The sequence below is a fragment of the Equus asinus genome, chromosome 20 (genome assembly GCF_041296235.1).
Source record: "Equus asinus isolate D_3611 breed Donkey chromosome 20, EquAss-T2T_v2, whole genome shotgun sequence".
In the NCBI taxonomy this organism is placed as follows: domain Eukaryota; kingdom Metazoa; phylum Chordata; class Mammalia; order Perissodactyla; family Equidae; genus Equus; species Equus asinus.
The window spans coordinates 60,683,267-60,971,624 of NC_091809.1; the positions used below are offsets into that span (position 1 = coordinate 60,683,267).

At 37.6% G+C, this 288,358-nt stretch overlaps 1 protein-coding gene and 1 long non-coding RNA gene across 4 annotated transcripts; one reads left to right on the forward strand and one right to left on the reverse strand.

The window, feature by feature from the left end:
• The first annotated feature begins 1,691 nt into the window (after positions 1 to 1,691).
• TRPC6 (transient receptor potential cation channel subfamily C member 6) lies at positions 1,692 to 122,863 on the forward strand. 3 transcript variants are annotated; one of them, XM_014862763.3, is made up of 13 exons: positions 1,692 to 2,554; positions 77,748 to 78,522; positions 89,198 to 89,383; positions 91,386 to 91,550; positions 96,753 to 96,969; positions 103,999 to 104,232; positions 106,167 to 106,431; positions 107,650 to 107,845; positions 108,823 to 109,026; positions 110,681 to 110,755; positions 118,566 to 118,649; positions 120,147 to 120,222; positions 120,760 to 122,863. In XM_014862763.3, exons 1-13 carry the CDS (start codon positions 2,385 to 2,387, stop codon positions 120,909 to 120,911), a joined length of 2,799 nt encoding a protein of 932 aa, XP_014718249.2. In that variant the 5' UTR covers positions 1,692 to 2,384; the 3' UTR covers positions 120,912 to 122,863. The 3 variants fall into 3 exon arrangements, with proteins under 3 accessions (XP_014718249.2, XP_070346489.1, XP_070346490.1); XM_070490388.1 differs by lacking the exons at positions 108,823 to 109,026; positions 110,681 to 110,755 and having other exon boundaries at positions 1,852 to 2,554; positions 120,760 to 122,371; XM_070490389.1 differs by lacking the exons at positions 120,147 to 120,222; positions 120,760 to 122,863 and having other exon boundaries at positions 1,852 to 2,554; positions 110,681 to 110,752; positions 118,562 to 118,649.
• A 125,049-nt stretch (positions 122,864 to 247,912) lies between these two features.
• On the reverse strand, positions 247,913 to 250,747 carry LOC139041110 (uncharacterized). The gene is made up of 3 exons (XR_011495713.1): positions 250,609 to 250,747; positions 249,469 to 249,589; positions 247,913 to 248,140 (listed from the first exon to the last, which is right to left on the reverse strand). It is a non-coding gene; the product is annotated as an uncharacterized lncRNA (long non-coding RNA).
• Between the last annotated feature and the right edge of the window lie 37,611 nt (positions 250,748 to 288,358).

Here is a 288,358-nt window from a genome sequence, read left to right on the forward strand (position 1 = left end):
CTTTCAGAGTCTTCTAATCCTTTGTACACTACCTTCCCCCTCCTGGGGAAATGTCCTGGGGATTTATTGGTCCAGTACTAATTATATTTTTAATAATAAAGAAAAGCATGTTTTATCTTGCAAAATGATAAATTGATGTCACATTATAAGCAATAATTTTTTCAGTGTGAAAATTGCTACCTGAGAATGAAAAACAGTGTTAGGAGAAAAGGCACAAACAGCTTAACTAACTATAACAACAACAAAATAAATTCTGTCTCAATTTTTGTTTTTTAAGTTAAAGACTAACACTTCAACTAACACCATCAGTCTTTTCTAACTTTGATTTAGCTCATAGAATCAGAGGCAGGTCAAAAAAATTTGAATATTATTTTCCCCACTAAATGTTTCCTATACTTGATGTTCTCAATAGATTACCTTGACACTACTTAAACTAAACATTTATTAACTAATTCACTCAAGCATCAGAGCTGTTGAGTTCTTACAGATAGCAACTGCCTCAAACAAATGAATTTCAAGCAGAATACCTTATTGCTCTGTGTAATTACTAGGGAATAAGAAGAATTTTAAATCATGGCTCTACATGTTGAGAGACCAAAAAAGGAGATTCTTAAAGCAGGAATAATATACTTCAGAATGATTGAGGCTGGTTTTTCAGGGTAAATGTCCTTTTCGTGGCCAAGAATGTTTTCTTACGTTTTTTCTAGACTTCATCTATCCATCTATTCATTCATTCCATATACCTGGGCCAAATACAGAACTAGGCCCTCAGGATACAATGGTTCCCATCCTCTGAGCTTTAGTTCTTAGTGTACTGGCAAAGTAAAAAGCTCTAAATTTATAACCTGTTTCCCACTCTATCAAGTTGATTGCTTTTGCTCACACTCCCAATGTTCATTTCATTGTCCACCTGTTCATGGGAAGCAAAGGTACCTTTACTGATAGAATCTCAGACAGTCTGGCTTTCTTCCGCTCAATTACAGTGTGCTTCTGACCTTTTCACATCTGGCTCCTTGCCGTACACATCTCCACTTAACTAGCACCTGCTTGAAAAGGCCTCTCATATCTACCTAATCTTAACAGTCAGTCTGCCAGTTACTATCACATCAATCTCTTATTTTCACTGTTGCCTCTGTCTCTGATACTCTCACATTTACTTGTTTAATCTCTGTCTCCCTCTCTTCCATGAAAGCTCTGTGAAGGCAGATGGGAGCCCTATCTGGCTAGTTTGCCTCTAAATCCTAAAATAGTGCTTGGCACACAGTCGGTATTGATTAAATATTTGTTGAATGAATGAATGGATTCCTAATTGACTACTGCTTGAACTGCTACAGAGACTGATTCATCCTTGTGGAGAAGTTTTCACGTCTCACGTGTGTAAAGATTAAATCGGAATTTAAAACTAAGTCTTAAAATTAAAAACAGTTTGGAAACGTGGGAAACATCTGGCAGAGAAATAATTCCGGTATTTGCAGCGATGGAAGGAAAGTTTTTCTCTAAAGTAAGCAGGTTGTTGGCCTCTATCGGTATCATCAGAAAATGCTTGCCTATTTTTGTTGGTTTGCTCAGGAATTGGGAACATCTGGCAATGGGAACATAGAACGCTATTCATTTTAAAGTCAAGAGTTGTAATAAATTTAGGGGCTGGGAATGGGAGAAAAAAATGCCCTAAGAAAATGAAGGCAGTCTGCAGAGAGGCTCTTGTCTCCTTTAAAGAACACCTTTCCTTGGTTCTTCAAGAGTGTTACTTAAGGGACGCTTCCTAGAAAGTTCTTAATTTGTATGGTTTCTAAATAAGAGACTCTTAGGGCTAAAAAAAAGAAGAAGAAGAAGAAGTGCGTGTGCGGCTCCGCCTAGTTTAGGTTCATCCTGGCCTTGAAAGTTGTGGCTGCAGGACAGACTTTGGCTGCTGCCTCCTAGAACGTCGTTCCGATCCCTTTAAAGGTGGGATCATGACGAGGATGCGGGGGAAGAAGGCGGGAGCCGAGGGCTAGAGAGTGTCGGTTGACATAGTAACTCTTCAGCTCCGTCTCCCTTGCTCTCCGCTCTCAGGCTCCGCTGCCACCCGCCGCCCCGCCTGTGCTCGCTCGGCCAGGGAGCCCCGGCCACCTCTTCGCGGGGTCCCCTCGGCCGGACGCGCTAAAGTCAAGGTTCCTTTGGTGACCTCCCTAAGTGGTTACTTCTCCCCGGGACAGGGTGGGAGCCACTCGCGGAGCTCAAACGGCCGGGCGCCCGCAACCCCTGCCTCACCCTCGTTCCCTGGGCACTAGTCTGCCCCGGGCCAGTCCAGCGGGTGACGGGGACCCCTCCGCACCGGGTCCCCACTGGAACTGCCAACGCACCTCCCCCAGGAGCAGGACCTTGGCCAGTCGGGCGTTCCCGCCATGAACCAGAGTCCAGCGTTCGGGCCCCGGAGAGGCGGCTCTCCCCGGGTCCCGGCCGGGGCCGGCGCGCGACGCAACGAGAGCCAGGACTATCTGCTCATGGACTCGGAGCTGGGAGACGACGGCTGCCCGCAGCCTCCGCTGCCTCCCTACGGCTACTACCCGTCCTTGTAAGTGCGGGCGCCGCGGGCAGGCTGGGCGCAGGCTGCGCGGCGGGAAGCTGTGCGCCTGCAGGAGGGTATGAGCCAGGTCCGCGCGCGCGTCTGAACACGCGTGTGTCCCTCCAAGGGCCGCGCGAGCCTAGGCTGGGGCCCGAGTTTGCGGAGGGGCGCGCGTGGGTCTAGGTTTGCTCCTGATGAGCACACACAGGGATGTTTGTCCACCAGAGTGAGACCGCAGGGTACCAACATTACTACAGGTGATCAGGTGTCTGGTCAATTTCTTCACTTCGGATGTCCCCCGCGCCCTCAAAGAGACCCAGTGTTGCTGCGCCAAAGGCATGGTCTGGGCAGGGGATTGATTCAAATTTGTGACTCCGTGGCTCGGCCTACGTGGGAGAGATGACTAGAGCTCCAAGGGTCCGTGATGCTGCCTCGGTGGGCCCGGAGAACTGGAGAACCCTCGCGCCCAGGCCGTCTTACATGCTTTGCCTGCCTTAGCCCTTCAGGTGGCGCGCACAGGTCCCCCGGCTGCCAGACAGCGGGAAAGTTCGAAGGTGTGCGTGGGAGGGGGTGGACTTGCCCCCGGGACATCCTCTGCCTCGCCTCCGGGTCACCTGGTTAAGTCAGGGAAATAGAACCTCTAGGCTTCCCCCACCCGCAGCGCGAAGCTTTTTACCAAGGGGGTCCAGCGGAGATGAGCCTGTTAAGTGTGAGAGCTGGGAGACTGCATGAATCCAGGAGCAAGGGGGGTCGAGGTCGTTTGTAGTGGACTCCGAGTAACCACAGAGATTTTATTTAAGAATCTGGAGTTTGGGTGTGAGAGCGGGCAGAAGGCGGAATAAGGGAGAAGTCTCCTCTCCCCTACACGTCTGGGACCACACGTGCAGCTGGCAGATAGCATTTCTGCCACTTAGCCCCTTTACTTGATTAGGCAGTCTGGTTTCCTGACACGTCACATCCATCTACATGCTGTTTCCTCAGTAGCAGTTCTGTAAGCAGCTCTAGAGGTGGGGGGGTTTCCGCCCCCACTGGCTACTGGCAGACGTTCATGATGGATGGGTGCACCCTCTGATCCCTGATCAGGGCTGCCCAGCGTCAAGGCCTGCTGTGGTTCTCTTTCACAGTGAGAGGCGAGCCCTAGGAAATGGTGCATCTTTCCCCAAGATAAGAGGAAAAAGTTGGGACTGGTTCAATTAGTCTATATTCTGTACAATTGGAAGGCATTTACTATTACTTATCTTTTTTTAAAAAAATTAAAGTGTATTTTACATACCATAAAATTTACCCATTTAAGTTGTACAGTTCAGTGGTGTTTAATATATCCACAAAGTTGTAAAACCATCACCACTATCTAATTCCCTGACATTTTAATTACCCCCAAAAGAAATCTTGTACTTGACCTTAACTTAGAAAATATTTCTATATCTTATGGTACAGAGCTTCTCAGACTTTAATGGGCATGTGAATTACCTGGGGATCTTGTTAAAATGCAGATTCTGATTCAGTAGGGCCTAGGTACAGCCTAAGATTCTGCATTTCTAACAATCTCTGAGACGGTTTTTTGAGGCTGCTAGTCCATAGACCACATTCTGAGTAGCAAAGAGATATATGCCAAGAAAAAAAAAAAGAAAAATAAATGGATCCTGAATATTCTGAATACAGCTATTTTTGAATTTGGTTTGAGGGTCTATATGTAAGCCATAGATGGACTTTTTATTGGCATAGACTTGAGATCTACTAAGCTCGAGGGTTATATGTTTGTTAATGGTAACTGCAGCTAAATTCAGCAACTTAAGAAAGCTGTACTGCTTTTCTAAAATTAGGCCCTCCCATACACAGAATATCTTCTTTTTTATTTTTATCACCTGATCACTTGTTACTGTGTCTGTGGGAGAAATAATTTGGTTTTTAAAACTTGTGGTTATATATTAGTGGTGAGAGAGACTAAATAAATGAATAATTCCAAGTTGTCCTGAAAATTTTCCCCAATGCTTTCTTCCAATGTGGTTTACTATCTTATTGATTTGTCTAGCTCTTTACATTATCTATTATTTAGAGAATATATATTTTTTCTCTTAGGTCAGGAATCTCAGACCATTCTTTCTAGATAGACCTGAGCCGCAGAGAGATGAAGAGAAATATTTTAATGTGCTTCAATTCATAATGAGCACCCCCAGTGTCATGTCAGAGGTACTATAATAAATTTAAGAGTGAGCCATGTTTCAGAATGAGAGTTTGGTCTTGTCTGAATCTATTATTTCAAAAAGGTTCTGTAGTTACTTACCATCACTGTTTATTCTAGCAAGATTTCTATTTTTTCCAGTTGAATAATCAAGTAACTGAAAAATTTTAACCAATAAATAACAGTACTTCACACCTATGATGTCTGAGAAGGAGCTCAAGAAACTACTTCCTGCTGATGGGGAGTACAAATAAGCTCTTTTCTATGCTTTTGACTTGTGGTTTAAATTATTTCATGTATTTTCCCAGGTGTATTATTTGTTAAAGTGGCAATCACTAGTACACTCTAGCTATGAGTATTGCCATTTTCTCAAATCATTGAAATGTTTCCCTTTTATAAGATTGCAAATTTTTGCAAGTTGTCGTTTCTGTGGGATAAATTCTATGACTCTTGCTAAAAAATTCAATTTCATGGTTCACTTATGTAGAAAGGTTTTTACATATATTTGTGAGATTTTTACTACTGAAAATTATGGCAAATTATTTTGTTTGAGAGCAGGTACGTATTCTCAGGCCTTACTAGTGTAAGCAGTAACACTTTGAAAGGGTGTTTAGAAGAAAAAGACTCAAATTCTCTCTTTTTCCAATTTTTAAATGGAAATCAATTAATATGCTCAATTGTGGTCAGTTTGTAATGGTGATTAGCAAGAAATGGTTCATGTTCTGCCAGGATCCTAGGAGATATATCAGAGAGTTTCTTCATTTAGAACTTAAAAATATGTCTCCAGTTTATCACTTCTGAACATGAGGAAGAATTCAGGACACAAAAAAACAGTGTTGAGGGTTTCTGAATTCTCAAGATCTGATACATAGTCCAACAAAACTTTCTCCTTGGGAAGGCCTAATTGATTAAATAATTTTGAGTAATGAAACAGTAAACCATAAACTAAATCTTTGGCAATATATAGACTGAGATAATCTAAAAAATTTATGATTGCAAACACCTAGCAATACCAGATAAAATATTTAAGATGATTATAAAACATTATCCAATTCTGCAAAAAATAAAAGGAATTACCATGTGCCCAATGCAAAGAAGTTAAAAGCCAGAGTATAGCCTGTGAACTGATGCTTTGGTTGCCCGGGATTATGGATCTGAGTGACCAAGGAGGTTGGAGTCTGACATCCATGTGAGAGAGAGAAGCTAAGACCTTGGCCCCAGATAAGGCAGAGAGTTGAAACTGAGACATCCTTGCCCCTGCATAAAACCAGGATCCTTATTTTAATGAAAAGTTAGGCTAGAAAAATATGCTACCAGCACAGAGTGAGAACGAGAAACTTTGTTAGTAAGAGGAAAAGAAGTCTCCCTCTAAGAATTTCATTCGTTGAGCCTGCATGTCATGTGTGTTTTTGTTTTTGCTTTAGCTTTTTTACACTACCTAGCTGACCTAGAAATCATCAAGGTGAAAAATACCTCTGAGCTCCCTTGTGTTTATAAGAATGAAACACATAACTGTTCTGAAAGGATAATATCAACCAACTAGACTGCCGTGGATTTTCAAGAAAACTGTAAGCCCTGCTAAAGAAATGCTCACAATAATACATAAAAAAGCACACAAGGAAACAATCAACCAAGAATGAGAGTCAGCAGATGATGTAATCCATGAGAGAGAGTCAGCATAAGACATAACAGTAGTATTAGGTCCTTAAGAGGTTGAGATAATATAACAACATGAAAGAGAAAATAAAATGAGTATGTATAAAATCTTGGCAATATATCAGAAGAAATCAAACCCTAAGAAAAGAATATGACATAAAAAAAAACAAATAGAAAATCTGTAAATGACAATATAATTTTGAAATAAAAACTCAGTTGAAGGGTTAAATGCAGATTAGCCATAGCATAATTGATGATAATACTCAGAATGCAGAGACATAAAGAAAAAGAAAATGTCAACATTATTGAGTCATGGAGCAAGAAAGTAGGAGTTCCAGAAGGAAAATGTACAGAGAACTGGGGAGAGGCAACGTTTGAATAGTAAGGGGTGATGATTTTCCAGAAATGATGAATTCTCATGTTTATGAAGTGCAGCAATAGTGGTGTAATACAGAAAAATAAGCCCATTTAAATATATCGTATTGAAATTGCAGAACCCTATAGATGAGAGGAAATATTAAAAATGAACCAAAATACAAGGGATTTGAATAAGTAAGATTTAAAATTCAAAGCATATGCACTCAAAATCTATCTTGATACCTAGGTGATGCAATGTGTGGCTTGTGAAAACTGTGATTCTTGTTTTGCATAAAGGCATTGTTCACTGCCTAGTTAGTAATGTAATGTTTTATACAGAGCTGGTGCTCTACTGCTCATAGCAACTCTTTAAACAAAGATGGACAAGAAGGGAGTCCTGTTTAAAGGGTGACTTATCATTGAATCACACGCTTGGGAGAAACTCAAAGAGATTCTTAGTTCTATCCTTTATTTCACATGACACAAACAAAAATGACTTTTTTGTTATGAGTCATGGATCCTTTAAAAGTTTTTATTGACTTCAGGATGGTTTTGGATAAAACCCATCTCTGAACCCTAGGACCCAGACATTGAATCCTGATTTAAGAGAGGTAATCTAGTGTCAGAGAACACAGATAAATAAAACTCCCCAAATACAGCCTTCTTTTCTCCAGGCAAAATAAAATGTGTCTTCAACACATTTATGTATAGATAAGGGAATGAAAAATTTAGACTGCAGTCCAGAAAGTGTTTTCTGACATTAATTGCTGATAGGGCACACCACACTCTTGAAGAAATTTAAGACTAAAGTTAGAGTACAGACTCAGGCATATGAATCATATTAAATTTTTATATACTTGTTATCTCTCCCTCATTTTTGCCTCCATGTGTCTGATAAATAGGTGTAGTCAAACATCTGTTATGCTTTTACACTTATTTGTTCACATATCTCTTTCCCTTTGCTAGACTACAAGCCTATAGAAGTATGGCTATCCTTCATCCCTCTGCACTTAGCGTAGTGTCTAGCAAAGAGAAAGTACTAATTAATTTATTCCTTAACAAAAACATGATCATCTCCTCAAAATTTGTTCTAATAAGGGATAAACTGATTCCAGCCCCTTTCATGAAATAGCTTTTGAGTCTTCTGAGTTAGGCAAAAGGGTGGATGTCCTCATAGAAGGAGATACCCATATCTTATAGTCCAGCTGCCTGTGCACTGAGATTCACCTTCTTCAGGGAACCTCACTAATCACTGCTGCCACTACCAGGCTGCTCTCCTTTTAGCTCTCTAGCCCCAGGCTCTTTACTTCAAGTTCCCTCTGCTCACCTGGAATGAAGATATGTTTATCAACACCTATCAAATGCTCAGGGATAGCCAAAGAGAATTAACATACAGAGAAAAATTCCTGGCTGGCTATTACTGCTCTTCCAGCTCATTCATGGAGTTTCCTAAGGACTGACCCCTGTCTAGCCCCAGGGTTCATCCAACTTTCAGAAAGTATTCTTCCCTCCCCTCCTCAGACTGCCCTCAAACATCTAGCCCTGAATAGTCAGTTCTAGCCCAGACAGGTGAAGGAAAACCCTTCCTCCACTTTATCCAGTGTAAGATATGCCTTTCGAACTCCATCTCTTTTTCTAGGATCTCCTTCTTTCCTGGATCATTGACATCAGGTATATCCACTCCTTTAAGCAAAGACCCCACCACTTACCCAGAGAGGTGTGGCTTCACTCTCCCGCCCTAAAGGGGGAGTCACATCAGAATACGACCATCCAGCAGCAGCATATAAGGGATTTCCAAATAAAATCAAGGGGCTCATTTCCTTATAAGAACATATTTATCAAATGATAAAATCAATCAAAGCGAGCAAGTGTGATATCATGATTTCTTATACATACATAGTAGTTTATAATTCAGAGAGAATCCTAGTATCTATTATGTTCTTTGAAATAACATCTGCAACTATAAAGCAAGGACCTGGACTTTGGTTAAGGGTTTGCAGTTCTGAAGCTGCCTCCAGGAGAAAAACAAGTGTGAAAATCTCTGCTTCCCCTTTCTCTTTAAGGAACCAACATCTCCCCCAGCCACTGGGATTAATGGTAGTTCTCTTTTAATTGACCACTTTGGAGGTTTGTGTTCTGCATGACGGAATCACCTATTTTGTTTCCCAAACTCCTCTGACTTGAAGTAATCACCATCAGCTGATAACAAATTATTATCATGAAACATTTTTCTTAGGAGGTCGACATTGTAGGTTGTGGAGTTCTTGCCAGATGTGCTGAAATGCCTACATTTATTCTGTAACAGAATATTTGTTTACCTCTAGGAAGACATTCTATAATTTTTTTTCTCTAGACAGTTATGTTCCTTGAGTTACAAGAAGTAACTTCGTAAGGCAATTCATCTTTGCCTCTTAGAAAGTAAATTATAAAAGGAAAACATTTTCTTGAGTCCATTCTTGTTTTTCTCCCTCTTTCATAAAAAATGCTAAATATAATTGGATGCAGTTGGATAAAATTACCATTTGTGATTGCTCTTTGTTTAGGAATCTTCTGCTTGCTTTTAGTACATGAAGAAGTGCTCATCTATATGCCAAATCTCAATTAAACTTTGACATCTAAAATGTGGTATACTATTCAAAACTCTTAAGCCATTGGAATTGTTTGCATCACATTTCTTATGGAATTTCTGTTTGGAGCAGCATATAGAAGCGAATGTTACAGATACCCAAGCAACATATATGATTGCAACATAACTGTTCTCTACCTAATTCAGGTACTCAGCCAGGACAGAGAGGAGAAATGATGTTAACTGGAGTTATTTACAGTTCAGTGCAAGTTGCTGTTTCTGTAGAGGACTAATCTAAAATATTTACATATATTTGAGGAGACTCACATTTTTTGAATACCTATGCTGTAGCAGGTTCTTTTCCAGTTGTCATACAAATGTAATTTGCTCGTCAGAGCAGCCACTTGGCTATTTTTAATGTCCATTTTATAAATGACGATGCTGAAATTTAGAGATGTTAAGCAACGTTCAGACAATTACACAGCTGGTAAGTTGTCAAGTGGACAAAAACCAATGCGTCTTATATAGTGCAGGCTGAAACAACTGGACAGAAGGATTGGCAGGTCACACAAAGTCCGCTGCTCTCTCAGCACCCTATAGAATCATGCTTGTACCCAGCACAGCTGGTTACATGGTGGGGTGTGCTCTTGGAGAGCACACTTATCATTCCTTCTCTTCTCCTTTCATAGGTATTTGAGAAGACATGGTTGGCTCTGACCTCCTGAACCAAGATTCCTTGTGCCTTGCTCATTATATCTAAGTTATACTCTGGGTGTGGGGAACAGACAGGAAGAAGGATTATAAATAGCAGTAATCAATGTGTTTAACCTCCGTCTTCTCTTTCTATTGGACTCTTAACCACCTTTGAAGGTCAAGCTTTATACTCCTCTTCTTCTTTCACTAATTCACTAATCTATTTATTCATTTTTCTTTTATGTGATTATGTCCAGTAATAATAAAAATAATAGCTAGGTTTATTAGGGACTTCTATGTGCCAGGCCCTCCCCTGTAAGTATTTATAGGTGTTATAAATACCTATAAATATGCTTTATAGGTAGTAACTCATTTAACACTTATAACAAACCTATGATGTATCATGTTTATAATCCTCATTTTACTGATAAGAAAGAAAAAAATGCCACAGCAAAGAGAGGTTAAGGGGCCACCCGTTGGTGCAGCGGTTAAGTGCGCACGTTCCGCTTTGGCAGCCTGGGGTTTGCTGGTTCGGATCCCGGGTGTAGACATGGCACCACTTGGCACGCCATGCTGTGGTAGGCGTCCCACATATAAAGTAGAGGAAGATGGGCACGGATGTTAGCTCAGGGCCAGTCTTCCTCAGCAAAAAGAGGAGGATTGGCAGCAGTTAGCTCAGGGCTAATCTTTCCCCCTCCCCCAAGAAAAGAGAGGTTAAGTGACTTGGCAAAGATAACACAGCTAGTAGTTGACAGAAATGAGAAGAAAGAAAGGAAGCAGCAGAAGATTCTGTTTTATCATCTATCTTGATAAATAATGAAACTTGGTTTGGAAAACCTGCCAATTTTTGTTGCCAAAGAAAGATTATGAATGTACCAAACTAAATAATTGGTAGATTACTTACTAATTTTACCAAGTGGTCTACAAACTGATCCTAAATCTTTCAAGATTCCAAAAGATGAGGCTTTCTTTTGCTCTTCATTTCTCTCTATCATGCGGATGAAATTGCCTCGATGCTACAATGCTGTTTGTATCAGAAACACTGACCTGACTCAAATGGTAGTGTGAAACCAAAGATTTCATTGCAGGATATGCATAATCTTAAAAAGCATTTTACATGATATTTATCTGAAGGTGTATATTGCCAGAAGTCAATTACAGTGTGGATAGTCATGGTGAGATTGATTGCCTATTCAAGGGAGATTTCATGTTTCAGTTACAGCAGCTCTGGTTTACAGCACAAAGAGCATTTTGTCCGGACATGTAGTGGGTCAGCACAAAACCTTTGCACAAAACTTGGAAGAGTTCTCTTCATGGGAATTGCTAACAAAATTATCTTGAGAGTTATAATAAGAATTGGAAATAACATGATTTCTAAAGCTCTTTTTAAAATTCTTTTAGGCAGTTAAACTAATATAGATAAAACTAATTTTTATTGTTACTATATTAACCTCCTTGAAACAGAATTTTGCACTGAATAGGTTGAAGGTGGCAGTGATAGCTCTGAGAAGCCCATCCTTGGGCAGTGCAATCCTACCACGCAGGAAGATGTTTTCTGCAGGACTCCTTTTCTTGGAGGGGCATTCAGGGCCAGACACTGTAGTCCATCTTGAAGGATGCATTGATTTCTTTCAACAAATGTTTGTTTAAGCTCCTTTGATGTGACAGACATCATATTTGGGAAGCATGAACACCATATTTCATTGAGTCTAAGGTTCTATCAATTGTAACCTGCCCTGATATTTTATATACCTTCAAAAAACAAGCAAAAAAAAAAGTGTTATCAATTAAACTATACCTTAGATTTTTATTTTACACCTTTTGAAGCAGTTCTTTGTATTTAATTAGACATGGATTTGGGTCATATATAACTGTTATGCACATATGAAAAAAGAAAATCTAAACAAGATAAATTTGGCAAAGGTATTCCTAACGCTTCTTTACATTCAGAGATGAACTTTTCTGAGTCACTTTTCCACTCAGAATTTTCAGTGCCCATGTTTTTCCACACAACATTGTCCTGTGTGTGAAAAAAAACATTGGTGGTGCAGCATTTCCTTAAAGAATCCAAAGAAAGTGTGATAGACCCGAAGCTTTTGGCGCTAGCCAGTTAAACTGACTTTGCAACTATATAGAGCTAGCCTATTTGGTCTAACGTTTCTGAATGTTGCTAAACAAATCCGATTTACCACTGTTCATCATGTGTACCGTCCCCTCCCCAACACACACCCACATGTACATATACACACGTATTTATTTCTCAGGCTTGAAAGCAATGCTTCGCTATGGTTTCCAAGATTTATTTTTGAGCCACTGTCATCCATTCTGAAACTCTGGATGCCACCTCTTTTAATGCTTGTACAGGCACTGGCAATGAAAACCATGTCATGATAATGACTGACACTTGACTGGCAGCAATTGCAAGAAGACTTAGGTGATAAGACATGTTCTATTCCAGAGAAGTTAAAAGGGGAGAAATATGTGCCTTAGAGTCAATGAAATATGGTGCTTGGTGTGCTAGAGTTAGGGTAAATGCGACAGAAGATGAGACATGAAAGGTTACAAGGCAGATGATATCCTTTACGATCTGTCCAGAATTTAGGAGGTTGGTTTGAATTTTATTCTCTAGTTGACTTTAAAACACAGATAAAACCATGTCAGTCTTTTGCTTTGTTTATATTAGCTTATTTGATCCTCACAGCAAACTCTCAGGTGTGATAGGTTAAATTATTTCCACTTGTAAATGAGTAAACAGAAGATCAGAAAGATAAAGTAACTTGCCTAAGAATTTATGGCTCTCAAGCAGCTGGGCCAGTGCTTGAGCTCATAGCTGGCTGTTTTCTTGAGCTTCTGTTTGTTTGCTTTTGACCCTCACTGTCTGTACCTCTTCCCCTCCAGTGGAATGGCAGCTCCATGAGGGCAGGGATCTAGTCTGTAAACAGTGACTAGCATTTGGTAGGGACTCAGTAAATGTTTGCTGGGTGAATGAATCAACGCCTGTCTTACACAAAGTAATTTCAGTGGATTGGCCTTATCTCTAAAATTGTTTTCTCTCGGGACCTCATATGGTTTTGCTAAACTTTGCCTTTAGGGTACCATGTTTTCGTCTTAGCCTTTTCAGAAATACTACAATATTCTTGCAGCTTAGGTTAGTTAATGGATTCTGAGAGCTTTGTGGTATATACTTGATTCCTAAAATGGTGCTTGTTAAATATTTTTAAATAACCCTACAAACAAGAAAATATGAACATAAACTATTTCATTTTTTACATCATGTTGATAGAACACCCATGAGGATTTATCTTTTTTTTTATGTTACTAGAATGACAAGAGGAAGGCGCTTGAATCTTTATTTAAGTTGAAAGAATTTGTGAAAACTGAACTTCCTGAGATCAAAGCTCATTACATCCAGGAAAGTCTTAAATGCTTAAATGAAATAATCCAATTTAAAATCAAGAAAGTGAGAAAAGAATGGTTAAGTGAAAATGGTCTAAAAGTTACATATTATTGATAATGTAACTTTGATTTGGACCAAGTTGTGCTTGGGCAAACTTTACAGCCAAAGTTATTTAGTTGATTTTCATTGTAATCTATCTCCTAGAAATTAGATAAATTATTATCAAATTTTATTACAATCCCCCTTAATCCCGGAGAGGCTTAGAAATTATCTTCATCCTCCATCTTTTTTTTTTTTTCGAGGAAGATTAGCCCTCAGCTCGCATCCACCACCAATCCTCCTCTATTTTTGCTGAGGAAGATTGACCCTGTGCTAACATCTGTGCCCATCTTCCTCTACTTTATATGCGGGATTCCTGCCACAGCATGGCTTGACAAGCAGTGCATAGGTGCACGCCTATATCCAAACCAGCGAACCCCAGGCCACCAAAGTGTAGCGTATGAACTTAGCCACTGGGCTACTGGGCAGGCTCCTTCCTCCCCATTCTTATGTGCAAGAGTCTGTTATACCCTCACTAGAAAACTATAGTGAGAGATATTACTAAAGGAAGAGTGCTGCACATTAGTGATGTAAATACAGAAAATATTAGCAGCCTCTTGTCTAAATGTGTACACCAGATAATGGGGATTAAAACATGTTTTAATCAGTTCTTTGCAAATCTAGCTATATATCAGAATCATGATTTTTAAAAATATAGTTTCCCTAAGAATTATCAGAGTCCACATAAATCAGAATTTCTGGGAGTATGGCCTGGGAATAATATTAAAAAAAATTTCCCAGATGATTCTAATATATGGCCAGTTTAGGAAATCTGTTTCAGCTACTTTAGATTGACTATGAAAACCAGAGTAAGGAACTAAACCCAATTTCACTCAAGAAAACCATTACCATGTATTCATCCAGGAACAAAAACATGAGATGAAAAAATTCATTTTTCTACCTAGGACCCAATGATAAGATGTTTTCAGTTAAATTGGGAAATAGTGTATGTAATTCACCAAATTCTCGTCAAATACCTGTTATATACGTGATGCTATTCCGGGTATAGTTTATCAAGAATATGATGGGTCTATATGTTATGCTTGTTAAGATGTCAGGATTGTAATGTGTTGTTTTATGAGGAAGTATATGAGAAAAACTACCTTCTGGTTTATTTCTTAAGTAAAAACACAAGGCAATGGGGCGGGCCCAGTGGCACAACGGTTAAGTTTGCACGCTCTGTTTTGGTGGCCTGGGGTTCGCCGGTTTGGATCCTGGATGTGGACCTACATACTGCTTGTCAAGCCATGCTGTGGCAGGCGTCCTACATATAAAGTAGAGGAAGATGGCCACAGATGTTAGCTCAGGGCCAATTTCCCTCAAAATAACAACAACAAAAACCCACAGTGCAATAATTTTATATTTAAGCTAGAGGATAAAGCAATTTGTTTGAGTTTTATTTTTATCTTAATGTTGACCTCCTTTCTGATTTGGATTATCCCTAATTTCGTAAAATATGGAGGAAGCTTGTCCTTTTTCAAATCACCCAAGATGTTATGGGGTAAAATTTTCTCAAAGCATGAAAATTTTGCTATTAAATGAGCTTATTATTACTTAACTGTGTTTCTTTTTCTGAATATTATGAGGTTTTGAAAAATTTTTTTGAAATTCTGCCTGCAATGATACAGTGGAATAGATAACCTTGGCACTCATCCTATTACAAAATAACTAGATTGTGCATAAAACATATTTCTGTGTTTGTAGGAAGTAAGAGAAATCACCAATCCAACCCCTGTGTGTACACATGCAAACACAAACATACAAATCATAGGCTGCTATCAGAGCAACAGTGAACAGCGAGCTTTCTTGAAAGGCAAATTTCCTTAACTCAAGTGCTGATATCAGCATTGTGGTCAGGACATTCTGCCTTGGACCTAAGACTCCTCGATTAATTTTGATCTCCTAGGTTCTCTAGAAACTGGTAATCTTTGATTGTGAGTGTGTATTTAATTTATCTTTAATATATAAGAAAACAGCCATCATGAGTGGGAGTCAGCAGAAATAACAAGCAAGATATAAAACCCCTAAGGTCTTCAACATAAGGATTAAAGATAAGAACATAAAATGACTTTGTACGAATTATATAAAGATGGAATCTCAAAAGTGAACAAGCAAAAGTAAACTATGAAAAATAAGCAAGCACATTGAAAAAAATAACAAACAACAATACAACTTTCAGAAATAGAAAAATTACTGTTGAAATAAAAAGATCAATGGATCAGAGTTATTTTTGGAAAATTAAGTACAGATAGAAATAAAATTAGTCATCTGCAAGATAGATACTAAGAAGTTTCTCAAAATGCAACACAGAAAAATAAGGAATGTAAAATATGAGACAGGTTAAGAGATGTGGAGGCCGGAATTGGAAAGACCAGATTACATATATTAAAAGTCTCATTAGCGAAGAATAAAGAGAAAGCAATTGAGGAAATAAGTGGAAAACTAATGGCTAAGTCTTTTTCAGAGTTGATAAAAGATATGAAGCTACAGAAAGAGGAGCCAAAACACAGGATAAATAAGAGAAATAAAGAGAAATCCACACCTATATAAAAGGAACAGAAACTACATTGCACCAAATTCATTAAAAAGATCTTATAAGTAGCCAGAGAGAAAAATACAGATCACCTACCAAGGAAAGAAAATTTTCTTTCAGCAAACTTCTCAACAGCAACAATGAAAGACAGAAGATAGCAGAATAATATGTTTAAAGTCATATTAATATTTTGTATTCAGGAACACTCTCTTTCAAGAAAGAGTTTGAAATAAAGACGTTTTCAGGGGGAAAAAATCAAGAGTTTATTACCAACATACCTACATGAAAAGCATTTGTAAAGGATATACCGATGGAAACATATCCTAGGAGGATGATCTGAGATATGAAAGGAATAGGAGCAAGGAGATTGATAAATATGTGGGTAACATCAAATAACTATTCTCCAATAATATAATAATAATGTCTAATTTGTGAATTTAAAAAAGAGGACAGAAATAAAATTCTGAACAATTTCAAAACGAAAAATAGATGGTAGAAACAAGCCCATATATATCAGTTAAAATAATAAATATAAGCTGACTAAATTTCCTGGGGGAAAAAAACAGAGATTTACAGGATAGATTTTTCTTAATCCAGCTATCTTTTTAACCCAGCTATTTTTTATTTAAATATAAGACATACCTAAAATGCAAGAACATGAAAAAACTGGACATCAAGAGAGGGAAAAAGATAACACACAAAGACAATGCAAACACAAAGAGAAACTGAGTAGGTATAATAACACCAAATCAAAAAAATTCTTTAAAATAAAAATCATTAGTGGGGAAATAGAAGACCCCTACAAAATAATAAAAGGTATAACTCATCTTGAAGGCATAAAAGCTAAAAATGTGCATATTCATAAAAAAGCCTTAAAAATATAAAGCAAAGATAAAAGGAACTGTACAAGCAATATTGACAAATCTATCATTATAGTGGTAAATCTCAATTTTTGATAGGTTGAGCAAGTAAAAAAATTTTTAAATAAGGAAAACTTAACAGTTAAGTTATCTTTATTGGACACGATTTATTGGACATATAGAGCATCTGGCTGTTTAAAGAATATCCACTTTATTCACGCACATGTGAAACATTAAAATTTGTGGAGATTTGTTTCATGGTCTAGCAGACACAAATTTTAGTAAAAGAATATGTGCCTGTGGGTCACTTCATGGCTGAGCGGCCACTTTGGTGGCCCAGGGTTTTGCTGGTTTGGATCCTGGGTGTGGACATGACACCACTCACCAAGCCATGCTGAGGCAGCATCCCACATAGCACAACCAGAGGCACTCACAACTAGAACATACTACTATGTGCCAGGGGGCTTTGAGAAGAAGAAGAAGAAGAAAAAAAGAAGATTGGCAACAGATATTAGCTCAGGTGCCAATCTTTAAAAAAAAAGTAATAATATGTGCCTAATAGATTATCTGATCACAGTATGATTGAACTAGAGATGAATAACAAAAATAAACAGTTTTCATAAATTTAAAAATTATATGTATACATATACATTTCATGGATCAAAGAAGAAATCATAGAAATTTTAAAATATTTAAAATTAAATTACTATGAAAATATTACATAACAAATTGTGATAGTGGCACTGAGATTGACACTTAGCCATAAATGCTTAAGTTAGAGAAAACAAGTGTTAGAAAATAATTTTTTATTTTTGCAATGTCATTTCTTTCTTTGTGTTTATTTTTTTCTCTGCTTTCTCTTTTCATAAGCTGTACACTTAGCTAATGAATAAAGTTAACACAATACAATAGTGGAGATCAACCAATACAAAAGTTTATTCTTTTCAAAAACTGAATAAGTAGAAAAGACTGGTAAGACTCATCCAGAAAAGAGAATTCACCAATTACTAATATTAAACATGAAAAATAGATATATTTACAGGCATCTTAATTATTAAAAAAGTAATAATAAATAATGATACAGAGAACATAACAGGTATCAGACATTGGAAAGTTATGGTAATATGACCAAATTTATGCCGAAAATTTGAAAATTCAAGACACAGTGGTCAATTTTTAGAATAATAGAACTTATTGAAATTGGCTCAAAAAGATATAGAAAGTCTCAATAGTCTTATAACTATTAGAGAAATTTAATCAGTATATAAAAATCCTCTCATAAAGACAGGCCCAGAGAGTTTTATAAATAACTTTTAACAAATTTCCTAAAGAAAGATCACTTTAATCTCACAGAAACTCTTACAAGGAAACCATTGTAACCACAATACACAGTCTAAAATAGGAGTCTAAAGAGGCAAATTTATAAGACAGTGTCATCCACCAACATAAATGCAAAAATTTCAGGACAAAATATTAGTTAACCAAATCAACTCTTAGGCTATGAAATTCGTCATATCAATAACTTAAAAGAGAAAAGATATATGATCATCTTGAAAGATATAGAAAAGCATTTGATGAATTTCAATATTAATTCACTACAAAACTCAATGAAATAGGAATCTCCCCAAATCTATGAGGAAATATTTTTAATAGTGAAATATTGGACACATTCTATTTAAATTCAAAAAGAAGAGTGCCCACATCACTGCTTCTATAATCCTGTCCTAGAGCCTTAAATCACAGAAGGAAAGAAGAAGAAATAAAAATGATGTTTGTAAAGGAAGAAATTGTTATTAGTATAAGATTGTCTACATAGTAAAGCCTCAAAATTCTGTAGACAAATTATTAGAAATAATGAGAGTTTAGCAACTTGTGAATAAGATCAATATATAAAATTAAGTAAAATTCATTTATATCAGCAATTAATTGTTAGAAATCACCATACAAATAATAGTTGCAGAAAAAACAAAATTTAAGATCATTGGGAATAAATCTTGCAAAAACGTGCATGACTCTGAAGGAATAAAATTTCAAATTCTATTGAAAGACATTAAAGAATGTTCGTATAAATGCAAATATTAAAACTCGATATTTTAAAGATGTCAGTTTTCAGGGCTTTTTTCCTAATTGATCTATAAATTCAACCCCAATTTCAATAAAAATTGCAAGACTTTTTCTTTCTCGAAGGTTGGTAATTGATCCTAATAGTTACACAGATGAGCAAAGAAGTAAATTACAGCCAATGCACTAATGAAGAATCATCTGGAGGGACTTGTCTTATCAAATATCAGAATACATTGTAGGGTTATAACAGTTAAGCCAGCGTGATATTGTTGTGATAGTAGACTAATTGATTGAATCAAATTTATATGAAAGAGGTGGCTGATTGATTTTTCATTAAGTGGTACTGGGGAAATTGGATATCCATATGGAGGAAAAAAGGCAGAAATTGGATCTCTACCTTATGTTTTACACAAAAATCCATTCCAGATGAATTTTAATTTAAAAGGCAAAACATCTGCTTTTATTTTCTTCTAAATAGTTTAATGACTTTGGGATAGAAATGGATTCTTAGGACAAAAAATCACAAAACACAAATTATAAAATTGATAAATTTACTACATAAAAATTAAGAAACTCTATTTATCAAAAGATATCATAAATAGAAAAGACTAGAGACTGGAAGAAGATGCTGACAACATCTAAAATACTGACAATTTATAAATTCCTGAAAAATGGGCAAAGACACAGCTTTCTCACAGCAGCAGAAGCAGAAACAACCAATAATTACCTATCATGTTAATAATCTAGAAAATGCCAAAACAATCACAAAGAGATATCATTTGATAACCACCAAAATGACAAAAATAAATGAGCTTGGTAATCAAGTATCTGTGATGATGTAGATCAGTGGAAAACCTTATACCCAGCTGGTGGGAGTATACACCGAAGGGGTACAATTTCATTAGGAAAAAATTTGGCAAAACTTAGTAACGGTGAAGATAAGACTGTCTTATAACCCAATAGTTTCACTTCTTGGCATATACCTAAGGCAGTGGTCTTGATGACAGTCAAGTTACCCTAGAAGAATATTAAAAAATATATACCACCACACATCTTTAAGTTAACATCTGAAGTTTTTCATCATGAGTTTAAATCGTTTCAATATATGGTGAAAATTAACATCGCTTTTTAGATTATATTTCATTAAATCTAAATGCTAGCGATGTAATATTCATTACTATTAATTTAAAAACACACAAGCTCTTCTTTAATTAACATATTTTCTTACTTCTTTTTACTGAAAATCTCCATGTAACTTAACCATCATGTTACACATATTTTTTCTTGAAATCTTTTTATTGATGACCCTGTGAAAGTTTCCTGAAACAAAAGAAAACTTATATAAAATTTAAAAATTAAGAAAAATTCTTCTGAATTATTATTGCAATTAATAATTACAACAGCAACAACAATAATAGGTAACACACAGAACATTTCCTGTGTGCCAGGTACAATTCTAAGCACTTCACATATATTAACTCATTTAATGTTTACAATAATCCTAAGAGTAACTTATATGATTATCTGCATTTCACAGATGAGGAATTTGAGGCACGGGGAGATTAAGTTCCTCTCTCGGGACTTCATGCCTAGTAAGTAGTGTGTTCAGGATTGGATCCTAGACATTTTGGCTCCAGATTTCAGACTTTTTTGGATCAAAACCACATACATTTTGGTCAGTAATTGTTTATTTACTAATTATTAGAAACGCACCTCTTTAAAAGATGGATGGGGAGACTGTTGGTGCTTTGATTAAAAGAGGCTTAGTTTGAACTTTGGGACATTTATTTAATGTTCAAGAGGCTCTACATATTAGGACAATGCTACGAATGGCTGAGGGTCATGTTTTTTCTTTGTAAAGTGAGACTGTGAAATGGGAGGTGGGAAAGGAGAGCCAGTGATACTACGTGACTACAGGAGTATTCTAAGGGGAGATTTAGGAAAGAATACTCATGGATACGGAGGACTTGAAAATAGATTTCAGTAAACTATTTCTGTCCTTGTACGTCTTGCAGAGACTTGCTGTGCTCCACGGGATGGGTTCTCCGGTTTAAAGACTGTTGCCCTAGAGAAGGGCTTCTCAGAGTGTGTGCCCCAGTGTCACCTGAGAACTTGCTAGGAATCCAGATCATCAGGTCCTACCCCAGACCTACTGAATCAGAAACTCTGAGGGTGGAGTCCAGCAAACTGTTTTAACAGGCTCTCCAGGTGATTATAATGCATGCTAAAATGTGAGAGCCACTGCCCAAGAGAAATTCTTACCCATGTGCCCAGGGTGTACATACAGGAATGTTCAAAATAGCATTATTTCTAATATTGAACACTCATGAAACATTCCTAATAAGAAATTTTAGGCTACCTGTAAGTGTGCCCAGGTCAGAAAACAGATTCACAGCAGAGGATATTAGCATAGCCTGAACCACTAAATTAGCCTCACGTTAGATTCTTTATGGGGTAAGGGCAGGACAAGTTTGTCAGAATCTTGCAGAGTGTGTGTGGACATTCTCCATTTCTGTAGCTCTGCGTGGTAAACATATAACCCTGTTTTCTCCCAGGCCATCTTTTCCTCACTTTAAATGTACAAGTGGAAAATGGAGCAATAAAGGAAAAGCATTAATATGAAACTAGCTGGACCATTCCCAGGCAAAAGGTTGAAGGGGTCCAATCTGCCCTAGCCTTTGCTTTATGTGCTTTTCATACTCACCTGCCCCTCATGCTGTGCTCCACTTACCCGGTTTTGCCGGAAGCCTCAGTCTCCTCCTATCCTATAATGTTTTCCTATGTAAAATCTACTCACCCTTTGAATCTCCTTAAAATTCATTTTCCTGATGCATCAGCCCCACCTCTACCCTTGTAGGCACACGGGGACAAACACATGCACATATGCAGTAGTATCCTTGGCACTTTATACAGCATCTGGTGCAGAGGGAGCCCTCAATTGACTGCCTGACTCAACACATTCTTGTCCTTATTCTGTTCTCTTGGGTCTCTGTTATTGTTATTATTATTTTCATAATTATCAGTTTCTAATACAGTCCTATGCACTAGAACTTTCTGCAATGGTGCAAGTGTTCTCTATCTGCTCTGTCCAATATGACAGACACAGGTTTTAAGCATTTGACACGTGATTAGTACAACTGAGGAACTGAAATCTTAGTTTAATTTAATTTTAATTTTTAATTAAAATGTAAATTGCTACATGTGGCTAGGGGCTACTGTATTGGACAGTGCTGTTCTAACACTTTTACACAGATTGATTTTCCAGATTCCTGGCAAAGGAAACATTAATAAAGAACATATTGTGTGCCAGGCAATATCCTAAGCATTTTACACATATAACTCACTTAAGTCTCACTCAAATAACTCTGTGAGGAAAGGTAACAGACATGCTTGCAGTTTAAGACGACACTTTTAAAATAAAATTCTCTCCTAATGATGACTTGATGGGAAAATCAGCAGAACCTATAGGATCTTATTTGGAATTTACATTCTCTATTTAATTTGTTCCTGTTTATGTTTAAGTTTTTTTTTTTGTTTCTTTAAGTGGAAAGGAAAGATGATGGTCAATTTTAAACGTTAAAAGTTCAAAATTTGCTTTGTTAAAATAAAACTAAATGTTTATGCATAAAAAGTGGGGGGTTTTTGTTTATATAGATTTTTTATGAAGTTGTCTATGTGACCTTTCACAACCACTCAAATGGAGTATTCTGTATTTTACCATAAATATCCGGAAGGCACAGCCTATCTTTATTTTTATTATTTTGTCCCTCTGAGCCACTGCTAACGCTCAGTGCAACCCAGCACATCCTCTTCTGCCTCTCCCTCAGGCCCTGCACCTACTGCCCCCTCCCCCCCACCACCGATGTCACATATTCGTTCTCTGCAGGCTCCAACTACGCCCTGTTTGCTTTCCCCGGAAACTACACACTCCACTCACGTGGACTGTTACATGCATTTTACAGATTAGGAAATGTAAGCCAAGACATCTAAAGTAACTTTCCCGAAGTCGCATAGGTAATTGGCAGAGGCAGGATTCAAACCCAAACCATACCAATTGACTCCAGAGTCTATATTCTAAATCCTTACTCTACACCTTCTTAGATAAGGTATTTTTAATATCCACTTCCTATATCAAATTCCAAAGGGTCAGAAACAAGGACAAAGGCACTTTCCCTATTATATTTCAACTCACAACAGTGATTGGCTACCTACATATGAGTATGAATTGCATTATTTTATTATGCAAACCAGGTAGGATTTTTGGTAGGAATGTCTGCGACAAAATTTAAGTCACTTATTCTAATATTTCATGTTGTACAGAAAGAAGCGTCTTCATATAACGAAAGAGTGAAAAGGAAAGACAATAGAGAAGGAATTTTAAAACATCTGATTTGCAAAGGGGTTTACCCTGGCAACATTCTGGAACTCAGGAGGAAGTCATAAGCTTCTTGAATTTAGGGACTACCCCAAATTGATAGATACTAAATATATATCTGCTCATTCAAATCCTTGCAAGTTCCATTGAAATTGGGTGATTTCCCCCAGTTTCTTATCTTCCTCTTTGCACCTCTTTGTTTCTTCAGTTACAATCTTTGTTTTTCAATTCTTATTTTTATTTCTCTTCCCTTCTCTAACTGGCATATCCATTTTTAGGAGGATTAGAGGAGGAAGATAAATCAGAATTAGGAGCCACTCACAGTCAAAGCAGGTTTGGATTTTTAGTATTTCAAGATATTTATTTTAACATAGGTTCATTTCACTCATCCTGACAACCAAGCCCATCTTTTTGTGATGCTACAGTGTATTTTATGAGGTGTGCCCCAGGCAGTTCATTCATAACAAGAGTTAAAGGATTAAAATCTCAAAGGAATTTGCTGTTTTAAAAATTAAATTTTAGGGTCTGGCCCCGTGGCCGAGTGGTTACGTTTGCGCGCTCCGCTGCAGGCGGCCCAGTGTTTCATTGGTTCGAATCCTGGGCGCGGACATGGCACTGCTCATCAAACCACGCTGAGGCAGCGTCCCACATGCCACAACTAGAATGACCCACAACGGAGAATATACAACGATGTACCAGGGGGCTTTGGGGAGAAAAAGGAAAATAAAATCTTTAAATTTTAGGGGATATAAGGTAATCTCTAGACTTCCCCGATATTGACTTGCTTTTTCATATGTTTTCCTGAGTGGAAGAAAGAGAAGAGTGGGGCTTGTGTATAACCCAGCGTATACTATCTATATCCAGCCTAAGGGAGCTTCTCTCCCTTTTGATGTCCACCAGATCCCATGTACAGCAGAAAGATAAAAAGGATGAGAGCTGCTGTTCTCAAATGTACTCAAGAGTCTATATGAAAGTTACAAAAAAAGTTGGAGGGTGCTTCTGAGTAAATAAAAGAGTTGACATGAAGTTCATGCATACAATTTATAACAGTGATCATCCCAACCTAAATAAAAGACTTACTCTATATGCTGCTAATGAATTTGATCCTTTACCTTTAGCTTATGGTTATCAGAAGCAACAAATTGGAAGGGGGAGACAGTACTTAAGACTTCTTAATTTTCTGTCAATTACTGTCAATTTGCCTAACTGCTTTACATCAGAAAAAGATGTAACTCGAACAGAATATTACTAGTGTAGAAGGAAAAGTCCCATAACCCTCAAACCCGCTTATATCATTGATATTTTATTGGCAGTATGGTATAATGATTGATGTCTATAATGATACCCTTGACTCTTCAAAAGAAACTTAAATTGAGCATTCTGAACATAATTTAAGAAAGGAGGGATGTATGCAATGCATTTTAGAAAGATTTTAAATCCAATAATGGCTAACAAAATGTTCATGCAATAAGGCATGATAGTAAACTGTAATGTTTCTTTATGTGGGTTAGCTCGTTGACAACAATCAGATATAGTTTGAGGCCCTATTGTGGGACAGCTCAGTATACCAGCTTCTACAAACTGACTTCTTCCTTCCTTCTCCAACATCACCTCTCCTCACCCTCTTCCTGGTCTTTGTGTTCTCACAATAAACATAGCAAGGCTTTCACTGCTGTGCCTTTCTTTAAACCATTCACTCTGCCTAGATTTCCCTTGCCTCCTTTTTGTCAGGCATACCCCTTCAGAGACTCCTTCTCTGAACCCTCCTCTCCACTCCGGGGCTGGCGTTGCTTCGCTCAGAGCTCTCATCGTGTTCTGAGCTGATCTCTTTCATTGCTCTTACAATACTGTATTTCAAGGGTTCGTTTCTATGTCTGGTATATAGGACTTTCCGGTATTCAATGGCAGAGACTAGGGCTTGGTAATACACATGGTAGTTGTAGAACAGTATATCATACACAGTATCTAAAAATGTCTGATGTGTGGAAAGATGGTTGAATAAGTCAATCTTGCCAAATGAAATGCCTAGGCAAGTGAAGAAAACAAGTAAAGCCAGTTCGATGCAAAGGCAGGGGATGTTGGGGATGTAGTGACCTTAAGAGGATGCCTTATATAAAAACGACAGTCTCGGGGCTGGCCCCGTGGCCGAGTGGTTAAGTTTGCACACTCCGCTGCGGTGGCCCAGGGTTTCGCTGGTTCGGATCCTGGGCGCGGACATGGCACCCCTCATCAGGCCACGTTGAGGCGGCATCCCACATGCCACAACTAGAAGGACCTGCAACTAAAATATACAACTATGTACCATGGGGGATTAGGGGAGATAAAGCAGAAAAAAAAAAAAAAAAGATTTGCCACAGTTGTTAGCTCAGGTGGCAATCTTTAAGAAGAAAAAAAAAAAAAAGGATTGGCCACAGTTGTTAGCTCAGGTGCCAATCTTAAAAAGAAAAGGCAGTCTCCACTTAGCCCTGGTCAGTTGTTACCACTAGGCATTAGAGGCCTAAATCCTCTGATTTTTAAAGAGAAGCCAGAAGTAAGATTTTATATGTGAAATGTTCTGATTTTTAAAACACCAAATGTCCAAAAGGACGGCAGACCAGATATAACTCCCAGACTGACAATTTTTAAAGACTTAGGAAGAGTAAAGTTCAGTTTCTATGAAATCCTAAGTAGTGGTTGAGTAAAGTTTGCACACTAATATACCACTATAATGAAATCTACCACTCTATTGATCAAAAAAAAAATGTTTTCATATTTGTGTCATTCAGGTTTTAATTTTATTTTTCAACTTGTGTTGACAGATGTTACTTTTCCATGAGATGGCCAGCTGTGGCTTTAAAAAGGAACTGTATAAAGAGACAGATTGAATTGATAGTGAATGCTGTCATGCTTATGGAGAAATAAATCCCGAAAAATCACTGAATAAAAATTCTTTCAAATTATTAAGAAATTCTGTTAACTCCCTGTTAAAAAACTGTTCACCTTTACTTAGAGGCATGTCCATGATGTGCCATGATATTTAAGTTTAAAGTACTTACTCTGTTAAAATCTATAGAGATAACTTCATGGAAAACCACCCCCTATGGAATAGTTGGGATAGTGCTCCTCAAAGTTTTATAAATAAACTTTTACTTATATAAAATTTTCAACATGTTTTTTTTTGAGGAAGATTAGCCCTGCACTAACATCTGCTCCCAATCCTCCTCTTTTTGCTGAGGAAGACTGTCCCTGAGGTAACATCCATGCCCATCTTCCTCTACTTTATATGTGGGACGCCTACCACAGCATGGCTGGACAAGTGTTTCGTAGGTCCGCACCCGGGATCTGAACCAGTGAACCCGGGGCCGCCGAAGTGGAACGTGTGAATTTAACTGCTGTGCTACCAGGTTGGCCCCTAAAGTTTTCAACATTTTATATCCCTAACCACAGAGAAAAAAAAAAAGAAGACTGATTCTCATAGAACTCTGTTACAGCCTACTGTAAGCATAAGTGTTCTTTGACATCTGTTTTACATTAAAAGTTTGTGTCCTATTCCATAGTGTTCCCGTGTTTATGTGAAAAGAAATAGTTTCCCACCATTCCTTCTTTCAAAAAGTTGTGATATATTTATCCATAACTTTGTATGCAGTTAGGTCTTGCCACAGGCTCGGGGGTGGTCATACCAGGACGGGGAAAAGCCAATGATTCACATCAACGACTATGAGCAGAAAATATCAATCCAGCCATTCCCCAAAGTCAGACCATGAGCAAATACACTGAGCCCGTGGGACCCTTCCTAGACAGGAAAATGTAGTTAGGGGAGCCAAGAGGAAGCTTTTTCAAAGTAATAGAATAAAAGGAAGGTCCATTTCAGCATGGTGAAAGAGCAGGACGCCATGTGACAATGTTGAAAACAGAGGTGTTTGGAACGGAAGAAATAAGGTGGAGCCCCTATATGTTCCATGACCAGTTGACACCCAGCCTAAAGCATCCTGCCTTTGCAGAATAGGCGAAGAAGGGTGATTTCACCAAGAGTCAGTGTATCACCAAGTGAATGCACACTCCACATCCATAACAAGTTGCAGACAATGAGCTCCAAAGCCTGAACTCCCATGTTCTCTGCGCTCTCTCTGTGGCCTAGCATAGAGTTGGCCTATTGAGGGCTTAGTGAATATCATGCTGCACAGTCCTAGCACTGAAAATCATAAACTGTAGGAAACAAGAGGAAATAAACACTCATACAGCTGGAGCAATATGAACCTGTGGAATAGAATCTTTGCGGCCTGTTTTAAGACTCCAAAATACAGAAAGCAAGACAAGCTTAGGGAGGACAGTGAGGGGAGAGAGTAGGGCGCTGGTGCCCACACCCAGGAGAGGCAAAAGGGTTGGGATCTATTGAGGAAGCATCTAGCTCTGAGAGCTGGATCAGCTGCTATATCTCTGAGCCTGCAGATTAAAATAACTTTTTCTCTTTTTTTTTGAGGAAGATTAGCCTTAGGCTAACATCCACCACCAATCCTCCACTTTTTGCTAAGGAAGATTGGCCTGAGCTAACATCTGTGCCTATCTTTCTCTATTTTATATGTGGGATGCCTGACATAGCATGGCTCAGTAAGCAGTGTGTATGTCCACACCCGGGATGTGAATCGGCGAACCCCAGGCCACCAAAGTGAAGTGGGCAAACTTAACTGCTGTGCCACCAGGCCAGGCCCTAAAATAACTTTCTTTAATTTTTACTTAATAAAGACTTTTTTTGATTGGTTATATTTCATTTTTGTTTGTTTTTAATTTTTGCTCACTGTCTGGGTGAAGCAAAAAGGGATGAAGTGAGATGGATAGTTCGTCCCTTCTTGTTGCCTGGCCCTGGGCAGCCACCAGCCGAAACTGGCCAGGGCAAAAATACCTGGAGTTGTATTGTGAAGGTCAGTGTCTCTCCTTGGAGCCAGGAAGTCCACCATATTCCCAATCCGTATACATTTTATATGAAGAGTCCTGCAGGCATGGGAAACATGAAGGATTCCAGCATACTCAGGCTATTGCCTCTCTCTTAATGGGTTAATTTTCCACTGTTGTTTGACTTTTGAATAAGCTTAGATGCCTAGTTAATACACTAAGTATAGCATAAATGCAAATAAAAGTTTAAAAATATGAATATATGCAAATCAAAATTTTTTGTATAGCTTATTGAAACTGGTCTTGTAATAAAAAAAGCAGAAGTAAAAAGGGACAATTTCCACTTTCAGTTCTTCCTGTTGAAATGACACGACATACAGTCTCAACCACCCTTTCCATTGCATCTCCTGGTCTGTCTGCCTGGGATGCGGGTTCTTCCTTCCTCTTCACTTATAAAACCTCTTTGCGGCCTACCAATGTACTTTCAAATCGCCTCCCTGTATCTCGGCTCCAACTCAGACTGAGTTCAGTGTGTCTATTTCTGTATTTTCATGTGCATTCTACATACTTCTAGTATAGCATTTAAACCAAATATGAAAAGTGCTCACGTGAACGTTTCTTTCGCCGAACTCTAAACACTTACATCAGCATCTAGCACAGAGCATGTATTTCCAAAATGCTGCTTTTTTGCAAGTGTCATTTTCCTTTGTATACTTCCTATTGCTATGGGCTTGGCATCTGGAACATGATAAATGTTAAGTAAGTTTTTGTGGAGAGAATGATGTATGGGTGCATTTACTCTTCTAGAACTAACTATGGAAGCCAAAGGAGACATGGTTATAATAAAGGAGATTTCTCATGCCTATGTGGCAGAATATTTTATAATTCTTAGTGTACCTGACACAGTGTATGCTGAGCTCTCAGCAGGTGAGCTGGTTTAGTAGGGAAGAAAGCTGGAAATTATTAGGAACATGATCTAAGTGGATTCTAAGGTATTGATCAGCAGTCTAGATTAAGATGTCCAAGGGCACAGGACTAATATTACTTGGTTCAGGCTAACATCAGCATCTGAGAGCTCTGATGTGATGAGTGGGCAATGCAGTGCAGGTTAACTGGTAGTGAGATATTTGGATTCATCCTATGGTGTCATTTGAATTATTTTTTAATTCATCCAATTTGAAATAGGATACCTACTATAATAAATATTCAGGGAGGGGATTACAAACCTAGTCAGGGAGAAACAAAAGCAAAAAAAAAAAAAAAGGCTGGCAGGTGTAGGATAGGTTATAGGAAAGAGTACAGCCCAGGGGAGATTTGGTTTCTGCACCAGGCGTGTTTCAATTCTAAACTTCACAGGCTAGAGTAACTGCATTTGTCAAGACTAGCTCAGGTTCATGGTCTCGAGCACAGCTGCTGAGTCTGGCATGGAAAGAAGGGACTGACTGCCTCTTGTCGATTATGCTTCACCCTGTAGCCCTTATCTTACTTCCTGTTAATACCCTACTTCCTGAATTTCTGCTAACCCCGACTTAAGGAAGCTTCTCTTTTCACATTAACTGATGTAATTTAGTTTCTTCTCCATTTTCAGAGAAAAGAACCATTTCCCAGCCTAACACTTTCATTTCATTTCTGCCACTCAAAATAGAAAAACCACACTGGATACAGTTGGACAATATTTGTCGCTATCATTCATGTTCATGCCATAGCATTTACCCATATGTTGTTCTAGGCACTGCCCAGAACCCAGAATTAGACCTGATCTTCATTCATTAGGGTAAGATAAATACTCAATACTAATAGAAAAATAATAATGTACAAATTTTAGAGGAAATACGCAGAGTTTGAGACATTTATAATTTTAATTAGACAAATGTTTTTAAAAATTAAGTAATCTGAAAGCTAAGACTGAATTTCTTTTAGAATTTGTTGTTGGAGTATCAACCATTGATCTCTTTTTGGAGAGAAGAGGAGATATTTCAAAAGGAAAACTTGAAGTTTCTGGCTCACCTCCTTAGTTTCTGTTTTGTGCCAGAATGGATTGACTACAGTTTTATTATTTGGTCCAAATGCTTCCTGGATCATTTTGGTTCTTGATATATAAACCACTGAGACAGAAGGTGATAGAAATATTTAGAGCCAAGTAATTTTGGATGATTAGGAAATTCTGCCTCATGTGACTTTTTCATTAGTTTTTCAAATATAGGTCATTTTGTGTTTCAAATATGGGTTATGTTGATTTCTCTTTGTCGTCTATTTCCCTTGTCTTTTATAGCTGGGGGTGGCCTGCTGCACAATGGGAAATGTGCACTAAATGGCCCTGGCTTCACTTAGTTAAAGAAAATCATAACCTTCTAGGTCCTGCAAGTAATTTGTAAATTGTGTGATCTTGTTGATGTCCAGAACTATAAAGAGTCTGAGATTTTACTTTGCTGGGAAACTTACAAGATAGCCTGTCACAGTTTCATGGATACTGGTGGAAGACACAAACCTCCTGGGTCAGAGATAAAGGACAGTATATTATCTTAGCAATAACAGTAGCCAGTGTATTCTCATTTTTGGCTCAGTTCCCCAAGCCCTAATTTCTACAAGGAGACATGAATGGATGAGGTGGCACTGCCCTCACAGCGAGTCCTGTTACAGGAGAGGAGCTCTGCGTTTAGGGAGCTTAAATCGTTTGTAATGGACAATAACCATGACTGTCTTTATGCTCTGGAGGGAGACACTATCTCTTCTTCCAAGGCTGTTTGCTATAACGTCCTTGAAATTATAGTTTGGAACAAAGGATCATTGCCTTGCATACAAGATGTGTAGAAATTCTAGACCTGTCTGTGAATAATAGGATTTTAGGAGTCTTTTGGAGTCAGTAATTGGTAGAGACAGTTAGTGGAAAAGTTGATTTAAAAATTATAACTAAAGAAAAAAGTTGCAGACTTATGACTGTGGAAGTAACAAAAACCAATTTGACAAGTTTAAAAATGGTAAATCAGGTTTTTCTAAATGTTATTTCTTGGAAGAGTAATTTAGATAACATTATTTTTTAAAAAGAGAAGTCATGCCAAAAGAGAAAAATAGTTTAAATGGTTAAATCTAACATATTTTTGGCTTTCTTTTTGAGAAACTGTTTATAAAAGTATTTTTTATTAAGATTGTCACCCTAAATTGACCACAGATACAGTTTACTCTTTAATGCTTTAAAGCATGTCACGCTTAATGAATGCCAATTCATGATATTCATTTAGTCCTTTTAATTCATTTAGTAGTTTCACTGAATGTATTTACTGATTAAATGTTAAATACTCATTTCCAGGAAGTTTGAAGTTGAACATGTTTTTTGCAGAAGTATGTTGACTTGAAAATATGCTCTTATATGGAGAAAATATTTTCTGATTAATAAAGTGCAGAAGCATTTTCTCCAAGCAAACTAAACAACAGATATTGACGGCTCTGTCCTCAATACTTATGTGTTTGTAGTAATATAACTCTTCTCAATGGAAATGATCATTTTAACTTTGGTTAATGCAGCATCAAAACTAAATGTTTCGTTCTTAAATCACATGGTTCAATTTCTGCTAAATATAACAACCCAATGAAATATAGGAATCATCTCTTAACCCACAACAATATTGAGTGAACTTAATGAACATGTAATTAAGCACTTATATTATTTTTTAAATAAAAATGAAATATATCAATTTGGAATATTAAAAAGTACTGCATTTGATATGAACATGTTTTTACAAATGTAGAAAGGTTATACCACCTGCTCTGCATGTGTCACTTTTTTTACTTAATCTGCTTGTGTTTAAGATGTATCACCTTACAAAGCCTCCAAAAAACATTTATATGTAAACAATAATAGTTATTCAATTGCCCTTTGTCTGTATTTAATAGTGCTTATGACAAATATCATAAATTTTGCAATTGAAATCAATTTTATTTTTCCTTTTAGTTGTTTAAAAATGCTACACTGTTTTAGGGTTATGAAAATTATTATTATCAGTTGCACAAATATTTTCATAACAGCATTAACATAAATAAAATTAAAATTAACAAAAAATGTCAATACATCTGAACTCTAACAAATCAAGTTGTATTCCTTTCTCTTCCCTTCTTGTACTTATCCATATATATGCATGATTTTACATCATAGCATATATCTGTGGACTTTTTGAATGTAATGTAATATCATATCTGTTTTTTCACGTGTGATATGTATTCCACATAATAATTATGTTAAAAGCCACATAAAAGTCTATTGAGGAACTTTTTTATTGAGGAATTAATTGTTACATGATTAATAATTTCCTTATCGTTGGACATGTGTAAGTTGATTCTAAATATTTGTTCTTGTACAGTGTGGCCAAAAACATCTTACACATCTGTTTTTTTCCTTTAGGTTCATTTTTAGACTAAATTCTGACAACGGGACTTTCTAAAGCACAAGAACTGAATATACTTTCATGAGTCTTAGACCATATTATTAAATTACTTTCCAAAAAGACTGTTCCAGTTTCTGTGTCATCGGTAAAAAGAGAGGATATAAATTTCACTTCAGTCTCGAATACCTTTGGTGATATTCTTTATACTGCTAATTTAGTATATGAAAAATGATACCTCGTATTAGTTTTTATCTGCATTTAATTATTAGTTGATTGACTATTTTTCCAAATGTTGCTTTGCTAATTATATTTTATTTTGTGTGAATTATACTTCCACGAACTTTGACTATTTACCTATGAGGGTCATAATATTTTCCTCAAAATTTTATATAAGCTCATTTCAAAATATAGTAACTAATTCTTTGCTACCTTATTCAATGTACTGTTTTTCCCTCTGCCACTTTCTTTTTATTGAAATTATTTTATTATAAACATTTAACACTTTCTTTTCATTTTGGTCTCTTCTAGCTCATCAAAGTTTATGTTTACTAATACAAGATCAGATAAATATTGAGTGCCTTTCTATTGCCTTTTTTTTTTTTGCCATTTTGGGGTGTTTGTTTTTGTTTAGTTAACTAAATAAAACACATATAAATATTTTTTTCACATAAGTTTGCTTAGCTATATGGTATAATATGAGGTGCAAATAATATAAATAATTATTTTTCCATATAGCTGACTTATCCTCTCACAATTTTTTTTTAAAATTTTTATGTTTTCTTTTATGGTAAAATACATATAGCATAAAACTTACTGTCTTAAACATTTATATATATATTCAGTGGTGTTAAGTACATTCATGTTGTGCAACCATCACCACCATCCATCTCCAAAACTCTTTTCATCTGGCAAAGTGAATCCCTGAATCTTTTAAACAATAATTTCCATGACCCTCTCCCCCAGTCCCTAGCAACCACATTTTACTTTCTTTTTTGTGTGTGTGAGGAAGATTCGCTCTGAGTGAACATCTGTTGCCAATCTTCCTCGTTTTTTTGCTTGAGAAAGGTTAGCTCCAAACTAACATCTGTGCCAGTGTTCCTGTATTTTGTATGTGGGTTGCTGCCACAGCATGGCTTGACGAGTGGTGTAGGTCCACACTCGGGATCCGAGCCTATGAACCTGGCCCACCAAAGTAGAGTGCGCTGGACTTAACCACTATGCCCCGGGGCCAGCCCCCTTCTCTTCTTCTAAATCTCTCTTTCCTCGCATGCTCTAGCCTCTAGTAAACCACCACTCTACTCTCTGTTGCTATGAGCTCAGCAGTTTTTTAAAAATATATTCTACATATAAGTGATATCATGCATTTGGTCTTTCTGTGTCTGACTTATTTCACTTAGCATATTGCCCTTAGGGTTTATCCACAGTGCTGCTAAGGGCAGGATTTTGTTCTTTTTTAAGGCCAAATAATATTCCATTATATATATGGAATAATACTCCATATTATATATATATATATTTCTTTTTCCATTCATCTGTCGATTGACATTTAGGTTGTTTACACATTTTGACTGTTGTGAATAATGCTCCAATGAACACAGGAGTGCAGATATCTATTCAAGGTACTGATTTTATTTCCTTTGGATATGTACCCAGAGGTGGGATTGCTGGATCATATGGTAGCTCTTGTTTTAATTTTTTAAGGAAACTCCATACTGATTTCCATAATGGCTGCACCAATTTTCATTCCCATCAACAATGTACAAGGATTCCATTTTCTTCATGTCCTTGAGAACTCTTAACTTTAGATTTTTTGATAGTAGCCATCTGACAGGTGTGAGGTGATATCTTATTACAGTTTTGATTTGCGTTTCTCTGATGATTAATGATGTTGAGCATCTTTTCATATATCTGTGGACATTTGTATGTTTTCTTTGGAAAAATGACTATTCAGGTCCTTTGCCAATTTTTAAATCAGGTTGTTTTTTTGTCATTGAGTTGTAAATTTCCTTACATATTTTGGATATTAACCCCTTATCAGATACATGGTTAGTAAATATTTTCTTCCATTCCATAAGTTGCCTTTTTATTTTGTTGGTTGTTTCCTTTACTGTACAGAAAGATTTTAGTTTGATGTAGTCTCACTTGTTTATTTTTGCTTTGCTGCCTGTATTTTTGGTGTCAGATCCAAACAGATTATTGCCAAGAACAATGTCAGGGAGATTTTCCCTTGTATTTTCTTCTAGGAATTTTATGGTTTCAGGTCTTATGTTTAAGTCTTTAATCCATTTTTAGTTGATTTTTGTGTATCATGTAAGATAAGAGTCCAATCTCATTCTTTTGCGTGTGAGTATCCAATTTTCTCAGCACCGTTTATTGAAGAGACTATCCATTTTCCATTGTGTGTTCTTGGCACTTTTGTCAAAAATTAGATGACTATATATCATGGGTTTATTTCTGGGGCCTCTATTCTGTTCCTTTGATTTATGTGTCTTTTTTTTTTCTAATACCATACTGTTTTGATTGCTATAGCTCTATAATATAGGTTCAAAGCAGGAAGTGTGATGCCATCAGCTTTGTTATTCTTTCACAAGATTGCTTTGGCAATTTGGGATCTTTTACGGTTCCACACAAATTTTAGGATTTTTTTTATTTCTGAGAAAAACTGAAATTTTGATAGATTGCACTGAATCTGTAGATTACTTTGGGTAGTATGGACATTTTAACAATATTGACTCTTCTAATTCATGAACATGGGATATATTTTCATTTATTTTTGTCACCTTCAATTTCTTTGATCAATGTTTTATAGTTTTCAGTGTACAGCTCTTTTTCCTCCTTGGTTAAATTTATTCCTAAGTATTTTATTGCTTTTGGTGCTATTGCAAACAAGCTTGTTTTCTTAATTTCTTTTTCAGATAGTTTGTTGTTACTGTTTAGAAATACAACTGATTTTTGTATATTAACTTTGTATCCTGCAACTTTACTGAATTCATTTATTAGTTCTAACCAGTTTTTGGTGGAGTATTTAGAGTTTTCTATATATAAGATCATGTTTAGCTTGGATAACTAAGAAAAAAAGAGAGAAGACTCAAATAAAACCGAAAATGGAAGAGGAGATATTACAACTGATACCATAGAAATACAAAGGATCATAAGACACTACCATAAACAATTATATGCCAGCAAATTGGATAACTAGAAGAAATGGATAAATTCCTAGAACCATACAACCTACCAAGTCTAAGTCATGAAGACATAGAAAATCTGAGCTTACCAATGACAAGTAAGGGGATTGATTCAATAGTCAAAAATCTCTCAACAAAGAAAAGTACAGGACTAGATGGCTTCACTCGTGAATTCAATGGAACATTTAAAGAAGAATTGATACCAATTTTTCTCAAACTATTCCAAAAAATTAAAGATTAAAGAGCACTTCCAAACTCATATTTCGAGGCTGAATTACCCTGATACTAAAACCAGACAAAGAAAGAAAATTACTGCCCAATATCCCTGATGAACATTGATGCAAAAATCCTCAGCAAAATATTAGCAAACTGAATTCAACAGCACATTAAAAAGATCATATACCACAACAAGTGGTATTTATTCCTGGGATTCAAAGATGGTTCAGTATATGCAAATCAATAAATGTGATACATTCCATTAAAAAATGAAGGATAAAAATTATATGATCATCTTAATAGATGCAGAGAAAGCATTTGACAAAAGTCAACATGCATTCATGATAAAGCTCTCAACAAATTAGGTATTGAACAAATGTACCTCAACATAATAAGGGCCATATATGACAAGTCCGCAGTAACATCATACTCAGTGGTATAAAGCTGAAAGCTTTTTCTTTAAGATCAAGAACAAGACAAGGGTGCCCACTCTTGCCACTTCTATTCTACATAGTCTGGAAGTTCTAGCCAGAACAATCAGGCAAGAAAAAGAAATAAAAGACATTCAAATTGGAAAGGAAGAAGTAAAATACCCTGGCATAATGTCAATAAATAATTTCTTTATCTTATTATATATCCTTTTTTATCAAACTGTTTAATAAATCAGATGTATTTCTAGGCTTTGAGTTCTGTTCATCTAACATAGGTGTTTAATTTGGTGTCTTACTTGCTCTTTAATCACTTCAGGTTATTAAAGCGCACATATGTAACATTCAGTTCCTCCTAGTGGTAGACCTTTCTCCTGGTCTGAACATCACACCATCTTTTTTTAAAGGCAACTAGGTTGTCCTATAATAAAAAAATGATATTTGAGCATGAAACCAATCAGAAAATATGGAAAGGAAATAAGGGAAGATTTCAATCTCCCTGCGTAAGTCCTACCCTCAGTACTACTCCCCAGAGTTACCCCTGATATTTCCTTGCACCTCTTTTCAGAAAATGTTTATCCATGTGCAACCCTATGTATATATGTTCGTTTTACAAAGCAAAATTGGATTATTTCTTCATACTTTCCTACACCATGATTTTTTTCACTCAGTAGTATGTATATTTTATATAATCTTGCATTTTAGCAACTGTAGATTTATTCCATTCTTTCCAGTAGCTGCGTTGCATTCCATTATTTGGAAATAATTTCTAAAAAGCTTTTAATAGTTACTTGTTCTCAGTCTTCCTTTTATAAGTAATCATGATTGTTGCTGGATGCAGCATCTCCTGCAATGGAAAGAGTATGGACTTTGCCATCACACAGAATTGGAATCTCACCTTGGTTAAATGAATGTTAAATCCTTGGAAAAATGACTTAATCTTTTAAAATCTCATCTCCTCATCTGTGATATAAGGCTACTACCTATTTTCTTAGGCTGTTGGGAAGATTAAAGGAGGCAGTAAATTTTAAATACCTGGTATATAGTGCAGAAGGGAAGGGAGAAGAGAATCATATTTCAGAGAGCCTACTTTGTTGAACTTCACTTGAATTGTGGTTGGTTTCATAGAAATCCTATTTTTTGCCCCATTACTGAAATAATAGCTTCAATGTATATGGCAAGATTTCCATGTTCTGAACAGCCTTCAGGAATCTTAATGTTGTAATTGGCATCTCTTAAAGACAGTTTATATGTGAGAAGGATGCATAAATATACTTGAGTGTGGCATATTTATTGACATAATAGTTACATTTTGGTGTCAGAATTGTCCAGTAGTTTCATTTTCTTGTCTCTTAGTTTGCTGTGTAATCTTGAATATTGGAAATTAATGAGTAGGAAGAGAGAGGCAGCAGGCTATGAGCATATGGTGCCTACTGAGACCAAAGGAAATATGACTGTGTATACCTGTTCCATTCTCCATGTCCCCTCGTAGTTTATGTCTGGCCTTCGAGCAGTCTCTTTGCACACAAGTCTGAAACACTCACAGAAAGATTACCACCTGGACGTGTTAGGATTGTCTGTCTTCTGTACAAGGTTTCTGATAACTCACTGCTTTCTAAATTACAGATAGGAAGAGACATTCATAAGACTGAGCTAAAATAGAGCTTGATAGTCCCCTGGGCGTATGCTTGGCACAACCTGTAGGGATCATAAGTTCTCCTAAGTTTGAAATGAGGAAGTTTTGGGGATTTATAAATCAGGTACTAGAATCCTAAAAAATGTTCTTGGCAGCAGAGCTTTGGGTCCATGCCATTCATCTTAGGCACACTTTGGAGAACTTGAGCTGCTTTGTTATTTCCCATATCAAAAAGGAAAATTTTACAATGTTAATGTTTATGAGCAATTGGGAATCTTAGGGCCCACCTAGCTCCTACGTATAAAGATACTTTGGGCATATTGAGAACACTGGATATAGAAGGGCTTTGTGAATCTGTTTCCTTGGTGTCTTTCCACCTGGGACCACAGCCTTGAGACTCTGTCTTATTTCTCCTCTCTTATTTACTCATTCAATCACTTATTTGTTTACTTAGCATTACTTTTCTGCTCACAATTATAAACCAGTTTTTAGATCCAAGTTCCTGCCTTGAAGCCTACATTTTAAAGGGGGAAATCTGACAAATACCTAAGTTAAGCAACAAAAGTAATTTTAGAGAATGTGTTTAAGTATTACTTTAGGAAAATAAAATTGTGCAGTGGGACATAATACGCTAGAATGGAGAGGTACTTGAGCTAGCCTAACCTAACCCTAACCCTAACCCTAACCCTAACCCTAACCCTAACCTAGGCTGTGCGAGGAAGTGCTGTCTGAGGAGCAGAGAGCTAATGATGGGATTGAGGCAACTATACGTAGGTCTGGAAGGAAGTTCATTCTGGGGAAAAGAGAAAGATCCAGAAACAGCCATAGGGCTGGCATACTCCATGAACAGCAATGACAACAAACCCAGTGTCTCCAGAGCAGAGTAGAGGATAAGGAGAAGTGTGAGCCATATATCACCAGACTGCTGCTTACGTATTTCATTTTCTTTCCTGATCTGCCTTGGAAAGAATTTGACACTATTTGATTGCAATGAGAAACTATTCAAATGTGTTTGTTTGTCTTTTACCAAAATAAATATGCAGACTGATTGTATGTTGTACAAAAATACTTTGACCTCTGCAAGGGGGGCAAGAATGGATGCAGAGACCAGTTAGGGAGTTATTGTAGGAGATCAGGGAAGTGGTGATGGAGGCTTAGACCAGGATTTTTGAAGCAGACTTGATAACTATTTGATTCCAAATATATTTTGGAAGTAGAATTCGTGAAAAACTTAGTGGTATATAGATATTAGATGTAGGATAAAATCGAGATTAAGGACTACTCCAAGTTTTCTGGCCTAAGGTGGATGGAGGGGCCATTTGCTGAGTTAAGGAAGACTGAGATACAGGAAAAAATGGAATATAAGAACACTATTTTGGTCATATTAAATTTCAGATGCCTATTAAGCATCAGAAAGTAGGATCAATAAGTCTGAAACTCAAGGATGAGGCCAGATCTGGGATATTGATTTGAATTTTAAAGCCAGGTACTGGATGCGCTCTTCTAAGAAGAGAGTGGAAATAGAGAAGAGAAGGAAACAGGACAAGAGCCCATGGCATTCTAACATTTAGAGTCAGGTAGTGGAGAAGGGACTGAAAAGGAGAAGCTAGTAAGATAGAAGAAGAACAGGGGAATTTGGCATCTCAAGAGCCAAGAGACAATAAATATTTCTAGAAGGAGGAAATGCTTGTTTGTGTCATTGATGCTGGGACAAAAGTGCGATGGGAATAGATGGATTGACTGTTGAATTTCAAGATGCTAAGAGCATCAGCAAGTTTCCCAAGAGGAAAACATTGATTAATATAGGGGTTAGATAAGAGGAGGTCAGTTAAGGGAGTATCTTGTATGTGGTCATTGGATTGTGCCTTTAAATTGAAGAATTTGGATATATTAAAGAATGTAAGGATTTGTATTTCTACTAAAAATCTTTGACTATGGTTTCATATACTCAGATTTCATGTGTTTGTGAAAGAAAAGCACCATTAATGAAAAACAATTAATGTCTAAGAGTAACGATAACTGCATTTTGTTCTTATTTTTCATTGAGAACATGTCACATATATAGAAAAATAAATAAAACATAACATTTACAGTTTAAATGATAATTGTAAAATGAACTCCATGTAACCAATGCCAAGGTCAAGAAACACAACATTGCCAAAACCCACAAGACTCCCATGAACTTCTTTGCAATCCGACTTTTGTAATAACCATTTGTTTGTTTGCCACCTGCGTATTTATCCTTAAACAATGTACTGTGTTTGAACTTGATGTAAATGGATCATGCCATTTGTATTCTTTTATTTCTTGCTTAATTTGCTCACATTATAATTTTGAGTCATTAATTTGGTGTGTAGCTCTAGTTCAGTCATTTTCATTACCGTACGGTATCTCATTGTATAAATATACCATAGCTTATTTGTCCATTCTATTATTGATAGATATTTGTGTTATTTCTAGGTTTAGACTATTATAATCATGCTGCTATAAACATTCTTATATGTTTATCTTGGTGCATGTTTATTTGAGTTGCTGTAAGACTGCACTGTCAACTATAGAAAGCACTAGACAGTGGATTATTTAAATTTAAGATTAAATAAAGTTAAAAATTAAGTCCCTCAATTTTGTTAGCCATATTTAAAGTGTTTACTTGCTACATGTGATAGTATTGGACAGCACCAATTGTAGAACATTTCCATAACTCCAGAAAGTTCTATCGTACAGCCCTACTCTATGGTACATCCCTCGGAGTGGAATTCTTAGGACCTGAGATGGACATATCTTCAACCTCATCAGGTAACGCCAAACTGTTTTTCAAAGTGGTTGTAATGGTTTATATTCCATGCAACAGTACGTGAGAATCTTGCTTCTAACTCTTACACTTCCTCAGCAACACATGGCTTAGATATTATATTAGCAGTAGGGCTGCTGTAACAAAGTACCACAAACTGGGTGGCTTATACAATAGAAATTTATTGTCTCACAGTTCTGGAGGCCAGAAGTCTGAGATTAAATTGTCAGCAGGTTTGGTTCCTTTCAAGAGCTGTGAGGGAAGAATCTGTTCCAGGCTTCTCTCCTTGACTTGTGGATGGCCGCCTTCTGCCGGTATCTTTACATTGTCTTCCCTCTGTATGGGTCTGTGGGTCCAAATTTTCCTTTTTTATAAGGATACCAGTCATTTAAGATTAGAGTCCACGCTAATGACCTTATTTTAACTTGATTACCTTTTTAAAGACTATCTCCAAATAAGGCTACATTATGAGGTCCTGGGGGTTAGAACTTCAACATCTGAATTTGGAGGAGAGGGGCACAATTCAGCCCACAACAGATATTTTAGATGCCTTAATACTTGCTTTTTCGATTATAGATTTCGAATTATGTTCACTTATTCTGTGGTTTGCCTTTTACTTATTTTTTTAATAAAAATAAGTTCTTAAATTTAATGTATCTTATTTAACAAACATTTCCTTTATGACTGGTGCTTTTGTGTCTGGTTAATGAATCCTGAGATTATGAACATTTTTTTTTCTATATTGTCTTCCAAAAGCCTTATAGCTTTGTTTTTCTCATTTAGGTCATTTTTCTACCTGAGATTGTTTTTTGTTTATGTTAGGGAGGGGTAAAATTTTTTTTTCAGTAAAGAAAAACAATTTTCTCAGCATCATTTATTGAAAATTCTATTCTTTCTCCAAAAATCTGTAATTTCATCCCCGATATATAAAAAGCATCCATAAGTCTGTTTATACTACTTTATTTTGTCCTTTTGGTCTGTTTTTATACCGTTATATCAGTATTATACTTTCTTTATTACCAAAGCCTTGCAATAAGTATTATCTGATAGGGCAAGTGTTTCTAACTCGTTCTTTTTCTTCAAGAGTTTCTCAGCTATGATTGGTTCTTTGCATTTCCTAGTTTTTTATAGCTATGTTTTGTCACACTAAGTTCCCTTCTATTCCTGGTTTGATAAGAGGCTTCTTCTTTTTTTTTAAATCATAAATAGAAGTCGAATTTTATCAACAATTTTCCTGCAGCTGCACTTTACTTTTTTGAAAATCCCAAATGATGTGCTAGATGCTTTATATACATCACATCTGATCTTAAGATCAGTTTTACAAAGTAAGTATTATTACTCCCATCTTGTAAGTGAAAAAACCTAAGCTCAGAAAGGCTAAAGTAGCTTGCCCAAAATTCTAGGTACTAAGCAGAAAAGCAGGGATTCAAACTCAGGTTTCTCTGGCCACTTCATTCAGTCATTCATTAATTCATGCTTGTATTAATTCAAAAAGTTGTTATTGAGGAACCTCTCTGTTTCCTTGAATTCTTCGTAGCTGCTACTTTTATCTCCTTATCACTGGAGGCTGAGTGTAAAGAGTTCTAAAATGTGATGCTAATTCCACTACTTTTCTATTTCTTGTGTGAAGACTAGATGGCACTAGGGATGCTACAAGGACAAATGGGTTAGATAAAATTGATGCCTATGTTTAGTAGCTGATATAAAAAATAAAGTCCATCTCAGTAGAATAATGCAAATGGAGAGAGGTAGTAGTTAAGGGAAGAAAAAAATGATAAAGCCTTCCATCATCTGCTTAAACATTATTTTAAGTAATGGTGAAAAACTTCAAACATGTTAGCTAAAGTATACGAAGTGTGTTGAGACTGAATGAGGGCTGAATGAATAAAGCCAGACGAATGCTTTATCCAACTGCTTGGTTTTCATCAGGAGACTCCATGATGTGGTTAACAGAGTATTGGATTAGCACTCAAAAGGCCCAGGCACACTATTAGACACTGTCTCAAGAAAGGCGTTGTATGGATTGTAAAACAGAGGCCAATATGCCTTGCAAACATATCAATTTTGTTTTTTTTCAAAAATGGTGACAATATTATGGGTACATATAGATGACATGGGTGTCTATAAAGACTAGTTCAGGCCTATGTCTCATTAGGAAGCATAACTCTTATAGGAGTCACATAGTTAAAGCGGTAGGTGATCTTCATGAATCAAACCCAACAACTTCCTAATATGTTATTTGATAAGGCAGAGTTTTTATATAGCAGATTACTAGAGCCCCCACTCCATTCCTTGAAAAGTTCAAAAACTATCAAGTAATTTGGAGACCACTAGGCAAATATCTGCTTTCTATATTATTTTATGGCACTAAACATTGATGTGCGGAGTCTAGACAACCTAATAATTTGACTTTCCTTCAAACATTTCTCTTCTTAAATCTAAACATGTCCTTTATTGGGAATAACTGTGTATGGTTCATTGGGTGAGGTAATTTACAGCATTATTTGAACAAGGTGAATTCCCACAGCATTTTAAAGGAGCTCAGTGATTTAGTTGGCATCAAATCTAATTTTTGAAACACTTGTTGAGTTATAAATTGCATACAGTAAAATTCGCTCTTCTTAAGCATACAGTTCAATGAGTTTTGGCAAATATATACAGTCACAAAACCACAACCAAAATTAAGGTATTGAACAGTTTTGCCACCCCTAAATTTCTCGCTTATCTCTGAGCAGTCACTTCCCTCTCTTGATCCCACTCCCTGTAATCACTGACCTATTTTTTGGCCCTATAATTTTGCCTTTTCTAGAATGTCATACAAGTGGAATCACATGTGTAAGGTTTATGGCGTCTTTAGCTCAGCAGAATGTTTTTTATGTATATCCATATTATTGCATGTCTCAATAGCTCATTTTTTTTAAGTGATGAGCGGTATTTCATTGGGTGGATATACCATAATTTGTTTGTTCATTTGACAATTAATGGACATTTGAATTATTCCAGGCTTTTTGGATTGTCAGTCAAGTTGCTATGAATATTTGCATATAGATATTTGTGTAAACATACTCTGTCGTTTATCTTGGATTAGGGTTGCTGGGTCATAGGGTACATGTAAGTTTAACTTTATAAGAAACTGCCAAAGTGCTTTTGAAAGTGACTGTACTATTTTGCATTCCTAACAGCAACGTATGAATTCCAGATGCTCCACACCCTTGACAAACTTGATATTGTCAGTCCCTTTAATTATCCATTTGATGATTAATTAGGTTGAGCGTCTTTTCATGTGCTTACTGGCCATTTGTACATTTAATTTATTGAAGTATCTTTTAAATCTTTTGCCCATTTTTTTTTGGATTGCTTGTCTGATTGAGTCGTAAGAGTTCTTTATATAGTCTGGATACAAGGTCTTTCTCACATACGTGGTTCGTAAATAGTTTCTCCCTGTCTGTAGTTTGTCTTTCCATTTTCTGAGTGTCTGTCAAAGAGCAGAAGTTTTTAACTTTGATGAAGTATAGTCTGTCAATTTTTTTTAATGGTTTCATGCTATCTAAGAAATCTTTGTCTAATCTGAAGTCACAAAGATTTTCTCATATGTTTTCTTCTAAAGTTTTACTTCATGTTGAGGTCTAATGTTCATAGCATGCCAGTCTATTTAGGATCATCTTTCATTTCCCATTTTTAATCATTTATAATTGTGCATATGTCACATTCACTAAGCATAAAGTTAGTTTATATAAATCTAGCTGTAGAGACTTGTTCAAAATTTGTTAAGTACTTTATTTACTGGCCTCAATGGGAAAATATTTTTACTTTTTAGTAGACACTATTCTCTCTTTAGTTTTGTGTTTTTCTGTGTGGTGCAGTTTCTTAGGACTCATAATAAAGGGTTTAAATTTTAGATAATGAAGCACTCACTCAAGCACTCAAGGTAAAACTCATGATGCAGGCATCATTTGGTTTCTGAATATCAGCTAGTTTTCATTGCTGACTTTAGTAGTGATTATCAGCCGGTTGAAATCAGTATTTACACAAGACAAACTTGCAAAACTACCCAACAGACTAGATCTGTCCCAGTAAGAAGAGTTTTTAGATGTCATTTAAGAGCACTGTCTTCGTCAGTGGGACTGGATACAGTGACCAGTTTACAGTTTTTCAGTCATGAGGAGTTCTTTGGTACCCTATTTATGATCGATTCCAGTCTTAATTTATTACCTATTTAGATGAATGTCCAAGGCAGGGGCCCAACAGACTCTGCCCTTCTGTTTGACTTTGTCTCCCAGCTGATTGTGTCCTTGAATTACAATAGCCAAGACACTAGAGACCAAGATATTAGACACTAGAGACAATCAATAAACTAAATACAATAATGGTTCCAATTTCAATTCTTTTCAGAGTTTATCTAGGGATCTGTCTTCTTTTCCAACAGATCATCTACCAATCAGTCTACTAGTAACATTTTAGACCTGACAATTGCTGATCACAATCTGAATTTTCCAAGAATTGCCTGATATTTCCAGACAGTCCAGTCTTCCAGACACAGTATATTTTTCAAGATAATAGAAACTACATGGGTTCATAGTTGGAGGAATTCTGCTTAAGGTCCTCCCTGTAGGCCACTTGAGAACATATTGTCATTAACAATGCTAAACATAAATGTATGTTCACACACTCTGAATTTTAGTTCTTAAGTTACTCAGAATACTAATAGGATAATGCTAGTTTTTCTCCAGCACTGAGTGGCAGTTGGAAAAGGCATCCTCCAGCCTAACATCCTCCAAGGTGTTTCACAGTCTTTGGCAAAAGTAGGCATACGGGGAGCCCCTAATCAGAAATTGCTTGCACATGAAGAATTCTCTCCTCATATTCCATCCATTCAGCCTGCCCCTGGCCTAAGCTTTCTGTCTTATATAGATTACAAGAAATGTATTCACTTTTACATATGGCAACGCAGTTAAACAAAAATGAATTTAAATATTCTCCAAACATATGTGTTAAATGTGGACATTTAATACTACATAAACCTGGGGAAAAACGCATATATTAAAAAATTTTACATATATGTATACTGTGAAGAATATCACATCTTGACTTTCTTTTGTGTCTTTAAAAATAATAAAAATTAAGAAGATAACTGCTTTGAGTACGTAAATCGACTTAGTTCTCAAACTAGTCTTTAGACCCTGCATTGTTGTCTGTTTCCTCATCTGCTCTTGATCTGCTGATACCCTTTCCACCGCAGCTGGAGAGCAGAGGCCTGAGGCAGTCTTCTATGTGTGTGCCCCATGGTGTTGCCTCATTTCCACTGCTGATAATTGTTTCAGCATTCTGTAGAAAATAGAAAGTTTTACACATATGCATAGTTCAGTGCTAAGAGGAACTAAAGAAGTTTTGAATAACTTTTTCATCTTCTTATGTAACTCACTCAATTCTTTGCTATATTTTGACATAACTGGAGGCTTAAAAATGATTTAGCATTTCAAATCTATAATTAATCACAGAACAAAAATAAATGATCCCATTGAAACTTCCATGATTGACTCCAAATGACTGTTGCCTTCATCACCTGCCAATTTCTCAGTGTTGGTGCACCTAGTCTGTAATATAAAGGTGGACCTCACTTCGCAAACACCCCAAATTCATAAAATGGATAGCCTAGGAGATGATTAAATATATTTTTAAGTGACTCTTTCTACAGAGAAACTTCTTACTAAATTTCTTTACAAGAGGAGCTGCCATGGGGTAATTGAAATATGGCCTAATTTTTAAGAATAATACGTACAAGCAATTTTTCAAAAGTATGTCTAGATTAGCCACAGGATTCTGGGAAGATGGTGACATCAAAAGAAGCATAGTTTAATTTTTTTTTATTGAGATAACATTGGTGTATAACATTATATAAATTTCAGGTGTACATCATTGTATTTTGATTTCTGTGAAAACTATATCGTGTTCACCACCCAAAGTCTAATTTCCAACTCTCACCATACACATGTGCCCTTTTACCCCTTTGCCTTCCCCCTCCTCCCTTCACCTCTGGTAACCACCAGTCTAATCTCTGGCTTTGTGTTTCTTTGTTTTTGCTGTTGCTGTTGTTGTTTTACCTTCCACACATGAGTAAAATCATACTGTATTTGGCTTTCTCCATTTCTTATTTTGCTTAGCATAATGCCCTCAAGGTCCATCCATATTGTCACAAATGGCAAGATTTCATTATTTTTTTTTTAAAGATTTTATTTTTTTTCCTTTTTCTCCCCAAAGCCCCCTGGTACATAGTTGTATATTCTTCGATGTGGGTCCTTCTAGTTGTGGCATGTGGGATGCTGCCTCAGCGTGGTTTGATGAGCAGTGTCATGTCCGCGCCCAGGATTCGAACCAACGAAACACTGGGCCGCCTGCAGTGGAGCGCACGAACTTAACCGCTCGGCCACGGGGCGAGCCCCAAGATTTCATCATTTTTATGGCTGAGTAGTATTCCATTGTGTATATATATATCACATCTTCTTTATCCATTCATCCGTTGATGGGCACTTAGGTTGTTTCCAAGTCTTAGCTGTTGTGAATAATGCTGCAATGAACATAGGGGTGCATATTTTTTTAATAGTGTTTTCGTGTTCTTTGGATAAATACTCAAATCCAGTGGAATAGCTGGACAATATGGTGGTTCTATTTTTAATTTTTTGAGGAATCTCCATAATGTTTTCCATGGTGGCTGCACCAATTTACATTCCCACCAGCTATATACAAGTGTTCCCTTTTCTCCACATCTTCTCTAACACTGCTATTTCTTGTCTTTTTAAGATTAGACATTCTGATGGGCTTGAGGTGATATCTTATTGTGCTTTTTATTTTTCATTTCTCTAATAATTAGTCATGTTGAACATCTTTTCATGTGTCTGTTAGCCATCTATATATTGTGTTTGGAAAAATGTCTGTTCAGATCATCTGTCCATTTTTTAATTGGTTTTTTTCTTGTTGAGAAGTATGAGTTCTTTATACATTTTGGATATTAACCCCTTATTGAATAAATTATTTGCAAATATCTTCTCCCAATTGTTAAGTTGTCTGTTTTGTTGATGGTTTCTTTTGCTTTTCAGAAACTTTTTAGTTTGATGTATTTCCCTATGTTCATTTTTATTTTTGTTTCCATTGCCTGAAGAGACATGATATTCAAAGAGATACTACTGAGGGGGATGTTGAGGAACATACTGCCTATTTTTTCTTTTAGGAGTTTTATGGTTTCAGGTCTTATATTCAAGTCTTTAATTTATTTTGAGTTAATTTTTGTGTATGATAATAGTCTACTTTCACTTTTTTTTTGGGGGGGGGTGGTAGTGTGGCTGTCTTGTTTTCCCGACAACATTTATTGGAGACTTTCCTCTCCATTGTATAGTCTTGGCTCCTTTGTCGAAAATTTGCTGTCCATAGACGTGTGGGTTTATTTCTGGGCTCTCAGTTCTGTTCCATTGATCTGTGTTTCTGTTTTTGTGCCAGTGCCATGCTGTTTTGATTACCATAGCTTTGCAGTCTATTGTAAAATCAAGAGTGTGATACTTCCAGCTTTGTTCTTTCTTCTCAGGATGGCTTTGGCTACTCTGGGACTTTGTCGTTTTATATATTAGGATTTATATTAGGATTCATTGTTCTATTTCTGTGAAAAATGTCATTGGGACTTTGATAGGGATTTCCTTGAAACTGTAGATTGTTTTAGGTAATATGGACATTTTAACTATGTTAATTCTTCCTATCCATGAACACAGAATATCTTTCCATTTCTTTGTGTTGTCTTCTATTTCTTTCAACAATGTTTTATAGTCTACAGGTCCTTCACCTCTTTGGTTGAATTTATTCCTAGGTATTTGAAGCATAGTTTTTAAATGTCTTCAAATTCCCTCATGTAAACAACCAAGGCAGCTATTTATCAAAACCATAAACAAATGGACAACTTTCACAAAAAAATTTGTGACAAAAGTATCTCCACATATCTCAGGAATGCAGGCTGAAGGGATAAACCAGCAATAGCCACAAGGCCTGTTTGGTATCAGTGTCTGTACTGCAGAAAGCAGAGGGACACTCAGGATGGCATCTGAGAGGCAGAGAATAAGTTAGCTCACATCAGCCAATAGGTGTTTACCAGAAGGTCCATGACAATTTGAGAATCGCAGCTGAAACTGGATGGGTTTTGCTTATTCCAACAGCAGAGTGCAAGGAGCGTAAGGTAAATCCTAAACACAAAAGCAGTCTAGCTCCTATAAAATCTTAAAACTGAGCCTTTGGAGCTCATTTTTGGGACAAGATCTCACAATGAAGAGTGGAGTCAAAATTGGGCATGGTAAGGATGACAGAGGGAAAGTAAAAAGAAGGTTCAAATAAAAGTGGGTGAGCCATGAAAAGACATGGAGGAAACTTAATGCACATTATCAGGTGAAAGAAGCAAATCTGAAAAGGCTGCATACTGTGTGATTCCAGCTATATGACATTCTGGAAAAGCAAAACTATGAAGACAGTAAAAAAGATCAGTGGTTGCCAAGGTCTAGGGGCTAGAGAGAGTTGAACAGGCAGAGCACAGAGGATTTTAAGGGCCGTGAAACTACTCTGTGTGATATTATAATGATGGATACATGTCATTGTATGTTTGTCTAAACTCGTGGAATGTACAACATCAACAGTGAATCCTAATGTAAATTATGATCTTTGGGTGATAATGACGTATCAGTATAGGTTCATCTATTGTAAGAAATGTGCCACTCAGATGGGGAAAGTTGATAATAGAGGAGGCTATGCTTGAGTTGGGGCAGGGAGTATGTGGGAAATCTCTGTACCTTCCACTCAATTTTTCTGTGCAACTGAAATTTTTCCGCTTAAGCCTAGCCTTCCACTTAATTTTTCTGTGCTCTAAAATATAATGTTTATTTTAAAAAGTGGACTTGTTTGTTTTCAATTACCTCTGTAAAACATTGCCACATATTTAGTAACTTAAAACAACATAAATATATTATCTCACAGTTCTGCAGGTCAGAATTCTGGATGGTCTCAGCTGGTTCTCTGTTCTGAGTCTGAAACCAAAGTATCAGCTGTCTGGGCTCTTATTGGGAGAGTCTAGGAAGAATCCACTTCCACTTTCATTCAGGTTGATGGCAGAGGTCAGTGCTATGTGATTGTAGGACTGAGGTCTCCATTTCCTTGCCAGCTGTTCTGAGGATCATTCCCAGCTTCTAGAGTCTGCCAGCATTCTCTGGTTCATGGCCCTCTTCACCTTCAAGGCCAGCAACAGTGGCCTTCTCATGTGGGTTGAGTCTTTCTCATGTCTCAAATCTCTTTGATTTACAGTTCTGCTTCATCTCTCCTCCCTCCAGCTAGAAAAAGTACTCTGCTTTTAAGGTCTCATGTGATTAGATTGGGTTTATACAGATAATCCAGAATATCTCCCTGAATCTTAGTTTAAGGCCCAATAACCTGGATTACATCTGCAGAGTCCCTTTGGCCATATAGCGTTCATATTCACAGGTTCCAGGGATCAGGCTGCAGAAATCTTTGGGGGACATTTAGCCTACCCCACTGGGGGAGGGGCACAGAACCTGGAAATCTTGGGAAGCAAGCTGGTGTAAAAAAAGACACGAGGGAGTTCCGCGACATTAGAAAAGTTACCCTGAACTGTGCCTCCTTCTGAAAGTTCAAAAAAACTAATTTCACATAGAAACAGAAAGAGAAAAGCATGGATATAACTTTTTATTTCAAAAACAAGCTAAAAGATAAAAATATGATACAAGATGTGAAAGAACAATGTTCATCAGAATGAGAAAAATTCAGAAGAGGTAACATAACTGAGATATTAGGAATAAAAGGAAAAATTCAACAAGAGAAAGAATCAATATAACAGAGAGTGTTTTAAGAGAAATAAAGAAGGAAAAGAACAACATAGTAAATATTAAAAAATGAAGAAAAATTTAAAGGAGGATTAGAGAGAAAGTTAAAAACATTGAGAGTAGGCAATTAAGATTCAACATAAGGATAACTGAGGTCTCTGGAAAAAATTAAAAACAAAGCAAGGAAACAGGAAAAAACCCCACTAACATCAGTAACCCAAGAAAACTTTTCTAAGAATATGTATATGTTTGAAATTATATATTGAGGGCACACTGAGCTACCTAAGAATATCAATGCAGAATGACAGACATCAAGCTATAGGCTTGTAAAATTACTGTACTTTAAAGAAAAAACTAATTTGGCATCTAAGCAAAACAAGCAAGTGATTTATAAGGGAAAAAAGTTAGATTATCATCAGATTTTTTTTTTTTTACACAGCAATATTTTATGCTAGCAGAAAAGTGTATTTAAGATACTCAAGGAAAAAAATGTTAGCCTGGGATTTTATTTTCAGCAAATTGACCCTCAGATATAAAGAGTGTAGAGAAACTGTGAACAATATACAGGAACTCAGGGAAATAGTTCCCAAGTTTTTTCCTGAAGAAGCTTCTAGAGAATGTTCTCCTGACTACCAATATTACTAGAGAAACATCAACATAAAGCAATGTGGTGGCATTAAATGTATAGTTACTTATAGAATGCAGACTAAATGATGTTGAAGAAAAGAGAGTACAGTATGCAATGGCTATATGCTCAGAAAGAATATAGTTCAACTACCAAAAAATAGAGAGAATGAAAAGCATATATGCAAAAAAATATTAACTAATTCCTAGTAATTATACAGATGACAGTAGTTTTGTTATTCTGACACTGTTATGTGTGTAATGTGGGATATAGTAAATACCTATATATGGGATATTCTGTCATCCCTTGTTATCCTTGAGACACAGTATTGTTGGTGTAGATGAAAAGAGATATAAGTATAATATGAGAGGTTAAGTGAAAAGCTCTATAGTCCTGAATTTGGATTTGAATTGGAAGTATCAGTATGGTTTTATCTTAAAATATAAAATTATCTTAAAAGATTTCCTAAAGGAAGTGACACTCAATGACTGCATTATTTTATCCCAAAGTCCTTTTTCTCCAAGTGTAGAAGGCACCACTATAACTCTGGATGTTCAGTACAGAGGCTTTATCCTTTAAAATTCTGAACTTCCTCTTTATCCTTACTTAACAGTCAATCAGTCTGCAAATCCTATCAATTCTGCCTTCAAGTATTTCTCAAATCTGTCCGTTCCTCTCCATCCTAATAGCTCCATTGTCTCTCACCAGGAGTACTGCAATAGTCTCCCAACTGGTCTCCTTGCATCTATCCTTGCCACCTGCCAATCCATTCCTCACATTACAAAGTAATCTCTATAAAACAAATATGATCATACCACTCCATGTTTTAAACTCATCAACAGCTTTCCAGGGTCCTAAGAATGGCTACAAAGTCCTGATGGATATAGCCCCTGATTAACGCTTCGGCCCAAAGGGCACCATTCCTTTTCTAGCTCTGATTCTCCAGCCCTCCTGGGCTTCTTTTGGCTTCTTAGCCATGCCAGGGTCTTGAGGGCCATCGCATTAATTGTTTTCTCTTCCTATAATGCATTGTCCTCCTACTACTGCATCTTATTCTTCCTTTGGGTTTCAGCTTAAATATTACCTTCACCAGGAAGATTTTCCTGATTCCTACCCTAGACTAGAGAATATCCCCACCAAGTGCATAGCACCTTGCACTTCATAGTGACACTCTGGGCACTTGTAACTACATTTTCAGTGCCGACTTTTCCCATCAACATGGACGTTCCATGAAGAGAGAAACTTATTTCCCATATTATCCTCAGCTCCTAGCACTTAGCAAATACTGATTAAATATTTATTGAATGGACAAGAGAATGACTGTCTAAATATACAGGAATAGGACATAAAAAAAAGTCTGCCATCTTCCTTGCTCTAATCTTTGTATTTATTAAACCCAAATGTGATATCATCTATTTTTTATTCATAGGATATTTTCATATTTCACAATCATTAATCTGGCTATGAGCTTTTTTTTTTTTTTTTTGAGGAAGACTATCCCTGAGCTAACATCTGCTGCCAATCCTCCTCTTGCTGAGGAAGACTGGGCCTGAGCTAACATCCGTGCCCATCTTCCTCTACTTTATATGTGGGACGCCTGCCACAGCATGGCGTGCCAAGTGGTGCCACGTCTGCACCCAGGATCCGAACTGCGAACCCCGGGCAGCCAAGAAGCAGAATGTGCGAACTTAACCGCTGCACCGGTGGGCCAGCCTATGAACTTTTTTTAACTAAAAGTTTTTCAGGCAGCTCATTTATCTGCAAAATATTACATTCTTTCCATCCTAACTTCTAAATACAATAAAACCTGATTAACTAGTACTCCCAGTTAGTAATGCTTTTAAAAGACTAGTCAAACACAATGGGGAAAAAGTCTATTATCGAGGATTTTAATAAAATGTAAGCAAAACTACTAAGTCTTATCCCAGAGTCAGCCCAGTCTTCTACATTTTCAATACCTGAGGTGAACACAAATATTCAGAATACTGACCCTGTAGTCCTCTGAAGTCCCAAGTCTTGGGAAAAAAATGCGTTTAATTATCTTGGCGCAAAAGTGGGTAAACATCTTTTATGAAGACTTTCAATAACATAGGTCAAAGAAAAAAACAAAATAAAACAATGAATTATTTGGCTAGTAACTAAGTTAACCACAAAAATAAATTACCCAGAACATGTTACTTCTGAGCATTCTGGAGACTTTTGAACTCCTCTTTTGTGTTACTATACATTTCTTAATTGCTTTGGCACCCTACATGATTTATATGTGTTTATTTTCTCACATAAATCTTATAGCAATGTAATAATAACTTGAGCAAGGGCAATAGCACAGATTACATAAGAAGTGACGGGGAGTTGGGGCTGAGTGCAGAATCCAGACACTAGGGGGGACAGGAACTGAGGGAACTTCCTGACAGCAGAGACTTAGTACAGAAGAGCAGCCTCATGGGCTAGGTGGAATGGAAGCTCCCTGATAGCATCAGGGAATCTAGCAAGAGAGATCTATGTCAAACTCAGGTTAGCCTCAATAGTTTATGAAACAAAGTCAGAATTCCTCAAAGGTGGTGGGCGGTAGCCTGTGGGACACAAAAATGCGTTTCATCTGATTTCCAATTTTCCAAATAGCTTAACCAAATTCCACCTCGAAGGTATGATTAAAACCATAGTTTCAACCAGGACATCTAGGCTTGGCTGGGCCTGATGCTTATATAATTTTAAGGGCCCTGTTAAAAAAAACCAGAATGCAAAATTATGAATACAAACTTACTAGAGTCCCTTGGAAGGCACCTTGGAAGGCCTTGGAAGGGACCTGTGCAAGTGAAAGGCTCTGGAGCTTGAGCTTCGTAGCTTCAGGATCAATGCTCCCTGGGTTCAACTGTACAGTGTGGTTGCTTGATCTGACCTCTGACCTTGCTTTTGCTTAGCACCATAGTGATTGGTCTGATTTTTGTCGCTATCCATCCAGCTCTGCCTGTATCTTAGGGTACAGCTTGCCTCACGTCCAACCTGCAGAGCCATCTCCCTCCCAGGTCTCCCTGACCAGCCCGTCTCCACTACGGCTAAAATAGGCAGAGGGGAGATGGAGAGAACACCTAGGACATTTCTGCAATAATCTGGGTGAGAAGAGTTTGAACTGCAGTGGAACAGATGGAATGGGGAGAAGAGGAAATGAACTTGATAGATATAGGGGAGGAGAAAAGGAAAACAATAAAAACGTCAATACCAAATGACTGGAAGCAGGGGAACAGATGTGGAAAATTTGCTGATTTGGGCCTGCATATTTAGATTAGTTGAAAATGTGGCAGACAGTAAAATTGTGTTAAATACAAAAAGCCTCAAGTTGTGTTCACTTCATTCATCATACTCATGGGATTCAGGAGAAGTTATTGGCAAATAATCTTCCTTTGATACAACCAAACAGATATTCTTAGAACCAAACTTGTGAATAGAAGTATTTCTTAAAATATAGACTCTGCATATTGCCCATACACGTTGTCACAGCCTTTTGTATCTAGAAAAAGGAATGCTGAGTGCCTACCTAGATAAAAGGCAATGCATTACAGAGGTGAAGGGTGCATGCGCTGGGCCCAGACTTCCTGGTGTCAAATCCCTGCTCCACCACTTAGGAGCTGTGTGACCAAGAACAAGTCACTTATGTTCTTGTTCCTCAGTTTTCCCGTCTGTACAGTGGAGATACTAATAGTATGTACCTCATAAGGTTGTTATGAGGATTGAGTTATTATTTATAAAATAATGTTTAGAATTGCACCTGGCATGTACAGAGTAAGTGGTATCTAAGTATTTCATAAATAAATATGTTTTCTAAGATCTCTCCTAATTCTGAGATTATCCAGTTCTTTAGAACAATCTATTCTGCCCAACCTTCAGCATTGTTTCACTTCGCCTTCAGATGATTGTGCATTAAGACAAAGAATTTTTTAAGCACCGAGTATGTCAGAGGACCTAGTTAAAGACGAAAGACTGCTCGGTGCACACTCATGCTTTTACCCAGGCCATTAATGCCTTTAATGAAGCAGCAGCATCTGCCATTCCCTTAGGAGAGTGCTCCAAAGGCAGGGATCTCATGGCCAGGATGCCGCCCTGGTATTCAGCCTAGAGTTCCATTTCCTCTCTGTGGCTCCATCCTTCCTGGTAAATAGACTGCTTGTGCATTATCCTACTCCCATCATCAGAAGTATGTGGACTCCTTTAATCTTTCCTGATCTTTCTTGACTTTTTGTGAAGTTTGAAGCTTTTTCTAACCTTTTGATCTATAAACCTTTGTGTCACAAAATGAAGTCTTGTGGATCCACAAGTCTGCCATTTATAGTACACGGCCATTCCTTAGAGAATGTGCTTATTATTCCTTACTTTCCACTGAAATTCAGTTTATTTAGTAATTAAAAGGGAGAAAACAATGCCTGTCCACGGTTCATGCCTCCTGCTTGCTAATAGGGCTGTTCACTCATTAGTTGGAATTTTCTAGGATGTGTGGCTTGGAAAGAATCATTAATATTTTTGTGATTCCTAATACCAATTGGCCTGTGGTATTATTTTTATAAATCATTCTTTCGTATACACTCTTAGGTCAACGTTTCAGAAAACATCTAAGAACTTTTTCAGTCTCTCAAAATTCTGTTTGGCTCAAATAATTTTTATTGGCACATTTACTTATGAGTTCACACTCCTAAGTGTGTTTATTTTTATATTTTTATATTTATTGTATATTTTTCTAATACGCACAGGCTAAAAAAGCACCCTATTGCAGATCCTGCATCCCCATAGATTTCTATGATAACAGAAACAGGCTACATATGAAAGTTAATAGCGAAAACAAAAATAATAAAATAATGATAATAGCATTTATTGAGTGTTTAATCTGTGCCAAGTGCCAAGCTAAGCAGCTCTTTATAGTGTGTTCCTCATGTAATATGGAGGCCAACAATACTCTGAGGTAATATCTGCATTTTAAAGACAATTTTTAACCAAAGCTTTTCATAATAAGTTCATATTAGTAAATAAGATCATATTGAGTATACTGCTTTATGATCTGCATTGTGTTTGCTGGTCATATGTGGCAGACATCTTTCCATGTCAGTATCTCAGGATCTAATAGTTTGATAATACTCTGTTAGTCTGACTTTTACCTTTTCCATCACACGTACTTAAAATAATAAAAAATATAAATGTAACACAAATTTATTTATTTAAGTAGGTAAATATACATGTGGCTATAGATATGGATATACAGACAGACATAGATAAAAATATTTTATACTCCATTGCATTCCAGAAAGGATTTGGAGTGGCAGTAATTTGAACAAAGAACTGAAAACAACTTAAAGGGAGTAACTATTTAGTTACTTCATTTAAACATATATACATTTGTAAATAATTTCGTGAAGTTGGTCAACTAATAAATTTCAAGTTGTGCACTATTGTTCTTACGAAAGCTGTAAAGTGTCTGTGAAAATAGGTAAGATATCACACACACATGTACTTATCCAATACACACCCCACTTCACAAATGCATGTGGTCTCCTGTTAAGCTAATATACAGTATTGAGACTCTGTCATGAAAAGATGTGAATTGTGAAATCCATGTTTTCCCTCAATATTATAGAAGAACACTTGCTCGCAGTCCAATCATTATGGGCATAAAATGATGAAGCAAAGCCAAAAGACTTTGCTTTATAAATTTTTTAAGTGTCTTAGAGGCTTCTATCTTAATCGAATATAGTGGTTTCAGGTGTTGCTTTTCAAACTTGAGAGTAATTGGTGAAAACATATTTAACCAAAACCTAGAGGCAGTAATTCAGCGGAGCCTTGCAAAACCCAAAAACCCATTTGGCATTATCAGAGGAAGTGCAAATTTCAGAGCAAAACAAATATGTTGCATGAAGTGAAGAAAAAAAAAGAAATTATTTTTATTCCTGAAAAATTATAAATAAGTAAAATTGCTCTTATATTGCCAGCCATATTTCCTTCTCTAGTGTCAGTACTATGCTTTATAACATACTGCACAACCTGTACCTATATAATATGTTCTGAGATTGTAGCCTTTGTCATCCCTTTGGCATTTATGTGTATAGTGAATAGTATAACTCATTAGAAACATGGCCTATGGCCTAACCAGTTATACGTTTAAAAATACATTCCCTATATGGGGAGCTGAACCTATTTAGTTAAATCATCTTTTGATATTCAGAAAGTTCTAGAAAAGTTACATATAAGAACAAAGATACAATTTAGGAATAACACACCTAGAAAAGTCAACTCAGTAAAAAATGCTAGATATTGATCTTGATTTTAAAATGGGAAAGAGAAACTAAAATACGAGAAGTTTATTTTTTATCAGTTAAAAAATATATCTTACATATAAGCTTCTAAGAGCAGAAAATATACCATAGTTAACTTAATGTTCAGTGTTTAATACGATTTCATATGGAAATTAGCAGCCAAAACTTTTATGGGGATAATGGCAGTTCTCTCTCCATTGGAGGAAACAATTCCGTTATTTAGAGATGTCTGCGTTATCTCTGAGTGGTCATTATTAAAAGGAGAGGCTCATAGCAGGATAGAGAGATTCATATTTATACACTTTTATTAATGCATATATTGAATACTCTCCACGTGCCAGAAATTGTATGAGGGACTGGAAATTAGACACAATTCTTGTCCTCTTGGGACTAAAATCTACTGTGTGATGAAAATATGCCCTGCCATGAGGGTAGTGAGCACAAAGGTCTATGGAGCATAGAAGAAAAGGAGCTGCCCCCATCCTAGGGAGTCAGGGAAGTCTCTCCTGATGTGTTCCTTAGTCCCTGTTCTTGCTACCTTACTTTAGGCTGCCTTTGTCTGGAGTTCAGCTTTTCCCATAGTATGCTAACTGGTTGTCCTGCCTTCTGTCCTTTGCTCCTCCTCACTTCAAATCTGATTTAGAAGATTTCAGTGTCTCCACATCACCCTCAGGATTAAGTCCAGACATTTCATTATAACTTAAAAGGTCATTTATGACTGTGCTTCTATTTTCCTCACATCCTAATCTCTAGTTACCTTGCTACGTTTAAGCCTTGAGGCATACTAAACTACCTTGACTTCCAAGAACATGTTATGTTTCTGCTCACCTTCTGCCCTTCATTCATGTACTCCTTTCTAGAACATTCTCTTCCTCCTTACTGCACCTTTACCTGGTTAATTCCTACTCATCTTTTAAGTCTCAGAAATACAAATGTCATCCTAGTCTCTTCCCTTTTCCTTCTTTCCATTAAATCGATCATCGAATCCTGAATATTCTGACTATACATCTTGGCTGTGTGTATTTAAAATGTTTCTCCTACTTATTAAAACAAACCTGCAAAGTTGATATGCTTGTTCTTCTTTCACAGGTGGTGAAACTGAAGCTAAGAGAGATTAAGCTATTGCTCAGGAGTGCACATTTAATAAGTCACAAATCTGGGATTCAAACCAAATTCCGTCTGACTCCCAAACCAAAATGCTCTACCACACTGCCCTTCCAAGGCAAGGCAGATGCTAACGATCATTACGTGCTTGTTCCGAAAATGTTATTACTTTAAGGTGTTTAACTTCATTTTGTTTAATTGTTTCTTCCATGGTTATGCAAAAATCAGAGGCTAACGTAATTGGACACTAGTCTTTTACACATTTGCATCTCTTTAACAGCTGCTTTAGGATTTCTGCTTAAAGCAGTGGCTACTTTAAGTGAGATAATGGGACCTAATAGTTGCATATGTATTTCTAAGGGATAGAAAGTGAGAAATAGTTGGAAAGTGAATGAAGTAAGTGTTTTCATTTCATATCAAAGAAAATTATTTAAAAAGTATCACCGGCTGATCTCACTTATAAGTGGAATCTAAAAATTTGAATATGTAGAAGCAGAGAGTAGAAAGGTGGTTACCAGGGACAGGGAGGTGGGCGAAATGGGGAGATGTTGGTCAAAGAGTAGAAAGTTCCAGTTACATAGGATGAATAAGTCTAGAGAGCTAAGGTACAGCGTGATGACTATACCTACTAATACTGTACTGAATACTGGAAACTTGCTAGGGGTGTAGATTTGTAAGTTGTTCTTACCTCACAAGAAAAGAAGTACCTCTGTGGGTAAATAGATATGTTAATTAACTTGACTGTAGTAATCATTTCATTATGCGTATGTATATCAAATCATCATGCCATACACCTTAAATATATACAATTTATATTAAAAAGTAAAATAAATTCTTATCAGCCAAAAATGTCATTAAAATTCTCAATCTCTTACTTAAAAACTTAAAAATTAAATAAAAAGTATTGCAGACACACTGTAGGAAATCCTACCACCCACCCATAGATAACCATTGCTATCAAATTTTCTTGATTTTGTAGATAAAGATTGTATATATAACACTGTATACACACATATCATACTACCTGATACTCACTGTTTCGAGAAATGGGGAATATCGAAATGGAAGACCCTGTCTTGAAACAAAAACTCTTGCAGTATTGTAGAATTACCCTTGATGGTAGAATTACATTTTTACTTAAATACATTTAGATTTAAGGGATAAAAAAGGCCTAACATATATTAAAGCCTCTGTCTCTCCATATGTTGGTAAATTTACCTGAGTGGCTATGATGGGCCTGTAATCCCAAATTTGTAAAACTAAGACTACAGTGAAGACAAAAACCGATATGGATGAGAGGCTACTTTTAGATTGGAGGAATGCTAAATGAACCAATGGGAGGTAGGTAGCTGGCTATCATTGAGTAATCTTGTGTTGACTTTGGCAAAGACAAAACCTGTCCATCTTGGAGAGATACCTCCCAAATTAACAGCCATTATAATTTTAAAACTTCAAGGAAATACATGGATGAGAGAAGTAAGAGAGGAAAGAATATTTTCCTCAAATGTTGACAAAAGAGGTGCAGAAAATTTCACATGGAATATCCATTCTTGATCTTTTAATGCAACATTAGGAAAGTTTAAACAACTTTATTTTCTATTCTCATGTACATGTCTTTAATGATCATTGCAAATAGAGCAGAGTATTTGAGTTGTGATTAGGTACATTTTTATCTCAAATGTAGAACCACTGAAATGGTTTAGTCTTTTTCAATTTGTTCTCTTCAATTTCAGCCAACCATAAATATCTGTGAAATGAAATCCTGTTCAACCTAAGGGAAAATATAGAATTTTTCTTTTTTACTCTCCACTGAAGATTGAAATTGTTTTCATCACAGCGTTAGTCACCAAAGTTTAGTGTAATCCGTGTTTTATTTCTGCTGCTATTGACTTAAAATGTTTCATGAGAAAGACAAATGAACAGAAAATTCCAGGTTGTGGAAGATGGTGGCAATAGCTTCCACTCTTCTAATGCATCTTAGAAACGAAACAGAACAAGACAAGGTAAATAAAACTTCTCAGAAAGCATGCCCGTGGCATAACTTGAGTCAAAGAATGGCCAAACTTCAAAATGTAAGAAGAAAAAGAAAAAACCTACCAAATTCTGATGCAGGATCTCTCATCTTCCTGCCCTCCCCACCTTCTTCACCCTGGCCTGCTTTGGAGCAAGCAAAGACACGAAGAAAAACTACAAGGAAGAGAGAGGAAAGCTAGAGAATAGCCTCAGGTTGATCTAAAACTATTGTCAGAAGGATCAAGCCGACTCTAAGTCTGAAAAGTACTTAAAAACTTGTCCTGGTAGATCTGAGCATAAACTACACGGAAAGGATTTAAAAGGTGTATGTGGTTTCAAAGAACATTCTTCAAAATGTGTCCCCTTCTAGGAGGGAAAGGCAAAAATGCTGTGAAAATGCCTTTTGGCTAGTAGATAGTGAAAGAGAAAAAGAAGCACAAAGGAAAAAGTCTTTGTCCTGGAAGACAATAGATAACCAAAAAATTGGAAGATAAACAACCCCATCTCCTATGACCAAAATAACCAACAATCCTCTAAAGTATCTGAACTTTGCAAACTGACAGAAGAGGGTGCCATTGAACTAGGAATTTTGTACAAGGAAAAAAGGAAAAGAAAAATGTTCCAGTTGTCCTGCATCCTCACCAAAGCATGGTGTAATCAGTCTTTTAATTTAACCATTCTATGTAGTAGTATCTTACAGAGGTTATCATTTGCATTTCTTTACCGGCTAATAATATTTAGCATCTTTTCCTATGTTTGTCATCTGTATTAACTTTTGGGGAAGTATCTTTCAGATCTTTGCTTATTTTTAATTAGATTCTTTGTTTTGGGGAGGGTTCCTTTTTGCTCTCTTTTTTTGGATTCTTATTATTGAGTTCTGAAAGTTCTTTATATATTCTAGAAATAAGTCCTTTATTAGGTGGATGAATTGCAAACATTTTCTCCCAGTGTATGGCTTATCTTTTAATTCTCTTAACAAAGTCTTTCAAAAAGTGGAACTTTTTCATTTTGATGCAGCCCAATTTACCACTTTTTAAAATTCATAGGTCGTGCTACTGGTGTCATATCTAAAAATCTTTTGCTATCATCTTGTCAAATTTATAGGCATAAACTAGTCCATAATATTCTCCTATTATCACTTTAACCTCTGTAGAATCCATAATGATTTTACCTCTTTCATTCGTGGCATTGGTAATTGTGTTTTCTATTTTTTTTCTTCCAATCTGATAAAGCTTTATGGATTTTATTGGTCTCCTCAAAAAACTCTATTATATAATGTTGGCACTGAAGCTACACCTAACAATTCCTTATAAACAGTTAATCTGGGTTATATCTATGCATTCTGTCATCCATTCAACATTTACTGAGAACTTACTAGGTACACTGGCAATACATTGGGAAAAAGCCCTATGGCTTCATGGAATCTATTTTCTTCTGAGAAAGACAGACAATTAATAAGACAAATAAGTAAAACATAACTGTTAGTGATATGTGGTAAGATGAAAAAAAGAAGCAGGAATGGAGACTTTTTAAATTAGGTTATTCAGCTTAGTTTCCATCCTGAAAGCTGTTGAAAATGAAGGTAAATATTCCACTTATTTAAAACAAACAGAATCAAATATTGTATTAACTGGAATGGCCCTTAGAGATTGCTTTAAAAGCAAGGAAACTGAGGACCAGAGAAGGTAAATGATGCTTTTCTTTGAATTGAACTGGTGATAAACAGCTGGCTGATCCAACTGGCTAAGTGCCATAATAACTTCCATGGGTGGACACACTCATGGTTTGTATTACTGCTCTGGGCTTCAGCTAAGAGCTAAGGAATAGAGACACAGTCAGTCTTTAGATCTAGGCCAATTCTACTTTTCTCCGGCCATAGTCTAACAGGAATCCATTTAACACCAGCTATGGGAATACTAGAGAACAATATGTTGTTTGTTAAATTTGATCTTCATCTAAAGAAAATCCCTCTGAATAGAATCAGAAACTCATTTCCTTTAAATAACTAATTTATTTTAAGGTAATAGCATCTTGGAATGAAAATGAGTCAACAGTTCAGGGTTATAAGCAGCTATTTAACATTGGATAAGTTACTTTGGGCCTCAGTTTCCTCATGTAGAAATAGCTATATAATTAAAAGATGTTTTTTATACATTCCTTCTTCTAGAGAAACTTAAGGCAGGTACTTGAAAAGTGAGAAAGTTGAAAGAGCCAATTTCTGAGTGCCATGCTGACATTTCTAGTCTGTGGTTCTATCATTATTGCCTTGGTGGATAAAGTGGAAGTGATGCAGAAATGTATCCCATGCCTTCAGACATTTAAGTAACTCACATTCACTCAGTGACCAATGGCATTAACAAAGAATCACAGAGGAGGATGCGTGGAGGAAATATGAGCCTTGGGCAGAGTTCTCAATGTTAGACTTACTAGTACAGCAGTTTAATGCAGTTCATAAAAAATGGTTTGAGTTACACATCTAAAGGGGTTGAGTTCACTTTTACCGTGAAAAAAGAAGGCTAAGATAAGAATGACATCTCTGTGGAAAAATAGAACCTTGTTAAAAAACAAGGTTCATGGGGCTGGCCCCGTGGTCGAGTGGTTAAGTTCGCGCGCTCCACTGCAGGCGGCCCAGTGTTTCGTTGGTTCGAATCCTGGGCGCGGACATGGCACTGCTCATCAAACCACGCTGAGGCAGCGTCCCACACGCCACAACTAGAAGGACCCACAACGAAGAATATACAACTGTGTACCGGGGGCTTTGGGAAGAAAAAGGAAAAAATAAAATCTTTAAAAAAAAAAAAAAAAAAAAAAAAACAAGGTTCATGTGATACAAGAGCCTCAAGGAGTTAGTCAACTAGTTTGATTCATGTGTATCAAAGCAATGGTTTCACTCATTTACGTTTTCCTTTTCACATTACTTTAGGGAAGTCATGTGACTTTCATAGCTCAAGCTGCCTTACAAATCCCCTTTTAGGGGGCCGGCCCCATGGCCGAGTGGTTAAAGTTCCACTCACTCTGCTTTGGCAGCTGGGTTCACAGGTTCGGATCCCAGGAAGGATTGGCAATGGATGTTAGCTCAGGGCAGGTCTTCCTCACACACACACACACACACATACACAAAATCCCATTTTAAATAGAAACTCACTGGCTGTGCCCCTGACGTTGAATATAGCTGCAGAGGGAAGTAGACACATCCATCCTCAGCTCAACATTTGGCAGCTTTCCAGCTACTATGGCTAGTCACACTAGGTAGATTTCAGTGTAATTCAGTGTTTTGCTTTTGTGAAATTGGTTTTTAAAAATACAGACAAATGAGAAAATGAAGCAAAAGACCTTGGCTGATAACCTTACTTCTAAAGGCATTATGGAATGGTAGAAAAAGAATGAGTCCTCTCTCCCCTCTGAGATGATTTGCCTTGATCTACTTTGTAGCAGAGTCAAGAGCAGCAGAAGCCTGGCCAGATGCTGCAGCTCTGGTGAGCCCTGGGTTTCCCAGGACTCACTCACGGTCAGCCTCTGCCTAACCCACAGGGATCCTTGTAAACTCCCAGGGAAGCTGGAGCCAGACAATGAACCACAGACTCCGCTCTGCCTATCTTATTCTAGGAGCTTTCCTCCAATAGTGTAACAGTGGCAATAGTTGCCTTTACTTATTCTGCGGTGTTGGTACTCAATACTTTTTCCAAACTAGTCTATATTGTTTAAGATGTACAAAGAAGGAAAAGCTATAAAAATAAAGTTAGGGGAATGTTTGACACAAAAGCCAGGTAGTGTTGTTGTGGTCACTTGTTGGAGGGCAAAGGAGATAATAATTCAAAATGGGCGCAAAAAAGTCTTCAAAGTTATCAGTGATCTGAGCCTTCGATGAGGGGAGTAAATGGGGGAAGGTAAATCGTGTTAATTTTATTATTAAACTTAAAATTGTAGCTCTCCAGCATGTATGTTTCACAATAATAAAAATAACATTTAAAAATGAACCATGACGTCTGCAAACCTAAGTTTACAATCTTGCTTTACTATTTATTATAAGTGCAAACAAAGAGTTTTTTGTATATCATAACTAGTCCTAGGGATTGTAAAGTGTTCCTTTCTTTTTAGGGTATTCAATCTTAGCTTTTTTCAGCTGTATTAAAATATAATAGCAACAATGACACTTTTCCTTATGTATACCATCCCTGTTTTGGATCAATCCCCAAAACATTTCTTCATGAGTCAAGTGGAAGTAACGAAGTGAACTTCACCAACTGCGGGGAAAATGAAATAAAATGACATCGATAAAGCGACTGGCACATAGAAAAACTTTAGTAAATGTCAGTCCCCACCCTCCCACTTCTAGTCACATTAAGTTAATGTATCTGTTCATAAGAGTTTATCCAATAGTTTTATTTCTAAAGCTAGAAAAATAAGGGTAAGTGTATAGTGAACTTACAATTTACCTGACACACTCAGTATGCTCAAAATCAAACTATACCAAATGGCCATATTTCATTTTTACTGAGGGTAGATAAGTATATTTGAGTTTTTGACAAGTAAAAATGCCTTACAATACTGTAGAATAATAAAAATTAAGACTAGTTATTGAACACTCACTATTATCAAGTAGTGAATGCTTTACATTATCTTTACCTCAATGAGAAGAAGAGCACCTACTGTATAAGGTTGTCAAGAAGAGAAAATTTAGTTAAGATTTGTAAGCACTTACTATTATGCCAGAGCTGTAAGTAATATTTTCCAAATAAAATACACACAATATTATAACTCTCCCACCAACACTGTGAAATGGGAATACTATAATCCTTATTTTGGAGAAAGCCGAAGAGTCGACACGTGGCCAGGCCAGAACTTGAATCCATGTCTGGTTCTTCCAGCATCTGTGCTTTTAACAGCTGTGAATCTGAAGTATTTAATAAAAACTTATGAATTTGGGCACAGGGTGAGGAAAAAAATTGTGTAGCTTAATAATTTCTGATATTGTGATGCTAGGACTGGTATAAGGACAAAGTTATAGAACAGAGGTGAGTTTTGAAAGTCATTGAGCAACATTTATAACTTCTGATGCTGTCTAACCCTTCACGCTACATTTTGAAGGCATCGACACATTTAAAAGAGGGCATTGTGGATTATTGGGAGGTCTTAGTTATATCAAGTTAGTGTGTAAAAGTTGGTTGATTTAGTCTTGTGACTGTTTTCATATTCAGGTGTAAAATTCTTTTATTCTCACAGATCCTGATCTAAAACTGGTGTGTTATTAATTAGATTACATCACTCTGGTAGGAGAAATCCTAAATGAATAAACTGTCACTCTGTGGCAAGTGAAGCAAATGTGGTTCATCTACAGAGTGTTCTGTCTGCCTTCTCCTTAGCTGCCTGAATGACGTAGGACCATTATGAAGAGTCACCCTCGATATATACAGGATACACTTCTTTTCAAAATTTAACACTTTGATAGCAGAGATAGTTTGTGTAGTATGGCTGTTACACATTTGGTTATTGATGATAAGTAACATTCTAACTGTATAGTAAAAAATATGTTCTTGATATGGAATAAAATAGTTTGGGAAACTCCTAAAAAGCATGACAAAACAGGATGCTCTCATTCATTTTTCTTTTCATACTCTTTTCTTTCTATTAAGTAATAGGTTCATTTGCAGGTTCATAAGACATTTTGTGCCTGGCCTTTACTTGGCACTGAAGTATGAAGATGAGTTCAGCATAGAGACAGGGTAAGGGAAATGCACCACGAAGGGAGGAAGAGTAAAGAGTGGAACAGTGCTAGCAAGGCTGAAGCACAGAAGGTGCTGAAGATTAAAAAAAAAATACTAAGGCAACAGCAATGCCCTTTTAGCTATGTTGATGTACAGAGCAAGAAAAAAAACAAGGATGGTGGGGCTGACCCTGAGGCCGAGCGGTTAAGTTTGCATGCTCTGCTTCGCCAGCCCAGGGTTTCACCTGTTCAGATCCTGGGCACGGACATGGCACCGCTCATCAAGCCATGCTGAGGCAGCATCCCACATAACAAAACCAGAAGGACCTACAATGAGAATATACAACTATGTACTGGTGGGCTTTGGGGAGAAGAAGAAGAAGAAGGAGAAGAAGGCTCCACATGCCTCAGAACAAAATCTCTTGAGCTGGAAACCCAACTAGAATTCTGAAACTTGAATCTCCTAAATTAGAATCCTTAGCTCTTAGGGAGTTATCTAAATTTTCACCTTTCCTCCCTCAGGTGTAAGTCCTAAGTGCTGAACTGAGAACAGCAATGGAACCCAGACCCCAGCATCTAACCCTGAGCTCTCAACCTTCAGTTGAACTGAGGCAGGAATCAGAAATCCCTTGGCGGGGGGGTTGCGCCTGTGCATTCCAGCTGTAGTGGACGTCTTTCTGTTTTCTTTGGACTACTGACTTGTGCAAGTGTTGTTCTCTCTGCCTGGGGGGCTTCTCCTCCTTCCTCCCCTCTGCCAACTTCTTTCTCATTCTTAGAATAAGTGATATCGCTTCAGAAAAGATCTCTTTCCCAGCCTCATGAACTGAGTTGGAAACTACTTGTTATTCATTTATATAGTACATTGCACTTTCCCTTTGATAACATTCGTTGCCCTGTAATCTTTTATTCATTTCTTTCTTTTCTGCCATACCTGAAGCGTCTTTCCATGCTGTGTGCCCCATGTGCTTAGCATGGTGCCTGGATCTGTAAATATTTGAACTGGTGAATGAAGGAATGAACTGTTAAGATCATGATGGTGGATGTGAGGTTTGATAATGGTATCTAAAATCATACTCCATCGGCAAAGAAAGGCATCTCACAATTTTTATTTCTAAATAAATTACGCACTGCACCATCCAACCGTCTCTTTCTCTACATTTTTACTCTCTTATGTATGCTAGGCTCATAGAGACTTCAACCTGCTCTGGGAGCAGTTGGATGTAGCCCCTATGGGAGAGGTTGAAAGCATGCCTTAGCGGTTGTAGAAGTCCACTTCTTTAGCACTGTTATTTCAGGCAGTCAGCAGCTTCACCTTGTGCTGAACACACAATTTCAACAATCCCGAATGTTTCTATGACATCACATTACCCTCCTTCTCACCCTCAGAATCAGAGTTCTTCATTCTAAGCCTCGTATGAACAACAACTTAAAATGCAGATGGATGAATCTTAATTAAAGGCTCATTTGTTAAGATAATGGACTGCCTGAGATTGAATGTGGGTGTCCTTCCTGACAGATAGCTTATAGAAGGGAAAAATAAGCTCAGAAAGGTGAGAACTGATGATGCATCAGTGACTCATAACAAAAAAATTATCCACTTACCATTTTCTCTGTGCATATGTTTTCTTCAGTGATTTCTGAAGGAGCTCATCATGGCAAAGTCAAATCCACTTATAGAGTGTGTGCTGGGTGTTGTGGCTTGGGTATTCTGGTTCACTCTCCACCCTTTGCACACTCTTCTCTGCCTCGGGGGGATGGCATCAATGCAGATCTGTGTGGACTGCATCAATGGGGCTCCTTTGTCCCCAGGCTTTGGGTTGAGTGCAGCCCATCGAAGGCTGCTCTAGGATATCAGAGGGCAGGAGAGTGAAGTCGGGACATCAGTTCCTCTGGCACTCTCCTTTGGCTGTTACTCTCTACCAAAGGTCAGAAACTCTGTCAAGAGGCCCTTATCTTACAGTTAACTTGTTTACCTTGTGGTAACTGCTTCCTCCTCATGCACCTTCAGGCCTAACCCTACAGTGTCCTAGATCTGGGTACTTCACAGTGCCATGTTGGATTTCCCTAACTCCTGCCCACAAATTCCTAGAATCTCTTCATTAAACTCCTCAGATTACCCAACCTAAGTATGCTATCTTTTCCTGCTTGGAATCTCTTATACAGAGGTTATTTGCAGAATGGGAAAATGAGTTTTTGTAATACACAGGACTGTGATGGCTTTTGATAACAGAAACAAAGGGTTTAAACTTTTTTCTTTGATGAGATAATTGGTATATATTTTGATTATATGATACACAAATTTTTAATATTTCCAAGAGTACTCTATCAAAATAGATCAAGATAAATGCATGTGCCCAGAGCTCTACCAAAGAACATTTTAAAGAGGGAGGACATGACACATCAGATAAATTAAACCGCGAACTGGAGGCTGAAAAGAAACAATGACATTTCAGACATAGTTGTTTTATAAAAAGCCAAGTTTCTATAACTGTTCCATTATTTACTCATGTTTTCATTCTCTCACATAGTTAGGTCTTTAAATTATACAAACAAGATGTCAATTGGTAATAAAAATAAACAAAAAATAGATAACAGGGACAAGACATTTTTCAGTCACACTTTTGCTGGTTCCCAACTAAGTGACAAGTAGTTCATGCTTCTATCATTTTGCTCACTGATTAATAAGGCAGTGGTGTGATGTAGTGTGACTGATCAAACAGAAAAGTTAGTATTTGATGAAACGAGGGGAGTCCATGGGGAAAATCAAAGCTAATCGAATCAAAATAAAGAATTGCTGTCTTGAAAACTATCTGGAAGTTAAAGGGACTTGGTAATGCATTCTAAAGATAGGGGGTTATACTCTGTGTGTGGTGTCAGGAGAGGCAGAGAGCAGGAGTGATGAGAAAATATTAGTCCTGCCTTTCAGGACAAGAAAATCTCCAGTTCTGGATCAACGAGAAGTCATAAGGATGCCGTTAAAACATATGCCTTTGAACTTTTTTCATTCCCTATTGATTTTGCTGCTTATTTGAAGTGAATATAAAATATTGCATATACAGCAGGGCACACTGTGGTTCAACTTTTATTTTTCTTCCTTTTTTATTTGTAGGGTTGTACATCCTAGTGCTTTGCTGTTGGTTTAACAGGGAACAAACAGGCTTTGAACTTTATTCCTTTGACAAGAGAGATTCGTGCATTCGACAGTTATTTACAAAGTGCTTGCAATGTCCCTTTCTGCTAAGTAGTGGCGTCCAGTGGTGAATGAGGCAAAATAGTCCTTGCTCTCATGGGACGAAAGAAAACCACTCTGATTGTTTACTGCTCCCTCTACCCTAGAGGAAGGACCAGGGGCGTGTGGACAGAGATTAGGTAGACAGAGTAAAAACAGTCTCACTGTTATAATATTAGAATAACACTACTTTTATCATTCATCCTCCGAAAGTAGTCTGCAAAATTGCTAGTTGTGTTCATTGTTAATCTCTAAATATCCAAGTCCAATTTTTCCCATGGAAAATGTGCATGTCATAAACATACATTTTGGAATTTCCTGTTTTCACCTTCTAAAAGTCTGCTCTGTGGCTCTTCCATGCTGCCTGGAATAGTTACATGCTATTTACGTTTTTAATACTTCTGCTTTAATAGAATAGATACATTTAGATACTTAATATGGAGCTTAGTTTGTATAGGAGCAGTTCCATCTGCTAAAAGTGCATCATAGTTGAACAGGAAGTAGAGGAAATTACTGCACGTGCTCTGGACTCAAGCAGACAGTCCATTCAACTGAGAAGCTAATTTGTGTTGCTGGCATTTTCAATAGAGATGGATTATTCCATCTCTCACTATCTAGGGCAAAAGACACTATTTCACCAACAAAAAGAATCAGGAAAATGAGGTATGTGAATACTCCTGAACCTAATTTTCATGACCTAATCAATATTTGAGTCCCATGGGGGCAGTGGCTAGTTACACTCTTTCCTAGAACTGGTATTTATATATTGTGATAAAACAAATTTTAAAAATACAGACATGCAAATATAGGTTACTAAACACTCAACCATGCTAAATATGGCTAAGTGGATGAAGAAAAATTCTTAGTAAATATTTTTCTTAAATAGAAGAGCTGTCTTTGCAAAAGCGTGCCCTTTAGCTGGAATGAAAATATCACTTCTCTTGCCATCGTGCTTTGGGATGTTCCTCTTTCTAGTAGATGGTTTTTCCAGTTTACGTTTGCAATTAATGTGTGATTCTACAATATAGCCTTATAAAATCCATTCTCAGAGAGGTAATATAATCCAGCAACATCTAGTATCTTTCTTGAAAGGCTTCAAATGTTCGTTACTTAAAAAGTCGTTTTACACCTTTTGCTTTTGCATTTGAAAGTCAGCAATTAAGCAACACCACTTGTGACAAAATAATATCCATAGAGCCTTTTGTTGCTTCTGTAGACAGTAGTTAGGGGAGTCAAGGAGGCAGCAAAGGGTGCATTTTATTCTGTCAACAGGCAAGCCACTTTCCCTTTATCTCACTACCCAGCAAGAAGTGCTGCCTTCATTGTGCATGCAATAGTTGTCTTCCAAAAGCAATCTCAAAAGGCTCTCTGAACATTTTGTATCTGGCTTTTCTGTTGACAGACTGCTAAAGAGATGATGATAATCCAGGTTTTTTTAATAAAAACATACCTGAAATTTATATCACTGCATATGATTAATATTTGTGATCACAATGACGGAGACAGGTCACAATTTAAAACTGAAGATAACACTTTCTATGGAAATGTCTTTGCTGTTTCTTCAAAAGGATGGAAGTTATAGTTATGAAAACCATGATAGGTTAGAAGGAAACAGGACATATCTTTAGGATTAGTGGCTTGCTAAAACAGAACTTACCATTATTCAAATAAGTAGGCATTAAAATCCTAAATCATGATTTTAAAATTTTACAATTTAAGATGTCACAGCTTAGGCTTATTCTACCTCAATGTAAATTTAGAGGTGTTATATGAACAAATACAACTTTGGAAACCAGATTAAAAATTGAGATATGAGTAAAGTTATTGAATATATTTTTTTCTTTTTTTAAAGACAAAAATCATTTATATCAATTACCATTGCAATCCTTGCCTTTTAATGGGTCTTCTAATTGAATAACAGCTGAGAAATGATAAAGTTAGCATCCTTCTTGTTCATATAAACGCATGTTCCCGTGGCTGTAAAAAACAATGAAACCCAAATTTAAGCACTTTCCACGTTCATAATTTCAGTTGACCCTGGAAATAATACTGTGACATAGGCTGGAATAATTATTTCTCCCATTCTTATGGAAGAAAACAAAAAAGAAGCTTTATTCATGGTCTTTTGGTACTTGATAGTATTTTGTGTCTTTTTTTTACACATGAGAACTTTTCTTGAAAGTTCTCGCTCCCAGTACTTTCATCTCATTTTTATAAATCCCCGATCCTAGTTCTTTTCTCCTTTTTCTCCTTTAATTTTACAGGTTTTCTTTTCCAAAGCGTTATCCATGTTCAGCAGCCACCTCCTCTTTCCCTAATCATTGAACTTTCTCTTGTCTATGACAGAAACCAAAGAAAGTAATATATACAGTAGACAAGAGAGGAAGTGAAAGGCTAAGAGGTTATTAGAAGCCAGAAGCGTGACAGAGAGAAGGGAAGAAGGCTCAGAATTTTGGAAGGAAGATGATGGATGATTGTTCATGTAACAAATCTTGGTGACCTCTTATCTCTTCTACCTCATCCATCTTGTTAACTCAGAACTAATGCTGCTCTCCTAAAAACTCACTTTTAAGAATCACCTTTGGCCAAAGCCAACATCAAATTCTGGCTAATTCTTATGAGGGGAAATCACACTCTCTTAGAAAGGACATTGGAATTAATATTTATTAAAAAAAAAAAAAAGGAAGTTCTAACCAGAGCCATCAAGCAAGAAAAAGAAATAAAAGGGATCCATATTGGACAAGAATAAGCGAAACTGTCACTCTTTGCAGGCGACATTATTTTATATATAGAAAATCCTAAAGAATCCACTAAAGCACTTTGATAAATAATAAATGAATACAGTCAAGTCAGGGATACAAAATCAACATATAAAAATCGGTTGCGTTTCTATACACTAACAATGAAGTAGCACAAAGAGAAATTAAGAAAACAATCCCGTTTACAATTGCAACAAAAAGAATAAAATACCTAGGAATAAACATAACTAAAGAGGTGAAAGATCTGTACACCGAAAACTATAAAACATTGTTGAAAGAAATCAAAGAAGACACAAAGAAATGGAAAGATATTCCGTGCTCTTGGACTGGAAGAATTAACATCATTAAAATGTCCATACTTCCTAAAGCAATCTATAGATTCAACACAATCCCTATCAAAGTTCCAACAAAATTTTTCACAGATATAGAACAAGTAATCCTAAAATTTATGTGGAACAACAAAGGACCCCAAATAGCCAAAGGATTCTTGAGGAAAAAGTACAAAGCTGGAGGTATCACACTCCGTGATTTCAAAATATACTACAAAGTCATAGTCACCAAAACAGCATGGTACTGGCATAAAAACAGAGACACAGATCAATGGAACAGAATTGAGAGCCCAGAAGTAAACCCACACATCTATGGACAGCTAATATTCAACAAGGGAGCCAAGAGCATACGATGGAGAAAGGAGAGTCTCTTCAATAAACGGTGTTGGGAAAACTGGACAGCCACATGCAAAAGGATGAAAGTAGACCATTCCCTTACACCATGCACAAAAATCAACTCAAAATGGATTAAAGACTTGAGTGTAAGACCCGAAACCATGAAACTTCCAGAAGACAACCTAGGCAATACGCTCTTTGACATTGGTCTTAGCAGCATATTTTCAAGCCCCATGTCTGACTGGGCAAGGGAAACAAAAGAAAAAATGAACAAATGGGACTACATCAAACTAAAAAGCTTCTGCACAGCAAAGGAAACCATCAACAAAAAGAAAAGACAACCTAACAATTGGGAGAAGATATTTGCAAACCATAGATCAAATAAGGGGGTTAATATCCAAAATATACAAAGAATTCATACATCTCAACAACAAAAAAACCAAGAACCCAATTAGAAAATGGGCAAAAGATCTGAACAGAGATTTCTCCAAAGAAGATATACAGATGGCCAACACGCATCCGAAAAGATGCTCAACATCATTAGCTATCAGGGCAATGCGAATCAAAACTACAATGAGGTATCACCTGACTCTGGTCAGAATGGCTATAATTAACAAGACAGGAAACAACAAATGTTGGAGAGGATGTGGATAGAAGGGAACCCTTGTACACTGCTGATGGGAGTGCAAACTGGTGCAGCCACTATAGAAATCAGTATGGAATATCCTCAGAAAATTAAGAATAGATCTACCATATGATCCAGCTATCCCACTGCTGGGTATTTATCCAAAGAACTTGAAAACACAAAGGCATAAAGATACATGCACCCCTATGTTCATTGCAGCATTATACACAATAGCCAAGACTTGGAAGCAACCTAAGATCCCATCAAGGGATGAATGGATAAAGAAGATGTGGTATTTATACACGATGGACTACTACTCAGCCATAAGAAATTATGAAATCCAGCCATTTGTGACAACATGGATGGTCCTTGAGGTTATTATGCTGAGTGAAATTAGTCAGAGGGAGAAAGTCAAATACCATATGATCTCACTCATAAGTAGAAGATAAAAACAACGACAAACAAACACATAGCAATGGAGGTTGGATTGGTGGTTACCATAGGGGAAAGAGGGGAGGGCAAAAGGCGTGATTAGGCTCACATGTGAGGGGATGAGCTATAATTAGTTTTTGGGTGGTGAACATGATGTAATCTACACAGAATTCAAAATATATTACGATGTGCATCTGAAAGCTATATAATGTTATAATCCAATATTACTGCAATTTAATTAATTAATTAATTTTAAAAAAGGAAAATAATATCTATTAAGGGTTACTAGCCATTTGAGGAAAAACTCTAATGTAAAATTTAGAGAACAAAGCAAAAAACACAAAAAAGCAACTTGAGTAAATTTTCTGAAGTGTTCTGATATGTTTAGAGTCATTATCACTAATGTCTCCAAAATTAGATAAGGGAAGATAGTGTGTCTTTGAAAGCAGAAAAGGAGTTATAAAAAGAAACATTTTACAAACAAAAAGATGTTCTTGAAAATTAAAAACATAAAGCAGAAAAAAATTCCAAAGATATATTAGAGGATAAAGCTAAAGACATATCCCAGAGTATAATGCAAAATGATAAATAGCTGGAAAATAGGGAAGACAAGATAAGAAAATTAAAGGCTAATTTCAGAATGTTCAACATCCAAAAAAGAGTTCCAGAAACAACACAGAAGGAAGGAAAACAAGATTATCAGAGAAGTCAAAAATAGTTCTCAGAAAATGACACATTTTTCCTGATTAAAAGTTTACTGAGTACCCAGAACTATGGAGGAAAAGAGATTCCTTCTAATAAAAAAAATCATGTAATTTTAAGGCACCAGAGACAAAGTGAATATCCAGAACTGTATTTTTCAATAGCAACTATAAAAACTAGAATGTAACAGAACAAGGCTTTCGAAATTATTGTCAGCCTAGAATTCTCCACCCAGCCAAACTACCAGTTAAGGTTGGAGATAGCACAAAATCATTTTTAGATTTGCAAAATCTCAAGAAATTTACCTTCCATGCATGCCTTCTCAGTCAGCCAGTGGAGGATATGCAGTGCCAGAACACGAGAGTAAACCAAGAAAAACGAGGATCTAGGATACAGAAGACAGGAACCAAACACGAAAGCAAGGCAAAGCAAATCCATGGGATGACGCTAAAAGGAAGATTCAAAGACAATATATTTCATCAAGTCTAGACAGTAACCATTTCAGATGAACTCAGAAGATATTCTTCAAGAAGCTACAATTGGAAAAGCATATAATGTGTTGAATGTATTACAAGAAGATTTACGTTAAAAGAGAGGAGAGTTTTGTTGAATTGGTTGTAAGTACATAGAGCATTAAACATAGGAATAAAGAAAGAGAATTTTTTAAATTTTATTTTTTTATTGAGGTAACATTTGTTTATAACATTATATAAATTTCAGGTGCACATCATTATATTTCAATTTGTATGTAGACTACATCATGTTCACCACCCAAAAGACTAAGTATCATCCATCACCGTAGACATGCGCCTTTGTACTCCAGAAAGAGAATTTTTAACCACCAGGTTTCAGGATATAGAGAAGCTGTACCAAGACACCACGGCATACTTCTTGTCATTGCTATGACTAGCACTTGCATTGTCATAATGTAAATAGTTATCTAACAAAAGTTGTGATACAATTATATTGGACTGATAAGGGACCATGAAGCATATTTGTGTGTGTCCATGTGTGTTCAGATGTGTGTGAGAATGGTGTGAAGGTATGGTGGGAGATTGTGAAAGTGAGGTTAATCTTCAACTTAGGTAATGGGAAGTCCATAGATAATGCCAAACCTGGACAATCAGGAAATAGCAATGTTACTAAGTTATATGGATATAAGGATTTAAATTATAAAATAATCAGCTAAAATAGTTGAAATTTATTGCCTCTGAGGATCAGAAAATGGGGAAAATGAAGAATAAGGGACTGCTGAGTTCTGTAACAAGCTTATAGAGTCCTAAAATATGTACATGTATAACTTTGATAAACAAAAATGGAGTTGAAAACAAAATGATAGCTACAGAAAACAAAATGGTTATAGAAACTATTCCCTTACTGCTTAATAAAAGTTACATAGACATTATCTAAAGATCCATCTTAGAAATTATTAGTATTATAATGTATGTTTGGCCCTTGGCCTTTGACATCATTTTTTAAATTTATAAAGTTGTCTTTTTAATGAAACATCAGCCTGGTTGGTTTTGAAGAGGGCTTGGATGGCTAACGGATTCACTGTTGAAGCAAAGTCAATGAAAAACATTTGTGAATACGTCAGCATACTCTTCAAGCTTCGTGGAGAAGCATAATCTATTTCTGAGTTGCTGACATTTTGCTAGCTCCTTTGGGCATCACATTGCCATAGGCAACACTGCTCGGAAATTTAGTAACAAGACAGATAAGGCCTGGTAGGGAAAGAAATCTAAGTTCTTTAGGCTTAGTCACGTTGGAGGGGAAGATGGCTTATGGGATCTTTGGATCTATTTAAATTCTCTTCATAATGGGAAGTTTGTGACAGTCTTTAAAGAAGGATGGCTCTTAGAACATTTAGTGATAGTGGTAAGGTTTGAGCTCTTCAAGCTCAGAAAGACCTTAAGACGTAAAGTTATGAATCAATAAGGCAAAACATCCCCGTTGTAGCATTTTGATCAGAGGATGAATCACTTTCTCTTCTTATTATGGATTGAAAGCCTACATTGAAGGCTGGCCTCTTTGACCACTGTCTCCATAACAGAAGCATTTCTTCCCATTTGCCACCTTGATCACAATTTTCTCAAGTCTCCAATGATTTTTTAGAACAACACCTGGCAGAGTCCAAGCATTAATTGTTCCTGATAATGAAATCTATGCTGTGGCATCTAGTTGATCCCTCTACCAGAGAAAGCTTTCTACCTGCACCCAACCCCTGTCCCACTCTCCCAAAACACACTCTCACCTGGCTCCCATTCATCTTTCCATTTTTAGCATGTAACTTTCTCCCAGAACCTAGGTTAGATACCCTTGACATGGGTTTATCATGACGAACAGCTGATAACAAGACAATGTGCTAATGCTCAATTTCTCTCTTTAGACTATAAGATTTATAAGGGCAGAAAAATTTCTACGGTTTTTCACCATTGGTTTCTCTGGACCTTATACAGTGCCTGGCCCTGGCATAGGAGGGACTCAATAAATATGTTTTGACTTGAATGATTTTCTATTTTCTCTCCTTTTTTTTTTTTTATATTTTCACACTCTATATGGTGTGGGGGCCTGATTATAGGTCTTTCTTATGTCTATACCATCTGTGATTGAAACACATATATTAATCTCTGTGTGAGTGGCACAGAGACATTATGGGAGTTGCCAGAATTTCCACTCCAAATTGAATGGAAATCTGTGAAGTGCTTGGCTTTCTTAAAGGAAGAGTTCTTGGAATCCATTAACAAATAAATACATATTCATTTTATTTTATAATTGGTCTAGAGACAATGAGACAACATCTAATACGCTTGAGGATGCATTAGATGAATGGCAGATCATTTGGGACACTAAAATCCTCCTAATATAATTTGTTCACAATCTCTCTATTTTATTATAGCCGGGGTACAGACAACAGACTGGCCCACCGGCGGCAGACAATTCTCCGTGAGAAGGGAAGAAGGTTGGCTAATCGAGGACCAGCATACATGTTTAATGATCACTCAACAAGCTTATCTATTGAGGAGGAACGCTTTTTAGATGCAGCTGAATATGGCAACATCCCAGTGGTGAGGAAGATGTTAGAAGAATGTCTCTCACTCAACGTTAACTGTGTGGATTACATGGGCCAGAATGCCCTGCAGTTGGCAGTGGCCAATGAGCATCTGGAAATTACAGAACTTCTTCTCAAGAAAGAAAACCTCTCTCGTGTTGGGGATGCCTTGCTTCTAGCTATCAGTAAAGGTTATGTTCGGATTGTGGAAGCCATTCTCAGTCATCCAGCTTTTGCAGAAGGCAAGAGGTTAGCAACCAGCCCCAGCCAGTCTGAACTCCAGCAAGATGATTTTTATGCCTATGATGAAGATGGGACACGATTCTCCCATGATGTGACTCCAATTATTCTGGCTGCCCACTGCCAGGAATATGAAATTGTGCATACCCTCTTGCGGAAGGGTGCTCGGATTGAACGGCCCCATGATTATTTCTGCAAGTGCAGCGAATGCAACCAGAAACAGAAGCATGACTCCTTTAGTCACTCCAGATCTAGGATTAATGCCTATAAAGGCCTGGCAAGTCCCGCTTACCTGTCGTTGTCTAGTGAAGATCCAGTCATGACAGCTTTAGAACTTAGCAATGAGCTGGCAGTGCTGGCCAACATCGAGAAAGAGTTCAAGGTAGGTCTTTAACAATAAGGACTTCACCCTCCACAGCTCAAAGTCAAGGTTTATTTATAAGCTTCCAGTATGTGCTCAGCACTGTGCTAGTTACTGTGGACAGGAGATAATGTTATATGGTTTTTCAACAAGCTCTTTGTTATAATTGTACGTAGCAACAGTCATGATCACTGCCATTTCTCTAAATGATGTTCTACCATATACTAGACATTTGATATTTATTATGCCTAATGCTTATCCCAACATTGTGAAGATATTAGTTCCTTTTCAGATGGAGAGATGGAGGGATAGAAAGGTTAAGTGAGGCCCAAGATCAACAACTGGTAAATGACAGAGCTGGGATCAGAATCCAGGTAGGCTGCACTCGAAAAGCCAGATTCTTTCTCCTACAAAACACTGTTTCTATATTCAGAGCATGGTGACAGAGGCTGTTGAGAATAGAAAGATGAATAAGCTAAAGGAAGTCAGTTTAACTTGAGAGACAGATGCATACATAAATAAATATGAGATAAAGAGGAATTCAGTTACTAGATAGAGCTATAAGCCATGTGCTGTTGAAGTTCAGAGAAAGCAATATTTATTTCAGATTAGGTTTCAGGGAAGTAACTTGTAAAGTGGCATTTCAGCTGTATATGGCAGAATGAGTAGGATTTGGGGGGGGGCAGGAAATGAGGGAAAGGATATTTTAGGCCAAGATAACAGCAAAAGCAAACTCTTTGGATATGTAAGAAGTAGTCACTTAGTGGGAACTGTGAGCAGTCTTTCCATAAAAGGTATGGGGAGCCATATGTCAGATGCTGCCATTGCCTACATGGTTTGTGCTGCATTTGGAAAAGATGAAAGCTCAGATTCCTAGCCCAAGGTCATCCATACATATACCTCTAAACTCCCCCCAAAGGTTGCCCAACTTATCTTATACTGCTCATCACGGTTGCCCTGCATTATTATTGTTTATGATGTACTTTTCTCCCTCACTCAGCTATATGCTGCTTGCAATCAGGTCTGATTCATCAAGTACAGTGTTTTGCAAAGATAAATATTAGTTTTGTTTTTTCTATTCTATATGCCATGAGAGAGCTTGCCTTTACACTTCTTGGAGGTTTTAGCCCACTTTCCTGTGCAGTTTCTTGGTGCCACTGTCACTGAAAAAACACTGTTACAACCCAGTACGACACGTCATGTATCCATCTATCCTCGGTTCCTATCTATCCAGTCACGGAGGAAAAGGTAAATGGTGACTGGGACCCTCTGACTGCTCATAGGATGGAGGAAGGTACTTTTCCTCCAGCTGCCTGGCAGCTGTGAGCCCAGGACAAGCAATGAATTTTTTACAACCTTGTCTCATTCTTTCCTACTTTTTCACTTAACTCCTGGAACTCAGTGATCCAGAGAACTTTGCCATATTCAAATTAAAGCAGTCTCTTTGAAAACTGATTGTTTTTCAATTTATATTTAATTTTTATGGAATTTCACTGCTTAAGTTTCAACATTTCTGTTCCCGTTATTGAATCTTTGTTTACACACTTTTTCTAAACCACCGAAGAATTCATTCATTCACTTGTCTACATCTTTTGAGACCATGTTTTGCACCCAATACTGTATTGAGGTTGGAGGTATAGGACAAAATACAAAGACAATTCATCAGTAATCCTGCCCTCAGTTAGTTTATAACCTAATGAGTGATGAAAGACCTCTGTGCAGTAATATAATCCACGACAGGACATAACGGAGGGAGGGAATGGGCAAGTGGTTCAAAGGTGGGGAGAATCGCATCTAACCAGAATGTGAACTATTCGTTGTCCGTAAATGCATTGCAAAATGTGGAGGACCCCTTAGGATTATGAGGATTTAGAGACCAGGACGTTCCTTTGTTTGTTCACTACACATTTTTTCTGCTCACGTGGGTGTGAAGTACATGGATTGGGCGCCTTCCCTCCATTCATGCTTTCTCTACACGTTTCCACTGTCTTTAGCAGATACCTAGATCCTCAAAATGAACCTACTTTCTCATAATGCCTTCCCTCTGTGAAGGTTTAAAGGCAAAGAAAAGTCTCTCTGAAAACATAAATCTCTTTAATAGTATGTAATTCTTAATATTTTAAAAAATCATTTTCAAAAATTAGTTTACTGTTGAAAGAAGGTAGCAGTTAAAAAAACGTTTTAAAAAATATATCCTAGAACTTAAAAATCAGCAGTTTTTATAATTAGAAACCAGACTCAGAAAGTTCTTGTGTTGTACAAGGAGAAAGGGCAGTGCGTGGGTTTTTTTTTTTTTTAAGTCTTTAGCAAACACAAAACAAAAAAGCATTACACTTTCTTTCTCTCCAGACATCAAGCATTCAAACAAATATTCTATGGTTGGTCCACAGAGGCAAGAACAGCCTCCTATGAGGGTGAGTCACCATAGCCTGTGTGTATAAACTCTTAGGGAAAGCGGGTTCTCCCACCGTCCGTGGGTCCTGTGACACTCAAGCGGTTCCCAGCGTCCCAGCCTCAGTTTACAAGAGGACGGGACCTGGTAGGGCTAGAGAGCTTAACGTCTCTGGTGAGCTTTCTTGCTAGATCAGCTGCTTCTACCTTTCAAAATAGCTTCTTTTGCCTTATTTTAAAAGAATATATAGTCATTTTAGAAAATAAGAGTATAAAAATAAAGAAAATGTTAAAAATCATTCCTAGTTTTGCCACCAAGAAGTAAGCATCAATACACTGCAAACACGCCAGCACATATCTTCTAGTCCTGCTTTTAGTAGTCAAGCCCCTCAGCGTCTCAGGGAACAAAGATCACAGAGGCTGGACCAGGTCAGGCCTGCACTGCCTCACAGGGACCTGAGAGATTGTACTGGCCGCAAGGAATCCTCTCTGCTCATGGTCTTCAAATCCTTTTGCTCCCTTTCCACCTAGAGGACATTTGAAAGATTCTGTGTTCATTTGCACATTTTAAAAATGGTATCTAAAATTTTACTTTTGTAAGTTTAAATATTTTTGAGAGATCTAATTTCCCCGCAGTGTAAATATTCACATTTAAAAATAGAATTCTTAAATTGTTCCTTCAAATGTATCAAGGGGCCTCTAAGTGCTATGATTTGATGCCTACCATCACCTATTTTAAAAGTAAGTGAACAACTTCTTTTTTTTTCTTTTTCTGGTAAGGAAGACTGGCCCTGAGCTAACATCTGTTGACAAGCTTCCTCTTTTTGCTTAAGGAAGATTGCCACTGAGCTAACATCTGTGCCAATCTCCCTCTATTTTGTATGTGAGATGCCACCACAGCATGGCTTCATGAATGGTGTGTGGATCCGCACCCAGAATCCAAACCCATGAACCCCAGGCCACCAAAGCAGAGAGTGCAAACTTAACCACTGTGCCACCAGGCCAGTCCCACCCACCTCTTTAAGATTCAGAATAGCTACATCTTTCCCTTTTCTCCTTGAGCTTCTATTTCCAGTCCAATTTCCTCCACACATGTGATTCCTAAGGTAATAGCTTTTTATTGTAAAGTCTCTTATAAATCACTCTATTATATGTATTATATACAACAAATATGTGTAATATGTATATGTATATATGAAAATTTAGAATTTGTTTTACTTCCTGTCATCATAAGGCTCTAAGTATCCAAAATATTCTGCAAAGAGTTACCATTATATTTATTAGTAGGACATTTGATCAAAACTACATAAATTGAGCACTCTTGTTCAAAATAACAAAATATATGCAAATTTTAAAACAAATTTTAAATATATGTCATACAATTCCTATTGGAAATGCCTTTTTAGTGCAATCAATCATGTTCTCACTTTTGCTAGATGTTTTTTTTTTTGGTGTTATTCATTCTTTACTTTTTATTTTATGTTAACCAGATTGAGTGATGTAGGAAAATATTTACGTACTGAATAAATTGAAGAAAGTTAAAACTGAAGTAATCCTAGGTTCTTTCTCAGGTGGTACATCTTTTTTTGGTTTTTTTTTTTTTGTATCCTGCTAAAAACATTTTGGTATGGTATGTCAGCATGTTGTTTTAGTTTTTGTTAACAAGATATATATATTATTAAAGATTTTACGGAATAAAATTGAAAGAGGGTTGACTATAGTTGGAATAAGTATTTCTTGATAGGATTTGATAACTACCTTACTGAATTAACCACGCCGAATGTGAAAGAAATCACATAAAAGTTTTATCCATGTGTTTTAGCCAATATTCTGTGAAAATTTTGAGTCCTGGAAACCATTCCAAGTCATATTGAAAAGAATCATCCTTTCTAACCTTTTGTGACCTGCTCATTTGAGATGCCTTTCTTTCTAACTAATGATGAGTATTAAGAATAGTTTAAAATAACCACTTACATTTTAAATACATAAAAAAAATGATTTTTGTATTCAGTGTTCCCTACTGACACCTTCTTTGCCATTTTCTCACTGGACTCTTGTTCAAGAAGGGTGCATTCTTTGACAATTGTTGGAGAATGAAGAGGCAAAGTACATCAAACAAAAATTATCATTATTCTTATCATCACACTACACCATACACCTAAATTCGGAACATCCCAACATGAACCAGCATGTTGTATTGCCATCACTGAGCTTCATCTTCATCAGAAATACGTATTAAGACAGGGAAATTCAGGAACTCCTCAGGGTCTATGGTACCCACATTAATCATTAAAAATGGGTTCCCTATTGTCTCCTACACAAGGTAGGTGACAGTGGGGAATTGTTTTGCAAAGGGGTCAAAGATCTGTTTTCAAAGAAATCAGTTTTAGGAAAGTTGAGGATCTGGCAATTGATCCCCTTAAAGTTATCAATGTTCTAAGGCCCCTTGGAAAATCTTCACATATTTCTGTTTGAAAGCAGCTAATCTATTTTATGTCAGAAAATGAGAGCTTTCACAAAGATTTTGTGAAATCTCTTTCACAAAGAGCTCCCATATATCGTTGCTCTAAGCTCCTCCCAAATTCTCCCCTCCCATAAAATAGCCCATAGTCCACTAACAAGAGGCAGAGGAGTTGCTTATGAGTTCCTCAGGCAATTTTGGTCTTGTGCCTTCATTCTTCTACACCAAACAAATTGCATTTATTACCCATGTCACCAGGTCTGTAGTTGGTTCCATGCAGAGGTGACAACCAGACCATAGCAGAGAAATCTAACAATTAGATGGAGCCACAGGAGCAAAAAGAAAACCAGTAGCCCTGAGGAATTTCAGGTCTACAAAGAGAATGGGTAGAAACCAGATTCAAAAATTTTTCACCCATTCAAATTAAATTTTTATATTGAATTATACTCCGTAATTTTTTGCTTTGATAGCATAAGACCTCAGCCACCTTAAACCTGGGCTAAGCCTAATTTTGGCAACATACACTAAATCAATTAAAAAAAAAACCCTGAAAACCCAGAACTTTGACTGTTTTTGATACTGAGGAAGGAGAGAATAATTCCTGGCTTCTCTCCTTGACTCAAGACTAAATTAAGATAAGAAAGAAAAATCCTAAAGACTAGGAGATCAACAAGTAGATGGTTTTGTCAGCAAATGCATTCTCTTAAATTTCACATTTCTTTTTAGTATCTCAGTATGTACCTATGTCTTACATCTCTAAAGGCTTTTTTGTTAACTTACTTATATTTTAGATTGTTTGTGGTAACAAACAATGTTTCCTTTAATTAGCCGAAATCATCTCTTTTATACATTAAGGATTGTCTTCTTCTCTGTCATTCTGGATAAGTAGCTTTTCTAGAGCTTTTTTAGATCTTTCATGTCTTCCTAGGGATCTGTGCTTAGACATGCACATGGCCCTCAGATGCCTCTGCCATTGAGTTTGAGAAAGCAGAAGGTAGAGAAACTACGCCATGCTGTTTTTAAACCATTGCTATGTTCTGGTGTTCAGAATGTTAAAAAATGTCTGCCATTGTTTGAAAGAGAAATATTCTCTAAGAAATGACTGAGTTGAAAAGTAGTTTTTGTCAGCAGTAACTGTCGTCAGACCTTAGCAGGGTGACAAAGAGTACAAGCTACATACTCTGCAAGATTGAATCACCGCATCGGAAGCACAGGGCTGGGGTCGAGACCAAAGAGGAAGGAGGAAATGTACCTTTATTGAGCTTTACAAATTATTCTAAAAGCGATTTATGCTATAATTCTATGATACAGCATCATTTAAGTTCTCTATAACTAGGAGAAATTAGCTGAAGGCCAGAAAATAAAGTGACCTTTCCAAGATCATATAGTTATTAAATAGCAGAGCAAGAATTAAAATCCAGGTATGTTTCATACTGAGACATGTTCATTTCTTTACATCACTCAACAATTTTTTCTCTTTTTTGAGGAAGAATAGCCATGAGCTAACATCTGCTGCCAATCTTCCTCTTTTTTTTTAATACTTTTTTTTTATAGATTTTATTTATTTTATTTTTTTCCTTTTTCTCCCCAAAGCCCCCCGGTACATAGTTGTATATTCTTCGTTGTGGATTCTTCTAGTTGTGGCATGTGGGACGCCGCCTCAGCATGGTTTCATGAGCAGTGCCATGTCCGCGCCCAGGATTTGAACCAACAAAACACTGGGCCGCCTGCAGCGGAGCACGCGAACTTAACCACTCGGCCACGGGGCCAGCCCCCCAGTCTTCCTGCTTTTGCAGTCGGCCATGAGCCAGCATCCGTGTCCATCTTCTTCTACTTTATATGTGGGATGCCTGCCACAGCATGGCTTGACAATGGTGCATAGGTTCATACCCGGGATCCAAACTGGTGGATCCCGAAGCCGCCGAAGTGGAAACTTAACCACTGCACCACCAGGCCGGCCCTCACTCAACAAAACTTTTGATTAGCTAACATGTGCTATGCACTGAGGACTCAAAGATGAGTAAGATACAGTGCTTGTTCTGAAGGACATTTGAGTCTGTTCAAGAGAGGCAGATATGTAAACAAATAAATGCAGTCAAATGTATGATTGAGTGTGTTCTTGCCTTTGAATTTCCCATCTTAGTTTGAAATATATGGGCACAGAAAATCTCATTATGGCAGAATTTTAGGTGGAAGGCTAGTCAACAGTTAAGGAGGGAAGTTCAGTACAGCAACTGCTGACCAGTGTAGTCACTGCAGATGACAACAATCAACAGAAAAGTCAGTAGCATCTGACATATCTAGGAAAATGTTTTTCTTCAATTCTTGTTTGAAATTGTGTCTTAACTCATTTTCCCTTTTCTCTAGAGTAGTGTCCGATTAACTTTTATGTCCCTCACAACCCCACATAGTGGATGCTGTATAAATGCTTGCTAATCATCACCACATCAGCTCTGACAGAGCTCAATGATCAATGTGCCATTTGGTGACAATTATTGTGAAGAAAAGGAAGGCCTATGTGGTCCCAAGAAGCACAGATGGCTAATTCATCACTATATAGATAATAACTCTCTATACTTAACCTTAATCTTCGACTACATAATCCCATTTTACATAACTCCCATCTTAGTAAGACTATGGTATCTATCACAGAATTGGTGCACAGGATATTTTTTGAAAGAATGCACAAATGAATAACTGTTTTATTTCCAATATCTGTTCAGATGATACCCGGGAATCCCAACGTCCCTTTCTATTTGTTAGCACAACTTTGTGATGAGGGACTGAGAACATTTGGATATTGTTTATGAAATAATGAAAATAATAATAATAATTACTATTGATTCAACACTACCTTCTGCCAGGAACTTGGCATTTGTTATCTCATACATGTAATCTTCACAGCAACCCTAAAAAGTAGATCCTTATATTATCCCCATTTTACACATGAGGATTTTGAGGCTTTAAGAGATTAAGTCATTTGCCCAAAATCATGCAGCTAGTAAAATGGTTGTGCCTCATTTCAAACCGAGGTCTGCCCTTCTCTAAAGCCACACAGTTGATTGGTGAGAATTAAGGCATGTATTTTCCCCATCCATGTTAATTTCTTTGAAGCAAATTTCATTCATTATATAGAAAGAAGAGCCAGACATTACAATTACAGGCCATAACATCTCTTCTACTATGTAAAATCCAACTAAGATAACTCTTTGAAAGAATAATTTTAACAGAGACTCTTTTCTGTCTTATAACCTCTAAACTCTGTTCTATTAGCTCACTATCAGTCATCTCTTTTCAACTGAAAGGTTAATAGGTGAGCACCCACTTCTAATTTATAATGTATGGTGTGGGTGTGTGACCCAAAGACATGACCCAGAATTAAATCAACCCACCAGCTTCAGCTTCGCTTTTCCTTTCAAGAAACCAAAATCACAGTGCTGTGTCTGGCTAATGAACTATACTGCCAACATTTCATTTTAAGTGAATTTACTAGTGAATTTGAAAGAACTATGAAAGCATTTGTAAATGGACTCCAAGGTGAAAAAAAAGCACGTATTTCTGAAAGCAGAGTCTTATTCTTTCTTTTTTTTAAAAAATGTTTTGTTTTCCTTTCTACTTAAGAATATATCTTGATAATCAGCAGTGAATTGGAAACAAGGTATTAAACAGCACAAAGCTCCTGCACTTTACTTTTTCGATCCATGTAGTTTCTAGTAAAAAGCGCCACCCTACTCTTGAAGGATCATGTTCTCTTTTCAAATGTCTAATTTCACCACGAGCGTTTTAGAATTCTAGGGAGCATTGACAATTACATATTTGTCTTTAAAAGGACTAAAGATACATCTAGAATTGAGTGCTACATACAAGAGAGGCTAGGTGCATTAAATTTTGTCATAGCTCCATGGGTTCTTATGAATGTCAACAAATAGACTTTTCAGATCTTGCTTTTGATGATATAAAATAAAATAATTATGTTTTATGGAATTCTTGCTATATGCTCAGCACCATGCTATGTACTTTGCATGTGTGATCTGTTTAACACTTATTTAATTTCACTAAGCCTCAGTTTTCTCCTCTGTAAAATTAGGGTAATAATAACACTGACCTCATAGAGTGGTTTCAACCTATTTAAGATCACATGGCTGAAAAATGGAAGATATGGGATTTGCTGACAGGTATTTCTGGCTCTAAGAGCCCAGGCTCCTAACACCGTGCTCTAGTATAGTGGACCTGCACAACACATGCACTTCCACATCTCAGGGTTTGTCCCCACGACCGTAAATGACTATTTCATGAAAGGAGTAAAGCTCTTTCCTTGTGACTCCGCTTATGCTCTCTGACCAGATACCAATTTAGAAGTAGATTGAGCCCTTCTCAGCTAAGACATAATTTGTCTTATCAATTTGCTTTTATACAATCTGTTTGGACCTGCAGTTTGCAAAGTGTATCCTGTTTAGAAGTTACTAAACTGTACTGAAAGGTCATGTGGCATGACTTACAGAGAAGGAGCCAAATAGAGGCTTTATACATACCCAGTGTGAAGCTGTTTTCTGTATACAGTTCTCCCAAATTTTACCTTATTGACTGCCATCGAGAGCCAATCATATTTCTCTAACATCTTCCTCTCTTGATCTTTCCAAGGAATCTTTTCATCCTATCACACATCGGCGGCTTCAGGATGGAGGAGACAACTGACTATGAATCTATAAAGCTGGCTTTATGAGTAAACTCTACCACTGAAGCTGTGCGACCTCAGGGAGCCTTAGTTTTTTCCTATGCAAAATGGGAATAGTATTTGCCCTGCTTGCCTCCAAGTTCTTCAAGATCAAAATAGAAAAGCGTTCTATAAAGAAAGACACAAAGTGGCATAATTCTTAAAGGCAAAGGGTTTCAGGCCAAACAGAATTAGGTTTAAAATCTGATTTTGACACTTAGTAGCTGCGTGATCTTGGACACATCATTTAACCTAACAGAGTAAGAGGACTGTGAGGATTAAATGGGATAATATAATCCACTTGCAATGTGACAAACTCTGACTAATAGGTTTTCTTGATTCACGTTGGGTTATAAATAGTCTTTTTCAATGTGAGAGAAAAGAATAAGGAAATATTAGAAAGACCTGAACGGAGATGTGAATACATGCTGTCTATAAGTTTGACATGATTTTGGTATTTGAGTATGATCTGCACTCGCTAAATCTTCCCAGCATGATACTAGGTCATCAGTGATAAGTTACAATGAAAGCATTCTCATTGAATTTCTTTTCTCCAAAGAAAAGGATCTCAATTTGCAGACTTTGCATTAGCTCTCGCCTTTTGACCCTGTGCTTGGCACATAAAGTTCCTCAATAACAATTTATTAAATAGATCAGTGATATGTGTTTGCTTTTCTCTGGAACTGCTCCAAATGTCCTGTTTCTCAAACCAACACAGTTTACAAAGTCTTCTGAAGATCTATCAAATGTACATTTTGTGCCTAGCTGATGAAGTTATGAACATAAGAGAGATGCTGTACCCAAAGTAGTGGGAAAAGTTGCTTTCTTTATATTTCTCTTGAATCAATAGATGAGTTCGGCAAGAACACTACTTTTTAATAACTATGATTATGCTTTAGACAAATTTCCTTTTTTAGGATATGAAGAAAATCTTTATGGTGGTAAGATATTTCAGAGATCGCTGAGCAGAACAGCAATAAAAGCATGTTAAGAGAACTGTAAACCTAAAAATAGAATTTTTCTCTGTTTTCTCTAGAAACTATCAAGTCCCTGATAAATTCCGATGAGCAGCATAGTAAAATGAGTTACTTCTACATTATTGCTTTTTTGTTTTGCTTTGTCTTTCCTAGAATGACTACAAAAAACTGTCAGTGCAGTGCAAAGATTTTGTTGTTGGACTCCTTGATCTGTGCAGAAACACTGAAGAAGTGGAGGCCATTCTGAATGGGGATGTTGAGATACGCCACAGTGGTGGAGATCGCGGTCGTCCAAATCTCAGCCGTTTAAAACTTGCCATTAAATATGAAGTAAAAAAAGTAAGGTCAGGCGTGAAGCCCCGTTTACATTATTTCAGTTTTTATTGGTGCTAAATAAGGATGAAGGGTTGGCATAGTTAGATTAAGCTGGGTTTTCCTAATTAGCAGTTGCACTAAGCAGATTGTCTAATGAATCATAAGAGCCTAGTTGTGAGGCATATAACCTACCCTGAACACCAGTCTTTGACTTGTTTATGCATTGATTGTCACTTTCCTTTACTTAACTAATGACATAAGGACTACACTCATCCAGATTATAAAGCATTTGTTATGTGACAGAAACATCATTATTTAAGACCCAACTCCATTTTCCCATCTATTGATGTATTTCAGGTCCTTCTGCAGTACATTTGAATGTCTTCCGACTATATGTTTATTTGTGGAATATTTTTAATCTCTGTCTCCATATGATACCCATCCCCCTATCCCCACAACCATGACTCCTTTCTTAGGTTATATATCTTTAAAAAACACAGTTTTTAAAACTAGGTCTTATAATAAAAGTAATACATGCTTATGGTAAGTCTTCAAACAGTATAGACATACCCCCTTTCTATCGTCTCAATTCTTATGGAGAGTAGTTAATCACTGTTATATTTCTCTCCAAAAATTTATATCTTGGACATCTTCACATATCAGTAAATAAACATCCACTTGTTATATCATTATGTTTATTTAATGTTTACTATTTAAGGGTGTTTATTATTTTCTTTGTTTTGTTAATACAAGATGCTACAGTAAACATAGTTATTTATATAGCTTGCTTACTTGCATGAGTTTTATCTGAAGACAAAATTCCTAGGTGTGGAATTAATATGTCAAATTTTTATTTTTTAACTTCAAAACATTTACCAAGTTCCCCTTCAAAAGAGATTTGCCAGTTTACACACACACGAGCAGTGCATGGGAGGGCTTATTTCTTCTACTCACAATGGGGATTATTAAGCTTTACCATTTTGAGAAGATAACTATTGTATGCTGTTGAGTTCAACCATCCTTAAGACTCATTTGTAATTCTTTTATGTAAACTGTCCTTTATCTAACCTTTTAACATTCTTTACCAATTTTGATTTTAGGTTGTCACTTTTTATATATTAAATAAGGTTGCCCTCTGTCATATGTAGGGTTCATTTGTAAAAAGTAAATATGTGAGAATAAAAAATATTCTGAAAAGTAAAAAGGAAATTTTAATTGTAAAGTTTTCTTAATTGAAAGAGTTTGTGACACAGGAATAAAAAGAGATTTCAGTGGATTAGAATAGGCAGTCCAGAAATAAACCCATATACAAACATGGATTTAGTATAAAATAAGTTTAGCATGTTAGGTCAGTAGAGGAAAGATGATATACTTTTTTAAAAAAGTATTTAGAGGGGCCGGCCTGGTGGCGCAGTGGTTAAGTTCGCACGTTGTGCTTCGGCGGCCCGGGGTTCACCGGTTCAGATCCCAGGTATGACATGGCACCACTTGCCAAGTCATGCTGTGGTAGGCGTCCCATATATAAAGTAGAGGAAGATGGGCACGGATGTTAGCTCAGGGCCAGTCTTCCTTGGCAAAAAGAGGAGGATTGGCAGCGGATGTTAGCTCAGAGCTAATCTTCCTCAAAAAAAAAAAAAAAAGAAAGTATTTAGACATCTGGGCTAGCGGGATCTTTACATCTCTCTTGCAAGATGGAAAAACCATATAACCATCAAAGTCCTTGTATAAAACATTGGTGAATATTTTTATAACATTAAACTTCAAAAATGTTTCTATGCTTCAAAAGAAAGCCCATTACTCATAAAGGAAAACTTTGATAAATTGGAACCTCTGATTTATATAATACATATTAGAACCTCCTGCCCTCTTTCTTGATGCCTATGACTAGGTGTTTTATGTTTGTTCTTTAATTCTGACAATATTTTTCATGGGAAAGCACAGAACAGAATATCAGAACACAAGAAAATAGTTTATGCTGAACCTTTCTTTAATCAAGCTGTTAAACGTTTTGTCACTTCCCTGCTAGTTTGTAGCTCATCCAAACTGTCAACAGCAGCTTCTCTCCATCTGGTACGAGAATCTCTCCGGTTTGCGGCAGCAGACGATGGCAGTCAAGTTTCTCGTGGTCCTCGCCGTTGCCATTGGACTGCCCTTCTTGGCTCTCGTTTACTGGCTTGCTCCATGCAGCAAGGTATGTCTGTGAAGGCTGGACCTCTCTTATTTCCTAAAAGTATGGCTGGTTGTATTTATCAGGGTCAGCGAAGGAGGAAAAATTCTATTTCCAAAATGAAAATTTCAGGGAAGTCAGATTTGGGTTTAAATAATATTATTGTTTCAATATTACAAAAATAACATATATTTGCTATAGGAAATGAGAAAAAAATGGAAAGAAGAGAAAATTCAAATGTAATATCACCACTATTAATAGGTAAAAGAAAACCTAGTTACTGTGTTAGTGTATTTCCTTTTCATCTTCTCTCTAGGCATGTCCACACATATATTTTTATATATTTTAATGAAGCCATAGTATGCACTGAGCAGATATTTCAAATATCATCCTAAAAGATGAACATTTTTCTCTTCTGTTCCTCCTCGGGCGAAGTTTGAGATCAAAGTTTTCGTTTTGTATTTATTTTAGCTAATATGACCAGATAAATCTTAATTTAAATAAAGGACAATCATGGAAATACTAATGAATGCTTGTTTCGGTGAAGAATATTTATGTCAGGAACAGAGTGCGTTGTAACAGGACATCAAAGCCTGTTTTTGTAGCAAAGTCTATCTGGCCAGGCTTTGTGAAAATGATATGTTCAAATAGACCTAGCCTTTTATGAGTGTGACAGAGCAAGTGTGAAAAATATTGACCTGTCATTCTATTAACAGGCTCAGAAACTTGTCTATCCTGCATTGCCAACAATGTTTTTCTTCATTTTTCAAGCCACATTTCTGGAACTAAGTTTCAACTCTGAGAGCCAGACTGAAATAATTGTAAAGCTACGTGGCTAAAATGTCTGCTGGACCATCTATTTATGTGCTATGTAGAAATGTCAGTTGAATCACTTGCTGCTCTTAACCATGGGCTTGACTCATTTGTGAATATGTGGGTGCAAACACATATATCGCCATTACCAACATGCTGTCTTATTACTGAGACACACATTTGGTACTTTAGCCTTATAGGGACCTTTCTATGTGGCTTATGGTAGAAAGCTGCTGCAAAGCCTTTCATATGGTGGGAACTTCATAATTACTTGTAGTGATGATGATAGGAACTGGAAACTGGGCATTTTCTCATGAGGGTAAACCTATCATCATACATTTTTTTTCCTTTAGAATATATGAGGCCAAAAATTGATCTCCTATCAATGAAAGTAGTGAGATTCACTAGAATTAGAAATTTATAGCACAGATTTTCTTCTAGAAAGTTACAATTTTTATTTTTACCTTTTTCATAGGAATGACAGATTTCATTTTGAAAAATATTCTAAATTGTCTTTCCTGGAGCCTAGGCTACATCTGTGTGTGTAGTCTCTATTCTGCTTCCACTCACATTTTCTGACTCTTCAGAGATTTAAGCTGAATTAAAGGTGGGAGGGGGAGTTTCTGAATTATCCTTGTTGCCACTCTGTGATCAGTTAAATTATAATATCTTTCCTAAACTGAACAATTGTCCTTTCCCGTATCCAGTGAGTTCAAAAGCATAATGCCTTGCAGTGTTCGGTGTTTTGACAGAGACTATTTTTGGCAGTCCCTTAGAGTTACACATTTCTTAAATTTTGATTGAATCCTAATTAACCTGATTTCCTTCACTATTTCTTCTTCCCTGGCCATGTTTCTTTCTGGCATCCATTTCTTTCCATCCTTGTTTATGAACACTGAGGCAAATAATGAAATTAAAAGGACTCTGTCAAGATATTTTTTTTTCATATCTAAAATCTATTTTATTGTTATTTAGCTTTTGAAGCATGGTGATAAATCTATTTTATAATTTTTCTCTGTAGCAGTGAATATAAACATTATTTACAGGTTACAGAAATAATCTTTTTTATGGGGGAGATTGATCTAGCTATATTAATGCTTTTATTTAAAACACTATTTTAAATATTTAAAATTTTCCAACACATCCATGAAAATTGTCAGATCACCTTGCAGGCTTACACACCTTGACAGAGTCTCTGTTTCTGTTTAAGATTGGTTTTCTCTCCTCAAGTCTGCTCTCTTCTCCTTTCAGAAACGTTTTTGTCCTTACTTGTGCTCTTTTTCCACCATAACCCAAATATATTTTATGCTCATTACAATAGAAATAGGCCATGCTATGACTTCAAATTGTTTTAGTTTAAGCTACTTTCAACTTTTTCTATTTCCATTGATTTGGTAGCTTTTTGATTATCAGTAAATACTTGAAAAGAGTATGATATATAATGTTTAAAGGTATTTCTTTCAATGCTTACCCTCAATAATTTACCAAGTACATCAGTTGTTCACCATTTTCAATTAATAGGTCTTCTTTATGGTTATTTTTTAGAAATTTGTTTACATCCCAGAATATATAGGTAACAAATTTTATTAAAACGGATAGCTCCTTTTAATTTCTAAAGTCCATTGAATGGTGCCAAAATCTCCTTTAGTTTAAAGAGAAACACAACTCTCAATGATTTGTAATAAGAAATAGAGGCTATGAATATCCAAAGACACCATTTTGGTTTCCTGCCAACCAACTTTTTGTTTGTTTTTTGTTTATTTGTTTGTTTGCATGCTTTTTTTCTTTACACTAGAATGTCTAATAAGCAGCAAAACTGCCTGGTTTGATTCTCCTCTCTCCCTTCTAAATAAAATAAAATTGCAATATTACATAAGAGCCAGTAACCTACTGAAGAAGGAAGGCAAGCAGGTCAGGAGTGAGGCACAGACCAGACACCCTGCCCTGGATCACTGAACATTGATTTTAGATGTGTCCAGCTAACCACAGCCAAACTCCAGGTCCAGAGTTCTCGGACCTGTGGCCCACTCTAATGTGGGTAGCATTATTCTAACCCTGTTCTATATGCCCAAGTTTTTCTCTTCTTTTTCTCCTTCTCCATCTCCTATTTTAATCTGTGCTCTCTTGTTTTTTGGCAATTTTGTATTTTGAAGGCTGCCTCTGATTCTTTCTGGACCAAGGCAGGAAATAAAAAAGTTTTCCATGGATTTCACTACTAACAGCCATTGCCCCAATCCCAGTTTTCTACAACAGTCAAATAAATTAAGAATTTGTAAAAGGTGTTTTAAGATTTATAATAGCTTTTTCCACAAGGAAGATATTGAATCTTGTAATAAATTTTCATTAGCTGTAATACATGATTAAAATAAATAATATTTAAAACATTGTAGAATTAAAATTGTATGTGTCATACCATGAAAAAATTAAAGACTCATTAATGTTCATTTTCTAACAGTCCATATTTTTTAAAAAACATAGCTAAGGATAACAGGCAAAAGAAAATCAAACTTACTTTTTCTACCATATGTTTTAACTTTACTCCATTTGATTATTTGAGAGTTCTACTGAAACAGGATCTAAAGAAACACAAACAAAAAATACCCTTTGATTCAATCTAATAAGCATTCTTATGGAAGTCTGGTTTTTAGACATCATTTTTACAGCAGATTTAGTTCTATTTAAACAACATCTAAAAAAGCACAAACAAAAAATACTCTCTGATTCAATCTAATGAGCATCTAATGAGCATTCTTACGGAAATGTGGTTTTTAGACATCATTTTTGCAGCAGGTTTTTCCAAAGAAACTTGGGATTAGCTCTGCAATATATCTAACTACATGGATCCATTGGCTTAAAACTGGATAGATATAGATAGATAGATAGATAGATAGATAGATAGATAGATAGATAGATGGATGATAGATGGATCTAGACAGATAGATACACACACACATATCCAGATATTCTGCTTAGCCTAAGTTTCTAAATATCAAGAGAGAAGAGACTAAACTATATGATTCATTCCAGCTCTGATGTTTAAGATTTTGAAAACCACATAGACAACCATGTAGGAACAGAGAACATTGATCCATTAGAACATTTAACTTTTTTAAATCATGGAAGAACTTTCTTTGTTTGTTAGAAGAATTTATGTACATATGTACTTTAATGAAAAAATATGAAATTGTTTTGTAAACTAAATAGAAACATTAACTCTGAACCAGGAACACCTGGGTTCAAATTCCAGCTCTACCACTTATGAGCTGTGTAACCTTTAAGCAAGTTTCTGGACCTCACTTCCTCAGTTTCTTCATCTGTAAAATGGGCATTTTAGTAGTACCCACCCCTTTGGATCATTGTAATGATTACATGAGTTAACAGAGTAAAGCACTTAAAGTTCTTGGCACATATAAGTACAGGCTAAGTATCAGTGGTATTATTAATTTATGTTTTTCTATAATAAAAAACTCACTTGAAAAGCTGTTGAAAGCTATAGACCCTTTCCTAAGAAGAAATCCTGCACACAGGTACTGAGTTTTGTTTAACATTTCAGGAGATGCACAGAACCCTTTAGACACATCCTGGACACATACCATCCTCCTGCCCCAGCTAGGATTCATGTTCCTCAGACAGAAATGAATCCTGTCCTATAGATGCATGAGAGCTTTAGTTGTCTCCTTATTTCATATGAAGAATCTGATTTTCACATAATTTAGGAAATTCACTCCTTGCCACTCAGTTAATGAGGGAATGGAACTGGAACTCAAACCTAAAATATGAGACTTTAAATCCACTGTCATTCCAGGACATTGTTGAAATACATTATGGGAATGGCCTACTGTCCTGACCTTAGCTGGGAGTTTTCTTCTTGGTAGTCATGACATTTACTCCATTTACAACACCAGCAACATAGCAACATCACTTGAGGCCTGACTTGTACTCGTGTCAATGAAATATACATGAGGACAAAAAACAAGGCAAATATCAACAAAGGATCTGTACGTTGCAAAGTAAATTCAGTTTAGTATTATCACTACTGCTTCCTCAGTACTTCACGCCGGCTAAATTAGTTTGCTTTTTATGAATAATGTTGATACTGTGCTCTGCCTTTTGTCGTTATTAACAAAATGTTTTTTTGCCAGTTATATCATGTGTAGGGACTTAAATGTCATTTAATAGAAAAATTAATTTATTTAATCATCAATCAAGAACATCAGCTTATGTAGATGAGGAATGTGACAAAAATTTTTTAACAGCATAAAGAGTTATTACTCCATCATTAATTATGTCAGTATACATAATTATCTTAGGAGCACACTGGAGTACACAGATGGTTATTCTTGTGTGTATGCCTGTGTTTTGCAAAGCGGACGAAATAAAGTTATGATTTTCTTTTGGTGTGTGTTGTGGCAGATGGGGAAGATCATGCGTGGACCATTCATGAAGTTCGTAGCACACGCAGCCTCCTTCACCATTTTTCTGGGACTGCTAGTCATGAACGCAGCTGACAGATTTGAAGGCACCAAGCTCCTTCCTAATGAAACCAGCACAGATAATGCAAAACAGCTGTTCAGGATGAAAACATCCTGCTTCTCGTGGATGGAGATGCTCATTATATCCTGGGTAATAGGTAAAGACTGATTTTCCGTCATCATTTATTTTTGCAGCCTTAGCAGTTGGACTAAATGACACTGATTCCTTCAGACATCAGTTATACAAATGTATATGGCATGATACATTGCACCTCACATCATGATTTTTTTGTGTTTTTAAAGCACAGTTATCTTGGGTTCATTACTGGTGCCATAGTTTTCTCACCTGCCATGTGCTTTTTGAATTTCCAAGAAACACCCAGGAAGAAAATGAACAGGATAGTATTAATCAAACTCCGCCAGTGACAAAAAACTGCCTTTCATATTTTGGGAGGGCTGTGACTTTAGGCTTACAAACAACCACATGATTTTATGTTGAGATTTAATAGGAACTGAAGCTAATAGCAACTCATGTTTATTGAACATTTATTGTGTACTAGGACCTGTTCAAAGAACTTTACATTCATCAAATCACACAATCTCTCTGTGCTTGTTTTCTAATCTGTGACATAATAATAAATCTGCCTTGCAGCGTTATGTGAGGATTACATAATTTGCTTTAGATTTCCCAGATGGTGAGTGAAACAGAGAGAATGCAGTCTTAACTACCACACTACTTGTCTTCAGAATCAATCATACGTATGGCTTGTCATTAAATATAATGCACATGAGAAGGATATTTCAACTGGATATTTATGAAGGAGTAAATATAATAGCTATTAAGTACCTTTGTTAGGTAATGAGGATACTGAGGTGAATGAGACCCAGGTCCTGCAGTCAAGGAAGTTAAGTCCAGTGAGTAGGTCAATGAGTAAATCAATAATTAAAGCCTATGTGACAAATACTGTAACTGAGGAGCTGTTAGGATGTTATGAATGTACACAGATTGAGACCCAAATCTGCGTGAAGTGGGATGGCAAGGGGCAGAGAAGGCCTTTCTGGAATGTATTTTCAATCTGAGACTTCAAAGATAAGGAAATGCTAACCAGAACGAGTGTTTATGGGGCAGTAAGGACACTACAAGGCATGGAAACACTAAATGCAAAGGTGTGGAATTAAGACAACACTTGGCACACTTGCATGCTATGCGTTGGGCCCAGCTGGAGTGCAGGTGCATTTGTGGGTGTGAGTACAGGGAGACAAGGGTGGTGAGATGGCCAGAGGATGGTTTTCAGCTGTTGGTGATGTGATCTGGTCACATTTTAGAAACGTCACAGGGTTGTGAGGTAAAGGGTGGCTTAGAGGAGAGGTGAGTTTGGAGACTGAGAGACAATTGAAGTGATCCCTGTGAGGAGGATGAGGACCAAAGCTCAGAGGGTGGGGAAAGGACTTGAGAGCTTCTGAAAAGATACACTTCAAAGAACTTGGTGACTTACTGTACATGGAAAGGGAGACATGTGGATTCCGCCCTGGATGACTAGGTGATGTCTTCAATCTCTAAGAGGGAGAAGGGAGGAAGATCACGCTTGGGTCTGAGAATGAAAATCTGATAATGAAGTGTGGATTGTGATTGACTTTGAAGTACTTACGAGATTTCCAGTGGTAGCTGTCTAACAAACAATAGACAATACAACCCCTGAAAGAAGCCTAGGATGTGGATAAAACTTCAGCAATCTTCATTTCCCAGATGGTACTTACGGCCCTCACTATGCCTGAAATCACGTAAGGTGGGTATGTGAAGACTGTAAAGAGAAAAGGGCTCAAGGAATCTTTACACACAAACTTTAGTAGTCCCTAAGCTTGGTTCGCCACCAGTGATCTGAAGAATCAGCTACAGTCAGTTTTATACAGTCACTGATATACTTTTAAGACAGGGATGTCTTCTTGGCCTCTTCACACTGGGGCCCGATAGAGTGATCAAAGGAAATCTTATGAAGCCCTACACAAATTACCATATGATCATTTTCAATGCATACAAGGTAAATCAACAGCATTGAGAGTTATTTACAACTTCTGAATCACTTCATTTCTTGGATATGTTTCAAGGAGAAATATGGATAGTGGCTTAACATGTGAATAGCATCATTAAAGTAATGATAAGCCTTAGATAAAGAAGACAATTTTGTTTCTACTATTTATTTTCTAATTTAATTGATATTTATCTTACACTGTAAAACTATAAGAAATAAATTATATTTCACTTAGGATATTTTATTTAAAATAAGAACAAACAATCATTTGGACATTGTATTTATCTGTTTAAATTAAGTGCCTATGTGCTGTAGTGTTTTTATGTATTAGTGTATCTAAAGTACATACTACAGAGCTTGGCATGTAGGAAATGTTCAATAAATTTCATATAATTATGATTATTATTAACCTTGTCACTGAGTTCATATCTTACTTTTATATAGACATGATATTTCCTACTGAAAGATATTAAGCAAGATATGACACTTCAGTTCAAAGATTCTATTCCTGAGTTCTCTGAACTGCCTCTCTGAGTTTCTTTTAGCTCATTGAGTTTCTTCATGACAAAAATTTTGAATTCTCTATCAGTGAGATCACAATCTTCCGTGACTTTATGTTTGGTTTCTGGAGAATTGTTAGTTTCTTTTTGTGATGTCGTGTTACCATGGTGCTTGGTGAGTTGTTCCTCTGCTGGCGCATTTGTCATAGCAAACACTTTTCTTATTTAGATATAGCTTCGTTTGGTTCTAACTGTTCAACCTATTGGAGATTAGAAGCCTTTCTTTTGTTTTTCAGTAGGTGGTCTATAACACTAGTTTTTGTTTCTCTTACCTGAGTTGCCTCTGGCTATATTTGAGGATCCCCACGTTCCACCGTCCACCACCTCTGTTGGGGTGTCACAGGGTACTCTCATCCCCTCTGCCTGTGCCTCTGGATGTCACTGATGCCTTATTGTTACTGGTGTAGCTGCAGTCGCTGGCTTTGCTGCCTGAGGTACAAAGATGGCTAATGCCTCTGCAGCATCCAGGATCACCTGGGTTAGAAGCCTCACCCTCATGGTGTGGGCAGGGAATGGGATTGAGGGGAACTGCCTCTGCTGTTGCCCCTTTCCTTGTGGCCACCAGTGCCACTGTGGTTGGGAGGTCCAAGTTGTATGTGCCCTTCCACTGCTGCTACCTAGGATTGTGGGGCTCTGTCTCCGCTGCAGCTCCTCTCCCCGTGGCCGTGGGTGCTGCCAGGCTGTGAGGCTAGAGTCATGTGGGCAGCTCGGCTGCTGCCCACCAGGTTCTGTGGGGCTGAGGGTGGCTGGCTCATCTGCCACAGTTGGGAGGCCAGTATACTAGGAACCACCTTCACTGTTGCCCCAGTTCACCTGCTCTATGTGCTCTGATCCATTCACTTTCGTGTGTACCTATGTGTGGATCTCTCTGGCATCCTGGTGCATTGGGCAATGTAGTCTTCGTTGGGTTATGGATGTTTTACTCACCGTAGATTGAAGGAGAGAGACAAAGAGATCCTCACATGCCATCACAATGATGACATCACCTCTCTTTAGTTCAAAATGAAACTTTGAAAATATTAAATTTTATATAAGGAAATTAGATATAATGAATGTTCACTTTATTCTTTATCAAACAGAAGTTTTCCTTTTTCACTTAGAAAGCTAAGCCAAGAATATTATATGTTAGCATATGTTAGACTCCTGGTTCAGCTTCTGACACTGGTATTTATTTTTCTTTTTGAAGTTATTCTTGAAAGAAAGTTGCTGTACCTTCTGGAAATATTAACAAGGAGTGGCATACTTAGGTCAGATGCTGGCTGGCTTGAGGAAAAAGACTCACAATATTGGTCACAGAAAGAAAATTATCTAATTTTTAGTTGACAAAAAGTTGAAAGGCTCAGTGGTGGAATTGACATTGCAGGAGATCTTGACAAGGCTGAATGGTGAGCTCAAACCAATGAAAGCAGGTGTCGCAGGAACACAGGGAAGGGAGGCACGCTTGATGACACTTCACATGAAGAGGTCCTAAGGAGCACTTTTAACTTAATATCCAGTGTGAGCTGCTGAGGAAGCAAACACAGCTCTGAGTTGACTCATCCACAAAAGCAGTCAAGGGCTGTAATTACCCCACTGTTCTGTGCTCTGGCTAGCCCACATCTGCAGGACTGTGTGTGGCTCTGGGTGCCACATGCAGGCAATGGGCAACCTAGGGAGCAGCTCAAGGAAAGCAGCCAGAAGACTGAGTGGCCCTCCGCAGGACAGCACTGGAGGGCACTGGGGAAGCTTCCTCTGGATGGTGGGGGGTGGAGTAGAACACAGGGATTGTGGAGCCTGAAGTTTACTTATTTGTAGGACCCCATTTAGAGAAAAAGAAGATGAAACAGGGCCCTTGAAGGAGCCTGGGCAAATAAGGCATCTTGAAGCTGAAGTTTCATTAGCTTCATGGTTAACCTGCCTCTGCTGGAGAAGAGTAGATTTAATGAGCACACAGATGTTTTTGTTTTGTTTTGTTTTGTTTTAAGAAATTTGAAGGCAGAAGGAGCAGACTCATGCACTACCGCTCTAGAGGGCAGAATTAGCACCAGCGGATCCACACTGAAGGGCTACTTCCCGACAATTCAACAACGGGATGAGCAGCCTTCAGAAGCAACGGGTGCCTCATCTCCAGACGTATTCAGGGTCCTCAGGGAAATGAGGCAGGAACTCTTCCTTCAGGCAGAACAGTTCACTGTATCTCTTTTGTTTTTTAAGCTTTGGTAAGATATCGTTTTTACAAGAATTCTACTTCTTAGAGAGAGAGAGAGAGAAAGGAGGTGGAGGAGAAGTGGGAGGAAGGAGAGGAAGCTTTGGAAACAACTGGACTATACGACATGAGTTTAAATATCCCTTTCACCCCACGCTTCGGTTACTCCACGCCATCCTTGTCTCCTGTTGAGGAGGCTGGCAGGAACCCAGGGATCACAAAAAGAAGGCTGCCTTCAGATTTTTTCACCCTTGCTCGAGTTTGTGTGTGCATGTGTGAGTGTACACATGCAGGATTTCCTGTTTTAAATTTGATCCACTAAAGTGTATGTGAATTCAGTCCTAGTCTCCTCTTAACTTGGGATAATTCAAAATAAGTAATGAGGTTGTCTTTTCATAAGACCACATCCTCTGTGCTGCATTGAATGCCTGTTTTGAGAAAAGCACATAGTAAGCTGTTGGAGAGAAAGGACCATGGCATTTTCTTAATCCCTGCAGGGCTCCACAGCCATTCACATGGCAGATTCTGTCACAGAGGTTCATGACAAATGTGAGAATTCTAGGCAAGTGGTTGCTGGAGGAAGGGGGAAAGATTAATGTCAACTAGGGGACTATGAAAGGTTTCTTGGTGGAGGTAGGTTTTGGTTGGAGTTTGCTTTGTATTTCGCCAGATGGCTCTAAGGGGAGGCAGGATACCAAAGAGTAGCGTATCTTAAAGGTAATAGGGGTAAAGTAACTTCTCTTTAATAAAGTAAGATTCTTCAAATTAAGAAAGAAACTATGTGCCAATCATAGAAAATTTAAAATAGTAAGTCCTCAATAAATGTTAGTCATTATTTTTTTCCAGGCACTGGACACAGTGCTGTGCATTTTACATGTATTATTTATTAAGTTTCATAACAATCCTATGAAGTAGGTACAAACTGTCATCCCCATTTTACAAGATGATCTTTAGAAAGTTTAAATAACTTGCCAAAGATTACATAGCTAGTAAGTGGAGGAAGAAGTTCCCAAATCCGTTGCAGTCTGATTCCAAAACCTATGCTCCTAAATATTCCACTAAATTTTAGAGAGAATATGCAATATTATTAATAATTCCACCAAGAGACAATTACTATTAATAGGCTCCTGTAATTCCTTCTAGTCTTTTATTATGCTTATTTTAAACATAAAGTCATAGAATACATAACAGCTTTAACTTTTTTACTTAGCATGTTTAAATGTTTATGACAAACATTTTCCAATGTGTCCAGCTCCTCCAAGAAGCACATTTAAAGACAGGATTAAATGTACAACAATTTTATTAGGGGAAATTGAAATTTTATTAAGGGAAATTTCACAGGAGAAGAAATCAATAGGGAGCTGAGGAAGCTTGCAAGGGCTGTCAGACTGGGATGCAAGTCTGATCCTGAAGGAAGGAGGGAGGGAGGGAAAGTTGGGTAGAAGCATCCTAGCTCCCCATACAGTCTAAGGAAAGTTCTGCAAGGCTGTCAGGAAAACCTTGAGCCAAAGTCAGCCATCAGAGAAGTCCCATGTCTCCCAAGAAAGTATGCCCTCAGTCATCGGCTGGGAGCAGCCCATGGCAAGCATGGTCTTGGGGCAAAAGTGGAAATAATTTTCAGAATGTGGTAGCTAAGGCCCATAGCTAATTAAATTCCTGTTGTTGGAAGTCTGTGAGGTACATACTCCTGGCCACTACCCCATGGTAATTAAAATATCATATTAAATGGCTGCATTGGGGCCTGCCCGGTGGTGCAGTGGTTAAGTTCATATGTTCTGCTTTGGCTTCCCAGGGTTCACTGGTTTGGATCCTGGGTGTGGACATGGCACCTCTTGGCATGCCATGCCGTGGCAGGTGTCCCACATCTAAAGTGGATGAAGATGGGTGCAGATGTTAGCTCAGGGCCAGTCTTCCTCAGCAAAAAGAGGAGGATTGGCAGCAGATGTTAGCTCAGGGCTAATCTTCCTCTAAAAAAAAAAAGATTAATAAAAAAATAAAAATTGAAAAAAATTTTAAAATGGCTGCATAATACTCCATCTGTGGAAGTCCCATGGTTACTTCTATTTTGAGTGTGTGAGTGTGGGTGAATTTGTGTGTGTAGGTTATTATAAAGAATCCTACAATGAACATCTTTTAAATATATTTTTTATGTGTAGAATTAATGGATCAAAGAATGTTTGTTGTTTGAAGGTTTTTGATGAACTTTGTCAGATTGTTTTCAGATAATGCACTGATACTGCTGGACTGTGGGATTTGTGGAGACATGGGAATTATGGCTAGATGAGTGGGATGGGGCTAAATTTTGAAGAGTTTTTAATGTTAGACTGACAACTTTCAAATTTATTTTGTCTTATTTGAAGAGCTAAGGATGGAATGAAATTGAATTGATATTTTAACCTTTTTCCAATGTAGGCATGATATGGGCTGAATGTAAAGAAATTTGGACTCAAGGCCCCAAGGAATACTTGTTTGAGTTGTGGAATATGCTTGATTTTGGTATGTTAGCAATCTTTGCAGCATCATTCATTGCAAGATTCATGGCATTTTGGCATGCTTCCAAAGCCCAGAGCATCATTGATGCAAATGATACTTTGAAGGACTTGACCAAAGTCACATTGGGAGACAATGTGAAATACTACAATTTGGGTGAGTTTACAGTACACAGTCAATATAAGTTAATAAAAATGCAGAATTTTCTTATAAAAGTACATGTCAGTAGCAGTTTGGTTACTACTCAATTCTCTTAGAATTGTTGTTTAGTTTCTAGCTTCTTCAGAGTGTATGTATTTGAAGAGGCATGCTTTCTACCTCTTCCTTTGTTTTTTTTTTTTTTTTTACTGGCTAGAAACCTCTCTTAATCACAAGAATCGTCTCACTTTATCTCCTGGATCAACTGGCTAACTACCAAACTCCATGGAGAATGCCTGTCTTATGTCTTGGATTGAGTTTTTTCTTCTGGTCTGTTAAAAATAGTATACATTTGAGTATCAATTCCATTTAAGACATATAAACTATTTGAAATCCAGGGAAGTGCTGGAGTCTCTGGTGGGCCTCTGATAAATAACACCACTATTTCCCATCCAGGCTTTGAACTTGATGAGAAATAAAACAAAAAGTTAATGTGGAAGCCAGATCATCACCTCTATTGATAAAGTTCAGGGTGGATAAGATAGTTCTGAATCTATTAGCTGATGGGCTCTGTAATATTGAACCCCAGAATTAGGCAGATGTATCCTCCAATTTTCAGAAGGCAATGGACAGGGCAGTCCTCCCAAAAGAGGGGTATGGCAGCAAGTGCCTGATCCTATGAGATTCCTCCATGGAGGACCAGAGGAGAATTCTCAGAAGAAAGAGGGCAGAGCCTAACCAAGTGTGCTCAGTTATGCATCCCAATTTTGCAATCAGGTAAGCCATCCCACCTCCTCAGGAGGACAGTGACTAAAGGATGGAAAAGGTTCAGTTCCTTGCTTAGGGAAAATCCCTCCTTGCAGAATCCTGGAGTGGAGAAAATAGATTCCCTTTGAATACTTATTTCAAACCCTCTGATAAGAAATCAGTTAACATTCAATTGACATCTCTATGAGTTTACTGGCTCTATCACATAGGCATTTCTGTTTTATTATTAATTTTTAATATTTATTTTAATGTTTAATTAAAAAATTTTTAATATGCAGAATTTTAAATGGTCAAATCTATATACATGTATTTTGTACTTATATTCAAAGCACTATACAAAAGGAAATTACTTTTATCAGTTTCTTGTATCCTTTCCTAATTCCACTTCTCAACAAATAAGCAAATACAAATTTATAATCATATTTTTCTTCTTTCTTACACATTGTTTTGCACTTTTCTTCATTAATGCTTTCTTAATTGGGTTTTTGATGACCTGATATAATTATGCCAGAAGAATTCATAAATGAGTAATTGCTACATTTTTATGATAAACATAGACTTGAGTGACCAATAAAAATTACTTCAGTCAGTTTGAATAACTACAAGTATTCCACAAGCCCCAGACTACATTACAGTGTAATTATAGTTTAAGTTTAAATAATAAATGTCATCATTTATTAAGTGCCTTATTTTCTTTTATTATAGTTTAAGGTTGAATAATAAATGCTATAATTTATTTAGTGCCAAGCACTTTCTAAACTAGATGCACGGTGACTTCTTGAATTCTCACAATGGATGAAAGAGGCAGGAGCAGTATTAGCTCATTTTTAAAAATAAGAAAATAAAAAGCCAAGAGAAGTTAAGTAATTTGTACCAGTTTTTCCAGTTGAACACACACACACACACATACTGGAATTTTTGCATATACTGAGTCCACAGTTTAAGCTCCTAACCATTATGCTATACCCTTGTACCCTTATGGAAAATTACCAGCAAACCAGGAGGCTCATTTTCTTGATAAATTCCGAAGTTCAAACATATCTGAAGCTTAAAGAAGCCCTTTAAGATCAGAGACTTCCATTGGGAACTGGATTGCTAATGTAATTATATTTCTTTCCTAGAAAAGAAGTTACCTAAATAAACAACTTAAACTCACCATAACTCTTGTCTTTCCTTTTTCCTAGCCAGGATAAAGTGGGACCCTTCTGATCCTCAAATTATATCTGAAGGTCTTTATGCAATTGCTGTAGTTCTAAGTTTCTCTAGAATAGCTTATATTTTACCAGCAAATGAAAGCTTTGGGCCTCTGCAGATATCACTGGGAAGAACAGTGAAAGACATCTTCAAGTTCATGGTCATATTCATCATGGTGTTTGTGGCCTTTATGATCGGAATGTTCAACCTCTACTCCTACTACATTGGTGCAAAACAAAATGAAGCCTTCACCACGTATGTGCTCTCGGATGTTTTGATCATGGAGACTGTAGATTAAATAAATGTTAGCTTAACAATATTCGTATATGTCCCTGGGGTAAATCATGTTTGGGTAAAGACTTCATCTCCAGTTCCCCTTCAGCAAAATGAGAGGATTTTAAAATGAGTAGGAAGAACTCAAAAATGGAGGCATCTTCCTAATATTAAGCAATAATAGCTAACATTTTTAGAGACAAGTATTGCAGTAAATACCTCACGCACATCATTTTATTATCTCTATTTCACAAAAAGAGGAAATTGAAGTTCAGAAAAGTGAAATAACTTGCCAAATGTTGCATAGCTGCTACTACATGAAAAAGCCAGGATGTAACCCCTTGTCCACTGACTTCAGCACCTGTGCCCTCTGCTTCCTAGAAACTTCTGGAGCACTGGCCACGAGAACAGCTGCTTTCCTAATTCACTTCATTGGATCTTATCATTGAGAAGATCTGAGTTATAAATAGTGACAAGAGTTTTGACTTATGTTCTTCATGGACACGTTTTTTATAAAGGATGTTTGGAATAGATTACTCAAATATTAGGTCTTTAGTGTTACAATGAGAAGCATCGACTGAAGTATAACCTATTGCTATCCATATTCCTGTGATGTTCAGCATGTTAAAGAAATGAAACCATCTGAGTTAAGCAGAGGGGCTTAGCTTTAGTCAATAATTATGCCTAAAGCATTGAAATTCCTATCTAAGGCATATCACTGGTTTTGGTAACATTGACTGTGTTTATATTTTCATATTTTCCTTAAGACATGTACTATTATTATCTGTTTATTGCATATGAGTGGAAGTATAGATGGGCAGGAAACCCAAAGGATTCTAACAAAGTATATTATTTTTACTAAGTAAAATATTTAACACTTCCATTGCCAAAGCTATGAATTATTTAAATACTAACATCTGCAGTTGTCATGTTCATAGCATTTATTGAGTGCTTATTATGTCCCACATGTTGAGTTACGCGCTTCATATGCACATTATTACCTTATCCTTGCAACAATCCTGGAAATAAGTAGTTATTATACCCATATTACAGAAAAGAAAACTGAGGTTCAGGGAAGTAAAGAATTTTCTCATGAATATCTAATAATATGCAAAGACACTAAGTCAACTCAGCTCTATTATGGTACCATTGTCATTTATTTATGCACTTTATTATTTCCTTCTCTTTGTTTTTCCCCAGGGTGGAGGAGAGTTTTAAGACACTATTCTGGGCTATCTTCGGACTTTCTGAAGTGAAATCAGTGGTCATCAACTATAATCACAAATTCATTGAAAACATTGGTTATGTTCTTTATGGAGTCTATAATGTTACAATGGTCATTGTTTTGCTAAATATGTTAATTGCAATGATCAACAGTTCATTCCAGGAAATTGAGGTATAATGTCTATACATTTATATACTTTGTACCCAAAAGTTTTACCTATTCCAGGGATCAACTCAGCGATAGTGGTGAAAATATAGACTGCTTTCCTTCTGTTGTCTCACTGTTTTATATACTTGCTTGACTAGTAATCTAGAAAATTTTAATGCTTTGCTTCCAAATGCAACATCAATGAGCGTGATGGGATAGTAAGGCCTGAGGAGGAGAAATGTTGTCTGACTCATTACTGTTTTAAAAAAAACGTTATAGGGGGCCAGCCCGGTGGCGCAACAGTTAAGTTCACACGTTCCGCTTCGGCAGCCCGGGGTTCACCTGATTCGGATCCCAGGTGTGGACATGGCACTGCTTGGCAACCATGCTGTGGCAGGCATCCCACGTGTAAACTAGAGGAAGATGGGCACGGATGTTAGCTTAGGGCCTGTCTTCCTCAGCAAACAGAGAAAGATTGGCAGCAGATGTTAGCTCAGGGCTATCTTCCTCGGAAAAAAAAAAAAAACACTTTAGAATACTCTATCAGCATGAATTTATTCAAAAAAAATATTGCTTATGAATACCACTATTCTCCAAATCTTTTTTGAGTGATGTTCAAAATTGACACTTTCTCAAATTCAGAGTGATAGTATAAATTTTTATTCCAGAAATCTTGGTCTGAATTAATCAAATTAGTGTTCTGCTGCAGAAAAAAGAGTGTTTTTCAGAACGTAGGAAAATACATTTGAATCTTTCAGTGTATTTATAAACACATGCAGGTTTTGAGATCTGTAGTTCTGTAAGCCTGAGAAAATTTTAGACAGATTTAGGAGAGAGTGTGTGAATAGAACCTTAACATTTTGAAAACATCTTGGAGTGGTCTTTGGGGTCTGAGAGTGTTTGCAGGCATTATTACTTCCAACTAGCCACACAGCGTTAGAAGCACCCCAGTAATTCTGTTTATGCACTTCCCTGCTGAGCTGTCATGTGTGTTTGTATAGGATGATGCTGATGTGGAATGGAAATTCGCAAGGGCCAAACTTTGGTTTTCCTACTTTGAAGAGGGAAGAACTCTTCCTGTTCCCTTCAACCTGGTGCCAAGTCCAAAGTCCTTGTTTTATCTCTTACTGAGGCTTAAAAAGTGGATTTCTGAGCTCTTCCAGAGTCATAAAAAAGGTTTCCAGGAAGACCCAGAAATGAACAAGGTAATTTGACGTGATACTTAGAATTACATTTTTTTTTTAAAGATTTTATTTTTTCCTTTTTCTCCCCAAAGCCCCCCGGTACATAGTTGTGTATTCTTCGTTGTGGGTCCTTCTAGTTGTGGCATGTGGGACGCTGCCTCAGCGTGGTTTGATGAGCAGTGCCATGTCCGCGCCCAGGATTCGAACTAACGAAACACTGGGCCGCCTGCAGCGGACCGCGCGAACTTAACCACTCGGCCACAGGGCCAGCCCCTTAGAATTACATTTTTAAATGCCATGGCCATTATAACCACTGTACCATATGCCTTTAGAAAGCAGTCCAGGGGCCAGCCCGGTGGCGCAGGGGTTAAGTGTGCACATTCCGCTTCGGCAGCCTGGGGTTCGCAGGTTCAGATCCCAGGTGCGGCATGGCACCGCTTGGTACGCCATGCTGTGGTAGGTGTCCCATGTATAAAATAGAGGAAGATGGGCACAGATGTTAGCTCAGGGCCAGGCTTCCTCAAAAAATAAATAAATAAATAAAAAGAAGCAGTCCATGACGACATGTCCATCCATTCTGTGTCCATGCAGTCACTTAGCTGAACACAGTCCTTTGACTTGTGTCTGTTTAACAAGAGCACTTTGGACATTTACTACTTAAAAGAATATAAGAAAAACTCACAAAATATAACTAAAATGATGTATTACATTATCTGGAGTGGGTACTGAAAGGGATGTGATAGTGAATTGAGAAAGCTGGCTGTTTCATCTGAAGAGGAGGATTAAAGAGGAATAAGATGAATATCTTTAGAATTCCCACTTTTGGCTAGGGAGCACACTTGTTCTTTGCCTCTTCAAAAAAAGAAGAGAGGCAATGGGCAAAAGTTGCAAATAGTTCAATTTTGGTTCTATATAAAAATAAATTTGTAACAAGATCTGCCCAAGAAAGTGGTGAGCTGTCTTATGGAGTGAGCACCCCATCATTGCAAGTAATCAATAAACACTGGATGACCAACTTTAGAAATTTATAGAAGATCTTCTTACTCTGAGTGGGCAGTTGAGCCTAATGATTGTAAAGTTTCCTTGAACTGTATAATTCTGTTATTGAATAAACGGGAGGTATTCTAAGGGAAATATTCTAATTCCTACTGTGTTTGCCAGTTACTACTTGGGGTTCTCAAGTAAGTAATAAACTCTCTGAGCTCTAATTTCCTCAACTGTAATATGGAATAAAAAGTATATCTATATCATGAAGATAAAATCGAATAAATAGATAAATGTACTTTGAGAATTTTAAAGCCCTCTTTAAATGTAGTTATTATGATTATTTTGTGTATGAATTTTTAAAAAATATGCCATCTACAACATTCTTTCAGATGTTTAACTTACAGAACTCCAGGGGTTGAGTGGAAAATATTTCCCTCACTTTACTTAATGTTAAGTGTGTAGTTTACAGGTCTAATTAGAAGTGCAACTCGGGACAATTCAGTGGGCAAAGGAAATGTCTAAGAGCTTACTGACAGCAAGAACCAAATAAGACTCTCTTTCTCTTATTGAAACTTGCTGGAGAATTAGACCAGATGGCCAATGTGGAATAAAGGAAGAGCAAAATTGTTTTTATAATTCCAAATGTACAATTAGCAATGGTACTCATTTTGCTCTCTATCTTTAAAAGAGAAATGAAGAAAAGAAATTTGGAATTTTGGGAAGTCATGAAAATCTCTCAAAATTATCACTTGACAAAAAACAGGTAAGATCATATTTGAAAATATGAAGTCATGCATATAATCAGGCTTTTCAGAGAAGACAACTGTTTAGAAGCAATTTCAAGAAACAGGTAATACACACATTAAAGAACTTAACTATTTTAGCAATGCTCAAAGAATCTGTTACTGAGGGGTGGAAATAAGCCTGTGCCCAATTAATCAGCGAAAAGAAATACATGTATATTTAAGCTATATATTAAACATATTTTTGAGTGCTTATGGAATAGAGGAATAGTGCTGTAGAGAAGGAAAAATTAAAATGATAGAGGAATTCATCAGGGACCTGATGGAGTTATGATTACCTTAACTCTCAGCAGTTCAGGTGGAGAGTAGGCACATCCAGCAGAGCTCCTCATTGGTAATCAAGAAGCTGTCAAAAAAGGCACCTTGAAAATTCAATGGCTGTTGTAGTTGGCACAGTTCATAATGAGCAGTGTGCCCTGGAGATCCACCAGCTCCATAATTTGGAGTGGCAAAATCCCCACTGAGAAAGTGTAGCTTGCACATAGTAGGGATGCAATAAATGCTGGTTGCTAAATGAATTAATCAGGAGAAAGTCAATGTGTAGGACTTGCATTCGGTTGCAGATAATAAAAAAAAACAAATCATGGTGTTTTAAACAAGACAGCTGTTTTTTCCCCTCTCATTTATCTCTCCAGAATTAGGCAGGCCAGGACTGTTGTCAGGAGTGAGTCTCTGTGATTCTTCTGGATTTTTTGTCATAGTCAGATGCAAGAAGACAGCTTTACTGCTAGCCATCGCACCCAGCTGTCAGTCATGAAGAAAGAAGGAGGGCACAGGAAAAGTGGGGCATGCTGGCTGAATCTGCCACCACTCTCAGAAGTCCTCCCAGCAACTTCTGTTATTAGATCTCATTAGCCAGAACTATGCTACAGGGCCACCCCAGGAGACACAAATACCAAGGAAGGATGCTATTTTGTTTTGTTTTTAAACTAAGTATGTTACTTCCACCAATAAAATGGGAATGCTCTTAAGTATTGATATGGTATTGATACAGTAAGAGCATCAAATTAAGTACTCAGAAGACTGGGATCTCATCTGATCTCTGCCCCTTCAGCAATTCGTTAAACTTCTTTGAACCTCAATTTCCTCCTCTGTAAAACAGGGACGATCAAATTGTACAACCCATCACACGAGATTGTTGGGAGGATTAAACTGATGCTTTGTAAATTATAAACACTAGACAAATGTGAAGTACTTGTTATAGAGAACAGGCTTTTTTTGTTATTTGGTTCTAAATAATTCAATAAAAATTTGTCAGTGTAAGCTGAATTTTATAGTTTTCCAGTAAAAAACTTCCTGTGCTGAAAGTATGATAAATGCATAATAACAATAAATATTGGACAAGTAGAAAAATTCAAGGGGAATCAAAATGCCTTTTTTCTTTATGATAGATACTATAGTATCTGTCAAATCAAATAATTTTATTGTCTTTGTAGTTTCTCCAAAAATGTAGAAAATTAAAATTTGTTTTAATTATCTGAAAAGTGCATTTTATTTATATCTTTTAAACAAGGCCTGATCACCTTACAGTTTTCCAATAGCACATATTTTAATCCTTGATTAAAACAAACTCTTTCTAAAAAAATTTTGGTGAGGAAGATTGGCCCTGAGTAACAGCTGTTGGCAATCTTCCTCTTTTTGCTTGAGGAAGATTGTTACTGAGCTAACATCTGTGCCAATCTTCCTCTATTTTATGTGAGATGCCGCCACAACATGGCTTGACGAGCAGTGTTAGGTCCAAACCCTGGGCTGCTGAAGCAAGAGTGGGTGAACTTAACTACTACGCCACCAGGCCGGCCCATAAAACAAACTCTTTAAGCACAATACTAAGCCTGTAGTATATGACTCTAGTTGTGGATCAATAAAATGTCTATTCCAATGTCAGTTTAATCATCTAGAGACCCTTCTGTGTAATGGTTTATTGTGGCAGCCATGCAGATGTGCCACTTGTTTCTGCTTTCAAGGGATGGCCTGCAGCTTCCAGCCACAGCACCTTTGGGATTCCCCTCAGCTTTGCTGCCATGCCCATGCTCTTTCGGTCCTGGACGTTTCTTACCAGCGCAGGACCCCTCTTTGGGCAGTCTTTGCACTGGAGCTCCCCATGGGGCTGGTTGACTTTCTCAGACAATCAATCATCTTACCTTTCCCTCTTTGACAGGTGAACCAAGCCTTACAATTTGGAAGCTTTTTCTGCCTTCTCCTGATTCCACAGCTTGTTATCTTTCACAGGCATAATGCTGCATACATCTCATCTGACTTTGTCTTGGCATTTGAGTCCTAGAGGACCAAATCAACACAGTGTCTATTTTCCTTGCCGTGCAGGCTTGTGATGAACAAAAATTGAGGCATATTTCACATAGCTTGCTTTTGCTTAATATATTAACTATACTCCTGAGAAAATGCTTTTTTTTTTTTTTTTTTTGCTGAGGAGGACTAGCCCTCAGCTAACATCTGCTACCAATCTTCCCCTTTTTGCTTGAGGAAGATTTCACCTGAGCTAATATCTGTGCCAATCTTCCTCTCTTTTGTATGTGGGATGCCACCACAGCATGGCTTGATGCACAATGCATAGGTCCATGCCCGGGATCCAAACCTGTGAACCCCAGGTCACCAAAGCGGAGCACACAAAATTAACCACTACACCACTGGGCCAGCCCCAGAGAAAATGCTTTTGAAAGAAACCATTTATATTTCCAATCATTTCTGCCTGCTGTTACTGAGATGGACTCCTACTGGGACATGATTGACCCTGATACATAGAGAAAAACTCTCATGGTTCCTTCTTCCTTACTCAGTTCACATGGCTTTTGCTCACTCTTTTTCATAAAGTCTGTGTCGAAAACAACACAGGTAAATTTCTATTTCACTCAAGGCTTCTCTCTGACTCCTTGAAGGTTAAAGTGATTAGGTTGCACAAACCTTCCTTCTCATCTGCTTCCTTCACATCTGCGCCAGGTACCACAGAAATTGGTGGGATGAGCCATATAAAAATACTTTTCAAAACAAAGTAAGCAGGCCTATTTATTATCTTAGATCATAGCCTTCAACTCTGAAGGTCACTGACTTTGAAGGTTGCTAGGATTAGCTTTTCAGCTTTACAGTCTGAAAAGATAGCATAAATTAAAAGTCGATCTGCCGTACTGTATTACATGTGTAGATCTGAAAATGCCAAATAACTTCTTGAATAACTGGCCTCTTCCAGCTCCAGAACAGATCACTGTCAAGTTGATAGTTTTAGAGCAGATTTTTACACTCTATACACCAAACCAATATAGAGCACGGACATGTGATTTTATTATTTGTGGTCTCATCTGCACTGCATTGAGTGAGATGTGGAGACTTTTTTTAATCAATTACGTATCCAGGAACCATGTCTTTTCGGTTTTAATTATGTCAGAGGCTATCTTGTAATCATCTGATGAAACAGTTACATAGAGTAGTGGTCCCAATTTGTCGCTATCCCCAAGGCCATTTCTCCAGGTGATTTTGTACAAATTCTTAATCCTCTTCTCCAGGTCTATTGAGTTAAAACTTCTGGCAATGGGGCCAGGAAATGTGTATTTTAATAAGACCTTAGGAGAGTATAATGCTCATCTGGGTGTGGGAATCATTGAATATTTCCTTCCCTGAATGACTTAGTCATAAGCTTGGACACATCAGTAAAAAGCAATATTTGGCAAAGTATCTCCAGATAACTAGATTAAAACTAGCCATGAAGTAAACCTAAAGCCACATGGTAGATATTTATCCTTCTGGACAACAATAGCAGTTATTGGCGCTTGTAGAACACCTGCTGTATGTCACGCTCTGTATTCTACACACCTTATCTCTTTAACCCTCACATGAGCTCCAGGAGGTAGGTAATTTTATTTTCCCTATTTTGTACATGAGGAGCCTGAGGATAATAGAGGTGAAATGACTTGCTCAAAGTTCCATTTCAGACAAGTGACAGATCCAGATTTCAAATCCACATCTACTTGATTCCAAAGCAGGCAGTTTACAAGCACTGTACCACATGGCTTCATTTCACATCTGCATTTCCTGCTGACTGAATATATTGTCTATACGTTCTCAGTTCATTGCTTGGTTCCTGGCCTCAGGCCATGTAATGCCTGTGGGGAATGGGAGGCTCCCAGCACCGTTGCTATGTCCAACAACACAATAAATTCCAAAGACTGAGGCTTACTTGTTCCTCTTAAGGAATAACAAACAAGTTATTTAGTACTCCTCACTCTAACCCTACAATGAGCTATAATGAGGTAAGAAATGCTAATAAACTAATTATTAGGAAATGAAAAAGAGAAAACATAAAGACGGCAGGAAATGTGGTAGAAGGTATTAAAACAAAAAGGCTAAGCAATGGTTCATTCAGGATTGGAGAGTGGATATTAGCACATTAGTCAGGAACAAAGCTGATACCCAGTCCTTCCTGCCTCCACCCAATCAGCTCCCCCTTCCCACTCCCATCACATTATACACGTCAGGACGATCTATAAATACCCAAATCCCTACGGTTTAAATACTATTCATATTGCAAATTGAATTCCCTTGACTTCCCAGTCTATTTTGGTAGCTGCACATGGAAACAATTATACATTAGAATTTTCTGCCACCAAGTGGTAATAATGCTTCTTTGCAGCATCAGGTGGGTTTCTCCTTATGTACTATTCCTTTGTATTCTTCAATTTTTAGCATATATTTATTGAATATCTACTGTGCATTGATTTGAAATTTTTTCTGAAAAAAGTGTTATATTTGCATACAAATTCATATTTCAGATTTAGAGCAGAACTAGTCACATAAAAATGATCCAAATGAATTTACAACAGTTTAGTCATATATCATTTAACTATACCAGGGGTTCCTAACCAGGGAAGATTTTGCTCCCCTCTCCCAAGGTCCCCAGGGTGCAAGTATAATACCTAGAGACATTTTTGGTTGTCACACCAGAGAGAGGAACTGTTATTGGCATCTAATGGGTAGAGGCCACGGATGCTGCTCAATATTCTACAATGCACAGAAAGCTCCCCACAATAAAGAACTATCTAGCCCAAAGTGTCAAAAATGTCGTGACTGAGAAACGCTGAACTCTCTCCACTGAGTGCATGCAGGGGAGAGCTGCGTGTTGTGCTGAAGCTGTATGAACACACTATAGCTGTGGTCATTGACGCTTCAAGATCTACTCTGGAAAATTCACAATCATACGCATTCTCAGATGGACAGAATACTATTTTCTGGCTTTCGTGGCACTGTTCCCTCTTCTGTGTCATTCAGCGTGTTACTTTGCCTCATGCCTCAAAACCAATTCCCCATGTTTCAGATCTATCTTTACCATGCAGTTGAGCTGCTACAATTGGTTCATGAACCTAGACTGTACATGTCTTGTATAACGAGGTGTCCAGAAACCAAGTGCAGTCCATGAGTGACCCAGAAGCTCTTATTCCTTCACTCATTTCACCAACCAACAATTTTTGAGCAATTGTCATATGCCAGGCAATGTTGGCACTAGGGACACTGAGATGAATTAAATAGAGTCCCTCATTCTGTAGAGCCTAGAAAATGTAGACAGTAAACATGTAACCAACCAGTGAATAAAATAATTGTCAATAGTGAAGCATATTATGAAGGAAACAGAAGGCCTAGCTTGCTCAAGATCTATTTTTCATGGGATGGGCAGAGAAAGCTTCTCTGAGGAGCTTATGTTTTAAGCTAAAATCCAAAGGATGAAAGAGAACAAGTCAGGCAAAGTGCCAGGAAAAGAGGGTTTCAGGAATTGGGAGCCCCAAACAGAAAGGCCTTAAATTAGAGAACAGTGAATGAAAGAAGGCCTGTGTGACATTAATATAGTATTAAGCTTCAGTTAAAAAAGGATTATCTCTATAGGTACGATGTGTTGTGGAGCTGCCTTAATTGGGGATGACTGGCATATTGAGTATTAGAGACCACTTATTTGCTTTCAAAAGAATCCCAAAGAAGCATAAATTTCTACTTCCCTATTTCCATGAACACCATAGGATGTACTAGTGGCCTCTAATGAAAGAAGGAGACATGAAATTAATGATTTGCAACCATGACGTTGTGAGTTCATGAACAGAGAGTTAATAAATCAAAGGCATGATGCACAAAGGGAAAGCGTGATGGATCCTTTCCCTCTGATTATGGACCTGTCCTCACCCTCCATGCTGTAGCATAAACCTGGGGGATGAAAGCGAGTTTGAACCTGGTCATCACATGTAATGATGCCTTAAGGTGTAAATCATAATTTGAAAGCCAGGAATAATTATATTATAAAAATAAGTGAATAATTATATTTAAAAATTAAATACTAAAATTGTATTGTTAAAAATATATTGAAGTTTGCGTTCGTTTCATGAATTCATAAGTTAGTAGGACTTGAAGGACTATAGAGGTCAGCTAGACCACTCCCTTCATCGTCAGACGAGATTATACAAAGTTTCAGCTTCTCGCCTCGTGTTCCACAGCTAACTTGTGGCAGAGCCAGAAAGTCTTCAGGTTTCCATCGAGTGCTCTTCTTTGGTTTTTAAGGTCTATATAAATTAAAATAAAATAGACATTTTACTGACCTTTTTAGACAAGGTGAAAGAAAAAGGAAAGTAGCCACATGAAGAAGGATGCTGTCTGAACAATATTTTTAAAACTGTACATTGTTTCTATGGATATCAGCCTTGCCACATTTTTCCTATTATGACTCAGCTAGATCACAATTGTTTGAGTTCTCATTGAATCTAGCACAGCACCTTACATATAGAGGACACTCAGTACATACTTGTTCAATAGATGAATGTGTACATAGCTGTTATAATTCAGCATGTGGTCATTTAAAGTGTCAAAGCATTAAAGAATTAATTTTTGAGTTAAGGATTTTAATTGAATCTCATTGAGCTTTACTTATAGCAACTTAGATGTCATTGAGAAATGTAAATCATGGCTGTCTTTGAAGACAGTCTCAAAGTTTCTCATCCACTGGAAAACAGTTGTGCACCAAAAACACAAATTTAGAGTTGCTCTGTTTCACTCAGGTTCTCCTACTTATTTCTTTGTAAAATGATTTTTTCCCTTTAGAAAATTTCTTAAAGAACTTTTTAATCATTCTCTTAGCATAGTAGTGTGGTATGTTACCACCTTTACGGCAGATTGCTCTAATTTTTTGTTATTTGCCTGTTCAAGCAAATATATTATTTGAAAGGTGCTGCCCAAATGTAATACTATACAGATCCTGAAATTTAAATGGATTAATTAGTGCTTTCTTGGCACCTGAATTTTGTCCCACAGCCAAGTCTCATGTTGGCATTTCTTCAATCCTGAAGGCCTCCACAGGCATGGATGCTGTAGTTAATCATGCTGGCCTGTTGACCCATCCTCAGTGGACTTCTGAAATCACCACCGTTATTTTCTCAACATGTTTGCAGATCACATATCACAGATGTATCTGTGGGAAGGTTAAAGCATGACTGTCATGACAAGGTGATTGATAGCCACAGAGTCTAAGAGACTCTCAGACAACCTCCAATAGCCATTGAGAGACAGAGCACACCTAAAGTGCCTATGATTTGTCTTGGAAGGCAGAATATTAAGCAAATTGAGTTACAATGACACTATACACATAGATAAGATAATTCATGTATATCTGAGACTATCTATATAGTAACTAATAAATTTATGTTACTAATAAAGAATGTAACTAATAAACCTCATCAATTATTTAAAAGAAAAATTAAATAAGAATTTCTAATTTTTTTCAAATTACAGCTTGGGCACAGTAAACAGTCAAGTATAAGGAGTTCAGAAGATTTCCAGTTAAATAGTTTCAATAATCCTCCAAGACAGTATCAGGTAAGCAGGAACTTTTAAAGAAATAAGGTTAGCTATCTGCAACGTTTAAAATCTCAAACTATGCAATTCTTTAAATGAAAATGAACTATTATATTTTTCTCAGCATCAAAATAATGCATTAATCCAACAGATATTTATTGGGCAGTTACCATGTGCCAGGCACTTTCTTTTTTTTTTTTTGAGGAAGATTAGCCCTGAGTTAACATCCGCTGCCAATCCTTCCCTTTCTACTGAGAAATACTGGCCCTGAGTTACCATCTGTGCCCATTTTACTCCATTTTATATGTGGGACGCCTGCCACAGCATGGCTTGACAAGCGGTGCATAGGTCCGTGCTTGGAGTCCAAACCAGTGAACCCCGGGCCACCCAGGCAGAGTGCATGAATTAACCACTGAGCCACCAGGTCAGCCCCAACCAGGCACATTCTAAGTGCTGGAGACACTTAAGTAAAGAAAATAGATGAAGTCTCAGCATCATAAAGCTTTAGAGTCTACATGTTCATTTTTAAAGTCTATCCTTACAAAATATATAAAAAAGAGAGCAAATTCACCTAAAATCCCATCACTGAGAAATAAAGACTACTTACTTTGGGTGAATATTCTGCCAGATGTATGTGTATAATTTTACACATATTTTAATATTATTATACAAATATATATGTTATATGATGAGTTAGTACTTATATAACGAGTAATAGTTTTTCCACAGAACATATATTCATATTAATTTTAATGGATGTATAGTATTCCTTTGTACACATATATAATTTGTTAAAATAATCCCCTAAGGATGGACATTTATGAGTTTGTTTTTTCTATTACAGGTAGTACTACTATGAATATACTTGTCCATATATCCAATTACATCCTTAGAATGAGTACTTGAAAGTGGAATTTTACTGTCCACCATTTATCTTTGGGCTTAGTATGCTTTGGTTTAGCTGTATATCTACCCAGGGCCTCCTCCACACGTGCTGTTCCTCCTACTTTTCATGAACAGTATGCAGTAGAAGCAACATCCTCATGGTAGAAACCCAGGCACAGGAGAAGCTAGCCATTCCTAAATTACTGGCAGGTATAAAATAAAAACTGGCTACATTCTTTAGTAAGAGGGGAAAAACATAAACGAGTGTACGTTTGCTTAATTTTCCATTTCCACATGCAGTACTGCACACCTCCAGCCTGCCCAACTGAAAGGCTGGGCCTGGTCTAATACTTTTCAAATAAAACACAAGCAATGAACATCAAGGATTAAATGTTTGTTCTAAATTTATTCTTTTCTCAAGAATTAACTTTTGAGTCATTAGCCCCAGTGGTGAGAAAATGGCTTTTAAAATCTGGAGATAGCATGCATTCCCGACCAGATGAATCATCCTAATCTTTGATAGCCATCACTTCTAAAGTGCTTACTGAAGGAAGAAAGACTCAAAAACTTCTTCCAAATGAGAGACCTGTCTTGACCATAAAACTGAGATGAATTTCTCCTTTCTCTGTCCAGAAAATAATGAAGAGGCTCATTAAAAGATATGTACTAAAAGCCCAGATAGATAAGGAGAGTGATGAAGTGAACGAAGGTGAGTCAAACACAGGGACAAGTCGGTCCCTGAGCGTGAGCTGGGACGTGGGGCCTGATGCAGAGCTGAGGGAGAGCAGGAGAGATGGGCATGGGAAGGGTGAGCAGCAAGGGGAAGAGAAGACAGGGTCTCACGACCATCAAAACTGTTAAATACTCAGGAAATGGGCTATTTCTCCACAGCTAGGGGCGTGTGCCACTTGTGAGATAGGTAACTATTGTTTTTGTGGGGGGCTTAGAGGGAGGAGTAAGCAGTTGAGAAGAGTGAGGGGCTGTTGCCCTCAACCCCTGCAACATTTGCCACCAACGCGTCCCTTTAACTTCCTTTAGGAAGACTTCTGTTATAATTTTCTCTTTTCATTAACCAAAATATTTAGCTGAGAAAGTAGAAACCTCTTCCAAGGAAGTTATTTCCTTTGAAAGGATTCAAAATACAGATGTGTGTGGAATTAGGACAGATTGCAGTCTGTCCCTGAATCACTAGTTTCTGTGCATTACGTATTCATAGTTAACTGCTTCTCACTCTTGTTTTTCAAAGGGGAACTGAAGGAAATTAAGCAGGACATCTCAAGTCTCCGCTATGAACTCCTTGAAGAAAAAACTCAGAATTCAGAAGACCTAGCAGAACTTATTAGAAAACTTGGGGAGAAATTATCAATGGAACCAAATCAGGAGGAAAGCAATAGATAATGCAAAGACTTCCTTTAAAATCCATATTTATTTGTCCACTTGAAGCCATATTATTTTTTGATTTATTTTTTTAAGTGCCAATACGACCACCTTTTACACAAGAAAAAGTTCAAAGATGATTGGGTCATCCTATCATCTGGAACCCTAATATTTAATATTTTTGGTGATTAAATTTCATTGTTCAGCTAAAGATTTCAGATTATGATGAACATTATGCCCAGTTGTTGGTGCTTGTTTTATAAACTGCTTTCTTGAGCATAACTATTGTCATGATGTGGTTGTCATGTAATGTCTGCCTGGAAATCATCTCAGTTGGCAGGGGCAGACGCACCATACTATGGTATTTCTCCTGATGTGATTTCAGGGACCTTCTTGCCTGCTCTGTGGATCCCCTGATGGTGACTTCCAGCCCTAAAATCTAGAGAAAAATAATCTATGGCCATTTATAGAATGCTGTTTAATCATTTACCCTGCTCAGCTCCCTCCTCTCCCACCTGCCCCAGGATACAATTGGTAATGTCTGTGCAAAGTGGAATTAAATCTTTCCTAAATTTTCTGGTTCATCTCTTTGAAAATGCTACACTTAACAGTGAAAAAGTGCTTCCTCCACTGAATCCTGGAAACATGGTTCAGTTGTGTGTGGGGGTGTGTGTGTGCACACGCACCTGCACATAGGAGCGTGAAATGCTTTCCCTGTTTTCTTTTGAAGCCAGTATTGACACTCAGAAGCTCTTTGTTATATTTTTTTTTATTGTGACTGAAAAATCGTTGACCAAATAAGAACCCTTTCTTGGAGAAGTATCAAAGCCACAAATAATTGTGGCTGTTTGGTTCAGTTATAGCATAATTTTATGCCATCTCTGAAGGCATTTACAGGTGAATTCCCACATTTGGCATCGAATGTAAAGGAAAAAAAGTGCTGAGGGAACTTGCAACTACTTCTCCGTTATTCTCAGTATGTTCTACCACCCTCTCAAAATACATATAACAAGAATTTGCATGATGAGCATTCGTCAGGAGGTTGTCATGACTTACTGATGATGTGAGGCACGACCCGAAACAGCTGAAACAGAGAAATGAAGGCTCATCTGTTCAACTACTCAAAGACTATGAACATTTCAATGATACTGGCTGTTAAGTGGAAGTGCCACTTTAAGTTCAATAAAGAGAGGCTTCAAAAGCAAATTTTAAACTTCATCCTAAAGATAAAATGGTCACAGAAAATCTGGTTAGCCCCAGCTTTGATGTAATTTAAATCCGAGGACTTTTATGTAACCAGATCAGAAAATATAGCTGAAATTGTATATTCAGTGATTTCATATTCGTGGGTATTATTTATTGAGAAGTTAGTTAGTGATACAGAAAAGGTCTGTTTTCAAGTGTTTTGTGACATTTGAATGAAAAGTTGTAAAAATCAACCTCATACCAAATGCACCATCACAAATTAAAATAACTAACATCCACTTAGTTTGTGTGCTGTGCCGTGCAAGAGGTTGGCCTCTGTGCCATGGAGGGCTCTATGACAGCCAAAGGGCTTGACTCCAGAAGACTCTAGAAAAGATATTCACATTCCTCAGTGTCTTTTAAGGTGGGTTGACTTGACAAGACATAAGTTCTGGGAAATGCAACAGGCACGACTGGGTTCCTCAGTAAAAGGCATTACTATCAAGTGCCACCTGTTATTGTTCAAAGTTAATATGTCTTGAAGTGCGCAGATTTTCCTTAAAGTGCAGGTGAATTAGCACCTCTTCTAATTTCCTTTAAATTGGAAGATGAAAAGAGAAATCAACTGTACTTTAAGAAAGGTTTACAAAATTCCAACAAGAGCTTAAAGGCATATTGTCAGAGGATGGTCATAAGCATGACCATCTTTCATAAGGTTCAAGGCCACTGGCTTTAAATCCTGTATTCATGTCAGCTTAACTTTTTAAAATAAAGTGACTAATAAGTTGAAATGTATATCCAAACTGCACTCTCCCTCTCTCTCTCTCTGTCATATTTCCCCTCTCAGATTTGGTGCTTTCTGGAGGTTTGGGTACCATAAAGACAACACAATGGTGACGTCTGACACTGACCACACAGCTGCTCCCCGGGGGCCAAGCCCTGTCCACTCCTCATGGCAGACCCACCACTAGTGAACATAAGCAAGTCCCTGTTTTTATACATCAACGCCTAGTTTTGCTCTCTGCTGTTCTCATTACTCTGAAACTGAGAAATAGCACAAATTCAATATGATTTTACTGGACATATAAATGAATCACCAGAAAATACTATCTGCTCAGAACTCTGCCAGGGATTGAAAGGAATAGCAAATGGGTGTCTGACCTCCAGGAGCTTGCAATCAAGTAAAGAAATGGGATTTAATACAAGTTTGAGAAGCATTTGCTGAGCACCTGCTGTGTGCCAGGCACTGTGATAAATGCTTTCCATGAGTTATCGAATTTAACCTAGCTTAATGCTTACAACAACTGTATGAGGTAGATACTATTATTATCATCATTTTAGAAATGAGATAATTGAGGCTTTTAGAGGCTAAATAACTTGCACATAGAGTGTCTGAGCCAGGAACAAAACCAGGGCCTTCCTCCCAGCAAAGGCCTCACACTTACGCATGGGCTAGACCCACTATACCAGAGTGTGGTTGTCTCAAAGTGAAACTTACATTTCAGTCTCTAGGTGAGGAGAGATGGGCTGTACCTGAAAACCCTCAGTTCCATTACATACCCAGTCCAGAGGCAGGCAATAGCCCTCATCAATAAAGAGATTTGGCTTCAAAAGTTTTGTAGATTTAAAAAAGAATAAAAGATGGGGCTGAATATTAAGAAGTGGGGACAGTGTGAGAAGGCCAAGAGCTGAGCATGAGTACAGGACACCATAGGAGGTCTTCAGAGAGAAATACTAAATTCAAGGGCTGTGACTTGGTGACTTTATTTGGGCAGTCCATCCCATCCATCCAGGACTATTTCACTATGAAAGAATCTTATCACCATGTGAATAATAAAAACAAGCCAAACGTTCAATTAAAATGGAGAGAGTATAAGGCAGTATTTGCCAACCCGGCTAACTGACCAACGAGTCCCCTAAGAAAATCACTGTCAAGACCAATTTCCCACTTCAGGCCAAGGAAGAGATGTTTCTCCAAGTGGCACATTTAAGTATGGGCTGCGTCTGATCTGATTCTAACAAGCAGATCCAGCCTCCTTCTTCACTCTGAAATCTTCTCTCATCACGGTGAACCAGGCAGGATTCAAAAGAGTCATGCCCATCACCCCTGTAGCTCTGTTGAATGGTGCTGGATACAAGTTCCTATGCTGTAGTCAGAATCTCTGCCCTTGCATGCAGCATGTGCAGGTTGAGTCACTGGAGAACCAGAAAAGGATATAAATTCCTGACTCAGACCTCCGTGTTGCACTCAGGACACTTATCTAATTAGCTTTCCAAGTGAGGAAGTTAATCAAAGGCTGTGTAGGAGTTCAGCCTAGCATCCTATCACAGATGGTAGTTGAAAATTCAGCTAAACATCTGTTAGTGTACAAAACATTGACTCCACGTAGCCTGTGTCTTGACTTTTATATGTGATTAGCTGAGGTGAGAGATACACCGTGAACTCTCTAAAAGATGTGGGTAATTAAGGCAAATAAATATTTTTCTTGAATCATTAGAACAATTGCTTGAATTTTCTTCTTTACTCTGTGTTTACGGCTGCAGTCATAAAAATTCCTGTAGACACTTTTTAAAACGTTTCCCCAGGATAAATTTGATAACACCTATTCACAAGTCACAAAAGTTTTCATTTTGCGGTAAATTTTTTTTTGTACATCTGAGTAAATAGCTAGAGACACTTACCAACTATGACAGTTTTTTAGAAATATATCAGTGCCATTTAATGGATAATCAATTTATCTAGTATAAGTGGATCATAGGATATTGATTCATGTTTTTCAAACTCTCAGGAAAATGGCATATCAAATAGCCATCTTATCCAATGATATGGAGATCACATATTCATAATAGTCATAATACTCCGTAAGTATAATGTTATCTAAGACTTTGAAGTAAAAAACAGGAGACAAATTGGTATGCACAGAATCTAAGAATTTTTCAACTTTGTTTATTTTTCTAATGCCCACCCTGCAAGCCATAGGTTTTTGTCATTGTCCACTGATAAACTGCAGGAACAGTCTGTAAAAGGTAGAAGATAGGCATGTCTGCTAGGAAATGCAACAGAACATTATGAATTTTTGTCTAAATCATCAGAGAAAACCTTGGTGATGACGTTCAGGAAGCGAGTCTTGAACTTCACTGCCCTGAGTTTTTGTCCTCATCATTGTCCATGAAAATGGACTCTCATATCACCATAAGAGCACTCTCAGAATCAGGTAAGTTTCCTTATTATCATGTCTCAGACTAAAAGAACTCTGGCAATCCTCTCCTTTTGCCTTAACCTTTTCAGTATTCTGTGACTCAGCCATCTGACATTTACCCTTCACTCTTTTTCAAAAAATGGACTTTCCCTCGGAATAATTGGAAAAGGTCAAATTTTACTGTTACTTTATACAGGTTTCCTCCGATATATGAAAGTAGAGTGTTCCTAGGACATTTTTCATAAGACGAAATGGCGTACAGGGAAGAAACAATTAGCATTAATTTATGTGGGGAATTTTTTTGAGCATTCCTACACCCAAAAAATAACTTAACAAAATAAATGGAGATGAAGCACAGATATTCACAGACACAGTTCAAGGCTGTGGCGGCTTGATGCTGGCGTGCTGAGTGTAGGTCTCGGGGAAGGAGCTCGCTGGGTGGCGCCACTCTCGCTGTGCCGGGCGCTCACTGTCTCTGTAGAGGCTCGCCAGGGAACAAACGTGGAACGCTATTTTTGCTTTTTACCTTTTTTTCTGTAAAAGTGAAAATCCTCTTTAGATTTCTTTTGGTTAGCAAAAACAGGTAGTAATGTAGGTCTTTCATAAAAGCGAAGTGGAGTAAAGAGAACTTTTGGATAGGGAAAATCTGTATTCAAAAGATACTAACGTCATAACGTTGCTACTATTTGTTAATATGTGGGAGAATATATACACACATATATACATATACATAGTTTGTCATGATATATAATGTATAACCGTATAACACATATATAGTGTGTGAATGTAATATATATATGATCAGACATTTTTCAAAGCATGGTTAGGATCCCAGAAAAAAAATTTTGCTTACAAATATGAATTTTGTTTTTATTTCTTTTCTCGTTTGTAATTTTTTTCTTTCTGTCTTTTGAATACAACTTTTTTCTAGTCTCTATACATTATCTACCTCTTCTACTGAGTTCTTTTCAGTCTAGTTGTTCAGAGTATAGGATCTGGAGCCAGAATATGCGGGTTTGAATCCCAACTCTGACAATTACCACCTGTGCATGCTTCACTAAGTTTCTTAACCTTTCTGGGCCTCATTATCCCGGTTCTACAGATAAAAAAAACTAACATCATTTCCTGCATAGAGTTTTTGTGAGGATGAAATGAATTAATACATCATAGGCTCAGAAAATATTACTTGGCACATATAAGCATCGGGTTAATGTTAGCAATTGTAGAGAAAGGATGTGGTTCTCAAACTGCCTTTTCTACCCTGTCTGAAACCACCTCCTCTTAAGCCTCATAAAATCCAATGAAATTTAGGTTTCAACTCATGTTTCTCTGATCAGCTGATACATAGTGTCTGGAGCCTTGTGCTAAGAAGGATTCTGAGGCCCCTTAGGATACCCTACAGGAAAAAATGACAAAGACAATTAACTATGCTTGCCATGGACATAGAAAGTTGGCCCTCTTGCTGCGTATTTGTCATCCTTGATAAAAATGAATCATGTTGGAACAATACTTGGGAAAATTTCAAGGCGCATTGCTTTTGATTGTAATAATTTTGTATCATTTTATAGTAGTATCATAAGATGGCTTAGGGCAGGTACCATATTACGTCACAGTCATAAAACTTTTATTTAAAGTCTATTATATTTGTTGCGATGTACGGGGTGCTATTGCCAGTAGCAGTACTAAAAACAGAATACAAATAGTCATTTATAAGCAACAGACCTAATTAATGCAAGCTAGTTCCATGAGGCCTATTTTAATTTATGCATCCTAGAGAGCCATGCAGTGTTTGAGAAGAAATTCTTCAACATCCACAAAAGGGAAAATGAAGCCTGGACTCGTTCGTTTTAGGTTTAGTTTACCTGCTATGGTTCGTGGTTTCACTGTAATTCTCAGAGGACATACCAAAGCCAGGTAAGAAAATCTTGGCATTGTCCAGTCATTGGGTAGTTCCTGACTGATTTCCATTTCCCTCTTGGAGGGTTAGCAACTTGATTCATGCACTTCATACTTTTGTTTAATAAGAAAGTTACCCTTTGGCTCAAGATGAAATAGGAAGGAAGGAATTAATTGCACGCCAACTTTTTCTTGTTAATTCCTTTACGGGTCTAGCCTATCTTGTTGCCTCACAGACATGATCCGTTTATCTTTCATGACTGACTAATAGGATACAGTTAACCCTTGGCTGGTGTCATTAGTTCATTCGGCACTTAGCCTCACTAATGAGGAGGAGGCAAACAGACCATCTCAGTTTGTGCCTCTGACCGATATTGCCCATTCTGGACCTCATTACTTTTCCTCACAGATCCCCAGTTCAGTCAGGGCTGACCCTGGGGTACATTTCAGCTTTTCTCTCTTAAACCAATGACATCTGGCTGATGGTTTAAGAGCTCAGGGAGACTTTATAAAGAAAACTTTGGTGTGAGGAGCAGTTAAGGCCCTTTATAGCCTTTTGAATGGCCATCCCTCAGGACGAATCAGGAAGTCCTGAAATATTGTCTGTGGTTGATAAAAGCATTTAATAAGTCGCAGGATCTGTACATTTTTAAAAAACTTTCTCCTCTGAGCAATCTGGGCTGAGGTTGTGACATTAAGGGAGAATAATGATTTTTGCCGCAATTCACTAATGCCCAGTGTCAGAGAGAGAATCTAGGCATTCACTGTAACCCCTCTGCAGCTGACTGGAACCGAGGAGACAATCGGCATCGCCCCAGTCATCCTGCTCCTCCAAGCAGGGGCCAGGCCTGCAGCCTGCTAGGATTTTACAATATGTCATGAAAATTGCAAAAATATTAATGCCAAAAGCAGTATCAGAAAATTAAAATAATGCAGTATTTGGTGTGTTTTGACCTGTGCTTTACAAGAGATATCAATATCACTTTTATTCCAATGACTTTTATGGATCTGCGTGCCCGGTGGAGCTCCTGGGACTTTGTGGGTGCTCAGCAATATGTGGTTTATTCAATCATTTCACTTAAAATTCAAACAATAATAAAGACACAGTTTCTGCCATCAAAGAGTTCTTTAGTCAGACAAGGAGCCTGTTAAATGCTGTGAAAATCCCCAGGAAGAGCATTAAAGTAGGGGGGAGGGGCACGTGTACTTCAGGCCAACGAGGCTTCTGATTGGAAGTAACACACATTCCGAAGAAGCCTGTGCTTAGGCTGAAGCATTGCTACTTTCATCCCCTGGGGACAAGGGTGTCAGAAAAATATCTGCTGCTTGGCATGTTGCTTGTCTTCATGTACCCTGTCTTAAATAGAATTCTCCAGAAGGAGCCCTGGAATGAGAATGTGCAAGTGATTTATGAAGAAAGTGCTCCCGGTCCTAGGAGAAACTGCTGAATAGCTGGAGGAAGCAGGACAGGGAAAGAGAAAGCCCAACAACTGTGCAAAATCCTGCTAAGGACACTTCAGAATGATCCATCGGAGGAATTCTGAAGTGCCACCTCTGAGCTGGACTTTCATGCCCTTTGCCCATCAGTCCTTGGCCGAGGGCTGACCCAGGGGAATGCAAACCCCCAGTCACTTTCAGCAAAGGCTCCTGTAGCCCGAAGGCAGCCGGTGCAGCACTTAGAAGCAAAAGCACATTGACATTGGGGAGGGATGTGCTGTAAAGGGGTCGGCTGGCATCTGGAGAAGCACCGACAGTACCTACTCCACACCCAGTGGACAGTGCCAAGGACAATGTTCCTTGTCACCACAGGTTACATCAGAATTCTAAAATACTATTTGCTTTTTCACGTAATTTGGAAATTTGAGAAATAGTATCTGTTTTTGAGTCTGCAGAGGAGATGGATGGGATCCTTTGCAAATCAAGGAGCTTCTGGGTCATTTGGGGTTAAGCCAGGTGATGTCTGTGCCCTCCAGAAACAGGGCTATTTCCACAGGTGGCTGCGCACTCCATTAAACCAAATGATGTATTTTGAGAATTACACATACATCCTGGACCAACATACCTCATGCAGCAGCAGGCCCTTCAAATTGCCCACCTATTGCCATTCTTTTTAGTGGAGGTGTAATGTGTTCCTTTGAAATGTAACTTTAATAAGGGTAATACATTAACCAATTATGAACATTAACCTGAATGAATTTATCCAGACCTCTAAAGAATGAGACCCAGAAGTGGTAACTTTAGATGAGGGTGGGTCTAAGAAAAAACCCAGAATATGAGACCACTCAATTAGGCCAATTCACAACCAATAACACCATAGCAGTATCCCTGGCCTAAGGCACAGCATAAATGTAATAGATAGCTGTGGGGCATGCGAGAGCCAATGGCAGCCTTAATAAAATGCATTGAGGAACGCCAATGACTAATTTTCCCTCCCATGGCCTAGTTCCCAAGACTCATGATCCTATCGCCACCAAAAAAAGACTTCCCACGACCCTTAGAGACCCATAAGCCAAGGATTTATTTCACAGGCCCTTTCAGAGTTCCTAGCATGTACTGGATGCTCAAAAAATATTTGCTGAATGAGTATATTTGTTGGATGAATTCTGTATTTGGTGCCACTTGCTCCCCCAGTAGGACTTCCGACCACATCCTCAGTGAAGAAAAACAGAACAGGCCACAGGCAGAGAAAACTCCTGAGGGAGACTATTTCAAGACTTGCTGGCCAGATGGGTGTCTCAGTAACCTCCAGACTCAGTCAGCATGGAAGCCTAGTGAAGGACATGATCTCTGATGCCTGGAGGAGCCATCTCTGCCTGCCTACTGTAGGATCCACCCACAGACTGACAGAGAGAACACACAAATCTGACTTGACTTGGGCTCTTTTTTTTTCCTACTTTGTGAGGACTTTATTCTGGTCCCAGCCTTCTGGGTATCACCTTTCATCCACACTGGAAGAGAGATTAGAGATGAGAAGAGGTCTGCCTGGGTGACACTGGGTAATTGGAATTGCTAGGGAGAAAGAAGCAGCAGGAAGCAGCCTTTATTTCTGCTACCTCAGTTTCCTTTATTATAAGTGGGTGGGGGGAGTAATCTTTGCTGTACACGTGACATCCTGACATTATGGGGAGGTGCAAAAAAATGGTATCTCTAAAGTTTTTTAAAATTGCTCCACACAAACCCATATAACATTGACATATAACATTACATTAGTTTCAGGCTTATAATATAATGATTTGATATATGTATATATTGTGAACTGATCACCACCCATCACCATACAGAGTTACACATTTTTTTTCTTGTGATAAGAATTTTTAAGATCTACTCTTTTAGCAACTTTCAAATATACAATACAGTATTGTTAACTATAGTCACCAGGCTGTACATTACATCCGACTGGGCTCTTTCTGTTCCCATTATGTCTGGCTGCCAGCCAAACTACATGGTGTTCTATCTGGACCTGGGAGGTCACACTGACACAGTTCAGGCAGGCTGGTGATGGCGCCTGCGAGGAACCAGGTGAGAAGGGCCCCAGCCTGCTGGCGCTGATGCTATGTGGCAATGTGGTTCAGAGAAATGTACACAGCTTCAGACATAGAACCCAAGGGAACGCCCCCGCTGCCACTTACCACCTCCCATGTGAGTTTGGACAAACTGAATCTTTCTGAGTTTCATTTTCCTCTGTTGTTTAAAATTGCCTCTCTGAGGGGGTCAATGTGAGGATGAAATAAGAACACGTACAAGAAGCACTCGGCCTTTGAGGGTCTTATAATTGAGCATCTCTTTCAGAAATTGGGTGACACAATCCTTGGACATCTTCTGCCTCGCGTCTGCCCCAGACACTCAGTTTTGAGATGCCATCTGTGCCTGTAAGGTAATCCCAGGACAAGCCTGAGGATGTCCATGTGGGCCAATAAAGACCAGGCTGAAACGTGAGCTGACGTTTGCCAGGGAGTTGCCGGAAGGGAGTGGTCCAGAGCCACATCAAGGTACACACACCCTAATCTTGTCTATAGCCCTTGGGTAAACTGTATCCTAAGCTTTGCCTCCAAACTTCACACATATGTTGCCTTTAAGATATGGCTGCTATCTCCAATGGGGACGCAGCTTCATCCGGGACTTTATTTTTGATGTCCTCAGGGTCTCGATGGCATGGCTTCATCATTGGCACCCTCGCTCTTATGCCTATTCCTCAAAGTCAGCTGGGTTACCACCTTACAGACTGGAAGGGCTCTATTGCTGAGTCTGAAATACATTGGCACTCCCAACCCCACTGGGTTAGAACCCCACCTTGACACGTCTGAGTGAGCCCTTGTGCTCAGGATTTATGACTCCAGGAGTTTCTGTGCCCCACCAGTGACTAGTGCTGAGAACAGAAAGTCCAACATTTTTTGTTTGTTATGTAACAACTATGCCCTAAGTCTTAATGTGTGCCAGGCATTGTCCTGGGTGATGAAGACCACAGAGAAAACCTTGCCCCCTCATGGAACTTGCATTCAGGAGGAAGAAATTAGACTATAAACAAAATAAATAAGTAAAGGATATAGTGTGTTAAAAGGTGAGATGTGCTATGAAGAAAAATCAAGAAGAGGTGAGGGAGCAGTCATTTTAAATTGAGTGGCCAGAAAAGGCCTCATGAGAAAAGAACTGAAGGAGGTAAGGGAGGGGGAGCTATGCACATCTGTGAGGAGAACACTCTAGGCAGAGAGAATCTGCGTACAAAGATGCTGGGGCAGGGGCATGCCTGGTGTGTCTGAGAAAGAGCATGGAGGAGAGTGGGATTGGAGTGGAGCGAGGGACGGGGAAAGCAAGAGGAAATGAGATCAGACAAGAAACAAGCTGGCCACTCCTGGGGGGCCTTGCAGGCCACCGAAGGCCAGAGCTTTGACTCTGAGTGGAATCAGAAGCCATAGCAGGACGTTGAAGTCAGTGAAAGCAGCACTGTTCTCTAGTTATCTGTCTGGGGCCTGCATCATATCCTCATTTCTAGAAGCTGAGCTCTGTCTTTCTTCATCTCCTGTTGCTATCATCACCTGAATGGCAGTTTGGTGTGGAGATGAGGGGAGCATCAGAACTGAGTGGGTCAAAGACCCACATGCTGATGCTCTATGCAGACCTTTGCTCTTGACTTACCTGCAGGAACTGAACTGGATCAAACACGCCCCTGTTTACCCTCTGACCACAGCCCCTCCTCATCCCTGCAAGCTTCTAGCTGACTCTTTCTTTCTCCTCTTTCCCTGCATCCTTTCCCCATAATTTCCTTGACATGGACTGTTTTGCCCCTAACATGACATGAAACTGGCACCAGCCCCAAGGTTCTCTACTAGATGCTACTAGATGCTAGTGACAGACATTAAGCTGCCTGATGATTAGCAGGAAGATTCTGTGCCTCTGTCTCTGCCCATTTCCATCAAGAAATGATAATAAAAGCAGCATAGTGCTTGCCTCAGGAATTAAGAGCCGAGTAGAATTGATTCAAAAAAAAGAGAGAGAGAAAAATAAAAAATCTCGTCTTTTTTCTTCTTGAAATTGACTGACCTGAGCCAACATTTCAGGGCAAACCAAATACGCTTTGAAGCAAGCCAGGGCCAGTATAAGTCGTATTCCCAGAGTCATTCTCTAATGCGGAGAAGGGGCGATGAGTGTGGTCCTTCCGTTGGCTGGCTGGCTCCAAGGAGCACTGTGTGTTCCAGCTTCTAGAGCAGACTGCCAGGCTTCCCAGCACGCTGTGACACAGGCCAGCTCGCAGGCTTTTATGTGGTCACTGGTAGGCTCTAATAACCCTGCTTATAACCTTAGCGTTTGAGATGGGGTGCTGAAGACTGTCTGAAGAGTGCCTGCTGTTACGGCCTTGACTTGTGCAAGGGCCACACACAAGCTTTTCCATCACATTATCTTCCTGAAAAATGAGTGGAACCATGCTGTGATATCTGGGTTTTGCAAATAAATGGTGTTCAAATATAACCTGAAGCACATCGAAAATTATGAAGATTTCTTAAGGATAATATCTTCATTTTATCATTTTAAATTTTTAACATTTAAAAATCCTTATTACCTGCAGAAGATTTAGCAATATTGCTCAGCAATAGTTGTCATCTATAAAACACACGCAAATGCAGATGTCGTGCTAGGTCTCTATCTGCATTATCACGTAATCTTCACAACAGCCCTATGAAATTGATATTATTGGTTTATCAGAGATGAGAACATTCAAGCTCAGTCAGATCAAATAGTTTGCCCAAAGCCAGACAGCTAAGATGTGGCAGAATCAGGAATTAAATACAAGTCTGTTTGAAAATCACCATACAGTGGAAGGTGTTGGAGTTAAATGCCATTGCTGCGGTCGCTTTTGTGGATGGAGGGTGGTTTGTACATGTTGAATGGTGTTGCACAGGATATCGAATAGTGTTGCGCAAATGGAAGAACATATTTTCAGCTCCCACCCCACACACTATCACAGCCTGTTGAGAACACTGGCTCCTCATGGGAGTTGTGACGGCAGAGGTCTGCAGAATCCCAGGTCACCGAGAGAGCCCCCGCTGTGCACTGCCATGTGCAGAGTTAACAAAGACCACATACTTATTTTGGTTGGTTCCAAAGCTCCCAAAACATGAAGCTAACATATAAAGCATGGTCTGTTCAGATGAGACTCCTAGTTTTGCTGCCAGTCCAATCTGAATTGTCTTCCATTCCCCTATCATATGGGTTAAAACAAACCCCAGCTCCTCAATTAGAAGAACTTGGAACCTGAGATCTACAACTGATCAAAGATAGACACACAAAGTTCTGATAAGTGTATAGAGTGAGTTTTGTTTAATTCTCCATACAGAGCATTTGATTCAATACTTGATAAGGATGGCTAAAAGATTTGTTAAGAACCACTGTGCCCCTCTGGTTATTTTCATGTTTTGGATCCATTTAACTATTAAAGTAGAATTTCTGATTCCCAGATTAAGAAAAAATAGGTGAGCAGTCCCCTGGGAGAACACTTTGCTTAAGGTGTACCATCTTTCTCTAGGTATATTTCATGTGATATCTTACATGTGCTTATTTTAATCCTCACAGCAGTCCCCATATTGAGGTTTAGAGAAAAGAGGGAGCAACCAATATTCTTGCTAGAGACCAGGATTCTAATCCCAACTCTTTTAATGCCAAGGCCAGTACTTTATGCATGCATTTTACATGATAAAAGAAGAGACTATCTCTAAGAGGAAAGGTGTTGAAGCAATCATCAGAGTCAGATCAAGTTGATCTTGTCCATCCATAGTGAAGTTAGGTAAAGAACAAATTGTCTTTCAAGGATAGCAACCTAGAGCATCTTGACAAAAGTCAGCCACTAGAGGGTACCATTGCCCCTCTCTGCACATGAGGTAATACAATCCTAGGATGCTTGCCCAGCTTGCCTAAAGGAAGAGGTGCAGGAGAGAGTTCCCCAAATTTCTGAGGAGAGATATATACATTTGGATATACGGCCTCTGCATCTGCTTTCCATGAAATCCAGGAGATTAGTAAGAAAATGTCCCTTTAAGCAAACAGGGAGCTGAGCTTTATGGATACAGATAACTTGACATTTTTTTTTTTTTAAAGATTTTATTTTTTTTCCTTTTTCTCCCCAAAGCCCCCCAGTACATAGTTGTATATTCTTCATTGTGGGTCCTTCTAGTTGTGGCATGTAGGACGCTGCCTCAACGTGGTTTGATGAGCAGTGCCACGTCTGCACCCAGGATTCGAACCAATGAAACACTGGGCCACCTGCAGCGGAGCACGCAAACTTAACCACTCAGCCACGGGGCCAGGCCCGAGAACTTGACATTTTTGAAATTGTCTTTGAAGGACTTTTTTTAACTCACTAGAAAATATTTTTAAATGACTAAATGAGACCCAGGAGGAAAATAATAGCTTATTTTGTCTTTCCTGGAATAACTGTAATTTCCTCTTTCAGGCAGAAAGGATTAGTCTGTGAATAATCAGCTTTTTCCAGTACTGTCAGGAGAGTCCTAGAGCTTAAACTTTGCTAGAGAATGATCTCTAACCCCATTGTCCAACTACCACCACCACCAGTTCTAAATTCTCATTCAGCCACCGTAGGAGTGAAAGAGTGGACAATACAGGGACTTCTGTCCACAGTGAGCCTTTGATAACTGCTGGTTGAATGAATGAATGAATGAGTGAAATCTCTGCTTAAATACCCCCAACAGTCACAAGGTGATCACCACCTTCCCCAGCATCCCTTCTGGCCACGGTCCTAAGCTGTCCCGCCTCTGTGTATCGGTAGAGATCACGGTGAAGATCAAGCATAGATGACGTTTGGATTAGTTCTTTTCCTGGCAGTGGTTACAGACACAGCCTTACGCTCATGGTAGATGCTTCATAAATACCTGATGAATTGAGTAAGTAGGAGCTGGCTCTAATTAAGAGTAATAGATGAAACTGAGCCCTGGAAAATTGAGCATGGAACTGTTTAAGTGGGAGAGATTAATGATAAAATCTGCTCGTGTGTGTAATCGCCTCCCATCAGTAGCAGTGGCTGTCCCCCACCTTAATTAACTTTGAAAAAGAAATAGTTAGGCCCAGAGGCCTTCTTCAGGGATGCAATGAGAGGATGAGAGAGGCAGGGGAGCAAAGCAAAGATGCCCTAATGGGTTTTCCACATCTAGGTTGATTGACTGTTGAGAAAAGAAAGAACAGCTTGTTCTAGTCTGGGGAGCATGAGCGCTGTAATTTGTGACAGCTATAGGTCATGTATCTATTTTTCTGTCTGACAAGGATGAGGAGCAGCTGGTGGCTGGTACAAACCCAGACTGGCTTGTTCAGGCTGTGAACTATGGAGACAGAGCCTCAGTTTACAGTCTGAGCTGCAAAGGCAGTAGGGTGTGTGGTTAATGCTTGTATGTCTGCACAAACTTAACTGAAGTTAACAGATATCTGGCTGCAGGTGGGAAAATGAAGCTTAATTATTCTAAGAACTCTGTCCTTAATTTCCTTCTGAGTATGAAAAGAAAGTAGGTTTTACACCTCTCTCTCTCTCTCCTCTCCACTCCCACTGCGGACACCTTCAATTCAATTAAGTCTAAAGAACGTCAATGGAGCTTTTATGAAACCCCGGGCCCTGTGCTAGGCACTGAGGAAGTGAGAGCCGTACAGCCTGCCACCTGTGCCTCCAGGAGTAGTTCAATACAGAGGCAGAAAAGTCACCAAATGGGGTGGTAATTGTGATAATAGATCTACAAGATGCAGTACAGAGAAGGGAGTGACTTACTCTATTGCTGTAGAACAAGGAGAATTGTAGAAAACTCCACAGTTCGTGGAAATGAGAACACCATACTAAGGAATGCAAATGGCTTTCCAGCACATCATCCTAATTTTTCCCTCCTGTAAATTAATTAGAAAAGGGCTGATGGGTGAAAGGACTGTCTCATCTACATAGGTATAGATTCCTTCCTGCATGCCCCCTGTGATGCCAAGGGCTAAGCCTCCTTGTTCTGGCTGTCTGCCTTGGAGCTGCTCTACTCTTGTCCCCGGGGAGGGTGCCAATAGGGTCTGTGTTCCCAACTTCATTTCACTATTATTCTCTCCTACAAAATTGTCCGTGATCTTCATTTTATTTCCTTTTGACATAAAAAAGATCCTGGAAAATGTATTCAGCTAGTGTTCCTGTCTTTTGAAGGCCAGAAGTGCCAGTGTCTCCCTTAGGAAAAGGGCATTGTCAAAGCTCCACGTAGTTAAGCAACAAGGTGAATGCATGTCATTCATTTGGATACTTAGGATGGTCAAATACACAGGGTTTCCTGACATCTTCCAGTTGTTCTTAACATGCTCGTTAAATCTGTCCTCATTTTCCCCTAATCCCTTCTTAACTACACTTTCCACAACCCTCATTTTACAGGCCCTCCGCTGCCTGTTATTCCTCAACAAACAGGCCTCCTCGTATAAACTGTCAAATGACAAAACTAAAACAATTTAGTAACAAGTATGATGTCTGTTATTCAAGGGAAAACAATCCATGGACTGGGGGAGTAAGAATCCCATGGCGGGGGAGGAAAGCAGCGAGCACTCCTCCTAAGGGGTTTTGGGCAAGAGCGAGTTTTATGCACTGTTGAAAGAGGCAACGCCAAAACAGGGCACAATCGGCCAGGAGGTGGAGGATTTCCTGACAAGGCAGCAGGTCCTGTTTTCCACAGTCAAGTGAGCCAGCTACAGCTGAGTTGCAGGACTGTGATTGGCGTTGGTTAGGCTTCCTTGACAGCTGTTTCCCGTAAGTGCAGGCTCTTAGGTTTAGATTTGGGATGTGGGCTGGGCCACTGGGGCAGCCTCCATTTTGTGGGTCCTGATATATGAATTAACTTTATCAACACCTGGCACTTCTCCAGAAAAAAAGAAAAACTGGCAAGGGGAAAGAGGAAAGTCCTAATGTCCTATCACTGTAGGAGTGGCAACGTCGTGCACTTCTAGGTCACTGATGCAGAATGAGCAATGTAGGGATTGAAAAGAAGTCTGTGTCTGCAAAAATCTCATATTCTTGGAATAAATCCATGCCCTCAAATCTTTAGTGGAAGGAAGTGAGTAATAAATACTTAAATATAAACAAACATTGAAATAAATCCTCAATATTACATGAAGAAAATTTACGGGCGATTTTTTTAAGGAATTGCATGCAACAACTGAATATTCCACTGTGCGGCAGCAATTCGCTTTACATTCCTGGACCATCCCCTGAGGCCAGTCTCCTTGAGCCAGCCATGGGGTATTTAAAAAATGAATTATGGCCAACTGTCAGATTGAGCCTCAAGACTGTAGGAAAACCAACAACAAATTCTCCTACAAGGGTACTCCTCTCAAATCCTAGATCCCTAGGATTTGCTGTGAGTATCTGCCAAGCAGTCTTTTCCATTTGATTTAGGCTGTCATGCTCATCTATGTGGAAGTGAGTCCCTAACTCCAGAAGAGAATTGGCAGAGACATTCACTCTAAGGCAGTCCAAGTGATGTTTAGACCACAGCACATGCCAGGAAGCCTCTGAACGTATGTGCCTCCTGGAGCGGTTTGCTAAACATCGGATGGAGCTGTGCAATAGGTTTGAATATGAGCCACAGCTTAAGAGGCCTGCAAACAGAAGGGCAGTGTGGACTCATGGCTGTTACAGGGTGTCACATAAACAGGGGCAGTTTATTTAGCAAAAGCTTGGAAGTTTTAGTGTTGCCAAAAGAGATATTCAGGGGCACACAGTAATCCATTACCCTTCACTGCCAAATGAATTCAAACTGTGATCTGTTTTTCTCAGCTACCATGAGCTTTGTTTTCTGATGGGATCCAGTTGAGTCTGGGAACAAAAGAAACTAAAATAATTGACTGTACCTCACAGTCTGGATGTGGCAATGTTTAAAGTTGAAGGCAACGACTAGAGTTAAACATCCTCATGTTACCAGAGAAGCTTCCAGGACTTTAAAATCAAATTGTCCCCAGTCTTGATAGCTTTGGTTGTAGGAAGCTCCATGGAGATGGGAGAAGGGAACAGTCTTATTCCAATTGAGACTGGAACCTCATGTTGTCACTTCTCAGACAGGGAACCTCCTTTTCGCCGCTCAGCCTTGAATTGTGCACATGCCAGTCCCTGACGCAGTACTTGTGGACAGTTACCCTGCAGTAATCAGGATGAACTCCATGGCTTTTGTGGTAAATAGTTTTGACAAATGTTATATACTCTATCTCCCTCGTGAATATTCATAGTGTTCTTAGGCATCTTAAAGACTCTAAGTCCTGAAGCCAAAATGTTTTTATTTTTTTGTATTCCTTTACATATTTTCTTTTTAGTCCAGCATTTTCAAAATTTATTTAACCATTGTTGAAAGACAAACTGAGGCATATTAGAAATTTTGAGAGTTTGAGGAAAACTCCATTTGAATTGGGCAGTGCCAAACGGAAGTGGTTAGGAGTGCTCCAACAGAAGCTAGGAGAAAGACGTACAGAGAAAGTGAGGAAGCAAAAAAAAGAAATTATTTAATTGGCTGTAGCTTAAAGCCTAGTTGGCTGTTGTAATTGTTTGTCTTTGAGGCATTTATGTGTGGGCTTAGATTTTGGTTGGCTTACATGGGCACCATGGCCTTAGAGCCACCTCAGTCTAATGGCCTCCTTGTTTAATTAAGTTAATACCATGGAATCATTTTTGCAGAACAATTATTGACATTTCAAGGAATTAGTGTTTGACAATACACATTTTGGGGAAGGCAGACAAAAGGAACGTGCACCTCACACAGCATATAAACGTGGTACACAACTACTTGTAAGTAGGGTGGGGTGCTGAAGAATATGGTATAAATCTGTGCTCTCGGAGCCTCAGGGATGAAGACAGTCAATGCCGACGGCAAAGTGATTCCTTGCTTACAAGTGAGAGTGTACTTGGTCGAAGTGATTGCTACTTTCAGCTCAAATGGAAGTTGATTGGCACAGCGGGGGTTCTCACTTCTAGATATTTCCATCAAACCTCAAGTGGACTCTTCCTACCAGATCACAAAAGCCCTGGGCAGGGTGGATCCTGAAACCTTATCAGAACCACACAGCGATTCGTCCAGGGTGGGCCATATATGGGAACAGGCCTTGTGGCTCCCTGATGGACCACCTACAACGCTATTAAGAACAGAACTAAAGGGAGGGGAGACCACACAGGACTGAGATCAGCAAGCATCCTTTCGTTTTAATGATCATCAGTTAAAGCTGATTGAATGGCAACCCTGAGGATAAAAGGAGAGCCCTCTGGCCAGGAGGCCTGATTTGGAGCTCACATTCTTCAATCCCTGCTGTAGTCAGCTATAATTTATAACACTGCTGTGGAGGGGAGTAGCCTTGGGAAATAGAATTCTTAGTCTAAAAGTATAGGGGTAGCTTGGGGACAAACAACGCATTACTTGAAGTTGTTTACCAGAAGTTTGGGGAAAATATCCAGGGGAGAAAAAATCCTCAAGAGAAACAAGTCCTTATGGAGTTTTTTACTCTCTCTGGCTTTTTCTTCATGACTAACAACAAAACACTCCTCTATGTTAGTTTGAACCATCCTAAAAGCAGACTCTAGTCAGAACTAGATGCACAAGAGATATATTGGGGGAAATATCTGTAAGAATAAAGGAAATGGAAGGTGAGATGTTACCTGTGAAGAAAAGGAAAACACCGCAGTGGGTGGGAGAAGACTCCCCCTGCAACAGACTACCGCGAAGCTCTATGGAATGTTCCAGCCAGGCCATGCAGAGTTCCAGTGAAAGCTGCTTATGGAAGGGGTCCCGTTTCTCAGAAGAATGAGCCTACAGTTAGCCCCACTGTGCTCAGTCATTGGCTGGGACAGCCTCAGCACGTGTCGCCTGTCCAACTTTATTATTGGTGGCTCTGATAGAACTCAACTCACAGCAGGCAATTTGGGACACCTGGTCACTCAGCATCCCACGGTCAAGTGTTTCATACCGAGAGCTTATTCTCAAAAGCTGTGTGATTAATTCTCTGCTGTAGAAGCCACAGCCTTGCTCCAGAATGCCAAGGGCCTGAACTGTGATTCTCCCACTGGGGTTTACCACAAACTCCACACTTGTGCATCTTTTCCCACCACTAGCCAGATTGCATGGCCCCCAGAGCCAGCTGGATTCTATTGCCCAGTGGGCAGAGCTGCTTGCACTGTAGCCTGGACCTGCTGCTCTGAGGCTCTCTCAGAGCTGGTAGTCTTCTACATCACCTAGCCCATAGGCTACATCACATAGCACACCTACTGTAGAATGTGTTGCCTCTAGACCCCAAAAGGTCTACCAGGCACTGTGATTCCTTCTTTGGAGTACGAGATGCAATATACAGCAATTTGTCTTATACCTTGGAAGGGATATCCCAGTATACTCCTGGACCTGGACTCCCAAAAACGTCACTGAAATGGCAGGTCCCTGAATCTTCGTAGAGTTTATCTCCCACCCTCTTGAGTACATGTGTCTCCACTGTACCAACCACCTCTTTCTTGTCCTGTCTGGCCAACCTGTTGTCATCAATGTAATGGATCAATGTGATCAGGTCTACTAGTCAGCTGAGCTTGTGACACTCTGCAGTCTATCTCCAGGATCCATCTTGTTTGTGTAGAGGCCAGACTGGAGAATTAAATGGAGATATAATAGGAACTACTACCCTTGCATCCTGTAGGTATTTAATGGTGGCACCATCCCTCCGAGGATGAGCGACGTCAATCAGCTCCACGTCTGAAATTTGTCTTAGGCCTGGGAACTGAGAAAAGAATCTTTTTTTTTTTTTGGAGTAACTGTTCTCAGCCTGCTCTTTCTCCATTCTTCCCTTTTCTGGCTGTAGATTTTTTGTTTTATTTTGTTTTTAAAGATTGGCACCTGAGTTAACAACTTGTCAATCTTTTTTTTTCTTTTTCTCCCCAACCCCCCGCCCTCAGTAGATAGTTGTACATTTTTAGTTGTGGGTCCTTCTAAATGTGGCATGTGGGACGCTGCCTCAGCATGGCTTGATGAGTGGTGCCATGTCCACACCCAGGATTCGAACCAACAAAACCCTGGGCCACTGCAGCAGAGCACATGAAATTAACCACTCAGCCATGGGGCCGGCCCCCGGCTGTAAATTTTTATAGCACTCTTTTTGGCTGCCTTCTCATAGGAATGATATGTTCAACTAACCGTCTCTAAAACTCCCTGCAGATCAAGCCCCCTTCGTTGCCCTCTGTCCCTGCCAGTTATCATGGTAATTCTGGTCTTCTGGCTTCTGGCAGTTAAGTGCTGCCACCTATCGTTTAATACTTCAGGACTCCATCATCCCCATGGATACTAATAAGGCCAGCTCTGTCAGCTCTATGACTGCCTCTCCCACTGTCAGCCCTGGCCTGCAGAAGACAGCAAACACTAAACATTTTAGTGATTCTGCTGCACCTAAGTGCATTATTGATGGCCTTGGTGAATGGTGTGTCCTCTGGACCTTCCTGTGAAACAGAATCCTCTGCTGGGTCTTCTCACCTCATGTGATATAGCCATGCTGGCATGCACACATCCCTCATCCTCTTTATTCCTTCCTCTACTGTCTTCCAGGGTAACTTGCGTATTTGCACTTGACTCACACCGAGCCATTACTTTCTCCAGGCTTCTAACAACCACTCTAGTAGTGAGCCTGCCCCATCTTCTAGGCTAAATTCGGTGTCTTGAGAAAGTTCCCCCAAGTCAATGAATTCTTGCTTATCCACTCTTACATTCCAGCGCCATTGATCAAACACCCTCAAAATCCAATACAGGTATAGACTAGCTAGTTTTTGTAACTACTCCCTGTGTATAAGCTCTTCCTTCCCTTATCAGGCCCAGCATACCTTCAGCTGGTTATCAGTGCAGAATCCAGGAGACAAAGTAGGGGTAGCTCTTGAGGGGGGTACCTCTTGCCTTGTTAGGAAGACATTTCTGCTGCATCTTCCAGCATGGGGGAAGTGTTAGCTCTTCCTAGGGAAGGGAGCTGACTGCTACTAATTATCAGGTTTGTAGACAGGGTTAGTGTGTGTGTGCAGAGCCAATATTCTCAGGATATCCATCCAGATGCCCTCATCCCACTTTTCAGGGCCCCAAGTTTTCTCAACCTTTTCCAAGCTCTCTCAACATTTAAACATCTTGGGAGCTCTAATTTTTTTTTTTTTAAAGATTGGCACCTCAGCTAACAACTGTTCCCAATCGTTTTTTTTCTTTTTCTCCCCAAATCCCCCCAGTACATAGTTGTATATTTTAGTTGTGGGTCCTTCTAGCCGTAGCATGTGGGACGCCACCTCAGCGTGGTCTGATGAGCGGTGCCATGTCTGCACCCAGGATCCAAACCAGTGAAACCCTGGGCCACGGAAGCAGAGCGCCCACTCGGCCACGGGGTCGGCCCCATGGGAGCTCTGACTTTAGCCTTCAGATCTCCGGTTAGCTACTCAGCTGTGTCAGCTTTTACACTCCAGGAGATAAGCTCTAAAGAAGGCTTCTGGCTCTCATACTTAGCCTTTAAATGCTTGTTAAAGGCCCTCAGTCTTTGTATTATCCCTCTGCAGGGCATCAATATAGCTTAGCAGTCTCTGACCAACTCTGCTGTCCTATAGGCACTGCACTTCCATGTCTTTCAGAAGCTTCAATCATTGTACCTTTAATGATGTTCTCATCCACTGGGGAGTTTCTCCAGGTTGCTACTTATGAAATCTTGAATATTTGAGATGCCATCTTATGTCCGAGACCACCCATTCACCATATACCACACAGGATGACATTCTCATTCATCACTGGACAATGAGTAAGCCAATCCCAAATTGCCGTTTTATTGCCTTTTTCTTAAATCACCCCAGGCTCCACTTGTGTTAGTTCAATTCCTGTGAGAAGCATATGTCAAGACAGGATTCAATTTACTGGGGGAGACATCAATTAAAAGTTAAAGGGAAGACACCAGAGAAGGCAGGGAGAGACTTTAGTCCATGATACAGGTCTTAAACCTGTGAAGGCAAGGAGAAAGTAAAGGGGATTGAGTAGTAAGAGTCTCAGACTGCCACAAGATTCTAAGAAAACTTCAGCCAATTGGAAATTTTCAAGCAAATACAGCTATTAAAGGAGTCATGTGTTTTGCAGGAATAGTCCTGCATTAGCTCCCTGACTGTGCTTGTTTGTTAGCTGGGAGGAACCCATGGGAAGCATGGTCCTAGTATGCTGTGCAGAAGGGCAGCAGCTGAGGCCTCCAGTCAATTATGCTTCGTGAGCAGGAGATCTGAGTGGCACATTTTCATGGCATCACATCCTCCCTGGTACTGCGTAGCTGCCCTTAAGACCTGCTTGACATTGAAGTGGCATTCGGTAGAAGTCTGCGCACACCTTAAAGAGACCGATTCTGTAGACAACAGATTATCCCTATGACTGACTCCTACCAACTACTCTCCAAATAAAAGATGAGGGAGAGTCAAGAGGAAGAGAATGTAGGATAAAGTGGTGAAAGAAGAAGGAAACCCAAACTGACGGATGGAGTGGTGCCTCAAAAGGACAAATGCTGCCTGCCCCTACTGTGCCTTGGCATAGTTTGGGAGTTAGCACTTTAAAAAGAGAGGAAAAGGAAATGTTCCAGAGGCAGGTGGTGCTTCTTCCAGTCCCACCTAAGCTGAAAGGGCAAGAAAGAGGCCCCCTCCCTCTACTCCTCTCACCTGACTAACAAGAGGAACCGAGGAGGAGGTTAGATTAAACCCTACCAGGAGATTGGAGTTTTAAACTCAGTAGACTTTTCACAGACAAAAATGACCTGATTGATAAAGCATCTGCCCAAAATGTCATGAAGAACTCTCTTCTGAGCAGGGTAAGGAGAATCAATATTGACCACCAGCAGTGAACAGGGAAATTAAAACCATTTCAGTGTTGTATGCCACCAAACTGAGACATTCAAAGTAGCTAGTTATAAGAGTTTTAAATTTTCCTCAGGGCAATGAGGAGACATGGAATTCTTTCAAGGAAAAGGGTGGTTTGATCATAATCACATTTACAGAGATCACTGGTACAATATGGAGAACGGGTTGTGGGTGAGTATGTCTGTGTGTGTGCACGTGGCAGGAGGAGAGGGGTTTGGAAATCAAGATTTAGGGAGGCAGACCAGTCAGAGGGTGGACTAGTGTCCATGGAAATAGAGACAAGTAGATGAATTTTGAAAAGCGAATTGAAGTAAAAGTCCTCTGAAGTTAACTGGATGTTGGGAGTAGTGGGAGGGAGAGTGGTCAGAATAACTTCCACGTTTCCAGCTTGAGCAACTGAGTGGATGGCAGTGCCATCCACCTAGATGAGGAAAATCAGAAATAGTATGTTTGAGGACAAGATAATGATTTTAGTTGTAAATATACTGAATTGTGGTATTTGTGGGAAAGTCAAATGAAAGATGATGTTTGTTAAGCAGCCGTATATACTGATCTGGACTTCAGGAGAGAAGAGCAGGAGTTTGGTGGGAGATAGAGACTTTAGGATCATCAGCTTATATATAATATTTAAAACTATTGACATGGATAAGAATAACCAGGAAGAGTGAGAAAGTAAGATGTACCTGGACAGAACCCTAATGAATGCCAATATTGAAAGAGTGGACAGTGAAAAAGAAGCTGGCGAGGAAACTCTAACAAGGAGTGTGAAAGAGGAAGAACATCAGGGGATGCTCTTCCTGAGAGAAGAGATGGTTTCAAGAGGACAGAGTGAGTGCTCCGCACTTTCAGTATATGGTCACGTAGCGTCTGAATGTAAAAGCGACTTTCGACTTAACAAAAAGAAAATCATTGATGACCTTGAAAATTATAGTTTCAATGGAGCTGAAAAAGCTGGAGCCAGATTGCAGAGGGTTGATGAGTGAACGGTAAGAGAAGAACAAGTGGTAATAGCGGTAGAAAACCACAGTATAGTAGCTAGAAGGTTATTATTTTGGAGAGAGGTTATTATTCTTAACATCGGAACCACTCAAGCATATTTAAATGCTGATGAGCACAAGTTGAAGACATGGAGAGATAGGTAAAGCAGGAAAGCAGGTTACCTGTGGGAATAAGAGGATGTGCAGAAGTACAGATGGAGACTTTATCCTTAGGGAGGAAGGTGGTACCTCTTTATTTAATGGTCAAGAAAGAGGCAGGATACACATCTAGATTCCATAACTGTCTGAGTCCAATGGAAGAGTATTTAAGAAGTGACCGTCACGTGGCTTTAATTTTCACTTTAAAATTCTAGACAAGGGAAAGTTCTTATTCCCAAACCATACTGTGCCTCCTATCCTTTGACCATTATTTCCATCTTTCTCCTTTTCACAATATTTACATTGAATCCTTTATGATTTTGTATGGATTTCAAAAACACTATCCCTTTTTTCTAAGGTGACCATGTAATTTATTTTCCAAACTAAGACACTTCGGAGAGTAAAAAGAAAAAATAATTAAACCAGGCAACAGAATTTGAACTGGGTCTGCCCTGGACAAACAGGGATGTAGGGTCAATCTTACCTATATACTCACTATTTTTAAAGAACTTTTCCTAAACCTCCTGAACCAATTAAAGCATAGCTGTTCCCAGTGGATACAATTTCCTCTGAAGACCTCTTCCATGAGGGCTGCTTATTCTCTTACATTTTTTGTAAAAGAAGGTCAGAGGTGTAGCCAGCATCCTCCTAATTCCTCAGTGATGTTTTCCTGGTGTAATTCCATTACTACTGGAGGCTCATGCATCTGACTTTAGTACCTTCTCATCATCTCATCCATCACTAACCACTCCCGTGGTTAGACATTAGAACTTGGTCTTGTCTGAAATTGTTCCAACCAGAAATTTTAAGCTGAATATCCCTCTGAGACATCATTTTCACGATCTGCTCATAACCTTACAACTACTACAGCTTCTCTTCAGTACCATGGCTTGAAGTCTCAACAACAGCCCTCTCTCCATCAGACTGAGGGTTAAGAGCCCATGCAACATTCCACGAAAACTGACTAAAACCAAGGCACCACAAATTTACCAAACTAGAAATTACCTGACCCAAATGCAATACAATAAAAAATAATTCCAAAGAAAAGTGGAAAGACAAACAAAAAATTCCAGTCAATTCAATTTAAAAAATACTCTTTTAAATAGCTGTTTAAAAGAAATAAAAAACAAAATTTCAGAATATCTAAAAGATACTAATAATTAATATACTATATGTAAAAATCTACTAAGTATAACTAAACCTATGACCAGAAGAAAATTTAAAAATTGATTGTTTACATAATTTTTAGTGATGTACGTATTCAACTAAAGAAGCCAGAAAAGAGCAACAAATGAATCTATCTAATAAGAATAAAGGAAGTAATGACAACATCTTAGAAACTAATGAGTTAGAAAAGAGAAAAACAGTAGGATCCCTAATACAAGTGTGATGTGCTTTAAAGGTACACACAATAAAATAGGACACTAGCTAACCCAATCAAGATAAAAAGAAAGAAGGCACAAAGACAAAAAATTGAACACTAAAAGAAAAAATGGATTCTATCAAAAATTATTGAGTACCTTGAAAAATATACAAACAGTTTTGAATAGGTAAATGAGATGGATGAATTCATAAAGAAATATAAACTATCTCATGTTAGGTTATTTTGATAACTTTTTGATTTCTTGCAAGGCTATCGATCTGTTTAGGATTTCTAAGACTTAATTTCTCATAAAAGGCCTACATAGCCACTAGAGGGTTTTACGTAAAGGAGTGAAGTGATTAGAATCTCATTTAGAAGATCACTCCCACCCAGCATCCAGGCCATTCCTTACTCTGTAGCCAAGGAGAATGTTGGCAGATAGTTAAGAAGCTATTGCAAGACACCAAAGAAGGATGTTGGTGGCTTTGACTGCAGTAGTGACAGTGAAGTCAAAGAGATGTGCACAGATTCAAAAGATGCTGAGCAGAATCACTATGATTGATGATTCAGTAGGTGAAGGGAAGGATGGGAATTGAACACAGCAAACTGATCATATTCTTTCCTTCACTTGTCTCTTCCCCTTAATTGTCTTCATAGCCCCAGTACCTAGCACAATATTTTCTACATAATAGGTATTCTGTGAACTGTTCATTGGTTCACTCAACACATATTTACCCTCAACACTGAAGAGGTGCTGATTTATTTTCTGGGTGCTGCTACTTAGACGGTAAAGGTTATAAAAAATTATCTAGATGTAAAACTTGCTAAGGAAATAAAAAGATTTGAATAAACAGATCATAACTCTTGATTTTCATTCAAAGGCCTATGGTGAATGCATTATCAGAATTCTAAGAACTTTCATGTTGTGGGTGATGTTGGGTTGGCCATTTGCCACAGAGAAACACTATAAACTCAGACTTATGACCCTGCTCACAAAGACAGTAAAGAATATCTTTTAGTTTATCTGTACTTGATAAAAGCATAAGCCCATAGGAATGAATTTGAAATGAATTTGGGATTTTAAAAGCATATTAGAAAGTACTTAATGACTAAGCACATTAAAAATCCAGTAGACTGAGATTCTACCAGCATACGATAAAATCTCAAGTCCAATTTTGTAGGCAAAATTCCTAAATATTCAAAATGGTTTTTTTTTTTAATTTTCATAACTGAAAACCTTCTCTGCTGCCCAGACAGAGTTCCTTGACCTTCCGTGTGAGACTCCACCACAGCGCTTACACAGTACATAAAAATGATCGGATTTTCAGTCAGCCTCTCTTCATTTGAAATTAAACTTCTAAGGACAGCAAGCATGTCTTATTTATTTTTACATCCTCATGGATAGTGTTTGGCACACAACCCATGTTTATAAATATTGAATAAATGGAACTCTGTGTTCACTGCTCTACCCCCAAAATATCTTTGGATTGCCAAAAGAATGGATGAGTTGAAAAAGATATGCAGTTTGAAAATGCTTCTGTTCTTTTTACCATGAGCTACTGCTAATTTAAGACTTACTCTTTCATGATTCAGCCACCTAATTTTTTCCTTTTGTCCAGGGTTTCTCAGTCTCAGCACCATAAACACTTTGGGCTGGACAGTTCTTTGTTGTGGGGGTCTTCCCTCTGCATTATAGCTTGTTTAGCAGCATCCTTGGCCTTACCCACTAGATGCCGGTAGCATCCTCCTTGTTGTGACAATCAAAAATTTCTCCAGACATTGCCAAATGGCCCCCTTGGGGTAAAATCACCCCGGATGGAGAACCACTGCTTATGTCTGCACGAGATTTTACAGTACAAAGGGGTAAGGAAAACAAAATAAAGCAAAACAAAGCAAAATCCTTGTCTAAGACAAGCCAATCGGCATGTATAAGGTTACATGACTCAAAGTGAGAGAGCCAGAACCCAATCCTCAGCTGGGTTACGATGGGAATAAAGCCTTTTCTAAATGTTTGTGGGGAGAATTACATGGGACAAAATATGTAAGCTTGCCTGATATAGTTCTCGGCCCATATAGGCCTTGGGAAGCCCTTGTTGAATCTGAATGCTGACGTAGGGTGGCTTTGGAAAGATGTATAATTTAGGAAAAACTAACTGGTAACATAAGACATGCTGTCAGCATGTTCAGCTGCTTTAGTGGTGGTTTTCATGTTCCTGTATTTCTAATTTCCATCCTCTGGATCTTTTCTCAGATGTCCCACTCTACTTGCTTCATCAGTAACCCATACAGAAATCAGAGCTTGTCTGTCAGCGTGCCCAGGTAAACTTCCTGCATACAGTGAGGGAGAGATGCCCATGAGCGATGTAAGCATTAGCTCACAATGTCTGTGATAACATGGCGACATCAGCAGGTGAATAATGTTTTGAAAGTTCCTCTTGGAAAGAAAGACTGTCATGATAGACTTCATCTTTAGGACAATTTCCAAAGGAAGGATTATATTATTTATATCAATACAGAACATTGTTGGCAATGCAGAATGAAAGAATGAAATAGTCTATCTTTAGTGCTTGGGATTCCCTCTCTTCGTTATCTTGTGTTACCGTTTATTAACAAATAGAGGGCCGGCCAGTGGTGCAGCGGTTAAGTTTGCACATCCTGCTTATTGGCAGCCTGGGGTTCACCAGTTTGGATCCCAGGAGCAGACATAGCACCACTTGGCAAAAGCCGTGCTGTGGTAGGCATCCCACGTATAAAATAGAGGAAGATGGGCATGGATGTTAGCTCAGGGCCAGTCTTCCTCAGCAAAAAGAGGAAGATTGGCAGCAGTTAGCTCAGGGCTAATTTTCCTCAAAAAACAAACAAACAAACAAACAAATAGAATGATAGCCTAATTATTTTTAATGTAATTGTTCACTTTGGTCAAATTTTAAATTAGGCATTGTCCTATTAAATTTCATTTTGACATAAATGGAGTCACTACTACCAGAGTCAACATTTGACAAAAGTCATTACATGAAGCTGAATACATTATATCTTCTAGAATGCTTTAGCCATCTTCAGTTTTGACTTAGACTTAAAAATGCAACTAGGGAGAGGAATTAAACCTAATTCTATGTACGTCTGATGACAAATCATTGAAGAAAATACTACATTATTAAACAAAAGAAAACTGTCCTTTAAATTACGTCTTTCAAAATCTCTCTGTCTCATATCCAAATGTTTGCATTCATCAAATCCTAAACAAGGAAAAACTTTTTAAAAACCACACAAGTGTGCAACTCAGGATTTTCTAGAAATTTGCATGCAAAATCATTTCCCAAACTGGACATATAGCTTAAGTGGCAGATTCTTCCCCATTTCCTGGCCCAGGATTGAACATGAAAGGTCACCTCGTCCTGCAGAACAGGTCTCCATGGCCTTGGGTGCACTTTCATTTTGCTGAGGGTGAAAGGAAGAATAAAGAACTGTTCTCTCCTGCTTTCAGGCAGGGGCAGGTCATCTCCTGGCAGGCCTGTCGCATTCCTCCTGGTCTGGGAAGCAGCCCTCACAGAGCCCTGGAAGTCTTACCACTCTCGGACTTCTCTGTGAGCCTGAGAAGCGTTTGAGATCATATTTGAGACAGGAGCCATACATAGGCTAAAAGGCAGCTACCACTCCTGCACAAGTATCATTTGAGTGTTTAGGTCTTAACTTTCCACCACAACCCCAGCCTCCCTTTCCCCCAGCCCACCCCCTCTCGCCTTGGTCCAGGTGCCTTAAAAATGTCTCCTTCCTTCTTCAGGGCTCCCTCAGAGAACTTCCACAAGCTCGTGCTCTTGCCAGACCCACCACTGCTCCAGACACTGCTTCAGATCTGGTCCTTGCTATCTGCCAGTCCCCTTATTGCTTCTCATGGCAGCCTTGAAAAAGAAGCCAATTTCCTTTTCCTGTATGCACAAGGACCACAGTTGCCTGTGGTTGAACATTTACCCCTTTGGAAAGAAGTATTTATAAGAATCGTGGTACATACAGGGGGCTTTGCATGCTTAAGGACTATACGTTTCTTAGCAGTCAGTGAGGACTTAGTACCTTGCTTTTCTAGTCATCGGTACTGTAAGTTGTGTTTGCATTGATCTAAGTTTAAAGACAGAACCAGATACCATTCTCATTTTGAGATGTAGTTCTGGAGAAAGACTGCTGTTCCTCGTCCATGTTTTCTGCGGTAACAATAAAGATGTCTGTACCAGGCACCCTGGGAAACGGTAAGATGTTCTCTTGCTGGCAGCCGGACTGAAGCTACCTACTGCTGCAAGACTATTCACATGCAGCTGAAAGGAACTGGGAAGAACGATGAACTTGGTGACAGATTAGTAGTAATAATTAATAATCCCATAGATAATAGCTTTTTTAATCCTCGCGTAATCCTTTAAAATAGGTATAATTATTATCCCTATTTCAGCCAAACCATGAGGTGGTTAAGAAACGTGCCTTCTGTCTGACATCTAATAAATAATGGAGGCATGATTCAAATGTGGTTCTGTCTGATTCCAATGTCTGTGTTTTCCATTCCTGGGCTCTCCTGCTCCAGATTACCTAGATTCATGTAAGTCCTTCTTCTGGATCTTAGTTGTTACTTCCTCTTGCTTTGCCTCAGTCACTTCACTTGTTTAAAAGGTGTGGCAATACCTACCTCAGAGGACCTTCGTGAAAAGAGAAAGATAAAGGATGCGGAAATGAAAATACTTAGATTTTAGGATATGACACTGTTATTACAGGATGTAGTGCATTTTGAACTTAAGGTAACACTGGAGGGGAGTGACTTCTAAGAGAGGTTTTTCAAAACTAAATTTAAAAGAGAGTGTCTATTTTTGTGCTCTGATCTTTTTAGAAAATCAATTTGGCTTACATATTATTTTGGGACAGAGTTGAGTTTCAAACAAAACACCTTGACATGGGCTTTACCAGTCTGGATTAATAGTGAGTTTGTCACTCTGAACCTCGAAGAGGAAACAACAAATGTTGGGACAACATCTGGCATGCTTATCCTGGGCAGTGATACGGTAAAAACAAACTTGGAGATTTAGTCAAGGTTTGTGTTTGCAGAAAGAACTCAAACTAATGCTATTTAATAACATTTCAAGAAATTGGATACTAATGCTTTTTGAATGCTGCAGTGACTCTGCAAAACCACCAGACACTGGAAATATCAGATGACCAACTTCTAAGGGAAATGAGATGCAAAATAAAGAGTGGTCCAAAAGAAATGATGAACTCAAAGGCTGGCCGACGTGAAGATCATGTGAGTGCCATTTTATAGACACAGAAGGATTCGCCTCCCCAAAATCTGTCCTGGGCAGTTATTACAATGTTTGAGACTCTAATATTAGAGAGCGCTTCTTTGGCCTAACTATCATTTTCTTCCTGCCATTCCCTTTTAAAAGGGAAACCATCAGGGAAGGGGGCCCCAGGGTGCTACCAGCATGTGAGTGATTTCTTCAGTTTCTCAGATTATTTCACTAATAGTGTCTTGTAATGGAAATAGAAGTTGTTTCTAAGTCAAATATACCTGATTTCATTTCAAATTTCAGCCTTGCCACTTTCTAGCTTTGTGATTATAAGCAAGTTACATAAGCACTTTGTATCTCAATTTATTCCTCTATGCAACAGTAAAAATAATAACTCCATTGTAGACTATTTCATGTAATTCGTACAACATACTCAAGGGAAAGCATGTAGATCTGGGTTTGCTATATAAGAAGCACTTGGTAAATTGTTATACGCTCCACGATTATTCAATTTCAATGTCAGGAGACCAAAGAAAAATGAAAGTAGGGAGCTAGAAATGGCTATCACCTTAGGAACAGTCATGTCAGTTATACCTAAATTTAACCAACATCTGCCCCCTTGGGTTATAACTCCAGCTATGGAGAGTATTCTTGGCAGCCTTCTCACAATGGAGGGAACAGTTAGTACTTAATTAATTTCAGTACTTAGTTAATTTAGTAGTAGCAGTTAGTATTTCTAAATAATAGATCACTTTTTTTTCTGTCTAGGGCTTTATGCTATAGAGATGAATGAGGCAGAGTACCTTCCTCCAAGATTACAGTCTTGAGATAGCAATCCGTAACATTTCAGGTTTCAGACAGGCTCTACAATGTTCTTGTTGGCTTCTTTCTTCTGGACATAATAATCAGTAGGTAACATCTGATCAAACCATGTTTTCCTCCATTTTTCAGACTGAAGTCTCTCACTCAACACAGCACAAAATTCTCGAGCCTCAACAAAGGGCTTGTGCAAATGTTGAAGAGATAATGCTCTCTCCTGAAGAACATGCCGGTGACCCCTGCTGACAGCACTGCCTCCAGCTTCCCTCTACCTCCTGCTGTGATGAGGCATCCGGCCCATCCCTCTGTCAAGACAAGTCTACCAATCCTGCTCTCAATGTTCCACAGCATAGTGGCAGCCTGGCCCTTTCCAGAGCTGAGAACGGCACCACTTAACTCTCACTAAAACCAGCACAGCCTCTGTGCTTTAAGAAATTCAATCATGTTGTAGGTATGACAGAAGTAGTAGTAAACAAGACATAGCCTGTTGCACAGGTAGCTCACATTCCAGTGAAAGAAGGCCAGAGAATAAACCAGAAATCATTAGAACTTGGAACAATTTCCTTTAAGGCATTTAAATAATTAAAAGGTAGCTGAGAAAGAAAATAAAGAGAAGACATTTTCTAAATAGGGCAGTCAGGGAAAAATGACATTTCAGTCTAGAATGAGCAAGTTCTTCAAAGGGCTGGAGAAAGAGCAGTCCAGGTGGAGGAGCCAATGGGTTCAAGGCCCTGAGGAAGAAAAGAGCTTGGTGCATTTAAAGGAAACCCAAAGCGACTGTGGGTAGTCTGAGAGAATAGCATTTGGGGAAGGAGGCTGAGAGGCGGTTTGGAAATGGAAGCTAGGGGAGAGAAAAAGGCGCCGCCTAGCCTTCTTCCTCTTCTTCCTTGAACAGACTAGGTGAGGATGTCTTCACGTGAACCTCAGGTCGGGACATCTGGCTCTTGTCTCAAGGTTGGGTTTCAGAGGGGAAAGGTCTCCAGTGCCATCTGCCACATGAGTGTCCCCTGAAGATGCCAGAGGGAAGGTAGGATGAGATAAGCTGCCCTGACTCCTCGCTCAATTCCCTGAAGGAGCCCCTGCATCTCCAAGACCTGGCCTGAGCCCTTGAAGATGCTTCTGTTCAGCCCACTAGGGCTTTCACACAGCTGATACTTAACCTAGGGAAATGAGTGTTGATACTGGAAGGTTTTGGTGTTGGTCAACCATTTACCAGTATGGCTTAGAAGGAATATTGGAGTCTACTCTATTAGAGTGAGGGGATTAAGGACCATTTATGTAAACTTGTAAAGGAGACCAAGCTGCCCCTTTCCTCCTCCTGAAGTTCTTTCCTTGTGTCCATGTACCCCCAATTGCCCTATCTACTCTGCAATTGCTCTCAGCTACTGGCCCAATCTGACATTACTGGGCAATTTTCAATAATCTACAATCATCCGTCCCTAATGGCCACATTACTATCAAATCTATTTCCCCAAAAGAAAATTTTAGCTTATGGTTGATGTTGGGGTGGGAGTGGGGAAATGGATCATTCAAATACATCACACTAAGATATAACTAAATAACAATGATTCCACTTAATACCTCCGCAAAATATTTCAGTTTTTGGAGAATAGTCCAATATCTCACAAAATAATAATTCTCTGATGGTAGAATCCTAGAAAAGGTAAGTTTAATTTTGTGTATATTAAACTTAGCTGGGTTCCATCAAAGATTAAGAACTACTGATGAGATTTCAAGAACTCACCTAAGTTTCGATCCTATTTTCTCATTTCAAAATCACTGATCCAAATTTAGATAAAACATTCCTTTTGGGTAAAGATGAACTTAATGAAATAAAGTTAGTTCTTAATCTAAATGCCTAGCTTACTTCTAGGAAATAATCAGACATGCTTGTATAGCCAATGTAAAACTTCATTTTGGAAAGGTTTTTAAGCATTAGAGAATGCAGGCCTTTGATTCATTCAGGATCTGTATGATACTGCTTGAGTATTTATTCTCTGAGTCTTTTTCCTCGTTAGTAAAATGATGAAGTTGAAGTGGATATACAATTTTGTGGATTACAGTAATGTCTGATCTGCATTACTTAAGATTGCTGATATACCTATATTTTACAAGTACATTAGCTAAATCATATCGGCCTCTTTTGATACAGCGTCATTCAACAGATACTCGTCTTAATCACAGCATCCTTCTTACAGTCAGTTGAAAAAGCTGCTAATCTAAAATGTATAATCGTTCTACTAAAGGATGTCTGAACTTTATGCCAACAAGGAAACTATTATTTTTAACAGTATAGCAGGAAAAAAAATACCCCATAATATAATCATTAAATTGTTTACCAAATACAGATTTTCCAATTCTTTTATTTTTATATTTGCTTCCTATTTGAAAGACAAAACACCAGACTGGTTTCTTCCATTTTCCACAATGAGATTTTTTTATGCTACAGAGAAAAGTTGAAAACACACCCAGCAGAAGCTGGAGAGAGTTTATGCAGTGCCATGCCCACAGCCACACAGTGGCAGGGCTCCGAGGACAGTGCTAATGTAATTGGAGAATTTTTATAGAGCTGGCTGAGTAGCATGACCCAGGAGTTAAATTGAGTCAGGATTTTGACCAGATTAGATTTCTGATGACAATGAAAAAGAAGGTTGGGAACAACCCTGAAAGGAAGCAGCTCATTTCTTATATCTGCTACGTTCACCGTTTCCTTTTAACAGTTCATCAATCCAGACTTTCCTTTTAACAGTCCATCACTCCAGACTTTTCTGCTCAAGAAACTTTGCTTCATGTTGATTTGGAGCTCAATTACATCCCTTCCTGAAAGATCTATCATCCAGCCTAATCCCTAAGTAATAGTACTTGCATCTAAACACTTTTTCTTACTCCAAAGAGTATTCTTATTTTATATTTCTTTTGATTATCTGCACTAACATCCTTCCAAATTGTAGTTTTGCCATTTATCCTAAGGAAAATTATGTTCCATTTTCCCAGGGAAATCTTATCTTTCTATCTCTGAATTCTCAGAGCCTGAACATCTTTTAAGCACGTGGGACATTAATCACTATAAGGTAACTCCTTAATTCCTGAAATTTAGGCTGCTAGTCTAAGAGGCCAAAAATCAAGCTAAAAGGTAATCATTCATGCATTTTAAGTATGTACCAAATTTTTCCTGCATGAAGTTATGACACTGCTTGCTGCAATTTCTGTTTTTTATATAAAGAGTGGAATTCTCAAGCTCCCTGTAGAAATTCTACACTGAATAAAGAGGTGCTCCTAACTTAAGCTACTTACAATATTTTTAAAAAAGAAAAGACAGCTCATGCTTCCTATCATCTCTTCTGGGAACTGAGTCTGGTTAGACAGAGTTCTGGGCACTAATTTTAATCTGAAACAGCCCTAGTGGAGCCACCACTGCCTCTTTCTCCATTTAAGTACTCAAAAAGTGGATATTCCCCACCAATGCTGTTGTCGTCGTTGTTATTATTATTATTATGTACCATGTACTGTACTAAGTACTTTATAATACTTCATTTAATATCCACAGCAGACTCTTTGAGGGAGGTAGTATTTTCTTTGTGTTACAGTTAAGGAAAATGAGGCTCAGAGAGGTTAAGTAACCTGTCAGATGTCACACAGTTAAAAAGCAAGAGGGTCAAACTAAGTCAGTGATCCCCCAAAACGTATGCTTTGCATTATGTCATATGATTTCCCTCAAGGATGGTATTCCAAGGATACCTAGAAACACAGAAAAGTAAAGCCCTATTGGCTCCAGGGACCTAGAATTAAATGGATTTCACAGTTTCCCCCACGTGTCCTTAATGCCCTATTATAGTCCTGGAGCTTCTCCCATCTAACTGGAATCAATTTTCTAGTCTTAGTAAGTTTAAATCAGAGTCAAGGCAAACTTCTCAGGTCTGTTTTCATTCAGTGCAAACTGTTTGAACTCAAGATAAAATTAAGTCTGCTTTCAACAAGTTGAGTATTTGCTTCATGAATACTCTTATTTTTTGATGCACAGTTTGCTCATCTTTTTGCTGCAAGAAGCCCTATTCAAATTGGCAAAACAGTAAGGGGTATTATCTCACATAACAATAAACCCAGAAGCAACGTGGACTCCGGAGTTGGTCCCTTCACCCTCAGCTCTGTCTTCAAGTACACAGCCTCTTTACACCTTTTCCTCTCAGTAGAAAAATGGCCATAGCAGTTCCAGGAGTCACCTTCAGAAATAACAAGGTCTAGTGGAAGAAAAGAAACAATCTCTCTATACCGACCTCTCTTAAGAGCATTAAAACTTATAGAAGGAGGGTGGAAATCTCATGACTGGCTGGGCTGTAATGGGTGTTAGACAATCAAGAACATTATCAACGTCAGCTCGTAGACTGCTTCGACCCAGGAAATGATTCACACTTAACTATCACTCTCACATATATGATTTCATAACAATGCTGTTAGATGGATATTACTAGATTCCCATTTCTACAGATATAGAAACTGAAGCCAGAAAGGGTAAGTGTCCATAGTGAAATTGCTAACACAGTGAACCAGGCCTGAAGTGCATGCTCTTTCCACTAAAAAGAAATGGACATGGGTTACCAGCTGATCATAGAGATGTTCCCCTTATTTTCAGCCATGACCCCTGAATTCAAATTCTCTCTTCAACTCTAGGGCCAGAACGAACTGTCAAGGATTCAGGTGTAAGTCTCTATTTTCCTACCCTTTATTGATTAGCCAATTTCTAAAGCAGTGGGTCTCAATCTTATCTGCTCATTAAAACAAAAGCAAAACAAACAAATAAACAAAAACACTGGGGAGCTTTTAAAAAATACTGGTGCCCATGCCCTATCTCATACAAACTAAGTGAAAATCTTTGGAAATGGGATATATAATTTTTTAAAAGCTCCCCCAGGTGATAAATATGCAGCCAAGATTTGAATCATAGTCCTCAAAATAAAATTTAAGCTTCTATCATGAAACGTAAGTCGCATCATGACCTGATCTCTCCTGTCAGTGTCACCAATGAGTCTCTTACCCTTCAACCTGGTCCCCTTGAGGGTCTATACTCTAATGGTATCAACCTGTTTCTAAACTCCTGGGGGCCCCCTGCAATTTCATGATTCTGAACTTTTGCACATATCTATCTTTTTGCCTGAAATCCTCGATCAACCAATACATATGCCCCACGATAGCAACTTGATGAACTTCCATTCAGTCTTTCAGTTGTAGCTCAGATATAACATCTTCTGGAACATCTTTCTGGACCCATCTCAACAAATAAAGGTGAACTCTCTACTGTGTTTCCTCATTTTTCATTTACATGTCTGAGTGCAACACCAGAATCAGGTACTGAGTGAAAAGAAATTGAGCATCACGTCTTCTCTAAGAGGCCATGAGCTTTTTGAGGACAGAGACTGGATTTTATTATTTTGGTATGCTCAGTACTTAGTGTGATGCCTAGCACTTGGAAAACATTTAATAAATGTTTGTTGAATTAATTTCTTTTATTTTTTTCTCAATTTAAAGAAAATATTTCCTTTTAGTTATTTTATTTTCAAGAAGCATCTTCTCCTCTAGGTATTCCTCTTTTTTAAAAAGTCAGAGCAAGAGTATGTTTTTTATTTTACAATACATCTGTGTATAGTCCAAATGTTTTTCTTACCATTTATCACTCAATCGTAGCAAGAGAATGTTGCGCTAACTTACTCTCTGATAGTTTCACTAAAGCAAATGGAAAAAGTATCATTCTTTCTCTTGGAAGAAAACTCATTGTTATCACCAGTATAGTAATTTGAAAAAAGTCCCCTGCATTCCTGTCTATCACATTTCAAGTTTGGGCAGGCTAGAAATTCTGAGGTCATTTTGTATTTAATCAGTACAAGAGGGAAACAGGGCTGTGAGAGTACTGTGCAATGGTTCTGTGACAGCATAGCATTGAAAGTAACAACTGATTTGTGGCTAGTCTGAAAAGACAAGTGATTATTGCCACAGATATACATAGATTCAAAGTTTACATGGACAGCAAGTGGACTTTTTGTACTATTCTAGCCTAGCTTTCAAAAGAAGACCCTACCACACAGGGAGAAAAATCAGTATGCAATCCCAAATTGAGAGGACTTGTAAAACTGTGAATCCAGAGGGAAGAAAAATCATCCAGAATGGCAAAGGGATTAATGACAGAGAATGCATTCCTGTGAAACACAGATTTAATTATTTATAAAAGAAGATTGAAGACTTCCTTTTTGGTCACGGCAGCAATTTTTGGCTATGACACCAAAAGCATAGGCGACAAAAGCAAAAATAAACAATTAGGACTGCATCAAAATAAAAAGCTTCTACACAGCCAAAGAAACAGTGAACAAAATGAAAAGGCAACCTACAGAATGAAAATGTATGCAAATCATATATCTAATGAGGAGGTAATATCTAAAACATATAAGGAATTCATACAATAGCAAAAAAACAAATAATCCAATTTAAAAATGGGCAAAGCACTTGAATAGACATTTTTCCAAAGAAGATATACAAATGACCACAGTTACATGAAAAGGTGTTCAAATTACCACTCATCAGGGAAAGGCAAATCAAAACTACAATGAGATATCACCTAACATCTGTTAGAATGGCTATTATCAAAAAGAAAAGAGATAAAAAGTGTTGGCAAAGAGTGGAGAAAAGGGAGCTCTTGTACACTATTGGTGGGAATGTAATGCTGTGCAGCTACTATGGAGAATAGTATGGAGTTTCCTCAGAAAATTAAAAGTAGAACTACCGTATGATCCAGCAATCCCACTTCTGGGTACACATCTGAAGGGAATGAAATTAGTATCTCTAAGAAATATCTGCACTCCCATATTCTTTGCAGAAGTATTTACAACAACCAAGATATAGGAACAATATGTCTGTCAATAAATGAATGGATAAAGAAAATGTGATACACACACATACACAAACACAATGGAATAATATTCAGCCGTAATAAGAAGGAAATCTTACCATTTGCAACAACATGGAAGAACCTTAATCACTAATCCAAGTGAAATAAGCCAGACACAAAAAGACAAATTCTGTATGATCTCATTCATATATGGAATCTAAAAATGTCAAACTCACAGAACCAGAAAGTACAACAGTGGTTGCCAGGGGCTGGGAGGTGGGGAAAATGAGGAGATATTGGTAATAGGGCATGAACTTTGAGTTGTAACATGAATAAGTTCTGGGGGTCTAATATAGAGCATGGTTACTATAGTTAATAATACTTTATTTTATACTTAAAATTTGCTAAGAGAGTATATCTTGAACATTCTCACCACACACACACACAAAAGATAGCTATGCGAGGTAATGGATGTGTTAGTTAACTTAGTTATGGTAATCATTTCGCAATGTATACGTATATCAAATCATCACATTATACACTTCAAATATATACAATTTTGTCAGTTAAAAAAAAGAAAAGAATAAAACTATAACAAATGTATAAAACAAGAAAGGATGCCACCAAGTGGGATGATGTATTATTAGTCAGGTTTCTCTAGAGAAACATGACCAATAGGATGTATGATGTATGTATGTACAGACACACACACACACACACACACACACACCCCAAAACACACATTTAAGTACACAGAGAGAGATTTTTTATAAGGAATTGCCTCATGTGGCTGTAGAGCCTGGCAAGCCCAACACCTGAAGAGTAGACCAATAGGCTGGAGACCCAGGAAGAGGTGATGTTGCAGTTCAAGTTCAAAGGCAGTTTGTTGGCAGAATTCCCTCTTCTTTGGAGAATGTCAGTCTTTTTCCATCAAGGCCTTCAACTGATTGCATGAGGTCCACTCATATAATGAGGGTAATCTTTACTCATAATCTTACCTGAAAAATACCTTCACAGAAACTTCTAGAAGAATATTTAACCAAATACCTGGGTACTGTGGTGTAGCCAAGTTGACACATAAAATTAACCATCACAGATGATATTTGAGGAATTCCGAAAAAATAGTAATAATAAAAGCAATCATATTTACTCAGAAAACAGGGAATGATAGTCCCAAACATATGTGGGGAAAGAGTAAGACTGGGTTTTTTTCCAGAATCCACTTTCTTCTCCACAACAGCACCAAGAGATACAGTGAACAGAATGAAGCCCTCGGGCAATGGTTACGATGATTAACATGGTCACTATGTTCAAAGTAGTTGGACCAGTTGGCTCCTTGCCCTTCCTGACTTGAGCTGAGCAATGAGGAGCAGCAACATATAGCTCACGGGTTGCAGCTCTGCATGGACACCGGGGTGGGAGGGGCACAGAACCCCTAGATAGGTTCTGACTCTTGGAAAAGTAGGGATCACACACTCCTAGAAGTCAAGCTCAGGGACACCACGCTTAGCGGCACATCCCATTCTTTACCACAATCACATAACTAGCCCCTACCAAAAGGGAAACAGAAATTCTTAAACACAGAGATAAAATTACAATCAAAATGACCAACCATTTGAGCAAGGCATGCAAAGATCTGTAAAAGAACAGTTTCACTAAAGAACAGAATGTCAAGGGATAACATGGCATGAGATGACACTGGAGCATCAGGAAAGTAGATCATGCAGGGCTTTGTAAGCCAAGTAAACATTTTAGCTTGATCCTAAGGGAAACAGAAATCCATTAAAAGGCTTCAGCTTTGATGTAAGGTAACAAATTAAAAAACAAAACAAAGCAAACCGTATGGCTGCCTGTAGAAACTAGTTTGGCAGGACTTTCCATTTTGTTATGATAGGCTTAATAGCCAAACTAAACTTCCCACTAAAAACAACTAAAAGTGCTAGATAAAATATAAAAGTCGTCAATGAATCTGAAGGAATACATGGAACATTGAGGTCAGGAACCCAGGTAGGTAAACAACTCAAAAACCAGCTTTTGGCCCAAGTTCAGCTAAACCTGCAGAACTTGAGCTTCATTTTTCGTTCTTTTTGGATACAGGAAAAATAAAACATAGTGCAGAGCCAACCAAAGTCATGAAGAAAACAAGAGACCCTACCTTCATAAAGCTGGGACCTCAAAAGTCACAGTCTCAGTATTAGAGTGAATTAGAAATAAATTCATCACCTCCTAATCCCACTCTAGTCAAGGAAAACTTGCCTGTTTCAACCATGGCACTGAGCAAAAGGGCAGAACATCCCTGTGAAGTGTGACATAAGCTGGCTCTCTCATGGATTTGCACCTCAAATTCACATTGCCTGGGCAAAGCAAAATAGATTATGCGGTGATTTCAGTTAATGTGATCCCACATAAGTAGTGCCTCTAGCTGCCAGAGAAGTAAAGCAAATCCATAGTGAAGAAAATTGCCTTTATCCTAGGCATCAAAGAATTCAATTCTGGAATTAATCCAAATTCTTTTCCACTGGAAATTGATAAACAACTTGGCCAAGTGTAGAAAATGGAAATGAAGGGAACTACTATTTCTTGAATGCGAACGTAGCCAGCACTGTGCCATTCTACATATTGGCTCTTTTTAATTCTCATGACAGCCCTTTGAGCTGCATCTGTTAATATTCTTATTTGAGCTAAGGTTTCAAATCTACTAACTAACTCAAAGCTGGCTTATGTATAAATGAACTGAGATTTCAACTTGGGTGTTGCATCTAAAAGTGCATATTTTTTCCAGATCTTGTTTCCGACATGTTAAATTTGAGTTGTCAGAAAAACACCTAAGAAATCTGGCAAAGTGCATTATGATTTGACTATTCAAAAAAATCATCAAATAAGAGTGAAGATATATTCCAAATGAGCAACTTCATCAGCACGTTACTGAACTGCATCTGTAATCTTTTTCTCATAATTCACTTTATTTTCCATGATAAGATAGGTGTGTTTCCTTGCCCAACAATAACTATAATGCAGGTAAAAAGCAGGAACTTTGGAAATGCCATTATCACAACCTACAAGCCCTGGTTTCAATGTGTTCTGCTTGTTGATTTATGAATCACTTGTAGAAATGATTACAACTCCATGGAAGCTGAAATAAATGAATTAAATCCAATGTCCTTAAAAGTATCCCCAAATCAAAATGGCTGGTAGTCTTTTGATTATATGTTAGAGTGCTTTATCTGAGCTAACAAAAGGCTCAACAAAGAACAGTCTTTATTCTCTTAATCAAATAATCTTGAAAGATAAACCTTAGAAGAGAAAAATAAAAATTGTTCAAGAGAATTTCCTATGGATAATAACTCTACATGAATAATTGTTTCTTCCATGGACTCTTTTATGCCTGTCTAATCATACACAATGAAGAAATAAGTAAATAGAAACACATTATTCTGACATGTTAATTTTGGACAGCAAAATTGCCTAGTGTTTCCTGAAGAATATTTATCCACACATGGCTGCTTCTTCCTGGTGAAATCAGAAATATTAGGAGAGTAAAACTGAAAATGCAAAAGAGCTCAGGAAGAAGATGATTTTAAAAAGTCACTTGTAGAAAAATAAGTCAATTTTGAGAATATACAAGGTAAAGCTAAAGACATAGAAACTTCACTTCTCACAGACAACTTACAAATATTCATGGATTAAAAAAAAGTTAGTTCTGGTCCAAGATGGTGACGTAGGAGGATCCTCAACTCACCCATTCCCATGGACACACCAAATCTACAGCTACTTATGGAACAATTTACTCTAAAAAACCCAAAAACCAGCTGAGTGACCCCTACACATAGGACAAACAAAAAAAAAAACCCACATGGAAGGGGGTAGGAGAGGCTGAGATAAAATCTCACCATAAGATCCCCACCTGGCTCAGGGACCCATAACTGGGAGGTAACTCACAACCTTGAACTGCTCCCTGAGGAGCAAAAGATTTGACTCCACATCTGGCACCCTAACTTTTAAGACCTGCACCTGAGAGACGAGTCTCCAAAACATCTAGCATTGAAAGCCAACAGGGCCTGAATCCACGAGACCCACAAGGCTATAGTGAACTGAGAAACTTCCTTACGGACTCACCCACAGGGCCCACCGTGGAGGCAGCTAACTGAAAAGTGCCCAGACTTCCTGGGAAACAGGCTTATTTGCATATCTTAAAACATCAGTCTAAGGGGCAGGCATCAAATTTAGCACACACCTAGGGACCTACTGAAATACTCTAAACTCGGAGGCTGGAGGGTGCCATCTTTGCACTCTCCCTCTGTCCCACTTCAGGTCTCCAGTATCTTCTGGAAAGGAGCTTGCACACTCATCTGGCACCCTGAGTTTTTCAGCTGTGCCCAGGGGACACCTCTAGATCACCTGGCTCTGGTGTCCAGCAAGGTTTATGCTCATGGGTCCCACAGGACCGTAACAAATGGAGAAAGATTTCTAAACTGGCTACTGCCTCCAGGGCACAGCAAAAAAGCAACAGACTGAAGTACCCTGTGTTTTAGTGGTTTATTAGCTTAGCTTCACAGCTGTAGACAGGGGTACAGGCTTCTAATTAAACACACATCTAAGGGATGATTGTAATCCTCTCCAGAGAACTTGGAGGGTGGGTGCTATTTCTCACTCTCTCTCTGCCACTCTCCATAGAGCTGAGGGGCAGGCTTCTGGTTTAGCACACATCTAGAGTCCTACTAAGGTGTTCTGCAGGAACAGAGGCTGGTGGGCACCGTCTTTGCACTCTTCCTCTGCCTTGCTCCAGGTTGCTGTATCTCCTAGGGGGGGGCTTGTGCACTCATCTGACTCCCTAATTTTTCTGGTTGCTACTCAGAGAAACGCCTCTTGGTCGTCTGACTCTGGTGGCCAGTGGGATTTGCACTTGTGGGTATCACGGAACTATTATAAATGGAGAAGCTGTTCCTAATTGGCAATCCCCCTAAGCATAAAGACAGCAGACTGAAATGCACCCCTAGTCTTACTGTGAAAGAGGCCTATTAGCTTATCTTCATACCTATGGCTTAAGGGGTAAGCTTCTAATTGAACACACACCTAGGGGCTGACTACAATCTTCTCTACAGACCGAGGAGGCTGGCAGATGCCATTTTCACGCTCTGCCTCTTCCCCACTGAGGTTGTCAGTGTCTCTGAGAAAGGAGGTTGTGTACATGTCTGTTGCTGTGGCTTTTATTTTTATTTTTTGCCACCCAGAGGACACATCCCTTGATTGCCTGGCTCTGGTGGCCAGTAGGGCTTGTGTTCATGGCTTCAGTGAAATGGTAATAAGCAAAGAAACAGTCTTTAACTGGCTATCACCCTGGGGCTCAATGAAGAGGGAGCAGACAGAAATGTGCACATCTCAGTCTTCCCTTACTAGAGGTATATGTAAATACTTTCAAAGTTGCTGCTTCAGGATCTAGCTTCCAATCAGCCTGAAAGTAGGTGCTGACTGAGATTCTCCCCTTTGGAACACTGACAGGTCTTGGCACATCCTCAACTACTGGGAGTCACTAAGAATAAAGTAGCCTGCTTGGGTGATCACAAGTGTTTGAAAGACAACCAAGAGCTGGGACAGGGTTGAATGATAAGTTTCATCTCCTACATGAGGCCACTCCTTCAAGACTGAGAGAGGAGGCTGCTTTATCTAATGCATAAAAACCAACATGGAGGGGGCCAGCCCTGTGGCATAGTGCACTCCACTTTGGTGGCTGTGTTCAGATCCCAGGCACAGACCTACACTGCTGATCAGCCATGTTGTGGAGGCAACCACATACAAAGTAGAGGAAGATTGGTACAGATGTTAGCTCAGGGCTAATCTTCCTCAAGCAAAAAAGAAGAGGAAGATTGGCAATAGATATTAGCTCAGGGTGAATCTTCCTCAGGGTTAAAAGAAAAAACCCAACATAGAGAGGCAAGGAAAATGAAGAAACAAAAGAATATGTTCCAAACAAAATGACAAGATAAAACCTCAGAAAAGGATTATTGTGAAGTAAAGATAAGTGATTTACCTGATACAGAGTTCAAAATAATGGTCATAAAGATGTTCACCGAGGTCAGGAGAAGAATGGATGAACAAAGTGAGAATTTCAACAAAGAGATAGAAATTATAAGAAAGTACAAACAGAAATCACAGAGCTGAATAACACAGTAACTAAATTGAAAAATACAATAGAGGGGTTTAACAGTAGAGTAGATGAAGCAGAAGAAAAATCAGCGAACTCGAAGAGAGGGCAGTAGAACATATCCAATCAGAGCAACAAAAAGACAAAAGAATAAAAATTGAAAAATAGTGAGGCTAGCTTAAGGGCCTTATGGGACATCAAGCAGACCAACATTAGCATTATAGGGGTCTCAGAAGGAGAAGGGGGAGAGAAAACATATTTGAAGTAATAATGGCTGAAAACTTCTTTAACCTAGGGAAGGAAACAGCATTCACATCCAGGAAACCCAAAGAATTCCAAACAAGATGAACTCAAGGAGACCCACATCAAGACACATTATAATTAAAGTGTCAAAAGTTAAAGACAAGGAGAGAATCTTAAAAGAAGCCAGAGAAAAACAACTTTTTATGTACAAGGAAACTCCCATAAGACTATAAGCAGACTTTTCAGCAGAAACTTTGCAGGCCAGAAGGGAGTGGCAGGAGGTACTCCATTTGCTGAAAGCAAAAAACTGTCAACCAAAAATACTCTACTTGGCAAAGTTGTCCTTCAGAATTGAAGGATAGATAGAGACTTTTCCAGACAAGTAGAAGCTAAAAGAGTTCATCACTAGTACACCAGCCTTATGAGAAATGTTAAAGGGACTTTTTAAGCTGAAATTAGAGGACACTAATTTGTAACAGGAAAACATATAAAAATATAAATTTCACTGGTAATGGCAAATATATAGAAAAATTCACAATAATCTAATGTTGGAAAGATGGGGGATTAAGGACTTATAAAGCTAGCATGAAGGTTAAAAGATACAAGTAGTAAAAATAACTATAACTACAATAATGTGTGAATGGGTACACAAGATAGAAGATATAAATTGTGACATCAAAAACATAAAGCATGGGTAGGGGAGTAAAATTGTAGAGCTTTATAATGCATCTGAATTTCCATTATCAATTTAAAATAGATTTCTATAAATATAAGTTGTTTTATGTAAACCTCATGGTAAACACAAAGCAAACTCCTATAGCAGATACACAAAAGAGAAAGAAATATAACCATATCACTATGGAAAATCATCAAATCACAAAGGAAGAGAATAAGAGAAGAAGAAAGGAAGAGAGGAACTACAAAACAGTCATAAAACAATTAACAAAATGGAAATAAGTACATATTTATCAATAATTACTTATTTAATGTAAATGGACTAAATTTTCCAATCAAAATACATAGAGTGGCTGAAGGGGGAAAAAAAAAAAGACATACATGCACTTCCTACAAGAGACTTACTTCAGGTGTAAGGACACACACAGACTAAAATGAAGGGATGAAAAAAGATATTCCATACAAATAGAAATCTAAAGAAAGCTGTGGTAGCTATACTTCTATCATCAAAAAATTGATTTTAAGACAAAGACTTGTCATAAGAGACAGAGAAAGTCATAATATAGTGATAAAGGGGTCAATCCAAGAATAAGATATAACATCTGTAATTAATGCACCCAACATAGGACCACCTAAATACATAAAGGAAAGATTAAAAGACCTAAAAGGGGAAATAGATAGCAATACAATAACAATAGGAGACTTTAATACCCCATTTTCACCAATGGATAGATCATCCACAGAAAAGCAATAAGGAAACTTTGACCTTAAATGAGATGTTAGATCAGATGGACTTAACAGACATACAGAACATCCCATCCAAAAGCAACAAAATATACATTCTTCTCAAGCAAACATGGAACATTCTCCAAGATAGATCATGTTACACATGTCACACCACAAAACAAATTTTAATAAATTTAAGAAGACTGAAATCATATCCAGCAACTTTTCCAACCACAATGATATAAAACTAGAAATCAATTATAAGAAAATTGGAAAAACCATAAACACGTGGAGATTAAACAACATGCTACTCAACAACTAATGGGTCAAAGAGAAAATCCAAAGAGAAATAAAAAAAAAAAAACCTGATAAAAATGAAAAAGAAATACAACATGCCAAAACTTATGAGATATAGCAAAAGTAGTTCTAAGAGAGAACTCCATAGTGATAAATACCTATAGCAAGAAACAAGAAAGATCTCAAAAAAACAACCTAAATTTACACCTGGAGGAACTAGAAAAATAAGAACAATAAATCCAAAAGTAACTAGAAGGAAGGAATTAACAAAGATCAGAGCAGAAATAAACAAAATAGAGACTAAAAAGAATAGAAAAAAATCAATGAAATTAAGAGCTGTTTTTTTGAAAAGATAAACAAAATTGACAAACTTTTAGCTAGATTCTCCAATAAAAAAAGAGAGAGGACTCAAATAAATAAAATTAGAAACGGAAAGGAGATGTTATGACTGATACCACAGAAATACAAAGTATCATGAAATTATTATGAAAAATTATACACCAACAAATTGGACAGCCTAGAAGAAACAGATAAATTCCTACAAACATATAACCTTTGCAAGACTGAATCATGAAGAAACAGAATATCTGAACAGACCAATTACTAGTAAGGAGATTGAATCAGTAATCAAAAACATCCCAACAAACAAAAATTTAGGACCAGATGGTTTCACTGGAGAATTCTAACAAACATTTAAAGAATTAATACCAATCCTTCTCAAACTCTTCCAAAAAATAGAAGAGGAGAAATACTTCCAAACTCACTTTACAAGGCTAGCATTACCCTTATACTAAAACCAGACAAGGACACCACAAGAAAAGAAAATTACAGGCCAATATCCCTGATAAACACAGATGTAAATATCCTCAACAAAATATTATCAAGTAAAATTCAACAATACACTAAAAGGGTCATATACCATAATCAAGTAGGATTTATTTCTGAGATGCCAGTGTAGTTTAACATTTGTGAATCAATCAATGTGATCCACCACATTAACAAAATGAAGGATAAAAATCACATGGTCATCTCAATAGATACAGAAAAGGCACTTGAGAAAATTCAACATCCAAAAACTCACAACAAAGTGAATATAGAGGGAATACAACTCAACATAATAAAGGCCATATATGACAAGCCCACAGCTAACATCATATTCAATGGTGAAAAGCTGAAAGCTTTTTCCCTAAGATTAGGAACAAGTCAAGGGTGCCCACTCCTGCCACTTTTATTCAACATAGTGATGGAAGTCCTAGCTACACCAATTAGGCAAGAAAAAGACATAAAAGGCATCCAAATCATAAAGAAAGAAGTTTGACTCTCATTATTTGTAGATCACATGATAATCTATATAGAAAATCCCAAAGACTCCATCAAAAAGTCCTTAGAACCAATAAACAAATTCAGTAAAGTTGGAGGAAACCAAATCAATACACAAAATCTGTTGTTTCTTTACACTAATAACAAACTATCAGAAAGAGAAATTAAGAAAACAATCCCATTTACAATTGCATTCAAAGAATAAAATACCAAGGAATAAATTTAACTGAGGAGATGAAAGACCTGTACCTAGAAAATTATAATACATGGAGGAAAGAAATTGAAAACACAAATAAATGAAAACGTAGCCCATGTTCATGAATGGGAAGAATTACTATTGTTAAAATGTTCATACTATCCAAAGCAATCTACAGATTCAATGCAATCCTTATCAAAATACCAACAGCATTTTTCACAGAAATAGAACACATCATCCTAAAATTTGTAGAGTACAACAAAAGACCCCAAATAGCCAAAGCAATCTTGAGAAAGAAGAACAAAGCTGAAGGCATCACGCTTCTTGATTTCAAATATATTACAAAGCTATAGTAATCAAAACGGTATGGTATTGGCATAAAAACAGACACATAGACCAATGAAATTTAACAGAGATCCAAGAAACAAATCCATGCATATATAGTCAATTAATTTAAGACAAAAGAGCCAGGATAGTCAATGAGGAAAGGACAGTCTCTTTAATAAATGATGATGGAGAAACTGGATAGCCACATGCAAAAGAATGAAACTGGACCACTATCTTACACCCTATACAAAAATTAACTCAAAATAGAGTAAAGAGCTGAAACCAGAGGATTCCTAGAAGAAAATACAGGCAGCAAGCTCCTTGACATCAGTCTTGGTGATGACTTTTTGGATTTGACCCCCAAAGCAAAGGCAATAAAAGCAAAAATAAACAAATGCGACTAAATCAAACTAAAAGGCTTCTGTACAACAAAAGAAACAATCAAAAAAATGAAAAGGCAACCTATTGAATGGGAGAAAATATTTGCAAATCACGTATCTGATAAGGGGTTAATATCCAAAAGACATGAAAAACTTGCAACTCAATAACAAAAAATAAAAACAAATAATCTGATTAAAAAATTAGCAGAGGATCTGAATAGACATTTTTCCAAGGAAGACATACACATGGCCAACAGGTACATGACAAGATGCTCAACATACCTAATCATCAAGGAAACGCAAATCAAAACCACAATGAGATATCACCTCATATCTGTTAGAATGGCTATTACCAAAAAGACAAGAAATAACAAGTGTTGGCAAAGATGTGGAGAAAAGGGAACCCTTGTGCACTGTTAGTGAGAATGTAAATTGGTGTAGCCACTATGGAAAATAGTATGGAGGTTCCTAAAAACTTAAAAATAGAACTAAGTTGACCCAGCAACTCCACTTCTTCTGGGTATTTATCTGAAGGAAATGAAAACATTAACTTGAAAAAATACATGCACCCCCTATGTTCATTGCAGCATTATTTACAATAGCCAAGACATGGAAGCAACCTAAGCGTCCATCATATATACACATATATATATACAATGGATTATTATTCAGCCATAAAAAAGGAAATTTTGCCATTTGAGACAACATGGATGGACCATGAGGGCATTATACACACACATAGACACATCAATTTTGCTTCACCTGCAACATTTCCATCTCAGCTGCTGTGACCCCATAATTTTAGTTACTGAGGTCATAAACTTTGGAAGTATCATTGGCTCATGTCCCACAGAAAATTTAACAAGGAAACCTAGTTGACTCTACCTTCAAAATACATCCAGAATTTGACCACTTCTCACCATGTTTCCTGCCACCACCCTAGTCCGAGCTCCTATCATCCTTCACTTGAATTTTTGCAATAGCCTCCAAACATAACAGACAGAGTGAGCCTTTTAAAAAGTAAGCCAAATCATGTCATTTCCAGGCTTAAAACCTTCCAAATGCTCTCCAAACCCATCTATAATCTATCCATCAGCCTGCCTGTGCCCCACAGGGCAGACTTTGGAAAGTAAGAAATATTAAATGACTTGCCTAAAGTCACAGAGCCTATAGTTATAAAGATGAGACTGGAACCCAACTCAATGCAATAAGATGAGAATGGTAAGTTTCAGCTTCTCCAGTCACATTTAAACACTGACAATTTATTCAATTTAAGTTATAGTGGAGAAAATGTGGGAGAGGACTGTTTTCCCTACGAAAATAAAAGTTGGTCAAAGGTAATGATTAGCTCTCATAATTCTAGAATCTTTCCAGAATCTTTCTTAAATGAATGAACTGTTCCTCCTCAAAATGACCAACTGTGTAGTACAATGAGTGACTTTCAGAGTGTATCCTCTATTCTGGGTAATGGATGCTATCCACTAATATCCATCACCATCAGGACTCTATTTCCACTGTGCCGTACCCAGCAAGTTATTAAGAAAATCTTCTGATGGTACATACATTTTATAAACAAGATGTACTTAATAATTATATATATAATGAAAGATGAAAGTATTAGTTCAATAATATCTTTATACTCCTCAGGCCCTATTTGTACCTTTTCCCACAAATTGAGGAGGTAAGTACAAATTGAGTAGGTGAGTTTGTAAGGTAAATATCTGTTGCCCTTGGCGTTATTCCAACTCTGCTCATCAGTCTGCTTGATTCTGGAGAGGGGGATTCAGTTGATATTCATTATTCTTATACGCAATTTTTTTCTTTTTTTTTTTTTTTTTGCTGAGGAACATTGGACCTGAGCTAATGTCTGTTGCCAATCTTCCTCTTTTTGCTTGAGGATGATTCACCTGAGCCAACATTTGTGCCAATCTTCCTCTATTTTGTATGTGCGTCATCACCACAGCACGGCCACCAGTGAGCGGGGTAGCTTCGTGCCTGGGAACCAAACCCAGGCTGCTGAAGTATAGTGCACCAAACTTAACCACTAGGTAACAAGGCCAACCCTAGGCAATATTTTTATTAGCACCCCTTACCAACATGATACCCTAGTAGCGGCAAAAGATAGATGTTAATAGACCAAAATAATAAATATTGCGTTATATATTTACATGTTAACCCCAAGAACTCTATATCAAAAAATAACGCTCTTTTCAAACAATCATTTTTTTAAAGGTATTTTAAAAAGTAATATAATAAGTACTATTTTGAGTTAAATTCTCTGAGTTAAAAGTCTCTTGAATGCTTTGTGTCATGTCATGCCAGAAAGCTACGTTTATAAATCACTCATTCTTTCTCATTTCCTAGATGGGTCAAAAAGGGAATCAAACAATTGTCTCTAAGACATGGAACAATGCTGGCACCAAGCCCCATGATTCCACTCCCCAGCATAGAGATGCATGAGGCCATTTGTGAAATTTTGTCAAACAACCCAGGAATGGAGAGAGGTGGAACCAGAGTCCCTAAAAGCTTTCCCGGCTCTAATTTCCTTGATTGGAAGTAGCATCAAAATTGCTCCCCATTTCCCACAGTGAAAAATACTACTTTGAAATAGTTCTTAAAAGGTTATACTATGGGACAGTGTCTGTGAAACAAAGATATCCCAGGTTGTCTCCATTCCTGACAACCACTTTCATTCAAGAGAGTAGTTTGTTTTTCATTTTGCTTAAGAAATTTGGTCAGAAATTGGAAAATGGAATATTCTCAACTGAGACCTCCTTTCATCTTCTGAAATGTAAGACAGAAAACAAAATCAACAAAAAACTTTCAATAACATGGGGACAGTGCCTGGGGAGATTACTTAAATGCAGGGCACACTGTTTCCTGGTAGCTTGAATGAGACCTGCCTCAGAGAAAAGGGCCTGAGGAACAAACTTAGTCACTGTTGATCCACTCCTCTTATGGTCTTTTAAGGACATAGAGGAAGAACCAAAATAGCTATGGACTAAGATCCAAAGGACTTGACGTTTATCACCAAATCTGCCACCCACTAGCTGTGGGACTTTGAGTAAGTCATTTGACCTCTCTAAGCCTCAGTTTACTTGTATGTTAAATGAGAATGTTAAAGTCAAATGATCATATAGGGTTCTTTTTCATTTTAAAATTAGAAAACTCTACTCCTGCACTCCAAGAAAGTGTTTACTCTGAACATCATGTCATCGCTTACCCACAACCAGCACACACATCCAAGTGTTCTCCACATTGAAAATCCTCACACTATTGGATAAACTGTAAAACCATTTCCCCTTCTGAGGCCAGAGTGATCATTTCACAGCAGAAGTCTGATCATGTCACTCTCTTGCTTAAAATGTGTCATAATTCAAATAGCTAACACTTATTGAGCGCTTACTATGTTGCAGACACTTTTCTAAGTGCTTTCTGTGGTTTAAGTTGTTCAATTCTTTCAAAAACCTTATAAGGGAGGTTTTATTATTATTATTATCCCATTTTACAGATAAGGAAACTGAGGAACGGAGTTCACAATCCTAAACACTCTACTTTGCTCCCTCTTCTCATAGGATAATAGAAAATGCATTGTTCCATTACCCTTAGGATAAAGCTCAATTCCTAACAAAGCTGGAAGAGCCCTTCAGGGACTGAGTCCAAGCTTAACAGCCTTATTGCTGGCCATGTCTCTTTCCCAATGCTCTGCTGCAACTGTAGCAAACTCCCGGCAGCTCTTCTAAAATGCAGCCTGGAGCTGACGGGGAGAGCTTGCTGTTTCCTCTGCCTCTACCATTCCTCTCTGCCTGGATAACAAAAATGCCATAGTTTCCTCCAGGAAACTGACGAGATTAGATGCCCCTCCTCTCATGCTTCTATATATTCCTGTACTCCTTCTATTGCAGCATGCCTTACAGGACAGTAAAATCACCCATTTACCTTTATGTTTTCCCCTATTGTAAGCTTTTTGAGGATGAAAACTATGCATTCCTAGAGTCGAACACGTTTATACTCATTTATACTTAATATTTATTGAATTAATGAAAGAAGGAAGCATGGTTTGCTTTTTTCCTCTTCCCATCTCATATTCTTAATACTGTCATGTTAATTCTGAGAAAATATAGTGAATTCCACAGTGCTCTGAATCAGTTTTTTTCTCTTTTTCCCCTCATTAAAACTTATCCATTCTACAATCTCTTCTATCAGCATCTGGATCTACTTGATCATTTGTCTAACAGTGGCTCACATTTCTCTGCCAGCTTCCCAAAGTAGTGACTTCAGGCAGTCTAGGAATTCAGGTAGATGAGCTATTTCTGACCAAGTCATACCACCAAAGAGCCTGCCTGCTTTATCAGCACATGAGCCCCTGTTGCAGCATTATGACACTTTTGACTTTCAGAAATCTATGGACTGTGATGTTCTGCCAATTAGTGTGATCACTGTTAGTCCTGGAGAGAATGTAAGAAAATATCTCTAATTCAGAAAAAGGTTACTTTACTAATTATAAATATTTACCTGATATTTCCAGATTTTGGAAAATACTTCCAAGATTAGTATGTTTTGCTTAACTCTCAAATTTGTACATGGGTGTTTTTATAAAGACATTAACTTTGACAATTCCACCCAGAGCAAACTACATGAAAAAGACTTGGTATCAGAAAACTAAATTCTTTCTCCCCATGGGAGAAAGTATAAAAACTGTTGGACGGAAAATTCTTCACTTCACAGTTGGTATGATGCCCGTTTAAAAGCCAGGGCTTCTTGACACTTCACACCTCTACTGCTGACTGCCTTACACAGTTTCTTGGATTTAAGGTTTGAGGTTTCTGGATTGTAAACATAGGAAGAGAAAAGAATGTGACTTCAGTAGCCAATAATGTTTGTTGTAAATTTGAATCATTTTAAGGCCCCCAAGCCTTCAAATATAGTTTGCAAGGGACTGAAGAAACCAGGTTACCAATAAAGGAACAGGAAGCAGCATATTGCTAGTCTGGAGAATTCTCTGCACGCCAGGCAAGCACAGATTGATTCTGTGTGGAGCAATAATATAAGCAAATCCTTGTGGACTGGGTGGCATTAAATCTGCTTCTAAGATATCTAGCTTTGGCCTGGGCATCCAAAGTTTAGTCCTGCAGGGAATGGTAATTAATTTGGCAGCATCAAGAGTATAAGAATTATTGTAGAAACTATTGCTTGCAACAAACAAACAAGCTTTTTTGCCCATGCCACATTAACACAGACAAGATCAACCTGTAAATTCTGTGGAATTATCGCCTTTGGCATTTAGATGACTTTGACTTTTAGGACTTTGCAAGTAGCTTAACTCTAAAAGCTATGGGGGGAAGTCTGAATAAGAGTCTCCTGCCTGGTCATATCTCATCTGATCCTTCTTAGAAGTGAATTCTTAGTGCACCGACGAATTTCCTCTCTTGTGTTCCTTCATCCTGGGAAATAGTAGTAAACTGTTATCAATAATAACACTTGGCACTTTACATTGAACATTTACATGCATTGTCTTGGTCCTATCAATACCCCTGATGTCAAGTAGGGTGGTTGTTACCACCCCAGTTGAGGAAATAAGGAGACTGACTACCAAAAAAGTCAAATGACTTATCTAAATTCATAAAGCTAAAGGATAGTGAAGCTAAAATGATAATCCTGGCTTTCTGTCTCTAGAACTAGAGATTGTTCCACTAGCCCTTATTGTCTCTCTTTTTTCACTTATGAGAACCTAACGTATGTAATTATCTATGGTAACAAGCACATGTTGGGTTTTCAACAGATATTTGTGAAATGAACCACTTACTATTATAAGGAGGGAGGAAGAAACTTCCTATATATCTGGAAAAGAGAAAGATACCTAACACAGAGAACCTCATTTAATCCTCATAGCTACTCCATGAAGCAGTATTATTACCACCTCCAACTTACAGGTGAGAAAACTTAATTTTTTAGATGCTTAAGTATGTAACTTACCAAGATATTATTATGAGCCAGGAGTAGTGTAAATTGCTTTACATAATTGTCCCATTTAATCTTCACAACAATTTTACATGGCAGGTAGTATCACAATTTTTCCCATTTTACAGAAAACTGAAGCTTAGAGAAGTTAAGCAATTTGCCCTGGGTCAGCCGGAGAACTGAGTTAGATTCAAACTCCAGGATTCTGGTGCTTTCCCATTCCCAGGCCTGGGTCTCCTCTGCTGATCAAGCCCAGGCTCACAAGGCCTGCAAGGAGAGCTGCAGTAAGGACTGAAGCTCAGACTCCATGCCTGTTTCATCTCCAGCATCCTGCCTCCTGGGGAGCTAGGTACACCTTGAAGGATTGAAGTATAACCATTGAACATTGTTAAAATCTTTGTTCTTCTATTAAATGTTCTATAGGAATGTTCTAGGTACTCAATATAAATTAGAAAAAATTGGTCCTGTAGTAATTCTCTAGATAAAAAGAAACGAAAAGTTCTGCTTTTTTGGAGTTGTGTTTGTTTGCTTATTTTACTGTGGTCAATATCACAAACTTGCAGAGACTCTAAATTCCCAACTAACATCAAAGTAGCTGCTGATAGACATTAAATTAATTTTTATACGTAAGCAAGAATCACCCAGACTGTGTTACTTTGTAGAGAAGACTGAGAGTGAAATTCCTACAAATGAGATTATGATCTCAAGATCCATTGGTAAATTACAAACTTGTCCCTTCCTCTAGCAGGCAGGAACACCTAAAACCGTGAGACACAAACATTTTGGAGTTGTGAAATTCTGTAGTGCAATTTTCTAGATTTCAAAACATCTGTGCCTCTCTCCTCTCAAAAACGAAATGGAAATGTGTGCAAGTTCTCTAAGCTTAGAGTGAATTTTATGTGAAGATCTTTTTGAAAATTTAAGGACAGTACCTGAGATAGTTGTACCATGTTGCAAAACAAGAATTTGGAATTCTTTTTGGTTGAGTGCTGCCCAAAAACCCCAACCATATCATTTCAATAAGAAATGAGTCATGAGAAAATTGACTTGGGGAAGTAAAGTGCCAAAAATATCATTTCTCAAGCAGACTATTCCATCAGCATTATTCAAGTAGAAGAGATGGGATATATTCATGAAAAGTATAATTTAATTCAATTCTGCAAGTATTTATTGAGTCTATTTTATGCCCAGAATATGTAGGGTCCTGTCTTTGATACAATGATGAATAATGTATGGTTTCTGTCATCTTGAAATTTACATTCTAGTGGAGAAAATGAAATACACATATACCGGAAAAGGTGGAGTGTAATATAACGGTTTAAATAACATGCTGTGAGAGTTAGGACTGAAAGAGATCAATTCCAGGGAGGAAAATCTAGAATGGATCCTTGGAGAAGAAGATATTAGAGATGTGCTTCCTATTCATTTACAAAACAACGGGGAAAATCTCGGTACACATCCGTCAGGATGCCAACTCAGTGGAATGCTTATCAGCCTTAATCTTACTTTACCATTCTGGACCATTTGCCACTTTAAGCCACTCTGTCCTTTTTCCCTAGTTTATCTCCTAGTTGTCCCTTTCTCTCTCTCTCTCTACATATATACACACAATATATATATATACAATATATTATGTATACATAATATATAATATAGTTATATATATTAATATAAATATAATATAAATATAAAATAATATATTTTATATACATATATAGTGTTTCCTACTAGTGTTCCTATGAGCTTCTCTCTTATGCCATATACTCCCCCTGGTAACAACGTTCTTCAAACTTCCACCCTAAGCTGATTCCAAACCTGTATGTCTAACCATCTATTGTATGTCTCCACTTGGTTATCTCATTGACATTTAATCTCAATATGTTCAAAACTATATTTGGTTTCTCTCAAATGCGCTCTCCTCCCAAAGTCCCTACCCCATGAATGACACTGCAGTCCACTGAGGTAGTGGGATATCCTAATCTTATCTCACGTATTCCTCTTTTCAGAAGGTCGGCAAGGCCTTCATCAGTATATTCTTTGGTTCACCCTCTTTCTGACCTCAATAACAGCTTCAATTCAGGCCTCATCGCCTGTGTCCGGCAGGAGCCTTCTTTTCGTATCCAGTTTGTCCTCATCTATCCTCTTACTGCAGGGTAAGCCTTCTAAATTTCAAATCCAACTGTCTTTACTCAGTAATTGTCCTGATGTCGTGTGAAGTAACAGAAAGATTTCTAACTCTGGTCTCCTTTCACATAAGGCTCCTGCCTATTTCTCTAGTTCAATACCCAATCAAGCCTCTTCCTTCAAAACCTGCTTCTTCAACCACTCGCCCTTACCCCCCAGATATACCAAATTACTTTCAGGGACCCAAAAAACATTGTGCTTTTTAGTTTCCTTGTGCCTACCAGCACAATTTTGCCTAGGATTTTCTTCTGTCCTTTTGCGTAGTTATTTAGTTTTCAAAATTCAGCTCAGTTATAATCGGTTCCTACTGCCCACAATTTCATTTATATGACCTTTCTCTGTTTCCATAGAAAAATGCACACTTCTTTCAAAATTATTTTTCATTTACATGCCTTCCCCTCTCACGAGACCAATTTTTTTCAACATTTTTGGGGAGCCATTTACACTTACATCTTTGAGATTCTACTAAACACTTTTGACCTACTTTCTCCAAAAATGTAGAGTCACACAAATTTTGCCTACAATTTCAAGTGACATGCAGCTATCTACCCAAGGATTCACTAATGAACCCCCAGGGATTCCAGACCAAGTGCCCCAGCTTAGACAGTAAGCACCTTGAGGATTAAAGCCATACTTTTTCCTTTAATTGACTTTCTCTTCCCAGTATCTGACACAACACCTCACATAAAGTAGTCTCTTATTATTAATAAATAAATGTTTATTAAATGAGTGAAGAGTAGGCCTTTGCCATTTCGATGTGGCAGGGGGTCGAAGGAAGGAAGGTGATCTCAAGACAGATGAAACAGCTTGATGGGTTGCAAATTCCATAAAGGAAGGGACTGGTTTTAACTGTATAGACAACGTGTAGTTAGTTCTCTTTGTCAATGGTTAAAACAGTGGCGGTAAAATTTAGGGCTCAGTTAATGATTCTAATAATGTTGAAAATATAAACTGGAGGCCTCACAAGCCTAACCATTTACCTGAAAATTATTAAAAAATTATTAAAAGGATAAGTCTAAGAATATCTCATTTTTGGCCACTCGCCCCCAACCTGCCTGCTTTCAGTGCCTCCAAAAGATAAGTGGACTAGTCTGTGTAATTAAATAATAATGGGATTAGGGATTTATCACAGTTTAAACATCATGTATAGCATGTTGCTTCATCCTAAATCTGATTCCGGGAGTGTGTGAGATTTCGTGTGGTTCACCAGGCATCGATAATTGTGGACTTGCTCTGAAAATTCATTCTTACTTCTCCAATAGATGAAGAAAACATTAGATTACAAAAACTACTATAATAGCATGTGTCAAAACAACCGAATATAGTGACATAAGAATTCAGTAAAAGAAATGCACCAAACTAGTTTTTCTCCTACCTCTAGCCCTTAGAAGATTGTCCTAAAGCTGTTCCTGCTCAGGAACAGTAAGAAATCAACATGACTTATTCCTAATCTTGAATATAAATAAACACTTCCTTTCCTTTAATAGCCTAAAATGCACTTAATAACATATACTCAAGCACACAATATTGATAGGTTGACAATCTAGACTTTAGAGTCATACAGATTGGGATTCAAACCTGTGCTCCAATAATTTTGGCTGTGGTATTTTGGACAAGGTACTTTACAGATGAGGAAATTTGGGTTTTGAGAGGTTAAATAAGGAAAATTTAATTTTAAAAAATGGTACAAAAAGAGGTCTCTACTCACAGCAACGTCCTCCTGACCACTCCCTGGAGTCAGGCTTTGATCTCCCTCAGGATAATTTATCACAACCTGTGGCTGGAGCCCTTAACACTCACAAGGCACACATCAATCAGGAGAGATTTTAGGCCTGTTCCCTTTGGCTCACCTACTAGACAAACCAGGAAAACACATCATGCAGGTCAGCTCAGCCATCTACATGATTTTAAATTTAATCCTTACATATTCTGAATACTGCCACATATCCATCCATTTTTTTACAGAATAAGGAACTTATAGCCACTAATAGTAGTTTGTCAGGGAGAGAGAGCCAGGTACACAAATCCAAAGATATCTCATGCACCTTTCGATGACAGCTTTATAGATCTAAGTGACCTGTCCATGGTAAAAACAAACAAACAAAAATTAGTAACTAGTGAATCTTAGATCAAACCCAGATTTCTCTAATTCCATGGTGGCATTTTGTATGAGTCCAATGGATAGATTGGATAACCTCATTTCATCTCATAATACTGGGAAGAGCTTCCCTCTAAAGATTAAAATGAACATCCCTCATCTAGCTCTCAGAACGGAAAGATGTATCAGCAACCTCTTAAGTACTACCTGAAACCTTTAGTCTTCTCCTGTGCCTTGGTCCAGCTGCTATCATAGCGATCAGGTCTTTATGGACCCTAAGGCATCCTGAGAGCACCTTGTCTCAGGCTGGTGCAGGTACAATGTACCTCTCACCTCTTCCCTGGGGTGGGATGCAGTGGAACCCCACATAATGTTTACATAGGCATGACCCAGAAAAACAGGGGTGTTAATGCCCTTTAAAACAAATTTTTAACCAATTAAAAATATTGTGGATAATGCTTTACCTTTCTTCCCCACCAATGGATTATTTTGAGGTACAGCTTATCTAGCTTCTTAAAGACTGTCTTTTAGGATCAAGCATTGTCATCTTGGCTCTTCTTCCCTGCTTCACTGCGTATAGTGTAAAGGGAAGCATGCATGTTACTGATAAGATTAAAGTACTTCCATATAGGTCATTCAGAAGCCACTATCACAAAGTACAGTTAGCATAAATCATGCTGTAGCGTGTCATGATGTCTATTAAATGTGAAAAAGCATGGTATTTTAATGACAAAGTCATGATAAGCAGAAATTCAGAATAAAAAAAGGGTAAAAATCCAGACTACATTGCCAGAATCATCCTTATAAATAGCCTTATTCAACCCCCTCATTTTAGAAATGAGGAGACTATAGCCAGAGAAGTTAAGCAACACCTCTCAAGTCACACAGCCAGTGGATGGCAAAGCCTGGCTGGCCCCCAAGTCTCAACACTGTGTTTCTTACATTACATGACAATACTGATCTTGACCAGTGACATCAACATTCTGTCCATTTGGCAGTTTGGGCACATAGAACAAAAAGTGAATCATCAGCCTCCCACAGCTTAATGAAAACTATCCACTAACTGCTCCAACTTGGTATCCTCTGTTCTCCCACATCTTTTTGGTTGTTCATCAGTTTACACAGCTGCTTTCATTCTAGAAAGAGGCAGCCATGATTATTGTACATATATATTCAATTTACCTAATAGTTACATATCCAAATGTAAATTATTTTGAATCAGTTCCCCAGAGCACAATACCTCTAAGTAAATGAACAAATAAAATTTTGTTTCTTGAATTGGAGAGTCAGAGGACAAGACTTCAGGCCATGTAACTACAGCAGCATTTGAACATCTGCCCAAAACAGAAGCCAGACTCCAATCCATATGGCTTTCTCCTCCTCTTTGGATTGGAATGAAAGGTTTGCTCCAAACTCATGTCAGTTTAATTCAACACACATCTGTTGAGGATCCACCATAGGCAAGGAGCTGAGCAAACGGAAACCCAGCCATCTCTTTGAGAATCTGCTCAAGTCCTTTCTCTCCCACAGAAATCTTCCCCAGATACTGCAGATCTCTCTCCCTTAGTGCCAATAGCACTTAACCAAACCACATAGAGTAACAGGAAAAATGGTGTAGCATAATCAGTATTACTCTTTTATTCTTTCAAATGAAGACTTTGAACTCTTTATTCACTGCTGTAATCCCTAGCGTCTAGCACACTGCACAGCATGTACTAGGCATTTATTAAATACTTGTTGAATTATGTGTTGAATCAATTAGTCTTGTTCCTCTCCCTGTAGGGTAACCAACTTGTCCCAGTTTGCTGTAGACTTTCTTGGTTTTGCACTAAATGTCCTAAAATATCCCTAGGTCCTGGGCAAATGGGGAAGGTTGGTAACCCTCCTGTAAGGGTTCCCAATCTGGCCAACTTGTGAAAACCACGACTTCTAAAAGTAAGTACCCTGAGACTCTGCTGGGTATGTAATCAATAGTAAATATATATTTATCCTGATTTTTCTTCCTAGACACTATCTAACTAGGACTCTTTCAAAAGAGATTGTTTTCCCAGACTATTCCCCTAAATCTACTAATACTGCCATCATATGACTAGAATTATCTTGGAGAATCTTTTCTCTGGCAAGAAGTAAACTCCTCTATCATTAAAATCTGACTCACAGAGATGCTTAAGTGACCAAGGATCAGGGCAGTTCAGAAGCAAGAGAAGAGCATAGTGACCCAGCAAGTCCCTGTGAAGGGCCATGAAGGTCTCACAAAATATCAAAGTGAAAAGAGGCAATTTCCCTTAGTTATTAGTAAGTGACTGTATCTTGTAACCCTTCTTTGATGGAGCAGAACTGGCAGTCCCATTTGTGTCCCACATCCTGAAGGTGTGGTAATAAAAACTGCAGAAGGCATTCTTTATTAGCTCAAGATTTTATATTAACTTGTTTGATTCAACTTCCCTTTTATCTTATGTCTCATAAGAAAAGTAATACAATGCATACATTCTAATTGAATTAAAAATAGGAAAGTATATAATGTAAACAATTTCAAGTACAGTCCCCACTCCACACTCAATCCTGCCTAAATCCTGCCCTCCCCAGAGGGAACCGCTGTAAATGGTTTAGTGCGTGCCATTCTTGGATTTTTCTTGTGGAATTCATGCATATATTACGTATAAACATATAATTTCTTTAGAAACAGAATCATATCTGCATTTGTTATTTCACAAAAATCTTTCAGAGAATATTTTATTATTATTAATACAGATTTACCCTATTATTGTAATAGCTTCATGACATACCATCATATGGTTGTAGTAATTTAACCTTTTCCTGTTGCTACACATAGTTTGCCTCTAAGTTTTTGCTGTTGCAATTACTGCTACATAAACACATCTGTGCATGCTTTATTGCTATATTGAAAGGTATGTGGATTTTAAATTTGATATATTCAATTAAAGGGCTTATATTGGTGTCATTTTTGGAGGGAAATTTGGCAGTATCTAGGAGAACCTAGTTCACCATATCCTTACCAACTGTAGATATTATTAATCTTAAAAAATTGCCAATATGGGAAGGAAAATATATCACATTGCCACTTTAATATTACTTTCCTTGATTATTGGTTAGATAAGTTTTACTCGTTAAGTCAACAATTCTTTTTGGAGTACTTTGAACATGCAAGGCCTCTTCTAGGTGCTCTTGTTAGGCTAACTTATGAGACGGGGATATCATGGTAAGTAAAACAGACAGGGTCCCCATTCTCATGGAACTTACGTTCTACTCCAGGGAAGCAGAAAATACACAAGTAAACAAACATATGTGTCAGGTATTTATAAATTATCTGAGTTAAAACAAAGTAAGGAAGGGAGGATAGAGAGTGACTTGAGTGGGTGATGTTTTATATAGGGTGGGTATGGAAGGATCTCTGACAAGAAGACATTAAAATAGAGATCTGAAGGAAGTGAGAGGATGAGTCATGCTGATGTCTGCAGGCGCTGGGGTTTCAAACAGAGCAAACAGCAAGTGAAAAACAATTAGGCAGAAACAAGCTTGGCATGTTCAATTTCTTGACCATTTGTTATTTCTTCTGTGAGTTACTTGTTCAACTCATTCTGTGTTCCCACAGAGTTATTACTTTTCTCATTAATTATTAGGAACTGAATATATTATGGATAGCCATCCTTCATCTTTTATTTATGGTCCAAATATTTTTCTCCCAGTTTGCTTCTTGCAAGAATTCCATGCATGGTGCTTCTTTTACTGTTCTTGTGAACAGGAGTTTCAAAGAGTTGTGTCTTGTGGAACAAGATTTTCCTGAACAAGTTACTTTCATTTTTCCCATGAAAACAGAGGTCAAAATCATTCCTATCAATTACCTTCAACTACTTTGTTTCTAACTGATTCTCTAGCTTTTTGGTATTCTTGAAGGAGCTCTTTGACTTACAGCCATGTCCTAGGGAAGCTGCAGGACTCAGGAATCACCGCCAGCTGCTGTCAGCCCTTCCAAGACATGGGTATGCTCCATGAATCTCAAAGCTATATACCAGATACAAGTTGGGTTTTTTTTTTTCCCCTCAGGTAATGAAGAAATGAGATTTGGATTGATTAACTGAGGTTCAAAGATAACCTCAGAGTGGATGTATTTCTAGGCTATCCTCTGGGTGGTTCTGGAAATGGTTTACTGAATGGGTTAGTCATAAATTCCTCCCCACTTACATATTCCTAATATTCCAAGAAAGTATATGACAAGGAAATGCAGAGTATAATGAGAAACTGATCCCTCAAACCTCTGGAGGACAGATAGTTCAGAAGCTTGGGTTTATCACAAACTTCCTAGGTGTATTCTAGATCAGGCATACATCAGCTTTGAAGTAAACTCCTAGGGCATGTTTCTCAGATCCAGCCGAACATCAGAATCACCTGTATAGCTTTTTGAAAATGCAAACTTCAAACCAAGAAATTGTACAGTCTTGCACTGCATAGTGAAATTTTGGTCAATGAAAGACCAGATGTACAACAATGGTCCCATAAGATTAGCATCATATAGCCTAGGTGTGTAGGCTGTACCATCTAGGTTTGTGTAAGTATTGTAGAGGAAGAAGAAATTTTCTTCTACCCTTCTAGGTTCTTCTGGATGGTCTAAAAATTAAATTGACATGAGACAGATTAACAGGAGAAAAACAAACAAAAATTAATAACATGTATACATGGGAGAAATCCAGGAAATCCGAGAAACTCACTAAAATGGCCAAAGCCCTCACCCTAAATACCATCCTCAGCTAAAGACAAAAGAGGATGTTGGGGGTGAGGAAAGTCAGGGACTTCAAAGGAAAGGAAGGCAATTCACATGTAGGTGAAAAGGAGCAAATGTTGTTCGGAAAACAAGTGTTTGGCCACACAGAAACAGAACACAGAAGGGAGCTCAATGAAGAGGCTTTTCTAGGTTCCTTTCTATCTGCCACCTAGTTCATGTGTTGCTAAGGTGATAGCTTGCTTTCTGAGACAGTTTTTTTTATCTGAATTCTTTTAGGTAGTTAAGGGGGGGATAGTAACAAGAAAAACTGAGTCTTTTCTTTCTTAAAAAAAATCAGCCTAGGAGCAGGCCCATGGCTGAGTGGTTAAGATCATGTGCTCTGCTTTGGAGGCTCAGGGTTTCACTGGTTCAGATCCTGGGCATGAACATGGCACCACTCATCAGGCCACGCTGAGGCAGCATCCCACATACCACAACCAGAGGCACTCACAACTAGAATCTACAACTATGTACTGGGCTTTGGGGAGAAGAATTTAAAAAAAGAAGAAGATTGGCAACAGTTGCTAGCTCAGGTACCAATCAAAAATAATAATAATAATAATCAGCCTAAAATAATCCTCATGTTAAAGAGACATTTTGGGGTGGCAAATTTCGTTCCCATTCAGTACACTCTATGATGTTGCACAATGATGAAATCGCCTAAGGACTCATTTCTCAAAACATATCCCCTCGTTAAGCGACACATGACTGTAATTCACTAGGTCTGGGGTGAGCCTGGGAAACTATTTTTAAAGCCAAATGGGCAATGCTTGTGCCCATCCATGCTCGGGAAGCCTAAATGCACAGATCAAGCTCATAACCCACTGACCATTTTGCCAATTGTCTATACACGTCCACCACATCTGTTCTATTTCCAAAACAACTTCAGAGCACTTGAATATTATGGGCTATTTAATCACCTTTGGTAAAAACATTGAGTGGTATGTTTTATAAAATCAAGTATACAGGCTTTTAGTCATTGAGTTTTGTGAAATGAAACACTAAGATTTGCCTCTCAAAGAATTAAGGGCCTCTTGTGGCAACACACCTCAAATGTGTAAGTTTCTGTGGTTTGTTCTTAAATATAGAGTATTCCAACTTGCTTTTGTTCAATTTCTTCCCACTTGTTTGTTATTTCGTCAGAAGTAGGAACTATTTCAATTTTTTTCCATCGTAACAACCAAAAGGGTCAAGAACAATATTGAAAGCAGAATGGTGCTTTATAAACATATACTATCTGACCACATGCTCCGGAAACCAGGAAACTGAGTAAATCACTATTGCTTTTTAAGAGTTGGTTGTCTAAACAGCATAATTAGGTTCTCTATGTACTATCCATAAAGGAAGATGTCTTATTAATTAACAATCATCATAAAAAGTAGTACATCACCTCTAAGGACAAATGAAAGAACTTCCTTATCTTGAGTAAAATTCTAAACCATAAAGAGGCTATCCAACTGGTGTGGTTAGAAAATAAAACACATATGGAAATTAAAATATCAGAATACATTAAAAAAGAGATTTCTTTCTGAAAGATTAAATTTGAAGGGTTGGGGGAGACATGTAGAGGATGCAGTTCCAGGCAGCTTTTTCTATTTTTATGACCCTACAAAATCATTGTAGGAGTATGTCATTCCAACCCAAAACACAAGACAGAAAAATACTCTCCTTTGCCCTAACATCCAGACAACTGTAAAACTAAGTTTATGACTCCCTCAGGAATCCATGATTCACTTTGGAAGAATCAGAGGCCAACACAAACCGTCACGTCTTCTGAGCCACACTGGGACAGAGCAGTCCACATATTCGGACCTCCATCTGAGAAACTCTGTTTTACTAAATTCATCCTGAGTCCAGTTGGATGGTTTTCTATGTTCTCCATCACCCAGCTTCTTACTTACCTCTCCAGTCTTAGTTTCTCCCCAGGCCCCACCCCTCATACTCTGCACTCCAACAAGACTGACAGAAACATCACAGCATAAACATCTTTGTTTCCTTCCCCTCTCAACTTTCTAAGAAGGAGTCTGTATTTGTATTACTGAGCTTTTGTATTACTTAGCTCTGGATACCATAGTGTGGTCAAGATAATGGAGACAAAGGAAGAAGCTAAGAAGGACTAAAATGGAAAATATGTTGGGTGGTACTGTTTATTAAGTGATAACTAGAATAAGTTTGGGCGTGATATAGGCTTGGGTCAATTTTTCTCACCGGGTGGACAACTGCACTTTCCTCTTTATCTAGTCTGCTCCAAGTCCTTCTCTACCCCTTTTCAAAATAGTGTTGTAGTGGGGGGAGGGTGCTCCATGTTGCATTTGGAAAGAACTTGAATTATGTTTACTGCTTAATGGAAAGGACTGTGTCTCAGTTACCTCTTTATTCCAAAACTCTACCGTAGTGCTTGGCAAACAGAAGATGCTCAAGAAATACTGAATACGCAAATGAGTTTTGTTTTCTGGAGCATAGTCTAGTGCCATATAAATTCATTAAAAATAAGCTTCTGAAACTGAATTTCCTGCCTATCTTTTTCATTGATAATTAATAATACTCTGCCTACTTTCTTCTAGAATCAACTTACTCTCTTCTTCTATGGTGAGTCACATCCAGATGCCTCCATAGATGATGTTCGATTTATATAGAACACCTTTCCTATCTCCTCTGTGCAGCCAAATCCCCAAGTGCATTGAAGTCCTCAGCTGATTCATGAGGCTTTCTTTCCCAGACTCTTCCAGCTCTGCTAACCCTCTTCTTCACTGGATTTCATAAAACCAAAAACCACAGAAATGTTGTCATCTCCTCTAGAGTGGAAGCTCTATCTTAGATATTGGGAAGGCAGAGACAAGTAACACAGTACCCAGAGCATAAATGGCATTCAATAAATGTTTTAAGATTTTTTAATAAGTCATTATAGTGGAGGGTAGGTGAACTAAAACTTCTTTCATCACTTCCTGTAGTCTGGAGCTAAGTTTAAGATTAGAGTAAAACAGTTTTGGCCCCAGGGCATTCACTGGCAGTTAAGGTAAGGAAATTTACAAATATTCCTAGTGCAGCGAGAAGATTAATGTATTCTTAACACTATAAGGCCAGAGTTATTTTATCCTAAGAAGGGGTCTCAACATCATGTTAATTTGAAAAATATGAGTTCCTCATATAGAATCGATGAGAATTTCAGAAGGGAAATAATTAATAGCAGTGAAGTATGTTTGATTTTAGATATTGAAGAAAAAGTACAGTTGTTGCCCCAAGTTGAAGCCATCCTACAATTTCATGCTGCTCTCTACTAGCTACAGGACTCCCTATTTCTCCTTAAAATAGCAAGCACTGAAGCTAGAACCCTGCTTCTCCTCAAAAGCATTTACATTCTGTAGTTGGCTGAAGCCCTATTTTCAGAATCTAATAGAGAAAGGAAGTAGCACATAGTACGATGAGAAATGAATGGTGCTTGCTGGGAAAAGTGGATGAGGATAGGAAAGCTGAAACGGAAGGTTAAATTAAGAAAGGCTGCATGTGAAGGAGAGTGTCTGGAGATGAAGACGTGTCCATGTGGAACACCTTTGAAGTTCTGTGTCAGGGATCACAACTCTTCAAGACTTCAAGAGGCAGAAAGGTAGGGAGTGCTGGAGTCTCCATCAGATCAATGAAGGCTTGCAGAACCCACAGACATTTAAATTTAAAAAAAGAAATTTCTGACCACAAGTTTGCAACTCACAGCCCAGGCAGTGAAACCTTGTTCTTTGTGTAACTCAGGAAAATACACTTAACCCACAAACGTGCCTCAAACCTTAAATTTCTGTGCAGCTTCAAGAAAATTGCCTAAACCCCTCAGGGAATACCATTGGAGTCCAGGTCATGTTTTGGCTGGGAAGATAGGCAAGGTGGTGCCTGGAGTAAGAACATATAACCTCACTACCTCTGCCATATGGTCAGTCAATGGGCATTAACAGCACCTTGATTGTGTATGACTGAGTGGTAAGGAAATAGCCCCCTAGAGGGAGAAACAAATATGATCTATACCTTAACTTTCCTCTTACCAGAGGGTAGCTTGAAACACACTTGGCACCAACAAAGATATTTGTTCAAGTCTCGGCTCTGCTACACACTAGCTGTGTGCCTTTGGTCAATTCATTGGACTTCTCTTACCCTCAAATTTTTAGCTACAGTGTGAACATTTGGACTGGAAGGTTTTTTCAGCTTACTTTCGGCTCTAAAAAATAACAATTTTAGAGAAATTTTAATTATTATAAAGTTGCTTTTAATGAGCAAAAATCTTGACTGGAACTTCTTTCAGTATTCTGTATAGTTTTTAAGGGTAGAAAGCGTACTAACGCATTTGCCTCATTATTATTATATTCTCGTAGTTAAACGTCTCTCACAAATGGATGACATCATTCTCCTTAAGAAGAGAACAGTACAGACTTTGTCAAAGGGCTTTACTACCTTCCAAACATATCTATGAAATGTCCTTGAATAAGCAATCTAAAAATCTTTTCAAAAAAATTGAAAATGGGCTTGTAAAATATGATTTATTCTTATTGGAGATACTCTCTGGTGATAATCACTTCCTTTTTAAGTGTTAGTAATAATAATAATAATTAAAAAATAATAATACCCAATTTCATAGAACACTTAGTATGTGGCTGCAATCTTCGACATGCCTTAAGAGATTTTAATCTTTACAGCATCCTTATAAAATACCTTATAAGATACTAAGAGTATTCCAATTTTACAGCTGAAGAAATTGAGTCATAGAGACGTCGTATAACTTACTGAAAGCCATACAGCTCGAAAGTGGTAAAGCCAGCATGCAACCAAGTGAGTCTGGCTTTGCCTAATAATCCATTCTAAACTTCTGGAAAAATCTTCCAGTTTGGTATCTAGACTATAATGTCTACTAGCACTCATGTCTTCCCAGTAACTGTTTAGTGTTTTCACAGCTCCAGAAGTCCAGCACTTCTGTTTTCTGTGATTCTTCAAGCACTTCAACCACCTTTTCCAAGATCTCTCCAGTAAGTGAAGTGTTCTCTTTTTGGGTCTCCTCTCACATGTGGTCATTTTATCCTTTCCAATTAGAAGGTCCTTGATGGGGATTCATGAAGCAAGAGGGAGAGGAAATCATGATTCTGTCTGTCATCTGAGAACACAGGCATGGTCTTCCCCTCTCTACCCTTCCCTGAACTCCAAGTACTTTACAAGTCTTTCTCATTTTCATTAGAAATTCTATAAACTCCAGTTCCATCTGGTCCCTGTCACGTTTTTGTATTTAGTGTCACTTACTTGCTTTGGATCATTCAACAAATACTTATTAAGTATCTATTACGCACCAGCCATTATAATATTCCTTGAAGGATCAAAGATGAAATGGTATAGTCCCTGCCTTTGCAGAGCTTACAGTTTCAGGAAAAAGTCACTGAGAAAATAATGGGAAGACTGCAGATAGCTTGTTTCCTATTTTACAGAGTGAATAGAGGTCCTTCTTGTCCTACTTCACACTCTCACATCCAAATTCATCCAATCCATCCTAACTTTCAGAAGAGTGCTTAACTCTCCTACCCTCTAAGCCTCATCCTTCCACCACTGGAAAGTAATATTTATATTTTTAGTGCTGTGGAGTCAATTCCAACTCCTAGAGAACCTGTGTACAGCAGAGCAGAACCCTGCCTGGTCTTTTGGCGCCATCCTTTCACCTTCAGCATTATATCAGACAACGCTCTGCTGCTATCCACAGGGTTTTCAGGGGCATTTTTTTTTTTTTCTGAAGTGGGTGGCCAGATCTTTCTTCCTAGTCTGTCTCAGTCTGGAAGCTCCACCGAACCCTGCCCACCATGGGTGACTCTGCTAGTATTTGAAATACTGGTGGCATAGCTTTCAGCATCACAGTCACATGCAGCCACCACAGTATGACAACAGACAGATGGGTGGTGTGGTTCCCTGACCAGGAGACAAAGCAGGACCACGATGGTGAGAGTGCCAAATCTTAACCACTAGACCATCAGGGCTGGCTCCAGGGCTGGATAGAAAAGTAATATACCAAAATATTAACAGGAGTTAGCTCTCTAGATGTGACATTACAGAAGATTTTCACCATCTTCTTAATAATTTTATACACTTTATTTTATTTTATTTTTACAATAAGTAGATACTCTTTAAAATGTCTAGAGCTTGTCCTGGATTAGCTAACAGTTTCTTTGTCATGCACAATTTGATGTCAAGAAGCAATGCTGAGAGAGTTGTCTCTCTTAGGGGTACATAATTCTGCCTGAGGCCAAGCTCATGCAATTCAAGTTCTCCTTGGGCTGAAATCATATCATATTGAGGATGTTTTCCAACTGGTTTAGAGCTTATTCTGCCACTTGCTGACATCTTTCCATTGGATCATTTTCTTTTATTAGTTCATATTTGTTCACATGTTTTGTGGGAACATAGCTCATAGCTTTCTTTAGAATAGATTGTATTCATAGTATCACTGACATTTTGGCCACAACAGATATGTTTCCCCTTAATTTATTTGTTTTCCTTATTACAGTCCTTTGAAAATTCTAAATTTTAGAGATGTTAGCCAAATGTTTCTAGGGTCAATGATACAGAAACAGCAAAAGGAAATCAATAAAGACACGTCAACTGCATTTTAAAGCTTAGCGATGTGACATCAGAAGTCGGGTGTTCATCTGGCCTTTCCTAGGCTAAATTTATTCCTTGATCTTTCTTTATGAGCCCTAGGGTTTGAAGGTGTGAAACCATTCTTAGGTCTACTGGTTTACCATTGGGCAATTTATACTAAAGCAACTATATTATTCTATGGTAAATTATATTAATTTATATATAAATCCCCTGGGTGATGAAATGCATTCCTATCCATCTCTCAGTCTCAATTATTATCTTTTAATGTGAGAAAGCAACATAATATTACAAAAATGTTAATTATTTCTTTTGGCTTCCACGTGCTTTTGTTGTGAAAAAGCTGACATTCCTCCCCCCGCCCCCACCCCAATCTGCTTTATCTCACACCCTCATTTTGGCAGTCTTTTCTGGGAAAATCTTCAAAGAGTTTACACCCTTATAAAAGTTGATTTTTCTATTTTAATTTTATAATAAACCAGTGTTTTTACTCAGAAAAAGAATCATAAAATACTAGAGTTAGAAGGGATTTTGCAGATCTTCTTGTCTAAACTCCTGAGGAGCTGGAGGTCCAAGAAGTTACCTGATAGAATCAAAAGTAGAAATGACTCCTTGCACAGTCCTGCGGCCACTTCACAAAACAGAGCACGCATGCAAGACTCTGAGAATCTGCCCTCAGATTCCATGTTGATTAGAAAAATAGAGCTCATTAAATGAAAGGAAAGCTAGTTTGTCTATTTTCATTTTTTATAAGTAAATTTGTGACACAGAGTCACGTATACATACATTTGCACTATATATATACGCACACACCACTATTTTTTTTTTACATAGATTTCTTCAGCTTCAATGCCAGTAAAAATGTCACACATCTGCTAATGGATCAGGAGGAGAAAATAAAAAGGAAGCTTGGGGCAGGATGTAGGAAAAGCCAAAATTATTGGAAGATATAGAAAAGCAGGAGGGAATACACTGAAGAGCAGGTTATAAAGTGAGTAGACTGTGAGATTGAAGGAGGAATGACAACTTCCAAAGCTTTCACTCTTTTCTCAGAAAATGCTATTAGATGCCATATTGCAAGGAAACAGCTTATCACAAAGTAGATTTAGGTGGAATTACTTTTTCTAGGATCCACTCATTTGATGCTCCATTTCATAGCCCGGCATGGTGAAAAATATGACCTAAATTGCTCTTCAGTATGGAATCCGGCCCTGTAAAAGCACACCTCACAAGTACACGCATGTTAAATATGTGTGTTGAAAAATGCATCACTCTTCTGTAGATCTTGACTTTAGGAGGAAGCTTTGAGAGAGGACTCAGCGAATTGTGCTAGGGATTGTGTTCCTCAGAGGTTCAAAGTAAGGATGAAATGAAGGTCTTTTACAGTTTTGTTAAAATATTTGGAAACTAAGAATATAAGCTGCCAATAATTTCTGCCATTAAAAGACCACAAAATGATGACTAGTAATCTTTTGGTCATCACCTTGCCTCTCTCCAGCCTCATTTCCTCCTACATATTTTCTTCTTCACCAATTATACAGAGGTAGCATAAACACCCCCATACTATCATCTGTATAAAATCTCTATGGTCTCACAACTCTGCCTTTTATGAACTGTATCATTACATCTGTACTTCTTAAATATTGTCTTATACTTCTTTGTATCTATATAAGAGTCAAAGAAACAAAGAAACAAGCAAACTGAAAGTTTAATAAATAAATGTCAACTTCCAAATTAATATATATCTTTCTCAGAACTTTCCTTGAGTTTATTCTCGCAAATCCAAATATTTTCTCTACATTTACGCATAAATACGAACTTCAAATTCATTATAGCTGAAACAAAATTTATGGTTTTCCTCTGTCCCCACTACCTAAATATGCTTCTTTACCTGTGTCCCCTAACCTAGTAAATGGTCCTGGATCTAACTATTTATTTATGACAGAAACGTGAAAAATCATCCTTGACTTTTTCCTCCCACTACCACAGACCAGTCTATTCTATCTCCAAGTCCTATCCCTTCAGTTCCTGAAACAGTTCTTGTATCCACACACCTCTATGCATTGCCAGCACCTTCGCACTACCGTCTCCCTCCTGGGGTCCTGCAATGTCTTCCTAACTTATTTTCTCACCCATTATTGCCAGCATCCCTACTTCTCAGTCTCATTCTTCATGCATCGATCAGAGAGATCTAGTCAAACTAAAAATTCGATGAAGGCATTCCTTTACTTAAAATCACTCTATAAATTCCTATAGCTCTTAGGACAAAATTTTTAATATTTCAAATGGCTTCTCAGCTCTTCAATGATATGTTCCCTGCTCTCATTATAAAACTCTGTCTCTTAGTTTCCACATCTATAAAATGGGAATAATAATGGCACCTACCTTGTAGGGCTATTATAAGGGTTAAATGAATAACTATTTGTAACGCACTTAAAGCTGTTCCTGGCACAGAATAAATGCTATATAAATGTTTATTAAACAAACACATCAATAAATCTCATCTTGAGCTATCCTTCTCTTATTAGATTTTCTCCACCACTTTGACTCCCTTTTAATTCTTGACTACTTCAAGCTAGTTCTCACCTTAGCAACTCTGCCCAATTCAATTTCTTTACCAGGAATTCCCATCTCCCACCTCATCCTTGTTACCTCCACTCATTCTTTAGGCTCAGTTTAAAAAGGGTAGCTTTCATTGACACCCAACCCTCCAGACTCAATTAAGTCTACCTACTGCATATTCTTATAGCACCCTCTACTTTTCCTTTATAGAACTTATCACAGTTCTAATTATTTGTATAGTTTTCTGCTTAATGTCCATGTGTGCAAGTAAACTAGAAACCCCAGAATGCCAGCACTAGAACTGTGTTTGTGTTGTTTATATTCTAACCCTAGCATTTATCACAGTATCTAGCACATGGTGGTTCCCAATAAATATTTAGTAAATGAACAAATGAATGAGTGAAGGAAGAAATAATATCCCAACTCTCTATCTATGTACACAGTTTTGTCCCCCTTGAGTTTCAGACATACCTTGGAGCAAAATGGCAGTATAGTCTTGTCAGTTTATGAAATATAGATGTACTAACGCTGACCTTTACGCACTCAGTTTGCATAGCTTTGTACAGTGTGACTATCTATTTAATGATGTCTAAGCATGAATATTAACATTCATTTTTACTTTCCTTAAAGCTCTGTCTCAAAATATGTAGCAAAAGTAGCAAATTTCCAACCCAGTGATAAATTATTTGCTTAGTCATACAGAAGAAGTTCAAATAAGGTTATTCTTTTCATAAGATGCTCTCTTGTTATCAGTCCTTTTACAATGAGTTGAATAACTCTTTCTAAAGAGGCAGGTTTGTCCCAGGATCTTCAATTGGCCAAACCCCCTTTTCACATGTCTGGTCTCAGAAAAGGAAGCAGAGGAAGTCAGCTCCACAGCCTCTAGCTGTGAGGTATGTATAAGACTGAATTCCTACAGACCAATGAGAGAAGTGTACTTTCTTTTTAACCATTTTAGAATGAAAAGAAAAATCTCTGTTTCCAAGGGAACAGTGTAGTAAAATCACAACCACTGGAGGAGTAAAACCATGCCTCTGCCTGTACCCGAAAACAAGCATCTATTCATTCTACGCTTGCTCTTATGCTCAGAACCATTTCAGCCTTCATTGGGTTGGATGGATTGGGTGACTCATGAAGGGACCAGGTGATTTACGATGGGATCAGCTTGACCGTGAGCCAAGCACTCTTCTTGTAGCAAGCTAAGGATGTAACCACTCTCATGGTAGCAGGGTGTCTTGACATTATGAGTAAATTACCTCCTCTTGGATACCAAGTGGTACCAGGAAAAAGTAATTTACCTTCTTCAGGTTACACACCCCCAGAGGATAAAGCACTCACCTAGATGAGCAAATTGCTTCCTCCTTATCATTATGACATGCCATCGTGACACTGTGCTCTTTGCCCTGGTCCGTCAGAGGGCTGGCTTTTATCATTCCTTCTTATGCTCTTCTCCCCTTCCAATGTACAATTATGGAAAGAACTCAGTGACAAAATGAAAGGTGCTGTTTCCACTGAAAATCAAAGGCCACAACTCAATGGAATAACACTGGTTTGGTTGTTCCTCAGATTTGTGTCCCTAAAACACAGATGGGACCTACACTAAAGATAAAAGTGCATTTCCAAAAGTGAAGCAGAACTGCAAGATACAAGCATGTTCAGCTAGGCTGGTTTGCAGCCACATAGAAGTGGCCTGAGAGTAAACATTCTGGAGAGTTTTTTACAACTACTGATTCCAGCTACTTACAACTACTTTACTGAATGCTACAGCACTAACTCTAAAGTTTAATTTGGCATTTAATGGCTCTGCAGCCCCTTAGTGAGAACGAAGAAATGATCTCTTTCAGGAGATGCAGGAGTTCTTTTTAGTCATGAGGGCTTCATGTTATGTCCTCAAAAACTCAATTTCATAAATTATCCTTTGTGTCTTCCAAGAGTTAATGTGACCGCCCTCCTCCCAAATGACTCACTCTCTTTTTATCCACAGAGACAGGTGTGCCATGGATTTGATTGCATCAAAAATAAGCACTAACTAAGGATAGAATATTTACAGAATTAAAGGCAGGAGAGATCAAGGTAGCTGGAGTTGGCAGAACAGAGTACTGGAGAGGAGAAAGCTACACACAGAGAACTCTAGATGTCTGCATAGCGTCCCCTTGAGCATACATCAGAGTATTAATAACCTCATGTATGTTAGACAACTACCCAAAATGTGGGGGAAACACCCCCAAAGACTTAGAAGTTACAGTGCTGAGCGCTCACACAAGGACAGCAATAATGCCTATTCCTGCAAGTCAGACTGGAAAGAAAACTCCCTAATTCATGGGGAATTGGGTAGAGTACTAGAAGTGTCTTGCCCCAGTAGAGGAGAATACTTAGGCTAGATAAATCACTGCTCTGATCCTACCTAACACATTTTGAAAGCAAGACCAAAAAGGATCAGTTTCCAAGTAACTTAACTGCATCCCAGAGTGATGGTCAAGAATATTTATAGCAATATGAAAATATCCAGTGCCCAGAAAGGTAAAAATCACACAGGCATCCAATTAAAATGAACAGGAATGCAAAGAAATAAGATGATACAAATCATGAAGAAGGGAAAAATCAATCCATCAAGGCAACAAAGAACTGAAACAGATGTTAAAAGTTGCAGACAAGGACATTAAAAGGATCATTATAAATGTATTTCATATATTCAAGAAGTTAAGTAGCAACATGAAAAATATAAAAATGACAAACAAATTTCTAGAGATGAAAACTACAGTGTCTGAAATAAAAAATATACTGAATGAGAATATTGGCAGATTGGAAATTTGCAGAGGAAGAGATGACTAATTTTGAAGATGTAGAAGTAGAAATTATCAAAAATTAAACACAAAGATAAAAAAGAATTTAAAAAATAAAATAATTATCAATGAGCTATGGGGAAAGTTCAAGCAGCCTAACATCATGTAATTGCTAGCCCTGAAAGGGAGAGAGGAGGATAAAAAATATTCAAAGAAACAATGGTCAAAAGTTTTCCATATCAGATGTAAACTATAAGAAGCTCAATGAACCCCAAGAACAAGAAATACAATAAAAACTAAACCAAGGCATATCATAATCAAATTTCTCAAAACTAGCGATAAAGAGAAAAATCTTAAAAGCAGCCAGAGATGAAAAGATTTGTTATGTACAAGGAATAGAAATATGGATGACAGTATATTTCTTGTTGGAAACAATGCAAATGAGAAGACACTGGAACAATATATCTGCAGTACAATCATGTGTCTCAAAACAATGTTTCAGTCAATGATGTACTGCATAAATGATGGTGGTCCCTTAAGTTTAGTAATTATAGCCTGGATATGTAGTAGGCTATACCATCTAGGTTTGTGTAAGTACACTCTATGCTGTTCACACAGCAATGAAATTGCCTAGTGATGCATTTTATAGAACATGTCTCCATTGTTAAGCGACACGTGACCGTAATGAAAGAAAAATTTTCAGATTAGAATTCTATACCCATCAGAAAATATCTTTCAAAAATAGAGGTAAAATAGACTCTTATTGGCATGGAAAGCCAAAACAATTTATCTACATCAGATCTACACTACAAGAAATGTTAAAGGAGACCCTTTAGGGAGAAGAAAAATGACATCAAATGAAAATATGGATCTACAGACAGAATGGAAATACAAAGGCATGGTCAGTGAAGAAGTAAATATATACTTATTCCTTAGCATTTGAATCTTTTTAAAAGATAATTGAGTGGGACTTCTACTTCTGGAAAAATGGAACAGACATTCTTTTCATAATTCCTCCCACTAATTTCAACTGAAACCCCTGGTTATTATATATAAAGCAAACATAAAAAAAACTCTGAAAGGTGGAGAAAAGGTGGCATACTGAGACCCTGAAACCCATGGAATGACATGGTGATGATTTCCTTGGCTTTTCTTTCTGCCCAATACATCCCAGACTAGGTGCTGAAGAAGCCAGCAACCTATAAATGCCAACAGGTACAGACAATAAGAGCCCCAAGAAAATCCTAGTCTTTCTAGCCAAAGGACTAGGAAAGAGTCAATACAGGAAATTAAAAACCTTAATGATGAAAGACTGAATGCTATTCCCCTAAGATCAGGAACAGACAAGAATGTCTGTTCTCACCACTCTATTCAGCATTACACTAGAGTCTACAGCCAGTGCAATAAACCAAAAAAATAAAAAAGAAAACAAAGAAAATGCATCATCAAGAATCCATCCAGAAAAGCTGAGAGACATTAAAGGAGAGATATATTGCACTCATGGGTTGAACTTGATATTGTTCATATGTCAATTCTCCCCAAATTATGTATAGATTCAATACAATCCCAACCAAAATCTCAATAGATATTTTTTTAGAAATTAGTAATCTGATTCTAAAATTCGTATGAAAATGCCCAGGACGTATTATAGTCAAAATAACTTTAAGAAAGAAGAACACTACCTGTTTTCAAGATTGATTATAAAACTTCAGTAACCAAGACACTGTGGTATTGACATAAAAATAGAGAAACAGACTTATGTAATAGAATAGAGAACCCAGAAATATACTCACACACAAGAAATGGTACTGGAACAATTGGATATCCATACATTAAAAAAATGAACTTTGATTCATAACTTCCATCAAATACAAAACTAACTCAAAATGAGGATCATAGTCCTAAATGTAAAACAAAAAACTACAAAATGTTTAGAAGAAAACATAGCAGAAAATCTTTGTGACCTTGAATTAAGCAACTATTTCTTAGATAAGTATAATTGATAAAAGAAAAAAAGGATAAATCGAACTTTAACAAAATTAAAAATCTCTATTCTTCAAAAAATATGAAGAGAAACCCCAGACTGGGAGAAACTATTTGAAAATCTTATATCTGATAAAGGACTGGGTTTAGAATACATAAAGAACCCTAAAAAGCCAAAAATAAACAACCAAATAAAGAAATGGGCAAAGATTTGAACACTTTACAAGATGTAGTAATGAAGACATAGCAATGGCAAATAAGTACACAAAAGATGTTCAATATTATTATTCATGAAATCCAAATCACAATGAGATACTCCTACAGACCTATTAGAATGGCGATAATTAAAAAGAATGATTATATACCCGCCATATGGTCTAACCTTTCCACTCCTAGGTATTTTACCCAACAGAAATGAAAACATATTTCCATGCAAATATTTGTTTATGAATGTTCACAGCAGCTTTATCTGTAGTAGCCAAACACTGGAAACAAACCAAATGTCCATCAACAGGCAAATGGATAAACCAATTGTGGTGTATCCATAAAGTAGAATGTTACTCAGCAATAAAAAAGAATAAAATATCAATACAAAGAACAACACTGAAGAATTTCAAGATAATTATGCTGAGCGAAGGAAAGCAGGAAAGAAAGAATACATACGTATGATTCCATTTACATAAAACTAAAAATGCAAACTAGTCACAGAAAGTAAAACAGTGGCTGCCTGGGGATGGAGAAGCAAGAAAGAATGAGCAAGAGGGATTGCTAAGGGTCCTTTGCGATGATGGCTCTGTGAATTATCTTGACTGTCATAGTTTCACAGATGTATATAAATGTCAAAATTCATCAAACTTGACACTTGAAATATATGCAGTTTTTTCTTTGTCCATTATTCCTCAATAAAGCTGTAAAGAATAGGTTAAGAAACAGAAAGATGATTCATGTTAATGTTGAAATGGTTGGAGGTGGATGTTAAAAGATCTGAGTTACACAAGCAATCAACATTTTGCGTACTATTTTGAGGGTTTTTGGACCTCGTGTAGCCCATCCCAATTAGAGTCCACAAACCTCAGGAGGTAAAGACCTCAGTATTAAAACGTTGCATAGGAAGTATGCCCAAAGACCATCTAAACTAACTTCCTCCCCAGTGAAGAACTCTCCTCTACAACACTTCAACTAGAGGCCTCCTGGCTTCTGTATGACCTCCAGTGCCGGGAAATCTGGGCGTGCTATGTAATCTGAAGAGCTGATAACTCTTAAGAAATGAATGCTCTTAGGAAGACCACATTATCAAGAAAACAATTGGACAGAGTAGCTAAGAAGGCAGGCTGTGGAATCCGACTGCCTGGGTTAAAATCCTCATCTCTACCTTGTTAAACTTTCCTAAACCCTAAATCACCGCAGTGAACTCTGAATGCCATCAACAAAGATTATTCAGGTCATCTAACATTTTGTTCAAAAAAAGTATGTGAAGCAGAAGGGATGAAAATAGGAACAGATATATTAAGTTTATCAGATACCATTGTTTTGAAATTAAAAAAAAAATTTCCTATACTTACTCACCGCCTCATTCTCCAACAGCGATGTAGAGTGGTTTTCCCCTCCTCTGAAAACCTGGAGACAGCCCAGCCAGACACTGGGAGGAGTTCTGCTTCTACTCCTTTGAGATTTTCCAGGCCATATAACCTTTAAAAGAAAATACTGCATTCTCTCTAAGAAAGATTGTCATGGGTAAAATGTTCTCCATATTCTTATATTTATGAATACAAAACATTTTTTTTAATAAACAATGGATAAACAGGACATTATAGACCATCTGTTCAGTGAACACAGGCTCCCATTTTATTAGGGCATGGCTGGCACGAATGCTGCAATCCTGGTGCCCTGCATACGGGGATTTTGAGCTTCGAAGGCACATAGACCTGTGTTTGAATCTCTAACTTGAAACTAGCAGTTCAATCCGGAGCAATTTAATAATCTTTTCTTCAAATGTAGAGTAGGAATAATAAAATGCCTACCCTGCACTGTTTTTATGATGATCAATTGAGAATATAAATGTAAAATACTTGTCACAGAATGCATCCCCAATAAGAGGTAGGTAGGGGCATAATAGGACCTATTAAAGACAACGGAAGCCCAGTTTTTTCCAAAGGTGGTTTTGTATTTTTTTTTTTTTTGAGGAAGATTAGCCCTGAGCTAACTGCTGCCAATCCTCCTCTTTTTTCTGAGGAAGACTGGCCCTAAGCTAACATCCATGCTCATCTTCCTCTACTTTATACGTGGGACGCCTACTACAGCATGACTTGCCAAGTGGTGCCATGTCCGCACCAGGGATGCGAACCGGGAACCCCGGGCCGCCAAAGGGAAATGTGTGCACTTAACCACTGCACCACCGGGCTGGCCCCCCAAAGGTCACTTTTAATTTAATAACCTGAAGTAAATAACATTGAATATTTTAGTGAATGAGTTTTGAAGGGACTTGAAGTGTAAATTGTCTCCAAGGATGCAGTAAGAAAATTACTTTCAATGTTTGACTCAAATTCTAGATTAAGTATCTTTGAACTGTTTTATAAAACTTGAGTAAACTTTTCTTCACAAGATCTCAGGGGGTACTGATATGTTACTTTGTGAAACCAGGCTAACTGGTTTGTGTGCCGATCTTAGATTTGCTTTTCTAGCTTTTTAAATTTTGAAGAGCATCTATAATTTCAAGATGAGTGCAAAGACGTAACTAGTACCATTTGAAATTACTTATCTGTGAGAATCAGGATCATTCTAAACTTTGAGCCAAGTGAAATACAGAAATAAACGGGTTGCTGAGACTGATATAAAATTGCAAAACTGGCATCATAATTCCCAACTCCAAATATTTGTGTTCATCAAAGAAAGTCTTTTCTTATTGATGATTCTATAACAAGCTAAACATGATTTTAAATTATATTTATAACTCTGATCTTGGAAAAATATCATTGTGTTTAGGATTTAATTGTGGGCAAAGGAAAGTATTTTTTATGAAAAAAAGTTTAGAATCACTGTTCTAAGGTATAGAAATGGGCATTACTTACTCAACAATTCACCCCTTAAGGAATTCAGCTGCTATGATAAAATGAAACGGATACATATAAATCTTAAGCCATATAACATCGTTTACAAAGTATCATTCTTTTGGATGATTTGTCAAAAGTGAGGAACTATAAAAAGAAAAAATTTAGGCTGAGAAAAAGAATCTAATGATTGAGTATAGATATATGACAGATTAGAAGCACCAGTAGGGAAATAGTTTTCATTAAAGGAAGAATTACCTTGTTCCAAAGAGGCAGAGACGCTTACGTTAATTTTCCTGGGTTTGTGGCAGTGAAGTCAAAGGCTGATGGAGATGGGGGCTAACAGCCCAATGTCCAGCAGATTAGAGCCTCAGCTACTACTTATGTTGTTACTGTTGATGATGATGATGACTATCTGTTGTCTGTCAATCAACAGTGGGACACTATGCCTATTGTCATAAAAAAGAAATAAACTTACCGATTATGGATACTCACTGAGTAGTGAAATATGGGAGAAAAGAGAAAAGGGAGGGAGGAAATTACCATCTATTGAGTGCCTGCACTTTTGGGGTTTGTCAGACTTATTTATGTGTGGAGTTTCACTAAATCCTCTTAGCAGCAGCTGATATTATCACTTCATACTGATAGGAAAGCTAAAGTTCTGAAATGTTAAAATATGTGCATTCGTACCACATATATTGCATGCCAAGTATGTAGCATTATTGTGCTTTTCTCTGAGGATATAAAGATGAAAACAAAGAAACATGATCCCTTCCTTCAAAGAATCTGCTGTCCAAATGTGAGAACCATAAATAAGTGACTTACCCAAGGTCACATAACTAGTGAGTAGAAAGAGATTTGAGTGCTGGTTTTTCTGATGGCAGCACCCATACTCTGTATTTTCTTACCACTGGGAAGCAAGGAGCTGCTTCTCCCATTAAATTCTTTCACAATGTCCAGACTGAGGATGTAGCCAACTCCAGCAGCACATTTCTCTATATTTTCTGAGCCTGGTTTTGCAGGCCTTGGCTAGGTACCTATCAGGCTGCTAAGTACAACAATAGGAAATGCTTCGAGATCTGCCATAACAAATAATTACATGGGCCGAAAATTGTAACTGGAATATATTTGGAGATAGTGACTTCCATGTTATTTTCATTTCTCTGAGCCTTCCCTTTCCTCTTCCTATATTTAAGTTTGTGGCTGTCTCTGTGATCACTGCGTTAGGGAAGGTATGTGTCAGAGAGAAAATAGAAAAACCTATAAGTTTTGTGGCTTTTATTTCTCTAAAGTGCAAAGAAAGGTGAATGCATAGGCAAAATATTTTGGAAGAGGAATGTTGCTCCCCAGCCCAACCCTTTTTGTTGACTAGAATGACACCCTCATGGGCTAGAAGATGTAGGAGGAGAGAAAGGAGCCTGCTGTGTGTCCATCCATTACCTGGCTTTCTAGCAGTATTATTGAGAGAAGATAAGACTCCAAAAAGGAAGATTTGTGCATTTGGACACACATGAAATAGGCAGCATTGCAAAAGATTTCTATTCCCCAAATGCAGTGCCGAAGCAATGGAGACTGAAGACCCTCACGAATCAGCACGATGAAACAAGAACCAGTTTTATACACACACCCCACCTAGAGGAGGTAGCCCGGGAAACTGTAGCACAGCTTTGGGAAGGGGCAAAGAGAACAAGCTGTTTCCTGTGAGCTCAGCAGGATACAGAACTCAAAGACAAACGAGTTGAGTTGTAGAGCTACGTTTCTTATACTCTTAGTTTGTACACTAATACTTATAACTCCAGGGAGTTGGGAGAATGAAGAGGAGTAGACAGAGATAGGAAGAGGACATTCCATTTATCATGGCTTCAGGAAGCATACCACAAATTGGTTCACTGATGGAGGGAAAGGTCTAACCTGCAAACCCTACCTCCCCCCACATCCACGCACATCAGGTAAAGGCCTTCTAAACCACATCTGGCTTGCCTGGTCTAAATAACAAAATCTTTACTTCCATAAAGGATGCCTACCAGATGCAAATATCTATCTAAATAAAACTTGGGGAGGTTGGTCTCTTTGTTAGAGGAATTTATAAATGTAGTAGAAAGTACTGGCTGAGCCAGACTGAATAATATATATATACACGACTTACTATATTAGTTTTAGCATAATCAATCTTATGTAGCGGCACTCTAAACCTCATACCATCTCAGTGAGTAACTGGTGAAAACCCTTTTTGCCTAGCGTGGCTAAAGAAATGTTTTCTTTTCTTCCTGTGTCACTCATATTGCTGATCTTTGTGTTCTCCTAAGCAGGGCTTTTCTGGGATGCTGATTCCTCATATTCATGGGCTTACAGCTATTGGATGAAAAGCCTTAGTTGTTCTGCAAGAAGGATTAACTCCCTCAACCACAGCTCCAAAACGTCTTATGATAATTATTACCCAATAATCACCAATAATCATTGCCTCTCTGACATGGAGGTGCTATTGCTCATATTTACCTCTCTGCTTTGAGAGGTCTGTGTTCAGCCAGTTTTCCTTATCCTGTCTCACTGGGAGAGTGGAAAGAGCATTCCACTGTCTACAAATATTGCAACAGAAAGAGAACTTTATGTTGGATCCAACTGAAAATGCATAGCAAGTCACATACAAACAACTAGAATGCTGGGGCAGGCCTGGTGGCGTAGTGGTTAAGTTTGTGTGTTTGGCTTCAGCGGCCCAGGTTTTGCAGGTTCGGATCCCAGGCGTCAACCTAGCACCACTCATCAAGCCATGCTGAGGCAGCATCCCACGTAAAATAGAGGAAGATTGGCACAGATGTTAGCTCAGTGACAATCTTCTTCAAGCAAAAAGAGGAACATTGGCAACGGATGTCAGCTCAAGGCTGATCTTCCTCACACACACACACACACAAAAATTAGAATGCCACAGTTTTGTCATAATTTTGATAAACATTCTTGCTGGCTGCAGTGCCCCAATTAGGAGATTTTACAATTTAACCATGTAGTACCCAGTATATGGACTCCAGAGTGTTAGGTAGATCATTGTTTACCATTAATTAGGTACTTACAGTTGGTGACTCAAGTAGAAAATATGCTCCAAGAAATCAATATTTATAGAGCCAAGGGCAATAAAATAGAGATATTATTATATTTTTAAATATAATATTAAATAGAAAAAAAACCCCAACCCTTGATGTCCAGCTTGTTGACAAGAAAATGGCTCTGATTCAAAGCATTTCCCAAAGGGGAACAAGCTCATAATCCAGCTGATCAGCTACAGTCTCACATACATCTATCCTATTCTACTCCTGTGACAACTCCAATTTGTCCACATGTGCTTCTTGCAAAGCCGTTTGGAGGTGCCCTTTAGCTACCACTGCCTGTTAGGAAAACACCAATATCCTCACCAGGATGCTGTCTCCAGATGCATCCATTACTTCCTACCTCATGCCATAGGTATATAATTGAGTTGTGGCAGATTGAGTGGCTGCCTGCTTCAGGGAGAGCCTTCTTCACCTGGCCCCAAAGAGCTCTGCTTGTTTCCAAAGTCATATGAAGTTGCTCTGGCTTGGTTGCATCATACTTCACCATGAGGCGATTGCATCAATGCCACCCATTCCATCTTTCAGTCTTTCTCCTCCAGCCTGTTTTTCCCACATCAAGCCTTTACTCTTTCTCCATTTATAACAACAACAAAAAGTATATGTGACAGATTCTAGGGCAGTGATAGAGATATTAGAAGGGAAGTGCCTATTACTTGTATAGGTTTGCTCCAAATACTGAATAAAGGAAAGCTACATTTTATAAGAAGCCTCTGGTTTCTTTTCATATCTATTTACCTTAGTGGGTCTCACAGGTAAAGAACTCAAGATTTCACTATTAGTTTGGAAATTATTTATTATATTGAAAGCTTGGGGGAATAAAATACTCATATCTCTGGGTCATGGGATTATGTTGATTTCTACTTTCTATTTTGTACTTTAGATTTTTGTCTGTATTTTTATAGTAACCACATGTTAACTTTTATGATCTAAAAATGTCATAATAAGAAACTGAAACTTCTCAGTCAACTATTTCTTGGAACACTGTCTTTGTAACGTGGGCAAGGACGACAATATCTGTTCTTCCTGATATAACACCCCATGGAGCTCTGAGCCATGTGTATTCCCAGTAAATATATGCACTGATTGAGTTCGAGACTTTTTCCAAAGAGAACTGCTCCTGTCCTGGGCTGTGCATACTGAGTTGTTCTATATTAGCCACTAGCATTTTCCAGAAGTCTAGAGCAGTTCCCTATCTGAAATAAGTTTTAGTAGGCATTTCTAGTATTTCTTCTGCTTGTTCTTTTCATGTTGCCTAATTTCAACTCTCCGTGCAAGAATTTTTTAAATTACTTGTCATCTCTCCTCTACATATGCTCTACTGCTGATTGTAAACTGGCACTTCTTAGAAGGACATTAGGTGAAAAGTCTCTTAACATTCCCCATGATGTATGCTAACAATTATACATGTGCAAAATGATTTTACATTTTGTTTTTCAAGTTCAAAGTGACTTCACATTCTGTCTTTGGTTGAAGTCAGTGGTTTGAGCTACAGCAGTGATGACCCACATCTCCAATAGACTAATATCATAAAGATTTCATCTCTTTAATGAAAGCAATTTGTTAAATGTATAATAAATTATGGCTTAAAATCTATGCGTTTTCTGAATTTTCTAGTAAATAAATTCACAAATCAAAAAGCATCTGTTATCTGATCACATTCTCAATTTGAGGTTTGGAAGACCTGGCTGCTGTAAACCATACCTGGGTTGAGTGCCCCTAGGCCTGCCTCCCACCTTTTCTCCACATGATTCCCAGGCTCTAGTCATTGACAGCTCCCTGAAGCACCATTTTTCTCTCACTTTCCTTGTTCTTCTCTTTTCTTGGAACACTCTCTCTTCTTTCCTCATCTGCCTGTTGAAACTTCAAGACTGAGTTCTTTCCATTACTCTCCCCTCAAATTTCATATAGTCCCCCATTATAAAATCTACCACACTTTTCTAATTTTCACATATGCCCAAACACTTGACCAGATTTTTACATAAATTAATCCTTAGAAGAGAAAGTGTCAGTTTGTATTTAAGTCCTTAAAAAAGTGTTTCATTTCTGGGTAACACTCAGTTCTTTATTTTAAATGACAAAGTATTCTTTGGTGAGGACACACTAGTTTGAAACACCTCAAATGATTCCAATTTAGAGTATTTCTAGATCATTTGATTGGGGGAAAAAGAAGAGAAAGAAATTTTACTCAGAATTAATAATGATTCCTGGGGGTAACACATTGCAATTGAAAATATTTGAAGTTACAAAAAGCCTTAAATTTACCCTTTTAAAAAAAAAATTTACCTTTTAATACCACTAGAATAGGTGGTTGTATGAAGATCTCAAATATATATCTATATAGTAAATGGGGGTGAATTGTCCCTGTCTTATATGAAAGGTTAAAATTTATATCACAGGTATAAATTACCCCCAAAATGATGTATCTCATTAATTTATAGGTACGCTTTGAAAAATTATGTTAGATGACTGAAAAAACCTCCAATGAAGATAAAAGTACAAATGTTAAATACCTATGTGGATAGTTTAAACAAAACTTGATTAATAAAATGTGAAAATCGATAAAATTCTAAATTAGCACATTATATATACATAATCTTAAACATGAATTCATAATTCATTAATAAAGTCAAATATTGTGGGCAGATATTTTGACTATTTCAATTACATTGTTAAAAGTTTATATATTCAAGTTTCATTTAGAAAATAGTCAGGGTTGTTTAAGTTCAAATATAATAGATGACTACATAACTTATTGTCCAAACAAGGATACTTCTAAGAGTGTAAGGGGAACTGTAAATAAGTAGATGAGGAAACAGGTATAAACTGCCAGTGACTCAAGCAAAACAAGACATCTGGTCATTCATAGTATATACCTTATTATTTATGCATTCTTCTACTTGAGGGTCAAGACTGTGTGTATGCATTTTTGTATCCTCTGCCTAGTAAGATATTTGCTTGTAGTAGATGGTTAAATGCTTAAACTAATGAAGGAATAACTCATACCAGTTCTATCAAAGTAGCCAAACTACCAATAGAAATGTGTTATACTGATATTTTGTCCTTTGAAGGATAAATATTTATAAATTTAAGTAGCTATTGAGAAAGGATTGATTAAAAATAACAACCAATGAGATAACAAAGTACAGGAGACTATCAGCAAATTGCCTTTTTAAGATTACATGAAACATATTTAAGGATTTAAAAAAATTACATAGTAAGACTTACAAGGAATAAAGAGCCATTCGTGCTTGGTAGGTTGATTTGGAATAGCTAAGCAAAATAACCCATGTTACTTACCTCCTCGAGCCCTACAGAATATAGATTGAAGATGTCATGGTTTCTTCAAATGATAGGAAGGATAGCGTAGACTGGAAAAAGGTAAGGGCTGGAAACATCTACAGTTCAGAATAATATGAAAATATAAGTAAGATAATTAAAACTCAGAAAATAGGAGATAGGGCCTGTAGCTACAAAAAGAGCAGAGGGTGGTTGACAAAAGAAAGATAAATAAGACAATGTTTAGAAAAGCAAAGCTTAAGTTAATGGAATGGTACTTAGTCGGCAGTTAGGAGTCATCGTTTCTTTTCAGTTTTGCTCTAAATTATATGTCTTTCTCTAGAAGCAGAAAATAGAAAGTATACTAAACATATACATATATTATATATACACGTATAATATATATGTAAAAAACAGAACATAGGTAAGTATGCTAAACAACAATTCTCTACTCCTTTAATTTCCATTCTTACAGTAAGTAAATCCACAGAGTTTCTGGTAAATCACTTTGGCATCATTACTAATCTGGTATCTCTAAAGGTTCTAGGAGGAATTTAGTTTCTCTGTGGGAGTTTTCAGCAAGTTCAATTCTTTATAAGTAATACAAATGTCAGGGCACTATTCTTAGTTTCGGCAAGTCAATATAAGAACAGGGTGCTAACTGGACTCATTGACAATCAATACAGAAACATTTGAGTTCCTAATAAAAGGGCAAAAAATCATCAGAGGCTTGGGGCTGGCCCTGTGGTGGAGTGATTAAGTTCACACATTCAGCTTCTGCAGCCCGGGGTTCGCCCGGTTTGGATTCTGGGTGCAGACCTACACATCACTCATCAAGCCATGCTGTGGCAGGCATCCCACATATAAAAAGTAGAGGAAGATGGGCATGGATGTTAGCTCAGGGCCAGTCTTCCTCAGCAAAAAGAGCAAGATTGGCAGCAGATGTTAGCTCAGAGCTAATCTTTCTGAAAAAAAAAAATCATCAGAGGCTTAAATTAACTGTAAGTTCAACTGAATTAATAAAAGTTTAGTTCAATTACTAAAATTCCTTGCAGTCAACATAATAGGTCTTTTAAAAAAATTCTACCAACTATCTTAAAATGTACAAATATAGCTTTAAAATAGAATTGAAAAACTTTTTTCTGCATTTTTGTCTTAAGAAAGCCATTGAAATTTCTTAATCCTTACCCGGGATTCTTAATATTTTTAGGTTGTGGACTCCTAGAAAGTCATAATGCTTTTTTATGGAACACTATAAAACATTGATATATTAAAAATAAAATCCTTAAACAAGAAATTTTGCAATATCTTAAATTAGATTCAACTGTGTATAGGTAAGAGCTGATTCCAAAGTAAAAAGAAAATGAAATAGTTTTAATGTAAAACATTTGAAATTCTATATATGGTATTTTTTTCCAAATTTTGATGAGATAATATTCTCTTTTACATGATAAAAATTAGTATGCCTCCTTAAACAGCAGAGGTTGGCATTATGGTGTTGGTGTTATGCATTCTAGTTAACAAGCAATCCTATTAATTAGAATTGTTAACAGGCATCTGGGAAGAAATGGGTACCCTCCATCTGAGGAGGACGGACACCAGATTAAATCATAGTATCTGCAGTTCAGAGCAGTTGTTGGAGTACAGTAGAGTCTGGTGGCTAGCAAATAAGCAGCAGGGAGAGCCGGGTGGAGGGTGTGCCAGATAAGACACGAGCAGGGAAGACCCAATTCACATCAAGGAAGAGTAAAATAAAAAAAAATTTAATGGCACTAGGATACCTGGCCAGAGAGACAAAGTCAAAGGATGAGATCAATAAATTTATGAGACTGTAAACCGAGACTTTAAGATTCTTTAGTTCAATCTCTTCTTTTTATAGAAAAGTAAACTGAGGCACAAATATCGTATCTTGACAAAGTTCTTAGAGCTAGTTAATTGCAGATGCAACCATAGAATCTAGATTTCCAGAATCCTAAACCACTATATTTCCAAGAAATTACCATGGGATAGAATATTTGCATAGATAGACATGTTTTATGGCCCAAAGGAACAAATAATTTTATCAATCAAAATTTGGGGCAAATCTTCTTAACAATATATTGTTACTTTTCTTTCTTTCTGAACTTTCTTTTACCTCTCAGGAGACACATTTTCAAATCCATAAATTCATACACACAAAATTTAAGTTTATAATATAGAGATAAGAGTATTCAGCTATTTTGGAGAAAAAAATGAACAGGAGATTAAGAAGATTTCCTACAAATAGTCACCTCAATGCTGAAGAATTCTTCTTAAACTTTGTAATTTAAAAGTCAGTCAGACACTGGGTTCCACTTCCAGCGATGATAGAGTAGCATGTAGGGGACTAACTCACACACATTTAACAATTATAAACTGTGGACAATATATAAAAAGACAAGTGTTTAAAGGCACTAGAGGGTCACCAAAAGTAAGAAAAAGAATGGACAGGGGTTAAATCTTGAAAGAGAGGAAATGCACTGGGTAAGAAATGCTTTTATTTATCTTTTCACCTGAAAGTACTATCCAGTCTGCCTGGTGTGGAACAGCTGGAACTTAAGCAGAAAGATGCAGTCTTAACGTGTTGGGAAGTAAGAGAGGATATATTTCAGGTTTGCCAGAGAGATTTGAAATGAGGGGTCACAGAAAGAAGGTTTCTATGGAGAGAGAGCTCTAAAATATGAGCAAAAATTTTGCCAAACATTTTGGCTGACCCCTGATCTTTGCATTCACAATGACCAAGAAGAAGTCAACAAATAAAAGATTGAAAGGACTAAGCAGAGATTTCAGCACTAAATGAGAGATAGAATTTAGATTGTAAGTCCAGGCAAGTAAGTTTACTGCCAGAACAAAACTGGCAATCTTTAGATGAAGGTAACAGAACCTAGAATTTCTACAATGTATCATTTACAAAGTCAAGGAGTCGATGACAAATTATTAGACATGCAAAGAAGCAGGAATATGGGACGCTTAGTCAAAAAAAAAAAAATCAGCTGATAAAAACTGAAGTCAGAGTGACCAAGGGTTTGAATTAGCAAAGAAAAGACTTTAAAATTGTCATATATATGTTCAAGAAATAGAGGAAATATGCTTATAGGAATAAACAAATGATGTATCAATACAGAAATGGAAAACATATAAAAGAACCAAATGGAAATTATAAAAATAAAAATTACAGCATCTGAAATAAAACTAGATGGAATTAATAGATGATTGTAGGTGTAATAAAAACTGGGAGAGGGCCATCCCCAGTGGCCTAGCAGTTAAGTTTGGCATGCTCCACTTTGGCAGCCCACGTTCAGTTCCCAGGCACGGAGCTACACCACTTGTCTGTCAGTGGCCATGCTGTGGTGGCAGCTCACGTACAAAAAAAGAGGAAGATTGGCAGCGGATATTTGCTCAGGCTGAATCTTCCTCAGCAAAAACACCCTAAAACACTGGGAGAAAATGTGAAAAACTTATTAATGGAAATTATCCAATCTAATGAATAGAAAAAGATTTTAAAACAACAAGTAGAGCTTCAATGACCTGAGGGATAATACAAGCCATTCTAACATGTACACAATTATATTCCCAGTAAGAAGAAAAAATATTTGAGGAAATAATGGCCAATTATTTCCCCAATTTTGGTAAAGAAAGATAAACTTACGGAGATAAAAAGTCAGCAAACCACTCTTAGTAAAATTACAAAGAAGGCAAATCAAACTCCCCCAAAACAAAAAGAGAAAATCTTGACTCCAGCTAGGAAAAAAGGACATTTTAAGGCAAATAAAATGCATTTTCAGATAAACTAGAAGTGAATTTGTCAGCAGCAGACCTGGCATATAAGAAATGTTAAAGGAAGGAAATCTACAAGAAGGAAAATGGAACACTGAATTGATAAATAAGTAAATATAAATGATTTTTTTCCTCTCATAATTATTTTAAAAGTTGTATGATTTATAAGGAAAAAGTTATCACTGTATTCTAGAGTTGATTGTGACTACAGATATACAGTCATGCACTGCATCATGACTTTTTGGTCAACAACAGATCACATATTTGAAGGTCTTCCTGTAAGATTAGTTCCATATTGCCTAGGTGTGTAGTAGGCTATACCATCCAGGTTTGTGTAGGTACACTCTATGATGTTCACACAATGACAAAATAGCCTAACCTAACAATGCATTTCTCAGAATGTATCCCTGTCATTAAGTGATGCATGACCGTATTATATACAACAAAAATACTAACAAGAATGGGGTAAAGGGTAAAAGGATCTATGTTGTTACAAGTTTCTTACATTTTGAGAGAAGTAGTACAATATTAATCTTAAGTAGAATGTGATGAGCTAAAAGTGCATATTGTAATCCCTAGGGCAACCATTAAAAAAGTAATACAAAGAAGCACAGCTCAAAAGTCATTGGAAAAGTAAAAATGTAGTTGTTCTTGTTACATGTCATCAAGTTAGCTCCAACTCCTGGTGACCCCATGAATGAGTGATGTCCACAATGTCCTGTCCTAAACAGCACTAATGAGCTCCTGTAGATTCATGCCTATGGCTTCAGTTATGGAGTCAATCCATCTCATATTTAGTCTTCCTCGTTTCCTGCAGCCTTCTACTTTTGCCAGTATTATTGTCTTTTCCCCAAAATTCTGCATTCTCATGATGTGTCCAAAGTGGCACAACCTCAGTTCTATGATTTTTGCCTCCAGTAAGAGTTCAGGCTTAATTTGCTCTAGGACCCACTTGTAAATGTAATACCAAAACCTAAAAGAAAAAGAAAAGAAATACTTGATTAACCCAAAGAAAGACGGAAAAGAGGAATAGAGGAAAGACAAACATTGAAAAATGGAATACAAATGGCAAACATATCAGGCAGAGGTTGTCATAATGGATGAAAAAACAAAAGCCAGATATATGTTATCTAAAAGAAACTTGAAATATAAGATAAAGTAAGAGGCAGAAAATAGATATACCATGCAACCAGTAAGTATAAGAAAGCTGGAGTGAGTGGCTGTATTAATACGAGCAATTTTTCAAGACAAAGAATAATATAAGAGATAAAGAGACCGATTCGTAAAGAAGACTTGGCAATCCTAAATAAGTATGTCCCCAAATAATTGAGCTTCAAATGCATGAAACAAAGCCTGAAAGAATTATAATAAGAAATAAACAAATCTCCAATCCTAGCTGGAGATTTTAACACCAGACAAAATGTCAATAAGAATATAGTAAATCTGAACACTTAAAGCCTCCTTGGCCTAATAGACATTTATGGAACATTACATCCAACAACTCCAGAATGCACACTCTTCAAGTACAGATGGTATGCTTGTCATGATAGACCATATAATGATCCATACTATGTCTTAATGATCAAGTCAAAATATTGAAATCCTATAGACTATATTCTCTGATCAAAACAAAATTAAATTAGAAATGAAAAGCAAAAAGAAATACAGAAAAGCTCCCTAAATAACACACTTTTTAAAATAACCCACCAAGCAAAGATGAAATCACAAGAGAAAATCAAATAGACATATTTATATATATATAAATAGCCAGCCCTGATGGTCTAGTGGTTAAGATTCGGCACTCTCACCACCAAGGCCCAGGTTCATTTCCCGGTCAAGGAGCCACACTACCCAACTGTTGATTGTCATACTGCGGGGGCTGTGTTGTTGTGATGCTGAAAGCTATGCCACCAGCGTTCCAAATACCAGGAGGGTCTCCCACAACGGACAGGTTTCAGCAGAGCTTCCAGGCTAAGACAGACTGGAAGAGGACCTGACCACCCACTTCTGAAAAAACTAGCCGTAAAAACCCTGTGAATAGCAGAGGAGCATTGTCTGATATAGCGCCAGAAGGTGAGAGGACAGGGCAAAAGGACCAGGCAGGGTTCTACTCTGCTCTACACAGGGTTGCTAGGAGTCAGAATTGACTTGATGGCAACAAAATATATATACATACACATACATACACATCCTGGGGATTAAATATGTATGTCATATATATAAAAATATATGACATATCATATATAATGTCAAAGGAAATAATGAAAACATATCATAGCAATATTTGTTGGTTGAAGCTAAAACAGTGATAATTAAAGGGATGCTTATACCTTAAAATGTTTGTATTATAAAATGAAAATATATTTTTTATTCAATGTTTCTGAGTTATCACCAATTAAGCTAGAAAATATGAGAAAACTAAACACAAACTAAATAGGAGAAAGGAGCAGAAATCAACAATACAGATAACAGAGAAAAAAAAGGCAAAAATTGGTTCTTTTAAAAAAATTGATAACACTGACAAATTACTAGCAAAGTTGATCAAGAAAAAAAGGAGAGAAAATAAAAATTATCAATCTTAAGAATAAAAAGTTAGCTATTACTAGAGACCCTACAGATATTAAAGAATAATGAAGGAACATTATTAAGAGCTTTATGCCAACAAATTCATCTTGTGTCAAATTCCTTTAAAAATAAAACTTACCAAAAGATTAAACATAGGCTTTGCATGTCCTATATCTATTAAAGACAGAAATTAAATTTCTATCAAGAACACTCCCATTCATAAATTTGCTGGCCTAGATGACTTTACAGGAAATTAAATCAATGATTTAAGGAACAAATAAAACAAATATTATGCAAAATGTTCCTTTCAAAAAGTCTTCCTGACTCATTTTATGAGGGCTGCATAACCCTAATACCAAATCATGATAAAGACATTACAAGACAAAAAAGTTGCAGACTTCCATGAATATAAAATCTCTCTCATGAATATAAATGGAAAAAACTCCTTAACTTATCATCAGATAGAATCCAATAACATATAAAAAATATAATACACTGTCATCAGAGAGGTAAGTTTGTTTTAACATTCAAAAATTAATTTAATTCACCATATTAGTAGAATAAAGACAAAATCTATGATCTCAAAAGATGCTCAAAAGCTTTTGACCAAATCAAAAACCATTCACGATGAGAATTCTCAGAAAACTAAAGATAGAAGGTAAATTCTTCAAACTAATCAAGGGAATTTTTGAAACTCCTACAGAGATTATCATACTTGATAGTGAAATATTTAATGTGACCTCCCTCAGATCAGGGACCATAACACATACCACTCTCACCACTTTTATTCCATATTTTTCTGAAATCTTTAGGCATTGCAATAAAAAGAAACAAAGGACATCAAAAATTAGAAAGGATAATTAGTAAAACTTTTCATTTACAGATGACTTGATTGTTTTTATAAAAAATTCTAAGGGAAACACAAAGAAATAACTTAAAGTAATAAATAAAATAAAAAATACGTGTTAAATTAAAAAAATGTGTTCAGCAAGAACACAGGCTACAAGGTTAATACACAAGAATTAACTGTATATTTACATACTAGCATCAAATAATTGAAAATGAAATTAATAAAGTGATTACATTTACAATAGTGTCAACATAACAATAGGAATAAATTTCACAAAAGACATGCAAAACATCTGCATTGAATACCGCAAAAATTTGCTGTGATAAATTTAAAAAGATCTAAGAAAATGGAGATATATATATAATGTTTATAGACTGGAAGACTCAATATGTAATGATGTCAATGTCAATTCTCACCAAATTGATATTATGTTCAATGCAATCCCAATCAAAACTGAAGCAGGGCTTTTTCTTTTAGAAATTAGCAAGCTAATTTAAAAATTTTATAGAAGTTCAAAGTACTTATACTATTCCAAACCATTTTGAAAATGTTGGCTGACTTATGCTCCTGACTTGCTGTGAAGCCACAATAGTCAAACAATGCGATAACTGGCATGAGCATCAACAAATGCCCCAACGGAACAGAAGGGAGAGTCCGAAAGTAAACCTGCACTTATACAATCAGCTGATTCCTAACAAAAGCATCAAAGTCACAATCCAATGAGGAAAGAAAAGTCTTTTCAACAAATTGCGTCAGTACAACTGGACAGTCATGTAGAAAATGATAAATCTGGACACCCTAACTCACAGTATACAAAGATTAATTTGAGATGATTCGTAGATCCAAACATAAATGCTAAAACTCTAAAACTTTTAGAAGAAAATATACGAAAACGTTTTTTGTGACACAGAAAGCAATAACTGTGAGAAAATATTGATAAATTAGATGTCATCAAAACATAAAACTCCTGTTCATCAAAGGATACTGTAAGAAAGTGAAAAATCAAACCACAGAGTTGGAAGATACATTTACAATACATATATTTGATAAAGGTGACAAAATACTGGAGTCCAGAATATACAGAGAGCTCCTATAACTCAATCATAAAAATACAAACAACGCAATAAAAAGAACAAGCCAAAAAATTTAAGAAACTCTTCAGAAAAGAAGCTATACAGATGGCCAAAAGCACACATGAAAAAGTTCCCAAAATAATTAGTCATCAGGGAACTGAAAATTAAGACCACAATGAGAATCCACTACACACCCCCCAGAATGGGTGAAACTAAAAAGAATAACAGCAGCAAATATGATGAGCAGGAAGAGAAACCAGACCCTTCGTGTGTGTTGGTAGGGATGTAAAATGTTACCGTTGAAAAGAGTCTGTTAGATTCTTATAAAACGAAACCTACACTTACCTTATGATCTATTCCCAAATTATTCACCCAAGAGAAAGAAAACATACGTTAAAAAAAAAAAAAAACTTATGCAAGAATGACCATAGCAACTTTACTAATAATGGCCACAATTTGTGAATAAGTTAGGTATCCATCAATAGGAGAATGGATAAACTACATATATTTATGCAAAGGAATATTACCCTGCAGCTAAAAATGCAAAAAACTATGGATACATGTAACTGTATAGGTGAATCTCAAAAGCATCCACTGAGTCAAAGAAGCCTTACACCAAAAGTCCATATTGTATGATTCCTCATATGACGTTCCAGAACGGGCAAACTAATCTATGGTGGCTGCTTCAGGGGTTGAGGGCAGTGTTTGAGAAAGGGTATGAGGAAACTTTCTGGGTTGATGGAAATGTTCTATATCTAAATAGATGTTTGTGTTTTAAAGGTGTATGCATTTGTCAAAACTCAGCTTATTGTCACTTAAGGTTTGTGCTTTTGATTGTATATTTATTTTAACTCCAAAAGAAAAAACTGTAAACAAATGCTATACTAAGTAATAGGGGTAAGTCTCCTGATGGCAATTTTCTTTGAAATACATCCAAAAAGAAGATGGACTAATGGATGGTTAGAGGAATGGAGAGATGAATAGACATGATATAGGACAAACAAAGTAAAATATTGATGGTGGAATTTGTGTGGTGGTTATATCGGTGTTCACCATAAAATTTTTTCAAATTTTCTGTATTTTAGCACATTTCTATAGTAAAACGTCAAGAAAGAAAGTACTCATGCATCTGTATACTTAAAATGTGTGCATTTCACTGTATATTTATCTTCATTGCAATGAGACTTCACGCCACTTATTCCTTGCACATTTGACTCTGCATCTTTATACTCCTTTGTATGTCTTTCTTCTCTCTTTTTCCTTTCCTCCTTTCCTCTCTTCGCCTCCTCTTCCTTCCTACGCTTTCTTCTCTCTCTCTCCATTCTCTCTCTTACCACTTTTTCTCCTCTATGTCACACCATCACACCACCCTCTCTCTTTAACTCCCCACCCACTCACATCCTCAAGTGAAAAATGGGACGGGGGGCGTGATCCACAAATACATTTGTCAAGTATCTTCTTTGTGATGAAAACCATGGAAAATGAATGGCCATTCTTCTTAATAAATGAACAATCTAACTGTTAAACATATATAGATAGATAGATAGAAACATGCAATTAATTTTAAATTAAAAGAATAAATCCATCAGCTGGCCTGCAGACCACATTCTGAGTTCCACTGGTTCAGTGGGCAGATGCTGTTGAGATTTCTTTCTTTATTAACTGATAAATCTTACTTCGCTAGAACAAGGACCAACACATTATAGTAAGTACTCAGTAAATATTTTTTAACCTGCATGAGTGGCAATGTACATACGTGTGTGTGTGCGCGCGCGCGTATGTGTGTATCTACACGCAGACTGTTAAACTAGTTAAGCAAGGAGGCCATTAGAGCGAGGTGGCTCTAATGCTATGGTGGCTGATGTAAGAAAACAAAAATCTAAGCCTGTAAATACCTCGAAGTTATGAAATCAAAACACTAAGGATAACCAATCACAAACAGCCAACCAGGCTTTAACTTCTAATTAATCGACTAATTTTCTTTCTTTGCTTCCCCACTTTCTCTAGATGTCGTTCCTCTGGCTCCTGTCTGCCCAACACTCCTAACCACTTCCAGTTTGGTGCTGCCCAATTGGAAAGGATTTTTGCTCAAATAAACTCTTAAAATTTTTAATATGCTTCAGTTTATCTTTTAACAGATTATATATATGTATATATGCATACGTAGAGATAGAAAGAAAGAGAGAGGGAAAAGAGAGAGAGGAAGTGAGAGAATGTGTGGAGAGGGAGAGGAGAAGGGGGAGAGGGAGGGGGGAAAGAGAGAGGCTGGAGGCCCCCCAAATAATTTTCTTCATGACTTTGCCCCAAGTCAGCTCTATCATTAACAAGTAAACAACGTTGGAAAGGATAAAAATCATTCTACCCACAGCCCTGAGTATGAGGCCAAGCCTACAATTGCAGAGGGCTCTACTCCCCTCAATGACTCTATACCCTCCCCTCCTACTTTGAAAGATTTGCTCACTGTAAACGAGGTTGTGTTATGACTTTTGTGGGCCCTGGGCACCTTTGCCTTCCTCCATAAAACATATTAAAAGTTATATTTTAAGACCATGTTGGTATAAAGACAAATATATTCCTGACTGGATTTATTATTATATGCTTATTATTTTAATTTTTTCTTCAGATTGAAAAGATATTAAAATTTCTTTCACTTTCATGGGCCACTGTAAGTATCATGGGCCCTAGGCACTGTTCCTTCTCTGCTCTATGGATAAATTGGCCTTGACTGTAAGTGTTCCCTTTAGAAGCTGTTTTGCCTTTTAAGATTTTCCTTCCCCTCCTCAACTTCCCAACCACCTCAAGTCATCTTTTCAGTGGTGACAATGTGTACTTTGAGCTCTACACCAGATTCCAAACTTTTTTTTTCATAATTTCCTAAGAAATTTTCCTTTCTTCAGCAGGCAACCGTTTAATTTCTCTCTCTGAGAGTAGAGAAGTCAGCCTGTTATACATTTTTCGTCTTCTCAAGCAAAGCCTGGCTTGATCAGAGGGCTTCTATTGAGTTGAGAGAGTGCAGTTTAATATGCTCTGGGCTTTTGAATGAGAGCAGTGCTAATATGCTCCTCATACTGTTATCTAATACAAATGAAAAGCCTGTTCTTTCTCCTGCAGTCCTGAAATGAATTTAAAAATAAATATGAGTAGTAATCTTTTCTTACATTAAAAAAGGCACATCAGGGAGTCTAGTAATTTTGGAAAATATTAACTCGTATTACCTTTTTCTAGTTGTAAGACCAAAGAACATGGAAGATGATCATTATTCCAGGAGAAGCATAGACTAAAACTGTTCAGTAATACATACCTATTTTGAGAACCTATATGTGCTGTGCTCTGTCCCGGCTACTAGGGATATATAAAATGTAAGTAAAGCATAATTTCTGCCCTTGAGGAACTTGAATTCTTCATGAAGAAATAATTATAACATAAGTAATATCAATAAAATTTGTTAATTTCTATGATAGGAAACACATAGGGAATGAGTATCATGTAAGCAAAGAATGCTTCGGGGATTATTCCCAACTATCTTTTTACTTCCTATGAGGATTATCATATATCCATATCCACAGCAATGTAACTTGAGTTACATATCTGTAGGTAGAGTATATTTCCCCATTCCACTATCAAGCTTGGCTCTCTGACTTGCCAGGGCCAATGGAATATGCGCAGAAGTGATATTGTGCCAATCACAGGCAGAAGCTTTAAAATGAACTGCTCATTTTGGCTTGGTCTCCTGCAGTTCTTCCCTTTGCAACACAAATTGCATGTCCTAGACAGGGATAAGTCCTTCTTCCTGGATCTGAGAATGAGAATATATGTGCATCCAAACACAGCGTAACCAGACAGAGCTTCCCAAAAACTGCTCTACATACCCCTGAGCAAGAAACAAATGCTTGCTGTTGTAAGCTATTGAGTTTTATTATTATTATTATCGTAGCAAAGGCTGACAATACAAATAAGTTTGTTCATCATAGTTTATCACAGATTTTGTATATGACCATCCATACATTTGAATCTTAGAAGCAGAAAATGTACTACTTGACTGGCATTAACACAGTTTACTCAGAAAGAACAAAAAAACCATAATGGTTACCATAGTTCTTTGAAAAGATCTAGAAGATCATATCATAAAAATACATGAATAAAATCTGACTTCGTGAACTTCTTGCGAAGTTTGTACACTCATTCTTTTCTGATGGGATTGTAATTGGCCCCAAGTCCTCAGGAAACTAATTACATGAACTGTAAAAATGTTTCTGTTTTGACACAACAACACCATTCCTGAAAATATGTTTTAAGGAAAAATTTTTTTTAATGAGAAAAAACGTCTCATTGAAGGGTTTCTTCCCCAAAATTATACATAATGGTAGAAAATTATAAAATCATGCACAACTATACAGAGTAATATGGATATATTAGGTAAATTATGACAAACTAGTTTTATGGAATGTTATGAAAGATTGAAGTACTTAGGAACACCATATAGGAACGGGGCAAAGGATTATGAAATAATGTTAATTGAAAAGAACAGACTAAGTTGGAATATGCAACATAATTATCACTACATAAAACATGTAAGTGTATGGACTAAAATGAAGAAGATTGGAAGACGTCCTTGTTATTCCATCACCCTAATCCAACTAATTTCAATGCTTTCTTTGTCTGAGATTGGACTAAAAAGGACAAAACCAGCCTACGACAGCAAAGAGGCAACACTCTTATGCCTGCAGTCTTCCTACAATCATTTTTGGTCTCTCATTGCCACAAAATTCTCTAAAGTTTTGGTGGCAAATCCATGTCTAATCTACAAAATTATCTTTGCTCATTCTAATCAGAAGCCTAGTCCAGAGTATTTTTGAACAACTGGAATATATATTTTAAAAGATGGAGAATCAAACTAGAAAATGATGACATATTAGACACAATTGAAGCAATTAAGAATATTTAGCCTGAAGAAGAGGATATTTAAGAAGGCAGAAGATTTTCCTTTCAGTACATGGAGATTTTAATTATTCTATGTGGAAGAACAGACCCAAATGTGAACAATGAGTAGAAATTAGAAGAAACAATCAAACTCACAAAAGGGAAAGGCTGAGGAACCGTTCCAGATTGAAATAAAACTCAGGGAAATGCAATGTTTTCTCCTGAAATGGATCCTGAACCAGCAAAAAAAAAAAAAAAAAAGGCTATTGATCCAAGTAGCAAAATTTCAGTGAGGTCTGTGGATTAGACGGTATTGTTGCATCAGTGGTTATTTCTTTTTGGACAGTTGTATGATGGCAATGTTGGAGAGGGCCCTTGTTCTTGGGAAGTACACACTGAATAATTCATGAGTGATGGCACAACATGTCTGAAACTTGTTTCCAAATGGTTCTGAAAATGGTTAATAAGATAGAGAGATGATAGCGAGAGAACAAATGCAGAAAAATGTTAAAAATTCAGGAAACCTTGGTGAAAGACACACAGATCTTGCAACTTTCATATAATTTTGAAATTATTTTAACATACATATATAAAAAATTAAACTGCAGAAAGACTCAAGAAAAATTCAATATGAGAAGCTAAACTTAAGTTCTCCCAGTTTGATAGGTGCCCCTTGCCTCTGACAGGAATAAATCAAACCTTCTCTAAAGAATAGAATCTTCATGCAGTCTCCTCAAGATCCCCAAAGATCAAGTTCACCTGATTAATTTACCAGGTACACAAATAACTAATTTATCGAGAAAGAGTTGCCAGAAATAGCATAAAACAAATTTAGAACTCTCAAGATTTTAGACATTGCGATATTCAGATGAAGAATATAAAATGAGTATATTTAATACGTTTAGAGAAATAAAACCTAGAATCCAAAACAATGAGCAAGAAATAATATGCTATCAAAGATACCCAGGCATATTTAACAATGTACCAAGAGATCCTCCAGAAACAAAAATATAATTATTGGAATTTAAAACTCAGTTGTTTGTAGGATAACTAATAAAAATTAATTAACTGCAAAATAGATCTAAAACTCAGTTACTCAGAATGTAGCCCAAAGATACAAAAATATAAAAGAATATGAAAGAGTGGTAAGCAACCTAAAAGATAGAATAAGTTCTAACACATATACAATTGCAATTCCAGAAAAGACAAAAACAAAGAATGGGAAAAAGGCAATACTGGAAAAGATAATGGCTGAGATTAAATCCACTGGCAAAAAACTGATCAAGAAGGATAAATATAAAGGAAACCATACCTAGATATACCAAAATCAAATTTCAGGGCAATGAAGAGAAGATCATAAAAGCATGCAGAGAGAAAATACAAACTTCTAAAAATAATACTTAGACCACCTTTCTCAATAACAATGACAGAAGCCAAAAATAAGAGAATAATATCTTTAAAGTGCTTAGAGAAAATAAATATTACCTATTTATTAACTACTAATAGTAAATATTAGAAGTGTGCAATTTACTAGATTCCACCACTAGGAATGTCACTTCTTGTGGTAGAAACCAAGACACAGTGCCCAGAACCCTGTTGGAAGAAGTACTTTCTGTTTAGCTGCAGAGATTGGGTCATCAGACAACTTACCAGCTGTCAGGGCCAGGATTAGATTGAGGTAAATCAGGCAGGTGGGGGCACTTGCCTCTGGTGCAAAATTTAAGGGGTCACCAAAAACTCAGTAATCACGACAAATCATTTTTTAATGAAATACTTTAAAAATCAAAATTAATGAATAAAATCCATTATAAGAAACTATAAAATTTTCAATAAAGATTGGCTATCAGTTCCTTTGGGGTCAGCCTCAGCCACAGAAGGCCCCTTTGCCCAAGGTGACGATCTTCCTGGGGCAGCCAGCATCTGGTGACTGAATGAGGTTGGGTTATAAAGGCCTGTCATTGAATCCCAAACCATAATACTGAGTGAAAAAAGCAAGCTTCAGAAAAACACAAACAGAATGATACAAATTATTTAAAATTTTAAAAATAAATAAATAATAGGCATACAAACATATACACTAAAGTTATAACAAAATGTATGCGTATAACACAAAATTCAAAACAGTGATCAGCCTTCAGTATTAGAAAAAGGACATGATTTGGAGTGGGAGACCCACAGGGGGCTTAAAAGATATTGATGTTTCTTGAGTTGAGAAGTACGTTTGTTTTAGGGTTCTTTAAATCTTTAAATATATAAATATTTTTAATGGATATAGATTCATTAAACTAAGATAGATAAGCATTATGAATGACTTCATAACTAAACGTCTAGAATGCTATGCATGATACAATCTTATTTAGATGAAAATATTTTATATGTGTAATACTAGGAAAAAATGCATGCACGAACAAATATACACAAAAAATCTGTCCTTGTTCTTTGAGCGTTTTACGGCATCTTGCTTCCCAATTTTAAATAAGCGTCATAGCATGTTTTAATGATTATTGCTTTTAATAATGGTGAATATGCTAGTATGTCTCTATAATTCTATAACCTAAAGTTATACTTCTATTGGTTAGACATAACTTGAGAAATATTTAATCAAAACCCTAAGTCCATATAGAAACTGCAGAAAAACACATTCCCTTTGTTTCCAAAGTCGTGAAGTTAAAGGTCAAAAGCTTAACATTGTCAAATAGTTTACGTGCATCAAATAGATGAGTGAAGAAAGCTAAAACATCATTCCTTTCTCTCCAACCAGTAAATGTGCTTTTGGCATAATAAGCTTCTAATCTCTATAGTGTACAAGACAATTGATTAGATACTTCTCAAGTCATACCAGCTTTTTGATTCACTCCCATTTATACATCTTGACCTGAAGTGTGGTAACTAAAGTGGATCTTGACAGTCAATTAAGCCCAAATTAAACATGACAGAGTGAATTTAAGAAGAAAACATTTCTTAGGCGTTACTATTACATAAGATTGTAGTGTTCCTTTTATTGTACTTAAACCGAGTTATGCAGGCAAGACAGCTTCTCAGACCCACTCCACGCACAGGCTTCTGTGAACATCTCAGGGAAGGAGAGGTGGGTTGGCATGGGCCAGGTGTCATTTTTATAGCTAAAGTAGGTATTATGAGTGCTGCTTATATGACATTGAAGCAATGGGTCAGGCTAGTCAACTCTGGAAAAAAGTCTCAGGTTAATGTCATTATGACCCAGTCAGCACCAGATCAATGCAAAAATACTGTAGAAAAGGCCAACACGGAAAACTCAGCAATGGCCACAGCTTTAATTAAGGATCCTCTAGTTTCTCTTTCTGGCACCTGTTTTATAGCTGGTGTTGTCTCTTTGTCAAGGCTAAGATCCTGAGTGCCATTATGCTCTCTCTCCACTCCTCCCACCATCCAAACCTTTTTTCAGACAGTTGTTCCTATGGAAAGAATCAGAGAAGTAAAGTCACACTGATATATGTGATTAAACCAATGTGTTATTTCTAATAAAAGAGTCTTTCTAGCACAAGTTTTAACACATTACATAAGAATCTATCTTGAGACTTTGTTTATTCTGTTTCAGTCCAGTAGAGGGTAAGCTTCAGAAGAGCAGAGAGCTTGTTGGTCTAATTCATTGCTACATCTCCAGCAAGCTTAAGATATAACACTACATAACTCACTCGTTAAAAGTACTCAGTGGGGGCCGGCCTGTGGCTGAGTGGTTGGGTTCACGCATCCCGCTTTGGCAGCCAGGGGTTTCACTGGTTCCAATCCTGAGTGTGGACATGGCACCGCTCATCCGGCCATGCTGAGGTGGTGTCCTACATGCTAGAGCTGGAAGGACCCACAACTGAAAATACACAACTATGTACCGGGGGCTTTGGGGAGAAAAAGGAAAAGTAAAATCTTTAAAAAAAAAAAAGGTACTCAGTAATTGTTCCTGATGCTGATGGAGATAAAGCCATCAGTGCACTTTCTAAAAGCCAGCTTAATAAGGTAGCTGTCATCCAGGAAAATGAACAATCACCCATCTTTGTCTGCACACCCACCATCCTGCGATTCTTCTCTCCTAACTGTTCATATCTCTTCTCTCCAGATTCTCATTAGCTAAAGAGTGTCAGCTTCTTGTCTGAACCAATAAAACAGAGCCAAAACCTTTCCAGCTTGTGATCTCATTTATTTCATTACATTTGTAACTCTGATTTGATTAATTTCTTCTATATGTGGGCAGAGCTTTATTTTATGGAACATATCAGTATAGTACATTAGGACATTTAGAGATTTAAAAATTGGGCCGGCCCCATGCCCGTGGCTGAGTGGTTAAGTTCACACACTCTGCTTCGGCAGCCCAGGGTTTCACCAGTTCAGCTCCTGGGTGTGGACACAACACAGCTCATCAGGCCATGCTGAGGGGGTGTCCCACACAGCACAACCAGAAGGACAAAAACTACAGTATACAACTATGTACTGGAGGGCTTTGGGGAAAAAAAGAAGGGGAAAAAAAAGATTGGCAACAGATGTTAGTTCACATGCCAATCTTAAAAAAAAAAAATTGCCAAGGCAGAGCAGACTCAAGATAGATATGGGAATCTACTGAGAAGTGCTGGCAGTTTTCACTATTTTTCATAAATTTAACACTATTGTCCAGAGTTAGAATATTTGGAATACTGAATCTACCATTTAACATTAAGGAATGCAAGTGATCTCATCAAAATCTTGAAATGCTAGCTTAACTGAAATTTTAAGCATTATTTTGAGAACATGTTCCTATTGATTAAAAAAAAAATCTACAGTTTCTCATTTTCCTTTCATTTTGAATGCAACCTATTTTCTCTTTTATTTATTTATTATTACTTTTTGTTGAAGTAACATTGGTTTATAATATTATAGAAATTACAGGTGTACGTGATTATATTTCAACTTCTGTATAGACTGCATTGTGTTCACCACCAAAATTCTAGTCGTCATATGTCACCATATACATGTGCTTTTTTACCACGTTTGCCCTCCCCCACCCCCTCCCCTTCTGGTAACTACCAATCAGTTTTCTGTATCTATATGTGTGTTTATCGCCCATCTGACTGAAATCATATGATAATTGACTTTCTCCATCTTATTTCACTTAGCATAATACCCTCAAGGTCCATCTATGTTGTCACAACTGGCAATTTCATCTTTTTTATGGCTGAGCAGTATTCCATTGTGTGTGTGTGTATGCATATACATATATATATATGTATATACCACACCTTCTTTATCCATTCATCCATTGATGGGCACTGGGATTGCTTCCAAGTTTTGCTATTGTCAGTAACGCTGCAATGAACACAGGGGAGGATACATCTTTTCAAATTAGTGTTTTTGTGTTTTTTGGATAAACACCCAGAAGTGGAATATGGTATTTCTATTTTTAATTTTTTGAAGAATCTCTATAGTGGCTACACAAATGTACATTGCAAATTTACATTTACACAGCAGTGTACAATGGTTTCCTTTTCTCCACATCCTCTCCAAAACTTATTTCTTGGCTTTTTAATAATAGCCATTCTGAAGGGCATGAGATGATATTTCATTGTAGTTTTGATTTGCGTTTCCCTAATAATTAGTAATGTTGAACATTTCATGTGCCTGTTGGCCATCTGCATATCTTCTTTGGAAAAATGTCTGTTCGAGTCCTCTGCCCATGTTCTGATTGGGATTTTTGTTGAGTTGTATGAGTTCTTTATATATTTTGGGTATTAACCTATTATCAGATATATGATTTGCAAATATCTTCTCCCAATTGGTAGGCTGTCTTTTCATTTTGTTCATGGTTTCCTTTGCCATGCAGAAGCTTTTTAGTTTGATGCAGTCCCCATTTGTCTACTTTTTCTTTTGTTCCCCTTGCCTGAGGATACATGATATTTAAAAAGATACTGCTAAAATTGATCTCAAAAAGCATTCTGCCTATCTTTTCTTCTAGGAGTTTTATGGTTTCAGGTCTTACATTCAAGTCATTAATCCATTTTGAGTTGATTTTTCTGTATGGTGTAAGATAAGGGTCTACTTTCATTCTTTTGCATGTGGCTGTCCAGTTTTCCCAACACCATTTATCAAAGAGACTTTCTTCTCTCCATTGTATGTTCTTGGGCTCTTTATAAAAAATTAGCTGTTCATAGATGTGTGGGTTTATTTCTGGGCTCTCAATTCTGTTACATTGATCTGAGTGTCTATTTATCTGCCAGCACCATGCTATTTTGATTACTATAGCTTTGTAGTATTGTTTGAAATCAGGGAGTGTGATACCTCCATCTTTGTTCTTCTTTCTCAGGAATGCTTTGGCTATTCGGGGTCTTTGTTGTTCCATATAAATTTTAGGATACTTTATTCTATTTCCATGAAAAAAGTCATTTGGATTCTGATTTGGAGTCCATTGAAGCTGTAGGTTTATCTAGGTAACGTGGACAACTTATCTAGGTTTATTCTTCCAATCCATGAACACAAAATATATTTCCATTTATTTATGTGTTCTTCAATTTTTTTCAACCATACCTTATTATTTTCAGTGTACAGGTCTTTCACCTCCTTGGTTATATTTATTCTAACCAATAAAATACCTAGGTATTTTATTCTTTTTGTTGCAATTGTAAATGGGATTCTTGACTTCTCTTTCTGCTAATTTATTGTTAGTGTATAGAAACATAACTGATTTTTGTATGTTGACTTTGTATCTTGCACCTTTACTGTATTCATTAATTATTTCCAATAGTTTTTTCGTGGATTCTTTAGGCTTTTCTATACATACAATCATGTCATCCACAAATAGTGACAGTTTTACTTCTTCCTTTCCAACCTGGATATCTTTTATTTCTTTTTCTTGCCTAATTGCTCTGGCTAGGACTTCCAATACCATCTTGGATAAGAGTGGTGAGAGTGGGTACCCTTGTCTTGTTCCTGTTCTTAGAGGGATAGCTTTCAGTTTTTCACCATTGAGTATGATGTCAGCTGTGAGTCTGTCATATATGGCCTTTGTTATGTTGAGGTACTTTCCTTCTACACCATTTTATTGAAAGGTTTTATCATAAATGGATGTTGAATTTTGTCAAATGCTTTCTCTGCATCTAGTGAGATGATCATGTGATTTTCATTCTTCACTTTGTTAATGTGGTGTATCACATCAATTGATTTGTAGATGTTGAATCATCCCTGAATCCCTGGAATAAATCCCACTTGATTGTGGTGTATGATTCTTTTAAAGCATCGTTTTATTCAATTTGCTAATTTTTCACTGAGAATTTTTATATCTCTGTTCATTAGCGATATTGGCCTATAATTTTCCTTCTTTGTGCTGTCCTTGCCTGGTTTTAGTATTAGGGTAATGTTGGCCTCATAGAATGAGTTAGGAAGCATTCCATCTTCTTCAATTCTTTGGATTAGTTTGAGGAGGATAGGTATTAAATCTTCTTTGAATGTTTGGTAGATTTCACTAGAGAAGCAGTCTGGTCCTAGATTCTTTTTGTTTTTTCTAAGGTTTTTGATTACTGTTTCAATCTCTTTACTAGTGATTGATCTATTCAGATTCTATATTTCTTCTTGATTTAGTTTTGGGAGGTTGTATGATTCTAAGAATTTATCCATTTCTTCTAGGTTATCCAATTTGTTGGCATTTAGCTTTTCATAGTATTTTCTCATAATCCTTTTTATTTCTGTGGCATCTATCATAATTTCTCCTCTTTCATTTTTTATTTTATTTATTTGAGCCTTCTCTCTTTTTTTCTTAGTGAGTCTAGCTAAGGGTTTGTCAATTGTGTTTATCTTTTCAAAGAACAAGCTCTTAGTTTCATTGATCTTTTCTATTGTCTTTTTAGTCTTTATTTTGTTTATCTCTGCTATGATTTTTATTTCCCTCCTTCTACTGACTTTGGGCTTTGTTCCTTCTTCTTTAGTTTTTTTAGGTATAGTGTTATATTGTTTATTTGAGATTTTTTTCTTGTTTCTGGAGGTAGGCCTGTATTGCTATGAAGTTCTCTCTTAGTACCACTTTTACTGCATCCCATAGATTTGGGTATGTTGTGTTCTGATTTTCAATTGTCTCCAGGTATTTTTTTATTTCTCCTTTGATTTATTCATTTATCTAATAGTTGTTCAGTATCATGTTGTTTAGTCCCCACACATTTGTGACTTTTCCAGCTTTCTTCTTGTGGTTGATTTCTAGTCTAATACCACTGTGGTTGGAAAAGATGTCTGATATGATTTAAATCTTAAATTTATTGAGACTTGTTTTGTTTCCCAACATCCCAAGTTCATCTGGTCTAAGGCTTCATTTAAGGCCAATGTTTCCTTGTTGACTCTTTCTGGATGATTTATCCATTGATGTAAGTGGGGTATTAAAGTTCTCTATATTATCATGTTACCGTCGATTTCTCCCTCTAGGTCTGTTGCTTTATATACTTTGGTGCTCCTGTGTTAGATGCATATATATTAATAAATGTTATGTCTACATGGTGGATGTACCCTTATCATTATATAATACCCATCTTTGTCTCTTGTTATCTTTTTTGGCTTGAAGTCTATTTTGTCTGAAATAAGTATGGCTACACCTGCTTTCTTTTGGTTGCCCTCTGTTTGGAGTGTCATCCTCCATCTCCTCATTTTGAGCCTATGTTTGTCTTTAGAGCTGTGATGGGTCTCCTAGTGGCAGTATATTTTTGGGTTTTATTTTTTATCTTATTTTATTTTTATTTTTTTTTTGAGGAAGATCAGTCATGAGCTAACATCTGCTGCCAATCCTCCACTTTTTTGCTGAGGAAGATTGGCCCTGAGCTAACATCCTTGCCTGTCTTCCTCTATTTTATACATGAGACACCTGCCACAACATAGGTTGATAAGCAGTGTTAGGTCCATGTCTGGGATCCAAACTGGTGAACCCTGGACCACTGAAGCAGAACGCACAAACTTAACTACTACACCATTGGTCCGGCCCCTTTGGGCTTTATTTTTTAATCCATCAAGCCACTCTATGTCTCTTGATTGGTGAAGTCAATCCATTTACATTTAGGATGATTATTGATATATGAGGACTTAATATTGCCATTTTCTTTTGTTTTCTGATTGTTTTATATTTCCATTATTTCTTTTTCCTTGTGATTCTGTCTGCTTTACTGTGATGTGTGTCTCAGTTTCTTCTTTTTTATGTTTTGTGGCTCTGCTCTGAATTTTTTGTGTGTGGTTACCATGAGGTTTGTATAAAAGATCTCATAGAAGAGATAGTGCTTTTTTTTGCTGAGATCCATCTTACTTCCATTAGCCTATACAGGTTCCATCCTTTTCCTCTTCCCCATCTATGTTTTTGTTGTCACAAATTATTCCTTTTTATATTGTGAGTTCATTACCGAATTGAAGTGGTTATAGTCATTTTTAATGATTTCTTTCCCTTTAGCCTTTATGTTATAATTAAGCGTTTACTAACCTATTTTGGTATAGAGTTACAATTTTTTGATTCTATCTGTCGATTTGTCAGACAGATGACCTTGCTTAAAGCTTTGTATACCTTTGCTTTTTGTTTCAGGTAGGATAGTTATTTTCAAGATTTTTTAAGGAAGATCTCATAGCAATGAACTTCCCCAGCCCTTGTTTGTCTAGGAAAGCCTTTATTTCTCCTTCATATTTGAAAGATAACTTTGCTGTATAGAGTATTCTTGGCTGACGGTTTTATCTTTCAATATTCTGAATATTTCATTCCACTCTCTCCTGGCCTGTAGAGTTTCTGCTGAGAAATCTGCTCACAACCTAATGTGGTTCCTCTGTAGATTAGTATTTTTTCTCTCTGGCTACCCTTACTATCATTCTTTGTCATTGACTTTTGACAGTTTTAATATAATGTGCCTTGGAGAAGGTCTTTTTGTGTTGAGATAATTAGGTGTTCTATTAGCTTCAGGTACTTGTATATCCAGTTCCTCCCCCAGGTTTGGGAAGTTTTTAGCTATTATTTCTTTAAATAAGCTCTCTCCTCCCTTCTTCCTCTCTTCTCCTGAAATACCCATTATCCTTATGTGTCTTTTCCTAATTGAGTCACATCTTGTAGAATTTCTCTATTTTTAAAAAATCTTACTTTTCTCTCTTCTTCCACCCAGATCATTTCTAGATTTCTATCTTTGAACTCACTAATTCTCTCTTCTATATAGTTTAGTCCATTTCCAATGCTTTCTACTTAATTCTTCATTTCATTTATTGTGTTCTTCAGCTCCAGAATTTCTGTTAGGTTCTTTTTTAGAGTTTCAGTCTCTTTGGTGATGTACTCCTTCTGTTCATTAATTTTTTTCCTGAGCTCATTGAACTGTCTTTCTGAGTTTTCGTGTAACTCATTGAGTTTCTTCAGGACAGTTATTTTGAATTCTCTGTCGGTTAGATCACAATCTTCCATGACTTCAAGTTTGGTTTCTGAAGAACTGTCATTTTCTTTTTGGTGATACTGTTTTATTGTATTTTTTCACGGTGCTTGATGAGTTCTTTCTCTGCTAGCATATTTGTGGTAGCAAACATCTTTCTTTTGGGTAAGGCTTTCTTTACTTTGATTCTGAGCTGCTTCTGGTTCTACTTGAGAGCCTGCATTTTCCACCCTCTGCTGTCTCTGCTAGAGGTGTTGTTAGTGCCTTCATTGTGCTATTTGTGCCTTGAGGTTGCTGGTGCTTTGCTGCTTACAATGTCGCTGCAGTTGCGGGTGTCACTTCTATGGTCACTGGGTTAGTGAGCACCTCTGCTGCCTCTGGGATTGCCTGGGTCATGGTTCCCCCACTGTGGTGTGGGGAGGGAGCTAGAGGTAGTGAGTAAGGAAGAGACTCAGAAAAGATGAGGCCAGAGATCCATTCAGGAGCCAGAACATATTGTACCTTGTAGGTTGGAGCTTTTATCGTTTTGTACCTCATAGAGTGTGGATTTTATTCCAATATAATGGAGAATCGAAGGAAGGGATTAAAATGGCCTAATCTGATTTACATTTTTAAGAAAGATCTTTCCTTGCCCCCTGTGAGTTGAATAGATTATAGGGAGACAGGACTAAAAGCAAGAAAATCAGTTATGAGACTGACAAGGTAGCTCAAGTGAGAGATGGTGTCTTGGAGTAGGATATAGTAGAGATGGAGAGAAATCAATGGATTCAAGATAAATCCTGGGAGTAGTACAATAATACTTGATGATAGGTTGGATATTTTGGAGTAAGAATAAAAGAAGAATCAATAATGATAACAATATGACAAGAGGAATGCAGATTTGGGGCTTGAGTAGCTGGATAGACAGCAGTGCTATTTACTCAAATGGTAAGGATTTCAACAGTGGTAGGTTTGGAGTGTGGTGGCAATCAAGAGTTTTATATTGGCTATGATAAGTTTGAGATGCCTATTAGCATCAGATTTCATCAAGTAGGCAGCTGGACATATAAGGCTGGAGTTCAGGAATGAGCTCTGGGCTAGAGACAAAAATATAAGGATGCAAATATGAATGACAACAAAAGCCAGATACATGAAGAGATAATCTAGGAAGAGCATAGATGGAAAAGGCTAAGACATAGAGTACTCCAACATCTACAACTCAAGCAGCATGGAATCAAGAACAATCACTGAGGTAAAAAATAAAAAGATAAAACACATCAGGACTGTGGACTGCCATGGAGACTAAAGAAAGAATTTTGAAGAAAGTGTTGAGGTTGCTGGGAGATTGAATTAGGTGAGAATGGAAAAGTAACCAATAGTTTGGCTAACACAGAATTTGCTAGTTCTCTCTAACACTAATCCACAACCTTAACAAGTTTAAGTGAGGTAGAGAGAATGTAATTCCAATCAGAATAGATTTTAGATGGGACATGGAGGAAGTAAAGCAATGACCACACACATTCTTTCAAAAATTTCTGCCCAAGAAAGGAAATAGAGAAAAAACGGTGTTAGATGGAGATAGATGTAAGATCAAGGGAGGAGATAGTAGTCATATCTGTATCCTGAGGAGATTGAGTAGAGAGACAAACAAGGGAGGATAATGACTGGAATAGAGTCCTTGAAAAGATTAGAGGAGATGGAATCCAGAGTACCAATGAAGAACAGATGTTTGATAGGAGGTGTGACGCTCCATATACTGTAAGAAAAGGGAAGGTAAACAGTTTGGGTACAGATGCAGGGAGATTGGTAGTGGGAAGATGGAGTTCAGTTGGGTTGCTTCTGTTTCTCAGTGAAATTTAATGGAAGATCGTTAGCTGAGAGTGATGGGGAAGAGGTGTGGGAAGTCTAAAGTGAGAAAAGAAACTGTGAAATAGTCATTTTAGAAACATGAAAAACAAACACATTAGGAAAGTTTAGTAAAATTATGGGCAGTATTACGTGCTCATTTGAAAACATGAATTTTAAAGGAGGCCAGTTGGCATGGTTATTTTTTTCTTCAGTTATATATTCAGCAACATTTAAGCAGGAATTAGGTAGATAGTTGGGTTCAACCAGCATTAAGCTTGCCAGACAAGGAAAGCGAAAAAAAATCACAAGTAGTTATAAGCTTTTGAAAGGGGATGATTTTAATGGTACATCATAAAATCTAAGGTTGTTTGATGAGAAATTAGAGCACGATAGATATGTGGACAGTGAGTAGTAGTAGTAACAAGGGTCAATGGATTAGTGGCAAAATAAAACACAATAAATGCTGAAATGTTAGTAGTAAAGTATACCAGGTAGAAAAATAGAAGGTGGTGGTCAGAAAGCAACATACTTGATATGGAGGCTATATTTGTGAATGAAAAAGGCAAGTGAATAATGGGAGTTGGTGGCTAATATGAGATGTAGAAAATGATCACTAGAGTGAGGAGATGAGAAAACTGAGAGGACAAAATGTTGTCAGTTAGATCACTTTCACAGACACTGAGATCACCAAAATGACGGTGGGAGTGGGAGGGAGAGGAAAATACTTAACCAGTTACAAATTAATCAATGAATGAATTGAAGGTCAATAGATGACAGCAACAAGAAGAAAAACCAGGTTGTAAACATATAATGGCACTTATTGCAAAGGTTTGTAAAAAGAATTGTTAAAAATTCTGGTGTGCATTTGGAGTCTTAAAGGTTCAAGTGGTGGGAAGATCAAGTACATGTCACTTAAGAAAGCATATTCTACATTACCAGGTACTTGCTTTTGGTCACAATGTTTAACTTACTTTAAAATTCCAAATAACATTAAAGAAGGACTTATAAGTCAGTGACCAGTTAGAAAAATAGAAAACCACATTTAGTCTTTTAAACAGAAGAATTAATACAGGAAATTGGTTACAAAAGTGTTGGAAAATTGAAGAAGCAATAGTGGGAACGTCCTATTACCCCGGATCAGTAACAGCAGGAAGCTGCTACTGTCCTTAGGGCTGAAGGAGGAAAAGAAGAAAAGAGAAAATGGTGTTACGCAGTACCCAGGAGCCCACACTCCTGCTGTTGCAGCTGGAACTACTGTCAACTCTGCTTCTGGAACCACTTCTGACACTGACCAGAAATCCAGGCATTCATACTACTGAAGACACTGCTGCCAAAAGTAGAAAACAAAGTAGAATTTCTTTCTTTCTTTTTTCAAACCTAAGCAGAACTCAGATGGCAGGCTTCCAGCATTGGAACTACAAGGGAGAGAATAAAAGCGCAACTGTGGAGTTGAGGACCAACATACGACATCCAGTACCATCCATCTCTTTCATTATCCAGTATCTGTACATGCCCTTCTACTCATATTTAAACTTCCAAACAACAACTATAACAACATCATCATGATTTTTGTCCCTCATATCAAAGAAGACGCTTTCATACTTTCTCCCAAATGGTCCTCCCCAAAAAAGTCCCATTGTCTCCATATCAATCTCTGAAGGATGCTAATCCTCTCCAATTTCAATTACAATCTGTTCTGGATATTTTATAATCTATAGACTTAATTACAATATTAATTATAACACCACTCTACATAAATGTAAAGAGAGAAGGAAAAACACATTGGTTAATAACAGAAATGGATATGTTGCAAGGAGGTAAATATCCATGGGCCTCACTTCTGTAATTGTTATGAAGACACAGCTAATATTTCCAACTTCCCTCTTCCACTATACACTGCACAGTCCCCATGCCCTCAGCAAGGGCTTTTATTGGTTTACATATAAAAGTACTAAGATGCATCCCAAAGAATCCCCTGGGTTCCAGATATAGATCTTCCTTACTTGTTGGTTTGTGATAATAAGGAGCCTCTAATGGTCAGGTTACATTAGCATATCCCTAAAGGAAGCTTTTTCCTCTGAGATACCAAGACTTAAACAAGCAGAGCATAAAGTTGTGGAGATGGGAAGCAAAAGTGTTGCAAGATATTGATGTAATAGTAAAAGAAGTGATTCCTATGTCAACTTCTTGATTCCCAGACTCAATTATTCTGGCTGTGAGGGAAACAATATCATGTATTGATTGCTGATCCCAAGCAACAAAACTTCACCAAGAGCCATCTCTCAGATGGTACCTTAATTGAGTTCCCAATATACCAGTCTGTAAGGTCAACATTAGGGCACATGGTAATGGGTATAATCCAATTACATTTCTTCTACTGTAGAACGAACTTTATGTTCAGAAGCAATATTAAATTGAATACTATGACAGTGAGTAAGCTCATGGATAGTGGTACTGGCAGAAGCATTGTGGGCCAAGAAGGCAGATTCACATCTAGATAAGTTACTATTTCAAAAAGGTCCATCACTTACCCCTCCATCATGGAAAGGTTCCAATATAATCAACCCAAATCCAAGCATCTGGTAGGTTCCTTCAAGGAACAGCCTGATAATATAGTGCCAAATCAGGGGTTAAGTGTTTGCTTCTGCTATTGGTAGGTTGGTGACTAGTAGCCAGAGCAACTTTGGTATGTAGAAGATGTTACTGAAAACATATATTACATAAACTATATATTACCATTTCTTCCATCGAGGCCACTTTGCTCATGAGCCCACTGAGCAAGCATAGGGTAGGAAAAATGGCTTACTGAGATCCACAAGATAGAATCCTCTTGTCTATCTTACTATTAAGAGCCACTCCTGCAGCAGGTGCTCTTTGATAGGCATTCACTCACATAGGCACAAGATTGTCACACTACTCATTCTGAGAGGTCCATCCACATACTTCTCCCCCAGACCTCTTTGTCACCAATACTCCATCTTCATCTTTCATAGTCCCTAAAAAGCTAGACAAGCCATCAACCTTATCTCATAAATTATATGTATCTTCATATCTCTGGCAATATCTTGGAAAGAACTTGCTGAGTAAAAGAAGTTCTGGTCACTAAAAGGACTTCCCTTCCCTACTTTCTTTCAGATCGCCTCTGAGGAGGGACGCAACATTATAACAGTTCACTTTGAACTGGTGCTGGGATATAGCACATAACCATCTGTAATCTTGGATCAAGATTTTCCTCTTTCATGAATTAATAATAAGGAATGCCCCATGAAGCCATAAATGTTGGTTGAGAAGGTGATGATAATTCCATAGCAGTGGATGTCATGGGAATTTCAGTCACCTGCACATGCAACTTACTTGTGCAATCAGAGAATGTTCAAGCCAAAACTCATATATTCTACTCTCTGTTGATAATCTATTCTTCTGTGCACATCCAATTTTATGGCGTTTTGGATGAGATAATACCCAGTTTATATTGGGTAGCTATACAGTAACATGGTTACCCATAACTTGATCCACTTGTGTCCAATGGTCATGTGGTCTTTAACAGGGTTTAATAGTAAGCTAAGAGCTATTTATCAAAAGGAGAAAGGTCATTTGCAAATGATGGCATCATTTTGCTCCAAAACCTTAGTAGCTGTGATTCTGAAATGGGAGTTTTCCAGAGGCCCAGCATCCCTATCTTCTTAAGCCTTTGGATTTAGTCAACCAACCAAGCAATTCCATGCTCATTCATCTAGAAAATATTCCCACACATATACCCAAGGTTTCTGTTGATATAATTTAGAAAAATATTGCAATTTCTTAAGTTTGTTATTATCTCCTCCTGTGTCAGACTCTGTACTTGTTCTCCTAGCACATGATAGGATCTGACTCTAATTAGGGATCTGGAGGCCATGGGGCAGAGATGATCCTTGAGGAAAATTGGCAAACCACTTCAAAGAAAGACTAGTCTCCTCAGAAAAGAAAGTGGGGCTGCTTCTATTAACTTAGGAGACTAAGGGAGATCTGAGGTTCAAGGGTTTCAGATTTTCTTGTATCTATTCAAATGTTGTTATTCCAATTCTCTTCACTCTACTCTTTCCAAAGCAATATCCTAATATTCACATAAGAGACTTGAAAAGACTGAAAAGTTAACTTACATTGTAATTATGCAATCAGGAGACAAAATTTTATGTTTTATTTATAGCTATAGCAGCCTTGAGATTATTTAAAGCCATTATAGAAACTCTTGTCTTTTGACCATGTAAGCCAAGAGTTTAGTCCTAAGCTTCCATTTTTATTTCTGAAGGTTCTCCAGTGCAGAAGCAGCCATCTCAATCCTCAGTCCTCCTTCCTACCCCAAAAGCACATCCTAAAATTACCATTTATTTGTTTTTAAGCTCAATGTTTTATATTCATTTTGAAAACTTAAATAATATTAAAGAAGAGCTTGCTTATTAAACAATGGCCAGTTACAAGCATAGACTCTATTCTAAGCATTTCAAACAAAGGGGAATTTATATAGGGAATTGGTCCCCTACTTGGTTGGAAGCACTGGAAGAGCAATGGAGGTAAGGTCATGATATTCACAGATCAGTAACACTAGAAAGGTACAACTTCCCCTGTAGCTGGCACAGAAAAAGGAAGAAGGTGGAGTTTCCCAGAGTCCAAGAGTCACTGTAATGCTGCTGCTGTTGCAAAAACTGAAAGTAAGATGGCTTCTCGCTTCTTCTTTCCTTCTAATATTACCTGAGTACCTACCTGGAACCTCACCAGAACCTAGCTGGCAAGGAAGTCTAGAAATATATTTTGCAACTTCCAGCTCCAGGAGCATAAGCATGCATGAAAATAGGAGAATAGATGTAGAAATTTTACAAATAAATGATATCAGACACAACTTGAGATTTATATGTTTAACATAAGGAAACACAGATTAAAAAAAATACTTGTTCTTACTTCAGTCAGTTTCCCCAAAAGCAAACTCTGAGATGAGAATTATATGCAAGTGATTTACTAAGAAAGTACTTCCAGGGCTAGCCCCATGGCCTAGTGGTTAAGTTTGGCATGCTCTGCTTTGGCAGCCTCAGTTCACAGGTTTGTTTCCCAGGCATAGATCTACACCACTCATCAATGGCCATGCTATGGTGGCAAACCCCATACAAAATGGAGGAAGGTTGGCATAGATGTTAGCTCAGGGCAAATATTCCTCAAGCAAAAAGAGGAAGATTGGCAACAGATGTTAGCTCAGGGAGAATCTTCCTGAGCAAAAATTAAAAAAAAAAAGAAAGAAAGTACTGGGCCTGGCACCATGGCCGAGTGGTTAAAGTTCTGTGCACTCAGCTTCAGAGGCCCTGGGTTTGCAGGTTTGGATCCTGAGTATGGACCCACTGCACTCATCAGCCATTCTCTGGAGGCATCCCACATACAAAATAGAGGGAGATTGCACAGATGTTAACTTAGGGCCAATCTTCCTCACCAAAAAAAAAAAAAAATAGAAAAGAAAGAAAGTACTTCCAGGTGAAATTGGTAAAAGAGTGGGGGAAAACAGGATAAGAAGGAAGTCAAGCAAGGATGTACTTCAGGCAGAGTCCCCCAGAGGGCAGTTTCATCCTGTTCTTGTGGGGGGACTTGGGAGTATAAATTACATGTTGCCTTGACAATAGTCAAAGAAACTGGGGCCTTCATGCTCTCTTAACAATCAGTTACTAGTTGTGGTGAAGAGTCACCTCAGATACATTTCCAGGCATTTCTCACTCTCTATTTGGAGAGTGACAAAAAACATAGAAAGGAGTCCAAGATCCAATGGGATAAAACATCACATTCTATCATTTTTCCAGCATAAGCTAGTATAGTTTTGAAACTCAAATTATCACCTATGCCGTCTTGTCTCTCAAATGTTAAGGCCTGACCTTCCTACAATCTTTAGTCCTTCACCTGCGTTTAGAACAGTCCCACTGAACATTTGCACTTGGTTATCCACTTCCTCTTCAAAGTGAAAATGTCAGCTAAATATGTAGTAGGACTCTCCATAGGGTGGAGATCCCTGGAGCAAGATTTGGAAACGAAAAGATGTTTTCCAGGGATTCCTTTCCTATTTCTTGCTCTCAGGAGATGCTTTCTTACGGAGAGTGCTGGAAAAATTGGCAGTGCATGATGCTCTGAGCTTGATCCACATCTGAAACTTGGCCCTAATTTCCTGGTAAGATTAGAAGTCAGAAAGCAACCAATTGGGCCAGCCCCAGTGGCCTAGTGGTTAAGTTTGGCATGCTCCACTTCAGCCCAGGTTCAGTTCCTGGGCGTGGACCTACATCACGCATCTGTTAGTGGCCATGCTGTGGTGGTGGCTCACATAGAAAAAGAGGAGGATTGGTAGCAGATGTTAGTTCAGGGCAAATCTTCCTCAGAAAAAAATGAAAGCAACCAACTAATGAAACAACTACAACAAAACTCCAGAAAACTGCAATTTGAAACATGCTTATAAAGCACATTTTTACAACTAAAGACATGGATGTGCTCATAGAACAGAGTAATCCTTTGTTCTTACAAAGCTATCTGAATGGTCCAATTAGCTATGAAAATTTAAAGCAGAGATTTATGGATCCATGAAGCTAGCTACCTTCCACTATAATGTAAAAGTCTGGAGACAGCTATACGTAAAAGGACATTCACAGCAACATTAAGAAGGAAAACAAACTAATTTTCTATTAATGAGTACGACTGAGTAAATTATAATGCATGCATTTGAATAATTCCATGCCATGACTAAAAATAATGACCCAGACCTAAAATTACTAATTTGGAAAGATATCCCTAAGATATAAAGTTACAAAGTGCAAATGTCAGATTTAAATGATATGATTTCAATTCCAACAAAAGGAAAAATAGGTCTGTGTACAAAGAAAGAGAAAAATAAGAAATGATATGCAGCAAATACTTAATGCCAGTTATCGCCGAGGAGGGACACTGGCAGGACCAGAGGAGGTGTGTGATCCTCTAGTGACCTTTTCTTGTTTGACAAATATGCATTAACTGTCACGTTGATGAGGATAGATTGAGAAGTAACCTGGGGAACTAAGTTCTATGTGTCCTACCGTCTACTATCTTCTTTGACACTATCTACCTGTGGATTGCCTGGACCATCTGGGCCTTCCTACTCCAGGATCCAAGGCTACTTGAGCAAGAAAAAACAGAAAGATAACCCTAACAGTATGAGAAAGATATACTGAGCCAGCCTGAGGTGGTCTCACTATCCTTTAACCCCCACAACACCTCTCTTCATGTGTATTAAGAATCCACTAAGAACTAAGCTCTTGAGGTGCCAGACCAGTGGCACAGTGTTTAAGTTTGCGTACTCTGTTTCAGTGGCCTGGGGTTCACCAGTTAAGATCTCCATCTCCAGCGCAGACCTATGCACTGCTTATCAAACCATGCCATGGCAGGCGTCCCACATATAAAAGAGAAGAAGATGAGCACAGATGTTAGCTCAGGGCAAATCTTCCTCAGCAAAAAGAGGAGGATTAGCAGTAGATGTTAGTTTAGGGCTAATCTTCCTCAAAAAAAGAAAGACGAAGAATTAAATTCTTGAGCAACATTTCAGAACTTAGAGGGAGATGCATAGCAGCTCACTGCATCCTGAAGTGATGGGTTGCCAGTGGAAAGAGATTGTAAACAGGACCCGAGACAAGGAGGCCTTCATGTATTCATCAGTTATTTATTTAGCATCTACTGTATGCCAAAACCCCATGTTCGACAGAGGTAATAAAACAGTGAACAATACAATGGCCAAGGACCTGGTCAGGTTTTTTCACTATTATGCTTCCAGCACCTAAATTAGCACCTGCCGTATGTTAAATACTATTTTGGCAGGCAGGGAGGGAGGGAGAAAAGAAACAGAATGTAATCAGACACACAAGCATTAAAAATAAACACAAGCAAATCAACTTCCATAGTGGCAGAACGAGGACTTCAGTGAACTACTTACTCAGTTACTCTAAAACAATGAAAATACAGGCAAAACAACTAAAATGAGATATTTCAGAACTCTGGCAATTAATTCAAGCCACAGGATGAAAACTGCCTATCTAAGAGAGCCTACTGAACCGTGGTAAAACGGTGGGGTCTGTGACATTTTAACTTGGGGCTATTTCTATCCAACCTTCCTCCTCAGTTCAATGGGATAGTAGCCAAAAGCTGACTGCATTGCAGACAATGGAAAGATCTGACTGTTGACAGAGCTCCATGAAAATTACCATACTCAGAGCACAGGCAATATTTTGTCCAAACTTTCAACTCTCTGAGAAATCTTTATTCTCAGAGAGTGGTGGCTATTTGATTTGACTCAGAGCTCAGCTCAGGTGCGGGAGGGGGTTCCCAGGGCATTACTGAAACAATAGCAAACTGCTGGCAACATCTAAGCTGCTAAATTGTAAATTCAGTTGGAGCAAACCAGAACCTGGCCAGGAATCCTGGAGAAACTGGTTTACCATAGGGAACTTTGAGAAGCTCCAATATCTTCATGAGGATCTAGAAGGCTGTGGACATGTGCAAATTCCCAATAAAGCTGTAAAAAATAAATATAAGTGTAATGAATGCTAATAAAAGGACAGAACAGATGCCAAAGGAGCACATAAAAGGGCCCTAATCTAGATTGGTGGGAGGGGGGGAGGTGAGGAGGGCTTGGTCAGAGAAAACCTTCTCAAGCACATAAACTATAAGGAAAACTTGGAGGATAAGTCAGTTATCTAGGTGAAATGGGGCAGGGAGGGCAGGAGTAAAGATTGTTTCATATCAATGGATAAGTATATATTTGAAGATCTGAGGACAAAATACACAACATGGTGCAATCTACCTGGAGAAGCTAAACTGAAGGAGAGAGTGGTTCCAATGGAGGCAAGAGGCAAACAGGGGCCGGGACATGCAGTCTCGTAAACTATGTTAAAAATCTTGAACATGATCCTAGGTGAAAATGAGAAATCATTGAAGCATTTTAAGCAGGAAAGTTACATGATCAAATTTGCACTTTAGAGAGATCATTCTGGCTTCTGAGTGGAACACAGATATAGACAGGCACGAATGACCAAAGGAAGATTACTTGTGAGGTTACTGTAGCATTTCAGATAAAGAGAACAAAGTGATGGAGACAGAATGAGTAAATATAAATGGATAGATTTAAAATATATTTTAAAGGTAAAATTTGTCAAAATTTGTTGATGCTTACCAAGATTCTGGCTTGAGTTGTCAGGTATATGGTAGTTTTATTTATCGAGATGGGAGACACTTAGGAGAAGGAGGTTAGATGAAACAAGAATTTAGTTTGGGACAGGCTGAGCTGGCCTTCTTATGTAACTCAGGAGTAAAGTGTGAGGCGATAGAAGGGCCTGGGGAAGACTGCTGGGGAGAATCTACATGCTTAAGGGATGACCACAGAAAGTGGAGAGGAAAAGCAAGACTGAGGAAGAATGTGCAGGAAGGAGGTGTCGACGAAAATAATCCATAACCAATCTATAAATGAAAATTTGGGCGAGTTTATTCTGAGCTGAAATCTGAGGACCATGGCCTGTGGCCTTTCTTCCCGAAGGAAGAAAGGGCACCAAAGAAGTGAGGTGTACAGAGTGGTTATATATCCCCAAGCAGGACGTTTCACATATGATTGAAATGTCCCTCCCACAATAGTCACAAGATTGCCCTGTCAGCACAGCACTTGATGGACACAGCAGGTAGTGGCTCTGCTATCTCAGAGGGCGTAGCAGGAGGCAAGTCTATTGTCTCGAGCTGGGTGGTCACAGGTGAGTGCCGCCACAACCAGTTTCTAGCCTAAGGAAAGATGCTTAATCCTTAAGGAGATGCCAACGTTGGGATGGGGAGGGAAGTTGCACCTTTATCTCAAGGGCCTTTGTTCTTGCCACAGGGAATATTTAAAGCAGATATACAATGCATGCTCAACAGCCACGGTCAGGCCCTTTTGGAAAGACAAGGTCAGGCCGACTTAGGTTTATACGAAATGGCTTCCTTATATTCTCCAATATATCCTATTGCTTGCCATTTTTATTTGTCAGAGGGAAGAATACAAGGGGAATGAGTGTCATAGAAATTGGGAGGAAATTTTCAAAAAAGGAGGAAAGGATCAACAGCGTCAAATGCAGTTGAGGTCAAGTGAGATAAAAACAAGAGTATTCTTTCTATTAGTACAAGGAAGTTGTTGTAAGTTGGGAGTGAAGTTCCCATGAAGATGTGGGAGGCGATAAAATTGGAGTGGATTGATGGAGGAGGGAATGGGGTAGAAAACAAATTAGGCAAATAGAAACAGCATAGTTGAAAACTCTTTCCAAGATTTCAACTGCTGGAGGAGAATGGAGGAGTTAAGAGAACCAGTTCCTCTGTTATTGAAATAAGGGTGACTAATGCATGTTTAAATGTTGATGCAAAAGACCAGTATAGAGAGAGAAGTTGACTAGACACAGAAATACTCAGTAGTGCAGTTTCCTTGAGAGGGCAAGCACACATATAATTCAGAGCAAAGATAAAGAAATAGATGTTATATAAGAGACACTGATACTGCCTCCTTCCTATTAGAACAGAAGTGAAGATGAATGGGTGTGGATGAGGTCTGCATGGACTTGGTGGTATAAAATTGAGGGATTTCCTGAATGGAAGCTTCTCTTTTATCTGCAAGGTGGAAGGTGGAGACTTTTAAGGAAAATAAGTATTGGCAAGGAGGGTTGGAGGTCTGAGGAAAGTGGCAAATCTTTGAAATCGTCAGTTTGAAATGAAAGAATGAGGTAACTTGAGTGAACTACAGAACTGGCAGCCTTGAGGGCCCAGAGAGGACTGGAAATTGATGTCTCATAATGTGGCATTGGTCCGCCTGTTGCGGCGGTTTTCCCAGCAACGTCCAGCTGCCCAGGTGCTCGCATGGACGTGCACGGGTGGCTAATCAGAGGTTGTGATGTTGCCACAAGGATTTAGTAAAAGCACAATATGGTAAGTAAGTGAAGAAAGTAATGTGTGAAAGAGTCTAAGCTAGATAGGAAGGAAAGTAGGGACAAGAAGAGGCTGGCGGGTAATAGAACACAGAACAACGGAACAAAGGACTGCGGGCCCCTGTAAATTCACAGGGCAGGCATGCTGTGAATAAGTGCGAGTGGGATATCTGAATTAACGTTCGCAGAGGTAGAGGGGGCAAACAAAGTTGAATTTTGGCTTGTGTAAAAAGGGAATCAAAAATTATTGTTCCATTCTTTTTTTGAAATTGAGAAACATACATTTAAATAAAACCACACTCAGATGCCATTTTTCACCTCACACTGGCAGAGATGAAAATATTTGATAATACTGTGTTAGCAACAGTATGGAGAAACAGGCATTCTTATATATACATGGCTAGTAACTGTGCAGATTAATATAATCTCTACAAAGGGCAATTTCACAAATTCAATCAAAATTACAAATATGCATACCCTTTGACGCAGCAGTTCCACTTGTAGGGATTTTAACTAAAATTAGTTTACACATGTGGAAAAAGTCAGATGTATAAAGTGATTTATTGAAACATAGTTTGTGTAAGCAATTGGTTTGGAACTGATCTAAATGTCCTTAAATAAGCAAATAGTTAAACAAATTCTGATGTAGCCATATAATAGAATTCAGAGCTCTGAATTCATAAAAAATGATATAGAAATGTTTTATCTTAATATGTAACAAATTATAACATATCATTAAATGAAGCAGGAGAATGTATACAGTATGTAATTACTTGTGTAAAAGTAAGAAGGAAAGAAAAACCATATATACACTGAAATATGTTATATTTAATTTAAAAACTATAATATATGTATAATTGAAAATACATAAAATAATATATTGAATGATACTGAAGACAACTGAAAAATTAGTTGTCTTTGGATTTTATTTTTTCCGTTTTTCTCCCCAAAGCCCCCCGGTACATAGTTGTATATTCTTCGTTGTGGGTCCTAGTTGTGGCATGTGGGATGCTGCCTCAGCCTGGTTTGATGAGCAGTGCCATGTCCACGCCCAGGATTCGAACCGACGAAACACTGGGCCACCTGCAGTGGAGCAGGCAAACTTAACCACTCGGCCACGGGGCCAGCCCCTGAAAAATTAGTTGGCTTTGGAAAGAGGAATTAAGTAGCCAGGAAACAAGGGTGGAAATTTTCTTACTGTAGCTCTTTCTATGCATTTTAAATTTAGAACTACATTATTGAATTTCTAATTCAATTAGTTAATTAATTAAAATATGTACATTTAATTATGTATTTTTTACATGTAAATGACTGGTAGTTGACCCTAGGCTTCAAATCAGAATTTGTTCCTATAAATCACCGTATGTGTGTGTATTAAACAAAAGATGGAAAACAAAGAAAATATCAAAAATTACTTTCAAAGGTATAAAAAATATGACAAGTAAAGGAAAACATATCAATTACCATAATAAGGGTAAGTGGGTTAATCTTTCTTATAATTAACAAAAATGATACTATAATAACAAACATGATATGTTGATCTTCCAAACATTGTGATTACAATATTTAAATATACTATTTTGTTTAATTCTCAAAGCAACCCTATGAAGAAAATTTTCTTTTGTCTTTTTTGCTGAGGAAGATTCACCCTGAGCTAACACGTGTTGCCAATCTTCGTCTATTTACAAACCACCACAGCATGGCCACCGATAGACAAGTGGTGTAGGTCTGCACCTGGGAACTGAACCTGGGCCACTGAAGAGGAGCATGCCAATCTTAACCACTAGGCCACCAGGGCTGGCCCCAAAATACTTTTATTATGCTTATTAATGAGATGAAAAAAATGAGAGTGAAAAGAGTTAATCAATTTGCACAAGGACACATAGCTAATAAATGAAGGACTATATCTGTCTCCAAAATCAGCAGCATATTATGACATTAAGTATAAAATTATAAACCTCTTAAAGAAAAATACACCAACACTGGGTTAAAAAATAACAATCCATATGCTACTTATAACTGCGAATACAAAATCACAAAAATGTTAAAAATAAAAGAAATTGTGAATATATATGTCAGATAAATATAAACAATTACACAAGAAGTGACCGAGGATAGTAGGTATCCTATTTTCAATGTTGAAAATAGGAAGGAAGGAAAAAAGAGAAAAGGAAGATTGGAGGAAAAGAGAAAGCGAGGTTGGAGAAAAAAGAAGGATTAATAATAGAAAAGTAGGGCTTTAACTTCTGGTAAAGGCAGTGTGAATCAACCATCTCAGTGAAGGCAACTGGAAAAAAAGAAAAAGAAATTGATCTTTAAAGTATCAAAGAGCTGGGGCTTGCCCCGTGGCCGCGTGGTTAAGTTCGCGTGTTTCGTCGGTTCGAATCCTGGGCGCGGACATGGCACTGCTCATCAAACCATGCTGAGGCAGCATCCTACATGCCACAACTAGAAGGACCCACAACTAAGAATATACAACTATGTACCAGAGGGCTTTGGGGAGAAAAAGGAAAAAAATAAAATCTTCAAAGTATCAAAGATTAACAATATTGCAAGGAATGATTTTGCTCAAATCTAGAATCTTCAAAGGAGGAAGCCCAGTTCTCTAAGCCACTTTTGCCCTGAGGGTATTTGCAAAATGGGTTTTGACAGATTTACAGGGAAGGAGTACAAAAGCCAAAGTTAGCCAAAGGTAATTAATCCCCTTCAAGTTTGCCAGTCTGATAGGACTTCCAAAGGGCTCCATCTTCGGAGTAAGGGTGAACTGAAAGTAAAACAGCTCTCATGTAGACTTGTGGCCTGGATACATAGGATCTCAATGGCACAGAGAATGACACATAAGGACCAAGAACTAGCAGAAATAAGAGACAGTTACTTGGGGGGCTGGCCTGGTGGCGCAGCAGTTAAGTGCACATGTTCTGCTTCTCAGTGGCCTAGGGTTCGCCGTTCGGATCCTGGGTGCGGACACAGCATCACTTGGCAAGCTATGCTGTGGTAGGCATCCTACATACAAAGTAGAGGACGATGGGCACGGATGTTAGCTCAGGGCCAGGCTTCCTCAGCAAAAAGAGGACTGGCAGTAGTTAGCTTGGGGCTAATCTTCCTCAAAAAAAAAAAAGAGAGAGACAGTCACTCAGGCTTCTTTCCACGTATCCAGGAGTCACCACACAAAACAGACACACATTTTAAAAAGATATTAAAAAATATTTTGCACCACCACCTCCACCTTTTGATCCAAATATCCAATGAGACAGACCCTCTTATATATATATATATATATATATATATACATATATATATGTATGTATGTATTCATTCTTCTCTTCTTCCCTACAAACACACCTTCAATTTTGCTTGCAGCAACAATTTGTCCAGCTAAAACTGTCACTTTCTAGCCCAATTTGAGATTAAGACTGGCCTTATGACCTCATTCTGGCCAATTAATGTAATTAAATGGGTAGGACTTCCAGGAAAAAATTTTTTAAGTGGTAGATTCTCATTGTACGTGTTTTTACTCTTTTCGCTTGCCTTTCCACTTACTGCTTGTTTGGAAAAACGGCCGCCATCTTGTTAAACTAAGGACAAATGCCTCATGGAAAAGATGGTGAAACAGAAAAACAGAAGGAGCTAGGTCCTGATGGCATCATTGTACCTTCATACTAGCCCCAACTGCCTACTTGGGCCTTTTGGTTACATGAAAAACAAGCAAAAACATGTATTTAAAGCCACTGTCAGTTGTTTTCCTGATACTTAAACACAAACTCTTTTTGGAACTTATATATTTCAGGTCTAGACCTCAGAGAAAACTGAATTATTATCTTGCTAGGATGTCAAGGCTGCTTTTTGAGTGGATAGAGGACTTCTGTTACTACACTCTACTGCCACTTTGACATCCACTGCGCTCAGAATACACTTCGAACTCCTCAGCCTACATTCAAAGCTCTGTGTAATCAACCATACTCCACCTGTTCAGTCATTTGGCTGGATGTTCCTTACAGTTAATCTCCCAAGTTTCCATCAAGAAAAGTTCTTCACAGGTTCTCCAAAGCCAAAGACAGTCTGACCTCCAATCTCTGTTCTCACTCCTGCAAGATTTCCCAGACTGTCTTGCTCACATCAATTCTTCCCTTTATGAACTCTCTTTGTACTTACTAGTTATATCACTTACTTTGTCAATTAGTGATATACCCTTCGACAATGTTATTTACCTCGTATGTATGTATCCTATATTTTCAACCAGATTGAATGTTTCTAGATACACCTCCTTCAACATTTAGTACAATGCAATAGGCAAGACATGTCTAACTTATTGAATAAACAAATGAAAAACTGATGAATAAATCTTTTCACATTCTTGATGATAGTGATGATGCAAGTTTCTTTTCAGAAGGCTTAACCTCCATGTTTCACATCTTGCCCATCTCTACTTACTCCAAAAGAGTATGAGGCATAACATGATGATACATCCTAGTGAGTCACCTAGGCAACCCCATAATGACATCCTTCAGAATATTGGATACTTGTTGTTTCTCATCCTCTCATCTGAAACATTCTATAAAAATAAAGAATAAGGCATTACTGTGTGGCACGTATTTTGTTTTCATCTATGTAAATTTTGTGATATTAAAATGGTTCTAGAAATTTAGATGATAAAACATATTTTTAAATTGGTTGTGTGTTACATAGATCAATTTGCTGCATCTTTCAAATAAAACAGAGAAAAAATTATTGTAATTCCTATTTCAATTTTAGATCTTTTAAATAATGTATAATTATACTCATTTACTAATGGCAATTAACATTTGTGAGGCATTTACATTTATAAGGTGCATTCACATCTATATCCTCATTTATACCACTCAGCAAGATAATGATTACCCCCATTTAATATGAAGAAACTCAAATATGTTAAGTGACTTGCAGTGAGTGCCAAAACTGGAAAATATTCACAGGTTTTTTGATTCCAAATCCATTTCATTATTCCCTGTGGGCTTCAAAGGAAGGGATTCCATTGAATGTTAAATTTAAGATCAAGAATAATAAGGTCTTTCTATGAGTTTAAGGTCTTTAGATAATCTAACCCCTTTTTGCTTTTGTTGTGAAAGAAGAAGCCATTACTATCTGGCATGGTATTTAATAGCATAAGCTCTAAGGTAGAATACCTCGGTTGGAAGCCTTATTAGCTATGGGATGCCAGGAAAGTTACTTAACCTCTCTGTGCCTAAAATTCCTAATGTGTGAAATCAGTGCAGTGATAGCACTTACGGGATTTATGTGAATTTTAAAGAGCTCACCACAATATTTGACCCATAATCAACTTCCAAAATGTTATTATTACTATTATTTTCTTAAAGATGACTATTCCTTGTATTCTGAATAATATTTATTATCTATATAGTATGCACAGTACTTGGCATATTGTCTTTGTGTCTCATTTACTTTTCCAAATAGTCAGTCCTGCAAGAAAAATATGATTATTCTCATTTTACAAATAAAGATATTGAAGTTGAGAGTGCATCAGTAGCAAGTCCAAGGTCTTGCTGCTAGATATTCTGCTTAGATTCATCTTACCTCAACCCTTGTTCTTTCCATCTCTCTCTGTTGGCCCTTTAATTGAACAGATGGACTGAATTTCACGTGATCTTTAGTTTGGTAAAGTCATAGAGATGGTGTGTACATTGTTCCCAGAGGACAAAGAGCTGCACTCCCCCAGCATGGCATCAGAGCGCCTTTGTTCTCAGCCAACACACAGAGAATCAGGCTGCATGTGCTGCCCAAGTAGAGTCCCAACAGGAAGGTCGCTGTTCACTCCAGGTTCTCTGATCATTTTATGCAACACCAATAAAGGCACTGTTTTGGGCTGTGATTCTCTTACTCTAGCTGAAAGGAAGATCAGTCTGGTAGAAAGATTGATACCAAGAGGGGAATAACGAGCTTAATCTCTTTCTCCCACAACCACCCCCATCCAATGCACATAATTCTAGGAAATCTAATGGATTCAAAAGAAGAATTTACTTAAATAAGTTTAGGTATCTTATCTTTTATTTAATAATAAAACTCTTAACTGCACTACAGAACCTGACTTGTGAAGAGGTGTGAAGAGGATAAAAGAAATGTAAACTACAGAACTGTAGAAATAAAAGCAGAAATTGTTTGGCTATTGGAACAGACTGCAGGTAGTGGGAAGTCTCTAAGGTGGGACCTTGGTTTAGGAGGTAGTGGGATTGGTTTGGAGATTAAGAGATTACAGTGGGTATAAATCTCAGTCTCTAAATGCAAGTGTGCAAGATAGGTCCCTTTCTTTATTTTCTTTTAACCAAATTAAGTCTGACCTTGAGTTCCTACCTCATTCATTTGATAATAAACTCAATTTGAGTCTTATTTGTATTTCCCATGGCTGTACTAGCATCTAAGAAGTGCCTGGTCCATGTCGTTTGGAAGGTAGAGGAATGACCTCTAGACTTTAGGCCATTATGGCTACCATGGACATTCTCATTGTCACAATGAGTGTCCAAAAGACCAGAGGGTATTTTCTCTGCACTCTATGTTTGAAACAAGAATCTTTTCCAAGGCTAGGAATCATACCACATACAGTCCACCATCCCTAGGTACATATAGGTCTATCTCCTTTCAGGTCTTGCCTCCTCAAGGTACCAACACTAAGTGGCAGGACATCCTTGCTTGCTCCACTCCAATTCATACCTATTTTCCAACTTGTTTTACAGTCTTAAAATATCTTCCCTTCTCCCTTCTAATTACCGCTTCTCCTTTCAAATTCACTCCCTTCTCCTCAAAGGCAATAATCACAATTTCTTCAATAAGCTCAAAGAAATATTGAAGACAAAGAACAATTAACAGGAAAATGTTCACTATATTATATTGAGTGAAAATCAGCATGGCACAAAACCGTAGATGTCAGATGGAAAACTTTCAATCAAAATTTGTGTACATGTGCCAGCCCTGGTGGCCTAGTGGTTATATTTGGTGTTCTCTGCTTCAGTGGCCCAGGTTCAGTTCCTAGGCATGGACCTACACCACTCATCTACCAGTGGCTATGCTGTGGTGGCGGCTCACATACAAAATAGAGGAAGATTGGCAACAGATGTTAGCTCAGGGTGAATCTTCCTCAGCAAAAAATTAAAATAAATAATAAAATAAAGTAAAATTTATGTATAAATTCATATATAAAAAATAAAGACTAGAAAAACACACCAAAATGCAAAGACTGGGAAAACATGTCAAAATGCTAACAGTAGTTATTTTCATCTTTATACAGATTTTTATAAAGCCAGAAGGCACAAAAGGAGGCCAAAAGAAGCAGCACTGGAACTCTACCTGAGGAGGTTATGGGTGTTTACAGGAGATTTTATTTGAACTGAGAACTGCAAAAGGAGGCAGCCTCAGAATCCAAGGTTCATAACATGAGCTGCAGACTAGCTTTCCAGGCAGAGCTCAGCTGGCAGCCCTTCATTCTCTCAGAGACTGTCATAGGTTTGGTTCTCTGGGAAGCAAACACCAAGATGAAATTAGACATACAAGAGATTCATTGGGGGAAACACGTGTGAAATTGAAAGAGGAGAGGGAGTGGCAGGAGTGGTGGGGACAGCCTTTCAGGCACCAGTGAAAGGAGATAGTGAAAAAGGGAGGATTGGGTAGGAGGAGCCTCAGACTGCAATGCTGTTCTGAGAATGTCTTTGGGAGCCCAAAAGCAAAGACTGTCTACGAGAGAAGTCCTGTTCTGGGCCCCATGCAACACTGGCAATAGGTAAACAGACAAGAGCATCATTTCTAGGTTTGGAATGTATTGCCGTCACAACTCAAAGAGGCCTGTCAGGTGCTGTGTTTACTTCTTTGTAATAGGGAATGCAGCCTGCCCTGGTGGTCTAGTGGTTAAGATCTGGCACCCTCATCTCCATGGCTTGGGTTCATTTCCCAGTCAGGGAACCATACCACCCACCTGTTGGTTGTCATACTGTGGGCGCTGTGTGTTACTGTGAAGCTGAAAGCTATGCTACTAATATTTCAAATGCCAGCAGGGTCACCCATAGTGGACAGGTTTCAGCAGAGCTTCCAGACTAAAACAGACTAGCAAGAAGGACCTGGCTACCCACTTCCAAAAAATACTGGCCATGAAAACCCTATGAATAGTAGTGAAGCATTGTCTGATATAGTGCTGGAAGGTGGGATGATGGCACAAAGAGGCTGGGCAGAGTGTACCCACTCTGCTGTACAGAGGGTTGCTAGGAGTGGGAATCAACTCATCAGCACCGACAAAATGGGGGATGTAAGGTGCAGTGATTTGTCTTTTATTTCAGAGAGGATGTCCTAGCATGCCCCTGTTCATGCCCCTAGAACCTTTACTGAAGTGGCCAGCCCCTGAATCTCCATGGGGTTTATCTCCCCTCAGGAGTACTTGTGTTTTACCATAGCCCCCAGCATGCCAGCTCGCTCTTGCTCATTCTGCCCAATCAGTCTGAGGTCATTAGTTTAATTAACCAATGTGATGTGTTGCAGGATGTCCAAATGGTCCAGATTTCTTCAGACTATACTATAGCCAAGAGTGGGATACTTAACATAGCCCCAGGGCAAAACTGAATGAAGTGTGAACTGTTTCCACTTCTTTTTTCAGAAAAAGAAAAAAATGCATTTGCCAAATCAAAAAAGCCACATTCCATATGTCTGAGACCTCCTTAATGTGTTACAGCAGTAATTCTATATTCAGCAGCTAAGCTGCACTTTGGGCTACTTCTTGGTTGAGCTTGCAGCAGTCTACAATCATCTCTAGGATGTGTCTGATTTCTGCAGAGACTAGACCAGCTAATTAAATGCAGATATGATAGATATCACCACCCTGCAGCCTTTAGGTCCTTGCCTGTGGCACTAATCTAGCCAACTCCTGGGATAAAATTGTTGTTTCTGATTTACTATCTTGTCCAGGACAGCAGCAGGGAGCCAGTTTCAGAGACTTCCATTTTTCTTCCCCACTATGGCAACTATTTCCCCACAGGCCAAGGACCTAATATGGTGGATACTCGAGTTGTCAAGTATTTTCATCACTATTAATTTGGAAAGTAGGAAATGCTTACCAACCCAATGTAAACTAGACTTTAGCCAAGACTCCATTTATCACCTGTCTCCTATAAGCTTCCATTCTAAAAGGGAATCTCTATCATGCTTTGGATCTCTGGGTGTCAATATACACCCAGAATCTGTGTCTGGTAGTCCTCAAAATGTCTGGGTATCTCCTTTTCCCCAGTATATAGTCACCTGAGTAAATGACTATAGACAGTGGTGTGCTGGCAACTATTTCAACAACTAGCCCTCAAGGGATGAGTAGTGGTGGGAGGGATATCCTCTTTTGTAGTGTTGGCTGATTTCCACAGTGTAAATACTCCCAATCATGGCCATCACTTTCTCCAAGTTCTAAGAGCCAGTTATAAGAGCCACTCTAGGAGTAAATTTGCTCCACCTCCCAGCATTCTTGCCAAGAAGTTAAGTCCTATGTCCTGAGAAAGTGCTTCCAATCAGTGAAGTCTTGCTTATTGTCTTATTTGTGGATCATCTGATCAAGCACTCTCAAAATCTAATCCCAGGCATTTTCTCTTGCATCCTGGTAGACATGCTAGCTTATTTTTTCAGGTCCTTTAGGACATAATCTTCCATTCCTTATCAGGCTCACTCCATCTCCAATAAGGTTATGCAGGGATTCAATCCTAAGTATAGGCCTGGCAGCCAAAGGAAGAAATGGGGGTCATCCTCTGAGGGGTCACCTATTGACTTGCAGTGGGGAGATGTCTGTACCGTCTTCCAATACTGGGGAAGTTCTAGCTTCTATTAGGGAGACATTGGCTACCTCATCAAGCCCTGGGTTTGAGGCCAAATTTCTTAGAGTGGGAGCCCTAAGATGTCCCTATTCTATATTTCAGTGGTCCCAGGTTTTCCAACCAGGGCCCTGATCTTAGCATAACAGATATTCCTGGGATGAGCATTTAAAATTCTCTGGAGCTCTGCAATTCCAAATATAAGGATCTGAGTTTGCTCCTTAGCTGTGCTCACTCTTCCACTACATGAAATTAGGGCCAATTCCTAATTGGCTCTCATACATAGTCTTTACAGTTCTTTTACTGCTCTCATTTTTTCATTATCCCTCTGCTAAGCATCAGTACAACTTATTAACAACCAGCCAACTCCCCTGTCCCTTTAGACATAGTTCCAGTCATACTTTTCAAATGCCTGAATCATCTCACCACCAAAGGCATTCCCATCCACCAGGACTTCTTACCAGATCAACATTGGTGAAAGCTTTAGCCATTGGCCTACTGCCTTGTGCCAGGGCTTATCCATGCCCCACATTCTACAGGGGATGGAGTTTCCCTTGTCAGCTGGGCAGTGAATGAGCCAGTCCTCAAGCCCCATCTTAAGATGCCTTCTTAGCCCATTGCTGATATCACTGATACAGTTCTCCAGGAAGAAGATGCCAAGGTGGAATTAGGCATGCCAGAGATTTATTGGGGAACAATTCCTGTGAAAAACAAAGGGGAGAGGTAGCAGGAGAAGGAGTAGTCAGTGAAAGTAATGATGGACTCATTCTGGGGCAAGCAGTGTAAGGACCCCTGCCCTAGCTGTGAGGGAAGTTCTTCAATAAAACCTCAGTTCTGCTTTGAGTTCTGGAAAGAACTCCCTCATCCATTGATTTCCATGGATATTGACTTGATATCTGTATCTCTGATAGGGATAGGATCTTCTTTGACTATTATCTCCTATGTCACATCTAAAATGACTATTAGGGACCATGCCTTCCTTGAGGGATATTCACCTTTAGTGCAAATTTTGAAGCCCAAAGTTTATGACTTGAACAGTCACAAACTTTTTCAGATTAGGCTGATGGTTTCTTTGGCAATATAATTTCCTCAAAAATTTGTAAGCTCCAGAAATGTTTGTTTCATTATCCATAAGTCCTTTCCTGGAGATAACACATAAGCTTATATTGTTTCATTGGACTTAGCAAATGTTTTATCACAACATCCAAGGATTCTAGATTTCAAGCTTAACTGCTAATCCAATGCCACATAGTTTGGGTTTCTCTTGTGGGAAGAATCTGACTTCAAGCTACCAATTCAAGGTAATAAGTAAGGGTGGTCTAAACAGTTAATAACAAGAGAATAAAAATAATTCAGTGGCTTAATAACTATGGAAGTTTATATGTTTCTCATGAAACTGTCTATGGAGGGTGTTTCAGGTGAACTGGCAATTGATAGTAGCCCTACCATCTTCAGCATGTCACTTCCAATGTGGCTCTGATCATCACCATTTCAAGCCCAAAGAGCATGGAGGCACACACATAGAAGTCTAAAAGAGGCGTGCATTACTTCTGTTCACATAACCTTTGGGGGAATTTAGTCACGTGAGATAATTCTAAGGCGCTTGGGGAATGAATTGCTACAATCATAGCCTAGCGTACAACTCTATTAGTATGAAAGAACGTGAGAATGTATTCTAATTGACAGCTTACTCTAACTTTTCTCATGAGTGTTAGCTTTTTCAAATTATTTCTCCTCAAACTCAACATGTCCAGAACAGAACTCATTATTTTCCCCCATATTCAGCTCTTCCTCCTGCCTTTTCCACATCTCTTAATGACATCACCATTCTTCTAGCTACCCCTTCTCAACATATTGGAGTGATTGTTGGCTCTCTCCTCTCTGTCATTACCCATATCCAACTGAGTGCCAAGAAATTATGCGTTCTCCTTGATTGCTGCCCTCCAGGTCTGTCTCCTTTCTATTTCCACACCACGAATTTAGGTCAGTCCTCTTTACTACTTACCTTAATTATGTGATGACTTTCTGAGTTGTTTGCACGGTTACAAATGTTTCTCTATTTTCCAAATAACCTGATGAAGTAATCTTTCCAAAGCATATCTCTGAAATATCACTTTTATGTTCGATGGTTCCTCAGAGTCTATACAAAATTAAACACAAATTAGCTGCTATTCAATCCAAGTAGTCTTGCCTTCCACGCCTTTGACTTTTACACCAAACTTTCCAGAAAGGATTAGCTGCCAATGCCCAAATACGTCCCCTGTTTTCTCACTTCCAAGCTTCTGCTAGCCCTATTCTGCACTTTCAAATTCACTTTCCCCTACTAGGGATAGCATAGAATTAAACATACGCTCTGGAGACCTGATTTCTTATCTCAGCCCCACCACCAGCTGGTTGACCTTGACAAGTCATTTAATATCTCTAATTCTCTGTTTCATCATTTCAAAACAAGGATAAAACACCCACTTCACAAGGTTGTTGTCAGGAATAAATACAATAACTTCAATAAAGTGCCTATGTATAATAAGTGTTCAGTTAAGTTCACTTTGTTTTCTCCTTCTCTCTACTGAAATTTTGCCTACTTCAAGTATTACTTCCTCTTTTAAGCCTATTGTATTAGTTACACTATTGTTATTCTTGTTACAGATAAAGTCCCAAGTAACAATGTGCTTATGTGCTTGGGCTTGTCCTCTTGTAGCTCTGCTCTTGCTACAAGATACCCATGTCCTGGGTAGCCCACTGGTCCAAGGTGAATAAGAGACGCATGGAGTAGATCTGACCATAATCTATAGCTTAGAACCAAGCCCAGCCTAGACGCTGGTCTAGCCAACAGACACACAAAAAAATTGTACAAAATTTGAAATGTCTGTATGAAACCCAAGTGGAGATATCCAGTGGGGATGGGATATAACAAGTTTAGAGCTAGAAGAGGGCTCTCCAATGGAAGTATAATTCTAGGAGTTTTCCATGGCTTTGGCCATGGAAGCCAAAACAAAAACGAACAAACAAAACTAAACTAAAAGGTCTCTGATTAGAGAAGGTCCAAAGTCTGGGCACTAAATTTCACGCCTGTAGTGAAGATTGGGTGAGACATGTTTATCTTGAGTTCTTACTATGCCAACCTAAAGAAGGGAATGTGTTAAATGAGGCAAAGTGTTGGATGGGAATCTGCAAATGAGAGATGGAGCTTTGAGTCAGCTGACCCAAGTTCTCAGGAAGTCCTGAGACTGTGCAGCTTTTCCTTCCTTTGGATTATGAACTTCTCTGAGAGTTTCATGAGAGCTATAAATCCTTCCCCAGAGTGAAGCAAAAACACAGTTCAGAGCATTATTCCAGAGCGTTATGTATCCTCTAAAGGACTCCAGGTTAAAAACACCTGGAAAGATTAATTATTATTATGGTTTTTTTCTCTTTCAACTTTTTTTTCCCTTTTCATCTAATCAGATTTTTCTATAAGCTATCAACTAGCGGCAATGGAGTTCATTGCAGACGGTGGGAAAGTGATCTTGGCATTAAGGTTGACTCCATTGTGGCATAAGCTTATGGCTATCTAGACTGTCTTGTTAGGTTTGGAGTAAAAAGGGAGAACTAACTGATCCTCTTCTTGTTCCTGGAAATTGATATAAAAGAGACCTAAATTCTCTTTTTTCATTTTCTTGTCTTTGTGTCTGTATGAGGTGTTAGGTTGCTATTTATAAAGCTAAGATATCTTCCGGACTCCACTTCAGAGGCCAAGTGGCATGTTACTAGTGAAAAAGAAACTGAATTTGTGTCTCCTGGATAAGGGAATTAAATGCTTATTGAGAAAAATTACATGGTAGACTTAATCCCATGGACTGGGTGACTGCCATTCCAAGTAATGATACAATAAAAAAAAAAAATACGAAAGCCTTGGTCATGGATGGTGAAAACTCTCTAGATAAAAAGCACTTTTCTCCTTCATAAAATTATGGAAATTCATGATAGGAAAGGATATTTAATCCAGTGAACTTGTTGCTTGTCAGCCTTTTACTATTATTTAAACAATGTTATTTTCCAGTTCAGTTTAAGTCTAAAATAATGGCTTTCTCAATTTTTTTTTCACTTGGAATGGGAGGCATTTACTTCTGACATTAACTTTTAAAAAGTATCTAGCATATATTTTACCTTCACCTATCTACGAAAAAAGTGGCACAATAGAGTAGAAGTGGCACTAGGTGGAAATCAGAATATCTGGGATCAAATCCTACTCCAGATAAGAGCTGTATATCTTGGAGCAAGTCCCTATACCTCTTTGATTTTTTTCTTTGAAACTGAGGACAATACTTTCCCTGCTTATCTGCTAAGGTTGTGGCAAAGTTCAAATGAGGTAAAGTATATCCAAAGCATTTTTGTCAAGTTTAAAGCTCAATTTTTAAATGAAGAAACTGATGCTTAGACGGGATGTCTTGAGTAAATACACAGCCTTGTTACCGAGCAAGGACCCTCGGCTTTGACTCAAAATTCCCTTTGGTGGAACATCTGAACTTCTTTGGTACAGGGATGAGGACTTGGATAAACTGCTTAAAGGGTGTGTGTGCAAGGGTGGGATGCAAGATGCTGCCTGCATCCCCAAGGGACCAGCTGTATTAAGATTACATGGTTGTTGAACCACTTCATAAAGAGGGAGGACACTAATAATTATAGGGCTTTTTGTTTTGCAAAGCACTGTTTACAAATTTGAGGCCAGAGGGGAGTTGCTTGACACAATAGCAGAGATATAAAAAGCAGGGAGAAGGAGAAAGAGAAATCCTAATGTTTGGTCATTAAATAAGGGACTTTGAATGAAAACAAAAATATGAAATGGACAATTGTATTAAAGCATTTGCTCTGCTCTGGGGCATGAGTTGTAAACGTTTTCTCAGTGCCACATGAATCTTTAATACAATCTCTCTTGCTCAGTGTTTCTGGGAGGAGGTTTGCTTTTGGGGTAAATACTATAAAGCTCCGAATTCTTACATCAAGGCTGAGGCAGAACCAAACCAAGGCTGCCCCCTGGAGGACAGCCAGATAAGAAAGTTCCATGAGGATTAACAGGGAGAAAAAGCTAAACACAGAGGTCCATAATTATTAGCAATTATTTTATTGTTGCAACCAGCCAGCTCCTGAGTTGACAGAGAACAACTAACAACTTAGCTTCCCAGAGAAGGGAGGAGTGGCTGTGTTACAGTGTATTGTCTTTCAATTCCTTACTATAGTTACCATGACTGCTTAGCTTTTTAAAAGCTACATGGAAAAAAAGGACACATTCAATGTGTTCTTTTTCCATCATTAAACTTCACTTTTCCTCTGTATCCTCTCTCAATCAAAATATATCTCAGCCATACATTAAAATTAACCTTATAGAAAGCATTCCCTCTCTATGTTATAATTACTTATTCATTCTAACACACCACAGCAGTAAGCACTTTTCTTTAATAAGAAAAGCAGCATGAATCTAAAGAGTCAGTTTAAAGTAAACAACGATATAGCATGTGAAAGACTCATGTTTTGAAGCTTTTGAAATTTTTGTGAATTTTATATGAAAATAAATTTGAATTCATTTTTGGTTATCCACTGCTTTATCCACAGAATATCCAGCTTTATCCACTATACATTCAGAGTTGAGGCTTGCTTTTACCTCAGTATTCCTAGCGAAAACCTTTGGCTAGATGTATCAATTGATTCATGAGGCATCTTGCAAGTATCTTTAAAAGGATAGTTATTGATAGAACACAACGCTTTCTTTTATTATGCCTACAATCCAGGAATGGAAGTTGGTGAACTTTCGGATTTTTACAGAGACTAAGGCACTACTGGGTTTAGAGGACAAGAGCTGGGAGAGTCTAAACATACTGCAACATGAGGGACAGTACTGTACAAGAAGGACTTGTCATCTCCAAACGCCAACACGCCCTCATTGAGAGACACCCCTGTATTCTACTAAGAAGTTCATAGATACATGGGAAGAGAATTACAACTTATTAATCTTTGATTCATCTTTATGAAGATTAAAACTAAAGCTTAAACCACTATGGTTGTTATGCAACCTTGCTTTACTGCTAGGTGATGAATAGGGAGTGACAGAGGACATTACCCAATTTATTGCAGCCACTCATACCATCACAGGCTTATGATACTGGTTTCCCTATCAGAGCAACCAAATATGCCAAGACTCACATCCACCTTTACTACCAAGTGAATCAGAAACTAAGGGTATTAACTGGTTGTTTTTAAAAAGTTGGTTGAGTTTCTACTTTCAACCATTAAACCATTCAACAACAGATAAAGGAAATAATTATTCTATGTTGAAAGGTTAAAGACGACATTGTAGATTTCTTGATGGCTGAGGGAAGAAAACCAAATGCTGGTAGATTTTGACAAAGATTCTTTGGTGATACCCAAGGTCAGCAGGAAAGAGTTCTTTGATTAATTATTAATGACCGCTATGGATGTAGCAGGGGCACTCACACCACATATTTGCCATTGGATATATTTAAAATGTTCCAAAATTTCTTATAGTATGCATTATATAATTTTAATTATAGTGAATCAATAAACATAATATCTATAATACTATTAGATATCATTGCATATTATATTGATAGACGTTGAATCCATTAGCAAAGTAATTTTAATTGCTCATTTAAATGCATGCCTTGGTAGTGAAAATAAAACTATAAAGGATTAATTAGGATCCAGAGAGAGAGAGAGAGAGAGATTTATATTCTTGATCAATTTAATTATTGTGGTTTGGGGAGCACGACGCCCCAGAAACAAAGAGTATTATTCTTAATCTATGATCCATGACTCCTCTTCAGGAAAAAAATTCTTTGTCCACAACATACATTTTCATTGATTCTTATCTTCTCACTATTGTAGCTGAGGCTTTAAAAGTAATCACTTTAATGTTTTTAAAGCCTGGTTTTAAAATCCAGGCTGAGTTGAAAATTTTTGGTTTACTGAATTATTTCTCGATTTCCAGGGATCTGGAAAGCTGATATTTGTGATTTTAGCAGAAACATTTCTCAGACTCCTCAAAGCCTGAAATTATACTAAGTTTTCTTACAATTTAAGTAAATGCCTAATTAGACCCAAGATCTTGATATTAAATACCATAAAGTTTCTCAATAGACCTCTCCGATACCCAGTGAACTTATTAATTCTACTGATGTTATAATAGATAATGAGGAAATACACCCAAAAGCTAATAAACAATGCATATGGGCAGTTACAATATGAAATTATGGAATCAGTTTTTAGTTCTACATTGAGATCTAGAAGTGGATTAGATACTGGAATTAAGAGATGAGTATTCTAAAATTAAACTAAATATATTTGCCATTGCAAAACTCAGCATTGTGGTTAGGCTTACTATGCCCTTATTTAGGAGTAGCCACTATTCATTGTGAGACTGGTGAACCAAGAACATCAATTACCCAGTTAGTGAGATGAAAACATAATTACTCTTATTTATTATCATTTGAGTATTGACCACATACTTACCATACCTCTGAACCACTTCTCATTTATTCTCTCCCCTTTAGAATTTATAACCTGCTTTAGCCAGTCCAATTCTGTTTTTCTAAGATAAGAACACTGGATCTTCAAGAGACGAGAAAGAGATTTTATTAGGTGATTATCATAGCATAAATTATAAGTCAGAGTCTTACTAAAAATATCTATCTAAGGATGAGCATTTTTTTTAAAAACGATGTAATATATCTTGGGATTATTTTAGAGTGGGAAAAAAATTTAATAAAGTTTCCAGAGATTCTTCTATAATTTTAAAAATTATAAAAATTCAAAGATCACATTGGGAGTGGATTTCTAACTGAAAGAGTATACAAAATGCAACTTAAGGGACTGGCCCCGGGGCCGAGTGGTTAAGTTTGCGGGCTCCGCTGCAGGCGGCCCAGTGTTTCATTGGTTCAGATCCTGGGCGCGGACATGGCACTGCTCATCAACCCACGCTGAGGCAGCGTCCCACATGCCACAACTAGAAGGACCCACAACAAAGAATATACAACTATGTACCGGGAGGCTTTGGGGAGAAAAAGGAAAAAAAAATAAAATCTAAAAAAAAAAAATGCAACTTAAAAAATTCTAACCATGAAAAAAATCCAGAATACTTTGCACTAATTTTCCAAACCTCAATTTCAACTCTGTTTTTCTGATCTGTAAAGTTAATCAGGGAATTTTGGGAAAAAAAGAAAATATAACAATTAAAATATTAGTAAGTAAGATGAACCAAATCCAAGTTATGTGTGTTTATCAAAATAGTCTTCAAATCAAATGGCAATCACATTTAATCCTGGCCTACATGGTACTTTTCAGAATGTAGTTAGGCACACTCATTTGGGCTGGTCATAATATAGATTTTCTAGTATCCAATCACTAAGCCTTTGCTAAAAAGTTTTAGCAAAATGCTACTACTGAGATGCATTTTTATAATGTCTTTCAATTTACAAAATACTTCCTCTACCTCCCTTACTTATTCCTAACAATGTCCTTGTGAGACTGTAGGAAGGATATCTCATTTTTGCACTTGAAAATTGAGAAACCATGCTGTTAAGTGATTTGACCAAGACTACAAAGGTACTATGGGGCAGTAGATGGAGATCAAAGATAGGTAACCTGCTTCTGGTTCCCATACTCTTCCCACCTCGTGGGTCTCATCTTTGGTACCTCTCATTAGCTGAGGACGCCCTGATGAGAATATTGCAGTTTTTCAGGATAATGAAACAAAGCACTGAATGGAAAGTATTCTAATTTTCAGGATTCCTATATATCTATGTGTGTGTGTGTATTTATTCATTCAGCACCCATTTAATGAGTGTCTACTGTTTGACTAGTTCTGTTCTTGATACTGAGAGTGCAGTATCAGCAGTGAACAAGAAGACACAAATCTGAGCCCTCATTTTAGTGTGGAGAGACAGCTATAAAATAAAAATAAAAGTATAAATATGTAGTAACTTTAAAAGTAGTAAGTTCTACAGAGGAAAAATATTTAAAAAGCAGAGAAGGGAAGTAGGGAGTGCCAGGAAGGTGGGTAGTTGGGAGCAGTGTGAATAAAGGAGGTAACAGCATTGAAGATATCTTAGGAATGGAGTTCAGTGCAAAGAAAACAGAAGGGCAAAGACTCCAATGCAAGAATGTACATAGAGGAGTTAAGGAATGGCCGAGCCCCCAACCCCCAGTAAAACAAGAAATAAAAGTCATAGCAACAATGGGGGCCAGGTGGAATGGGGCATTGTGTATTATTTCAAGAATTTTGGCATTTACTCTAAATAGAGAACCTCAGAAGGAAAAAAGGCCCTTTCCCACCACAGTTAGATAGAAACATATTTTAGTATTGGTTCAAAACTCTAAGATAATATTGTGCCTCTATTCTTCCACATTTCCTAAACTTTAAATAGGAAAGATGGACAAGACATTACAAACATAACCCCATTAAATTCTGAATTTTAGTGGCTCTAAATATAGTAATTTAATAACTGTATATTGTAAGAAACAAATAAACAAAAAACCCTCTCCTATTTCAGCTAAGTTTTTAGCCCATCAAAATGTTCAGATGCTCAGTCTCGACAGGAAGCAATAAATAGAATGGCTTTACTGAGACATAGGGAAAGGTTCATATGTGATGAAAGAGTACCAAAACTGAAGTCAGAAGATATGGGCTGAGTCCAAGTTCAAACATATTCATGATTCTGAGCAAATCACAAAACTTTTCTGAATCTCAATTCTTTCTGTTTTGTCTCCCTCTGAAGAGTATGATGAAGATCAAATGAGACTCTGTGTATATGTATTTGCACATGTGTGTGTTTGTGTAAGCACTATAAATCATTGTAGATATAGAATACATTATTATAAATAGTAGTAATGATACAATTCAGAAATACTCAAATGACAAGAAATTGGACTTCCATGAATACCTTAAAGTAATTGAGATTGTTTACTCTGGAAGACTCCTGCCCTCTTAAATGAGGATGTTGCCCAGAATCCCATCTAGAATTCCATCCAATCTCGTTCTCTTCTCTTATTCAGTCTACATGTTTCCCCTGAGTTCCAGAGCCATATTTCCAGAGCCATAAGCATATAACCTCAAAATTAATATTTACCTAACTAAGCTCATTATCTTTCTCCCTTGCTATCTCTCCCCACGTAGTCCATTTTCTCAGTGAATAGAACTGTCATCCATGCAATTTCTCAAGTTACAAACCCAAGAGTCTTCATGTACTCCTCCCTATCCCTCACATTCTCCATTTATTTGAGAACACTGATCCTAGGGTCAGTGCTTAACGGCTTGATTGAATTTTGGCTCTGCTACTTACTAGTAGTGAGACCTCAGCAATCACCATTTAATCTGTTTGTGGTTCAGTTTCCTTATCTGTAAAATGAGTATCAAATGTGCTACTCCACAGGGTGCTTGTGAGGATTAAATACACACACCCCACATATCTTAGAATAGTTGTATACTGGGTGCTATATAACTATTCTCTATTATAGATATTAGTAGTAGTAGTATTAAGTCTTATGGGTTCTATCTTAGGATGATCCACTGGCTTTACCTTTACTCTCTTTACCCATTACCATAACATTACTGCAGGCTTTCATCATCACCTACTTGAATGACACTTGGCCTATCTTTTTCATCAGTTTTACCACACCATAGCGGTGGATTAATTTGTCTACCTCCACTTCTGGACAATGAGCTCTTTGAGTACAGAAGCTATCTTTTACTCATTTTCATATGCTCAAAGCCTAGTATTGGGTCTAGCACATTGTGGCTACTAAACAGATATTTACTGGAAGGAAGAAGAGAGGAAAGAAGGGAGGGAAGGAGAAATGGAAAAAGAAAGAAAGAAAAGAAGGAAGAGAGGGAGGGCGAGAAGGAAAGAAAAGCAAATGAAATGATGGGGAAAGAAATGAAAAGGAAGAGTGAGAGAGGAAGGAGACATATGAGCTGGCTTTCTTTTCGACAGTTTCTCACGCTTGAGTCCCCCTTCTACAGTGCTAGGAGAGTTACCATCTTAAAAGCAAAATGTTCATGTTAAAGCATACATTAAGAAGCTCATTTGATTGCCCAATAGCATAAAAGACAAATTCATAGCATGCAATTTCTGTTTTCTAATTATCTTTCCAAACTCAACTTCTGTTACGACTTATCACTTCTTTACCTGCTTATCCCATAGTCTAGATACACTAAATTTCTTGCCATTCCCTAAACTCATCAGAAATTTCCACCTCTCAACACTATTCCCTTTTCCTGGATGATTTAGCCTCTTCTTTGTCTGGCAAACTTTTATTCATTATCCTCTAAATCCCAGCTCAAATATTTTCTCCACTGTAAAGCTTTCTTAGATTCCCTTAAGTTTAGGCTTTTCTACAGAATTTTGTCCATCCCTCTACTGTAACACTTATCTGGTTGAATAGTTTGTTTTTTTAATATATTGACGCATATAGTCTGCTGCTTCTTGGGATCAGGGATTGTGTCTTGCTCATTTTCCCAACTTCTGACACACAGGAGGCTCTCCATGGCTGATTTCTTGAGTGAATGAATGAATGAATGAATGAAGGCACTGACTTTTTCCATTTTGTTTCTATAAAAAGAAGTGTTTTTCAAATCTCAGTCTCTGGACAAGTGGGATGCTGATTTCAAAAGAATCACTGGAGAAGTGAATTAAAGGTTCTAATCATCAGAGATTCTGAATCAACAGGTCTGACATGTAGCCCCATAATCTGCACTTTAACAAGCTCCCCAGGTAAGACCACTTGTGCACATTTTTCCCTGCACAGATATGTCCAGGTAAAGGGGTCGGAGCTGAAATCTAGTTTGGAGTCCTTTCAGCTAGCCAATTTCATGTGCTTTAGGAAAAAGGAGCACAGCTTCTAATACTAAATCAAGCACTGTGGATGCTAGTGTGATCCTTCTCAGAGGATGCCGAATTTAATTAGAAATAAAGAGGAATTTGTCAATTATATGAGTGATTAACCTCCAAGAGGAGACAAAGGCAAGGTGCGGATTTTTTTTAAAAAACAACTAGGCAGTCGTTATTCGAGGATATTTTAAAACAACTGCTTGAAGATAGGGTTTAAAGAAGATATCCTTACACATTCTGGCTTCCAATATACAAGTGAATATCAATTCCAGCAAATAATTATATGTAATCTTTTGTTTAACACAATTCAGCTAAAATCCAGCTGTATCAGAACCCCAGAACTTGAATTATTACAATGATTTTGAGTTTCAGAATGGGAGTAGTATGAGAATCTGTTTAAACATTAACTAAGATCAATTAACCTTCCAGGTTTCAAGTCAATTTCTCACAATGGGATTTTCCTCTATTATTTATTTTAAACGGTTCATCAAATTATTGCTTAAAATTTATAACAGAGAAGTGCTCATAAAAGCTTCATGTATTTAGATACTTTTTGTATATCTGAACACATCAGACATCCACACCAGATATCAGGTTCCACACACCAACGCCCTTATAGACATTACTCTCTTCACCTGGCAACATTTCAGTCATCCTTAAAATCCAGCTCAAATATATAGTTGTCTTTTAAAATGGATGTGGCATTGTCTCATTGTTATTAACAAAATAAAAGCAACTCTCTGAGAGGAAGGAGAGAAGGAGGGAGAAAGAAAGAGAAAGCTGCTCTAAAAATCCTGTGGTGGGAAGCTGGACTTTGGAGCCAGACAACCTGTAGGAGTAAAATCTAGGGTCTAACATTTATTAATTGTGGGAACTATAAGAAACTCACATAATATCTCTCTGTCTTAGTTTTCTTAAATTTAAAATAGTATTAATATGGACCTCATTTTACGTGGTATGAGGATTAGACAATAAATGTGAAGGAGTAAACTATGTCATACTGGATGCAAAAATGGTTAAGAAATAGTCACTGGGAGATATTTAATGATGTTTACCAGGAAGTGTCATGGCATCCAGACTGCTCCTGAATTACGGGTAATCTATTTTCAGCTCAGACTACAATAATAAAGTTACTTTTCCCACTAAAAAAGCAACATCCCAGGTAGAATGCAGAATACAGAATTCTGATCAAGTGGAATACATAGCGCACTCACGTCAGACAGTGCTCTGTGGAACAAGCAGAAAAAGGCCATTTCTAAATAATTAATGCCAGATATGCAGATCAGGACGAAGAAAGCAAATTTTTCATACTGATAAAATGAATAAAGTTTCTAAAGTGAACTTTGAGGAAATTCAAATCTAAGAATCAGAGTTTTTTGGTAAACAAGTTTTACAACAAAACATGACTATCCCAGTACGTACAGTCAACAATTATTCAACCTGCACTTCCTGAAATCCAGCTGGTGCAAGGCTGTTATTCTAATGAGAAAGGTACTCAAGAAGCTTGTGGCAAAGGCCAGCCCAGGATGCACAGAAAAGGACTGGAAGAACCTGAATAACAAGAGCAAAATAAAAATATAAACCAGACTGGATCAGTCTATCTTAACATAAATGGATGCAACCACTTCAGTGAGGCTTAGCTTGTCTCCTGGTGATGGAAGGGAACTTGAAATTAGCATGTAACATTGTTATACATTATTTGACTTCAAATTGTCTAGTGATGGTCTCAAAGTGTTGATACAGTCCTTCTCAATCCTTTTTTTCCTTTTTCACAAAATTCAAAGCGTAAAAGTCTCTCCAATTATTGTTATATATTGCTCTCAAATCTAAATGTTCACTACTTACCCATTGCAGTAACATTTCATTGCAGTAACATGCCTATCCAGAATAGGTATACCAGCCAAGCAACGTGCAGGTAAAGAAGACAGTTTGGGGAAGAAATTTTTATATCAGCACATCTGTAAAGGTCTTTAAGGCAATTTGAGGGGAAAATGTCAAATTACCAAGGAATATTAATTAGGCTTATTGATTCACATTCTTCTCTTCTTCCATTATTATAGATCATACATTTTCCCCAAATTCCAAGGTTCTTTAGGGTGAGATAAATAATGCTTTAGCATGAAGCTTTTAATGTAGGCTGTATATAACTGACTAAAGATTAAAAAACATTTCTGCTAGAATCTAGGTCTGAAACAAGTGGGAAAGAAAACAATTTGGATGTTGCCTGTAGCATGCCTGAACTCACTCAATAGAACACCATGACCCAGGGCAGTGAAAGACAGAAATATTTTAGGCAATTTCTGTTTTAAGAAAAATCACCAGCCTGTCTGGTTTGAAGCGGTTGCTCCTCCAACCCTACTTCATACAAATAAACAGCACTGAAAAACGGAAGATCACAAGTAGGGTAGAAGAAGCCTCGAACGACTTTTAATGGAATATTATGTGCCCAAAACACAAGGGGTTTAAATTAGTAGCTTAAAACATTCCATTTGCCACACATCATAGAAAGTAAGAGTGTCTTTTTGGTTTCTCTTTGGTTACATTTCTCCAAATCCTTGACCAGCTGAATTGTTTGTTCCAGGTCATCAAACTCCTTAATAACTTAAATTCCCAAATTCAGACTTACAAAGGATATGGCTGGCTACATAGTGCTGTCAGTTCACTTTGCAGAAAAAATAATGCTACACATATACACTTGCATGTACTCACACACACACACCAACCATGCACACGCACGATTCCTTCAGAAGCACAGATTAAGAACATATTACCACAAGAGTAAGTATAAAGAGGAATTTTAATATGTAAAATAGCATATGACAATTATGCCAAAGCCTGATTTGACTTTCAAAGTTTAAATTCTTCACAATCTTTCCCAGATGAAGCCAAGTTGTCTCATCTGCCCTCAGATCTCTGGCTTTAGATGAAATCACATAGGGAGCCTTTCTCAATACAGGCTCTAAAGAAAAATCAGTTCTATAACATATGGATTGTTGTTACATGGAGGGGAAAAGAGCTTCATAGTCAAACTGGGTAACGCTCAGTCAAATAAAGCTAAACGGGTTTTCATTTTTGGTTTGCTAATTGGTAGGGTTTCTTACAAATGGTAATGTGTATTGTTTGTAAAATGTTAATGTACACCGCAAACTGGGAAATGGGTGAAGACACAATGCTACATGTGGTGTACAGCATTTCCCAAAGTTATTTGAGCATCTCATGGGAGTGGTGTTATAAGGCAGACATGGTTGGAAAATGCTACATTCTTTGCATCCAGGACCCCTGAGTCTTTCCTTTTTGGGATCCTTTAAACCACTCCCTCATACCCAATTATTCTTCTTCCTCTCACAACCCTAACAGTTCCCCGTGCTCTCATGCTGCTCTGGACCCTCCCGTTGGTAAAGGCTAATTTTATACAAATGTAGGCAATTATCAAATTTAATTTCATTGAGATTTTTTTCTTTATTTATAACAACAGCAAAATCTAGAATTTTTTTATTGTTTGCTATATATTAGGCATGGGATAAGCTCCATATATTTTTTAATTAAAAATTTTCATAATACAATATCTGATTCATACAAGATAATATAAGTAACATGTATACATTAATAATAATAAAAAGAATGCCCATTAATCCATCACACAAACTAAGAATAATAGCATAACAAATGCGTTAGCATCTACTTAGTGCTCCTTTCCTCTCCAATCCTCCTGCCACCAGAGGTAACCACTATACTAACTTTAGGATGTATCTTCTCTTGATTTTAAAATGTGTAATAGTTTTTCAAATATATATCTGTCCCTAAACAATATATTTACTTTTGCTTGCTTCTGAGATATATAAAAGTGGAATTATAGTACACATAATCCTCAAAGACTTGAATTTTTCACAAAATAATATTTTCTAAGATACAACCATGTTGTGTGTAGCTGGAATTCATTCCTTTTTTGCTGCTACATAATATTCTATTGCATGGCTATACCACAATTTATCTATTTTCCTGCTGAGGAACATTTAGGATGTTTCTAGTCTTTTTGCTATTACAAACAATAATACTACTAGAAATATTCTTGCACATGTACAAGCTTTTCTTTGGGATATAAAATTAGACTGAGTCATTCACATGAATATAATGAATCACATTATATGAGACTGTTAAACTTTAAACATAAAGCCGTATTGCTCTCCAAAGTGATTTGTACCAATTTACAGTCCCATCAACAGTATTTATCAGCGTTCTTATCAGCGCTTCTCATCGATAACAATCAAGGTTATTTTATTACAAGTTTAAAGTTGTTATAAATACTGGTGAATTAAACCTGTTATCATTATATCATATATATGTGATATATATCTCTCCTATATATATTCTATGCCAAAGAATTCTTTTTATCAGAGATGCATTTTTCTGACATTAATATAGCTATCTTAGTTTCCTTTGTTCTTTCTGGTTAGTATGCCTGATATATCTTTTTCCAACCTTTTGCTTTTTGGTCTTACATTTCTAGGTCTTCAAAAATAACATATAAACTACTTCTATTTTTTACCTGTCAAGTTCAGTCCATTTATATTTACTGTGATCATTGATACATTTGGATTTGTCATACTGGAATATATTTGTTACATCCTACTCTTTTATTTCTATTTATCCTGCCTTTTATATGCTTCTTTACATTTTATTTTTATGGAATGATTTGGCTGTTATAACTTTTTCTTTCGTGGTTATCCTAAAAATTATGTGATACATATTTACCTTTAAAAAGCTAAAGTTATTCAGTATCTTAAGCCCCCAAACAATAAAAGAACTGCAGAATCTTGCTATCTAAAGTATGGTCTGTGGCCATCACTACTGGGCTTACCTGGGAGCTTACCTAAAATGCACATTCTCAGGTCTCACCTTAGACCAAATGTTGTAGCCATTCTGTAGAAAAAGGATGGGCCCCACACAAAATTTGGTTCAGATGTCAAGTCTGATGATGACACACACGCATACACACATAGGAAAAGGGAATTAAAAAGATTACTACTCACAAAATGAGGTTTGCTGGGTGAAAATATGTGTCCCAAGCAGGTCTGAAAATGGCTACAAAGAAATAAGAAAGGAGATTGGCTTGGAGTTTTTAGGGTAGGGTGGCTGCAACAATTGCACTGTGAGCAGGATGTCTAGACTACGACTACCACCACCAGGGGTTTTTCTTCTCTTGCTTTGGACTTTTAAGGATCTGCTGCCTGCTAGTGAGCTTTTCCTTTGAACTGCGCCACTCTGTTCTGTATTTAATTGAGTTCTACCAAGTCTCTGTTAGAGATTTATCTAACGTAACTCAAAGGTTATAATTGGCATTTGGGGTCAGGTGTATAGTATTGGGGCCCTCCTTAAAGTGACCTTGGTTCCTGTATCTCGACGCAGACCTATCTGTGTGTCTCAGATTGAATCATGTGTCTTGATTCCAGCATAAGCCATGTCTGATACAAGGCTCATGGGAACAACTCTTACTCTGGGACCATTGGGTAGATGCCTCAACCAGGTGTTAGCTCCATTCTACAAAGCTCTCAGAGGAAACACTGATGCCTTGTGCAATATACCAGTACATCAGGAGGTTGCTCATGTGGAAGAGCAGTTACTATGTGGCATGCTGAGGTCACACTCCTACAAGCAGATGGCCCACTATGACTCTACAAAAATGCCTTCACTGCTGCTACTGCTTATGTCTCTGTCACCTAAAAAGATCCAGACCCTCAAAGTTATATGGAAAATACCCATGGCACCCCTAATACACAACCAAGGGCTAATTCAACCATGTGCCATGAGGGAGGCCACTAACTCTGACAGTATGAACTTATAAATATGAGCAGGATAGAGGCAACTCCCAAATATCCAAAGTAATCCAGTAGCCAAAAGAAAGACAGAACAAAGAAAATAAAGGAATAAAGAAAGGGAGGGAAGGAGGCCGGCTGTAGGGGGAGGAAGAAAAGTAGGAAGAAAGAAAGAAAAAGAAATAGAGAACCTGGATACAGGGGGAGGAAACAACCACAAAAAACTGAAACAGATTTGCAATTTGACCCAATTGGAAATCCAAAATTTACTGAAAGAATTTACACAACATAAAGATAACAGGGTACTGACTGGCTTTTGCAATTCTACAACATAGGTTCTGGATGAATTTCAATACCTGCTGACATGCATCACTTGGTAAATCTTCATGGCCTTAATCAATACAATGGCCCAAACTACTCTTATATCTGGGTCCCCTCTAAATTTAAACAAAATATCCCCTATAATCTTAGGAGAGTTACTGAACACAAAATAGAGGACAAAGAGATATGCCTCATGTCAATCATTGAAACTATTGCCTTGTCTAAATTTCCCAGGGATATAGCACCCATTGCATTGCCTTAAAATATCCCATAGTAGGCTTGAATGCTTTAACCCAATGAGTAATAAATAAAAATCAAATTAAATCTTTGGCCCTCACAAATTAGATTGTCAAAATAGGACCCCATGGATCATCCTTCCTTAATTAAAATAGTTAACAGTGCCTAATTAAATTAAAACAGAGCCTTCAAGAATTAAAACCCATTACATAAGACATATTTAGAGAAGGGTTGACTATCCCCACTGCTTCTCCATTTAACAGCCATGTTTAGCCTTTTCTTGAACTTGAAAAAATGAATGGTGCTTCACAACACTTTACCACAACCTTAATGCTGTGGTTATATCCATTAAGGCCCTCATAACCAATATAATTGAAAGTACTGATTCCATCTAATCAGAAATTAGTATACATTTTGCTATTATAGACTTGGCTGAAATGTTCTATTCAGTGCTTATTTCAACAGCCTTTCACCACAGTTTGCCTTTACCTTCCAAAGAACACAATACACCTGTTTGGGCTGAATTGTGTCCCCTCAAAATTCATACGTTGAAGTCATAACCCCCAGTACTTAGCATTTGACTGTATTTGTAAATAGAGTCTTTAAAGAGGTAACTAAGGTAAAATGAAGTCATATGGGTGGGCCCTAATTCAATATTACTGATGTCCTCATAGGAAGAGGAAGTTAGGACATAGACAACACACAGATGGAAGGGTGACCACATGAGGACACAGTGAGGAGGTAGCCTCTACAAGACCAGGAGAGAAGCCATGGAAGAAACCCAACCTGCTGACACCTTGGACTTCCAGCATCCAGAACTGTGAGGAAATACATTTCCATTGGTTAAGCCAACCAGTTTGTGGCATTTTGTTATGACAGCCCCAGCAATCTAATATAACACCTTTTTGCCATTGCACAAAGTCTTTGTGGGTAAGATCTTAATGGCATGCAACTTTCTCCAGGAGCTCAGATATGAAATTACTCTGGTGACATCCCCCTCTGAAGAGATTTATTTGATATATTCATTAAAGACACAGAAATACTTACAAAGTAGCTCACAAAAGGGAAATGGGCCATTGTTCCACACGTAGTGCAAGGTCTTGCCATCTTACTTAACTTCCTAAAAATTATTTGGGAAACTGAGAGCAGCTCCATCCCTGATATTGTTAAAAAAACAGCTATTGACCCTCTTGGTGACCACAACATTAAACAAGCCCAACATCTTTTAGATCTTTTTGGGTTTTGAAGGTGACATATTCTTTATTTACAAAATTTTACTTAAGTTGCAAGTTGACCCACCTTGAATGGGACCCCTTCCAACCAAAGGGGAATTTGTTCAAATTATAACACAACAGGCATTCCCAGTGGTGCTTTCCAGAGATTACTCCAATGTAGAGGCTTTAGCAATCTCCTCCGATGCCTCCTGGAGACTCTGGGCACCCATGATGGCCTTAAGTTGGCATGGGCTTCTGATGCAAGAAACTGTCCTCCTCAGCCCCGTTCTATATGTCATTAGGATGGCAACTGCTGGTCACATAATGGGCTTTCCTGGAAAAAGAGGTTCTCACAGGCCTGGATCCATGACCTCCCACATCCAGTTTCCTGGGTTATGAAAGCAGCACTCTGCAAGCTCAACATGGCCACTTAAGCTGCCTTGCTACAGGATGGAGCCAAACCTGGGGCCCTGGCATATCCCACTTCAGGAAGGGGTGGCCTCCTCTGTCCGCAGTCCCTTGCCATACGCCATGATGCTGGAGGAGGTCACCCTTCTCACAGATCCCTTGGCTCCCAAGGGAGCCCCTTAGTATCAGCTGAGTGAACTGCAAAAGGAGTCCATCTACTTTATATATAACACATATGGATGGAGCTCAATAGAGAGCTACTGCTTTTCGTCCCTTAACCAGGATGTCAGCACAATTGCCCAAACTTTAGGCAGTCATCTCAGCACTGGATGATCTGGCCAACAATCAGCTCCATCTGCATATTTGTAGAGTCTGTGCCATTGTCAATGGTCTGGCTATACGGACCAACCAATGGCAGAAGCAACAATCCCTTATACAAGCTTTTACCCTTTTGGGTCAAGAATCCTGAGAATCTCTTGCCTCATAGATACCCAAAATATAAATCAACATTATATATATATATATCTATCTCTACCCATACTAAAGCCACAAGGCATCAACAAGACACTCCCATCCTCTTCAGAGTTCCAGACTTCATTTATAGTGACCAAGACATTCATTTCACTTCTCAGAATACACATGTTGGGCTTTTGCATGAGGCTTTCAATGGAATTTTCACCTCCCTTACTGGCCTCATAGAACACCATAATGGCTTACCTATGTTCAAAATCAATTAAATGAAACATGGCACATTTCAGTCATCACTCATATGACAACTGGCTTGAATTGTAATAAACAGTCTGACTCCATCTTTTTTTATGTTTGGCTGTTGACAGTTTTTAAGCCTCACCAATGCCTCTTCTGTTATGCCACACATCTGAGCAAGCTGAATAAGGCCCAGGTGTTCCTTTGTCACATGCAGGAAGTTCAAAACCATGCATAAAAACCCTCATCCACCCCACCCCTAACCAACATAAAAATTCCAAGCCAGTTTCTTGGTCTGGCTCTCTCAAGCCATTTTTGGAATTCTTGGCAGCTTTCCTGCTCTTTCCAGCCAGCCTCATTATATGAGTAATAAACCTTTTCATACCTTCCTGGTGTGTGTGTGGCATCAGCTCAACATCTAAACAAAATTTTTGGTGGGAGTACATCTTAATTCTCCAGAGTGGCTATAACATCCACTAAATGAGAATCTGCTTTTTTTTTTTTTTGGTATGCTTTTTGGTGAGGAAGATTAGCCCTGAGCTAACATCTGTTGCCAATCGTCCTCATTTTTTTCTTCTCCCCGAAGCCCCAGTGCATAGTTGTACATCCTAGTTGTAAGTCATTCCAGTTCTTCTATGTGGGATGCTGCCACAGCGAGCGTGGCTTGAGCAGTGTGTAGTCCACACCCAGGATCCAAACCGGCAAACCCCAGGCCACCGAAGCGGAGCACACAGACTTAACCACTTGGCTATGGGGCTGGCCCCAGAATCCACCTTTTTTTTAACTATTCCCAAGTGAATAAAGTATTAAGCACTGCTCTAGAACACTTTAATATCACTCTTTCCTCCCAACTAACATCTTCTTTTTCTTTAGTTCTGTTCCTTTTTTAACCTATAAGTAAGACAGTACTATTTTTATTATTTCATACAGGCAATGTTTATCTACATGTTTACCAACTTATTTGAGTGCCATTTCTTCTTCAATCTCTAACCTTCTGTCTATGGTCATTTTATCTCCTTCTTCCTTTAGCAGTCCCTTTATCTTATGGCTTCCCTTGTTGTCATTTCTTTGTAGATGATCCACCTTGCCTCTGTGGCTGCTTTTAAGAGCCTCTTCGGTTTTCTGCTGTTTCATTACAAAGTGTTGAAAGCGTCAAATTTTTTCCAATTTATTCTGCTTGGTATTTACTTTGCTTCCCTATGTGTGGATTCATATCTTTCATGAAATTATTTTCAGCCATTATCTCTGCAAATATTGCCTATCTTCCATTTTATCTATCCTAATTTTCTGGCAGTTACTTCAACTTACATTACACCCTATTCTGTCCTCCATATTTCTAAAACTTTCTTTTATATTTTCATATTTTTATCTTTCTCTGTACTATATTCTGAATAATTTATTTCAGTTCACTAATTTTTCCTTCAGCTGTGTCTGATCTGTTTAATCCATACACTGATTTTAATTTTATTTTAACAATTGCATTCTTTATGCCCAAAATTTATAGTTGATTACTTTTTCAAATATTCCCAGTCATTTTGAAGTCTCTCTTTGCTTTTGCATTTTTTATTCTTTTTTTTAATATTTTTAAACATTTCACTCATAGTTATATTGTATTCTCTGATAATTTCGATATCTGAAGTCTTTCGGGTGAAATTTCATTGTTTTTGCTAAATTTCAATCATGAAGGCTTCACTCTTAGTATTTTTGTTGATCTTGATTGTGAGCTAAATTTGCTTGAGTTTAATCTGTGAAAATCCTGTAGTCTAAACAAAAGTTGCTATCTTCCAGAGAAAATTTACATTGGCTTCTGCTAAGATCCAGCAGTTGCTGTCAACCTGGAATCACCTGAGTTCACGGTAAGAGTCCAAGAAGTGTATATCAGATTTCCCATCCCGCAACTCACACACAATTTAGTCTCTTATTATTTCACTAATATTAGCATTTTCTTTTGGGGCAATCTCACTTTTCCAGTTTGTTTTCCAATTACTACTCACTGCTCCTACTGCTGCCTAAGCTCATAAATTTATCTGAATATTTATTTATTTAGGAAGTGATTCTTGAGATTTTCCTTAACTCCCTTGAGTTCAGCAATGCATTAGAAAAGTATGTTTTATTTAGGATCTTGTTGATTTGTAGCAGAAGGGCCTTTGGAATTTACCTTACTCCTAGAAGCAGGAGTTGAATATTAGAATTTTAGCCCCTTGCACTGGAGAGATATCCAGGCACAGAGGTGAGATGTACCTCTTAACTCATGCCCCAGAAGCAATTGCCTCCTCAGCCTACACATCATAGGGGCTTTCTGACATTTAAGCAGATATAGGAGACTCATTATTATGTACGTCTTCCAGATTTCATTTTTTGCATTATCTTGAATTATATTTTTATTAAAAATATTATTTTTATGTGATTGGTTATCTCTTTTGATTGTTTTATTTTGTTTTGCTTATTGTTTCATTTTTAGGGCATTTAGTACTACTTTTCAAAATGCCTCAGTATGCTGGTAATAATTACTAAAGAGATACTCTCTCCAAGTCATTTGCATTCTCATTCTGATAAACTAAAAAACACTTTAAACTCTTTGCCTGTATTGTCAATTTGGAGATTTGATTTATTCCTTGAATAAAAAAGCTAGTTTTGACTCAGATTTTAGTAGTTATTAAATTTTCATTTAACAGCCCATCTTTCCTGAGCTATAGTTTCCAATTGGTATAATTATTGTACGGAATTTAGAGTAGCTGGGTGTCACCTTGGTCGTTTAGCATATATAACTAATAGGTTACAATTATAACCGCAAAACTGTTTTGAAAAGCAAAATTAGCTTAGTAGCAATTAAATTCAGAAAGCCATTCCAAAGAAAGCTAAGTAATAACTTTAATTGAGTTTTATGTAAAATGGAAAAGCTTCAAAACATAATGTTTCTAAACATCTTGTAGAAAAGTAACATTGTACCTATGATTTTCTTGATTCATCACAGTTTAGCTACAGAGACAAAAAAAGTACATTAAAATTTCACATGAAAAGATCATAATATATTAAAGAGCTTACAAAAATGCAAAGGTGACCTTCCATTGTTAGTAAATTCTCAAAATATAGTTTTACATATCTCTTAAGGAGGAAAAATTAACTTCCCCATTGTAGTTATCATGACTTTTTGGGAGTGAAACAAGATGAAAAAAGTTTTTATGTGATTAAAATTACCAAGAACTCTTTCTTGCAATCTCCTGTAATAATTAAAAGGACTCCATGGTATAATCATTTTCCTGCCCACCAGGGGATCTCTGCCATTCAATTTTATTTTCATCAAAGTAAATGAACGTTTTATGAATTGTCTTAATAACAGCTCACTTCCTGTCATAATGGAATAACTGATAGTGAACTTACCTTCCTGCTGTATATAACTACAAAAAAAGTGCAGAGTTGTGATTTATGAGAAAAGAGCGGCACATGTGAGCACAAATTTGCCTGGGCATTCTTTTTTTTTTCTATGTATAAGTTTGCACTTTTTTTTTTTTATTGAGTTCATAATAGTTTACATCATTGTGAAATTTCAGTTGTACATTACTGCTTGTCTGTCAGCACATAAGTGCTCCTCTTAACCCCCTGTGCCTACCCTCCACACCTACCTTCCCCTGGTAACCAATGAACTGTTTTCTTTGTCCATGTGTTTGTTTATCTTCCACGCATGAGAAATCACATAGTGTTTGTCTTTCTCAGTCTGGCTTATTTCACTTAGCATAATACCTCCAGATTCATCCATGTTGTTGCAAATGGGATGATTTTGTCTTTTTATATGACTGAGTAGTATATATGTACTACACCTTCTTTATCCAATCATCAGTCACGGAGCACTTGGATTGTTTCCATGTCTTGGCTATTATGAATAATGCTGCAATGAACATAGTGGTACACATGTTACTTTGGATTGTTGATTTCAAGTTGTTTGGGTAGATACCCGGTAGGGGGATAGCTGAGTCACATGGTATTTCTATTTTTAGTTTCTTGGGGAATCTCTATACTGTTTTCCATAGTGGCAGCACCAGTTTGCATTCCCACCAGCAGCGTATGAGGTTTCCCTTTTCTCCACACCCTCTCCAACATTTGTTATTTTTAGTCTTAGTGATTATAGCCATTTTAACAGGTGTAAGGTGGTATCTTAGTGTACACCTGAGCATTCTTGATGGAGGCAAATTCAGATCATGGCACTGGGAAGTTAAGCCAAGCAGAGCACAGTGATCTCTCTGAGCTGAGAAGTAAGAGACTGGAGTTCATGGTAATGAAGCAGTTGGAATTTACAGGGTAAATCGCTTTGCTCAAGAATCTGCAATTTGGGCAGGACTCAGTAGGGACATGTAATATCTGCCACAGTCAGCATCTAGGGGAGCTTGAAAGCTGTAGACTGGAATCATCTAATGTTTTTGTTCACTTATGTGTCTGGTGGTTGACACTGGAAAGACACAAACTTCTGGAGGCTGGAACAGTTGGATTTCCTTGGGTATCTCTACCTTTTTGTGGCCTCACTAGGTGTTCTCTCCAGCCAGAAACTTCAGGGTAAGCAGACTTCTCATATGTCAACTCAGAGTTCACAAGATGTGTCTCAAGAAAGAAACAGGCAGGCACTGAATTACCTTTTTTAACCTAGCCTTAGTTATTCTGCTCCTCATCCAACACATTAGAAGTGAGTCACGAAGACTGCCCAAATTCAAGGGGAGGGGAATCAGACTCCAACTTTTGTGGGAGGAAGGTCAAAACATTTTCAGACATTTTTTAAAACCACCTCAAGATCCAGAAATATATGTAGATTAGCCTTAAATGGAGACAGAAATCAAGTTTCATGCAGAAGAGATGAACTGATAGATTGAGGTGGGGAGAGGAAACAGGAAGATATGGTGGTTCTCAGAAATACATAATCATTGGATTATAAAGGTATACAGAATGCAAATGTAAACCAAATTTCAAACTGTCAGCTTTGAAGAAGGCCAAACGTAGCCAAAATTTTTTGGAAAGCCTGATCTTTGGCCTGTGCTACAAAGAGGAAGGATGTGGGGCATCTTAAAGAAGAATAGCAAGATGAATAAGAACATCAAACTGGGTCTTAGTTTAGTTGGAGTGGTTGGGGGACACGAAGAAGGGTGGGTAGTCAGGCTGTAGAGAGAAATTAAAGCTCAGAGGTTAACTACAGAAATAGAGAGGTACAGACAAATTTTGAAAATGGAAACATCTGCTCTTGGATGATTTCATTCTAGAAGGACGGTCTGAATAATGAGGAGAAATTTGTATGATATGTATTTTTTATTTCAAGGAAATCTTTCAGGAAAATAATGCAGTGCCAAAGGGAGAAAGTAAAATTGAGTAAAGAAGGTCTGTTTGGGTATGGAAAGAAAAGAGAACAAGATAGAAAATTAAGCATGAAAGTGCACAAGGAAGTAATAGAAGAGAGAACAATGACAGAGGAGAAAGAAAAGTGATATGAATGAAGTATGATCCTCATCACCAATAAAAATAGAGAATCCTCAGGAAAAAGGAAGGAGAAATTTTATTACCAAAATATTCAGTCTAAATTACTATAAATGGAATTATTTGGCAGTAGGAAAAGAAACAAGGGTTTTTTTTAAAAAATAAGTAAGTTTTTAAAGTTATCAAACTTAAATTCATTAAACATATAAAAAAACTACAGATTCTATCAGAAATTGTTACTTGTGGGAAAAACAAGGTCTTTTTCTAGTATACAATAACAATATTCCAACACATGATAGTATGCTAGGATTTCAGCATAGCTATTGGCTAATAAGATTTGCTAACATCTTTTTATAAATTATACTATAATCACATAAGCAATGGATTTTAAACTTAGGTGCAAGAGACCATAGACTGACATACAAGAGATTACAGGTTGAATAGATTTCTGGAAGCACATTTTGAAGTAAGCTTTAAACATTTTTATTATTTGTTTATTACATATCTAGTAATCTCAAAAGAATTGATTAACGAATTCAGCAAAAAGATGTTTGCTGTTGTATGGAGAAAATGAGGGTTTTTTTCAACTATGTGTTCTGACTTGATATGGATTTACAAAAACATGCAGGCACTGTACAAAGAAATCTACATACCCTGTTTCTGGTCCACACAATAACCTTTCAAGTATGTAGTAATATTATCCCTACTTTCTTGAGGAGATACAACGAGTCTTGGGGAGATTAACTGACTACAAAGATTGCACCATTTGTGTCAGGGCCAAGATTTGAACCCAGCTCTGGCCCCAAAGGATGCACCTAATCACACGGATTAAGGATCCAAGCAAAATATGAAGTTAAGAATAAATTTAAAACCATAACTAATTAGCTGCTGTAATCACACACACACACTCACACAAACACACACACATGCACACGTGTACTCAAAATCATCCTAGCACCCAAGAGGATCAATGTTTAATAATGGGACCAGGAAGGCCCACTTAGGGGAATAAATTTACAATGATAGAGTACATATATAAAACATGCTTTCATGAATGCAAGAACTGTTTTTTTTATTTGTTTGTACCTCATTTTTTGTTCATTCTCAAAATTCTTCCAATAGGTAATACTGATCAATACAAAACCTAAGTTTACAATCTAAGCTGTTTCAGTATATTTATATTTCTCTCTAAGAATGCTGTATATATATTATATATATAATATACACACACACATCATATACATATACACATATATGTACATATATACCTATCCCTATATGTCTGTCTACTATCTATCCAGCTACAGATCATCTATTTCTCTCCATAGATAGACAGACAGATAGATAGATAATAGATAGATAGACGCACTCATAAATGTATATCATAAGGCACAAGAAAATATTCAGTAGCCTCATATTACTTTGAGAGACATCTATTAAAAAATATTGGTTTGTTCCATAATAGCCACATATTATTTCAAAATTTGTATGCCCTATAGCAGTGTATGTCTTGGGTTTACATTAAATTCAATCATTAGAATTAATTTGACTTTACACAATGCATTTTCATAAGGAGCTAGTAAATATACAACTGATATCCGAGCTCATGGGGAGATAACAACTTTGGCATGCAATTTGTTATAGTTCACACATTGGGAAAGGGCTTCTCTCTGAGCATCCCAAGAACACAAGTAGTCTAGAAATTAAGAAGATGGTATTGGCTATGAATATGCATTCTAGATGAGTCCATGATTGGGGACAAATGGGACCCTATTTTAGGGCTATGGCTTTCTAATGCTTCTTCTTCCAACCCCTGCCATCATGATATACCTGAGAGAAAAGCAAAGCAGTGGTTTTCCATTTTACTCGTATTCTTTCCAAGGAGAGTAAACTGGGGGAAAATTGCAAGGTCTTTTTTCACATTGACTGAGAGCTAGCAACACTCACTGAATGCCTCCTATCTTAAAGATTAAGTAAATTATGTTTTTCAGAAGCCTATTTTTTTAAGCTGACAATGGTCTTTTGGAGACGAAAAAGCCATCTTGAAGACAGCTCCACAGATTCTTGCTCATTAGACATATTTCCTATAATTAGGAAACCAAATTCATAATGCTTCCCTCTAGTGAAACAATAGAGTATGGAAGTCAATATGAAGTTTGGAGTCTGATCAGGGAAATTCATCACTAGAAATGGAAGAATCATTTGGGTATGGCTATCAATGGTGCTACTAAATCACAGCGAAAGCTCCTCAACCCAGGAAATTTCCTGAATCTTCATTCAATGCGTATGACAGTGTGAGGTCAATCCACGTGTTACAATTCCATGTCATAGCAAAAATCTAAAGTTCATTGAACTTGTAGTCATTAATTCTTCTACGTACCATAAAATTAGATATGTTTCACTTAAACAGGATTAGAATTCCATAATGCCAAAGAATTTGAAAAGGAAAAGAAATAAAACTGCTTTATTACTCTAATATATATACTATGAGGGAAACAAAGCATAGAGTGGAAAGAAAACAGCCTTTGTATTGAAACAGTTGGACTTCAAGTCCCATGTTCGTCACTAAGTAACTGTGAGACCTTGCTATTGTCTCCTAGATTCTCATCTGTAAAATAGAATAATATATACTTCTTAAGACTGTTAGGAGGATCAGAAATGACTCAGTTGAAGTTTCTAAGAGGTAATGGATGTGCTAGAGAAGTGCAGCTATTTAAATTAGAGGAAGTAGGGTTTTAGTCAAATTTACATTTTAAAATAGAACCTAATATATACACTGTCTCTGTGCATATATATACATATATATGTACTATACATATCCAAATAGTCACATATAGAATTTTTGGAGCACATGTGATTTATATGTCATAGAGCACAACCCCCTATGTAATGCAAAATCTGATAGACAGCCTTCCTGAAATGAATTCATTTAACTTTTCTTGAACCTTTCCAGTGACAGAACCTCAAAAGACTGCATTTGTTTTCAAGGCAGGGATAATTGTGTGTTAAGCACATCTGCTTCCTGATGGCTTTTCTATTGGTCCTATCACTTTTCTCCTTCCTTGGCTGATACTTATCGTTTTTTGACGCATTACTTTCCTATTTGCCTTCCAATAGAGCTGTTCAAGCTCATCAGCCCTGCTCTGAATCTAGCTCCCAGGACTAAACACAACAATAAAGGCATGAGTTGGGCCACATCACAGTTCAAGAAAATTATTAGTTCTCTCTTTTTTTTCAAAGTTATTTCTTTTTTAATTTTTTACAAAGCCAAAAGGGGCATTAGCATTTTGAAAGACTCCTTCTTACTTTCAGTCCATGTTAAGTTCTATTAACTACAATTCTTAGTTCTTAATGGGGTCTTTACTTGAATATCTGATCATTGCTAGGTAGCAGAGAAGAGAATCATAACAGTAAGTTGAGATTCCTTAACCTCATGATGCTTGGTATTCCTGATGCAATTCCTATTAATCCTACCTCCTTGAAAACAAAACTATAAAACTCTCCAGGCACAATTTGTAACAGAATGTAGTTAAATCTGTGCCATAAATTTACTCTTTATGTCAGTGTAATTTACTCACATTGCCTCCACTTAATTCAACTTTAAGGTCATTAAAATCTAAAAGATGATTCAAATGCTTGTTTTGGGTATAATTCATTATTCATTTATGTTTTTGAACATGAAGACGGTTATGTTATCTCCAAATGAAATTAGCATATTCACTAAGCAATACAATATTGAATATCTAAAGTTTTGCCATTATGGCAAGGTCAAATGTGGTATTTTCTACTCCATTGATTCACATTCATGACCCAAATGAGGTTACTGCTTATGCACAGAATACAATTAAATCAAGGTTAGACAAGAATACTTCTCTAGTACAAGATAGAGCACCAAGAAATTATATAGTACTGTTAAAATTTGGATTGCTGTCATTCTTAATGATATATTATCTAATTTTCCTAAACATTAACAGAGTAGATCATAAAACTTTATCCCTACTATTGAGTCTAACTTTCTAAACTATACATATTGATAATGTGATAATCTTTCGGTTATACTTAACTGGAGCTATATAATGCTTCACTTATTGAAATAACAAAATGCTCTTCTATAGTACCTTTAAATGAGATATGTAAAAAATAAGCCTCATGAAAAAACTTCCAAATTTTCCTCTTAAAAGTAGCCTAGCCATAATTCTGTTTAAGAATATACTCTCACATTAAAGTTCTCACATTAAATTTCTCACATCTCAAATTATTCAAATAAGTACATGATAAGTAATATCACTAAAAATTGCTTTAAAAAAAGAATTAAACTATTTAAAAAGTAATAATAGATTTCCATAGATTTATATTTTAGAAAAAATAAATATTTTATTATTTATGTTAAGCTATAATGAAGTACAAAAAATATATCAAAATAATTCAGAAATTGTGTCATAGTAAATCAAGGGGTTTTTGTTGTTTGGCATTTGTGTATACACTAAGAAATAATTTTGCCTATTGTTTCCCCATTATTTTGAAGCATAACTACAAAAATTACACAACTGGATTTGATGTTTAATGAATAAGAGTAGCTGATCTTCCTGAATCTATATTTTGTGTTACAATGAGATAAGTAAATTGGAGTGAGTTAATCTAATTACACTTACACTGACCTCATTTGTAAAAAACAGCCATGGAAACATATGACACACATTGAACAATTTAATTATTGTTTCCAAATCCTGGTTTTTCTGGACAGATACGTGTCAGTAGAACTGCTATGATGCATGGTGTATGCAACTGCTTATCTTAGTGTCAGCTTTCACATGAAAAACTATTACACAAATTCCACCATTATCAGAATGACTCTATGTGCCAAGTCAAACACCAGGGGAATAATTTTGCTACAGATTTTGAAATGGTAAGGAGCATTTCCTTCAAGATATGCCATCTTTTACCTCTTTATATCCTCAGAAAATTTGCTGGCCTCTATATAATTGATTCTCTAATCTACATGGCCACCATTAATCTCCTCCCTGAGCTCAAGGTCTGTTGCTCAGATATTGCCACTCTCAAGTCCTCTGCCAAAGCAAATTCCACTTATTAGAAACATAATACTATAAATGCTGTCTTTCCTCAATTCCCCATCCCCTTTTTTTACACAGTTAATACCATTCTCCTAATCCTCCAGTTTCAAAAGTAATCATTGCTTTCCCATATTTTCTAAAATCCACTTAGTACACAAGTGTAGTTGAAGCTTTCTCTCCAAGTACCACTGCCTCTACATCTTCATTGCCACTTCCCTAGTCAAGGTTTTCGCTAACTCATGTGTAGTCATAAACATTAAATTTCATTGGAAAATTCCAAATCTTACTTTTAAAAATTAGATCCTATTTGTATTCAAGTTCCATGTGCAGTCTAAAACTCCTAACTAATCTTTAACCTTAAGTATATGCTAAATGATCCTTCAAAATCAGAGTTAGCTCAAATAAAAGAATATAGTAAAAATAGTCAAATGAACACAAATTAACATTTTTTTAAAGACAATATTAGTTTATCTTACCAACTTGTTTGTTTGTGTTAAAGTCTCAACCAAGCCAAACAAGTGGGGAGAAAATAATAATATGGAAGTTGGATGACAAGGTATAAGCACCTTCAATTCTTTATGGAAACAGAAACAACAAAAATGGAATAGAGGAAGGAAATTAGGGATAACTTTAACTTTTTTCAAGTATTTATATACCCTATATAGTCTTATAATGTATGTGTGGAACATATATTATAATATATGCAATATAGAGTATTGCAAGAGCCTCACAATTGGCGTTTCTACCTGTTGGCACTTCTCTTCTCCATCTATCTTGCACATGAATACATGAGGAATCTTCCAAAACAATGCCCTGCACACATCATTCTTGTGCTCAACATCCTTCATTGGTTCCTCATTGCCTGCAAAATAAAATACACTAACCTTGATTTGGAATTTGAGGTTCTCATAAACCTACCCTTAAGCCACTTTGTTCCTTAAATTGGTTCTGAACTGAATTAATCTTTGGCTCCACTAACCCTTCTCTCCACAATCATTCTTCCAATCACAAGGCTTAATATTTTTGTGTCATTTGACTCCTCCAACTCGATTGATTAAGTATCCAATAGTCAACACATCACTTGAATCTATTTTCCTGTCTTTATTTACATTGAAACAGCATGCAATATTTCTTGTGTTAAGTAGCCTCTCCCTGACTCTTCTCTCTTAATTTTCACTTTTCTATACTCACTTATAAGATTAATTTTCCACTGTTGCCTAGACCATTGCCTGAGCCTATGAACATCTTTTTCTATTTTCTTATCCACCTTGAGCTCTTGGACTCTGTGCTAGCTCAACCTCGCAGAACTAGGAGTCTCCTGTCTGTGTATATTCATCCTAGTTGCCTAAGTTGCTCTTTTTAGATTTAATCTCTTGCCTTTCTAAGCCTATTTCACTAGCTTGCTTCCTTTCACTGATGAAAACCTTACTGGATGGCCCATTTGGCCCACTTAACCAACAGTACATAACAGATTCTCTTCAGAACCACTCTCCTGGCTCTATTTCTTCTAGTCTTCCTTCTAAAGCCCCAGCATGGACATATGAAGCAGATCCATGCTTCAAGAGATTTAAAGCACTATAAACACAATAGCTCACTGATATCAATGGAAGCCTTATAATAGACAAAATACAACCATTACTGGGTTTCATTGGACCAGATAACCTTCAGCTAAATCCAAGTACAAATATCATAAGCTCTCCAAACAAACTAAGTTTTAAAATCTCACTCAAACTCATCAATTCTTCCTTCCATCTCAGTGAAAGTATACTGAAACTTCTCTGGGTCAAGTAGACTTGACTTTACCCTAATTAATTATAAAAGAATAAGGAAAATACCACTTCAAAGGATTTTGAATTCAGAAAATACTGAGATGGCTTTGTTAGTCCACAGTGGCAGGTACCCGGCCTGATGAGTGCTTTTGACATATAAAGCATGTAAACTGAACACCTTCATCAAAATCTAGGCATTGCAATGTGTATATTCTAATAAACGTACATCCCAAAAAGGAACGAAGTAGTGGTGATGGTAGCAGTAGTGGTGCTAAGGATAGAATATTGATTTTTCTGTAATTTTAGTTTCTCTCATTTTTCAAGCCACAATTCTATTACTTTATAACCAGGCGCAATAATTTGTTTTTCTTTACTGGTTTTTTATACCAAATAATCCTTGTTGTGACTGGATTCTTGATGCCTTCCTTTTTCTTGGTTAAGGTAATATTCAGTAACCTTAGTAACCATGGTTACACACCGGCTCTGGATTTGATTCTCTAGTTTCTAGACCTCTTTTGTTTCTCTGACATCCAATAAACAATTACCCTGTCTCTCTGTCCATGTTTGGCCTTTGATGTCTATCTGAGAACATGTATAGGTTCTATTCCATCTTTCTTACCCATATTAA

Bases quoted from the DNA above. Each gene is read 5' to 3' on its own strand.
- TRPC6 (XM_014862763.3), top strand. From the start codon at position 2,385: ATGAACCAGAGTCCAGCGTTCGGGCCCCGGAGAGGCGGCTCTCCCCGG. The intron at 89,384-91,385 runs GTAAGGTCAGGC...CTTCCCTGCTAG, and splicing joins TTAAATATGAAGTAAAAAAA to TTTGTAGCTCATCCAAACTG. The intron at 91,551-96,752 runs GTATGTCTGTGA...GTGTTGTGGCAG, and splicing joins GGCTTGCTCCATGCAGCAAG to ATGGGGAAGATCATGCGTGG.